The following is a 288,358-nucleotide window of genomic DNA, read 5'->3' as shown; positions in this document are numbered from 1 at the left end:
CTCAAAAAGTGTGAAGTAAATAAAAGCCAGTGTAAAAAGCATAAGTTTATCTTTAGGAGTATGCTTGTATATGTAACATATAACTCTTGAGGGATACTCAAAGAAGAGGTAACAGTAGATGCCTCTAGGGAGGGGAATTTAGTATCTAGGGGATAGGAATAGGGAAACCTACTTTTTGGTATACATTCTTTTGAATCTTTAGAATTCTGCATTATAAGCATGAATTATTTAAACAGCTTAAATAAAACTTATTTTCAAAATTATGTACTGTGTAACTCATCTTTACAAAGTAGATATGCACAGAAGAAAGTCTGATTGTATAAAATAAACTTGAAATAAAAACTACATTACACATGTGCTACCCTTAACATTTTTTATATGTCATAGTAATAATTCTTACCTAAATAATTGTTGAAAGTTCGGCTTAATAAAGTTTGCTTCAATATTTTGTCGTATGCATATTATATGAGTTATTCCATGTTTCTGTAGTATAGGTAGCTGTAAAAAAAAGGGGGGTGGGAGTAGGGAAGAGAAATAGTTTGAAATACAAAACATCATCTTACAGAGCTGCTTGAAAATACACAGTTCTCACTCACACCTAAGTCTTAAGTACAGGGGATTAAAGCTAATTTTATAATATATCTGAAGTAATCAGCAACATATTCAATGATTTAAGATTAATACACTAAATGTCCTCAAAAGGCTAACTGGGATATTTAATATCTATAATTTTAAAGCTTGATGAGACCTTAAAGATAATTGACTTGGGAAACAGTACTAAATAGTGGTTAGAAGCATGGGGTTTGGAATCATGAGAGCCCAAGCTATAAATCCCATCTCTGCTAATGAATTGACCTCTGTGGCTCAATTTCCTCATGTGAAAACAGGGAGAAAACTACCTATTCACTGACTGGTTGTGAGAACTATATAATACTGCATATTTAATATGTTTGACATAGTGCCTGGGGCACACAGCAAGTACTTAGTAAACAGTGCTTATATACATTGACTACAATCTTTATTCTGTAGAGGGAACTACTAAGACTTAGTTAAATTACTAAATACTTCAACATCACTGAACTACTTAATAGCAGTACCAGAGCCAAATCTCTAGACTACTCCCTGCCGCTCTTAGTAATTTTTCTACCACAACCATAATTAATTTATATAATTCACAGAATCTAATTAACTTTTAACCACTTTGAAATTCTCCTAAAGTTAAAAGTGGCAACTCCCCATGATATCTTAAAATATTCTGTACTGCTTTTGGCTCTACACTTAAAGCAATTTAACATGACAATTCTAGAAATTACCAAATAATAAATTTTTATTTGCAAGTGATTATAAGTTACAGTGAGTTTATAGATTGCATCTTATTTTACTAGCTAGAATGTAAAGATCCAAGAGAGCAAGGATGTTTGTTTAACTGCTTCATATTAAGTATGTGTAATATAAGTAACACAGTTCATATTAAGTAGGATTTATATTAAGTATGTGTTACAGTTAAGTTATTCAATAATTATCTGTTCAATAAATGAACAAACAAATCATGTTGGCATGAGGAATAACCATGAATTTTCTATGTCACCTTTAGCTTATAATCATATATATTTAATTCCCACCTTCTGCATTAAATAGTTCAGAACACCAATACTAATTCATGAAAGAAATCAAAGACTAATTTATATGTGTTATAAACTGAAGTTTGTTTCTCTCCCACATTCGTATGTTGAAACCTTTACCCCCAGAATGTGATAGTATTAGGAGGCCGGGGCCTTTGAGAGGTACTAGTTTTAGTTGAGGTCACAAAGGTGGAACCCCCATAGTGGAATTGGTACCCTTATAAGAATAAGAGACAAGAACTTGCTCTCCTGGCCAGGTGAGCGTACATCAAGAAGGCAGGGTTCTGCAAGCCAGGAAGAGAGCTCTCACCAGAACTGGGTCATGCTGGTACCATAATCTTGGACTTCCCAGCCTCCAGAACTGTGAGAAATACATGCCTATTGTTTAAGCCACCCAGCCTACGGATTTTATTCTAAAATCAGCCCAAGCTGACTAAGATAATATGGTTCTCAAAAGTTTTAAATGTTAATTTTTGCAGCAAATATGCTTATGTCGGCATAGATTAGAGTTCAATTATTTTTGTATTTTCTGAGTATATCCCAAGTTAAAGGAGGTAAGTATTTGCCAGGATTAACAATCAATGTTCTATATTCACATTTATGCTAACCTTCATTTACACTTGATGATCTATGATGGAGTTTTCATATCTACTTTATTAATGTGAAAAATCACAAGACGACATATATTTTATGGATAAAAACCTGTTTTAACAATTTTGAAGTTTATCCCCATTATTATTTTTGTTGTTTTTGGATGATGGTATGAAAAGAGATATAGGGTATATAACAGTGACTCAGGGTGGGAAATATAAAATATTGCCATAGAAGCTTTTCTTCAGTCTAGTAAAATTTAATGTGATAAATATCATAAGTACATTTATAAAGTGCAATGGGAATAAAAAAAGCAAATTTTCTAAAACCAATTTGAAGGCCAGTATTTGGAGAATACTAAATTATTTGGGCAATAACTTTGTTTATATTTGTCTTTTACAAAGTAATTCACGGCTACATCTATAGTTACCTGTTCTATCTTTTCCCTAGCATTTATTTTTACCAATTCCCCATCTTCCCAACCTAGCTGTAGGCCATCAAAATGACTAAGAGTTACTCTTAGTCATGACTTAATAGTCAAAAAAATCTTCCAGTCTGAAGATGAATAACCCTTTTAAATACTCCCAATCACTTAAAATTCATAAACACATCAGATTATATCATGGAGCTATCACACCCAACTTAAGTATACTGAGTTCTAAACAGGCAAGGTGTTGGGGAAGACATTTGTGATACAATGTTTCACATTATAACTCAAAGAGAATGAGTAATATTGTCATAATTCATAGAGCTGAATCCTCCAGGAAGTGGCAAGACCATATATATCAAAATGAGATCTAACCATTTTAACTGTGTAACTGAAGAAGTCCATTATAGTTTGACTTTGACTATACAGGATATCTATGTAGTACAATGCTTCCCACCTGGAGCACCCAAACCCCTAACGTCTGGAAAAACAGAAGAAGAAAACAAATAAGAACAATCACTTTCAATTAAGAAATACACCCTTACCCTTGATAAGGAAAGGTTAACTAAAATGTTAGATTTCCTTATTTTGGGCTTTAAATAGCAATTACAGATGTCTAATATTTTAGAGGGTAAATAAGTTATTAAAGGTCAATTGGTAAACCTTTCAAACATATGAATTCCATGAGAAAAATAAAATATAAAAGTGCATTTGTGATTTGTGGTGAAATTTGAAATTTGTGGTGAAACTTGAGAACCACTGACCCAGTAAAATTCGGAAAGAGGTAGGTATTCCAGAGTGACAATTACTGTTAACATATAGTATTTGTGGATGCCCCCTAAAATAAGACTCTTATTACTAAAAACTTACCAGAGAAAAGATGGTTAATAAAGTTTCTTGGTGAACCTAACCTAAAGTTCATACCTTGCTTTTCATAGCAGAAGAATATGGGCCTAAGAACAATCCAGGTAAAATTTCCTGGGGGAGGAAAGAAAATTGAGGTATTTACCATCAGCAATTGTACTAACATATTTTTAAAAAGTAAATTTTCATTAAGAAAGGTAACAGATTTTTAGGAAGGGATACCTAGCAATGAGACATTGCTTGATCCTGGGGCTAGCAGAGTTGACTATAAATGGCAAGAAATGCAAAGGAAAACCAACTCCTGTAAGGGTTATCTATCATTTAAATTCATTTCAAACTGGAAGTACTCAACTCATCCAGTCTTCTGGATAACATACTTATGAAAGTAAGATTGGAAGTCAGACACAAGATGAACAACTATTTAAAAGTCTGATCTGCTTCACAGTCAACTCTCCTGAACCTATCTAAACTAGACAAAAAGAGAAAGCAAAATGCTTTCAAAAGGAATACAAATATAATATCCTATTTTTCAGATGACAGAAAAGAAAGTGATTCCTTAAACACATACATATGTCACTGTTTCTGGTTCCAATCTAAGGAAGAAAGGTAATAATTCATTTCCCATCTTTTTAAGATCCAAGATTAACCTTAAATATTTAAAATACTTAGTGATGAACCTATGGATCATGAATCAGGAGGCCTCAAATCCTTTGTGAAATTAGGTTATTATTTAATAATGATACTAATATGGGTCGGCTTGAACAAACAAAAGGCTATCATACCTGCATCTCTCGTCTCATAGGGTAGGTCCACTCCTTAAAAATGAAGGAAAACACAAGAATAAAAGTAAATAACATTATAAAAAATGTCACTCAGTTAAAGGCTGAAGATGTGGGTTTTTAAAAATTACATTGTATGTTAAGAACATTTTATGAAATAGCAGATCCGGTTAGCTTCACAAATACCTGAAAATTTAAGTGACAAGAAACAGAGTCTAAAGTATTCAAATAATTGGGCTTCCAGCATTATGACTATGTTACTTCACACAATGGATAAAATAGCTAATTAACCTTAAGATTATATATTCTAGAAGATTCTCCCAAAAACAGATCCTCTAAATCAGAGATATCAAATAGATTTTCTGTCATTCATGCCAACTCTAATCAAGTGGCAGTAGATGCCTAAAACATCGTGTGGAGCAAGACTCAGGAAGATCAAGGAGCAATATCTGCAATGGATGAAAGAACAGTATGTGTTATGTATTTGTCATCCCTAATCTAAAATGCCAGACGCTTATTAGAGAGCCTTTCCTTTATCTCACTTGTTTAAGATTCTGTCTAGTTCAGTTCTCTTTACAGATACATTTCACAAAAGATAAAGTTCATTTTGTCTTTTGAATGCAGACCAACATAAAGAAGTTGAAAAAGAATGCAAAATGCCAATAGCAAAAGATGATATAATGTAGTTATGGTGAATTGATATAAGAATCAAATATAGTACAGATAGTCCTCCTCATTTGCTAATTATTGCTTTCCAAAAGTTTCTAAGTTGGTTACCTAATACAACTCTTCTCAGTCAATACCCCCCCTCTTCAGAGGTGACCACTGACTTCTATCACTATAGATTAATCTTGCCTATTCTTAAACTTCTTATAAATGGAATCATACAGCAGTACTATTTTATGTCTGGTTTCTTTCACTTAACCTAATGTCTGTGAAATTCATCCATGTTGTTGCATGTGTCAGTAGTTTGTTCCTTTTTAGTGTTGTACAGTATACTATTATATGAGTATTCGATAATTTCCTCATTCTCCTGTTGGTAGAAATGTAAGCAGCTTCCAGTTTTTGGCAATTATAAATAAAGGTTCCATGAAAATTCTTTTACATGTCCTTTGGTGAACATATGCACTCATCTTGGGGGTGTGTGTGTGTGTGTGTGTGTGTGTGTGTGTGTGTGTGTGTGTGTAGAAATGGAATTGGTGGATAACAGGTGTTAAATGAAATTTATGGAAGGCCATTGTTTTGGACTGAGCTGCTGCACTAGGTCCAACAGGCCAGACTAAGCCAGAATGTAGTGACTCATATTCAGTGCCATGCAATAAAACTAAACTTTGAAATGAGCTAGTTTTCAAAAAAACAAAACAACAAAAAAACAAACAAAAAACCCCTAGGAGATTCACAGCAACCAAACAGAAGGGGTCCAGTTTACCTGAGATCGCATGATAAGGAAATCTCTTCTACTATAACTGTAAAATGACCAATCTACTTTTTGTTCCGTTTCTGCTTTCTTCAGCACCCCCCCCACTTTTTTTTTTTTTTTTTTTTTTTTTGCCTATAAAGCCAAACTCCCCTGCTCAGCCCACTGGAGAACCTTTTCTAAGTCTCTAGGTGAGACACTGCCCAATTTATGAATCACTAATAAAAGCCAATCTTTAAGCTAAATTTGCTGTAATTTTGTCTTTTGACATAATAGGCCTATGTTTAACTTTTTACTAGAGACACTGCCAAAAGTTTTCCAAAACCATTTTACACTCCCACCAGCAATGTATGGGAATTCTAGTTGTTCTACATCTTCACCATGGCCTTATTTACAGTGGCAATGAACATCTAAACCATAAGACAAAGACTAGGATCTACCCAAAGAGGGAAGGAAGTCAGATCAAGATAAAAAAGCTGGGACCCCAAAAGGCAACACCTTCAGTGAAAGATTAACTAGGGAATTAAAAAAACCTCATCATATCCCATAGAAGTGACTACTTTTGCCTTCCTTAGCTTTGGTATTGGGTAGAAGGTGGTTGGTGATAGTGTTAGAGTGGGGTCTTCCTAACCACAATCTGGCCTTCACTCAAGTTTGGGATTATAATTCAATTATTTTTGTGAGGGAGGCCACGTGAAAATTTAATGTAAAGTGGTCCTAGGCAGATAGTGTCCCTGGGTTCCTGGGAGAAGCAAATGGAAATTCTCTCTGGAGGAACACACCCTAAGCCTAGATCAGAAATAATTCACACAGATAAAGTTCTACTGAGTTCACAATCAAAACCTGATTAAAGAAAAAAAGGAAATGAGCCACCAGAGGAAGCAGAAACTGAATCACACCTACACAGACTGCAGATACTACAAGCAATAATAAAAAATATAAAACATTCCACATATTTTTAAAGAAATGAGAGTATCAGCACATGACTAACGATTAAGAAACTGATTTTTTAAGAGGCAAACAGAATATGTAGAAATAAAAAGTATAATTAAAATTAAAAATCAGCAGGTAGGTTAAACAGAAAATAGGACACAGACAAAGCATCTGTGAACCAGAAAATCAGAGCTGAAGAAATCATCTAAATTCAGAGTTGGAAAATATGAGCAGTTAGTAACCGCATAAGACAGTTATTAATAAAAAGGTCTACATCCATAGAACCTAAGTTCCAAATGAGGGAAGAGAAAATAAGGGAGAGATAATATTACCAAAGATAAAAGAATTTTCCCAAACTAGTTAAAGACATCAAAAGCCTCAGATTTAGGTGTCCCAATAAATCCCAAGCAGGATAAGGGAAAGAAAATACAGGTAACCAGTGTAACAGCAGTACACCAAACACAAAAAGAATTTCTTTTTCCAGACAAAAAGCAAACAGAACAATGGAAAAGAACAGAATGAGGCAATTCAATGGAGAAAGAAAAGTCTTTTCAACAAGTGGTCCTAGAACAACTGGACAAGTGTCTAGGAAATAAAATGAACTTTGATCCTGACACCACATCACACACATAAATTCCATATAGTCATACGCTCACATGCACACACATGCATACACAAATATACAAACATAAATGCAAAATGATAAAATTTCTAGAAGAAAACATAGAAGAGTATCTTTGCAACCTTAGGAAAAGCAAAGATTTCTCAGAGAGGGCACAAAAGGTGAACAAAGTATAAAGGAAAAAAATTGATATATTAGATTTCATCAAAATTAAAAACTTCTGCTCAACAAAAGACACTGCTATGAAAATAAATAAGCAAGCCATACTGAAAGAAAACATTTGTAAGACACATATCCAACAAAAGACTTGTATCTAAAATATACAAATAATTCCTTCAAGTCAATAATAAAATAACAACCCAATTTTTAAAAATGGTTAAAAATTGAACAGATATCTTCTCACAATAGAAGATACATAAACAGCCAATTAGCACATGAAAAGGTGATCAACATCATTAGTTATTAGAGAAATGCAAGAAGATATCATTACATACACATAAGAACATGGTTAAAGTTACAAAGACTGACACCATCAAATGGTGATGATGTGCAACAACTGAGACTTTCATACATGGCTGATGAGAATGTAAAATGAGATGTTAAACATAAACCTACCCTATTCTAGTAATTCTACTCCTAAAATCTGCAAAAAATAAATGTAAACATGTGCCCACAAAAAGATCTACATATGAATATTTATAGAAGTTTTATTCATCATAGCCTCAAATAACCCAAATGTCTATCCATGGCATATTCATACAACAGAATAGTAGTCAGCAATAAATAAGTACAAACTACTTGTAAACACAACAGCACAGATGAATTTCATACATTATGTTTAGTGAAACAAAGAAGCCATGAAAAAGAATCCATTTTGCATGATTCCATTTATGTGACGTCTCAAGAACAGACAAAACTAATCTATGGTGATAGAATCAGATTATTAGCTGCCTGTTGTGGGGTGGGGTAGGGAATGCCTGGAAAGGGCTATAACGTTCTATGTTGATGGAAATGCTCTTATATCTTGATAAGGGTGGTAGTTACACTAGGGTATACTTATCAAAAGTCACTGAATTGCACACTTAATATCTGTGCATTACACTCTAGGTAAGTTTTACCTCTATTAAAAACAGAGAGATCATTCAGACAAAAAAATGACAGACTACGTACAAAGGAAAGACAATTAGACTGACCCTGACTTCTCAATTGCAAGAATGGAAGCCAAAAGACAGGAATAACTCCTTCAAAGAGGCAAGATAAAATAAGTGTTAATCAAGAATAAATGCTCAGAAAAATCATCTTTCAAGAACCAGAGTGAAATAAAAGACAATTCCATACAAGAACAGAGTTTACTACCACCAGCAGACCCTTATTAAAGGAATTTAAAAGATGTTCTTTGAAGAAAACGTCTCTATTTTACATTTCTATTTTGGCCACCGAGAGCCTAAGTTCTGATTTCGAATCTAGGTACTCTGAATTCAGAGTTAATTCTCTTAATCACTACACTATAAAGCCCTTCAATGTAAGAAGGAACTTTATGGCAAATATATAGTTATACTTAAACACTGACTGCATAAAATAATGATTAATTTATGTAGATTAACAACAGAAATAGAGCACATAATTAACAAGCCAGTAGAGAGGGAAATTTAATAAAACTCAATGTTTACCCCCTTCTTTAACCTATCAATACGTATGGTAATCTTTCTATTTATTTATTTATGACAGCTGAGTTTTTTTTTTATTTTTGGCAGCTGTTATACAGAAAATTTTTGAAGAATTTAGGGAAAAGACTTTTTAGTCATGGTACTCCTAACTTTGAGCACAGTGTCTGACATAGAATAAGCACATGACAGATGTGCATTTCAGAGATCTATGGCACTAGATTCTATGGATCTCTCTTTTTTTTTTTTTTAGAAAGATTCTCTAGTAGTCTAAAAGCCAGCCTTATCTCCTGAAGCAACTTTTCAAAGCCAGCAACTACAGAAATGTGTACTTTAGTTTACCTAAGTTCAGAGTGATGAAAAAAAACAAAAACAAAAACAGGGCACCACATATGGAAGAATAGCATATGCTCATGTTCTAGGGAATACTTGTGTAGGGGAAGAAAGACCTTCCCGTCTACCCTCTGAGGATTCGATTACTGAGTCTATGAAATAAACTGACGACAGGCAGATTAACAGGAGAAAAGGTATACTAATTTATTACATGCATGGGGGTATCACAGAAAAGTGAATTTCCAAAAAACCAGTGAGATTTAGGAGTTTATATGCCGTCTTCATAAGGGAGAGAGGAGGGGGGATGTGGGCAACTTTGGGGAGAGTAAATAATTTGGGGGAAAGATGAATGTGCCCTTAGAAGAACAGATGAAAGTTTGTGACCAAGTTTGTTGGGTGTGATTACCTCCTCTCCTGTGGTAAATGTTAATCTTCCTTGGTTAATGAAACTCCCTGGGAGGTGGCTGATGACAACTGAGTTCCTTTTGGATCTGTCTTAGGCAGGTAAGGAGAGTTCAGAGAAAGGCTCTCCCTGCATTTGCTGTTGTTCAAGTGCCTTCTGTTCAAAGTAATCAATATACCAAAGTGGCACATTTTGTGGTGGCATTTCCTGAACGCCTTCACTTGGCATATTATGCCAGAAGGCACTCAAAGCCACAGAAAAAATTCTTTTTGGAGTGTCAATTTTACCAAAAAATTTGCGGGGGGGGAGTACTTTCACTGGCTACTAATTTAAGTCATTTTTATATTAAAACAAACCTGAACATATGAGGCAGAATCAGCAAAATTTACCTAAATTTGAAAGCAAAACAAGAGGCTTCAAAGAAATTTGAGCTTCCCATAAGGGTGTATGCAATAGAACATGAAGGACTGTCTCTATATTTATATAAGAAAAATATAGAAGTGAAAAGCAAGTTATATAGCAGGACAGACTGGAAAATTAATCCTTTCCACAGGACAGATAAGCATGCAGCCTTCTTTACAGAGCATCAGGACTTGCTGATTTAGTGACTTTTGCTTTAGGGAGCCCTCAGGATTTTCTAGGTTTCCTTTGAAAACTAGAAAGCTTTCTCTCACAGAAAATTTTATTCAGAACTATTCTCGGTGCTATATCATCAGATCCTGACCACAGAGTCTACTCTCTTTGTTGCCCTATCCTGGTTGCCTTGTCTACTGATCCTAACACCTTTAGCACACTAGATCAAGATTTTAAGGCATTTATGGTCACAGTCTTGCTCCACTAGACATCCATCTGTCTGAATATGTCTCTAACAACTAAGTCTTGCCCATTTCACATTCGTTCTTAATCTCAGCCTGCCCATGCTGCTCCTAAAATCCATCACTTCAGAGACTGTAGTATTAATGGGGCAGACTGCCAATGATCTATTATAAGTTACTACTGTTGTCAATTAGTAGAATCAATTTCCCAAACTTAATACTCCTAATGTGAAACACACCATGCTTCTGGTAGAAATTAATTCACAAGTGATAATCCTTCAATCATCAACATGAGCTGGTAGGCACTGTACATTAAAATATCCTTCAGGATCTCTTCTTCCTTCTCATACAAATGCAGAGTTAAAAGATTTATAAAATTGCATTTGGAGGAAATAAAAAAAAGTTATCAAAATGTTCAAAGACCCTCAAATAAATGCACCAATGAAGGATACCATCAGATAAAATAAAAACTTAATTCTTATCATCAAATGGATCAGACAGATTGAAACATGTAACTTTACGAAATACCAAGATAGAATAGAAATTTTACATAGGTTGCGGGGGGGGGGGCAGTTTGGGGAGGAAATCAGAGTGGTACACCTGAGCTGGGACATTTCACAAAACAGAAAAATCAGTATTACAGTTTCTCTCCTCCAAAAAAAGGTAGACCCCCTCCAGAATAATCATTTTCCTTTAGTTCCCACATCTAGCTCAATCTTTGCTTAAACCAAAGGACAAAAGGAAATTTTTCACTCAAATAAAATTGAGGAGGGGGGGGCGTGGCGGCGGCAGGGAATGAAGAGGCAGAAGAGCATTCAAGTAAGATGCTTCTAAATCAGTAATTTTTGACCCTGGCTGCACATTAGAATAGTCTGGTTCCATCCAATGCCAGGCTCCATTCAGACCAATTAAATCAGAAGCAGTGAGGGTAGGTCCCAGGCGTGGGTATTTTTAAAAAGCTTCTTGGGTGATTCTACTTCACAATCGGGTTAAAAAGCACCATTCTAAATAAGGGAGCTAGAAGTGAGAGTCAGAGATATTAAGTAATTCTTATCTTTGAGTCTATACTATGGAAATAAAAAAAGAAAGGAAAATGTAAGGGTACCATTTAAGTTGCTAAACTGCAATTGAAATAAATTATACTTCACTTCTATCTGAAGAGAAGACATTAATTTTTGAATTATAAAACCAATAGCCCCAAGGGTTCATATCCCTGTACTGGCCAGCTGCCAAAAAAAGAAAAAAAGAAATAAAACCAATAGCCCTAGCTATACAAATGTGTTTAAAAAATTGGTACTAAAACCGATCTTTTTTCTTCCTCACATCTAAAAAACTACTGGAATCTTGCCACAAGTAAGACTCTACTATCAAAACCAATCAAGATTCTTTCATTAATTACACAAACATTTGTTAAGTTTATGGTATATACTAGACACTGTATTAAGTGGAAGAAACAGTGGCAAATACGATAGGAACTATGGGTGAATAAGCTCCCATATGAAAGGTTCAGTCTATTATGGAAAATAGACAATGACCAAATTGTAAGTATGATAACAGTTATAAAGGTAGGTATAAAATACCAAGTGCTACAGTGCCTGGGGGATTGAACTAGTCTGGAGGACTAGGAGAGGGGTAGAAGGAGTTGGAAAAATCAGGGAAAGATTTTCTGAAGAAATGCTGCCTAGTGAGATCTAACCCAAGGAAAGTAGTTAATGAAATGAGGGCAAAGGAGGGTGCTGGCAGCCATGGCAGAGGAAAACAGCAAATACAAAGGCCCTGAGGTAGGGGGGAAATTAAAACATTCCAGGAACGAAGACAAGATGAATACGGCTTGGGCATACATAGGAAGAAACAAGGGAAAGAGTAGCTCATAATGAGGTTAAAGATGTAGGCAGAGAACAGATGACACATACCTTGGGGATGATGTTAAGCCTTTGAACTTCATCCTCAAAACAATGGGAAATCATGGAAAAGTTTTAAACAAAGGAGTGACAATCTTTTTGCAAACTGACTCATGTAAATTTTTGCTATCTCTGTACTATAAGAATGCCCTGACCAACATTTCAAGAAACCTGGAGGTAATAATCTTATAGAAGTGATAGAATCACTCTCTCTTGCCATGATCTGCTTGTACCCACCGGCTGCCTGCGGCTTTCCACCATGAGTAGAAACAGCCTGAGGCACGCACCAGATGCAGCTGTTCCAGAATTGTTTAAATCAAATCTCCAACCAGGCATACCACCAACTCCCAAGGCATGGAGCCAGACCAGAAACTCCACCTACAACCAGGCATACTGCCAGTGCCACAAGGTCCGCACAGGGACCTGAGGCATGGAGTCAGGACCAGACCCTCCTCCCACAACTAGGCACCCTGCCAGTGCCACAGGGCCCACCCGGGAGCCACCAGCAACTAGGTAAGGAGCATGCCAAAAACTTTACCTCCATGTGGGTGGCCCATCACAGCCACCACAATAACCATGGCTGCTGCAAAAGTGGCTAGATGCCACAACCTGCGTGCAGATGGTCTGCCAGCCACTGGAGTACACTGACACAAGGAGAGCCACCAGCAGAGACCAAAGAAAAGAAGAGGATGTCTCTCTCTCCGCAAAGCCCATTCCAGAGAGACAGAAGAAGTATCTGCTCTATGATAATACTGGGGGACCTGAACACACCTCACAGCATTGGACAGATCATCTAGGCAACAAATCAACAGAGTAACCATTACTCTTTCAGAAGGAGAGAAGAAATCAAGGGTTATCAGAGGTGGGAGAGGGGAAGGAGAGGGGGATGGGGAGAGACTGGGGAAGGGGCATAAAGAATAAGTACAATTTGTAACAATATATATGCAAGTAATATTGATTTGATCAACATGTCAACGTTGAACCCCCAAAATATGTATAATCAATTACGATTCAATAAAAATTAACAAAAAACCCAAAATAAACAAACAAAAAAGTGAAAGAATCATCAAACTATCATTGCTTAATCACATTAATCATTAAAAGTATTCACTAAAATCTTTCTACTTGAATTTCATTTTTATTAAAGCAAGATTTGGATTGTAATATGGCAACGGTGCTGGCTGGTCATTCTAACCACATCAAGATTATTTGACACTATGTATCTCATTGGAAATTAGAAAATTAACACTGTTTATTAGTCAGCTTATTATGAGTAGCTCTATGCCCCCATTTAATGGTTTATTTATATGGCCCCTATTTACAGCTGTCTGCCCAGAAAGCATCCTCCATCTGTGGAAATGTTCCCATGGTTTTGGTGGGAGAGCTATCAATGATAAACTTCACTCCCCTAGCCTAGGAATTAGGGATATGACCTAGTCTGGGCTCCTCATTGTATTCATCTCTTCCCAGCTACAGTGACTGATCCAAAAGGTGGGTACATGATCTAGATTGGGCCAGTCCTCTAGATTTCAAACACTGAGGCAGGAAGAGAGATGCTTTTAGAAACAAACTGTTTAAGGGTGTGACGCCAGAGCAGCTGATGGAGAAGACTGAGAAAGCAGAGACAAGAACTCATGAGAGGCAGAGGCAGTCCTGATGCATTATGATACCTGGGTCTAGTCAATTCCCTCAGACGGGCAGCACCACTACCTTTTTGGATGTAGTTACTTTTTCTTTATTTTCTTGCTTAAGCTAGTCTAAATTGGTCCTTATTACTTAGAACCAAGAGACCAAACACCTAGTGCTATGAAATAAGAAATGAATTGGCTTTCAGTAGACAGTATGTGCACGATTATCCACTATGCTTTAAGCATTACCTCTGTCCCTGAGGTATAACATGAAATATCTTTGGTCTTTGTCCCCGCTGCTTCCAGTCACAGCCCTCCTAAAACACTTAGAATTTCCTTCGTGATAGGAGTGTCTCTTATTATTCATAATGACCCACTTTAGATCACACCTGAGTTTATGCTAATGGACGTGACTTAGGATGAGGCCAGTCACCCGAAAAACCACAAGATTAGAAGGTTGGAAGATTTTCAGCATCACCCAATGACCCCAGGAAGGGTGGGTGGGAGGGAACTGGAGATTAAGCTCTACAAGAATTCTTTGATTTCATGAGCTTCTGGGTTGCTGAACATGTGATGGTAGTGTGCTCCTTCCTCCAACCTCACTTAAACTCTCTTCCTTCTGACTGTTCATCTGCATCATTTGTAATGCCCTTTAAAATAAACTGGTAAACGTGTTTCCCGGAGTTTTGTGAGCATACCTAGCAAATTAATCGACTCCATGGAGGGGGTAGTGGGAATAGCCAGTGGGTCAGAAGCATAAGTGGCAACCTACTACATGTGACTGATGTCTAAACTGGGGGGAAGTCTTGACGGACTAAGACATTAACCTGTGGGATTTGACTCTAATTTCAGAGTCAAATATCCCCCACACATCTGGTAGTGTAGAGATACAGTGTATTTTCTATAGTTCCACATAGGGAAGAAAGCTCTATTCCCAGTAAAAATTTATAATTTTTACAGGGATAAGACATATTATATACACAATAAAAGATTAAACGCAAAGTCTGAGAAAGTTTTAAACTAAAACTTTTAAGATTAGGAAGGGAAGAATTGAGGTGTATTAAAAACAACAGAAGGCCCTCCTGTGTCTTGTGACATTGTGTTACCTTGACAAATTACTTATTCCTGGTAAACTACAATTTCTTCACCTGAAACGTGGGAATGCTCTACATTATTTCTAAGGTTGTTTGCAGTGGGGAAATTACTGAATCACTTTGAGGACATAAAAGTATACTCACTAATATTACTGTAGTTTAAAGAAAAAAGTGTAAATTCATTTTTCCAACTAGTCTAAATATGACCTTCTTTTTTTTATTAGTCTACTCTTAAAACATATACAGTTCTCAAGCACCACTGCCCCAAACAACGGAGCCCTCCAAACAAGAACAGTGAACCCCAAATGAACATACTCAATAAATAAAATGAATATTTGGAATAAATTAAATGAGCTCTTAAAAATAGGGCTTTACTTTTCCAGTTAGTTTAAAGATATTTAAAACTCTAGAATTTCAGATTTCTTTCTTTCTTCATCTTACTTAAGCATAACCGAGTATCCTTGTCCTGTTACTAATTTAGATTACAAAAAATTCTAATTTAGTAGTCTGCAATACTATAACGTATTTTAAACTAGCAATAGATTTGGGGGGGGGGGGGGCAATACAAACGTCAGGCAGAGAAGGTAAGGTAAAAAGAAGCCCCAATTAGAAATCGGAAGACCAAGGTATAAAAGGGTTTTTATACCTAACTTTCCTTCATAGGTTAAGATTTCAGATCCAATGAGCTAGCTTTATGACATTTTCTTCTGTTGGCCATAGCTTTGCTTAAAAACACGAAGAACTTTGGGAAACTTTTCGAAGGCACACTTCCAAATTTCAGGCCCGGGGTCTATTCCACATGTGGGGCCATGTGTTCCACAGTGAATCGTGACACCAAAGATATTCCTCAAGTTGAGATTAAAAACAACTCTACCCTCGTAGTGCTTTGGCAATAAAAGGGGAACCTTACTCCAAGTAAGTCCTAGACGCCGAGCCTAGGGGGGTAAAGGACTGCTTTAGGAACTCAACCTGAGTCAGAGCCGACAGCCTAAGGGCCTGAGGCTCCGCCTGAGAGGTCCAGGGACGCCCTCAGAGGACAACTGGGCTCCTGAGTAGTTGGAGGCGGCGACCGTTGGGGCCTGGGTTCGCCCCTCAGCTGGAGCCACAAGGGAGGCCTGTGCGTGGCAGTCACCCGACAGACTTACCTCAGCGTCTTCTTTGCCCTGTGGGAGGGAAGGGAACTCCAGTTTCACGTCCTCCATGGTCCCGGCTCTCGGGCTAGTAGGTGGGGTGGGAGGTAAGTTATCCGGCCCGCCCGACCCTACGGCCGGCAGTGGCGGCGAAAGGAAGCAGGGCCGGTGGAGGAGGACTGACGGGCGGGAAGTGGGCTTACAACTAACACACGCAGACCAAAGGGTCCCAGCGACCCCGGCGGCGGCGGCGACGACAGCGGGGAAAAGGAGGGTTGAGAGGGTCGTGCCCAGCCGCCATGCTGCTGGCGTCTCCCTCCCCCACGAGTCTCCGCGCCCCTCAGGCCGCCCAGAATCCGGCACAGACGCGAGACCTACAACCGTCTCCCCTCCTTCCTCCCGCCCCCTCCACCCACGCCGCCCCAGCCAATCCCAGCCCACGCTCGCCTTTGGTCCGCCCTCCGTCGCCGCCAGGTGTCAGCGCGCCGCCGCCCTGCTCCGCCCCTTCACGAGAGCGCAGACGCAGGGGGCGGGGCCTCAGAGGCGCCGCGGCCGGAGCCCACCCGGCGTGGAGGAGGCGGGGCTGTAGTGCGAGGGAGGGAATGAGCGAAGGTCCTGGGAACGGCTGTGGGGCCCTGGGAACTAGCTCTGCCTGTTCCGACAGGACAGATCCCTGCTTCAGCATAAACATAAACGGGCAAAACATCCTAGCTACCAGAAAACTGGCATCTGCAAGGGAAACTATAGTTTCTCCCCTCAGAATTTTGCGCAATGCGTGGTGAGGTTATAACCAAGGGTAATAAATGAAAAGTTCAAAGTCATGTTATACTGCACAGAAAATGACGCGCCCATCATCTTTAAGAAAATAATTGGAAACGATGGACTTTTAAGAATACTTGAGAATATGACTACTCAGTTTAGATTACCTAGAAAGTCTCAAGAAAGAATGTCAAGTAGAAAACTATCAGAAAGGGAACTGGTAGCTCATTCTCAATAAATTACATAATACTGTAAGGTTTTTGCCTTTAATTCTAAGTTTATTAATATTTTCAAATAATGGCTTTCAGTATCTTTTAAAAAGGTGTTTGAGTCAGAGTTAATACTATATATTAACAAAGTTTAGGTATATACTTTCTCTGGTTCTAGGGAGATACTATTATCCTTTGTGCTTTTAAACAGACAAGGAAACTCAAGCTTCGAAGTGGAAGAAGCCACACAAAAATTTGTACACCAAACTGATTCTTCAAAAAACTGCCAGCACAAAAGTAAAAAGGCAAGATAGTCACTCATTAACTAAATGCAAATTACAATATATAAAAGTGAAAGGATCACATGGATATTTGATTTAGACTCACCCCCACACACTATCACTCTATTACTTTTTATACTGTCAAATATATGTACTGTCAGCACATGGAAATAGAACTGTTCATTAATTTGTGTATTAGATGTCCACTTGAGTGCTCCACTTTCTCTATGTAAACTGTTTTCCACCTTTTAAAATTATGAAAAGGCACACAATACTGTGCTAAGTTTTTAATGTGAAAAAATGATTGTATAATTAACTAGGTTGGCGTTTATGAAACAAGTTGAAAATTGTTTTTTCTGGCAGCTGACAGGTATAGGGATCGACTTTTTTTTTAACAGCAACTTTAATAAAGAGATAATCTCAGTAGATGCCCAATGATGATTCTCTTATTTCATTTGGCATTTTTGTGTGTATGTATGTGAAAATATATCTGGAAAGAGGGTCTAGACCATAACATTCTAAAAAGGGACCTATCACCTCACATAAACAAAGAAAATGAAGTCATATTTATTAGCAAATATTACTTTTAATCATAATCTAAAAAAAGTTATGGATGTACATGTAATTTTTTTACTATCGAATAGCCAAATCAAAGTAGGTGAAGAGTAAATACTTTCTGGAAAGAGGAATATATATAGACATACCCACACATCTATGTTATATATAACAAGATAAAGCTCATAAACATTGAGTGTGAGTACTATTCTAAAGTAAAATTCAAACATCTACAGTCTAAATACAACTTCATCTGGCTTATCAAGTAAGTAGTTTACTTACTAAAGAAACTAAAGAACCATAGTAAATGTACTCTTAGAAAAGACAAAAATATATGTAGGAGAACTGAATCAGACAAATTTTATTCAACGTTTTAGGATGAGGAAAACAAATGATATAAAATAAGTCATAAGAAATGCTCTCTTGCACTACTATCTCAAACCATTTTCAGTGTTTTACAAAATGCTCACACAGCAAATACGAAAAGTTTCAATACACTCTTTTGTAACTTTTGATGCAATAAGTGCAACATCAAGAGACATACAAACTTCTGTACCAATCTTAAAAGCTGAATTACTAATTTTTATGATGTTACTCATGTATATTTTTATTCATACACTTTTAATGATATCATTGCCAATACATACATTATTTTCCCTAACTTTATTTTTACATTAAGCCAATGTCTGTCATGCAGCCATCAAAAACCTTACAGTAAATTACACAGGTTTATAGTCCAATTTAGATTCTAGCTTCTTAGAATCAGCCACTTTTCTGACTGCTTTCATGAAGTCTTCCTGTACTACAAAATCATGATCAGCACGAATTGCAAACATACCTGTGGAGAATAAAACAACATGATTGCTACATAGCCATGTGATTTATATGGTCATTATAAGAAAACTAAATAATGTAATTTTATGGAGTAAAGGTGAAGGAGCCTAGATTTACTACTTCTGAGCCAGTAGTTCTAACTTGTTAAAAAACCTCTATCCTTGTTCAATTAATTTCCATAGCTATGGTGAGCATTATTTTCCAAACCAAAAACAAGCGAGACAATTATCTGAATATTTAAGATATGACTTGCATAGTCCCTGTATCTAATGATAGCTCTTAATAAAATAAAAATCAAAAACCAAAAACAAACCAAAACTATTGACAACACATATACATTTTAAGCGGTAGTTTCTTAACTCCATAGGTAATGATTCCCTGGAAGGAGGAAGCACATTTACGAAAACAAACAAACAAAAACACCTCCAGTAGTCTGACAGTACTTCCTTATTAATAAGCAAAGGCTTACAGAATAGGAAATTACAGAAATTACAGAAAGCCAACTTTAAAGCCCCCCAGTGGGCTTTAACAAAAATCAAAGCCACTATTCACGTACTAAAATTTACCTTATTTATATACAAATTGATATTTTTACATGACTCGTATTCAAGTATCGCAACTCAATTTTTTCCTTTAAATTTCTGACAAATTACTTGTCAAATACTACTTGACAAGGGAATAAAAGTTTTTTGTTTCTATTTTCTTTTTAAACATTAGTTGTATCATGGATATGGATCCCAAATTTCAAGACAATACTAATATCATGATAAACTAAGGCTGGTAAGGTATCACTATCTACTAATTAGATGAATTCTACTAATATTTCCATCGAGGATCTGCTTGTATTGAATTTTCACTTACATAAAATGAGGGGGCTATAATAGAAGATTTCAAGAGTTACTTCCTATCTTTACTTTCTAGATTTCTATAAAAACAGCCTTGGAAATAGCCATTCTATGTTGTCCTAGAAATCAAGAGAATGGAAATAACTGATTTTTCAAAAGTTTCAAAACTTGTTTGGAAAGTTACAATTAAATTTGGGTAAGTTATTTTTGTAAACCTTGTGCGTATGACTGTTTTCAAATTACTGTTTAGTGAATGTGTAAATCTGCAAAGAGATACATTCTAATCCAAAAAGGATGATAACATCAAGACTTGAATTGAAAAGTCTACTATAATTGAATCAAGTATATTTTTATTTACAGAAAGATAGGTTTAAAAAGCTTGAAGTCTAATAAAATGGAAACCAAATAAGAATTTCTGTATGTCTACAGATGTGAATGTCTGACCAAGTTAAAAAACTAAAATTTTAATCCACACAGAAGCTGTATCTTTTTATTGTGAATAATGAAATAAATTTTTTAAAATATGTAGGGCAAAAAACATATCATAATTTGATAGCATCATCCTTTAAGATCACAGCACTACTTTTGTTTGGATTCCAAATTCACCGAAACAATCTTGATAATAATTTGGTCTAGTGTAGATTTTAGAAAGAGAATATCATAAATTACTCCAAACAGTTCAAGCCATATGATAGTTTACCTCTTAATATTTTTGTTTACTAAGTCTCTGTGAGCATGATTTACTGATTTGTATTGACAGAGTTTCCAGCCATGCAGATCTCTGATCCAGATACTGAGTCATAATACACTCATGAAGATACTCCTAGCCTCTTTAAAGAGTCTGTTGAATTTACAAGAAATGTTAAAATAAGTCTACCCATGGTATGAAAAACAAGAGGAAATCACATATTGCAATACTTAAAACAATTAATCTACAATATAAGAAGTCACTAACTATAAAATCTACTTTAGAAATTTATTTTTTCAATCTTAAGATTCTGTATGTTTGTATTTAAAATGTCCCTGGTTCATACAGAAGTACCAGCAAAAAGAGTGATTACAGATAGGTAAAACCACTAGGAGTCTTAAAAAAAAAAAAAAGTTCAGAGGGGCCAGTCCATGGCTCACAAAGACTAGTTGACTGTAGATAGGGCTTTAAAGCCACTTGGTACCAGAAATGAAAATAGTATCACACAATCCACAGAGAAAATTATATTTAAAAATTACAACATTTTACACAAATTGCATGATCAAAGGATTCATAAATCAATCTTTCAAAGCTTATTGGTCACAGACTAGTATCAGAAAACATGTTAACTGTTTTGTAGCAAATACTTCTGGTGCTGGCATAGTCTAATTCCAGCCACAGATGTGGTAGGCAGCCTCAGACTTACTTTAGGGGGCCAGTGTTCTATCACATGCCTGTCTTTCCACATTCTGTCCTAAGGCATCCAGAAATGCAAAGGAGTTAACATCCCTAAGAGCAAATCTCATCCAACAGGGGATGATTGCTGGTAAATAAATATTCCAGTCTCCCATCGTTCTGCTGGGTATTCCTGAAAGGCATTTTGTATATTTCTCTGAGGTCTCGTCAAAATCTAACCCCGCTTTTGCCTACAGCAGCTACCTCAATAGTACACCTTTATTTTACCTTTCCCTCTTTCCATCTCACTTGCCCTGTTCTCTTCTGCTTCCTGGAATTAATCTGCAAAAAAAAACAACATGCACCCAAATCCCTGCAAGGCCCAGGCTCTGCTTTTAGACAAACTCAAACAGTTTTAGCAAATTTAAAAAATCAACATCAACAGTAAAACTGAACTTTAAACTCTTACCTGCTTCAGTACAGACATTTCTCAGGTCTGCTCCATTAAAGCCATCTGAAAGCTTCACAATTGCTTCATAATCTGTTTAGGAAAAAAAATACTGGAAATTAGTAAAAAAAAAAAAATTAAATCTTTTCTTGATTTATGCCACATGGAAAATTTGAACTAAAGAGTTTGCTTTGAATATGATCAGCTAGGCATCACCTCTGTTAACATTCACAATATTAAGAACCCAAAACTAAGACTTCTACTAAGTAAACTAGCACTAAGCAGAAATAAACACACCTCCAAAACTTTAAAACCAGGAAATACCATCAAGACCTGAAAGCACCTTAACCTGTTTTTACACAGTGAAACGCTACGCACATGTGAACTATAAATGTGTCAAGCTATGACTCTTATTATAATAATAAAATTTATTTTAATCACATAGTCAAATATAAAATACATCAAAATAAGTCATCAGAGGGCCGGTCCGTGGCTCACTTGGGAGAGTGTGGTGCTGATAACACCAAGGCCACGAGCTCCGATCCTATATAGGGCTGGCCAGTTCACTCACTGGGTGAGCGTGGTGCTGACAACACCAAGTCAAGGGTTAAGATCCCCTTACCGGTCATCTTTAAAAAAAAAAAAAAAAAAAAAAAAAGTCATCAGACATAATTTTATCACATGTAATTTTTAAATGCTACACCAGGCATTGGCTAGCTTTTCTGATTTCCATGCAAGCTTCAAGTGGTGAAGTATCAGATCACTTTGCTTTAACAGTAAAGTTAAGTGAAATCTCTAACCACCCACATGACAGACATGAATTGAAAAGCTGTAGGTTTGGGGTAGCAGTCATAGATTTAATACAGAATTGGAAGAAAAATAGAGTATAGGCTACTGCAATGTGAGTAACTGATGAGATTGTCAGGCAATATTGGTTACGTCAATCACTATTTTTTTTTTTTTTTTCTTTTTTGTCTTTTTCGTGACCGGCACTCAGCCAGTGAGCGCACCGGCCATTCCTATCTAGGATCCGAACCCGCGGTGGGAGCGTCGCTGCGTTCCCAGCGCCGCACTCTTCCGAGTGCGCCACGGGCTGGGCCCAGTCAATCACTATTTGAAATCATACATATATTCACTAATTAGCTTTTAATTGCCTCAATGTTCATTGTAAGCTTCCTGAGAGCAGGGATTCTTAAGGCTAGCGCAGCATCTGGCACCTACCAAGAGCTCAGAATTTGTGAGGAAAAACAATAAATTGACATCCTTTGTTCAGCTCAGTCTTTCCAGCTCAAAACTCTCTCGAAGAAGCAATGACATAATGAGAGGCAATTATCAACTAACTATATGTAATTATTTTGGACCACTCATTTCTAAAGGGGTTTTAAAGCTGTCTGGCAATTATACTAGATTCTCCTAATTCAGAAGTCAGCAAACTTTTTATGTAAAGGGCCGGACAGTAAATACTTCATACTTTGCAGGCTATATGGTCTCTATCAAAACTACTCAAATCTGCTGTTGTAGTGGGAAGGCAGCCATAGACAATATATAAAGGAATAGGCATGGTTGTGTTACAACAAAACTTTATTTACAAAAACAGAAGGCAGGTAGAATTTGGCTTACGAGCCATGGTTTGCTGGCCTCTACCCTAGCCCAATTCCTTGCTTCCACAGATACCTATTTATACCTTCTCCTCTGTCTTCAAATCTCTAACAATACTTCCCCATCTTCACTCTGAACTTACATTCTATTTCACTGAGAAAACAGAAGCATTCAGAAGAAAACTTCTGCAAATTCCTACAATATCTGAGAACCTGTCACCATCACCATCTATATATTCTGCCTTTCCTCCATTCTCATAAATGAAAAGTATGCTCATAGACAGGGTAAACCCTTTTTCAAAGAAAGTGCATTATCAATTTCTCTCTCTCCTACATCATTCTCACCAGCATTTAAAAAAAAAAGTATTGTAAATTCTTCCATCTTAGACTTTCTTCATTTATCTTCCAGGACACCTGGAATGTGCTCCTGATTTTACACCTACATCTGTGACTCTACCTTCTGATTCCCTTGATGTTTCTTCATCTCAACTTCTTAGTATCAGAATTATTTAAGCTCAGTCTTTGACTCTTCTCTATCCACATTCACCACCTTGGAAATCTCATCTAATCACAAGACTGAAAACCATTTTTATGCTGATTTTATCCACACTTATATCTCCAGTATAGACCACCCCCAATGAACTACAGATGCATACAAATTACTAATCAACATTTTTATTTGGATATCTAATTGGCATCTCAAATTTAATACAGCCAGACAACTTCCTTATTCTCCCCTTAAAACCTAACCTTTTGAGTCTTTTCAACTTTAAATGATGGCAACTCCATCTTTCCAGTTGCTTGGGGCCAAAAATCCAGTTCTTCTCTTTAGCTAACATCCCACATCCAATTCATTAGCGAGTCCTGTCACCTCTACGTTCAAAATATACCCAAAATCTCATCATTTTAAAAGACTTTGTCAATTATACCTCAATAAAGCTGAAAGAAAAAAAAAGACTTTGCTACCTCCTTTGACCAAGGATTACTGAAATAGCCTTCTAACTGATCCTTCTGCTTCTATCTTTGTCCCTCTACAGTTCATTTTCAATGTGCAGCTAGAATAATCTTAATACTGAAATATTTACAGATGAAATGATATAATGCCTGGAATTTGCTTTTTTAAAAATCTAGAGGGAAGGTAAAAGGTAAATCCAGAAGAAGGTTACAGATGAAACAGGATCAGCCAAGAATTAATAATTATTGAAGGTGAAGTGGATCATTAATAAAAATTACCTGACTATTCCTTTATATATTGTTTTGGGTTTTGTTCCTAAATGTACATATTCAAAAACAAAATTATGGCTGCCCATTAGCTCAGTTGGTTAGAGCGTGGTGCTGATAACAGCAAGGTCCAGGTTTTGATACAAATAAGATTTTGAACACAGGACTCTAACTGTACAATCTTTACAAAAACAAGTTAATAATTATTGAAGCTGGAGGATGAGTACATAGGATTAGAAATTCATTATACTCTCATCTCTACTTTTATGTGTTTCTAATTTTCTATAATAAAAAGTTAAAAATAACAAAAAGTGAGAGATCATACCACTCCTCTGATCACAATCCTCCAATGGTATCCATATAACTAAAAATAAAAGCCAAAGTTTGCACACCATGACCTCTGTAAGGCTCTAAATAATCTGGTCCCCATTATTTCTATGACTTCACCTGTTCCTTTTACTCTGCAACAGACACCTTGGCCTCTTTGTTGTTCCTTGAATGTGCCAGGCATGAACCTGCTTTAGGGCCTTCTTACTTGCTGCTCCCTCTTGCATGAAATGATCTTCCCTCAATACTCACATCTAGTTCCTTCACCTTTTCAGGTCATTGCTTAAAAACCATCTTGGTAAGGACTTCCCTGTGCTCGCCCCTCCACTTAAAAATGTACATACAGTCATGTGCCACATAATGATGTTTCGGTCAATAACAGACTGCATGTATAATGGTGGTCCCATAGGATTATAATGGCTATCTATACTATATAGTCTAGGTATGTGGTGGGCTATACCATCTAGGTTTGTGTAAGTACACTCTATGATGTTCACACAACAACAAAATCGCCTAGCAACACATTTCTCAGAACAGTATCCCTGTCATTAAGTGATGCATGACTGTACTCACGCCTGCTCCTGGCATGTCCTATGCCTTTCCTTGCTTTATTTTTCTCATAGTACTTTTCACCATTTAATATACTAAATATTTTACTTACTTTATCTGTCTTTCCTGACAAGAATGTAAGTTCTCTGAATATTCCAGCACTTACAGTTCCTAGCATATAGTAGATGCTCAATAAATATTTGCTGAACTTAAAACCACCATGTTTGCTGAATTTAAAACCAGATTTGGTGGACGATGAGTAATATCCAATAGTATTTTGCTTCATTTACCAAATGTAAATACACATAAAATAGGTTACTTTCTTACCTATTTCACCATGCTTTGTAATGGGTCCTGCATGGATTTTCAATATATCTAATCTTGCTTGTTCGTTTGGTAAATCAATATCTAAAAATAAGAAATTACAAAAAGTTATTTGATAGTCCTTTTTTATTTTTAATAAATTGGGAGTTGATTGGAGGTATGGCATGAGAAATGGACATAGGCAAACGGAAACAGATAGCAGGTAAAGAACCTTAACTCACGTATTTTTCTATCTAATCTTCCTGGACGCAGCAAAGCAGGATCCAGTGTATCCGGTCTGTTTGTAGCCATGATCATTTTAACTCTATGCAGAGTATCAAATCCATCCATTTGATTCAGTAACTAAGAATATTAAAAATCACATATTTTATAAAACATCCCAACCATTAAGAAATATACAGAACATACCTTTTATATGCCTAATACCATAAAATGTATTGCCTACAGATAGATATGTGATCTTCAAAATGGTCATTTGACAAAATTATTTTTTTCTCTTATATAAAGGGATTATACAACAGTACTTCAAAAAGTTCATGGAAAGATTCATACTGTCTTTCAATTCTACTTTTCCATGAGCTTTTTGAAGTATGTCTGTATTTTCCATTCTCAGAGTTCCAAGATAGATTATGTACCTGTCAGGTAGTCTTAATAAATCTGAAGTCTTCCATGTAGTTAAGAATTATGAGTCTAATCTATGTGGATCCGATTTCCAGCATCCAAATTTTTTTCATACAATTGTTTTTTAAAATAAAAGCTAATAATACGCTCTAATATATAAAGTGCTTATGGTATATTAAACATAACATTTATTTTAAGATAACTGGATACAAAGATATATCTGCAAATCTGATAATCAACCCATAAGTATCTTTTCAAATAATTCCACTGTACATGGGAACACTGAGAGACACCAAACATATTTCCTTCAATTCCTAAAGTTTTCTTGAACAAATGTTGAAAAATCTTACTGCACTTAACAAACTCTTTAAAATATGGCTAGTCTGACAATATGTCTATTAGCTGATGATATATCAGTTACATGAAAAAAACAGTACTTATGTTGTTTTAAAATACCTCAGTTTAAGGTTTCTAAGAGAATTTATAACTAATTTTAAAATACTATATATCTTCTAAGCAGATCAGAGTAATTTACGGGAAATGATTTTGAAATACTCCTAAAGAGAAAGAATTTGACACTGCATCACGTATGCTACCTAGTTTCTATTTGCAGAAGTGGGAAAATGTGTTTGGGATATTGCCATCACTTTCACTGAATTTGGAGTGGGAAAAGGTTTTATGTACCTTCTTCCATTCCAACATCTATCTTCTTCGATTATCAAAACTCTTTTAGTTGCCACTTAGTCTCAGCAATAGAGAAAATAGAGAGCAAGAGAGAAAGAGTGATTTTTAGAACAGCCTCATACATAATTATAACTCATTTATTGCTAACAGTCATAATATGTCATCACTCATAAAATGCTTTAATAAAACTAGCACAAGATCATGTTCATAATACAAGAAGTTCAATACACAATTTAAATACCTGAATGGCTGATCTGATAAAAAAATACAGAATAGTACAGATTATAACAAATGGAATTTTATAGATACCCTTATTTTCTACTAGTCATTTTCTAACTAGAGATTGTGGTACAGAAATGTGTTTATTCCTGCAATATTTTCAAACTTCACATTTAATTCTTCATTTAAACCGTTGTACATATTTTGACCTACTATTGTACATATTTTGGCCAACAAATATGCAATGTTCAGTTCTTCTTTTAATTAAACGTTGGTTTCCTTATAAACCCCCTTTACCAAATATTACCTCCATTAAAGTTCTCTGAATCTCTCTGTCAGCTGAAGTACCCTCAGAAAACCGACGACCACCTAAAATAGATGTGGAAATTTTCATGCATTTTTTTTCCCTCTACAATCATCATTTAAGAAAACAGAATGTAATAGTGTCTGGGGTTAGAATCATTAAGAATTATATACCAATATACCAGAATCAATTCTGACCAAGTTAAAATTAATTTTGGTATAACATTTCTCATTTTGTCAATGTCAAAGGTTATTTATTAAAACTGGTTAAACTTTGTAAGAATGTTTTTAAAGTAACATCTAATTCATTGTGCTATCTAGTTCACATAAGTCAAGACAGGGGAAATAAATTCCATTAATTTTTTAAAAATTTTCTAACACTTTCAAAAAAAGTTTAAAATAAATTTTAGAAGGCATTATTCTTACCAATAGCATCTATTTCATCCATAAAAATGATGCATGGCTGATGGTCCCTGGCATAATTGAACATTTCTCTGATCAAACGAGCACTTTCACCAATGTACTTGTCTACAATGGAACTAGATACAACCTGATTAAAGGAAAAATATTAAGATAAATATAAGACAATTCAAATAAAATTTAATTTCAACAACTACAAAAGAATCTTCCTTTTACCTTTAAGAAATTGCAGTCCAGCTGGCTAGCAACAGCCCGTGCCAAGAGAGTTTTCCCTGTACCTAGGAATGACAAAAGAGGTCCTAATTAGATGGAAAGTAAATATTCAAAAGCCTTTTAAGAATGCAATCTATTGGCGAATAAATTTTCCAAAAATGAAAGCCGTATCCTAAATCGAATTTCATTTAAAATTTCAAAGCACTTCTACTCTCAATATTAAAATTTTAAATTTCATTCAAAATATCCCTTGTAAATTTTTTTATTTTTAATTTTTAATTGACAAATTATAAGTGCATACATATTTATGGGGTAAAATGTGATGCTATGATACATGTATGTATATGTTGTGGAATGATTAAATCAGGTCATTTAACATATCCATCACCTCACATACTTATTACTTTGTGGGGAGAACATTTAAAATCTACTTTTAGCAATTCTGAAATACCAAATAAATTATTAACTATAGTCACCATGATGTGCAATAAATCACTAGAAATTATTCCTCCTGTCTGAGCTTTGTACCCCTTGACTAAGATTTCTCTTTTCCCCATCCACCCCTCCTATCCCCCACCAGCCTTTGGTAACCACCATTCTACTCTACTTCTAAGAGTTCGAATTTTTTGGATTCCATATGTGAGATCACGCAGTATTTGTCTGTCTGTGCCTGACTTACTTCTTAGCATAATATCCTCTAGATTCATCCGTGTTGTCACAAATGACAGAATTTCCTTCTTTATTAAGGCTGAATAGTATTCCATTGCGTACATATACTAAATTTTCTTTATCCATTCATCCATTGATGGGCACTTAGGTTGTTTCTATATCTTGGCTATTGTGAATAAAACTGTAACACACATGGGAGTGCAGTTATCTCTTCAACATATTGATTTCAATTCCTTTGGACATACACCTGGAAGTGGGCATTGCTGGATCATATGTTAATTCTATTTTCAGTTTTTTGAAGAACCTCCATACTGTTTTCCAAAATGGCTGTACTAATTTACCTTCCTATCAACAGTGTACAAGGGTTCCCTTTCTTCCACGTCTTCGCCAATACTTATCTTCATCTTTTTGATAACTGTCATTCTAAATGGTGTGAGGTGATATCTTATTTCCTTGTCATTCTATCTTAATCACACTCAACACAGAACTTTAGAAATATATCAAACCCTACTTACAACTTGGACTACGATAGAAACTATATTATTTTAAAATACATTGGTCTATCCTGCACACTGAATGGATCTTTTACCCATACATAATATTTTAACATCATCCTCTATTTGGAAATTATTGGTTCAGTGAGTTATTCAAATCTTCTAAATGTTGACATTTTTCACTATATAATATTTATTTATGTATTTATTTTTTAATGTTAATAATATATTTTATTTAACCCAATCTATCAAAAATATTAATGTTGCAACATGCAACTGATATAAACATTATTGAGATACTTTACTTTTTTTGTACTAAGTATTTGAAATCTGGTCTATATTTTACACTTACAGCACTAGCCACATTTCAAGTACTCAATAGGCACATGAGTACGTATGGCTAGTGGCTTCTGTGTTGAATAAGGCAGGTAATGAAACTTGGGCTTGTCTGATTCAAAAGCCTCATTTCTCAACCACACTGGTCTCCTGCTCTGTAAGAACTATAATAATAAACACAAGAGGAAGGGAGCTTGCAGATGATCATTTAATACCATGATGTCAGATGCTGCTCTCCACACTGCCTGGTGGCTCCAGTTTGGAGCATCCAGGGCAGTGCTGTCCAATAGAAACATAATGAGAGCCACATGTATGATTTTACTTTATTGTTTGTTTATTTATTTATTTATTTATTTATTTATTTATTTATTTAGCATCTTTTATGATGGAATTTTATTTTATTTTACTTTATCAATATACAATGTGGTTGATTTTCGTGTCCCTTTACTGAATCCTCCCTTCCCCCGCCCTCTCCCCCCTCCCGCCCATCAACATCCTATCTGTTCACTTGTCTTAACAGGTTCGAGGGATTGTGATTGTTGTTCACTATACAATATCTAAAAAACACATTTGTTAATATCACCCCCATCTCATCAGTAAAGTCTTTAAGCATTAACGTATTAGAAAACTGTCAAGTGGAGCTGGCTGATATCTCAGTTGGTTAGAGCGCAGCCTTGTAACACCAAGGTCAAGGTTTCAGATCCCCATACTGGCCAGGCACCAAAAACAAATAAATAAAAACACCATTAGAAAACTGTCAAGCTTATGGTGCCAGATACAAGTTCACGAAAATTCTACTTTTTGCTTGAAACCTCAAATTTTTTTTTTTTTTTTTTAAAGAATGAGCACAGTTTCTTTATTTTTTTTTTTTTGGGTCTTTTTTCGTGACCGGCACTCAGCCAGTGAGTGCACTGGCCATTCCTATATAGGATCCGAACCTGTGGCGGGAGCGTCACCGTGCTCCCAGCGCCGCACTCTCCCGAGTGCACCACGGGCTCGGCCCGAAACCTCAAATTTTATCACTGGCAACAGATGGTGTCAGTTGTTTTCTTCAACATGACAGACTCACTTTATTCATTTTGGGAAAAATGGGTGCCAGATAACCAATAACCAGTCTGAATAACCACACTAACTAGTAATCAGTAATCAATAACAAGTCTGAATAGCCATATATTGTGTGTAAACTGTCCTTTGAAGAAAAAATGCTATTCCATGAAATGCAGCTAATTTAGCTGACAACTCAAATAACTGCACAAGTGCTTTTCTTAAAGACAACAATCCTATTCAATATGCAGAAGTACTTTATGTGTATTTTTCATTTCATCACACAGAACACAAAACATATTCAAGGATGAAGATTTAATAAAATGAATAATTTTACTGTTTCACCAAGGACATTTTAATGTGAAATGGGCATTTTTTTATTATTTGTGGCAATCAAGAACACAGTGACTACTAGTACTGTTTTGTCCCACTGACAACTGATTTGTGCTATGGCGGGAGCAGTGTTAACCACAATGCTTTTTCGTCATCAGTATAGATGTCAACACAGTGAAAGAGCCAAATAATATCTTGGTATTATGAAAGTAGTTTTGACCTCACTAGTTCCAGGAAAGCATATCAGGGACACCCAGAAGTCTGTGAACCACATTTTGAAGAACTGTTGCACTAGAATCACATAGTATATATGTTAAGATATATATACTATGAGGCACAAATGGACTAAGCACACCTGAGGGAGCAGTAGACACACATCTCCTATTCCATTCTCACTCTGAAGGAGTGGAAGTTGAAACTGCCCACATTAAATTTCCATCTTATTCTTTAACTCCTTACTTTATTCATTTATTGGTGGGTAGAAATAATTCAATACCAACCTGGTGGTCCATACAACAAACAGCCTTTTGGAGGTATTATTCCTACACGCTGGAATAATTCTGGATTTGTAAGAGGTAATTCTATCACCTAGAAAAGAAGTTGCGTGTTTCTTAAAAAGTTAATAAAGATTTTAATGTACTTTCAAATACTTTAAGTCAAATGTCAACATTGTTAGGTTATACATCACAATCCATAAGAAATCTAGAATTCCAAGTTATGTAAGACCATTCATATTAGAGGTTTTTCTGTCATGTGGATTTAAGATCTAAAAAATTTTAAATAATGTTAACAAACCACACACTTAATTAGGTTAGATGATTACACAGGTGCATAATTTGTCAAACATATTTGAAATGTACACTTAAAATCTGTGCATTAGGGCTGGCAGGTTAGCTAAGTTGGTTACAGCAGGGTGTTGTTAATACCAAGGTCAAGAGTTTAGATTCCCATACTGGCCAGCTGCCCCATGCCCCTGCCCTGCCCCGCCCTGCCTTATGCCAAAAATATCTGTGCATTTATTGAATGTAAATTATACCTCAGTGAAAAATTACACTACAAAAAAATCAGTTAATTAAAAGAAACTCAAAATCAAAAAAATTTAATCTAGTTTGCAGTTGGTAATACAACACAAAATAATTATAAAATGGGCAATGGATTTTATAAGTTATAATTGCCACTAAGAGAAAAGGTATAAAAAGTTTCCATCTGTTCGTATTTTGCCATAGCAGCCTTAAAAGAACAATAAGTTCTGCTCTCAATATCCTCCCAAGACTGATTCAAGGAAAGAAAAGTGAAGAATAGAAAAACTGAGGATTTGACTATCCAACTTGAATTATTCACAGTACCAGTAACTTGAGAGATAAACTTCTATTGAATAGCTATGTCCACCAAATGTAATTAGGACAAACCAGAAGTGTGAGAAATAAATATTCTAAAGTGTAGATGAAAAAAAGTATTGCCTGTGTGCATGTCTTTCTACTCCTACAGCTGATGCAGGAAATCACCGTAGAAGGCATATGTTCACAGTTTCATCAAGCACTTGTTCTTCCTCTGGTGCCCTTTCATTAAATACAAGGTAAGAAATGACTTTTATTTACACTTAGGCCAGTGCTTACTCACGTATGTTCAAAGAAAAATTTAGTTTCATAATCACCTGAAATGCTTGTTTAAATGATCATTTTTGTGCCCCACTCCCAATCTACTTCATCAAAACCACTCAGAGGGCCTGATAATCTGTATTTTTAATAAGTGTTCCAGAAAACTTAATGTGCTGAAGTCTGAGAACTAATGGCTTGTGGCTTAAATCAGATGGTGTTAGACAATCCAACTATTCCCGTTCATTCCTAAATATTTCCAGCCTAAAATAGGATGAAATCAACATGACGATATACTTTGCTTCACAAATAATTGTTCAAAAAGCCATCTGGACTTGATTCATCACCTAAAAGCTTGGAAGATTTAAGCCACTCCTAAAGCCAGTATTTCTCTTACATGGCAGCAAACAGCTTTAACAAAATAAAATATTTAAGGCACAGGTAACTTACTCTACTGTAAGGTAGGAAGTTAACATTAATGGGGTAATGGGGAAACCTACATCACACACGTTATCCAAATATGCTCAGACCAAGTAACCTATTATGAAATCAAAACCACAGATGGCAAGGGCATCAAATTATATCAATTATTCTTATCCTTCCCCCCCCCCCTTTGTCACAAAATAAGCAGGACTTTTCTAATACCAAATTATCTCCAAATTAATAAATACCGGTAATTTTCATAGCTAGAAATTCAACACTATTCTTCTCTCAGCAATTTTACATACATAATATTCAGTAACTACTATTTGGACAAAAAGTAGTTTTTCATTCTGTTTCTCCCTTCAGGCATCCTAAAACCAGCACTACTTATTAGTAAGTTCAGAGAACAAAGTACCAACCTCTCTCAATTCCCGGATTTGTTCTGATAGCCCTCCAATTTCAGAATAAGAAACATTCCCAGGGTCTTCATGAGACATGTTGTAAACCAGTGGGTCCACCTCTCTTGGCAAATATCTAGAATGGAAAGGTAGGTATTTTTCTTTCAAAAGATGTATTTTCTCTCAGCCTACAGATACAGTATAAGTGACTTGCTTATGCAAGCATCTGTAGGTGATCTTATAAAGACATGTTTAAATTAATTAGAAATGAGTAAAAGGGGAAAAGTATCAATATATTCAGTGATTTCAAGAAGCAAATATTTTGGATAAAACCTTCCCTCTGTGAAAATGAAAGGTAAATTAAATAGAGTAAGAAACCCACCTCATTATAGTTAGTGTTGTCATATCCAAAGCAACTCTTGTTCCTGGCTTCAGCTTACTTTTGTCAAGCTAGTTTTGTAAAATAAAAGGTATTGTGTAAACACTCAAAAAGGGAAATAACACTCTAACAAAAGCTTAATATATAGAGGCCAAATACCCACTTTTACCTTTTAGAGAGAACACAAATATTAGATTATAAACTCCATGCCAATAGAAGAGTTTATAAAAGTATTGAAGTTATTTCTATCTGCCCCAGTGTGAAAGGTGAAATTATTAATATAAAAAGTTCAAGGAGGCAATGGCTTTGTTTTTAAAGAAGGAATGGGCTTTGGAATTTTACTTTCAAGTGCGCACTATTTAACATAATTTTGCTCATTATTTTGATTCCAGCTCTGTAGTAAAGTGTATAGTGACTTTGGGAATTCGTACCAAAACATTCATTAAAAAAATCCCTTAGTGAACATTTTGGAGGAAGGAAAGAGGCATTTTAAAGGTATATCCATTAGATTTATTTTGAAAAGTACAGCTTTTGGAAAGAATGTGTGTTATGTGATCATAAGAGGTTAGGAGGAATGCAGTTTCCCCTTAGAGATTATTAAAATGCTAAAAAAAATGGTAAAAAACAAAACAAAACCCAGCAACTATAACTCATGCCTTTGCTATATGCCTAAAACTAGGCTAAGCATACTATACATCAGCTTGAATCACACTAAAAATTTATTGGCATATCTAAGCATGGTAACTTACTTGGCTAGAATTGCATAGACTCTATACAATAGATTTACCCCACATTACATTCATTTTATTTATTTATTTTTTTGGTGACTGGCTGGTAAGGGGATCTGAACCTTTGACCTTGGTGTTATAAGGCTGTGCTCTTACCAACTGACCTAACCAGCCAGCCCTCATGTTATATTCAGAATGTTACTTTCCAAACTAATACTTTTCTATAGTTTAAAAAACTGCTTGCCAATACAATTTCAGAATCATATAAATTACTGACCACTTTTCACAGGATTTTACAAAAAGCTCCAAATTTAGGATTCAGTGCCAATTAAAAGAAAGTAAAAATAGGCAAAACACAAGGTTTAATATAACGGATTAAGTTAAAAAAAAACTGCCGATATGTGAGGTACTTGAAAAAGAGAAAGAGATCAATATGAAGCTATTTCGAAATTTACATCTATAGGCAATATATACTCTGGCTTTTCTAATATTTCCCAGTTTTCAAATATTCTTATCTTCATACAACCAGAGGGCCCTGAAAGGGACATAAAAAAAAAAAAAATCCCTTATCAAATTAGGCATCTAATTTTTTTTTTTATTTTAACATAGTAAATTGTACATATCTGTAGGGTACGGAGTTGAATATCAATACCTGTGTGCAATATGGGATGTTCAAATCAGAATAATTAGTACATTCAACATTCTACAATGTAATTGTTTTTAGTGTCCCTTTACCAATTCTTCCCTTACACCCCACCCCAACCCCGCCCCCACCTTTCCCACCTCTGGTAACCTGAGTTCTGTTCTCTCCCTTTGAAATTTCAACATATTATTGTATTGTTGTATCTTTCTTTCCTTTGTTTCTTTTTTAGCTCCCACTTACGAGTGAGGACATGTAGTATTTTTCTTTCCAGGCATCTAATATTTTGACTTAGAAAATGTCACCTACTGGGGCCAGCCCGTGGCTCACTCAGGAGAGTGTAGTGCTGATAACACCAAGGTTATGGGTTCGGATCCCATATAGGGATGGCCGGTTCGCTCACTTCGGAGAGTGTGGTGCTGACAACACCAAGCAAGGGTTAAGATCCCCTTACCGGTCATCTTTGAAAAAAAAAAAAAGAAAATGTCACCTACTTATATGCCAGGCAAAATCCTAGATTAGATTTAGTTCCTGGGTTAAATTCTACTCTACAAAACATGTTGTAACAGTGTTCTAAAACCTGAACCTGATACAACAAATACCCAGAGAAAGTTCTTCCAATTTATTTATAAGAATGCTCTACTTAAGTAAACTTGGTTTCAGATGCTACTGAATGATTTGAAGCCATTTGTCAGTGTTTTTTATGACTGAAAAATGAAATTTAGTTATTTCAATTTGCCTAATCTAAATGACCTCATACAAAATTAACCTAGGATATAGTACAATCTATAAGTAATGTTTCTAAATATTTAAATATGAAATATAGGTAACTGATAATATCTAACACTTGTAAGTACTCTTCAAAAAACACATTAAAATAAAATTATCTACTTTCCAGGTCTAAAATTTCTTAGTGTGTAGATGTGACCGAGGCAATGTGATACAGTAGAAAGCAGGGAATACCAAGAGTCAAAGCAGATGAATTCAGGCTTTGCTAATAATTAGCTATGTCTGAACAAACCACTCTTGAAACTTATGGGCATAATGCCTCAACTGCTTACCTCAAGAATTAAATATGATAACTTATATGAACGCACTTTTGTCAACTATAAAGTACTGTACAAATGTAAGGTATTACCTGTCGACGACAACCCACAACATATCTAGGTCCATTTGTAGCTTTAACAATGACTAGACGAAGAAAATAAAAGAATGAATTAAAAATAGAAAGTAAAAATCATATATCCACATCTACGAATGTGGACAACAGTTGAAAGAAAACTTAGTCTATGTAAGAATACCATCTCCCTGCCTTATTGTCATTAAAATAATAAGCATTTCAAAAGTTGGGGAGGGATTCGTTGTATTTCTTTACTAGTTAATAAATTAATCTACTTACATTTTTCTTCAGTTAATTGCTTAAGCACTTCACCCACAATCTAAGAAAGAAAAAAAGCATTAGTTTTCAACAGCTAATAAACAAAGCAAATAACCATTAACCCCTACACCCCAAACTCCATTACCTACCTGCCCAACACTTTGTAGGGCCTTCAGATCATTTTCAGACTTTTCATACTGCTTGGTAAGTTCTTTTAATTGTTCCCTTACTGAAATAATATAATTTGAACATTTAAAATTCAACAATAATCGTAGTGAGTTTAAGTCACCAAGTCTCACTTTACTTAAGTTTACTTAAGTCTGTTTCACTTTATGTAAGTTTCATATACACTATACCAAACCGCACACACACAAAAATGCCGTTTACAATGAGTAGGTGACATGTTTAAAACGAAATGTCCCAGAGAAAGCACCACATTTTTATTTTCTTGACTGGCAACACTAACTTGTCTAAGGACATTTTAACTTACATTCTTAACAGATATTGACAAACTAATACTCCGGATTTGCGACTACAAATCCGAATGATAATCAATGAGTTAGACCCTTCCTCACCTCTTCACCTACCCACCTGTATTACTCTCTAGTTTTCTACACTAAATAAGGTCAATAAATGCAGTTCTCCACAGAATCACATGGTTACGGTCTTCTTTCACTTAATTAAACAACTCAGGCTTTTCAATGGAGGTGCACTATGAAAAAACGTTGGTGCTTAAAAGGTCAGGGAAACTTGTATGCCTGATACAGTACCACACGAAACACGAGAAAACACAAGAAGGGTTATTATAACCAGTGGACCCCTTCTCTCTTAAGCTCCGCGTCCAGTGTTCAACTCCACGAACAAGCCGATTCCCTGAGTCTCATCTCCTCCTTGACTCAAGCGACTTCCCCTCTCCGGGTCCCGGGACTCCATCAACACTGCCCTCCTTGCACCCTAAGCAGGGAAACACTCTTGGCCCATTTCTTCCCCACTCCTCCTCTAGTTCTTTTGCACTTCCACCTTAGAACCACGGATGTTCTCTCTGTCACCTGGACTGGACTGGTCCATTCCCACATCCGAAGGGGTGCTGCTCCTCAACTCAGGGAGAGATGACAAAGCGCCTTGTCCCTGGACCGAGGCCTTCCCATCCCCAGGGCTCGGTTGCCGGGCTCGGCCAAAGGCCTCCGCTTTCTCAGAGGCAAAAGCGAGTCCAGGCACGAGATTATTTGGAAAGAAAGGTGCACTCACACTCCTTCAGACGGCCGTCGATTTCCTTGTGCTCCAGCAGCTTCTTGCGGTAATCCTGAAGCGCCTTATCTCTAGGGTCCGCCATGATGAGAAGCCGTCGCTCATAGGGGATGCCGGGAATGGCCATGGCCGCCCGGGCGGGGGAGGGGGCGGGGCGAGGGAGGGGAGGGTGCCTGGAGGGGCGGGCTCATGGACGACCCCGCCTTTTCCGGTTGGCCCCGCCTCTCCCTCCCACTTCTCCAACCTCAGGGTTCACCCAGGTCTGACCTGCACCAAAGGAAGACTCTCGCCACGCTGTGTCCTGCAGGCTGGTCTGGGTAAAACAGGGAGCTGTTAGCTCGGTCTTCCCCTAAGAAGTTTCGGTATTCTTAAGTCACTACTATCCTGGAACCACGAAAGACTCTGTAATAAATAAACTGAGATGGGAGTGAGGTAGAGACTGTGTAATACCTCCACATAGCTCTGATGGCCTATCGGTGTAACACAGATGTCCTTTTGGTATAACAGTACTATCCACGACCTCCAGGTACAAAAGGAGTAGGAATTTCATTTGTTTAAGCAGTCAGTGAATGACGTGCTAAAGATAGGTCTGTTTATGATCTGATGGGGAGATAAAAAATAATTTCAGAGTATAATAAATACTGGAAGGAAACAAAACATGGTGATATTATACAATTAGGTGGGGAGAGTTAATTTAGAACAGATATCTGAGATGAGAAGGAGTCAGCCACGCAACAAACTGGAGAAGAAACTTCTGAACATAGGAAACAGTAAGTTCAAGGTCTTTACGTGAGAAAGAGCTTGGCTCACTTCTAGGAACACAAAGGAGGCCAATGAGACCACAAGGGAGTGGGTTGTAGAGATGTGGGGCACAAGATAAGTAAAGATGCTGAAGTAGGCTGAGGCAGATACTTTCAAGTCTGATAGAATTGTCTTTCAGATTTCTGTCATTTTGGAAAACTTGCTTCATCTCTCAATGTCTCTGTAAAATGAGCATAATAATTGTACCTATCTAATAGGGTTGTCATGAGTATTAAATATGACAATGTGCCTAAAGCTGTTAACACAACATCTGGCACATAGTAAGAACTCAATAGAATTCTTTTAAATTGTTTTATTTTAAGGGTAGTAATGTCCCCAGTTTTTGCAATGCCTTTTCCATCAATGTCCTTGGAAACAATTAATTGTCCCAATAAAATCAGTCAAATTCTCCAAATAGACTCCATTTGATCTCTTGAATGGCCCTGAATGTTTGACTTTCAATATGTATATCCTATATATACAAATAAAGAGCAAATTTATATCAATTAATGACCAAAGTCACATAAAGGATGTCTTCAAATTTATTAGGAAAAAATTGTATGGGTATTATGTGAATATTCTATTCTATTTTTCTAAGTCTGTCTGGATCTTGGAGGGGACAATAGACAAAGAAGATGGATTGGGCAGGGATAGTCCCTTCTCCCACTCAGTTGCAGCTATTCTGGTCAAACTAGTCCATACCAAAATATGTCACCTCTGATATCAAGAAGTAAAGAAGAGAGGACAAGGCAGAGAAAAAAAATGACAGCTCAGTTTGGTTTAATTCAGCAAATATTTATGAGTGCATAGTGGTATGTTATTTTAACATCACTCTCACCAATATTTTTAACTCCCCTGACCCTTTTTCTTTTCCTCTCAGTAGGCTTGCAAAATTCCAACTTCAGGTGAACCTTCTATTTTCCCCAAGCCTACACCAGCCATTTCCTTTTTTGTATGTGCCTGTGAGACTGTATTGCTTTCCATCAGAAAATGTTGCTCAATTTGTAATTATATATTCACAAGTATGATTAAATGTTTACTGTCTCCCCCTCCCCAGTAGACTATAAGCCCCAGGAAAATAAGGACTGTGACTACTTCTTGCTCATAATTGTATTCCTAGTGTTTAGCAGCATTTAAAAATAGAAAAGATAGATATATATTGAATGAATGAATGTGTCAAGCATGATAATAGTTAAGCAGAAATATAAAAAAGACTGAAAAATGTCACCAGTACTCAAGGAATTTAAAATATCATAGAATAAAAGAGATATAAGATAGGGCATATCTTAGTTTATTTGGGAATCATTAAAACTTATATCATAACAAAGAGTGATGAGATAGATTTAGCCCTTCAAAAATCATGTAGGAATATTCCCCAATCTGTTTTCCTGTAATTTAGCACTGATGAGGGTGGCGGTTTTAAAATATGTACACAAAATCTTTCATATTTTGCACTTCAAGAAACTAATTCCCCTTCCCTGGACCTAGTGACTTGCTCTTGATGAATAGAATAGAGAAGTGACAGAGTACAACTACTGAGACTAGGTCATAAAAGGTATTGAGGCTTCCTCCTTACTCTACCTTAGATTAGTCCCTCTGGGGAAAGCCAGATGCCATGCCATTAGATTACATCAGCAGGTCTATGGACAGACCCACATGTCAAGGAAAAGCCAGCAAGGAACTAAAGGCCTCCTGTCAACAGCCTTGTGCGTGAGCTGTCTTGGCAGCAGATCCTTCAACCCCAGGCAAACCTTCAGATGACTGCAGCCCTGGTCTTGATCTCAACATCATGAAAGACTGAGTCACACTGCCCTGTTCAGCTGCTCTTGAATTGCTGGCCCATAAAAACTATGAGATAATAAATGCTTATTTTTTTAAGCCATTAAGTTTTGGGATAATGTGTTACACAGTGACAGATAACAAATACAACAGGAACATATATTTTTGTAGAGAGAAATTGGGAAACAATACAGATAAGCAAATAGCAACTACCTTTGCTCTCATATCAGCCACAACACTCAGGTTTTAGAAATTTCTCATCCCAAATATCTACCCCCAAATACCTACCAGAATGCATTTAATTGAATGTATCTATGGCTAAGCAATAAGATATTGAGGTAGGAATAGAGTTCCTAGGCTTTTGTGAAACATTCTTCTTTTAAGCAATATAATACATAATTAAAAAAAAAAAAACATACTGCAAAGCTTAGAATGAAAAAGAGGAATCTGGGCTGGCTGGTTAGCTCAGTTGTTTAGAGCACGGTGTTATAACACCAAGGTGAAGAGTTCAGATTTCTGTACTGGACAGCCACCTAAAAAAAAAAAGGAGGAGTCTGCTGCCCTACCCTACTCCCCTACTCTAACCCGGAGTTCCATTCCCCAATTTTTTAAAACACGTTTCTTCCATATTTACCTCTGTATTTCTAAATAACATGCTTATGCTGCTATTTCTTGATATATAAATTTTAGGATTTATCTTTTGACTTCCTAATTAGCAAGATAAAAATTTAGCACCCTGTATCACTCCAGGCTCCCATTTTCCTTACTTTCATCCCCCGCACATACAATATATGCCAGTTTTGGTTAAATCACTATCCAATATCTGTTTCATTATAGGGCTGTGTATGTCAAGCAATATTCTATAGTTACATTTGCTTAATTGTAAAAGTTTTTTGAACTACCTGGAATTAAAAGTTGCTTCATAAAAAATGTGCTTAGTTTTTTTTTTTTAATTATTGATTGTTCACAACTTTTCAATACAATTGTAAACTTCCTCTGAATAGTGTATTTCTCAGAAAGTCAGTCACGTAGGGATTCTTCCAGTTCTATTTTTTACCTACACACATTTCCTGGAGGCCTCCTTCTTTTTGCTCTAATCTGGGGTCTCTACATTTATTGTACAGCTCTCTTCTTAGAACTTTCCTAACTCCCCTCTTGTGTGCTGTCTTCTCTTTCCTGATACCCAAGTTTCCTCTTTTTTGGTTTACTCCTTTGCCTGGTTGTATCACATCCTCTCAGTGATTTTCTGAGAAAGGACTTAAAGACGTACATTATTTGTGACCTTGCATATCTACTGTCACATTTGATTAATAGTTTGGCTCGCTATAGAATTCTCTCAGAATTTTGAAGTTCTTTCTCCATTGTTCTATAGTTTCCAGTGCTTTATAGTGCCCTTCCAATTCTCAATCCTTTGTTGAGGACAAAGTGTTTTGTTTTTCTTTCTGTTAGGGGTATTTTCCACCCACTGAACTGGTCACTCAGTGGACTCTATTAATGCAGGAAGTCATCCTTCCATTTTTTTTCATTTTCTTGAATTATGTCTAAGATCTTCTCTCCTCTGTTTTCATGTTTTCTTGTACTGGTACTCTTATTAGTCAGACTGCTCTTCTTGAATGAATACTCTAATTTTCCATCTCTTCTCATTTATTTCCACTTTTTCTTTTTATTCCACTCTCTAGGAAATTTTCTCTAGAAATGTTTCTTCTAATGTTTTTATTAAAACTTTTTTTGGTTATCATGTGTTTAGTTTCTAAGAGCTCTTTCTTGTTCTCTGGTTGTTTCTTTTTATAGACTCCTGTTATTATGTCTTTCAGTATATTGATTGTAGCTTTTCATTTGTTTTCTTTTCTTCCTTCTTTGTTTCCTCAAAGTTTCTCTTTTTCTCTTTGTTTTGCTCTACTTCATTTTGGAGGTTTTCCTCAACAATCTGGTGAGCCTTGGTTTCTGATTATAGAGTGAGTAAAGCACTACTAAAGCAGTGAAATTCTGAGTGTGTGAGTGGGAGGGTCCAGCTGTTTTGTTGGTTTTTGATGCCATTGTCTATTCCTGTAAGAATTATCCAGTACCCTTTTAGAATGAGAAAGGGTGAGACGGGGTGGTTGGAAAGCAAGTGTGTATATAGCCTGCACTTTTGGAGCTAAGCATTACAGGTGGTCTGGGGGGTGTGGGAGGAGTTTCAGCATTCAGCATGGGGGGACTTCATATAAACCACCTTTTTCAGATCGGAACTCTCTCTCTCTCCCCTCTCACTGGAACTGTGCTGAGTCTAGAGTCCCTGAGTTTGTAGCCAATATTTTCTTGACTGGATAATCTTGATTTTAAAATGTACTCTTAATGAATTTTAGGTAACTTCTATTTTTCTCTAGTGAACCAACTGGTAGTTGAACCCCTACTTTGTCATCAATTTTCTCTCATCTACCCCTTTTGTGAATTTTCTTTTCTCAGTTCCAATTCTGTTGTGTCCTCTTCCCTATCCAAAATTACTTCTGTCCAAAATGATCTTTTGGCTTCTAAGCTGATAGTATTTGTTTGACTCTTAGTCACACATTGTCCTGTGACAGCTCAGGCTGTTATTATCTTTTCAGGGTTGTTAATTTGTTAATTTATTTGTACATGCATTAATTCACTTGGAAATCATCTTCTGAAATACATGCACAGTGCTAAGTGCTGGGGAACACAAGAAAACCACAGCAACTTCTCTACCATCCATTGAATGGGAAAACCTATATATACAAACAAATATATTTGATTCCACATGGTAAGCACAATTATACAACCTTATGAAACCAAAGAGGAGGGACCTAATCCAATCACAGAGGAAGTCTTAGGGAAGACTTCATGGAGGTAGCCAGACCTGAGCTAAGTCTTAAAGTAGTTAGCCAGGTGAAGTGAAGGCAACGGGTTGGGACAGGGGACAAAACATTTCAGGAGGGAAAACTCATTGCAGGTGAATGAAGGCATGGGGGCTGGAAACAACAAGGTACATATGGGGGATTTTTAGCAGATCAATAACTATGAGGCAGAGAGGTGTTGGAGAAGTGGATGGGGCCAGATCACGGATGTATTAGTCTGTTTTGTTTTGCTATAGCATAACACCTGAGACTGGGTAATTAATAAAGAACAGAGGTTTATTTGGCTTATGATTCTGGGACAGCTGCATCTGGCAGGGGCCTCAGGCATGGTGGAAAGCAGCAGGCAGCTGATAGGTACAACCAGATCATATGGTGAGAGGAAGCAAGAGAGAGAGAGAGAGAGAGACAGGAGGTGACAGGGTCTTTTAAACAACCAGCTCTCAGGGGAACTAATAGAGGGAGAACTCACTCATTAATCCCCCGACATAGGCAGAGCATTAATCCATTCATGAGGGATCCGCCCCCATGACTAAAACAGCTTCCAGCACTGCCACATTGGGGATCAGATTTCAACATGAGTTTAGGTGGGGACAACACATCCAGACTCTATCAATGGGGGTCCTTGAATGTTATGCTGAGAATCTTAAAGTTAATTCTTCAGAGAACCAGGAGCATTGAAGATTTTAAGTGTGACATGGTCAGATTTATATTTTTGAGAAACCGGACTAGTGTAGAGGATAGAGGGGTACAAGACTAGAGGCTAGGTGATCACTTAAGGGAATGTGGCAATAAATCAGGTGAGAAACAATGAGGGCTGGAACTAAGTCCTTGGTCATAAAGATGGAGAGGAGGGAATAAGTTGAAGATATATGTAGAGGATAGATTGGCAGGACTTTGTGTATTGGTAGATCATGAGAGGTAAAAGAGAGAAATTGAGGATGACTTTCTGCTTTCTAGTTGCCTAGACATAGATGATGCTGCAACCACATGTTTCTGAGAAAACCAGATGGGTGTGTTCAATAGACAGTTGGATTTTGAAGCTCAAGAGAGAGATGCAAACTGGAAACATAGATGTGGGAGTTGTGAACACAGAGGAGATATTTAAAATCATAAGATTGGGCAAGTTTCCCCAGGGGAGAGTATGGGTAAACACTCAACAAAGGATGGCATCCCAAGGAACACTCTCATCTTAGAGATGGGCTGGGGAAAAGCCCATGAAGGAGACAGTTAAATAACATGAGAGAAGCGTAAGAAGAATTTGGAGTGTTTGGTACATAAGGAAATTGAATTGAAGGAGAGAGCAATTAGCATTGTCAAAATGCAGCAAAGATTTTCATGAAAAATGGTCACTGGATTTGGCAATAAGAAGGTTACATAAAAAGAAGCTTCAGGAAGGTGGAGCTGAAACCAGAATGCACAGTGGGCTAGGGTATGAATGGGAAGTTGGGGAGTGAATGAGAAGTTGTCAGTGACTATATGTAGCTCACTGTTTCAGGAATTCGAGGTAAGAAAGGCAAAGATAGAGCTTATGTGGTACGTCTTCCTACCTCAGGTGATTCTAAGCACCTTGAAAGAAAGGTCTAGCAAAGTACCATGTACACATTTAAATTCAGTAAATATTAATTAGTTAATTGATCTAATCAAATATCAGCACTAAACTTTTAGGTTTTTACTTAGCCTTTCTTCTGTTACCACATTTTTTCCTTTAGGTTATTTCCTTCCAATCTATTCAAATATCAGAAATCATTTAGGTATTGAGAGACTTCCCACAGAAATCTCCGTGTCCCATTTTAAGAAACTGGGCTCAAGCCATTTCCTGCTTTGGTCATTAAAAAAATAATAATAGCTGTTATTTGCACAGCAATCAGAATTCCATCAAGAAATTCTGCGTACATTAAGTCTAAGTCATGTTATTTTTATAATCATTAGTATTAGAATAACAAGGTTATGACTTTGTTCATCTCTAAAAAATTTAATGTTGTTTAGCAGAGTTTTAATAGATGAGAGGCTGGGCTTTCAGAAATCAAAGGTTGAACTATGTCCCCTGTGGGTTCTCTTTAAATTAATTATTGAATGACTAATCATTTATTTCATTATACCTAACACAGGTGAAATGATTGCCTGAGCAGGCATATTTGAAGAAGTAAACTCATACAAAGAACTGACTTGAATGATTGTCAAGGAAACTTCAGTGATATTCACACCACACATATAAAACTGTATTTTACATATTCTAAAATCACTTCCAAATCTGAAAGGAAAAATTACAATTATCAAGATAATAAAGTAAAAATATCATCTTATATGGGTACTATTTTTGATTATAAGTTTGCTAGAAATTTGTTTCGGGCAAGAATTTGAGTTTTATTGAGTAGAACTTCCATTATGAGAACACTGACACTTCAAGCTACCTGTTTATGGGATATTGCATCAGGATGAATTTTTAAGCTGATTCATGTTCAGATTACTTCCTTCTGAAATCTTAGACTGTATTCATTTAGTTGCCCCTTTTTCTTATGGTGTCTCATTTTTGATGGCCTAATCTTCAGTTATTCGTACTGTACCCATGTGAAATATGTTCATTCATTACACAAACATGTGCAAAGACAAGTTCTTTGTTAAGATCTCTGGGAGTCTCAGATATCTGTGAAACATAATCCCTGCTTAAGGAGTTTTAAGAGTTTACAATTGGTAGACATATGAGGTAGAAAATGTCGTAAAAGATTACATACTAGTTTGAAATGAACATAAGAGTGCATGTATTTCTTTGATACAGCGATTTTAATTCATATATACCCAGAAGTGGTATTGCTGAATTGTATGGTAATTCTATTGCCAGTGTTTTGAGGAAACTCCACACTATTTTCCAAAATGGCTATACTATTTACATTCCCACCAACGGTGTATAAAGGTTCCCTTTATTCCACATATATGGAATGATAATTCCAGCATTATCATTCATCTTTCTTATAACAGCCATCCTAACAGGTATGAAGTGATATTTTATTGTGGTTTTAATTTGCATTTCCCTGATGAGTAGAGATGTTGAGTATGTTTTCATATATCTGTTGGCCATAATATGTCTTTTGAGAAATGTCTATTCAGATTCTTTGCCCATTTTTAAGTTGGGTTATTTGTTTTCTTGCTATTGAGTTGTTTGAGTTCCTTATACTCCCATATTATTTCAGTATTATTCACAATAGCCAAAATATAGAAGCAACCTTAGTGTCCATCAACGGATAAACAGATGAAGAAAATGTTATATATATACTTTTATATATCTCTATATCTATATGTATACAAGTGCACACAATGGAACAATGGAATACTATATAGCCTTAAAAAAGAAGGAAATTTTGTCATTCTTGACAGCATGGATGAATTGGAGAACGTTATGCAAAGTGAAATAAGCCAGGCACAGAGAGACAAATACTGTGTGATCTCACTTATATGCAGAATCTAAAAAAGTTGATCTCATAGAAACAGTAGAAGGGTGGTTACCAGAGGCTGGGGGGAGGGGGAGAGAAGGAGGATTGAGGAAAGGGGAGGTGGTCAAAGGATAAAAAGTTTCAATTGGACTAGAGGAAAAAGTTTTAGTGATCTATTGCACTGCATGGTGATCAGTTAATAATAATGTATTGTATATTGCAAAATTGCTAAAGGAATAGACTTTTAACATTCTCACCACATAAAAATGATAAGTTGGTAAAGTGATGGATACGTTAATTAGCTTGATTTAATCTTTCTACAATGTATATGTAGATTAAAACACCACATTGCACCCCACAAATATATGCCATTATTATTTAATTTAAAAAAATTTAAAAATATTACATTCTAAGTTCAGTGGGTGTCCCTCCACATGTAGGGACTGGGCCTTATACATCTTTATATCTCCAGTGTCAAGCTCAGTCTGGCACAGAGTAAGTTTATTGAATTGAAATTCATTTAAAGACTGTAACTGGGTGAAGAGGAAACTAGGAAAAACACTTAGAAGAGGGAGATTGTGACATGGGTCTGGTGCTAGAAAGGATAAACAGGATCTGTATATAGGTGTAATGAAGAAGAGCTTTCCAGGTAAAGGGAGAGATTATATTAATTTGTTTATGTGGCATGTTGTAGATATTAGAATCAGAGCTTTCTAAGCCCACAGAATCTCAGATGGGTTGGTGACTTTTTATTGTGACTTTTTATTACATGTCAGTCCACTTGGCAGTGATGGACAGAGTTATAGGTTTACAGTAAGATATATCTGAGTTTAAGCCTCATCCTTATCTGTACCATGTGATTTTGAATAATGTATATAAACTTTCTATGCTTATTTTCTCAGCTAGAAAATAGGAATAATACCTATTTTGGGCCCAGCATATCCTAAACTATTTCATTAAATGCTAGCTTTTCAAAAATCTACTTACGAAAAAAAAAAAAAAAAGAAAAAAAAGAAAAAGATTTTGAAATATTTCAACTTTTAATATGCAAGATGTTGGAAAGCTTCCAGTTTCACCTTGAACATTTCTTCAAACAAACAAATAAATAAATGAAGCAAGCTGATAGACTAGTCCCATGGCTTAATAGACCAGGACTGGGAATCAGAGGACCTGGTTCTATGACTAACCAGCTTCCAATCCTTGCTTACATCACCTCTCCTCCCTGGGCCTGTTGGTTCCTCCTATGAAATGAGGGTGGTCTCCACCCGAGCTGTCCAATACGGTAGGCACTAGCCACATTTGACTATGAAATATGCCTAGTTCGTATAAAATACACACCAGATAGCAAAGACAAATAATGTAAAATACTTTCTAAATATATTTAATATTGATTACATTTTGGAATAATATTTTGCACATGTTGAGTTACATAAAATATATATTTAAAATTTCACCTGTTTCTTTTTGCTCTTTTGATGTGGCTACTAGAAAATCTAAATTCCATGGTCTAGATGATCTCTAGTATCTCTTTCAGCTTTACAGCACAGACACGTAATCCGTACAGTTTGATTTCCTCGCACTGAGAAACCGAACGATTGGCCGAGAGTGAGCGGGGCGGGGCTGGGCCCGACAGGAAAACACGGGCCCCTCCAGTTTTCGCTCGCGCTCTGGAAGCGGGAAGGACCCCGACTTCCGCGCAGGGTCTGGTAGCGTTCGTGCGGGTGGAGACTCCAGGTCCAGGAGCGAGGGGGCGGGCGCGGGCGCGGAGGGCCGGGCTGGGCCCGGCCGGGAAGCGGGTTCGTGCGTCAGCCTCACGCGCCGGGAAGGAAGCCGGCCCGAGGCCCCGGGCGGCAGGCGCGGGTGCCGCGGCACGTCCGCAGGCTCTGCCGGGTGGTGGCGGCCGCTGAGAGGCTGGAGAGCCGAGGGCGGGCCTGGGAGGCGGCCCGGAGGTGGGGCACCGCCGGGGTGCGGCCTGCGCCGGCTTCATCTGAGGGCGCACGGCCTGCGCCCAAGTGCTGAGGACTCCGGGGCGCGGGGCGACGGGCGGCCTGAGCGGCTATGGGCCGAGGCTGGGGCTTCCTGATCGGCCTCCTGGGCACCGTGTGGCTGCTCGGCTCGGGCCACGGCGGGCAGCAGTCTCCGGAGACGGCGGCGCAGAGGTGCTTCTGCCAGGTGAGGGGTGTGCGCGTCAGTGCTGTGGGTCCCGTGCGCCCCGTCTCGCGCGCTCCCGCAGGTGAGGGGCTGGGGGTGCGTATTTGCATCTCTTCCTGCTCGGAATGACACCCCTGTGCTTCTGCTCCGTGGCGGGGCTGAGTCCTCTGCAGCTCGCCTTAGGTTGGCATGGACCGGGCCCGCTGGGCTGCCTGGCAGTCTGCGCGCTCTCCCGCGCTTCGGACCCGGCAAGGGGTGAGGGGTGTGGGTGCATGCTCTGTGTTTTTACCGAATCGGTTTATGCATCTTTGTTGGTCTTCTCTGCCAAGGAGGGTGTGCGAAGTGTACAGCGCACACTCAATATTTGCTATTTTCACGGAACCTGGCTCTTTCTAACTTCTAACTTGACTTGGAACTTATGTTCCCACTGCCTGTGCTGGGTGCCTTCTCCAGCCTTTCTGCCTAGGACAGGTTTTTGTAGAAAAGCTGCTCTCCCATCTCCTGTGTCAGGCGGGAGTATGGTTACATGTGGCTTTTCTGTGTCTAAGCCTGGTGTCTTTGGGGCTTCAGTTGCCCTGTGGCTCCTCAGCCTGTATGTGCTTCTTTTTTTCCTGATTGTGATGAGATTCTGTTATCATGACACCTATTTAGCTGGTCTGAATTGGGAAGATGGTTCCAACTCTTAAGTGCATAAGTTTGATTGCAAGGTTATTACGATCACTTTCTATTGTAAGAGATGTGGGCTCCTTGAGCAAAAAATTCAAAAAAACTTACAGTTTTCCAGTATTTCAATATTACCAGGTTTCTGGTATTTCAATATTATTACTCTTGTGAAAGCCACCGTTTGGTTGACTTCTGTTGATAAAAATTACACTTTATAGAAAATTGAGGGGTAGGCATCTAGATTATTCCTTTTAAGTTAATTTTACTATTAATTAATTAATTGGGTTTTTTTGGTGCTGGCCAGTATGGGGATCCAAACCCGTGACCATGGGGTTATAAGGCTGCGATCTAACCATCCCATTTTACTATTAATTTGACCAGAAATTTTACTATTAATGTGATCAGAAATAACATTTTATGTGTGTAGGAGCATGAGAGGAAAAGGCATGATCTCTTTCATTGCTTTAAATTCTTGGATTTTGTTTGTTGTTTTTCTGAGTGATTTGGGAGTTGGTAAGAGTGTCATCTGGGAACCTTTAAGGGAAGTTGAAAGTTGCTGCTTTACAACCACGTTATTGAAAAGCACCTTTAACTTCGAGATTGTAAACGGCACACAGTCAAGTACTTCAACAGAAAAAGGGTCATTTTTCTTCTGATTACAAATAGAATGCAACACAAAATTTAAACACTTAAAAAATAAATAAGTTGGAAATAAAATGACTTTAAAATGAGGTATTCAGTACTGAAAGAAGATGTCCAATGTAACATTTTCAATTACATTCTAGAGATTTGGATAATAGAATAAAAGGACATGTTTAACCCTTCAACTTTCACTTTTTTCACCCAGTAACCTTAAAATTGGGGACCTTTTAATTTATTACATGTATTTTCTTTTTCTTTTCCTTTTTTTCCTTTCCCACAATATCTTGGGATTTAAATACTTCCCCAGCACAAAAATCTGTTAGGCTCCTTTTCCTTTTAGAACAAGAGTGGCTATCTCTTCTTTTCAGCATCAACTTTAAGTACATTGAGGGTCACATAGTAAGAAACAATTTTAAGAGAAATTTAAAATCGTTTACCTAAATAAACTTAAGAACAGATACCATCAATTCCAATTCAATAAATGAAACAAAAATATTTGTTAGTTCTATCATGGCCAGTAAAGGAAAGGATGAGACTGAGGGGAGAAGGGAGAAGAGGAGATGGTGATGAATAGATGTGCCAAGACGTACATAGACAGACATGCACAGAAAGACAGAATGAGAGACAGATAAAAGAAAAAAAAATGAAGAAAAAATAAGGGGATATGAATGGTGTACATCATTCACTCAACAAACATGTATAACCACTGTGTACTTTGATCTGAGTGTTTTGGGTATAAAACTATGGCATGATCCCTGCCCTGGAGAACTTACAGTTCAATGAATAATGTTCTTTTGGGGTTGGTGGGAGGCGGGGATACTAAGCACTCAAAAAGAAAAGTTATAGGGCTTGCTCGTGGCTCACTCTTGGGAGAGCCTGGTGCTGACAACACCAAGTCAATGGTTAAGATCCCCTTACTGGTTACCTTTAAAAAAAAAAAAGTAAATATTGCTAGAAATTAAATTAAAAACTAAATTTTCACCTAATGTTTGGAAATACAAGTTACAGTCTTCTGTGGTTCGATTTAGCATATCCAGTGAGCTGCAAAGTCCTGTTGATTATGTTTTGTTAATAGTCTTATCTTTTCTTCCTTCCTGTTGCCTGTCTCTCTTACTGTTTCTGCTTTGGGTTACCACATCACCAACCCGTCACCACTACTGTTGCCCATGCCTGGCTTACAGTAGGGGTTCAGTTCATGGAATATCAGCTCTGATTTGAGCTATTTGACTTTAGAAAGTAATTGAAGTAAAATGCACAGAGCTCTGCAAGTAACCAGATTGAATTTAACAATCATTTGTTGAAGTATATTGTGAACAAGTTTTGCAAGATCAAAAAATGAATAAAAATGTGGTTTTGACACTCCAGACTACTGAGCCTGGTACATAATTGGTGATCAGCAAATGTTAGGGAACTGTGATCACTATGCTAGCAGAAGTATATTATTAAATTATTCTGCTTAACAAGCCATTTGCATGTTTTTCTGAAATTGACCTTTCAGATGGGTTGGCCTGTTCCAGATCAATCTTTGAACTCAATCAATTACTACATATGCCTGTTAGTTAATATTGAATTTCTACTAAAACCATTTTCATTGTATGTTGTAAGTCCTTTCGATAAGTGTTTCAGTGTTAGTTGCTCAAAATAAGTGATTGATTTTCTGTGACGTGTAGAGATCTTCCTTATATATAATCCACTGCTTTTTAAAAAAATTATTCTATTTTTAAAATTTTTAATTTTTAATTTTTTTACATAGAAAATTGGCTTTTCCCCCCTGCCTTGAGTTGAATGTCCCCCCAAAACTTAATCCCCACTGTAGCTATTGAGGGTGGGAAATCCTATTATGGTAATCAACAGGTGGGCCTTGAAGAGGTGATTAGATTGTAGGACCATGCTGTAGCTGAATAGATTAATAATGATGGTCAGAGGTGTGGTTCAGAGGGCTTTAAAAAGAGAGTGAATGAGGAGGTTAGTCTCTTTTCCTCTGCTCTACCATCTTCTGCCATGTGAAACCCCTGGATCACTGTCACCCCCACCAAGGCCTTCACCAGATGTGTTCCCTGGACTTTGGACTTCCCAGCCTTTGAAACTGTAAGCAGTAAATTTCATTTTCTTTATAAATCACTCAGTTCCATATATTTTGTTAAAGGCAACAGAAACAGACTAATACACCCCCCTTTGGGCGTGTAGGCCTATGAAGTTTAACACATGCATAATTTGTGTAAACAACTACATAATCAGGACCCTCCCTTTCTTTAAACCGAAATACTATTTATAGTATTTTTGTAATAGATATAGGCTTCAAGCAAATGAAGACCTTTCACAATTTCTTATTTCTTTTTGACAATTACTGCCTCATTAGATACCATTAGAGAGAATGAATGTAACAGAACTTTAGTCCCAACTCATGGAATCCAGCGTTTATTTATTTATTGAAACATGATTGTACATATCTGTGGGGTACAGCATAGAATGTCAGAACCTGTGTGCAATATGTGATGCTCAAATCAGGATAATTAGTATATTCAACATTGTACAATGTAATCGTTTTTTGCAGCCCTTTACCAATTTCTTGCTACCACCCCCTACCCTTCCCACCTTTGGTAGCCTCTGTTATGTTCTCTCCTTTTGAAAGTTCAGTGAATTATTGTGATTGTTGTGTCTTTCTTTCCTTCTTTTTTTTTTTTTGTTTATCTTTTTAGTTCCCACTTATGAGTGAGGATATACAGTATTCCTCTTTCTGTGACTGAATTGAGGATTTATTTTAAAGAAATAAGCCCAGAAGAAATATTGAAGCCCAGATATGGAGGCAGGATGGACATCTTTTTCATTTAAATTAATTAGAAATGAGTTTGTCAACTCCTTTGTACTCAAAATGTTTTATCAATCTTAATATGGTTAGTGCTAATAACACTCAGATCCACTTATTTGCATGTGGTAAGTCTCTGTCAGGCTAATGAAAGGGGAGTAACTCAGATTATCCAAAATGGCTACTGTGAAAATGGATTATTTTTAGTTTGGAGTGCATTGTAGATACACTCTGCAAACATGCATTTTAGCAGATTTAACCTGTCAAGTGTCTTGTTAGGTCAATTTAAAAAATGGTTGTAATCGTTAGTCCAAGTGGCTGGGCCATGAGAGAGACACTTAGTAATATGTTGGGTGGTGGGTGGAAATAAGCCCAGGATTAAAACTTAGTCAGAGTGATCTTTGAAACAGGTTATACTGGAGAGGTGTCCATTGATTTGGAGTTTCTTCTACATTCCAGGCTTTTCTGAATAAAGCATGTGGAGGAACTATTTCCTGATGGTTGCATTCTTTGGGTGACTTGATAACAATTTAAAGCTTTGTAAGACTAAGACCTTAAAGCAGAAATAGCTCTTAGCATTCTAAGTCCTTAAAATGGTGCCTACTACCTGGTATAGAATCTTTGGTATTTCCATGCTTCCTTTGACAGAGTTGTCTCAGTGTATTCTGACAATGAAAGAATAATTTTCATGTTCTTTTTTATGGTCACAAAACACAGTAGAACTAAATACACCTAAAGTTTTTTTTGTCAAATAAAGCACACTTTGAGCACATACATTTATTTATTTATTTATTAATCTTCCCCCAGCTTTTTTGAGTTATAATTGACAAATAAAAAATTGCATATTTTAAGGTGTATAGCATGATGTTTTGATAGATGTATACAATCATTGGGAAATGATTACCATAATCAAGCAAATTGACATATCCATCACCTCACATAGTTGCCTTTTTTGTATGTGATCTTTTTTGTATGGTGATCTTCTTTTCAGCAAATTTCAAGTATGCAATACACTATTATTAACTATAGTTACCATGCTGTACATTAAGTCTCCAGAACTTATTTATATCTTATAATTGGAAGTTTGTATCCTTTGACCAACGTCTCCCTATTTCCCCCACTCCCTCACCCCTGGTAACCATCCTTCTACTTTCTGTGAGTTTAAATTTTTTAGATTCCACATATAGGTGAGATCATGCAGTATTTGTCTTTCTGCGTCTGGCTTATTTTACTTAGCATTATGTCCTCCATGTTCATCCCTGTTGTCACAAGTGGCAGGATTTCCTTCTTTTTTAAGGCTGAGTCATATTTCATTGTGTGTGTGTGTGTGTGTGTTATTCATCCCATGACAGACACTTAGATGGCTTCCATATCTTGGTTATTGTGAATAAAGATGCAATGAACCTGGGAGTGCAGGTATCTCTCCGAGACAGTGGTTTTATTTCCTTTGGGTTTACACCCAGAAGTGGGATTGTTATTATACAATAGTTCTATTTTTATTGAAGAACCTATTTTTATTTTATGAAGAATCTCCATACTGTTTTCCTTAATGGCTGTACCAATTTACCTTCCCACCAACAATGTATAAGGGTTCGCTTTTCAATGCATCTTTGCCAACATTTGTTATCTTTTGACTTTTTGATAATAGCCATCCAAACAGGTGTGAGGTGATGTCTCATTTGATTTGTATTTCCCTGATGATTAGTGATGTTGAGCACCTTTTCGTATATCTGCTGGCCATTTGTATATCTTCTTTGGAAAAGTGTCTGTTCAGGTCCTTTACCAATTTTTTTTAACTGGGCTCTTGTTTTTTTTTTTTGCTACCGAGTTGTATGAGTTCCTTATACCGTTTATCAGACAGATGGTTTGCAAATATTTTCTCCCATTCTGTAGGTTCTTTTTATTTTGTTGACTGTTTCCTTGGCTGTGCAGAAACATTTATTTGATGTAGTCCAGCTTGTTTATTTTTGCTTTTGTTGCCTGTGCTTTTGGTGTTATATCCAAAAAATCATTGCCAAGACAGTGTCATGGAGGTTTTTCCCTATGTTTTTTTGTAGCAGTTTTACAGTTTCAGGTCTCATGTTTAAGTCTTTGGTCCATTTTGAGTTGATTTTTGTGTATGGAGTGAGATAAAGATCCAGTTTTATTTTATTTTTTGCATGTGGATATCCACTTTTCTCAGCACCATTTACTGAGGACTGTCCTTTCCCCACTGTGTGTTTGTGGTGCCTTTGTCAAAGATTAGTTCACCATGTATGCGTGGGATTACATCTGGGCTTTCTGTTGGGTTCCGTTGGTCTATGAGTCTGTTTTTATACTGGTACCAAACTGTTTAAATTCTTTAGCTTTGTAATATAATTTGACATCAGGAAGTGTGCTGCTTCCAGGTTTCTTCTTCTTGCTCAAGAAGAAGAATTGCTTTAGCTATTTGTGGTCTTTTGTCATTATGAATTTTAGGATTGTTTTTTCCATTTCTGTGAAAAATACCATTGTTAGGGATTTTGATAGAGACTGCATTGAATTTGTAGATTGCTTTGGATAGTGTGGACATTTTAGCAAGATTAATTCTTCCAATGATAAGATACCATGCACAAAGGGTATCTTTCCATTTATTTATATCATCTTCAATTTCTTTCAGCAATGTTTTATAGTTTTCAGTATACAGATCTTTCACCTCCTTCATTAAATTTATTCCTATTTTATTCTTTTTGATACTGTAGTAAACAGGATCTTGTTTTCTTAATTTCTTTTTCAGATAGTTCATTGTTAGTGTATAGAAATGCACTGATTTTTGTATATTGATTTCGTATCCTGCAACTTAACTGAATTCATTTACTAGTTGTAGCAATTTTGTGATGGAGTCTTTAGGTTTTTCTATATTTAAGATCATGTCATCAGCAAACAGATAATTTTACTTCTTTCTTTTCTATTTGGATGTCTTTTATTTCTTTTTCTTGCTTAATTGACACTTTGAGCACTTTTAAAAGGTATTTCATACAGAATGAGTATGAGGAATATATTCTTACACTGCTTTGAGTGAAAAACATAAAATTATAATCTATAGTAGGACTAGAATTTGTTGGTACACAAGAAAACTATTTAGAAAGTATTTTTTTGTTTTGTCTTCCATTGTAAATTAAAGGATACTTCTAAGTAGAGAATAGTGAACAAGGGGCCAGTGTAATTTTCTTTTCTCTTGCCTTTGCACTTGGTCAAATCAACCAGAATCAATGGAGAAAATAACTGGGGTTCCCTCCATAGCTACCTTTTGGTCATCTAGTTCTTTGTTCCATTGGTGCTCTGGATATCAAATTTTTGAAAAATTTTAACTGCAAACTTGGCCTATTTTTTTCTTAGTCATTAAGAAAATATTGTGGGCTGCCTTGGGGAGTAGTGGAAGCATTTTAGCAGAGGTAGGGTAATAATAGTAAACATTTACTGAGTATTTACTCTGCTATATTTTGTCCTGATATAAAATCTTTGAGATGAGAACTATTATTATTTTGTATTAAGGTAAGAAACTGAGGCCTAGAGAGGTTAAATAACTTGGGTTGGTCAAAGATTAGTAAGTGGCAAAGATGGGTTTCAAATTGAGGAAAGTCTGACTCCAGAACCCGCATGCTAACCATTGTGATACACTTCTTCCTTGATGGGTATGTATGGAGGAGATTGCTATTTTGCTTGGGAGATTGCAATAGAAGGCCTTCGAAGATTTCCAGCTCTTAAGAGACTAGGATTTTAAACTGAGCAATGCCATTTGTCAGGCCTACAGTGGTCCTTATATCCATCGTCCTTCAACTAGGGCTTTTTTTTTTTATCTCCGCCTGTTAGCTTGGTCCCCTACCCAAGGCTGATTATTACTTAAAGCCTAGAGCAGTGAGCTTCAAATTTTAGCATGCATCAGTCACTTTGGGAGTGGGACAGGGATGTATTTTTTTAAAAATTTACATTCCTATGAGTTCTATTTCACTTTGAGAGATAGTGTATTATTTATTTAAGCATGTTTAGCATGTTCTGAAGCACACCATCAAGTCATCATTGTTACAGGTAGGCACCTGTCTTTTGGCCTTAGTTTAGGTCTTAGAATTTTGCTTTGTTTCCAAGATTCTGTCCTGGGTCTATTAACTGTATTTCTACCTTAGCCCTTTCCTGGGACTCTATCCTAGTGACATGCCTTGTTCTCTAGTTTCTAGAACTGGGCCTGGCATCATACCTGCCAGACTTTCTTCTAGGGATCAGATTCTGCTGCCTTTTGGCAGGCTTATCCAAACTGTCAGATGGTATGGATATCCAAGTATCTTCTTGTCTTATCTTTGCTGGGCTCTCTCCATGTATTGAAACCCCTGCCACCATTATTTTATTTCCTTAGCTTCCTACCTAAGGCTGCAGTTGAGAATACCTCCTACTCCATATCTAAGGTAAGGGGCAGAAGATTTTTAAATCTACCATTTGTTCTGCCTTCTCTTACTTTGAGGTCTCTTAGCTATATGCCACCTCTGCTCTGGAGGATCTTGCATTTCTTTCTGGCTTGGGGCTTCTTATGGCTTCCTTTGTAATTAGGATATAGATAGGTAGAATGTTGGGTGCAAAGGTTTGTTTACCTTTGCTGCTTGCTTTGCTTGGTAGGTGAGTGTGTTCCTACCAAATGTGCTTGTGAGCTCTGCAGCACAGAGCCACCACTATAGGTGACAAGGTGGTACATAGGTATAATTAGACAGTGTGGTGCTGGTCTCCAGTGATGAGTGACGTCGAACGGCATTTGTTCATTCGTTCAGCCACCCATACCACAAATAATTATTCAGCATCTACTGTGCTCTTTCCAGAAGTACAGTGCTAAGTACTGAGAATAGAAAGATGAACAAACAGGATTTTGCTCTCAAGGATTTTACACACTAGTGGGCAGGAGTGAAATAGATAAGTTCAGTACAGTGGGGTAATTCTTATATGTATGTGGAGTGTCCTGGGAGCACACGGGAGAGGTGGTTAACCTAGCAGGTGATGAAGAGTACCTCAGGGACAGCTTCTCTAACAAGGTGATGCTGAGCTGAATCTTGAAGATATATGTTTTTTTAATCATAAAAGTGAATTCCTCTGGGGGAGAAATGGATTGCTTCAACCTCTTCCCCTCAAGTTTTTCATGTGTGTGTTTCCTTTGGTGACTTAATGTCTCTACTTTGCATGTGTTCCTTTGGCCTTTGCAGCTTCTGTGTCTGTTATTCTTTGTATAGTAATTTGTATCAAAGGGGAGAAACAGTAGCTATTTTTTGTTCTTAGAAGCTCTGCTTTTAAGGTTGAAAAGAAGGTGTGAAAAATCAAATCGTCTAGGTTAAAAGCAGTTTTGTGTAGTTGGTATCCAAAATTAGGACTCTAAGATTATTATGTACTCAGAGAATTCTCAGTAGGAAACAAGGACACATTTGCATATGAAATGAAAACAGTTATTACATGACAAAATATGTAGATCAGATTTCTAGAGACTAAATGTTAGTCAAAAACAAACACGACTAGGAAAATCAGTAAGTCTTAGATCTTGAATATTGCTATTATCATCCAAAGTATTCTATCTCATAGATGAAAAATTTTCATTACTGTTTTGTGATGTTCTCAAATTAAAAGGTAGCATAGGATTTTACATATTCCTGAGGAAAAGCATCTAAATTCTGTATTTCGATAAAGTATTGTTTATTTGCTTCCTTACCAGTAGATTTTTAAATTTTTTTTTGTAGGTAATAGGTCTTCCTAAAATATAATCCTAAGTGGTTTACAATGCGAATATTCAGACCAGAGTATGATAAGGATCTTTTTTGCAGCATGCTGGTTTTATTTTTATTTTTTTAATCGTGATGTATTTGTTACTTAAAGCAATCTTTAATTAATCCTATTAGGTGTTTGCCTAGCCACACAGCTGATAACATTGTCTGATTAGAATATGAAATATGATTTCACATTGTATCCTAGTATATAGGTGCATTTAATAGTTTGATTTAGTAAATACGGTTAAGATGTCAATTTTAAGCATTTGAAGATAGGATTGGCTTTGTGATCAGTTTGCTATCTCAGTGTTAATGATAAGTTTATAAGTATCATATGAAACCTATAAAAATTGTTATGACCCAGTATTTGAGGGTCGTTCTAATGAATTATGCTTCTTTCGATCCTCATAATGAATTGTTTCTTTTATAAATTCAGTATTACTTCTTTTTATACATTCATCAAACTTGTCTCTGACCTACACATCCTGTGGAAACTTAAAATAAAGGAAAGACAGTGGCAACTGAGTTACAAGAAAAGATTGTCATGAAAGCCAAGGATGGGCATGCAACTGGGCGACAGGAAAGACAGACGGCAGGAAAGTGGGAGCTGAAAATCCCCAGGGTATCCAGGTAGCATATGCCCTCTGCTCTTTCGTATATCTTTAAAAATCTTTCCTCTCTCTGCCAACTGGCTCATGTGCTCCTCAGTTCACATGATGAAATATGGTCTGAGTTTACTTGTTCACTGATCTTGCCACAGGGAGATACATCTCTCCCTCTTAGTGTCAATTCCAGATTTTTGGAGAGGGGACTATTACCTGGTTTGGGTCAGATGCCCACCCTTGGTCATCTAGGTATATAGTAAGAGAAACAGCATTACTAGATTATTGTCATATCCCATTCAGGAAATTATGGGGGGAAGGGAGGAAAAGGGTTGGTTAAGGAAAAGGAACCTTGTTGCATCTAGGATATTTTAATTTAATATTTCATTTTCTTTGTAACAGGTTAGTGGTTACTTGGATGATTGTACCTGTGATGTTGAAACCATTGATAGATTTAATAACTACAGGCTTTTCCCAAGACTGCAAAAACTTCTTGAAAGTGACTACTTTAGATATTACAAGGTATTGTTAATTTTAATTTTTTGGTATAAGAATATTTAATGTTTAAATGGATAATTATATTTTCTTAAAAATTACTAAGCTTCAAAATTGTGGTTATTATTTAAAATTGATAGAAGCTTTCTTAGGAAAGTTCAGTTCACAAGAATAAACCATATGGTTCTGAAACCACCCATTGGATACTTTAAATAACTGAGTTTTGCACTCTACAGTTAGATATTAGTTGGTTACATTGAAGTTATAATAGAAATTAATTATATTGTTATTAAAATAATGAGTTCATAATTTTCTATAGCATCAGATTGGCTCCAATTAATTAAAATAATTAAATGAAATATGTTTGAGAAGAAATGACTTTACTATGACCTGTATTATTTTAACAAGCTGCTTGTGGTAATTTATCTTGAGATATCTACTGGAAGAGTTTAGAAAACCTGATCATGGGAGTACTAGGTTGTAGTCTGAGTTCACAATTGTTTAAGTCTTCTCTACCTGTTAACTGTTTCTTGCTTAAAATGAGTATGAATTGAGCAGTGATGATATGAGCTACTTCTGCTCCTAGCTTCCATCTGTTCAGGGGTCTGTTTAGTAGCAGTCTATGTCTTTCTAACCAAGGCTGCCAGTTTACTTATACCCACCGTACATTTATACAATCATTGGAACTTGACAACAGGTAAGTGGAAGAAATAGAATAACTGTAGCTGATAACATGACCAGGTTATAGCATCATAACTCAACATCTGTCGATTTTAATCTTGGGATTCTTATTTTTATAAGTTTTTTTTTCTATTATTTTACAGGTAAATCTGAAGAAGCCATGTCCTTTTTGGAATGATATCAGCCAGTGTGGAAGAAGGGACTGTGCTGTCAAACCTTGTCAATCTGTAAGAACCATGTATACATTTTAAAACCATAAATACTACTATTTGCAACAACATGGATGGACTTAGAGAAAGTTATATTAAGTGAAACAAGTCAGGCACAGAAAGAGAAATATCACATGTTCTCACTTATTTGTGGGAGCTAAAAATAAATAAATAAGCACACAAACAAATAAAGGGTGTGGGGGGGAAGACACAACAATCACAACAATTCCTTGAACTTGTTAAGACAAGTGAACAGATATGATGTAGTTGGCAGGGGCGGAGAGAGGAACGGGTAAAGGGACATGAAAATCAACTGCAATGTATATTGAGAAGTTAAAATAAAACAAAACAAAACAAAAAAGACCTGTTACGTCTTTTTTCATCCATTACAACTTTTTAAAGGGAGCCAATACTACTAAAATAATATTTTTATTCTTAGTTTAAATGTAATATTCAATAGTTACCTATTAAAAACCTAAACTTAGAAGTATAAAACCTATTTTGAACTATATTGTCTTCATAATTATAGAGTTAAAAATTTGTGGTTAATATAATCCTCTGACTTAGTAGGGAGGTTAACAGTTCTTTTGGCTTGATATTTGTTTCTCTTCTTACGTCTTACCTGAGCACAGTTATGTATGTAGTATAATAAAATGAAATTAATTAAAGTATAAACAAGATCCCTCCCCTTTTTTGGATGTGTTTTTTCCTTGCATTTCCCAGGTTAGGGGTTGAGAGTGGCCAAAACACCTGGTTTTTCTTAGGGATTCTGGGAGAATTAAAATTTGAAGTATTCCACTGTGAAAGCAGAGATTTTTTTATACTTTCAAATGAAGCAGTTTTTTTTCCCCTCTAAAAGCACATATTTTTTATTTTACTTTCTTATTGTGGTAAAATATACATAACAAAATTTACCATTTTAAACATTTTTAAGTGGCATTAAGTGCATTTACATTGTTGTGCAACCATCTCTACAACTTTTTCATCCTTCCAAACTGAAACTCTATGCCCGCGAAACAGTAACTTCCCAACCCCCTCCTCTCAGTCCTGCAACCACCATTCTACTTTCTTTCTCTGTGAACTTGACTATTCTAGGTGCCTCATAAGGGGAGTTATACAACATTTGTCCTTTTATGTCTGTCTTATTTCACTTAGCATAATGTTTTCAAGCTGATACATGTTGTAGCATGTATCAGAATTTATTCCTTTTTAAAGGATGAATATCATCCCACTGTATGCCTATATTATATTTTGTTTATCTATTCATCTGTTGATGGACTTTTGGGTTGTTTCTGCCTTTTGTCTATTTTGAATAATGTTGCTATGAACATGGGTATACAAATATTTAAGTTCCCACTTTTAATTCTTTTGGGTATATACCTAGAAGTGGAATTGCTGGATCATGTAGTAATTCTGTGTTTAATTGTGGAACTGAAATACTGTTTTGCACAGTGTTTATACTATTTTACGTTCCTCTCAGCAGGGCACAAGAATTCCAATTTCTCCACATTCTCGACAACACTTATATTTTGGGGGTTTTTTTTGGATAATAGCCATCCTACTAGGTGTGGAGTGGTACTGTGGTTTTGAGCAGATTATTTTAATACATGTGAATATTACTACATAGACTTATCTAGCATGTGAAATTACAGCAAAGTATTTTATCATGAGAATGAGAAGCATGTTTTTAATTATATTAATCCTCATAGACATACGTTTTTGAAAATTCAAGGATTAACTTATGAAACACCTTATGTTACTATTATTAAAGTATAAGCATATCATTAAAGTGATATTATCAATTTAAATGTTTCTTTTTATTTTATAAGTTCTTGCATTTATAATTTAGTAATAGGAAAAGTTAGTTGGGGAATTTATTTTTTATTAAGGCATAATTGATTATAATATATTTGTGGGTACAGAGTTGAATATCAATACCTGTGTCCAATGTGTGATGATCAAATCGGGATAATTAGTATATTCATCATCACAAAGTGTAGTCATTCCTTGTGTCTATTAACTAATTTCTCATAAGCCCCACTCCCCTTCCCACTTTCCTACCTCTAGTAACCACAGTTCTCTTCTCCCCTTCTAGAAGGTCAACATATTATTGTGATTGTTCTTTCTTTTTCTCTTTCTTTCTTTTATTTATTTAGTTTTTAGCTCCCACTTATGAGTGAGGACATGCAGTATTTCTCTTTCTGTTCCTGGCTTGTTTCATTTAACACAATTTTCTCTAAGCTCATCCATGCTGCTGTGAATGGCAGAATTTCATTCCTTTTTATGGCTGAGTAGTTTTCCATTGTGTATATATGCCACATTTTCCTTAACCAGTCGTCCATCGAAGGACATTTAGGTTGGTTCTATATCTTGGCTATTGTTAATAGAGCTGAGATAAACATGGGAATGTAGGTATCCCTTGGACATGATGATTTCCACTCCTTTGGGTATATACCCAGTAGTAGGATTGCTGGGTTGTATGGTAGTTCTATCTGTAGTTATTTGGGAAACCTCCATACTATTTTCCATAACATCTGTACTAATTTATAGCTCCACCAATAGTGTAGGAGGGTTCCCCTTTCTTTGCATCCTTGCCAGCATTTTTTATTCTCTGTCTTTTTGGTAATAGCCAGTCCAACTGGGGGTGAGATGATATCTCAATGTGGTTTTGACTTGCATTTCCCTCATGATTAGTGATGTTGAGCATTTTTTCATATACTTGTTGGCCATTTGTATATCTTGTTTTGAGAAATGTCTACTCAGCTCCTTTGCCCATTTTTAAATTGGATTATTTGGTTTTTTACTGTTGAGTTGTTTGATCACTCCTAAACAATGAAAGGTTCTTTCTTACTCTAGTATATGTACAAGGTTAAACACAGTTATTTCACTACTTTGGGTGGTCTGCTGATATTTTGTTAATGCCTTTTTGGACTGAATAAGGAAAAAAGACCAGTTTCCTTTTTGTCAACACTTTGATTTCCTTTTTTAGTTCCTTTTTATATTTAGTTCAGGTTATACCTGGTGAACTAGCAGGAGATAGAAAAATGATAAAAATTGAAGTTCTCTTCCTCATACTTGGCCCTTTTAAAACCATATCCCTTGGTTTGCACCCTGATTCCAAGGAAGTTCTGAGTGAGGCAGACTGTCTGCTCACAGAAGCTGGAATCTCTCCGTAAGCTAAAAGGCCAGTCATTTATTCCCTTTAAAATTAAGCAGAACAAAGATTCTTCACCTACATTTTAATTGCCCAATGTGAAAAAGTAAACAATACCCAGTGCTAGTCTGAAAATAAGAAATGAGCACTCTGGTGGTTGTCTTCTTGGAGATCAATTTGGCAACAGTATCAAAAAAATTAAAATGGTACATTTCTTTTAACCTACTAATTCTACTAGAATTTTACTTAAAACATTTGGACAGATGTTCAAAGATGATTGTAAAGAAGTACTGAATATTATAAAGATGTCAATTTTGCTGAAATTAATCTATAAATATGGTATTATTTATTATATGAAAAATTAGAAACCATCTAAATGCCTGGCCACAGAAAAACAATATATGTTGACCTAGTTCAAAGTCTGGAAGGGTACACAATAAAATGATGAATTGTGTGGGTCCTTAGCTTTGGGCAGGTGTAATCTATTTCAGGAATATGCCAAGCATTGTAATAGTGCCCTGAAATTTACAGAGTTCTCATACATCATTATCTACTCACTGCATTACTTTGAGGATAGACAGATAGTTCCTGTCATCAGTAAGTGGCCAACAGGACTAAAAACCAGTACCAATTTCCTCTGAAAAAACTAGGGCTCCTTATAAAATGGTTGATTCAAAGAGTGGAGCAAGAAATATACAAGATGAACCTGGAATATCTTATCATCACAGAAAACAAAAAATGCTACTAAGGACTACTAGAATAATATCAAAAGGATACAGGTGCTAATATAAGTCAGCACTTAGTGGATCTCTTAGTGGCCAAATATGGGACAGTTTGAACATCAAAGGGAAAAATGGCTAAGTGACTATTTTTACATTTCCATGCTGTACTACAATATATGATCAGCAATCTGTGGAATAATTTGTTGTTGAATTTTTATTTACTTTTAAGAAATCAGATAAAAACTGCCTAATCTCAGTTAAAGTTAAAAAGTAATCTAACAAAAAATTTGTCTTAAGATTTTTTCTCCTAAATCATAGAACTTTAAAATATTTTTTCAGAAGATGGAATAAATTCCATCTAAAAACATTTTTTTTTTTCCTTTTTCAGGATGAAGTTCCTGATGGAATCAAATCTGCAAGCTACAAGGTATGTACATACACTTATTGATGTGTCTAGTACCTTATTAAAAAACCCAAAAAACCTATTTCCCCTGCCACCTATATCCCATTTCTCTGCTCCCCTTTACAGTGAAAGCCCTTTAGAGTTCTTTATATTCAATGGCTCCAATTCTTTTTGTTAGTTTATTTTTGTTTATCCTTGTTTAATCTTTCATTGTAGAAAGTATGAAAGATAAAAGTAGGGAAAAAAACAAAAACATGTATCCATCACCCAGCTTCAGCAATTACCAATATATGGGCAATCTTGCTTTGTCTGTACCTCCCACTTCATTCTCCCAATTATTTTAAAGCCAATTTCAGATAAATTATTTTGTTTATACATCATTCATATACATCTCTAATATAAAAAGATACTTAAAAAAAAAATACCCACCGTCAGGGTTTATTTTTCTCTGGCTGTTTCATAAATACCTTAATATTTAGTTCATTTGAAACAGGGTTCAAACACATTCCACACATTATGTTTGGTTGATGTGTCTTATGTCTCTCTCTCTTTTTAAGTACACTTTTAATTTTGCAACAGTTTTAGATTTACAGAAAGATTGTGAAGATAGTACAGAGTTCCAATATACCCCGCCCCCAGTATCCTCCATAATTAGCATCTTACATGAGTATGGAACATTTGTTACAATTCATGAACTAATATTGATACATTATCACTAGCTAAAGTCTGTTCTTTATTCAGATTTCTTTACTTTTTACCCGATATCCTTTTTCTGTTGTAGGATACCACGTTATATTTAGTAGTCATGTCTCCTTAGGCTTCTCTTGGCTTTGACAGTTTTCCAGACTTACTTTGTTTTTGATAAGGTGTTTTTGAGGAGTACCAGTCAAATATTTCATAGGACATCCCTTAATTGGGATTTGTCTAATGTTTTTCTCATGATTAGATGGGGGTTATGTGTTTTGGGGAGGAGGACCACAAAGGTAAAGTGCCATTTTCATTACATCATATCAAGAGTGTATACTGTCGACTGACTTATCACTGTTGATGCTAACCTTGATCATGTTAATGTTAACCTGGTTGAGGTAGTTTTAGTCAAATTTCTCCCCTGTAGATTTACTCATGCACACCGCCCCTCCCCAGACCTTTCCATACTGTGTTCTTTGGAAGGAAGTCACTATGCACAGTCCACACTTAAGGAGTATGGACTTACTCTCCACTTCTTTGAGGGCAGAGTATCTATATAAATTATTTGGAATTCTCTAGTATGGGAGATTTGTTTCCCCCATCCCCTTTTACTTATTTATTCAATCATTTATTTATATCACTATGGACTCATGGGTATTTATTTTATACTTTGGGTTATAATCCAATAATACTTGTTTTAGTCAGTCCAGGCTGCTATAACACAGTACCATAGACTGGGTTGCTTAAAGAAGAAACATTTATTTCTTACCATTCTGGAGCCCAGGAAATGCAAGATCAAGGAACCTGCCAATTTGGTTCCTGCTGAGGGTATTCCTTGTTTACAGACCAGGTTGTATCCTCACATGGTGGAGAGAGCACGCTTTAGTCTTTCTGCCAATAAGAACACTAATCCCATTTTGGGGGCTCTATCCTCATGATCTTATCTAAACCTAAGTACCTCCTAGAGGCCCCACCTTCTAATACCATCCCATTAGGGGTTAGGGTTTCAACATATGAATTTTTGGGGGACACAAACATGCAATCCATAACACTACTTTGTTTTGTTGCTCAAATCGTTCCAGCTTTGGCTATTGGGAGCTCTTTCAGTTGGCTCCTGTGTCCCTTTGACACCCCATCATTTTTCTTTTTCAGCATTTCCCTACTTTCTGGGACTACTTATATATTTCCTGCTCATAAGTTTCTTTTAATCCATGTCCATTCCCCTTGCCTCTTTCTCTTCTCTGTGCCATTTATGTGTTGAAGGCAATGGTCTTATAGAATTTCCTACATTATGTATTTAGCTGATTACATCCCTGTGATGTCATTTAACAGGTTACTCTCCTTATTTTTCTATAAACTGGTAGTTAGGTACTAAGGCTTATCAGATTCAGATTTATTTTCTGATATATATTCATTGAAGTTGCTGTGTAATTAATATTGCATCATATCAAAAGAACATAACGTCTGTTTTTTTCCTTTTTCATGATGTTAAGATTGATCATTAGGTTCATTATATGTCCATTATGAGTTCCCTAATGGCTTTTCACTTAAAAGTTTAGCAGGCTTAATGATTATTACTTCGTTGCATTATTTCATTAGGGGTTTGAAAATGTTGATATTCTAATTCTCTCATCCAAGTACTAACCAGGCCTGGCCCTGCTTAACTTCCAAGGTCAGATGAGGTCTGGTGTGTTCAGGGGGTTTGGCTGTAGACATTGATATTCTATCATCCTTTCTATACTTACTTTCTATACTGTACTTTCTTATACTTGAAACCCTGTAGTCATAAGTGAGAATCTGTCCACCAAAAAGACCTCAAAACAATGATAACTCAGTAACAATTAACAGCCCTAGGACCCAGATTATGAGCTCTAAATACCATTTCCCACTGAAAGAACTAGGGCACATTAGAAAAATGGTTAATTTCAAGACTGGAGCAAGAAAAATACAAAATAAGCCTAGAACATCTTTTTATAATAGAAAGCAAAAAGAAATTTACTAAAGACTACTGGAATCATGTCAAAAGGCCACAGGCACTAACTTGAAGGAGCTCTAGGCTTATTTTGTATTTTTCTTGCTCCAGTCTTGAAATTAACCATTTTTCTAATGTGCCCTAATACTTCTTATTTCTAACTTCCTCTGTTGTCTCCTCTTTATATTTGATATATATGTATACTAAATAGAGTTTTTACTTTAACACAAGGATGACAACAAGAACTTGTCCTTTTTCTGGCTCTTTCTACATGCAAAGAAGCTAAACCTTTCTCAAGGACAATATACTAGGTGCCTGCTGATAAATATTTGCACTCAACACAAATGGCTAAAGACAGCTACCTCCTTACAGTCTTGGGAAGTTGGGGGAGAAGTGTTGGACACTGCTGCCCCTGTTGGTCTGTTGGAGTTAGCAGCCATTTGTGGTGTGGCCTGTGTCCTACCTGCAATATGCCCTAAGGTACCAAGCTGCCTTTTGACTGGTCAGTGAGAAACCTGTGAAATTATAGGTTATGCTTATGAGAAATATATATATATATTATAGGAAATAGAGGCTGAGCAATCCTGCATAGAGAATAGACTTGCTATAGTGGTTTTATTCTTAATTATACTGTATAGTGTAAATTGATAACTGCATAGTTATTTTATTGTTTGGTAATACTTTTTAATTTTGCAATGAATCCTTTTGGCTGAAATAACTAAAAAAGGAAAAAGGAAGTACATGTTTCATGAAAAGTAAAGTACTGAATTTCTGTTTCTCATGATAGTTCATCATAATTTTGTAACTTGAACAAAAGATCATTATTTACTATTCACAATGGCCATAGAAATATCACTGACTATATGAAAACCAGAGCACACAAATCTGCTGACAAAGCCTCAGTGTCTACTTTGTAAGTAAGTTAGTGGTTATTTTAAGAAGACTGCATCTATAGACAATTTAACGTGTAGCCGCAGAGAGTACATTTATGTATCACTCAGGGATATGTGATTTTTCATTTAGACTAAATAACTTCTGAATTAATTTTTCCTGACATTTTATTATGAAACTTTTCAAACATATAGCAGAGTTAAAGGAGTTTTTATGTGAACATTCTTATTCCCATCACCTAGATTCTACCATTAATATTTTAATAAGCTTACTTTACCACATATCTGTCCTTTTGTTCATTCTTCTAGCCATCCATCAGAACATCTTATTTTTTGGATGCATTTCAAAGTAAACTGCAGGCAGCAGTATACATAGTCCTAACTATACATCATTAACTCTGTGGATACACATAACTATATCATTAACTAGAATCCAGTATTTGTTTATACGAGGGTACTTCAAAAAGTTCATGGATGAGCTGACTGGTTAGCTCAGATGGTTAGAAAATGGTGCTGATAGCACCAAGGTCTACAGTTCCAGGTACTGGTCAGCTGCCAAAAAAAAAAAAAAAAAAAAAAGTTCATGGGAAATAAAATTAAAAGATAATATGAGTCTTTCCATGAACATTTTGAAGACCCTTTGAATGTACTTTTTATAAAACTAATATCCAATGAAATGCACAATTCTCAGGTGTCCATTTGCTGAATGTTGACAGATGCAAACACCCGTGTAACTTCGGCTTCTATTAAGATATAGAATGTCATCATTACCCTAGAAAGTTCCCTTTCATACACTGTCCCAGTCATCTCCACTCCTTCCCCAGAAGCAACCACTGTTCTGAACTTTTTCCACCATATATTCTAAACTAATTTTGCTCATTTTGGATTCCACGTTTTCTTGTGTACACACAGTACACACAGAGTTAAAGAGTAAAGTCATAGTTATCGACTTGTTGGCTCCAATGGCAGAAAAACTTTGTGCATAAATAAATGACGTCATCATCACTGTTTCAAATAGAAAATTATTCCAAAAATTGTTTGATTTTTTTCTTTCAATTGATGAACTCAAAACTTTTGGAGGTTCATTCCATTAAAGGAAAATATTTAATCACTATTGTGAATGCTAGTATAAATTCAGTTAAAGTTCAAAATTGAAGATAAAATATTTGTTTTGTGGTGGTAATGCACATATAAATTTTGATAAAAATGATGTTTTGGGTAAAAACAGTGTCCTTGCTAAATCAAGAAATCTGTGGAGCAGAAATGCATTTGTAGTTAAAGTACACACATAATTTATAATTGTGTCCTAACAAGCTGTGATATAGCCATTAAGATAGAAGCAGTAATTGTCAAAATATATATTATTTATATTTATATACAGACTAAGTAATGACCATGAAATTTTGAGATGAAGCTGATGCTGAAAAAAATTACTTTGGTATGGCTTTGATAGTACTTTCTTTGCTTTCTATCATCAGTCAGATTTTGTAGATATTTGAGCCTTTGAAAAACTATTTTATAAAACAACCCAAGAGTCTCTTAGTGGTTTTGACCAGTTTTTAATAAACGAGCCCTCTAAATTTTGATTGCAGTTTGTTCAAAATCAATGGAAAATCTTTACTCAAAGTATCAATGAGTGGAATGCAAAAAGAAAAAATTAAAAATTTCAGTTTAACAAATGGCAATTATTATAACAAATCTTGTTAACAAAGATCTTGAAATTTATTCTTGTAAAAATAGGGAGGAATTGAACACATTACCTGAGGAAAGCTCAAATTGTATTTAATTCTGAAATTTTAATTCTGAAATTTTATAATTGAAATTTTGGAGTATCTCCACTTGTGGAAAGAATCTCCTCTTGGTGGAACTTTTGCTTTTAATTGGATAAATTTATATTTGATCTGAAGTGGAATGAAATTGAGAAGGGTTACAATTTTGTAGTATCTAAATTTGGAAAAACAATTAAAATAATAAATAGAGACAACTTACTTGATAAGATTTGGCTTGAAATATTTATTTGAAGAAATGTACTTTGGGAACCAAAGAATAGAACTTGTGAAACTAGTTAGGCTAAAATAGTTCCACGTATTTACCTACAAAGAAAATATTTTCTTACTGGCCAGCCACCAAAAAAAAAAAAAGAAAGGAAAATATATTCTTAATTAAAAAATGATGTCTGCAGAGAAGAGCCAGTTGAAGGTATTGGTAATTTCAAATTGATTAATTAACCATAAAATGTAAATTTGAAGAAGATTAGGGGCAATTTTATAAAAAATTAAAAATAATAATATATTAGAAAAGTATGTTCTGCAGAAAAATGCTAATGACATGGTTTTGAGACAGATGTGACTAAGAAGCTGATTAAATTATTAAATAGGAATGAAGAATAGTTATTTTAACTCATTTTTTTTTTTTTTTTAAGAAGATGACAGGTAAGGGGATCTTAACCCTTGGCTTGGTGTTGTCAGCACCACGCTCAGCCGTTGAGCGAACCGGCCATCCCTATATAGGATCCGAACCCATGGCCTTGGTGTTATCAGCACCACACTCTCCCGAGTGAGCCACGGGCTGACCCCTAACTCATTTTTTTAATATTCAGGTAATCACAGCAATAAGGTTTCTAAAATTTTTTGTTTTCTCAGCACCACACTCTCCCGAAAAAATTTTGTTTTAATATACATAAGTGTATATTATTTTTTGAACACATTTCATTCTTTTTTTAAATTTTTAAATTTTTTTATTTTAACATTTAATTTTACAGATTTGTGGAGTACAGTGTGGTATATCAATACATACATATACACTGTACATTGATTATCTTAGGGTAGATAGCATAGCTTTGTGCCCATTAATCTACCACTTTGCCTCTCCCTTTGTCCCCCTCCCCTCCCAGCCTTTGGTAACTGAGAACCACTTTTTTTTTTTTTGTAGCTTCCACATGTGAAGGAGATCATGCGGTATTTGCCTTTCTGTGCCTGGCTTATTTCATTTTGATATATATTTCTAACTTTATTTTGAAATAATTTCCAACTTACATAAAAGTTGCAAGATTAGTACAATGACATTTTGTACACTTTCTGCAGATTCACTAATTTTTCATATTTTGCTACATTTGTTTTATCATGCTTTTTCTATATACATATTATTTTCTGAGCCATTTGATTGTAGGTCGAATACATCATATCCGTTAACCCTTTAATACTTAATTATGTATGAAAGAATTTTATTTTTGAAAATAGTTTTTGAATTGAGCCATCTTATATGTTGATCAATATGATGAAGAAAATTGCCATTTAATAAATAAAAGTTTCATAAAATTATATCATTTCAGTTACTTCAGTGTTCCTTAAAACATTATATCACTTCAGTTATTTTAGTGTCCTACTCTAGACAGTATTTTGTATGGTCATCCCAATAAGGTCATAATAGGCACTCAGTAGATTTTTGTTGAGGGATTGAATTCATGGCCTGCTGAATACAATGTTGTCTTTCAGCTATATGGCGGTGACGGCAGGCGTTGGTGGTATAGTGGTTAGCATAGCTGCCTTCCAGCTATATGGCGGTGATGACTGGTGTGCTGTGAAATCTCATGAGACACACTTTTCCCCTGTGCCATGAACAGGCCTCCCGTAATATATATATATAAAATGACTTAGACAGTAAGAAAAATATGATTGTTAAAGAATTTTTTTTTAATGTTATACATCTTTAATCATTTATCCTGTATCCACATTGGTGTCTTCCAAATCTGAGTTCTATTACCAATTTTTATATAAAGAATATATTTTAAATGCCTAAAGATATTGGAATATTTTTTATAACACTTGGTAGGCTCCAGGCATTTTTAGAATTATGGTATAGGATACACATGATCCAGTCCGACCACTTGGTTTATGGGAGAGAAAACTTATGCTCACAGGTCTTTAAAAAAGTGGGACAATGCCTCTTGATTGCTTGTCTCATAACTTGACTTCCTTATACCTGGAAGGTTTTCTTAGTGGACATTTTATTTATCAGAACTATATTTATTTTGTGAACATAATAGTAAATTGTGTTCTCCAACAAAAACAAGAGGTAAAGCATTTTACTTTTTTTTTTTTTGCTGCAGGAGGAATTTTTCTTTTTTAAGTTTTCAAGCCAGGGTGATAGTGCCAGGTATAAAAAGAGCCTCAAATAACTACTAAATTCTTTTTAAAAGTTTTTAATTTTTAATTTTATTTTTTAAATTTATATATATATATATATATATATTTTGGTGACTGGCCAGTATGGTGATCTGATCCCGTGACCATGGTGTGACCAGCAGCATGCTCTCCCTAAAAAGTATTTAAAATGTAATAATTTGTATTCTATTCATTTCCTTTTTCATTTTAGTATTCTGAAGAAGCCAATAATCTCATTGAAGAATGTGAACAAGCTGAACGACTTGGAGCAGTGGATGAATCTCTGAGGTTTGATTTTTTTTTTTCCTTTTTTTTTTGCAGCGGTATTTTATATTTCTTTTTTTCTTTCTTTCTTTCTTTTTTTTTTTCATGTGGCTGGCCTGTATGTAGATTTGAACCCTTGACCTTGGTGTTAAAACACCATGCTCTAACCAACTGAACTAACCAGCCAGCCCAATATTTTGTGTTTTTTTCATGTAATATGTTAACTTAAAAAAAGAATAACACTATTTCTTTCTTTGAAGTGAGGAAACACAGAAGGCTGTTCTTCAGTGGACCAAGCATGATGATTCTTCAGACAACTTCTGTGAAGCTGATGGTATAACATTTTTTTATAGTATGCATTATGTTGAAATGATACCTAAGAAAAAAATTTCTTTTAAAATTATTTTTAAAACCTCAGTTTCTAACACTTTGGCAGTTCTTCAAAAAGCTAAACTAGAATTACCATGTGACCTAACATTCCATTCCTAGGTATATATTCAAAAGAACTGAAGACAATGACTCAAACAGATACTGGTATATGTATTCACTGCAGCATTATTCACAGTAGACAAAAGGTAGAAACAACCCAAGTGTCCATCACCAGAGGAATGGATAAACAAAATGTATAATGTATAATGGAATACTATTTGGCTAGAAAAAGGAATGAAATTCTAATACATGTTAAAACATGAACGATCCTTGATATAATTTTCTTTAAGTCCATCCATTTTGCTGCAAATGGTAGTATTTCATTTTTTTTTATAGCAGAGTAGTATTCCATTGTGTAGATATACCACATTTTCCACTCATCTGATGATGGACATTTGGGCTGGTTCCAACTCTTGGCTATTGTAAATAGTGCTGCAAAAAACAAGGGAGTACAGGTATCCCTTCGACATGATGATTTCTAGTCCTCTGGGTATATTCCCAGCAGTGGAATAGCTGGGTCATATGTAGATCTATCTGTAATTGTTTGAGGAACCTCCGTACCATTTTCCATAAAGACTGCACCATTTTGTAGTCCCACCAACAAACAAGTCAGGCACAGAAAGAAATATCACATGTTCTCACTTATTTGTGGGAGTTAAAAATAAATAAATAAATAAATATACAAACAAATAATTTGTGGGGGTGGGGAAGAAGACAACAATCGCAACAATTCCTTGAACTCGTTAAGACAAGTGAACAGATATGATGTAGATGGAGGGGAAGGGGAGAGGGGGGAGAAAGTGGAACTGGTAAAGGGATAGGAAAAACAACTACATTGTATATTGATAAGTTAAAATAAAAACAAAAACAAAAAGAAACATATCTCCACTTACATGAAATATCTAGAATAGGGAAATTCAGAGAAACAGAAAGTAGATTAGCAGTTACGAGAGGGTGGGGGGAAAGGGGAGATGGGGAGTTATTACTAAATGGTTACAAAGTTTCTGTTTGGGGCAAAGAAAAGTTTTGAAAACAGTGGTGATGGTTGCACAACATTGTGAATGTAAGTAATGCCACTTAATTGTACACTTAAATATGATTAAACTGGTAAATTTTATTATATATATTTTTTACCACAATAAAAAACAATGTAAAAAGAAAACTCAGTTTTTGGAAAAAAATCACTTCAAGTTTTGCAGTTCTGTGTACCTAGTCGTTTACATAATTTTTGTAGTATATACACGCATTTTGCATAAATAGCTAAAATCTAGGGATTACAAAAACCTGCTTCTGTTATATTTTCCTTGATAATGGTTCATGTTGCTTTTGACATCAAAAGCTAAGCCAGGGTGCTGGTGCTGTTAAAATCTAGGAGCCCTAGAATCCATTACAACTCTTTGATCAAGATCTATGCGTTCTGCCATTCTTCTTTTTCTAGTATCTCCTTTTTTCTAAGTTGAAATGTTAGCCTCTTAATTGGCTAAACAAAATCAAATCAAACTTAATTTTGGTATGCTTGTATGGCTCTTTTGTAGTGGATTAATGATCTTTTAAAGAATTAGTGAAAAGAATGATACAGATCATTTTAATTACAAGCAAAATATAAAGGCTGCAATCCCTATAAAGCAGAAGGAAAAAGGGAAAGTACTTATTTTTAATTTTGTGGCTTCTTTTTGGGAAAAAAAAATGCCTTTCTTAAAAGAAAACATGACCATGTTATGGCATATACATACCTATAATCCCTTACTTCTAACTCCAAAATCTGATAATTCTGAAAAAATGAATATTTTGTTGCGATTTTCCTCCCTAAGTTTAGCACGGACTCACTTAGAGTGAATATTCATGTGTTTCACCACAGAAATATTTGTGTTTGATTAAAGGTTACTGGAGTAATATTCAGTATATGTTAATACTGTATTACCTTTGTGAAATCTGAAAAGTTCTCAATTCCAAAACTCATTTGGTCCTAGCGGTGTTGGATAAGGGGATGTAGATTTAGACTAGTGAAGAAAGAGGATAAAATATTCTCCCAACCTCCCTGTTTTGCCATCTTTTCCATATGATTTTTTGGTCTTATACATTGTGGTATGAGATAAAACTAAATTTATAATACACAGCAAATTTTTTTAGGCCTGCAATGTTAGAAAAGAATGGTAATACTTAACTTCCATATATAAAGTATCTTTTTGACACTACAATGTGTAGCACCAACTGAGAATGAAAAATTTACTTCTTATATGGTGGAGTACAGTGAATCACTTGCCCACTTGTATTTGTTTCTTCTGTTAAGAAAGGGTGAATATTTTAATACAAGAACCGCTTTATAAGGAATAAATAATGTATGTAAAGGTAGGTGAAGTACAGAAGGTATCTTATAAATCCTTATTAGAAATTTGAGCTATTATCTTATGGCAAAATATGGTTAAAGTAACATTTTTTAAATATAAAGTTGAAGAGAGATGGAGTATTTGTCATAAGTAAGATTATCAGGCAACAAATGTTTATCTTTAATTACATAGAATATTAAAAAATTTAATCATTTCTTGGTAGTTAGTTTTCTGTCTTAAAGTAATGGATAGTGAGCATTATTTATATATTTTAAAAATCAGGGTTTTTAAAAAATGAGTTTATTATAGTTTGCTCTACCATGGCAATTGCCTGTAGTATTAATTGAACAGAGTTATCCATCCCTGAACTAGATGATTCAGTGCTAATTTGTTTTTTACGTTCTTATATTTACTTTTTCTAGTTATTTTAATTGCCACTTCTGCATTGGACACTCAGTTATTTCTAGATGCTTCATTGTGCTGCTTCTGGAAGCATCTTTCCCCCTAATTTATGCCTCTAGTATGCTGTGAATTGGAATAAAAATAACCATGCTTAATTTTGTTTTTGTTTCTTTGTTTTTTATTAACAAGTAGCTATTGTTGAAATGTTGATAGACTCTCTCATAAACCGTTATGGTCAGATTTTTGTCATCTGTTTTGGTGGGTTTAAGGCCATTTTTGCCTACTTCCTCATTTTTTTTTGTTGATATTGTTAAGCTTTATAGGCGAGTAAGGTATTGGAGTACTATTAAATAATTCCCCAAAGCCACTGCAGGACTATGGAAGTTTGAAGTTGTAATAAATTATAAATTGTGAATAAGTAACAGGGCCTGGATTCTAACCTAGGCATTCTGGCTCCAAAGCCCATGCTTCTAACTGCCTGTGCTGTGTTGGGCATTTGGGTTGCTTCTACTTTTCCCTTTTATAAATAACACTGACACAAAATCATTCTGTATATAACTTTTGCATACTTAGGATAGTAGTGGTAGTGGATCCTGATGGTGGCCACCTAAAAAGAAAGTATTTGGTAACTAGCCGTATACGGTACTAGCAATTCTTTGATTACCTTAATTACTGCCGAACTGCTGTGGTCAATGTGGAAGGAAATGTACGAGTTGGCTCTGGGTATCCATAGTTCCCATCAGGGGATTCAACCAACCATGGATTGAAAATATTCAAATAATTAAAAAAACAGGGCAACAGTAAAAAATAATACAAATAAATACGGTATACCAACTAATTACATAACATTTACATTGTATTGGGTGTTATAAGTAATCTAGACATGATTTAAAGTATATGAGAGGATGTGCTTATTTTATACGAAAATACTACGCCATTTTATATCAGGGACTTGAATAGCTGCAATTTTGGTATCTGGGATCCTGGAACCAATCCCTCACGATACTGAGGGACGACTGTATTATATTCTTTGGATGGCTTATGAGAATTGAGTTACCATGTTTCTTCAATTCTAAAATTCACACATTCTTATTTTTACCATTTCTAAAATCAGGATGTTTTTTCAACCAGTGTGCACAGTTAACGTGGCCGTGTTTGTTTCTCCTTTTTCTTCCTTTCTTTCTCTTGAAAAGTTGTTTTAAAATTCCTGATGCATTGTTACATTTGTACTGTCTTAGAATCAATGGAATACAGTCTGGTATACTAGTTCTTTAAGGTAATTGATGATAAGAAAGATTTAATAAAACATTTTATTTTACAGACATACAGTCCCCTGATGCTGAATATGTGGATTTGCTCCTTAATCCTGAGCGCTACACGGGTTACAAGGGACCAGATGCGTGGAAGATATGGAATGTCATCTATGAAGAAAACTGTTTTAAGTATGTCATTTTCATTTAGAAATTCCTGTAAGATGTGGTGACTTTTCCTTTATAATTAAATAAACAAAGTTATGATGACTTAAAATTATAAATCAAATTCACTTTGTTTACAGGTGTATTTGGACATAGAAATATACCTATTTATTGATCCAGTTGTCCTCTGGGGAAACATACAGACATGAGTTTCAACAAATATTTCCTTGTGTTTACAAGACTTAGAATAGTATTAGACTTTTATGGGAGTATTGTAGGAACTTAATAAACGTTCCTTGAATTGATTAGAATCTCATTTAACAGATGAGGTAACCTAGAGCCAGAGAGGTTTACTTCATTTACAAAGATCATATAGTTAGTGGCAGGGAATGGATTAGAATCTACAACTAACTCTCTCTCTCTCTCTTTTTTTTTTTTTTTCTGTTGGCTGGCCAGTATGGGGAAGAATTTACAATTCTTAATTTTCTTTTTGATGCTCCATACTCCCCTTTCTGTGGCTGTAGTTATTTGACCCGCTTTAAAGTTAAATTGAGTTCAGATAATTATAATAGGTACATTTTTGAGCACTCACTGTATACCAGGCGTTGCATTAAGCATGTTACATACATTTTCTCCTTTAGTCCTTGCAATAACTCTGTTGTAGTTATTATCACTGTTTTACAGATGGAGAGACTGTGACTTAGAGAGGTTAAGTGATTTGTTCAGTGTTAAAGATCTAGTAAGTGGAAGAGCCCACTTTGTACCCTTAAGCACTACAATGGAGGCAGGCAAGTTGATCACTGGTGACTAAAAAATGCTTCAAGTTACCCACTTGTAAGCCTCGAGGCTCTAAACAATGTGCTTCTTGGTTTTCAAAAATAATTTGTGTGTGTGTGTGTGTGTGTCAGAGAGAGAGAGAGAGAGAGATACTATTTCAAAGATTGAAGGAAATTCTTGGACAATCTTTGGAGTTCTCAAATATAGGAATAATACAATTCACTTTTTATAAGTCAAATGTAAGCATGAGATCAGCAATCATGCTTAAACCAATAAAATGTCAGACTTTCTTTTATTAAATTGAAGAATTTCTTCAGTTTGGAAAGTGGAGAGTTTTCATTACTTATTTCTGCAGTGCATTCTATTTAAATTCTCTTGACTATTATTAAGAGTGTTTTGTTTACTGACTTAAAGGTTTACTTTAGAAATTTTTGTGGTGGTGGTGGTGTTGTTTTTAATGTGAACTAAAAGAGTCCATAAAATGTTTGTTAGATTTGTATTAGTTTTACAGGTACTTTCTAACTAATTCATATCCTGGTTTCCATATTTCTAGCAATATAAACAATGTCTGAGGCACTAGGTTAATTATACTGAGCATGTTAAAATATGGCTTACGTGTTCGTTCTCAAAATGTCTCAAGTTGTACAAATTTTTAAAATTTAAATTACATACATTAAAACAACCCCTACACTTTACTAATACTACTAAGGGATATTTATTTTGGTATTTAAAAGCACTTTAATGACATATTAACTCTCCAGAAAATTTCTGGCTATTTTTTCCTATTAAGAAAAAAACTTTTTATTTAAGTCATAGCAAACTTGATGGCCACAGGGCAAATTGATTTTCTTGTTGCCTTTGTCAAAGATCATGTGGCTGTAAGTATGTGGGTTGATTTCTGAGTTCTCTATTATGTTCCATTGGTCTGAATATCTGTTTTTATGCCAGTACCATGCTGTTGGTTACTATAGCTTTGTAGTATAATTTGAAGTCTGGTAGTGTTATGCCTCTGGCTTATTTATTTATTTATTTATTTGCTCAGGATTGTTTTGGCTATTCAGGGTGACTCCCCTTGTGTCAATGCAGTCAAGTGGGCTGTCGGCCTCCTGTGTGGTGGCCATGGCTGCTACTGTGGCAGTGAGCTGCAACTGTGACAGCAGTGGCTGTGGCAGTGGCTGTGGTGGACCACCCATGTGGATGCAGTGTTTGCGGTGTGCTTCTACCTTTTGTCAGGTGGCTATTTGCTCATGGCTGCTCTTGGCTGCTCTTGTTTGTCTTTTAATTATGCATGCACATTGTGCTATACACACGCATACATACATATATACATATACATATATGTATATCTAATATATATAAAAACATATTAGTGACGCTAGGAGAAATGCTTGACTGATCTTTTCTTCCTTTGTTTGAAGTAGTGATTAGAAAATGACCTGCTGGCTGCTACAGTGGGATCACATTGGGAGGTGTTATCGCCAAAGCAAATAACAGCCACCTTCCCTTAAAGCAATTAGAGAAAACTAAATATTTTATAATCTCAGTAAAACAATTTGATTTTGGATATAGTCATCAAGCAACTTTCTGAGATAATATCACTTAAATAAATATAACATGATTGGTTACATATTTATGTTTTATACTTTTAATTCTTTTGTTTCTAGGCCACAGACAATTAAAAGACCTTTGGCTTCTGGTCAAGGTGAGCTATTTTTTTACATTGTTATATTATTTATCAGCCAGAGAACTTTGGTTAGAAGGAAATGGAATGCAAGGTAAATGGCAGGAGCAGTTGAGGTTATATAATTCAGAGTACTGTTTCCATAGAAATTATGCCTCACCTTGCAGAGTGATTGGGTTTAAAATATTTATACTTCAAAAATTTTTTTAAAAAGCAAAAAAATATTTATACTTCAGTAAGGAGTATCTTTGTAATGAAGTTCATGGTTTAGATTACTTTAGGATGAAGATATATATTTATTCTTTTATTCATTTTGGCAGACACACTAATGTGTATGTTCAGCTTTTCAATTTTTACTCATTTTCCAGATAAATGAATATCCAAAAAAATTCTCAAATTTTTTGCAAAACTTGAAATTTTTGAATATAGTAGGAGTCTGATTTAAAATTCACATGTCTTTGTATCTCATTAATGTTTTCCATTTTCTACTTACACTCAAGGTCTGGCCCAAATGCTGCCTTTTCCACAAAACTTTCCCCAATCCTCCTAACTGGGAGTAATCGCTCACTCCTCACGAAGTAATCTTATGCCATTTTTTGCTTCCCTTTTACAGCCTTTTCTACTGTGTGGCATTATTTTATTGTTATTTATATATCTATTGATCTATCCTAGTATTGTGGGCATATGGGCAGCATTTATCTGTTTCGTCTCTTAATATAGAGCCTGACACATAATAGATGGAGTAGTTTGGTAGATAAATGGTAAATGAAAATTTCTCTCCTCATTGGTCTTGTCTACCATAGTGAAAATCACTTTTTTACAAATATTTTTTCAAATGATTGTACATCATTTACTATGTACTAGGTACTGTGTAGCTGCCAGAGACGGTGTAAAATTGAAACTCACAAACCCTGCCCAGTCCATAATAGGCAAAACGATTTGAATAAACAGGCAGAATAAATCATTGCTGTATATGACTTTAGACTTTTTCCTTAGAAAATATATAACCGTTCTCTTTGACTGTGTGCTTAATGATAAAATCTTTGACGTGCTTTTAAATGTGTAAGGTTTTCATTTTTTAAATTTATTTGAAAAGATGCTGATCTTGCATAGTCAATAAATATAAATTTCCTCCTGGAAAGCGATGAGATTGCATCATTCCCTAAATGCTGGCAACTTGTCTTTCTTAGATTAGGAATGAAAGAACATCTTTAAATGAGGCTTTTGGGTTTGTACAGAGTCACATGTGATGACTCAGTGGCCGATATTGATTTAATATCAGATAAATGCAAATACATAGACAAGAAGTAATCTTCACTATGAACTCACATTATGAGTTGATAAACTAATTAACCATACTCACTTACCTTCAAGATAAATGGGAACAATTTAATGTTTATCGTTACGTAACTGGTTAAAGGACTTATGGTATAGTCACATAGTAGAATACAGCCATCATAAACATTGCTGTAAATTTGCATTCATTTAAATCAAAAGTGATCAACAACATGTTGAGGAAAAGAAATAGGTATAAAAACAATATGTAAAATGTATTTTTATAAAAAGATAATTAATATAATTTGTAAACATCTGTACACAAAGAAAAAGGACATTTACCAAAATGTTCTTTGGGCAACAACAGGTTATAGATGGATAATTCCTTATTTTGTCTGTCTTCTTTTCTTAAAAAAAATATATTTGCAATGAGTATATATTACTTTGAAAATCAAACTGATGGCATTAAAGAAAAGTGGGCAAAATGAAGACAATTTTTCAGTAGTAAATAAGCAGCTGCATACAAACTGCTGCATTACGTATAATTTGAATCTTACAAGTAGTCTTTTAAAACATTCTTGACTGAGTTTTGATCTTATAATGGCAGTCTGGAGGTTTCAAAGCAATAATACAAATCTTTAACAGAAACTGTATTATAGCTTTAGGATAAATAATTGTGGAAAAAGTCGCAGTCAGCCAAATAAACCTAAGTCCTTAAGATATTTAAGAGTACTCTTGGATGATGGGTTAGAGTTTTCCTTCCTTCAGCCCATATTAATTCTTATGTGAGCTGAAACTACTCTTTATGCACGCTCCTGGAGATAATACCATTTAGTCAAATCAAGCATAAGTCATATCACCACTAGATTGAGTTGCAGCCACAAGCGTTTCATTCTCAGATTTTACTTGTGTGGATGAACTGATGGAACAAAGCTAATCATTATTTAAAAGTCTTTTTTTTTTTTTATGAAAGTGTACCATTAGAAAAGGGCAGTTGGAAGAAATTTATAATAAACATTCTGTTTTGTTTTTCAGGGAAAAGTAAAGGTAAGTATAACTTCTTTATCATATATTACATATATGAATGAATTTGCTTATACATTCAAATGTTTATTTTGATGAACTTTGTTTTTCTTCCTACCTCTGAGACTTAGAACTTAATTTTTATTTCTTTATCTAAAATTCTGGAGGTGAAAGCACAGATTAAGGGAAAATGACAGTTTTCTTCTGGGCTGAGGCATTAGAGACAGCCTGCCTCAGCCTCTGATAATTCAGTTGCACATTTTACCCACTGAATGTGGAAGCTGGGCATATCCCCCTGCCTCTTCTCTCCTTTACTGGTTGAACTCTCAGATTTGCTGAAGGATCTGCCTGTCTGGAGGTTTCAGAGCAATAATACAAATACCTATATGCTGGGTCTCATATAGGAATGTTCTGGGCATGACCAGAGTGTTGATTCCAGAGCTGACTTACAAGACTTATGCTGACTCCAGGGTATAGGTATCATTACCAAATCTAAATTAATAGTAATGCTATAAATTTTAACATAAAGGTTTACTTTGTCTTTTTGAGAATCATTTTGCTTTAAGTGTGAGATTGAAATGAAATTTCTTATTCTTAAGACCAAGTGGCTAACAATATGAAAAGACTTCATCAGTGCTTAGCTTTAGTTCATCCAGGTGAAATTTCTAAAATGTGAAGTATTCTTTTTTTCTCTCTCAAAATCCTCTATCTTCTGAACATTATTTTTATGAATTGCTTTTGCATAATCTAAATAATAGAATACTAAAGTCCGATAATGTTGCTTTTTTATTATTGTACTTTATATTATGGTAAGCATAGCAGCTAAATGAAATGCTGAATCATAACTGTACTGTTTGGAAGAGAAATTGTTTAGCAGTAAGATTTTTTTTTTCGAAAGACGCCTCATATTTGTTACTGGTAGAAATGATCTTATAATTTTCACTTTTCAGTAACCTTACTCTGCTTTGTTTCCAGGACCATGCTCTTAGTTACTACCTCACACTGCCTCTCTGTTAACATTTGGATACTTATTACATACATATATATATGTAATATATAAATATTTTTTGTCTGACCCTTATCAGCATTAAGTATTATCATATTTTTATCTTTACTACTTTTATAAGTTAAAGTGGTATATATCTTTTGTTTTAATTTGCATTCGTATCACTAATAAGACAACACTAATTATTATCACTAATAATAACAGACAGAATTTTTGTTATTACCTTTGGTATTTTTTCCTTTGGGAATTCTCTATTCATGTTATTTGCCCTTTTTTTAATGGGCACTTTAGCATTTTTATTCAGTTTATTAGCTTTTTATATATTTAGGATATTATCCCTATATATTTGCGACATACATTTTACCCAGTTTGTTATTTGCATTTTGCTTTTTTTATGAAAATTTCTGACAAACAGATGTTTTACATTTTTATATAGTCCAATTTATTGCTTATTCCCTTGGACATTCTTTTCATTACTTTTAAGCTTGTTTGGTTCATTTTTAATATCTCTATAAGCATCCATAGTTAAAAAAAACAGCGATACAGAACAGTGTTTACCATCTCTGTAGCAAATGCATACATGAATCTTTACATAGTTAATGATTTCTTATGCTTTTTATGATATTTATATAACATTTCAAATAAACATTCTCATGTATTGTCATGTACTACATTTTTATCACTTTAATAGTTGTATGTTATTCTACAGTGTTAACTAGTTATATGGTATTCTATCATGTTAACTTAGGCATTATTGTGCATTTTGATTATTTCAGGCTTTAAAAAGAATTATACATAATCATCTTTCTTCAAATTTCTCATCCCACATCCCACATTTTGAGTTATTTCTTTAGAGTATAAATCTAAAAACAGAATTACCAGGTTTAAGTATATTCACAGTGATTTTATTAGGTCATAGAGTATAAGTAATATTTAGTTTTTGTAGCATTTCCCAGAGTTACTCTTTTGAAATAGTGAATTGCATGTAATCCTATCAGCTATATACCTCCTATACTATTTTATAATTTTTGTTTATTTTTTTAATATAAAAAGCATATAATGAGTCCTTCATTTTCATGAACTGTTATCAAGGTTAGGTATTTTCCCATTTTTTGATTGATTTATTATTTAAATAGTTATTTTGATCTAATGTACAACACTTTTTCCAGAAAGTTATGAGACTGGGGCTGTCTAAGGCAATGCTAACACCTTTTAAAGACTGAGCAGCAGAGTGGTACTTAACTAAATCCATACCAAGAACTTCTCTTCTCATTTTTGGAGAAATTGCAAATGAGAATTGGACCTTTAGGTTAAAGAATCTTCTAATCACTGTTTGGCACAAATTTGGTATAATGCTTTAAAACCTTTGAAAATTGTATATTTTGCCATTTTTACAATCTTGTTACTTATTTTTCCTTTATTTTCAGAGAACACTTTTTACAGCTGGCTAGAAGGTAATTGGAAACTTTTAAACAAATTTAAGTGAAATCTCTTTCTTATTTTTTAAAGAAACATAAAATTTTATATATACAAGACTCACATATGAAATTTTATTTCTAAATCACTGACTTTTTTAGGCCTCTGTGTAGAAAAAAGAGCATTCTACAGACTTATATCTGGCCTACATGCAAGCATTAATGTGCATTTGAGTGCAAGATATCTTTTACAAGGTATGTGACATTCACTTTTATTCACTTTACCACACTTATTTTCAGGTATTATTAACATTTTCTTGTTATTTACCAGAATGGGAAAAGATTGACCTGACTGAATATTAGTCAGTAAAAATCCATTCTTAAATCACAGTAATCAGGAAAATGGGAACTGTAGGTACAATTTAATAGTTAAGCATGTTCTTAGCTCTCTCACCTTCTTTTAAGAAGCTGCTTAAAATTGTAAATATCACTTTGGAAATATCCTTTGTTTTGTTGTGGGAATTAAAATAGCTCCTAATAGCACAGTTTGTTATTTGTTAGGTATTATTGTGTCAGAGCCATTTTATTTGTGTGCCACTGTTAGGTTTACAGTTTTTATAGGTAGAAGTATTTCCTGCTGCTCTTTATGCTTTAAGGACGCTGTTGAAAAATAAGACCATGGTTGGTTTTCATCAGTAACATATTTCTTTTGAATTAAAGAATCTCTTACCTCTTAGAAACAAAATATAGTAACTTTGATTTTAAATAGCACTTCAAACTCATTAGTAATTTCAGAGTATTTATTTATTTATTATTTATTTACTTATTTGGGGTTTTTTTTTTTGGTTGGTTGGTTGTTTCTTGCTGGCTGGCTGATATGGGGATATGTACCCTTGATGTTGGTGTTACAGATAGTCATTTTTTAATTGTGTATTTTGGTTTTGTGAATATGTTTCTATTAAGAAATTTGACTTTTATTAAAACCTGCTTTCTCAGTAAAACATTGAATTCATTTTACATGTAAGGATGGATTCTAGAAGATAAAATATTAATATAAAACTATTAAAGGCTAAATTATGAAAGACAGTTTCCTTGGTTGTATCCGTCATATATTTAAAAATACAAAGTAAAATTAACTTCTGCGGGTATAAATAACCTAATATAATTAAAATGAAAATTCCTTGATTGAAAAATTCAGTTTTGGGGTTTTTTTTGTTTGTTTTGGTAGCCGGCTGGTATAGAAATTGAACCCTGGACCTTGGTGTTATCTGCACCAGGCTCTAACCAACTGAGCTAACCGGCCAGCCAAATTCCTTTTTTTTTTTTAAACTTACTTTTCTTTGCTTATTGACTGTTTTTTGTTTGCTTGCTTGTTTGTTTTTTGGTGGCTGGCTGGTTCAGAGATTGAACCCTGGACCTTAGCGTTGTCAGCATCATGCTCTAACCAGCTGAGCTAACTGGCTAGCCCCAAAATTCAGTTCTTAATATTTATTTTTTCTTTCTTCTCAGACACCTGGTTGGAAAAAAAATGGGGACACAACATTACAGAATTTCAACAGCGGTTTGATGGAATTCTGACTGAAGGAGAAGGTCCAAGAAGGCTGAAGAACTTGTATTTTCTCTACTTAATAGAATTAAGGGCTTTATCTAAAGTGTTACCATTCTTTGAACGCCCAGATTTTCAACTATTCACTGGAAATAAAAATCAGGATGCAGAAAACAAAATGTTACTTCTGGAAATACTTCACGAAGTCAAGTAAATTATATATTACAATTTATACATTAATAGAAGAGTGACAATGGTATCCAAACTTATATTCTTAAATATTCACTTAGAGAAAGGAAAACTATTTAAAAAGTAATTGAAAGATAATTTTGCTCATAGGTCTCAGAATTGTTTTGCTTTTGTTTTAACCTGGTTACTAAAAGGCAATCTTTTAGTTTTAAGAGACATTCTTTTAGTACTTGATATTTGCATTTTTTTCTTATGTAGCTGAACAGATTTGGTTTGGGGCCAAACTTCTACTATATTATGCAATTAGCATTTTTGAGAATAACAATTTGTTTTGGGGCATCAGAGTGTTGGTTTTATTATGTTTTCTACTCTATTTTAATTATATTATTTATCCCTGACCAGCAAAATGTTATATTTGTAAGACTTTTAATATTTATAATGCATGAAAATGAATATTCTCTGTTTTAAAATACAGGTCATTTCCTTTACATTTTGATGAGAATTCATTTTTTGCTGGGGATAAAAAAGAAGCACACAAACTAAAGGTAATTATTTTATACTTAATTGTTAGATTCAAACTGATTAACTCTTATGCAGGTGTGAATATAAAACTGCGTATTACTCATAGAAGTAGAATAATGATGGTTACCAGAGGCTGGGGGAGGGAAAAGGGAGATGTTGATTGAAGGGTACGAAGTTTCAGTTAGACAGGAGGAATAAGCTTTAGTGATCTATTGCACAATAATAATGCACTGTACATTTCAGAATTGCTAACATAGTAGGTTTTAAACATTTTCACCACAAAAAATATAAGTATGTGAGGTGACAGATTTTTTAATTAGCCTCAATTCATTATTCCGTATAGTAAACATATATCAAAACATTACACTGTGCCCCGTAAACATGTAATTATTTGTCAATTAAAATTTGTTAAAAAACCCATGTATTTATACTTAACAGTAATTATAGGAAAAATCATAGTCTTTCTTTCCTCAAAAAATGAAATCCAAAGGCAAGTCCAACTTAAGATCTAGTTTGTATTATGTTCAGAATAACAACTGATATCTGTGTATTACTTCACACTTTACAGATGGCTTTCACATTGATGCAATAAAGAGGTTATAAGTTAAAGAGAAGGGATCCAGAGCATGAGTGGCAGTATTAGTCTATCTTTTGCCAAAGAAAATTCTAAAAATGGTATTCTAAAGTGCAGTCATGGAGGGAACAGACCTGATACCATACAAAACGGGGTCTGGACATTGCCTTGCCTCTTAATAGGGGTTTGACCTCAGGCAAGACCATCTGTGAGTGTGTATATGCCTCAAAATACTACATATATACTACAAATATAAACTATTTCTAGGAGGATTTATTAAACACTATGTTAGAGCATGATTTTTGCATTAAAGAGAGAAACAGCTCCTACCCTCAAGGGATTTCCAGACTATTTGGGGAGTCAAGTAAAATTATATTAGTGTTACCTGTTACATAGCTATTGGTAAGTAAAGACAGGTGGCCCTCAGTACCACTGGGCTTGGTCTGATTTCATGAGAATGTTTATAACAATCATCCTCTGTTTCTTATTCCTTGTTTCTTTCCATAATGGAAGAACCTGATTTTATGCAGCTTGCAAACAAAATACTTTTCGCACTCAGTTTTTTTGCTGTTAGATAATAGTTATTCTTGACCTCCCATCTACCTCCTACTTAAAGTTTCCTTGCTACAAATACATACCTCACTGCTTATGTAATCTCCCAAACAGCTTCCAGGAACTTGGAAGTGAGGGGGAAGATGCTGCAATAAGACTTCTTTTTTTCCACTATTTTCAATATGTTCCTTATTTTTAGTTCACTTGCTGGTTTATTGGAGAGAGTTTTGGCATCAGCTCTTTTTAGATTGTATAGATTAGAAATATTTCTCACAATGTTTTAATTTGATAAGACTTTGAAACACTCAGCTTTGATGTCCTATGAAGTTTATGTAGAGAGTCCTTACTTAACAGAGAATTTTTCTGAATCTTTTCTAGGAAAGGAGTAAAAAACAGGAAAACATGTTCATATCAGAGATTTCTTTTTTTAAAAAAAGTAGTTTCTGATAAACTTCATGGATTTGAACAGTCATTTTATAAGTTTATTTCAAAAAATCTCATCTTCTCTCCTTTATCAATGTATGGTTAGAAATAGAGGACTTGAATGAAAGATACTTATTTAGTATTCAATTCAAATGAGAATAGGATCTCATTTGAAGGCTTTTAAAACATTTGAGAATTTGGGTGAGAACAGGTTAGTTGGTTTCACTGAATATAAATCACAGCATATAAGCACAGCATGTTTGATCATTCTACCGACTAACTAATTTAAAGTGATGACCTAAAACTGTGCTTCCAAACAAGGGCAATTTGTAAGTAATTTAGGTTCTGGTTATTTTAAGCACCATAAATTTTTCTAATCTGAGATAATTGTGGGCTATACTCATAGACAGTTACTTGTGGAAGTCACAAGGATTCTCTCCTATTCTGATCTAGTAAATTTTTAGCTTCTTAATTTGGTTTTAGTATATTAAGTTCACTTATGCCAAAGATGCATGCTATTTTATCTGCTTGCTTTTAATTTTACAATGTTTATTTGGCTATGGTAAGCCACCATGCCTGTACATGCCATACAAAGATTTAGTTAAGAGCTGCCACATTCATGTATTTGAATGAACATAGATTCAAACATAAAATTTAGACAATATCTGTAAAAACAAGCATAATCTTTTAGAACAGAGGGTTCCAAACTTTACAAGTATAAGAGTCTCTTAACGTCAAAAACTTTCAAGGCCTTTCCTCATGATAGTGCCTTTTTAGTATCTATTGATTGTGGAAATATAATTGCCAAAAAGCCACTATGCATTCAGTAACACTTTTTAAGTAGAGTTGAGTTTTATTGATCATAACATTTATGTCCGTTTGGAAATTTATAGTGCATACGTGTGAGCTATTTATTCTATCTAGGTACGATGTTGTCTATATAGGAATTTTGTAGACCCTTATAACAACTACTAATTCTCTTAGAGGTCAGCATTGTACAGGATCAGAACATGTGCATGTGCTCTAGAGTAATTTTATTATGCTGTTATTATTGTTAAAAGTGTGATTTTTCTTTAAGTCAAGGACAAAACAGAGTTTAAAGGAAACCTCAAATCAAATCATGAGATCTATCTAGAATAATATTATTGGGTAGTTTTTTTTTAAAAGTAGGTTTAAAATTAGGATTATCTCTTACTGAGCAGGTATAGGAACACAAAATAAAGAATATTGTTAAAACATGGTAACAATATTAATAACTTGGGTTTTGTATTAAATTAATAAAGGTACAAGATCTGGAATACTATTAAAAATCTTTTATATGTTACAACTGTTTCAAAGTTCAGGCTTGAATGGAGCATGTGGGGAAAGTCTGTCTCCAGAGCAAACGGAGGTGTGCTTTGAATAGTGGGTTCCAGTCTTCACTGATTTATTCCTAGTTTTAGATCTGTGGTCCTGTTCTCAGTTGGTTGAGCCCAGTGTGTGGTTTATCACATTGAAAAAAGAAAAACACTATATGCTCCCTAAATTATAGGCCAACTGATATAATGGATTTTCTATATGAAATGTATGTCAAATTTTCTGCTTAAAATACTGTAAGCTTGGGATTCCAATCTTAAGTCCAGGATGCAGGGAGTCACTTCGAGGATCAATTAATAATTTCCACTGGAGTAAAAGAAGGATGTGTTCTTAGCTTTCCTTCCTTTTTCCTTATTCATTAAGGACGTATACTACTGTTGGATGGAGCTGTATGCATATTGCCCTATTATTAACAATATCATACTCTAGTGTTTATGGATATATATATATATATATATATATATATATATAAAGTATAAGAGCAGATAGGCAACAATAAACACCAAATTGAGCATAATTATAGAAGGTGGGATATAGGACTATGGAGGAATACATGGGGTTGGGGGGGCTTCCATTGTACTTGTATTGGCTTTTTACTAAAACTTGGTGGTGGGTAAATGGATATTCATGATATTTTATATCTTTTTGTATGTTAATAATATTATTACTATTATTAATAATAAAAGAAGATCTGATTGTTTCACCTAATTAATACCAAAAAGAAGGGCTATAATTTAATTATTATGAAACCAAAGGTTTTTCTCCCTCTCTCCCTCCCTCTCTTCCTTTTGATAAATGATGCCCAGCAACCCCTGTACCCTCAATCCCCTAGATTGACGTATAGTTAATAATCACATATAACAGGACACCTCAACTAAGTTACCATTGTATATTTTTGCAGATAGTTTAGCTTTGGAGTCAGGCAGGCCTGGGTTCCAAGTTGGCTGTTTACTAGATGTGGAAATTTAGGCAAGTTCCCTAACCTCTCTGAATCTTGTTTTTTTAACTCACTAAGTGTGGATTATAGTAGCATCTACTTTTGGATTTGTGGTGAAGATTAAATGAGATTGTATGTATAAAGGTTCTGGTGTGTAGGAGGTGCTCAATGAATGTTAGTCCCCTTATTTGGTATGCCGTAGTACTTGTACAGTGTTAGGCACACAGAAGGCACTCAGAAAATACTTACTAGTTGACTGTATATTACATCTTAATAAAATTTTGTTAAACTGTTTTTAGGAGGACTTTCGACTGCATTTTAGAAATATTTCAAGAATCATGGATTGTGTTGGTTGTTTTAAATGTCGACTGTGGGGAAAGCTTCAGGTGAGCAAATCTAGCTCAGTCCTATTTCTCATTTATCCTTTGCACAAAGAATTTTCTTATTTTTCTTTTTTTCTTCTTTCTATTATAGACTCAGGGTTTGGGCACTGCTCTGAAGATCCTGTTTTCTGAGAAATTGATAGCAAATATACCAGAGAGTGGACCCAGTTATGAATTCCATCTAACCAGACAAGAAATAGTATCATTATTTAATGCATTTGGAAGGTTAGTTTGAATGCACTGAAATTTTTTCTGCTAGCCAAGTAAGTTTAATGCAACACATATGCTCTCAGATAAGACTGGGTAAGGAATATCCTTTTTAATGAAATTATTTCATTATAGAATTATATGACCTTATGAAATAACTCAAGTATGTAGATACACACAATCATTAGATGATATTCTTTATTTTCATCCATTGACTTTTATAACATGAATACTAGGTTTCAATATTCATCTTATCGAGTTTGTACATTTAAAAAAATTGTTTAAATGCAGTTTTTCATGCTATCCAATTATTTTTTTAAAGGTCCTGGAAATATCATATGTTGTTTAATATAGGTGTACATGTAAGTTTCTCTGTGAATTCAGCATTATATAAAAAGGTTAATAATTCTTTAAAAAAATTATTTTATCAAAATGATTTGAGGAAAAGCATGAAATAAGGAACTTAACATTAAAAAATGTAAGTGTAGATGCATTTCCTTCTGGCCTGTTATGTAAAGAATGCCGAGGCTGGTCTGTTAGCTCAGTTGGTTAGAGCTCAGCATTGTAACACCATGGTCAAGGGTTCTGTTCCCCTTACGAGCCAGCTGCTGAAAAACCAAAAATGTCGAGATTTTTAAAAATTAACATTGTCTTAAGAAGTACATTTCTTCACTTTTAAAAAATTAGGATTTAATATTTTGGGTTTGAAATAATTGATTTTCAAAATTATTTCTGTAGCACCCAGGGGCTTGACAGTTATATTTCATTGAATATTCTGCTACTTTTTTCATGGTGAAGAGCAGAGCTAAAGTGCACTTAAAATAAGGAACAAACTTTACTTTTTATAAAAATGAGTAAAAATAATTTCATCACACATTTACTGTTCTCTTTATAGACCAATAGCTCTGATTCTTTGTACATTTACTAAGTATGGCATATTATTTTTAAGTATTCCTATGCTTATGCATATTTGAAATATGTATTTTAATATTTCTATATTTCTCTACTTTATCTTTATGTACTTTAATACTAAACACATGGTTACATTTATGAATACTTAAAATACCTAAGTATTTTAATACTTACATACTTATGTATTTTATACTACTCATGTACTTTAATATTTAATACTAAGTAAATGAATATACTTTGAATATATAAAATACCTAAGTATTTTAATACCTGTATACTTTATATTTATGCATTTTAATACTTTAATACTAAAAAAATAATTTCTGGACAATATCATCTTAGTTTTACCACGTCAAATTCAGAACTGAAGTACATCAAAATAGATTAAATTGTTTATGCACCTTTAAATTTGCTGAAATAAATTACTTTTAAAATGTTCTATGCTCTAAAAATGCAAAGTGAATAACTTTTACAGAGAAAATTTATCTAAGATGGTTTCACAGTGAAATATTTTTTGGTTACAGAATTTCTACAAGTGTGAAAGAATTAGAAAACTTCAGGAACTTGTTACAAAATATTCATTAAAGAAAATGAGTTGAGATATGCCTGTTTCTGGACAATGGAGGCCAAAGAGTGGAATTTCTTTCAAAGGCATAATATAATAGCAATGACAGACTTAAGCCAAACATTTTATATGAAGCTGCTTTTGTAAATGGAGAATTATATTGTTTTAAGTAAACAAATTTTTTTTAAAAATTGTGCTAAGTCTATGTATAATGCTATTGTGAGTAAAAGTAATACTTTGATAGTGTGGTACAAATTTTTATGTTTAATATTGAATCAAAGCAGGATTATCAAATTCATGTGTGATAAAATTAACTGAATAGTGTTTCAATTCATCTCTCAAACTAGAGTTTTGTGTAAGAAGATGTAATATAAATAAAACTATGGCAAATGTGACAAGTACTTACTAAGGAGGCTCATGAATGACCCATAATCAACAGCTTAGAATTGTTTAATACATTTAGGGTCTCCAGATTTAGCAAATAAAAATACAGAATGCAATGTTAGATTTGAATTTCAGATAAACAATTCATTTTTAAAATATAAGTATGTAGTATGCAATATTTGGTACATACTTATATTTAAAATCATTCATAATATGTTTGAAATTCAAATTTAACTGGGAGTCCTGTGTTTTATCTGGCAACCCTAAACTACATTGGTATGAAACAAATCACTTTTAGAATTATATTGATATTTTGACTGGATTGTTTTGCTGTATAGAAAAGTACAATAACAAGTCAAAGGAATGTAGGATTTCTAAACATTGGGAAAAATTCACTAAATTTACATATTTATTCTCATAATACTTTCCCTAATATTACTTAATAAAATTTGGGGAAAACTTTTTATTTTTATATAATTTCAACTTTACAGAAAAGTTTAAAAAATACTACAAAGGACTTGTTTACCCAGATTCATCAGTTCATATTTGCTTTATCTTTCATGTGCTTTCTGTATATATACATACACACGTACTTATTTTTCCTCAGTCATTTGAGAGTCAGTTACAGGCATCATGCGCTTTTAACCCTAAGTACCTTAGTGTGTCATAGTGAATAATTTTCTATAAATTATTTTCTCAGGAAAAAAAACCCCAAAAAACAATTCTGGAACTGAAGTGTAAGGTATTATTTCCAGTTCCAATCTAAAGTTCTTTTTGAGTTTTGTTGCCCTTTTTATGCTTGATCTGTATAGTCACAGGGTATGCAATTTTTGTTTTTTATACATGAAGTCCATTTCCTTTGCCTCCCTAAAACTGAACTGTAATTTTGGGAGGTTTTCATTAGTGGGAGCTTGTCAACGATGAAAATATTTGAAGGGGTTTAGGGAAAAAGAAACTGTTTACCTCAAAATCATGTGCCCTCTTTACATATGTCTTAGTAGTTATAACATGTTGAGATGTCACATTATTAGTAAAGTGGGATTTATATAATGGTTTAGACATGTCACTTTACACTGCTGTATACTTTTTCTTCTCCGTGTTCCTAAAGCTTGGTACTGTGCCAAGCACATAGTTGGTATCCAATAAATATTTGTTGAATGAATGTATGAATATGTATGTAATCAGTATATTTTAATGAATAATCACATAGCTAAATTTAACAATACATGTCGTATTTTCCTTTCCCCCCTCATTTTCTCTGAAGAAGGAAGGAAAAGAAAGACATTAACCCACTAATTAAGTCAATCCTCTTGGAGACTCAAAGGACTACGAAGTGATCACCATATAGAAAAGTTTAAGGACATTTGTAGTACTCTGAAAATATGGTAGATGGTTTAAATGGTAATTTTGTGTGAATACCTGTCCTCTTATGCCTCCCCCCCCGCTTTTTTTAAACAATATTCCTACCTTCACTTTGTCACCTCCCTCTTGCTCCTTAACTAAATTCTGGCAGTTTGCCCTAACAGTAGTTCTTAACAATCCTTTCCTGTGAAGTCTAAAATCCTAATTCTAAATCTACAGTTCAGTTCATAAGCCATTTCTTATATGACTTTTTGTATTTGACACTGCTGACAACCCCTTCTTTAAAAATCTTTATTCCCTTGATTCTTTACATTTTTGCATGTCCCCCCCCCCCCCTTTTTGGCCTCTTCATTTATTCCTTAAATGTTATTCCTCAGGCTTTCATTCTTGCTCTCTTAACCACTATACCACTTCTCACTCTTGGGTAATTTCAGTTCAGTGATTACTAAATCTTATCTTTAGCCCAAACTTCTCAATCCATCTGCCCACTAAATTTCACCTGGTTATCCCACAAACACCTGTGTGTGTCTTAAAACAATCATTCTCCTCCAAACCTACTCTTACGCCTGTGTTCCTTACTTTGGTTCAGTTCAGAACCATCATCTTCTAAGTTTTCTAGGCTCATTTCTTTTCTCCACCTTCCCCCTATCAATAGTGCCTAAGTTCTACTGCTTTTCCCTCCATCTCTGTGATACAGCACTGTCTTTCCATTTTCACTGTTACCTGAAGTACTACACTAACCTGTCACCTTATGCACAGCCTGTCTCCTCTCTGTTGCTCCACAGTGTCACCAGAGTAGGCTTTCTAGAAGCGCCCTGACAATGTTACTCCCTACTTAACACCCATCAGTGACCTCATGAACCTTCTGGAGAAAGCCAAACTCCACTGATTGGTCTACAAGGTCCTCTGATATATCTCTCCCACCCAGTGTTCTGATAAAACAAACTTAACAATTCTCCAAATGCACCATGCTGTAGTCTTCACATCAAGTGCCCTAGCCATCATTTCCTGCCTGGAAAATTCCTATGCAGGCCCAGCATAGGCCTGTCTTCTGTGAAATCTTCCTTGCTGTATTAAGAAGAGTCATCTAACTTTCTCTTTTGTGTCACCACTGTAATCACAGCCTACCTCTATTGTATCACTTATTGTACTGTATTGTTTTTGTTTTTTAAAGTCTCCTTTACTAGAATGTGAGCTCCTTAAGGGCAGGAAGAGGAATTTTATTCATTTTTGCATCTCTATAGCTTAGTTTTTGGCATATGAATGTTTAATAAATGTTTGTTGACTAAATTGCTTTTAAAATGACAAGTTTATTGTGTTAGAGGTCGTACCTTCACTTCAAACACCATCACTACCTTCACTTTACAGCAAAGGTCAGTAGATTCCCAAGGATTTGTAGACTCTAGGGGGTCAGTAAAGCTGAAATTATTCAAAATTTAGTGTGGTTTTTGCCAAGTCATGAAAGAGATCTATTCTAGCAAAGAAAAAAAATCCTTCTTTAACGGGAAAAGGCAGCATCATTGAGGAATTTCTTGAATAATCAGAGTAGCTGCCCAGGATTATGGGCTAGACAAATTGATTTCTGTTAAAGATTCAAAGGGGAAGGGGGGAGATATAAATTACTTCATATAAGCATTTTTCTTAATGTTTGAATAAATGGGTACTATCTAATAATGTTTTGGTATTTTAAAGTGTGTGGCACTTCATATCAAACTGGTGTATAATACTAAGCGATATGACATCCAGATGCAAGTAATTATGAGATTACTAAAAGCAAACTATCATTTGTAACTCCCGATATTTTTCTCTTTTCCGTGCTAGCACTAGAGTTCTTATCCTTATGTGATAGAAACTCAGTCTAGTCCATTGAGAGATTAAGAAAACCAGACCTCCAAATAAAAGCACAAACACTTTTATTTTTAATAGTAGTGTTTTGTTACAATTTAGTGAAACAACAAATAAATACATTCATGGGCCACAGCTATATTTTTACAACCAGTTTGAGACTGATTATATAGCTGGGTAACACTGTTAAACAATAAAAAAGGCAGTTATGCATAAAAAAGCCACGTTAGCTATAAATTACATCTTCCATAAAACTACAACCAGCTAACAATGAATTGTAAGAGTTTCAAAATTAATGACCACCCTAATGAAATGATAAAATCAAGTACTTCTAATCATTGTAGAATTACATACTTAAGCAATGAAATTCACTTTTCTAATTAAAGAACAAAGTAAAGGAAGGTTTGAAATTGTCATCATGTGCTTCAGTGCAGGATGAATGGGGAATCGGTAGCCCTTTGATTTTATAAACAACTCCTTCTTTCGAGACCAAACTTAAAGTGCTCCTAGTGCTTTGGAATTTTTAAGCAAAAATTGGGTCAGAGTTTATCTTTCTTTGTCTTTGGTGATGTATTGTGTGAGATGTATATAAGGAGACAAATGCAAAAATTTAGTTACCTTAGTCAGTGATAAGAATAAACTTACAAATCTCAAGTTTGGAACGCAGCTGAAAGAACCAAGTTATTTTCTCTGAATTTTTAAAAAAGTAATCTTCACTTATCTGGTCAAATAGGAACACTATTTAAAGAAGAAAAAATTTACTTTATCACACCGAACTCCAAGGATTAACAAAGACAACACAGATCTTTTCAGATAGCTCTAGATAATCAGATATTTAATATTATTAGCAAAATAAATAGTTGACATTCTGGAAGGATGTCTAATAACTGAAGTTATGATAGAAATAGACGGCTATGTTGTCATGTTAATACCAAGGTTAACTTCTGTTCTATAAATTTTTAAATAATTTGGTTACAGTGAAAGAACTTATTATAAACAAACCCAAAGTGACAGTTATAAGCCTATGCCGATTGAATTTAAAGTCATTCTGTATCATAAAAAGAAGGAATTTATTTGGCTGTGTACCAGTCTCCCAAAAGATTGAAAGTATTAACAATTTCATTTTTTCCTTAGGTTTCACTTACTGTTACACTTTTGTGAACTTACTACATCAGTTATTAAAAAGTTGAAAGATACGGTAAGTAAGAATAGAAGTAAAACAACTTTCTAACCAAAGCAGAAGACAGAAAAGGACAGCCGTATTAGTTGCAGTTCTGAAGAAATAGATTAGTCATTTTTACGCATGTTTTGATAACTTCCCAATGTTGCCTGTTCCTTGGCATCTTGAGGTATTCAGCATCTAATTATTTCCATATAGACACTGATAGAAAGTGCATTTTAAAATTCTTTATTTTCTTAGTCTACCATGTATATACTTTTAGATTTGGGATAGGACATTCAAGACAGTTTTAATGTAATTCTAAAAGTATTCCAATATTGTTACCCTCTGGTTTTATACTTACCTAGTTCGTACATTTACATAGGTTTGCTCATTAAGTCTAATACTGGAATTTGAATTCAATTTAATTTGGCTTTGCCCATGTACAAGATATAAAATTGTGAACACTAAAGGAGGAATTATGTTTTAAAAAGTATTGCACTTGAGTTCACCGCAATAATGTATCATGATTTAATTTACCTGAGGACAATCCTGATTCAGTAGGTAAGATCAGCTATATCTTTTTTCAGATAAATTGAATGCTTTCAAAAATGTATTCACGTTTTAGCTTCATGAATAATTCTTAAATGTATCTGTAAACTTGTTTTAGTCCCAAGAAGTTTCTACCAAAATCTCTCTATGAAAAAATCACTATTGCTTTCTTGAAGAATCATGTTTAAACTACTACAGATATCTTAATCATACAAAATAATCACTTGACCAATTCTATTCAAAGTACTCACACATTTTTTATTGGTATATCTTCCTTTTGAAGAAATTACCATGCCTTTCCAAAGAACACTGCTGGTCATCACTGTAAAAGATTACTACTATCATTTGTTTAAAATGATTTTTTGAATAATTTTAGTTGGTATTTTTAAAACATGCTTAAAAGAACCGTCTCTAATGATTACTTATTTTTAGAAGATTTTAAAAAATAATGATACATTTTTATGCTTTAAGTCTGTGTACTTACTGTTCACACTATAAAATTTTTATTGGGTAGGAATTCCATATAGAGCACGCCAATGAATATACAGGCTTTGATTTTTATAGGAAAATTTCCTTCCAGTTTGGTGTACGATATGATATTCCAGTGTGAACACTGGAGTATGACTTTGGGGACTGCAGTGTATTCTTTCAGAACAAAGATAAAAGTGCAAATATGCAAAAATACATTTGATGTTCCAAAGTCAGGATGTCTGGAGGCCATCAAGTGCCATACGATCTAATCTCTCTTTTCTCCTACTCCAAACTGTACATTTTACTATGAAGAGGTCAAAAGTAGCTGTATTCTCTACCAAACACAGCCACACTTCCAGATTTTGTTTTCAGTTGCAACAGATAATGGAATGTTTATGTAGATGGAATTTAAACACACTGAATATACACATTCATGAAAAACAATTCAAGAATCACAACTTGGTAATGCTGTCAGTTTTGTGGTGTTACATATAAGCTATGGTGACTGTTCATATCTAAATTACTACAAGTAAATAGCAAAGGAGCAGTGTCTGTCATAGGTCCATTCAGGTGGGGAGTGACTGTATAACTGTTGCTGCCACATCCAGCCATTGTGCCATACCAGCCCAAGCTTTGTGAATTTGATAAACTGCAACAAAAAAAGGCAAAGAGGCCATAGAACTGTGATCAGGATATAAGAAATCACACTGGCATTTTTAACATTTTCCTTTTTTTTTTTTTTCAGTGCTTAGAGGAAAATTTATACTTGTAAACACCTATATTAAAAGTAAAAAAAAATCTCAAAGGTAAATTTCTACCTTAAGAGAAAAGAGGAGCAAACTAAACCAAAAGCAAATATAAGTAGGAAATAACAAAGACTATAAAAGAAATATATGAAATAGGGAATTAAACAACAAGAGAAAAAATCAACAAAACCAAAATTTGATTCTTTAAAAAGATCAACAAAATTTGCAAACCTTTATCTAGACTGACCAAGAAAAAAACAAAAGATGGAAATTATTAAAATCAGAAATAAAGCAGGGGCATTATTACCTTGTCATTATGGTGGTTTTTTTTTTTTTTTTTTTTTAACATTTTCAAAGACTTTTATAATACAGTTAGTATCAAATTTATGGAAATATGTTTTTTGCCAAATAACACAATGACTTTCTATAAAATTTAATGACTTTTATCTAATATCCTTGATTTTATATCCCATTATATTACAAAAGAATAAATGCCACTCAGAACTAGTAGAACTTGATTATCAGGTAACAATAATAATAATAATAATAAAGTGCTTATTAAGCACTAGGCTAATACATGTACATATGTATACATGTACACATACACATACACTCATTTAATCATCACAACAATATTATGAGATAGTTCATCCTTATTTTACATCAACCCTATTTTACGGATGAAAAACAGGCCTAAAAAACTGAGGAAGTAACTTGTCCAGATGAAGTTAGGATTACAGAAAATATGTGATAAAGCTGAAAGCATTATATGGGTGTACATTAACATTTTCTCTTTGCCCTGATACATGGATAATAGTTTACTAGTTAAGGACTTGCAATGGTTTGGAACAAGGAGGGCATGGGAAGATTTCCTACAGTACCTAAGCTCCCCATGAGTTTTATCTAGGGTTCCTCTGTGATTCTGAATAGCAATAGAGATCTGAAAACAGACACATAACCACTATAATAGTATTCCTTCCCCCTCCCATCTCCCACCACCTCTGAACCAACAAGGGATCCTGAAGTGAAATGAATTACCCCCAAAGGCATTTCTCAAATAAAGGTAATATATAGGCTTTGAGTCAGATGGTAGTTCTTTATAGTGCAAGTCCCACCATGGGTTTAACATCTACTGCTTTAAGCTCCAATATTACATGATCTTATTTATTGACACATACCACCAAATCACCTTTTTCATATTTGGGTTAAAGTTTAGATTTTTTCTTTTCAATGTATTTCAGTACTAATTCAGGCTAAGTGACTTTTGTTACATCTACCTTCCTTCTCTTGAACTTCCCAGTCTTGGCAAGTCATCATCACTATCATATCGCCTTGGATTGTCGAAAAAGTAAGCTCTGGAAGTATAACTGTGACTATTTATCATGCCAGCAGGTGCCTGTGAACAAAGTATTAGACAGCAATGAAGGTTTACTTTTCAACTAAGAAAGGAGGCTAGACTCTATAATGACTTTTGGTCTTAAACTTTGCCAAAAATAGAAAATCAATATAAATATTCCATAATTTAAAAAAATAAGAGCAAACATTGGGGAATATTATGATATCATACCAAATTCTGGTTTAATCTCTGTGCCCGGAAAAACAGTACCACTGACCATGCTGGTACATGTTCCCACAGAAAGAGGACCATTCCAAATACTGTATACTCTTCTCCACTTACATCTTCTACATGGGCCTGTGAATAGAGTATGGCAAGAGCAAGTTTTACATCTGTTTTATGTATAAGCAATCACCCTCCACAATTAATTTGTTTCAGGTGGGGTAAGTAAAATATATCAGCTATAAGCACATAAACTGTAAAATTTTCTATATTTTGTGGTTTCTCATGTAACTATATTCATCCTTTAAGGGACATAAAAATGCTTTGACGTTAGGTAGAATAAAAAGCTGTTAACTTTTTCAATGCATCAATTTACGAAAATAATTTTAATATATGGATACTATGGAGTGATCTCAGTTTTAGTGCCCATAGTCTGAAGAGAGTTACTTATAAAGAGACTACTGTTCCAGCTGCTCCAAAGGCAAAATAACAGTGCTATAGCACTTACCCTTAGTTACACCTGTAGAGAAATGGAACATGTTAAGTCACTCATCTCAGCTGCTACTTCAAATATGCTTTTGGGCCTAATCTACACATTGGATTTGTTTCTATTCTATCAGATATTGGGAGAGAGAAGTGGGGGAAAAAAGTGAAGAGAATCTGTCACATGGAAGCACATGTGAAAATTCCTCCTCCTTAGAAAGGTAAATGAAAAATGGTATTCTAGGATACCTTAAATTCAGTACAAAGTTAAATTACTATAAAGGTATGACATATAGCTATGTACTTTTAGGAAGGGGATGAAGAATGCTGGGAAGTTAAATATGCATAGCTAGAGTATGGAGAATTACTGTAGCAAACACCTGGACACCCAAGGAACTATGAATGCTTTCCTAATATCAAGAGCGATACTGTCAGATTTTTATGGAAGTCATTATTTGAACATAAAACTAAACCATACATTAAGGTTATATGTAGTTCTTGGGTAGGGGAGAGTTAATTTCACCCTAACAAATTAAAAACATATCCATCTCACTGGCTAATGACAGGCAATTAATTTATCTAGTGATATTTAAACATCATCCTTGGCTTAAGACGCTATTATTATTTACAAAAAGTAAAAAAAAAAAAACTCCTTTGGGAGAAGTTCTCTCAGAAGAGTCTGAGTGTCAACATGTATATGAGGATTTTTAAATACAGAGCTTAAAGTATGATTACTGATAGTAGACAAAGTTTCCACAAGAAGTGTTTGTAAGTCAAACATTAAAATGTTCTCCTAGTTAAAGCTAACTTAATTGTCACTTTGTTAGGTTGGCAATATGTGATAGGTACTTACCTTATCTGAAAGATTATCCCAGCCATAATTAAATGGGCTTTCTAATGTATCCTGAGATATGGCAATCACCACCAAATTATAACAAGCTCTGGAAGAGTACAGAAGAATGACTACAGAGCCAACTACGACAGTCTGGCACAGAGACATACCCTAAAAGGAATAAAAATCATCATGATATTCTGAACATTTGTTACGGCAAGCTATTCATCCATATACAAGATGGTCACCTCTTGCAATGAACTCCTAGAAAACACTGAGTGGGCAACTGTTGAAATAAACTATTGATTTTCTTGCTTTATAATATTGCAAGAATCGCTTGTGTTAATATGTGAAAATTCTTTGTCAACTTGCCAAATGGCAGCTAAAGGAAGATTTTGTTCTGCCAAGGTTACCTTACTCCCTTAAGTAATATATGAATAAACAAGTTGGCAAAAGTTCTAAACTTTAATTGATGTTAAACAGAGAGGTAGTTTAGTCATAATGAGAAAAGAATGGAAAACAGAAGCATTACTTCATTTGGTACACTTAATTTCTGATACAAAATTAGAACAGAAATGTAGTTCCCATGCTATGTGCTTCATTCTTTTAGATTCTATTAGATAGTTGATGTTAGCTCTTTATTGATGCCATTATGTTGATGACAATTTTAAGACTATGGCCTTTATCATTCCCCAAATATAGAAAGTCCATAACTTAATGGTTCTCAACTGGAATGTGTATATTGGAGAGGCATCACCTCTTGCAAGGATTCTTAACTTGGGATTTGTATTTCAATACAATCAGTTTCCTTTGTAATAACTGCGTATTTTATCTTATGCATTAGAAACATTATTCTGAGATGTGACACCATTGCCAAACAGATACACTGCAAAAAAACCCCACCCAAGATAGTGTTTTGAAAGTTTGTGTTTTGGTTGTCACATTGTTTAAGGGGCAATTATTCATTTAGTGCACAAGGTCCAGGAAAGCTGGATAATGTGCAATTCATAGGCGAGTCCTCTACATAGGAGAATTGTCCTCTACCCTTCATAACTTCCTGAACCTTCATAAAGATGAAAAACCTGATTATAATTATCTGAGCCACAACCTAACTCAGTTTTACATATAAAGTTTATGTTTGCATAATTTAAGTAGATGCCAAAATTTTTAGAAATGTATATAATATGTAAATTGAGGGAAATTTGTACTTTGTTTTGTTCAGAATTTTATCAAGTTGTTCAAATATTTCAGAAAATCATGTCACTGGCAGCAATACTACTCTTATATGTAAGTGACCAGTGCAACACACCTGTACCACTCTGCATTTGTAGCTGCCCCATTCACGGTTTCTGCCTAGATACAAACATGTGACTATTACATCATGCCCCAGAATCTACATATTGAAATATCTATCAATTACTTTCCTTTTATTTCCTCTTTATATTACAATTAGGACAATTACATTGAATTTTATGTGTCTTGGTAGGTAAAAATCTATTAATTTCAGGATAGAAACCTGTTATTAAAAATGTTTGGGGCCGACCCCGTGGCGCACTCGGGAGAGTGCGGCGCTGGGAGCGCAGCAGCGCTCCCACCGCGGGTTTGGATCCTATATAAGGATGGCCGTGTGCGCTCACTGGCTGAGCGCGTGTGTGGCCAATGTTTGTTATTAGAAGATTGTACTGGGTCTGGCAGGGTTGAGAACCATTATTGTAACTGACTTCCTTATAAGAACAACACATTTCAGAGGTACATAAAAAGAAAGAACTAAAGGATAAAAGATAACTTGTTAAGATTTTGATAATAACAGAGTGCCTTCTCTGAGCTAACCCACTACCAAAACAAAAGGTATGTGTGAAAATAAAAGCCTGACAAGATGAAATTTTAAAAAAAGACTAAAATTTTCTATGATACGCATTTTTATTTTTGTGAATAAAAACAAAATGTTGTTAATAAGTTAATATAAAACCAATCCAGACCCAATTTTAAATGTTCCATATTATTAAAGAAAAGGGAACAAGAACAAGAGAACAGAATGCTGTACTCATTACCATCCTCTACAATAACCACAAAAGTTTACATTCACTGCTTTGAGAAATAAAACAACTGCTAGAAAGAAACATGCTATAATATGGAGAGACTCTGTGTAAGCTTGCAAATACTACAAAAATGTTTCTAAAAGGTTGTGAGAGAAGAGCAAAGAATCAATAATCTCGAAATAAAAAAAAAAAAAAACCAACCTGTAGCCAAATATGTAAATAAAACAATGAAAGAAACCCATCGATTTAGTAAACAAAATAAGATGCACCCTGCATTATGCAGGTTATGAAATGAAAAATAAGGATTCAGCAACACATGGAAAGGGTTATCAAAAAGCTGAAGAAAATCTTCCTAAAATGAATAGGTTCAGAATAAATAATTCCACTCAGGAACAATCCTCAAGGAACAATCAATTCTCCTTCCCCCATCTCTGACATCTACATGCTGCTTTTTAAGAATCCCGCACTTGACAAGAGTTACACCTCACTCCTAAGCACTTCAGTATCCATATTATTAACTATAGTTCAATATTTGTTTACAGATAATCTTAGAATGCAGATGTGCAGAAGCCTTAACTTACCATTCATAGTTTTGATAAATGCATACACCTGTGTAACCCAAATCACTACCAAATCACTGAGAATTTGCTAAATTCACTTATTAGTTCTTATAGTTTAGTCCTTAAAATGTTCTCCATAAAGAATTGCCATCTACAATTAAGGACAGTTTTGTATCTTAATTCCCAATTTTATACTTTTTTTTCCTTGCCTTATTGGAATATTGAATAGCAAAGATAACAGTCAACATTCTTTCTTTATTCCCAGTCTTAAGGGCAGGACATTCAATATTTACGTATGGTATTGATTGTAGGTTTTTTATATGCCTTTTATCACATTGAGCAACCTTCCTTCTATTCTTTATTAGCTGAGATTTATTTTTATTTTTATTTTTTCATTTGTCCTGTATGGCAGACAGTTTTTAATTGTGAAAGGTACTAAATTTTGTTAAATGCTTTTTCTACACTTATTGAAATGAATCTGTGGTTTTTCTCCTTTGTTCTCTTAATGTGGTGAATCACACCAACTGATTTTCAAATGTTAAACTAATGCTGCATTCCTGGGATAAACCCCTCTTGGTCATGATGTATTATCCCTTCTATATGAGTATGTTGATTGATTTTGTGTCTGTAACTCTAAGGGATACTGGTCTTTTTATTTATTTTGTAATATCTTTGTCAGGATACGGTATCAAGGTAATGCTGGCTTCAGAAAATCTGTTAAAAGGTGTTCCTTCCCTCTGTTTTCTAAAACAGTTTAATATTGGTGTTATTTCTTCTATAAATATTTGATAGAATTTTATATTTCTACTCGGATTTTATATTTCATTTTCTGTCAATTTTGTTAAGTTGTATTTTTAAAAGAATTTGTCTTTTTCACCTAAGTTGTCATATTTACTGGCAAAGAGTTGTTCATAGTATTCTCTTATTTTTCTTTTACTGTCTATAAGATCTAGAGTGATATCCCCTCTTTCATATATGGCATTGGAAATCTGTATTTTCTTTTTTTTTTCGTCTAGATCAACTTTGATATACTCAAAGAATCAACTTTTGGCCTTAATTTCCATATTGTTTGTTTTCTGTTTCATTGATTTCTATTCTTATCATTATTATTTCAGTTCTTCTACTTACTTTGGGCTCACTGGTTTTTAAGGTGAAAACTTAGGTCACTAATTTTATATCTTTCTTTTCTAAAATAGTATTTTTGTATTTTTAAAATTGTACATATTTGTGGGTTATATAAGTATTAAAACTATATTTTCCCTTTTAAGTACTATTTTAGCTGTATCCCACAAATTTTGATACATTATATTTTGTTATCTCTTAGTTTGAAATATGTTCTAATTTCCCGTGTGATTCCTTTTATCTATGGTTTACTTAGAATTGTGCCGAATCATTTCCAAATATATAGTCATGTGCCACATAACCTTTCAGACCACATTTACAAGGATGGCCTCATAAGATTATAGTGACTATATCATATAGCCTAGGTGTGTGGAAGGCTACACCATCTGTTTGTGTAAGTACATTCTGTGATGTTTGTGCTACAATGAAATTGCCTAAAGATGTACTTCTGAGAATGTATTCGTAAGTGACACAATATATATGTACATATTGATATACACGTACATATGTATATATGTGTACTATATATCACATTGTTATTAATATTTTAATTGCATTGTGGCCAGAGAACATTCTGATTCCAATCCTTTTGAATGTATTGATAACTGTTTTATAGTCTATTGTATGGCTTATTTTGATGACAATTTCCATGCTCAGTTGAAAGGAATGTGTATCCTCCAGTTATTGGGCATCAGTTAGCTCAAGGGCATTGATAGTGTTGTTCAGATTTTCTATGTCTACTGATTTTTTGTTTTATTAATTGTTGAGGATGGAGTATTAAAATTTCCAACTATGATTGTGGGTTTGCACTTTTTATTTCTTACTATTTTGGCTTCATGCACACATTTATGATTATTATATCTTTCTAATGCAATTTCCCTGCTTATGTTTGGTAATATTACTTCCTGATGGAATGTACCTTTTTATATCTGGTAATACTCTTTGTCTTAAAGTCTATTTTTATTTGATATTAATGTAGACTTCTATGCTTACTGAATGCATGATAAATTAGTTTCCATCTATTTTCAAACTATATCTGTCTTTATATTCAACATGCATTTTGGAAGCCAAAATATAATTGGGTCTTTTAAAAAAATCCATTTTAATAGTCTTTAACTTTTAACCAGAGTGTTTAGTCCATTAACATTTAATATAATTAGTGATATGTTTGGATTTAGATATTACATTTTACTGTGTATTTTTTGTTTTCCCCTTGTGTTTTGTTGTTGATGTTGTTCTAGGGCAGCAGTTCCTATCGTGTGATCCAGGTATGCTAAAGACCAAAATCAAACTATTTCAAAAAATGCTAGGACTTTGCCTTTTTGTTCCTATTCTCTCTTGAGTGTAAAGTTTTCCAGAGGCCACATAATATGTGATGTCATCACATCACATGCATGTGTATTCTTGTGTTTTCTAGAATTTCTGATGTAGTAGAGTTAGTTTATAAATATACACATTTTCAGAAATTACCTCAATTTGTTCTCTATATTTTTACTGGGTTCTTGCTAGTTTTCCTCAGTTATACCTATTATATCCACTGAAATCCCATTATCATTCAATAAACCGATATTCTGAAATCCTAAAATTTTCCTTGCATCTGCATGGAAACACAAGAATATGTACACCATGTAGATTTGTTTTACATTATTTAAGAATTTCCTTCAAAAACAAAATTAACTTGATATAAAACTCATTTTAGAATATTTTATTCTAAAGTGAAAAAATTGTTTTTTTTAACATTTAAGAATTGATCATTGTCTTAGGAATGGGAATTTATTGTTTACTGGGTACAGAGTTTCAGAATGGGATGAGAAAAATATTCTGGAAATGGATAGTGGTGATGGTTGCACAACAATGTGAAAGCACTTAATGCCACCAAACTGTATACTTAAAAATAAGTATTTTTTATTAAGTTTTATATTATGTATATTTTAGCACAATAAAAAGCTCTTTCTCAACACACAGATTCCCTGTTTACCTCTAAGATGCTGGGAAAGATGAAAATGTCAGAGAGTTCTCTGACTCAATGAAGGGAGGAATCTATTTCAAAAGAATTGGGTGAAATTGTAAATAAGAAACAAGAATATAATAACTTTCAATAGGTTTTATAAATGTGAATAATTTACCTTGTGTTCTGCAACAGAATATTTTTGACTAGGGCTATAGTCCAAGTTAAGCTGTAGCATCATTCTGGTAGCATCGTTTTGAGAGCAATCTTTCAGAGTTTAAGGCAAAAGAAACTGAAATTTAAAATGCAGTTGTGGTGAATGCTTTAAACACCAAATACTGTTTTTATAATTTTCCAGATGAGAAATGAAAAAGCCACTGAGGCATTTTAAAAGCTAAGTTATTATATTGCATTTGTTGGTAAAGTACACAATAGCTGAGAGACTTGGAAAGCCTTATACAATTGACATTGCTAAATGCCTGCTGGATGAAAAGTTCATGAAAGAAATCATGGTATTGCCATTTTCCAATAATACAAAAAGTCATTGATTTAAAGATTTAACTGAAAACATAAAGATTGATTTAATATCTTATCTACAAACATATTTTTGCCTTAGAAATAAATGAAGTTATAGATGTAGCAGGACTTATTTTGTTTGTATTAATATGGTGTCAGTACCAACTAGTCATCCAAGAAGATATTCTTTTATGTCAATGCTTTTATGTCAAAAAGCACAAATGGCACTGAAATAGTCAAGAGTTGAATAACTTTTCTGATTGTTTATCCTGGGCCAATGGTGTTGATATTTTCACCAATGGTGCAAGAACAGTGGTATATAAAACTGCTGTGCCTTAGCACAAATCAAGACAGTGTCACAGAACTGTACTAGGGGTGTTGTATTCCTCACTACCAGGTACTCACAGTTAAGAAGGAAACTCAGTTTCATTTAAGAATATCCTTGATGAAGCAGTAAGAATAATTATTAAATATCAACCCTAGAGTACATGTCTATTTAATATTCTGTGTGATGAGATGAGATAAGCCCTTAAAGCAATTCTACTTCACACTGAAGTACAGTTGTCTTGAGGAAAAGAACTCATGTGATTGTTTGGCTACTGAGCAAAACTAGCAACTTTTTGCCATAGAATGCCACTTTTTACTTTGCAGACAACTATGGCAGACAAACGATGGTCATTCAGACTTGACAACTGGGCATACAGGTTTTTCAAAAATAAACACAATAAGCCTAGAATTGCAAAGAAAACATCTGACAATACTTATTGCTAATGATGAAATTTGAACTTTCAGGTAAAAATAAGAATTTTTTGAAACTGGTATGTATTTGTATCCACTGTAAGATTGACAGCTTCCCAAAACTAAAAACCTTTTCTGATAAGATGGTATGATATTAACACAAATGATTTTGGATATTATCTAGTGAAATGTATCAACATTTTGAAGATCTGTGGCTACTCTTTTCCAAATGATCAATGCATGATTTTACAAAATCATTCAAAGTGCAAGATAGACCACTGAAGAGTACAGAAACTTCACTAATATGGTTTTAGATTCCACATGGCAACTAACCTTTTAAGAAACCTCCACTTCTCAGTTTGGGTGTAGTATTAAAGAAGATATCCAAAATTATCTGAAAAGTGTATTAAAATTCTCCTCCATTTTCCAACTACATTTAAATGTGTGGATGGATTTTCTTCATATACTTCAACCTAAACAACATATCACAACAGATTGAATGCAGAAGCAGACATAAAAATCCAGTGTTTTCTATTAAGTCAGATATTAAAGAGATTTGCAAAATGTAAAACAATTTCAATCTTTTATTTTAGAAAATATAATTATTTTTTATAAAAACATGTTGTTTATGTTAACATGTAATGGGTTTATTATTATTTTAAGGATAAATGAATACTTTTATAATGTTTTAGTTTTGATTTCTAATATTATATATTGACATATATGTAAACAAAAGTTCTTTGGGGTCCTCAATTTTTAGGAGTATAATGGGGTCTTGAGACCAAAAACTTTGAGAACCACTGCTCTAGGGACACATATCTGTAACTTTTTGCGGTCTAAGTATTAGCTAATATCATTTTACTTCATGTAAAATGTAAGAACTTTACAACCATATAGATCCACTTACTCCCTGTCCTTTATGCTATGGTTGTTGTATATAGTATACACAGAATTATATATTACATCTACATATGTAAACCTCACAATATTTGGTTATAATTTTTGCTTTGCAGTCATATATATTTTAAAGAAATTAAGAAATTATATTTACCCCCATATTTACTATTTCTTGTGTTCTTTATTCCTTCCTGAAGAGCTGAAATTCAAGCTGGTTTTATTTCTCTTCAGTTTGTAGAATTTTCTTGGCATTTCTTGTAGTGCAGAGGTATTCTGGTAACTTATCCCCTTAAGTTTTTTTGTTTTGTTTTGTTTTGTTTTTTTAATTAGGAAATATTTATATTTCTCTGTTTAAGAATATTTCACTGGGTATAGATTTCAGAGTTGACAGTTAATTTCAGCATTTTAAAGATAGTTTCCATGTCTTCTGGCCTCCCTTATTTCTGATGAGAAGTTAGTGATCATTTGAATCTATATTCCCCTACATAATTCTGTAATTCATTTTTCTCTGCTTTCAATGTTTTCTCTTTCAGTTTGAAGTATTTTGACTATAATGAACGTAGGTAAAGTTTTCTTTGTATTTATCCTGATTGGGGTTGTTGAGCTTCTTAAAATTATAAATTCATGTCTTTTACCAAAATTGGAAAATTTAGGTTATTATTTCTTCAAATATTTTTTTCAACTTCATTTCCTCCTCTTTTCCTTTGGGGATTCTCATGACACATAATTAGACCCTGAGGCTCTGTTTGCTGTATTATAATCTTTCCCCCATCTTCTTCTGTTCTTCAGATTGGATAATTTCTATTGATTTATTTTTAAGTTCATTGACTCTTATCTCCAATTAGCTAGCAAGCACAACTAGTGACTTATTTATTTGAAATACTCATACTGTATTTTTAAATTCTAGAATATCTGTTTGTTTCTGTTTAAATATAGTTTCTATATCTCTTAAGATTTCCTATTTATTTATCCAAGTGCATTTCCTTTACATCCTTAAGCATATTATAAAATTTTTGTCTTATAAATCCAAAATCTAGGTCATCTTTTGGGGGACTGTCTGTATTGACTGCTTTTTGAATTCTGCTTTTTGCTTTTGAGTACAAGTTATATTTTTCCTATTTCTTTGTATATCTAGTAACTTTGGATTATGTCCTGGACATTCTGAGTAACATATTTTATGGAGTCTGGATTGTGCTATAAAAGTACTAAATTTTGTTTGTTTTAGTAAGTAATTAACTTGGCTGAACTCAAATCCCAAATTCTGTCACTTATGCATAGGTAGCAGCTGAAATCTCAGTTTAATTCCTTTATCCTTAATTGTGCTGCTTGGAGTCTCTGTCTTACACATGTGTAGTTCAGGTATAAGCTACAAATTTTACAGAGTTTGTAATCAGAGTATGGGGCTTCCACTATCTAGCTGTTTTTTGTGTGTGTGAGATTTCCTATTCACTTTCCACCTGCTAGTAATTTTATCTTCTGATTTTTCAACCCAGTAAAACAGTGGATTTCTCTTCAAGTTTTGTCTGCCCCATGGATGGGAACTTCCCTCAGGCTAGAAGCTGTAAAAATCAGGAAACTCACTCAGTGTCATGTCCTTCTTCTAAGTGGTTGCTCTCCAGTGCCTTCAGTGCTTTTTATATTTTGTAAAAAATTTAACATTGCTATTTGTGGAAGGTTGGTCCAATAGGGGGATTCTCAGTCATTACCAGAAGCAGAACTCTATACATATTTTTTTCAAATCTTCTCACAAATGCTATTTCCATTTTGAAATTAAAATGACAAAGTAAGCATTAAAAATACAAAAACAAATAATTCTAGGGCCTAAACAGTTTCATTGTGCTAAGACACAATGAAATTAGATTTCTGATTCCTATGACTCTGATGTGATGGAGTAGATGGCTTTTACTAGATGGACACACTGGCCATGGAAAAATAAAACAATTCTGAAAATGCTAGCTGGTACAGTAAAATGGTCTAGATGTAAAGGGAGAAAACTATTTGTTCTTGGGAGTAGATAAAAGATAGCTCAAGTGTATGCAGGGATTTTTCAAATGGGACACAAGTGTGTGGTGGGTCAGCTCAGCAACAGAATAGGACATAATACTTGGGGTGTAACAACTTGAGTGACTAAGTCAGCAAACTAAAGAAGTTCTACAGTTTAAGATGGATAAAGTAAATCCCAGTAACTTGAGAGAGAAATTATAACAAAATATTGGGAAAGTGGTGATCATAACTATTCCATGTGATGACGTGGCTGGTATTTTTCCACTTATCCTCCCCAAGTTCTAGTTAAGTCTTATTTCAAGGTGGTGGAAGAGAGACACTAACAGTATTTTAGCCTGTTTCTTTATGGCCTAAGTTACCATATTACATATATACATACTGCTTTAGTCTTATAGGATTAGTTGGCCTATATGAAAGATCAGACATATAGTCTAGTTGAATGTTGTTACTATGTCTCTGAAAGATGCCAATGCTGCCTCCCATCCTATACATTAAATAGGAAGGACTAAGTATTGAGTGAACATGGAACCTTTCTAGGTTAACATAGTAATGGAAACAGTTAGGAATTCAGGAGACAGAGAGAAAATGCATTATTTGCAAATGGCTGACTGGGCTGAGAGACAAGCTGATCTTGAGTACCAGACAATGATTCCTTTATACTCTTATCTAGATATAAAATTATACATGTCCCTGGCCAGATATACAAGCCTAAAAGCCTACGTTTTATTCCCACCCAGCCTTTGAGGATCTTTCATACTAAGAAATCCAACTTGCCATCACAGGGACTAAGCATCTGTCATTGCTTTGAACCTTTTTGTTCAATGAGTTATTTCGTCCTTTGAAAATGGTATGTTTTCTATATTTTTATAAATATTCTTATTTTTGTCTGAAATGGAAAGTAATAGTATAATAAAAATAGTTCTATTAGCATGTATTTTAATGTTAAAAGTTACATTTCTGATAAAAAGTAAAGTTCAGAGATACCACAGAAATCATACAAAGGCAGAGTAAACAGCAATATAAAAACTTAATGGGAGAAAATGACCAATACTAACAAACAATGATGTCAATAAATGTAAACTTATTTTGAGCTATTCTATAAGAACAGGGTGTTTACTATCAATTAAAAACTCCATAATATTTTGCCTCAGTTAATGAGACATACTTGAAATGTCAGCAACAGACAGAAAGATAAAAGCTAGTATTAAGTCTATCATGCCAATGCAAACATAAGAAAACTGAGATTGTAGTAAAAGATACAGGAAATTTCAGAACAACAATATCAACAATTAAAGAGGCCATTGCATGATTTCAACAATATTTGTTCTAAAAATTTCTAAGAAAAAGTAGTTAGATATTAGATAAAATATAATCTTCAGAGACTCTTATCAAAATCAGGATGGGACATACATAAATGAGGTAGAGTTAAGAAAAATTAAAATATTCAAAATAGAAATCCTGTTCTTCAGTATGTAATTCTTATTCTTTTTGGGGGTCACTGTTTCTTTTGAGAATTTGATTAAATATGTAGGACACCTCTTCAGATAAATTTTGCCTACATTTTCAGGTATTCGAGAACTCCTTGAAGGAGGTTATCATCCCCTCCTGCACATTAGGACCACAATAGCTAACATTTATAGGCATTATACTCAGCACTTTATATGCATTTTAGTTTAATCTTTACAACAGCCTCATGAGGTAGGTACTACTCTTATCATCGTAACAACCGTGAGGTAAATGCTATCATTATCTCCATTTTTCAGATCAGGAAAGTGAAGCTGAGAGATGCTGTTATTTGTCTAAAGTCACATAGCAAATAAGCAGCAGAGGTGGGATTCACATCCTTATCTCTTTGATCCCAGGTTTCCATCTTTTAATCACTATGATACACTCTAAGTTCTTTCCATATTAATTTAAAAAATCAATATACTTGAAAAAAAGAAATATAAATGTATCCAAGTGTATATCCAATGCCATTTTTTATTTATACTACTCTCATTGCAAAAGAGAATTTGAAGCAGTTACAGAGATAAACACAAAATAAAAAATAAATATAGGAATGTGTATGTGCATGGCAAGGTGGGGGAGGGGAGGGTGGTAAGAAAGTGAATTGAAGCTAGAGGTAGAGCCAGAACCAAAAGTAGATATCATAAAGTTATCTGCAATTTATAGAGGCGAGCCACATATTTGCCTCTGAACAACACAGGAGCTAGAGGAAAGGACTTAACACTGTTTTTCCTAGCACCCAATCTGAGAAAAAGATCTTTTCTGGGACATTATGTAGACAATATTCTCAACATTATAAAATAGTGACTTTAAAATAAATTTTTCTTAGTAGAAATTTCTTATAAATACCTTGATGTAGGTCAAAGCAAGTCTAGGTTGGAAAAGGCAACTCTACCTAGGGAACAACATAGTCTTACTACAAAACTCTGCAGTGATCTGGATTGGGCTGAGCATAAAATGCAGAATAGATGCAGGAAATGGACAGATTGTACATCCTTCTGGTAATCTTTCTGGCTATTAAGCTTTTGAATTTGATAGTTGAGAGCTTATTCTCTCTAATAAGAACCTGGAGGACAGAAATTCTACATTATTTAGTAGGCCAGATTCACATGCATGGACAATCAAGCAGAGGATAAAACTGATAATTTCTTATGGAAGTTAGGGGGCCTAAAGACACATGTCTGAATTTTAGACTTTCTTCCAAGGTGAGCTGAAGGAAGATAGAAATAATATCTAGTTCAAACTGATGTGTGAATATGCTGTTTGAGACATGGCTAAAATCCAAACAAATTTTGTTTTTGTTAAATAAGGAATGTTGCTACAACATTACAAGATTATGGAAAGCTGCCAAAGAAGTATTTGAGAAAGCATATTGCTCTAAATATCTATATTAGTTTACAAAAGAGGGAATTAAGTATCTATATAAGGACATAGATGTGGAACAAAGTTAACAACCTTAAATGTGTGAGAAAGTAAAATAACGAAAGAGCAGAAATAAACTATTCTAATTGACAATAACTGGTATTTAAAAAGCAAGTCAGAGTGCTACTTTGAAAATGAGAATCAAATCACAGCACTCTTCCAGTTGCTTAAATAGTAAAATATAATTTTTTTAAAAAAGTAATGAAAAAAATAACATAAAAGATACTTAAGTGATGTGTAAACTGAGACTGGGGTAAACAGCTCTACATGCAACTACTAAAACCCCTAAATCATTCTTAAAAAAAAAAAAAAGCAGCAAAACAAGCATGATTTTGAAGAACATTAACAATATGGAGGTTTACATTCTTTTTGAAAACTACTTAAAGGCCTATCAGTAAGACAAGAATTAAATTTTGGCATATGATGAAATGTTATGCAGCCTCAAAGAGAGTTTTTAATAGCATAAGAAAATTCTTTACTAGCATACGGGGAAAAGCAGGGAATAAAGTTATATTTACACTGAGTTCCAAATATTAACTTAGTTAAGTGTCAGTGGTGACATTACTGCTGTTTTTTTAAAAAATTTAAATCATATTCTTTCATATTGCCAAGATTCAACAATGAGAAAAAAAATTTTTTTAGTGAGAAGGTTAATATGGTTCACTGCCTGTAAAACAGAAAGTCTGGTGGAAATAAAACAGATTAATGAATAGACAAATAACAGGGGGAAAAAAACAAAGCCCCCAAAATTTACCAAAGAACATTCTTTTGCCAAATGGATAATGGCAGAATTTGTTAGTTTTCTAAGAACAAGCCTATTTTATAAACTATGTCAAAATCTTATGATGAAGATAACAGCTAGCATTTATATTTTTAGTGCCGATAGTATACTACGACTTTTGACACTATCATTTTATCTTTGCAACACTACTATGGAGATATTTACTATATTTATCTCCAATTTAAAGGTAGACAGAGGGATTAAAATCATAGGGCTAATGAATAGTAGAGCTCTGATTTAAACCTAGGAAGACACTAAAGTCAAGGGTTTGGATCCCCAAACTGGCCAGCCACCAAAAAAACCAAAAACCTAGGCAGTATGATTCTATAAATTAAGTGTTACAACTTTGTACTACATAGTGCATGTTTACCCATCTCAGTTTATGAGATAAATATATTATATTCCAAAAACTGACAAAGACTCCAAAAAGGGAAAAAAGTTGGTTAATATTACTTCAAGTGTAGGTTTAATAAAATTTTAGGTAACGTAACTAAAATACAAGAATTAAAGGAAATGATAAAATGGGGTTTTATCCTTAAAATTCAAGGAACATAATGAAATCTAGCCAAATATACTATATTTGTAGAATAAAAACTAAAATTATAGCAATATGAATAGTTATTGAGAAGTATTTAATAAGATTACACATTTATTCTTAACTAAACAGACACAAGACTTATAAAGGCTACCACTCTTAACAGAGGTAACATATTTTAATATAAACAGAAAACACATGCCAAATATATGAAGAATAAATACCCAGATTCTGCTATATAAATCATTGAAAAATAGTTTACATATACAGAAATGTGGATAGTAAGTCTTTACATGGAAATATATATATGAATATTAATTAAATAAATCTAAATTAAAACTCTGAAGGCATATCAATGAAAATAACAAAAATAAATAAAATTTGAACCCCAATACTTATGGAACTGGCCAGCCACCAAATGAGGTACCCTATAAATTGATGATAGCATTATAAAATAGTTTATTCTTTTGGAGAGTAGTATGGCAAAATCTAGTAAGAATTTATGTGGAATAATAAGCATACAAACAGATATATACATGTAAATTACAGCTATTTATAAATGCATTCCTAAGAGATTATAAATATAAAGAACAGCAGGGGGCCAGCCAGTTCAGTTGCTTAGAGTGTGGTGTTGATAGTACCAACACCAAGGGTTTGAATCCCCATACCAACTAGCTGCCAAAAAAAAAAGAACAGCAGAGACCTAGTCAGACTTAAGTTTGAATCCTGGGTCAGTTATATGATCTCGGCATGTTTATTGGTTCAATAAACTGGGTTTTTGGCACAACCCAGTTGTAAAAGCTCATTTGGTTACTAAGGTAAAGCTGCTCTGGCAAAGGCTGTATCCAGGCATGGAATGTATTTATTCAACAAATATTTATTTAAAACCTACTGTATGCCAGACATTATTTTAGACAAAAGGGATAAAAAAATGAATACAGACAAGGCAACTACATTCAGGGTTACACTTTAGGAAGGAGCAGCAGAAAATAAGTGTGCAAACAAATGAAAAAATAATTTTGACTATTGATAAATGCTATGAAGATAACAAAATGGGGTGATAGATACAGTAACCAGAATGGAAGATAATCTTAACTGGGTGGTTAAAAATGGCAGCTTTGAAACAGTGACATCTGAACTGAGGCCTGAATGTTAAGAAATCATTGTTATCTTATCTGTAGGAAGTGCAGTTTAGGCAGAGGGAACAACATGTACAAAGCTATATGGCTGGAATAAACTTAGTATGTATTTTGTGGTGAGAAACTCTGGAACAAGAAGCCTACGTGGCTGGAACAGGAAGAGGAGAGTGGTAGTGGTGGGATATCAGAAAGACAGGCAGGAGCCAGGTCATATAAGGCCTTGCCTTACAAGTCGTACTACCCCTCCTCTTCAGCTCAATGCCCCTCTTCTTCTTCTTCTTTTTTTTTTTTTTTTTTTTTTGGTGAAATAGAAATAAGACCATCTGAAGGAAAAAAAAAGTCTCTTTCTGCTCTCTACTCTCACACACCACTCACCACTCAACAAAATACATCATCTCTGGTCACCAAAATGTGTGGGGATTTCTCCCCACCAGCAACCAATTCTCCAGTGGATACCAACTGAATGTCCTATATTTTAATTCAATTCTGACACTATCTACCTGGAGATAGCATTAGATACCACAGGTTGATGGCTGACCCCACTTCAGATGCCAATCACAAGTAGTAGGTTATCACCTATAGTTCTGACTGACTGGCTATAGATTGGGGGTTCTCACATCCCCCTCCTTGGATTAGATTAATTTGCTAGGGCAGTTCACAGAACTCATGGAAACACTTACGTTTACCAGTTTATTATAAAGGATATCACAAAGGATATAGATGAACAGCCAGATGGAAGAGATAAATAGGGCAAAGTGTGGAGGAGAAGGCTGCAGAGCTCCAGGCCCTCTCTGCCACCTTCTAGGCACGTCCATGTATTCAGCAATCTGGGAGCTCCCCCAAACCTATACTTCTGAGTTTTTATGGAGGCTTCATCACACAGGCATGATTGATTACATCACTGGCCACTGATGATCAAATCAACCTTTAGCCCATCTCCCCTCCTCAGAGGTTGGGGATGGGGTGGGGCTGAATGTCCTAACCTTCTAATCATGCCTAGGTCTTTCTGGTGACTGGCCACCATCCTGAACTATCTATGGGCCCCAGCCACCTATCATCTTATTAGCATACAAAAATACTAATCTCTCCAAGATCCCAAAAGTTTTAGGAGCTGTGTGCCAGGAACCAGGGGCAGAGACCAAATGTTTATTTCTTATTATATAACAATATCGCAGACCATCTCATAGAATTATTATGAGATAGTGTGAAAAACAACTAGAACAGTGCCTGGTGCATAGTAGATACTGATAGTTATGCTCATTAGGCTATTTTTCCTGTCAAGTTGCTCAAATGTATAAAAATGGACAGAAGAAATTTTTAAAATGAAAATGTTGACAGGAGTTAGTTTTAGGAAGCAAGGAGTGAAGAAACATCAGAGTACTCCAAATTTGAGTCTGAATAAATGGGAGATCAATGACAATGACAAAATTAGAGAGGCAGAGAGAGGTGGGGGTTGCAGGTAGGAAGAGAATGAAGTATTTAGGCTGGTGAAAATATCCAAAAGGTAGTTGAGGAACAGAACTGGATAGAAATAAAAATTTGCAGGTAATCATTTGAATAAACCTTATTGACCCTCAAGGTATGAAGCACTCAGGGCAATATGAATAATAGGTGGCCCTGCCTTCTAAGAGCTCAGATTTCAGTCAGAAAAATTAGACATGTACACACAATTGCTCCCTAGTAGAAACTGATAAGGTCCTAAGAGAAACATTTCCTCATTCCTAGGAGGAAAATTTTGTAATAATTCAGATAGTGAGTTATTTGTAAATTTTACTTTGGAGATGGGAGAGAGGGACCAAATTAAGTTCATAAAAAGGGGAAACACTGGAGTTAGGTCTTTAAAGTTGGGTAAGATATGGACAAACAGGTAGAGAGCTGATAGAGTTTGGATGTGTTGTCCCACCAAAACTCATGTGGAAATCTGATCCCCAATGTGGCAGTGTTGGGAGCTGTTTGAGTCATGGGGGTGGATCTGTCATGAATGGATTAATGCTCTCCCTGGGGGGTGGGGGTCTTGAGCAAGATCTTGCTCTATTAGTTCCCGCAAGAGCTGGTTGTTTAAGAGACCCTGGCATCTCCCCTCTCTCTCTCTTGCGTCCTCTCGCCATGTAATCTGCTTGTACCTGCCGCTGGCTGCCGTTTTCTGTCATGAGTGGAAGAAGCCTGAGGCCTGTGCCAGAGGCAGCTGTCCCAGAATTGTAAGCCAAATAAACCTCTGTTCTTTATAAATTATGCAGTCTCAGGTATTCTGTTATAGCAACACAAAACGGACTAATACAAGAACTCTGGGAGGGGAAAAGGCATTCAAGCACAATGAAACAGCCTAAGGATATACAGATAGGAAGGCATACTGTGTGTCATTCAGAAATAAGGTAGGTAAGATTTGGTTGAGACAAATTATGGAGGATCTCATGATCACAGAGTATGTAGAAGAAGGAAGAATGAAAAGAAGAAAACAGAAGACCAAAGTCTGAGCTTTAAGGAAATATTCTTATGGACAGCAAGAAACAGGGTCTGTTTGAAAGTAGAGGAGGAAGATAGTCAACAAATACTTGTTTGTTAAATAAAAGGAATGGCTATTACTATATAGTGTTATAGGAGTCAAAAAACAAAAATGAGCCTAGTGATTTTATAAGGAGAACATAGAAGCCAGATAGTATGCTTATTGGATACAGACATTTATAACTTAGGAAGACCAAGAACTACATAACAATACGATGGAGTTTGGATGTGTTGTCCCCTCCAAAACTCATGTGGAAATTTAAACTCCAATGTGGCAGTGTTGGAAACTGATTGAGTCATGGGGGCGGATCCCTCATGATTTGTTTAATGCTCTCCCCGGGGGAAGGGGGATTAATGAGTGAGTTCTTGCTCTATTAGTTCAAGCGAGAGCTCGTTGCTTAAAAAGACCCTAGCACCTTCCCTCTCTCTCTTGCTTCTTCTCTATGTGATCTGCTTGTACCCGCCAGCTGCCTGCCACTTTCCACCACGAGTAGAAGCAGCCTGAGGCCTGTGCCAGATGCAGCTGTCCCAGAATTGTAAGCCAAATAAACCTCTTTCCTTTATAAATTACCTAGTCTCAGGTATTTCTGTTATAGCAACACAAAATGGACTAAAACAAGTACAATATAATACAAATAAGCTCATGAACCTTTATAGGTATTTATCTGAACATGTTTCTCTATAGTGTCCCTAAATAATTCTGAATCCATGCAGATTTTAAATTTAAGACTTTAAATTCCTCATTATTCTCATCCTTTTCATGGTGTCAGTTTAAAGGAGATGTAATAGGATATTGCTATAGTGACTGCTGGCTATACAATGTCATTAGAAAATTTAAAACACTGAAACAAATGATGGAAAAAACCTTGTTTGTAGAGCTTGCTCTTAGATTCTCTGTACCATACGCTTTGTACTTTAAAGATGAGTATAACTACATGAAAGCAACAAAAAGTGTTTGATCTCTGTTATCTCTGTCTTATAGGTCTCCTTGCTATTTCAGAGTGGATTTTTTTTTAGATCTGGTATATTAAAGTCATTTGTAGCAGGTAAAAAAAAAAAAAAAAAAATAGTGATCATGATGATGATGATAAGTGAATACCTTTCATATGATAGGGAAAGATGTTTAAAATAATTCTGGAAGATTTATCAGATGAATTTTTCTTCTCAGAAACTTTACTGTATTCAGAGCACTATCTATTTCAAAGCAAGTAAAAACAAACTTTAAAAGTTACTAGGTATCCAGAGAAGAAGAAATTTAAATTCAACCACATCTTTTTATGCTCTGTCACTGGACAAACAGCAGGTATGAATTCTGTGGTAATGTTATTACACTAAGTGAAGGTTTTATTGCTACCATCAAACGATTATGGACAATAATGACAATAACAGTGACAGTATCATTCTTAAAATTCAAACTGAAGCTAGAGTTAGCTAAAATTTTTAAATTTTAGGAAGTCTTTAGAATAAAATCGGATTAAAATCATTTTCCAGATAAGATTAATAGGTTTGAAAGCCTGACTCTCTGTCTCTCTTCTTTCTCTCTCTCTCTCTCTGTGTGTATACATATATATATTCCCATCCTGGGATTCCACTGAAATATGTTTAAAAAGTAAAATTAAATCTCCACCTAAATGTAAAGGACAAGTTGACTACCATATGTTTAGTTATAGAACCTTACTCTTCTAGGACTATATTAAGGATAATGACAACACAGAAGTATAAAAATATTTCAGAGAACTGTTCTATCTGCTTAAGATACTATCTTGTTTATCTTCAGTGAATAGACAATGATGCCAAATTAAACCAAGCTCTCCTGGGCAAGTGATTGTAAAAATGTGTGTGTGTGTATGCCCATACCCCAATATCTACATATTTACACCCCTACACCCAATGCTACATGTATACTGTAATGATCAATTTACTGCTCAACCACATTGTCAATCAACAACATAGAAATTTCCATGGTTCTTCATTAATGAGTTAGGATTTGGCTTCTGTTTGTTGATCCAAAGTACAAGAAAAAGAAGAAGCAGGGCATTTATAAATTTAGCTACATGACTAGATGTTTCAAATATCATATGGACTTCATATTATGGGGTGAAGTAACATTTTCTAAACCTTTATACAAATAAACACTTTACCTATATAACATCATAATATTGCTAACCTAAGTGTCCGTAAATATAATCTGGTAAATTTTGTTTAATGGCAATATTGCCACTGTTACTGGACAAAATCTTCAGTTGTTGGTGTGGCTTTATATATTAACTATATCTGATCCATTTGTATAAATTATTGTTTATTTCATTTAATTAGCCTCCAATGCCCAGTCATAAAAAATACAATATACTTAGTATAAGCTTTTTATTTTTCTAGTAGGGGCTAAGTTCTAGATACCTTTTAATTTCTAGTGTCTATTCTTTCATGCTCAAAAATGTACCTGTCATATAGGATACTTTTTAAAAAAGCAATATAAACTTTTCATTAAAATATGGTTCATAAGATAAGGATTTGAAATTAGATTTTCAAGTGAAAATTTAAGAAATATACTTACCTTTGATTCGAGGTAGACATTTGCTGATGACATTTTTGTAATTTTGCATATGTAACTAACTAAAGAGATGGCACAAAGAATAAACAGGCTATCATTAATTAACGCTCGAACAAAGACAGTCCATTTTAACTGATTTTCTGGGACATCTCCATGGACTAGCATTGCACAAGTCAAGTTCACCACTAAAAAGAGAAGGCTTGCTAATATAAAGCCCAAATGCAGTAGAATTCTGAAAGAAAAAAATGAGTTTATTAGATATTTATAAAACCAATGAGGAATTAAATTTAATTCTGAATCAGTGTGTTATTTTAGGTACAATGATTCCTTCAGTTAAAATGTTTATAATTTCATTAAATACAAGTTTAATAATTTCTCAGAGCTACCTGGGGTTTTTTTGGCTGTTATTAAATTAGCATCTAAGCCATTTAAAAATGGCAGAGACTTGTAAGCATTAATTCAGAAATAATCTCATGTGGACTCAAATTCAGTTGCCTCTCCCAGGAAGATTAATAATATATGACTATTTTAACACTATTTCATGTAACCCTAAATTTTTCATTTTTATAAATATTAAGCATATTTTCATTGACCATTCTATTCCAAGAATAACCAGTCTTTTATAATTTGCTTGGAAAATTAATATAATGTAACCTAAATTTAAATCGATTATCTAATATTAATTTTAAGAGGTAAGGGAAATGTGTTTTTAAACAATGTTCAATTTTATGAACTTCTCCTTATCCACAGCAAGAACTGCTTGCAAATTTGACTTAAGAATTACATAGACAGTATATGTACAGCTTCAAGCACTCATGAAGACCTCATCCTCTTTTAAAGTTGCATATTTACTATGTATACAGAGCAACTCCGAATATAAAATGCTTAATCTCTCCCCCCTAAGAAGACAACCTCATAGAAATTCTGCAGATAAGTTGCGGCTATCTGAATTAAGTGGAAGTAACAACTCTCTGCATGAAAATAATCCCACTTCACATACATTTATACCCAAGATCAAATATATATGATCCAGAAATTTATTTGGCATCCTGATATCTTCTATTTTGTGTCACTTTCAATAATAGGAATCATAAAGTATTGTCTGCCTTTCAAAATGGTTTATACAAGGTACGTTGAAGGTAATATGTAATCTGTAATGAGCAAATTTTATGTGTGTATGCAAAATATAAAAACTTAAGTTTGAAAAGGTTACAGATTAATATTCTCTCAGATTAAATAATAAAAACAATAATTACATAGTTTGAAATCCAAAAAGGACTTTTCTGGATATCTGTATATGCAGGGAATTATAGTAGTTCAGGAAACCAAAAAATAAAGAGGTTAAATGAGTTGCACAGGTAGCAAGTTAGTGGGAGAAGTGGGTCTGAAACCCAAGTCTCCTAACTCCACAATTTAGCACTTTCACTTTTCAGATTAACCAGTACTGGAACGTTACCTAATTCAGGGAACTATACTCTACATTCTCACATCAAACAGCATAATCCAACTTTAGTATACGTGGACCCTATGAAGCTACATCTGACTTCTGAAGCTGTATGTTGGCAGAGCAGGAAAAAAAAAAAAATGGTATTAGGCAGCAGCCTGGCTGAAGCAGGAGAACTGTGGGCTACTAAATGACTTCCTTTGACCCAGTCTCACTACTTGATTTTCTATAAAACTGCTAAGGCACTCTCAACAACTACTCCGTTCTACCTTGAGAAGTCTACTGTAAAAAAAAAATTTAGATCTTTTAGATACTAAGCATTAATATCAATAAATTAATGCTTTATATCTTTTAGATAGAAATTTAGATACTCATGAAACTTACTTATGTTTGTCAAGTTCAGTGGCACATCTGACTTTACATATAACCTATAAAGAGAGTATAAAAACAAGTTTTGAAAACACATGTGTAAGACAGTATTTTAAAATTTGTTTTGACATTGTGTTTCAAAGTGATACAACTGCAAGTAATAATAGATAGCAAGTAAAGTTCAAATGTTAACAGTAGAACTACCATGAAGCAAAAATAGACAGGTTTCCAAAGGCTTAAACAGTATATTAATAACTTACTATGTTATAATCTTAAACCAAAATTTCTACCTTTAAAAATTTAAGAATTCAGTTTAAACATCTATTGAACTTTTATTACGAGCCAGACATTGTGCTGGATGGCTCACCACCGATCCTAAACTTTATTACTCATGTTTTGTCCTAAAATGGAACTTCTTACTGAAATATGAATATGGCTGAGTATTCTCCAAAGATTATTTTCCCTTATGATGAAATAAAGTAGGAAAAGGAAACAAGGGACCAAAAAATAAACACTAAGATAATGAGCATATATCATATTTAGTAAACTCTCTTCCTTCGTAAAGGCTTGCAAAGGGCAGGTGCTCAAATACTTTTTGAATAAAACTAAGCAGGTAGGTAAGTAGAATTTAAATAAACATTATATATTCAAGAACATACTGTGAAAGTTCACAAGTCCTTACTGGTGAACTTGGACTTTAGATAATGGGAAGATGCTGATGATTTTTTTTTTTTTTTTTTTTTTTTTTTTTTTTTTTTTGGCGGGGAGAAGGGGAGGTGGGTGGGAGGCTGGCTGGTATGGGGATCTGAACTCTTGACCATGGTGTTATAACACCACACACTAACCAACTGAGCTAACTGGCCAGCCCTGAAGGTTTTTATATAGGTACTCCAAAATATGGGATTTCACTAATCCAGCATTAATGTATGTAGGCTATTATCAAGGAACTACAGAATACAAGTAGAAAGATCAGTTATAGGACTATTGAAATAGGGTATGAACTCCAGGGGCCTGGAAAGAAAGAGGAAAGTACAAAATGTTATAAAGAAAAGTAGTGTATGTTCTCAGTAACTTCCTGATTTCATTCAAACATTACCTGAGCACCTATTACATGCCACACTCTATGAAAGGTGCTATGGATTCATAAACAGGACCACTGTTTCTGCTTTCAAGCTCAGTGCATGGAAGAAACAGATAAACCATCTATTTTGACACATTGTGATATAAATGCAAAAGATGTTACCACAAAATCTAGGAAGGAGAAAGACCAATTCAGTCCAGGAAAAGGTAAGAAGAACAAGGGGAAAAACGGTGCAGAGAGTCAAAGAGGACTTCACAAAAGAGGTCACATTTGAGCCAAGTTCTGAAGGGTAAATGGGTGTAAGGCAGATGAATGCTCAGGCAAAGATAGCAGCCTGTGCATCTACTCATATCTATTGCATTTTGGTTAACAATATCACCATCTACCAGAAGGTGGATGTAATGGAGGAGTCTAAAATATTATACTACAGTCCCTTAATTGTACCACTTACATCATACTCAGATACATCCATTTTCTCTATCTCCACTACCCCTGGAGATTATTACAATAGCCTTCTCATTGGTTTCTCTGCCTCCATGCTTAACTCCATCTACATCTTTAGAGAGTAACTGTTCACTTTACTACTTTTCCTTTATTCCCACGTCTCCATATATAATTTATTTTTATTTTAAAAATTGTGGCAAAATACGAGGGTACTTCAAAAAAGTTAATGGGAAGATTCATATTACCTTTTAATTTGATTTTCCAATGAACTTTTTGAAGTAACCTTGTATAGATAAAATTTACCATTTTAACCATTTTTAAGTGTGTGGTTCAGTGGTATTAGGTATATTCATGCTGTTGTGTTGTGCAAACATCAACATGTCCCATCTCCAGAACCTCTTTATCCTCCCAAACTGGAACATTACCCATTAAACAATAACTCCCCACTGCCTCCTTCTCCAGCCTCTGGAGACCATCATTCTACTTACTTTCTACAAATATTGAAATAAGTGAGATAAGATCCATACAAATTCAATATTGAAATATTGAAATAAGATCATATAAGTAGATCCATACAATATTTTCCTTTTGTGACTGACTTATTTCACTCAACATACTATCTTCAAGGTTCATCCATGTCGTGGGGTGTCAAAATGTTCTTCCTTTTTAAGGCTGGATAATAAATATTCCGTTGTATGTATATACTACATTTTGTTTATCCATTCACCCATCAATGGACACTTGGGTAGCTTCTAACTTTTGGCTATTGTGAATAATGCTGATATGAACACAGGTGTTCTATATGATTTTAAAAAATGATTTGGGAGTCAGTTGTGTGATGCTCCTTTATCCCTAAGTACTTCAATGTATACTTCCTTAAAAAATGAAATTCTCATATGTAACCACAGTATAATTTTAAAAAACCGTAAAATTGAATACCGATAGTTTGTCAATTTTTCCAATAATGTCCTTTATGGGAAAAATTCAGGTTTATGCATTACATACAAATTTCATATGCATTTGGTCTCCTTTAATTTTCATTTTTTCCCTTTGTGTTTCATGATATTCACAATTTTGTAATTACACAATTACAGATGAGTAATTTCATACAATGCTTCTCAGTCTGGGTTTATCTAATGCTTCTTTATGATTAGATTCAGGTTATGCATTTTGGTAGGAACACCACAGAAATGATGGTGCTGCATTCTTACATAAGGGGGCTCATGACGTTGATTTGTCCCATGACTGTGATATTAACTTTGATCAATTGGTTATTGTGGGATCCTCAGGGTTTCTCCTAAGTTACTCTTTTCCCCACTATAATAAGTATCATGTGGAGAGATATTTAGAGACTATGTGCATATCTTTTATTCCTCAAACTTTCATCCACTAGTTTTAATATTTTTATTTTATTTTATTTTATTTTATTTATTTATTTATTTATTTTGATTTTATTTTGTCGATATACATTGTAGCTGATTATTGCTCCCCATCACCAAAACCTCCCTCCCTTCTCCCTCCCCCCTCCCCCCAACTAGTTTTAATATTGATTAATGATTCTTGCCTGAATAAATTATGATGGACCGACTTCTTTTAATAAAGTAAATCTGATCATACTATTCCAGGAAAAAGTCTACACTCCTTTGATACATAAACAGTCTTTTATTACCTAGTCCCACCTTCCCATCCTTTTATCCTCACCTTCAATCATATGGCCTGGTCATTCTGAATTATTTATGACTCTTCGAATGAGGGATTCAATCTCTTATCTTCATGCCTTTGTACATATTTGTGCTTTACCTGGAATACGTGTTCATGGCCATATAACTAATTCCAACTCGTTCTTTAAGACTTTACTCAAGTGTCATCCTTTATATTGTCGCGTTAAGTGCCTTAGGGAGAGAGAAACTACTTTGTATCCTTGCATTACTAATCACATCTGTAGTGTTTATTTACATATTTATTTCCCTCTTAAGAGAGACCATAATTTATTCAGATTTATAGCCGCAGTGCCTAGCATAATCCCTGGTTCATAATAGGTTTTCAGAAAGTGTGTGAATAAATGAGTAGTGAAGTCAGGTCAAAGCAAGTATCTTGGTGGTGTGGTATGAGGGAATGTGGGACATACAGCCAGTGTTGAAGCTGGAGAGGCAAGCAGTCATCCCATCATGGAGGCCTTGTATAAAATGCTAGAAATTAGGCTTTAACCATCTACGAACTCTGTTACATAATTCTGTGTTTGAGTGATTTCTTAGGTGACAGTATGGAAAATAGATTAGAGTTAGTCAAAGAATTTGAATTTGAGTGAGTCCACTCAACCATATTCTCAGGTTTTGAATCTAAAGAACTGATAGAATGAGGAGCACCCCTGACAAATTAAAAAGTCAGGTCATGGAATTGATTCTTATTTTTAAAATTTATTACATCTAGGCAAAAATAAAGAAGACAGGTAAGTCTTGGAATGTAAGAAGGAAACTAGTCACCTACAGAGGTGACAGCTAAAACTCAGAGAAGAAAGAAGACATTTGAGGGAACAAATGTACGAGGGGGTCTTCAAAAAGTTCATGGAAAGATTCATATTATCTTCTAATTCCTTTTTCACATGAACTTCCATGTACCCTTGCAGAATGAGAAGTCAACTTGTCATATGTTCATATTTAATAGAATTAAAAAGCACAAAAGAAGAAAAGAGAGATGAGCAGGAGAGAGAAATATAAGAATCAGACAAGTCATAGAAAACAGTAGAGTACTGCAGAGTTAAAAAGAAGAAAGTATAGCCTTTGTTAAATTCTGCAAAAAATCACGAATGATTAAGAAAAGATCATTTGATAGGGTGACTGGCATGTGACTGGTCCCTTTGAGATTAGTTTTCAGTAGAATGATAGAGCAGAAGTGCAAGGAGCTGACAGAAAGTAAGACAACAGAGACAGTGAGTAGAGACTATACAAGAGATATCTGAAGCCAAGAGAAACCTGGGAAAATCTGTGCTGGGAGACAATTGTCTATAAATATCTCACACATGGTCTGGGTCTTCTGAGCAAAGGGATTTGCATAGCAAATGCCCTAGAAAGCTAGAGATACTATTTACCTTAATGTCAGAGAGAAGATTTGTTTCCTGACTAGTACAATAAAGTCAGATAACATTTACCTCTCTGGGGACATTACAAGGGAGTAAAGTCTCCCTCTCCCCTCTTGGTGAAGATTTCCTTATGTTGCAGAGTAAATGTCTTCTGATTTTGTCTGTCTCTCTTCTTCATGTTGGGATTCTTCTCCTATACACACCCTACTGCATGTACAGGCAACTTCACAATGTTGCCCTATGGGTCTGGAACTCAGGGACCTGCTGCAAGGCACTGCTTTGGTTGCTGCTTTTGCCAAGAGTAGTAAATGGTCTTTTTCTCTGACCCATGGGTATTGTGTTTTCTGTCAGTATATGTATATCAAACTGTGGCAGGATAACCTGTTAAATTTCAAGTAGGGTAAAAGACCCTTCACAGTTTCTAATTTGACAATCTGTTGGTCAGAAATGGACTAAATAGAGAGGGTGAGGTAGAAAAGATGGAGAAGAGTAAGGAGAGAGGAGAAAGAGAGTTCAATTGTTAAAGACGGCTATAGAAGAGGCAAGTTACCCCTGAAAAAGAAGACACAAATGTTTGAGTCAAGAATTGAAGGAAAACTTGGAGGTCTGCATAGAAAATATAAAATAATTTACAATCCAGCTCTTTGTTAAAATAAGAAATTTGGATGTAGTGTGGTTTCAGACATTTTGAAATAGAGAAGACAGATGAGAGAATTTGACAGATGGATTCCACTTTTTTCCTAGTTAAGTAGGAGATAAGGTCATCTCCTGGGAAGGGACATTAGATTTAAGCACTTGAAATATGGAAGACTTTTGCAACACAAGAATAGAAGGGTTATAAAAAATATATATTGAGAAGCAAGGAGGTCCAGTTGAAGTCAGGCAATTACAGTAGATTCAGTCAACCAAGGTTTTCTGATTTTAAAATTGAAACATTCTAATAGTAGAAATGGATGCCATTATAAAAAGTTAAAATAACTAGGTCGCATTTTTCATGTAATAATTTAGAACTCACTCTGGTGAGTGAACTAGTTTGGCACAGCGAAAAGTCAAGGGATGAGGAATAGTAGATTGACTATACATTCTAAGTGCAAATGACATCAGAAAGGGACTAATGAAGTGGGGAGAGCAGAAAAAGTAAAACAACTAAAAGTTAGGATGAGGGTGAAAAACAGATAAAAGGAGGAATTCAAGATGTATAAGGGAAAAGAGAAGACACTGGTCATAAAGAATAGCTCCATTTTTAAGAACTAATCCAAGGTGTGGCCATACTATTGGGTGGCTCAAATAGAAATGGAAGGCTTTAGAGCCTTCTAAACCACTGAATTGAGACATTGGATGGGTTATCAATATGGGCTTTGAAAAAGATTATATATCACCAGAAACCAGGCAAGGAAGGAAGGAAGTGCTGATTCATTCAGGAAGGTGGAAGTTATTATTATAGCCAATGATGACATAATCAGATGGCATTGATTTCAGAGATGATGATGGTATAACATCAGTAAGTACTATTAAGAAGCATAAAATGGGCTGATTGTTTTTCCCACAAAAGGCATGAAGTATCATTTGGGAAAAGCTAAATTGCAGTGAAGGCATTTAAAATGATCATATGAAGAACAAACTGGGATAGGGTGGAAGGAGTAACTCTCAAGATTACTGGTCATGGGATAATGGGTGTGAGAGAGAGAGTTGAACTGGATAAGTAAAGAATTAAAGATCTGCTACCATCCCAGGTTCACAGAATGTTTCAATGCATCATATAAACATAACCAGGTGCTTAAATCACATTTAGATTTTAGTAAGGTGAAAAGCAATGATCTGATATTAATAGATTCCAAGTATTTAATAGACTATAGCTAACAGGACATGATTGTGAGTTAAAAAAAATTAGCAATATCAAAAAATTTCAAGCAATTTTAGATTATTTGTTAAGACAGTGAAGAAAGTTCATGAAACATAATAAACCCATGCTTTATGCAGATTTTTTGAAGTTTAGATTGTTAAATAACTTGCTGATCTCAATTTATGTTAGATGGGCCATATCTTTGCAGGTTTTTCTTCCTACCAGAAAAACTGAACAAATGGGCCATTTATAGAAAGGTATTATTCTTTATATAAAAATACGAAGAATTATAAGGGCTGATGGCTATCAAATGATTTTCATCATATGAGCCACCTTCTTCCCATATACAAACAGCCTCTAATTTAGAAAATAGTGATTTGGGATTTTTGAGTTAATAAAGATTTAAAATAAATGTTCTTACTAACATATTCAATTTTATTTTATTTTGTAATATTTAGCCCATATATAAGTAATCTGAAGTGATTTTTTTTCATTTTAAAGTGCAGACTTCTATATTTTTGTTTTCTCATATAGTTCTTTAAATAAAGGTAAGATAAGAATGTTACAAAAATATTTTTTGTATTTTACCTACTGAAAGTTTAATACAAGTATCCCAAGATTTGAGGAAGATGCTACAGTCTGAATTTTTATGTCCTCCCAAATTCATATGTTGAATACTAACCCCCAATGTGATATTATTAGGAGGTGGGAACTTTAGGAAGTGCTTAGATCATGGGGATAGAGCCCTTATGAATAGGATTAGTACCCTTATAAAAAGAGACCCGACAGAGATCCCTCACTTCTTCCACCATGAGAGGGCACAACAAGAAGGCACTGTCTGTGAACCAGAAAGTAGGTCCTTACTGGACATGGAATCTGTTGGTATCTTGATCTTGGACTTCCCAGCCTCTGGAACAGCAATAAATAAATTTCTGTTGTTGATTAGCTACCCAGTTTATGATATTTTGTTATAGCAGCCTGAACAGACTAAGACAGAAGGGTAACATTGGAGCTGTGTATCATCTAACTTCCCTCATGGCATATAGACTACGTTGCTTTTAAGATGGTAGGTACTAAAATACTGATAGAATGGATGCTTTTCTATGTAATTTATTTCTGTCAAGTTAGTTTTCCCACTTTCGTTGATTTGAAATAGAAACTTTACTGGAGAACATATTTACATAAAATGTGGAATAGATGCAAAAATAAATTGTGGTAAACATAATCTCTTCTCCATGGTGAGCAGTGAGGCATACATAGCCAGCTATGTAGATTACTTTCACAGAAGTAGTTATCCACAGTTCCAGGAGGATTCCCACCATTTCCTAGATGATAAGGGTGTTTCATTGTACCTAAGCTGTTTGTGCAAATAGTACGGTTTATACTGAAAACCTGCGCTCTTTCTGGGAGTCTGGAATTTTGGTATGTGTTAGGCAGAGAGTGCCTACATGACCAGTCCCCACTAAATAACTTGGGCCCTGAGTTTCTAATGATCTTCTCTGGTAGACAACATATCACATGTGTTGTGACAACTCATTACTGAATGAATTAAGCACATGCTGTGTAACCCCACTGGGAGAGGACTCAGAAGTTTGTGCCTGGTTTACTCCAGGCTTTAGTCCATGTCTCTTTTCCTTTTACTGAATGTACTCTGTATCCCTTCATGGCAATAAACTGAAACCAAGAGTGTAACAACTGTGAGTCCTTCTAGCAAATCCCTGAGGCTGAGGGTGGTAGTGGGGATCCCTGGCATAGTGTATAATATTCTTTTCCCTGAGGAATCTGACCAGCCCAAGAGGAAAGACCTAAATATACCGGCATCGGGGTTCCCTAAAAAATGGTCCAGCCAGATCACCCTATAGCAAAGCCCAAATTGTATGTCTCACCTCCATGCTCAGAGACTCCACTCTTATTTATGAGTAGAAAGTCAGCAATAAGCACATAGCTCAGAAGTCTCTAATGAAAGATAGAGATCAAAACAAATAGAAAAAAGGAAACAACACAAAATGAAAAAACCAAACAACAATAACAAAACCCTATCATTAACAAACCCAGAAAGAAGAGAAAAGATATTGCACTCATGAAACAAAACAAGATGCTGTTAAGAAAATATTCAGAGGCTGGCCAGTTAACTCAATTAAACAGTTCATCACCTGATACCCATACCAGCCAGCTGCCAAAAAAAAATTCAGAGAATAAAAAGAGTTCATGGAAACTAAATATGCTAGTAGAAATGAAAAGTCTAGAGAAGGAGGGCTGGAAGTTGGAGAATTCTCCCCCCAAAAGTAGAGCAAAATGACAAGTGCAGAATAGGAGAGAAGAGATAAGGACCTGTCTCAGGGGTCCAACATCCAATTGTTAGTAGTTCCAGAAAGAACAGAAACAAAGGAAGGGAGAAAATCAATTTAAAAATCCAAAAATATTTTCCCATACTAAATGATACATGATAATAAACTGAAGGGGCCATTCAATGTCCAGCAAAATGGATAGAAAACAGATCCATTAGAAGATACATCACTGTGAAATTTCAGAACACCAGCATTGAAGAAAAACCTAATATTTTCAGGAAAAAAAAAAAAAGTCACATATAAAGGATCAAGAATCAGAATGGTTTTTAAACTTCAATAACAACACTGGAAGTGGAGCAACCTTAAAAATCCTCAGGGAAAATTATCTTCAGCCTAGAATTCTATAGCTGCCTAAACTAGCAAACAAATATGACAGTAGAATAATTTTTCAGACATGAAAAGCCTCAAAAAATTGCTTCAAGTACCCTTCTCAAGAAGGTATTAGGGGATGCACTTCACTGAAACGGGGTATGCAGTGAAGGAGTAACTCAGCAGGCCTGAGTTGTCTAAACCCTGTACATGCCAAAGAAAGGTCTGGCCTTTCTTAAAGATAACTTTCTTGAAGATATCTCCTGAATATAACTTCTAAGTCCTTGGAATATCCTGTCTGGTAGGAGCATCTTTGTTTATCTGGGGCCATGGGCCACACCAAATAGTCTATGCTAACAATGTGATTTATGCCAACAATGTGATTTAACATTTATTCATGACCTTGGGGCATGCAGTCAGTCTGACCTTTGTAGAGGCTGGAGACTAACTAAGGTCAGCCTCATGGATGCTCCATGCCTATATGATGGACCCCCAATTAAAACTCCGAACAGTGCTCGCTTCGGCAGAACATATACTAAAATTGGAACAATACAGAGAAGATTAGCATGGCCCCTGTGCAAAGATGACATGCAAATTCGTGAAGCGTTCCATATTTTTCAGGACCGTGTATGTGTACATGTATGTCTACATATACATGTATAGCAATGTTTGAGAGTTTCCATAATAAAAGTTATCAAAAATGATATCATCATCTCACATAGTTACCCATTTTTTGTAACCATTTTACTATTTATTTGTATCCCGTAACATCATGATTTATACCTAAAATATACACAATAAAATTTATTAAAAAAAAAAAACTCCGGACAATGTGATACAGGTGAGCTTCTTGCTGAGGAAATAAGGTCTGTCTATAAGACTCCACTGGGAAATGACAACTGGAAGCTTTTCCCTGGTCTCTTTAGGACTAAAAGAAACCGTAGAGCTTTAGTTCAGTAACAATTTAAAAGATAACAAAGTTGAGCTTTAGAGATTAAGTCCAGGAATACATAGGAAATTGAATAGGATCAAAACCCAGGTGTTCTGACTCCTAATTCAAGGCTCACAGGGATCATGGTTTTCTTTGATAAATTTGTACATTTAGGTCTTTAGATGGTATAGTTCAATTCCCTAATTCATAAATCTTCTAAGGTGACAAATATTACTTTATTAATGTAGTATCATCTATATGTAACAATAACTAGTTATTAGCACTCAAGATCTGCAAAATTAACATGCCCAAGAAAAATATATTCAGAAATCAAATTACCTGTTTAGTAAAATGTAATGACCTAGAACCAGTTTAACACCTTCATTTTGTGTTGTGCAGACTACCTTTCCACGCCCTTTACTTAACTAGTATTCTTAAAAAAAATAAATACATTTTTCAGGAATGAAGTATTAAATTTATGGGTGAGGAGAAAAATTTGTAAGTTTCCATTATTGAAAATCTCCCCAAAATATTTAGGTGTAGACTCCCTAGAAAACTGATTTAAATTCAATTTGTGCTGAAATTGTGCTCTTTTAAAAAGTTTTCCAACACTAAATTCTCCATTATATATTACCAATTGTTCACAAAAATGTTTATGCTTTTTGAGCTAGGAAGATAGCAGAATTGTTTTTTGTAAAGATAGAGACAGAACCAGATTCATTGGAGAATATCAGTCTAACTGAAAACGGTAGGGAAAAAGGGGCAGAATGTGTCAGAAGTAATGGAATATCCCACGATAGAAAGAAGCAGAAGGACTGCTGCTCACTTTGCTTTCATCTTGATTTAAGGACAATAACAGTTTGAAGCAAGCAGTGGTGATGATTACTAACATTAGCTTAAAACCTGCTAATTCCATAGTATGACAGAAAAAGTATTAATGTAGCCCAAAGACCTTTTCTACCCTCCTAATTTCAAGTGTGGTTTAGGACAAACCCATGCCTTCAGTTCACCATCTGAAAAATGGGGATAATACCTAGGAACCTATTTTAATAATACAGTAAGGACATAATGACACCACTTATATTTCCATAGATTGGAAAAAGTGATTGATTGTCCTGCTGCCTAAAGTTTATATGTAAGAAAGAAGCCAGACAGAAGGAAATCTTAATTTTAGGGATGCTCTCATTTTCTTTTTTTTTTTTTCTTTTCTGTCTAAAATAATATGGCTAACATTTGAGTCTTACTATGTTCTGTTACTTACTACTCTCAGTATTTTTAATGTATTATTTCATTTAATCTTCACAACCCTATGAGGTAGATACAGCTCCACTTTACAGATGGTGAAACTGATACAGAGAAGTAAATTGCTCAAGGTCAGATAGCAAGGGTCCAAGGAATGGACTCCAGTGCCCAAGTTCTTAACTATATAATGCCTCCCACCCAATGTTCTTATTGTATCACTACAGGCTCTAGTTTACAAAACCTGGGAAATCCACAACCCATTTAGAAATGTAGGTGTGTCTAACTATGACTGATTCCAGCTTGTTAACTTGCCTCTAGAAATATGTTTATGTGTAATACTCCTAGCAGATAACCATATTACTTTTTCTACTTTGGGCAAAAGGATTTCCTGCTACTGCCAAGAATATATGCTCTATCTATTCTGACTTAAGATATTGCTGTCAGTTCTCCAGTTAAATGTCCCATTCTTTCCAGAATATAGTTAAAAATAAACAAAAAGGAAGCTAATTAGGTACTTAACAGCCTCAACCCTTATGTTGAACTTTATCTTCCATAGAAGCCCTTAAAAAGGATACAAGTAGGAGAAAGGATACAAGGAGGCTCTTGACCAATGAAAGAACCTAAAGTAGGGCTGTAAAGGAGTAAAAGTTTATATCCTCCCTAGAGTATACTGCATTACCTCAAAACAGCCCTAATGATTGAATCAGCAATTGAACAACCCTACAGAGTAGCTGAGAAAAAGAAAGTATTACTTAAGCATTTTATACTCTGAGAGATTGAAGGCTGGAAAAACAAACTGTAGCATGTGATTAACATGCTAATGAAAAATGGCAGCTATAATTGAACTGCTGTAAAAAGTAAAAATACAGATTTGAAATATCTAGCTACCTCTTGTTCTGGAAGACAGATGATCCCCAGGCCCCCAATATACTAAATTTTTGATTAATTTTAACATAGCATGTATAACTTTAACTGGCAACCATATCTCAGCTACAGAATTCACAGTGTGTTAGATCTTAGAACTAGGTAAAAAAGCAAGAGTTTTATAAAAAACAATTATTGAATTCCAGATTTCTACATTCGTCAGACTATCAGAATTAAAAAGATCTTGGAAATCGCTGAAACTAAGCAGTTTACAAATTAAACAACTGGCTCAGAAAAGTAGTGATTTGCAAATAACGATTAGCCAAGTAGAGCAGAGCTTGGACTGGAATTCAGGTCCCCATACTTCTATTACAGGGCTATTTATGAAATTATACTATCTCAAAAATACCCTTTAACGAAGTTAAAATAATGAGATTACAAGGACACTTAATTTTTGTAAAAATTGTCTTTATTTAAAACAAGTTAGATGAAAAGTTCCATGTTGCTATGTTAGAGATTCTGATTTTGTTTGTGGAGATGGAAAGAAGGAAACATTTCTTTCAAATTCCCTTATTTTACCACTAATTTACTCAACTATCTAAGTCATTAAGCACTGACCATATATTTGACAGTGCTAGGTGCTGGAAGGTATGCAAAATTTCCTTAAAACTTAAATGCAAAATGGTGGTCGATCTAAAGAACTATATAATGTAGTATGGGAAGGCAGACATCGATGGTATATCCCATGATATCTGGAACTTTCTTTACATTTGGTCACACTTAGAACACCATCATTTTCTCATAACATATAAATTACTCAGAGATCATTTTAACTAACTTTGAGGAGTATTAAAGGTAATTAGGTTTTGTTATATGGAAATTCAAAGACAAGATTATAATTACTTGTTTTATTAAGGAAGATAACACGGAAGTTGAAGTGCCTTGTAGTATATACAATACTGAAGAGTAAATCCTAAACCTAAATCATAAAGAGAACTAGAGCCAATGGAGGAATCTGAGGTAGGGCTTTTATAATTAATTAGATTTTGTTTAAAAAGAATAACTCTGACAACAGTGTGGAGAACGGATCTGTGGAGGCCAGAGTACACAGACACACCAGTTAGGGGTTAACTGCCATGGACCAGGCAATAGATGTTAGTTACTTAGACCAGGCAATGTGATAAGGAGACATGAATGGACTTGAGATGTTAGGAGGTAACAGAATTTGGTGATGGAGTGAACGTGAGGTATGAGGAAGAAGGCAGTATCAAGAACAACTCAGAGGTTTTTTAATTAGATCAATAAATGGATAGCAGTGCCAGTCACTGAAATGAGGAACAAAGAAGAGAGTCAGGTTTTGATGGAGATAGGTGTGGGATGGGGAGGGAGGAGGACAGATCACAAGCTCACGGTGGGACATGCTGGATCTGACTGCTTCAGATATCTCGGGGAAGATGTTAAATAAGTGTTGAATCTAGAAAGCCTTAGCTCAGAGGAGCAGTCTGGGTTAGGACTGGAGGTGTGTTAGTCATCTGCTTGGAAGTCGCCTGATGCCATAAATGTGGATATGAACATTTGAGAAGGAGAGAGGATCTAAGCTTAAGTCTTTAGAAATCTCAACTTCTGATGGCAAAACAGAGGCAAATGAGCTTGAAGAGAAGCTAGCAAGGTACTAAAAAAGAAGAGTGTGCTATTTAATGTGCTAGCCAATGGAAAAGTGTTAAGGAGAGAGGAGAGTCATCTGTTGCTGAGATTGTGTGAGGACTGAAAAATGTCTAATGAACTTGTTGACACAAAGGTCACTTTGAGTCATAGGCAACAGCTGTTTTTTAGGGTGATGGGGCAAAGCAGATTAGAGTGGCTGGAGAAGTGAGAAAATGGTGATATGTGCACAGTCACTTTCAAAAAAGTGTGATTATGAAGAAAGGTAGGGGGTAGCTTTTGGCTTTGTCGAGTCTTTTTTGTGTGTGTTTTCTATTTTACTATTTTTTACAATCATCTCCTGTTTGGATTTTCAAAATTTCCCAAAATTCCTTTGGATTTTTCCTGTTCTTTTTCTAACATAAATTGGATGTTTAGCTTGTTAAATTTCAGGCTCTTTTTTTCTAATGTAAACATTTAAGGTTCTAAATTTACTTTTGCATGCCAACTTCACTACATTCAAGTTCTGATATATAGTGGGTTTTTTTTTTATCATATTCTAAGTATTTTCTAAATTCCATTGCAATTTCTTCCTTTACCCATGTTTTCATAAGTGTTATAAAAATTTCTTAATGAACTTTCATGTTATTTTTGTTACTGAATTCTAACCTAATTCTTTAAGGGTGAGAGAATGCAGTCTATGAAACCACAATTCTTTGAAATTTAATAACAGCTAACAATCAACACTACATGCCATGTACCACTCTAAAGATTTTATATGAATTATGTAATTTAATCCTCATGATAATCCTATGAGGCAGGTATTTTTATAAACAGGGAAATAGTCACAGACAAGTTAGATAATTTACCCAAGTTACTTTACCACTCAAACAATCATGTCACCTACAAATGGAGACAATTTTACTTCTAATTTTTAAGGCTTTTTTGTTCTTGCCTTATTGTAATGGCTGGAACCTCCAGCACAATGTTGAAGTAAAGTACTTTGTTCTTGTCCTAAGGAGTAAGCTTTCAGTCTTTTTCATCATTAAATATATCAATTGTAGGTTTTTTGTAGTTGTTCTTTATTAAATTGAGAAATTTTCTCCATTTCTCTAGTTTGCTAAAAATTACTTTTTCAAAAAAATCATGTATGGTTAAATTTTGTCGAATTATTTTATCTGCATTTATTGAGATGATCATATGATTTTCTTTTATACTGCACATATGGTTTATCACACAGATTTTTGAATGTTAAACAGATGTTGCACTCACGATAAAATCTATTTGGTCATGATGTAATACCCTTTTTATAGATTCTTAAATTTGATTTGCTAAGGATTTTTGTATCTATGTTCCTGTGAGATACTTGTAATTATTTTTCATAGTGTTTTTGCCTGATTTTGATATCATTTAGTTCTCACAATAATGCTATGGGGTAGGCATTATTATCCAGCCTTAGAAATGGGGACACACGCACAGAGATCTTCAGTAAGGTCTCACAGGTGGTAAGTGGTTGAGATGCACTCTCAATCATTACGTCTCACTGCCTCTAATTTGTTGAGTGTTGCTTTAATGCTCTAGTATGTGGTAAACTTATAAAACTGTCCCAAGTGCTCATGAAAGTATACCCTGTTGTTGGATACAGTGTCCTACAAGAGGTCATTTCTTGGATATTTCTTTATTGATCTACATCCTTATTGATCAATGATGTATGTTAAAATTTCTAATAAAACAAAATTCTCTACAGTTCTATTAATTTTTGCTTTCTTTAGGTTAGCATAGCATATTTTTCTATGCTTTTACTCTATCCTTTATGTATTTGTATTAGAATACTTTATGTACTTGTACATGTTCTAAATAGCATATAGCTGAATTTGTTTCAAAATGAAGTATGACATGTTTCCTTATGCCAGAATATTAAGTGCATGACACTGACAGGAACATTTTCTTTCTTTTTAACTTTTGTACTATATTAATTTGATCATTCTGAAGATTTTTTCCAGTTCATTTTCTCTCAGCATTTTAAAGATGTTTACTGTCTTCTGGATTCTTTAATTGTTAAACATCAACACTCTACTTCTCATTTTTTTTGGCCAGTAATAACTTCTAGTTGCTTTAGAAACATTTTGTCTTTGGTGTTTTGAAGTTTTACTGTATTTATTTTCATAAAGCCTGCCTTAGATTTGTTGGGTGCCCTGAATCTGAAACTTGGTGTCTTTCATAAATTTGGGTACAATCTCAGTCATTATTCCTTTGAATGATTTCTTGGAAATTTCAACTAGACATATGTTAGACCTGCTCCTTATATCCACCTTCTCTCATAACCCTTTGTTCTTATTTTCCATCTTTTCTTTCTCCAGGCTATCTTCTGGGTGATTTTTTTTCCCTGAGATCTTCTAGGTCACTAATTTCTCTTTAAATGTATTTAATCTGTTGTTTTACCATCCATTTCAGTTTCTAATTTTAATTTTTAAAAATTACTTCCAAATGTGCCAATTTTGATAGTTTTATATTTCTTTTTTTTTGATAGTTTTATATTTCAATAGTTTCATTTCTTAAAATCATTTTATACTATGTATTTGATAATTCTGGTACCTGCAATCTTTGTAGGTAAGATTCTCCAGTGTGACTTGATTTTGAGCTCATGTCCCTTAGAATATTATCTGTGAAGATTCTGGGTTTAAAATACATTCCTCCTCCACAGATGATTTGCATTTGCTCCTTCCAGGTACTTGAGGTTACTACCAAGCAAGGATAACTTTACATATCTGGGTCCCCACCCGCCCTGCAACAGAACTGATGTGAATTCAGGCTTTAAACTTGTGTGAGAATAATCTTGTTATACATTCTCAGGGAAGATTTTTCCTTTCCCCAATCTGTAACCCCTTCACCCAGAGCCAAGGCAGAGACAGGCACAAATCCCACTATCAACCTCTGAGGACCTGCTTATTTTCTTAGTTTATCCACTATAGATGTATGGGATTCTGGCATCATGCTGGAGAGAATGAGGTCTCTAATTAGACATCACCACGCACAAGTTATAGCTGGCAATATCACCTCCCCACACTCCCAAAACATAAAATTAAAATCTGGGCTATAGGCTAGCAGGAAGCAGCTGATAACCACTCTCACCCACAAGACAAACATCTGTGTGGTATTTTACCATTCTGGGTTTTTTTTGTTTGTTTGTTTTTGTTTTTTTGGTGTTTCTGGCCTTTGAGGAATTTCCTTACTTACCAGCTCAATCATGCATTGAAAAGGATTAAATACTCTCTGCAGCATTGTTAGGCATTTCTCTGAATCTCTGGTGAGCCAGATGGCTCTGGCTTCTACTACTTTAAACTAGGAGATGAGGGTTATATGCTGAAGATGAAGAGGGAAGGGCTTGCTAGACAGTGGAAAAGGTTTGAAAGAGTGTGAAAGTGGGAAAGCAAGTTAGAGAAGCACTAAACAATAAACAAAGAAGTGATGTCCAGGAAAGTTTATGGTATAGGAAAAGATTACCTGACAAGACTTTATAGCACCTGGGCTCTAGCCTCACATTTGATACATATTAGCCATATAACCTCAGACAAATTACACCCTTTTCTACCTGTTTCATTTGTGAAACAGGGTTTGTGAAGACAAATGTTATAAAGTGCTATGAAATATTAAACATATATTAAACGTATAAAATGTAATGCATTATAATCCTATCTTCTGTCATAGATATGTATCTGAAACTCTGGCCCCACAGTTGGTCTCAGGAGAAATAGGATCGAGTTAGTAGATAAAATGTAGATTCAGACAAAAAAGTTTATAATCATAGTAACGGATAAAAGTCAAACATTGAACTAAGCCACTATTTCCAGTAAATAATAACTGAATCATGATGTGAGGTTTGTTTTTACACACTTTCCTATTTAGGAGAATTTGTTAAAACCAAATTAGCAAAGCCCTAATTACTATGGGCCACTTGCCATGATATGAAAATAATTTTAAGAAAAACTCTGTTATAGTAAAGTAGCTTCATTAGTAAGATTTTATCAGTAGTAATCAAAATTAATTTCTTGTCTGATTAAATGAAGATAATCTAAGAGCATCTTAGCATTTATACCATAGAAATATTTAGGCAGAAATATAAAGATTCCAGACAGTACATAAATCATCTACCTCAAATAAAGTTAACACCCCCCCCCACACACAGGTTAGATCGCTAAATATTTTCTAGATTCTGGCCATCTAGACTGTCATTCAATAATATATTAGTCATTGTTCTAGTTTCTATGAGATAAAAATGTGATAAAATACTTTTTATCCTCAAGGAATTTCCACTTTAGGTGGTGAGAATACCTTTGTGGAAATCACAGAACATAATAAAACCAACATACCTGTAAGTTGAGTTGCATGTTATTTGAAGTGCCATCGATATTTGGAAGAATATATCCATTGGCAGGGACAATAATAGCATACATGAATGTAAGAGTTAAGATTTTGAATTTAATTTTCCTAGCTGCTTTGGCATTGTGATTAAGTCACTGTGTTTTGTTCCTGATTAAGCAACTGGCACTCATATTACAAAATTGCAAGGAAAAATGTCAATATGGGCCTCAGAGATGAACTCACTGATTTTGGCATGCATCATAACACTCCAAAGATAGTATACTCTCAACTCCCATTCTAAGTCTTCACATGTTCTAATGGTGAACAGTATCAGTTTTATTGGATGATGTTTTACAGACTAATCTTCTCTGGTAAAAGTATGGGAATGTGAACCCTTTCCTGGTAAAGCTCATGTTCTACTGATCCTGCCAGAAAAAGTTCAGTAGGTGTTTTTAGATTAGTGTATGGGGTCCTCCTGGCCCTCATCCCCTCCAACTATCTGCTTCCAAGAGGTTAAGTATGAGAAATTGAATAGCCTAATTGTTTCAGAAAGGTCTACTTCCTCTTATCTCAATTACATTCAAGTGTAGTCACCAAAAGAAAAAGTGGCGACTTTTTCTTAGGCAGTTCTTAACTTTTCAAAAACATGAGTTTTAGAAGACCCACCAAAATGTGTTCAAAGTAGCAATGGTTGTTTTACTAATTTTATTTTTATACTGATCCATGGTTCTTTGTAACTAAGCCCTTAAAGTCAGAATGTTTTTAACTAGTGAGAAACAAAACAAATGCTTTAAACAAGTCAAAAGTAAAATGGAATTGATATTTAATATGACAGATAGTAAAGCCAGAGTAAGTTGATAATCAAGAAGCACAACTATTCAAAAAAGATGTAGGGGTTTTGGTTAAAAAATAAAATATCAGTTAAATTCTGTATTTGTCACCACAAACACTTTCCCTACCACTTTGCTAAAATAGGAACTCACTGGAAAAACTTCATTAATTCAGAATGATCAATGGGAAGTATACTTCCAGTTATCTGGAATTGATATAAAAATATGAATCGAAATACTTTTTAAAATACAAGTTTCTATGGATTTTCTCTAACGAACAGAAAATGATTTCTGGTTATCTCTTTTTAAACAGGTTTTCCATAAAGCTGAAAATTTGTCTTCTTAAATACAGTTAGGTGTCCTAAAGTTATTAATTTGATTATAAAAAGACAAGGATAGACAAACAACCCACGCCTTTTTTAGGAGACACTGCAAAAGAGAAAAGCTTTAGCCCAGCTTCTTTCCAAATTATATATAGTTTCAGTTTTATTGCTTTTTAAAAACTACATCACACAAACAAGAGATTCATTTAACAGGAAGACTTTTAGACTTTAAATTCTTCCTTACTAGCTTGGAACATTAGCAATCAAAAGTCTGCAAACTTAATCTAGGTACTCTGTGTATTTTATACTGTAGAAGCATACTTTTAGAATTTTGAGCTTAAAATAGTGATGCTTATTTCTGTTGTGATAATGTTTAGCCACTTTGTGTTGCCTCTGGATGAGAGGTACTGACTGGGAGAAGGTACAAGGGAAATTTGGGGGCACAGAAAATGCTTTATACCCAGATCTTAACCTGCCGTAGTGGTAATGTGGATGTATAAATATGTAAAATTTCATCTAGCTGTACACTTAAGATTGTACACTTTATGGTATGTGCTATACTAAAGAAGTAAAAAAGAGTGTTTAGCCACTTTATGAAAAGCCCACCAGCTATTTTATAGTGAATCCTTAACATAATTTTTTAAGTTAAAAGGATAAGGGAAAAACAAGTTATCTGATGCTTATGGTATAAGGATTGCTAATCACTTTCAGGTAAATTATATATGGAGCTAAAGTAAGTCTTCAGTAATGAGAAGTCACTAATATTCTATCAGAAATGGTGGCAGGAAGAATACAATGTGTCAGTTTAACTATAAACGATGGAGTGTTATAACACAACTACAAGATCAGAATATTCTCAAATAAGTGAAACGACTATGGCATAATTACTTCATTTATGATTACCCATGCTTTTTATTTCTGCTTTTGCTATTTGGGTTTTTGTCATTGTATTGCTTCCAAAGGATGGAGAAGGAAAAGAATTAAAGTTACATTAGTTTTGTTACTTATTTTCAACTGTCGTTTTTAGAGTGCTAAATGGCTGACGTTTTGACTGTGTGATTTTAAAATTATGCATTCTACTTTCTATTATTAAGGAAGAGTTGGTTTATGCAGAAAATATAAACACTTATTCTGCCTGTTTTTTTTTTTTTTAACTTTTGCTTGGAAGTATGTTAATTCTCATCACTTCCAAAAGCCTTTGACACGATTAGCTGCATAGACCAATATTGTTCTATATTAGTCAGTAATAAGTATATGATGTCACTTTGTTTCCTCCCCTCCTCAGGCTTTTCTTATGGGGGGAAGGGAAACCTTTTCTTTTGGCAATTCTCAAAATACTGTGGCTTAAATACCACTAGCTGACACATATGATTGACAACCTTACACTCCCAAACCTGCTTGAAATGGGTCAAATACCTAAGCGCTGCAGAACAATGCAATCCAACCAGCAATTCCCCATAAAAGAGAAAGGGGGTGTGATTAGGTTCCAGCTATTAAGCAAGTTACTGCAAAAACAGTTTGGTGGTTTGTTTCTGCAATAGGCACAGGTTAAGCTAGTATTTTCTCTCTTAATTAGCTCCAAAAAGAGACTATGCTGTGAGAGGTAGGATAAATCGCCAAAGCATTAAGCAAGTGGGGCAAACATTACCGGCTTTATGGAGGTCCTTATACTGACCCTCAGCATTGGTTATTGATCATTAACCCTGCTGGGGAACTATCGATCGGAATTTGTGTGAGGCTTATCGAGCCACACGAAAGGAGATGCAGGAGGGAATATATGCTTCTAATAAAAGAAACGCAGCAACAATAGCAGAGGAACAGCTCTGCCTGGTGACGTAATGGCTGGCAGCAGTCCAGCTTCAGCAGAGCTGCTGCTACCTCAGCATCCAACCTCCCTCAGCACAGTCCAGCTTCGGCAGAGCTACCGGGGCTGCTACTTCTTGCGATGCCACTTTGTTGGTGCCACCAACGCCTTATCTTAGAGGACCAGAACCCTGAACAAAGGGCTGTCCTGCTGTTTTAAGTTGACAGAACACTCGCGCTCTCACTCATCGCCCCCCTCCCCGGGTGATCGAGTCAATCAGCTGCTTAAGTTTCGGGCGAAAACATTGGCGCACACTCCAGGCGTGCCTCAGTTTCCCCAGGCTGGTCTCGAATCCGTCTCTCACTGCGACCGCCGGTCCCCCCTCCTCCCCGGTCCTCAGCGGGAGTTGATCCGGGCGGCCCCGCGCACCCGCCCTGGCCCCGCATGCCGGTCCTCCCGCCTTACCTCTGCCAGGTAGAGGTTGAGGAGACAGAGCGTGGAGAACTGGAGACAGGAGGGGAAGCAGTAGAGCAGCCAGTGGGGGAAGAAGTGCAGGTGAGCGGGCGGCCGGAGCAGGGGCAGGGAGCCACTGAGCGAGAAGGCGGCGGAGAAGAGAGTGGTCCTGAGCGCTGCCCACAGGAGGCAGAGGAAGAGGCAGAGGCTCTGGTAACTCAGCCGCCGCTCGCGGTACAGGAGCAGCCGCCACAGCTGCAGGTAGGCAAAGGCGAAGAGCGCGGCGTAGAGCAGGGCGTGCAGGACGCTCAGCGCCAACTGCACCGAGCCCGGCACCGCGGCGCCCGAGGAGGCAGCGACAGCGCCTCCGCCTCCGCCGTCCCCGGCGGGCGTCGAGGACTCGCGGCCGGCCGCGGGAGCTACGGCGGCCGCGGAACCCGGCACGGACACCCTCATGAGGGGATTGGGGGACGGGCGAGGGAGCGCGGGAAAGGAAGGGCAGGACTCGGAGCCGCCGTCGAGGGGGAGAAGGATTGCCCCCTTACCCCCCACCCACCCCAGCCTCCAAGTCCAGGAAGCGCCGTGGCAGGACCCGGAGCCCCGCGCCGAGCAGCCGCAGCTCCCCCCGGACCCCTCCTCCTCTCCCCAGCCCCCCCCCCCGGGGGTCTCGGCTCCTCCTGCTGCTGCTCGGCTCGGTAGCTGCAAAAAACAACTCTCGGTTGGAGACAATCAGCTGAGAAACCCGAGCATTTGAGGCGCTCGCTCCGCACTGTGGGCTCGCGCCGATTGGCCCAGGCGGGCACGCCCCCCGGGCGCCGCGCTCGGAAGGCCACGGGCCGCAGGACCCGTCGCTCGAGGGCCCCGGCATCTGATTGGGCGTCCGCCTTCCCCGCTCTCTCCCTCCCCTTCAGTCCCCACCCACGCTACTGATTGGCTCAGCAACTGCACTGCCCGTTCGCGCCGGCGGGAGGACTCAGTTGTCATCTGTCACCGGGGCGGCTCTCGCTCCGCCCCCTGCGCTTTCCATTGGTTGGAGCATCGCTTACGTAGAGAGCACGAGGAGAAGGAGGAGCTTTGGGGGTTGTTTTTTGCCCTGGCTGCGGAGTCCTTCGGGCTGCTGGCGGCCGCGGGCGGGGTGGGTTGGGGTGCTTCGGTCTCGCAGGTGGGCAAAGCGGTCGCCGGCTGCCTGGAGAGCCGGGCACGGCCCTGCCTTCTGCCTCGTCTTCCGTCGCGTGGCTGCAAGAACTGTCGGCCGCGCGGCCTCGGGGACGGCCCGGGTCTCTGCCCGCAGGTCTTGCACGCAGATCTCGGGCAGGTAGGTGGCAGCGCCGGTCCTTCAAGCTTGGAGCTGTGGTTTCTGCCTGCAGGCATGGGATTTCAGACCAGGCTGCTTTCCTTTAGCAAGGGCCGAACCGCCTGATTCTGTAGTCTGACTGCACAACCGTCTCTGGGACACTGAAAGGGGCCTCCCCCGAACCCTTCTGAGGGTCATTTTGCTTTTTTCTTTTTATTTCGCCGAGTGAGCGGCGGGAAACACGTGAATCCTTTCTGGAGCGAGGGGATGGAATGAGGCTACGGGTGAATCGAAGCTCAGAGCCCTCCCCTCCCTCGAGAAGTGCCCCTTAAGGAAGAGTGATATTAGGATCAGATGAATGTTGAAGCCATCTGTGAGTAGCGGGGAGGTGGTTCTTTGAAACTTAAAATTTGTAAAGATGCTGTGGACATAAGTTTGAGGAAAAAGGCAAAAACAGAACTGTAAGTCTTTGATTGTCTAGAGAAGAAGAAGTGGAATGGTCTGTGCTCCTTAAATTCCATACGTATTGAAGTCTTAGTCCTGTATATGGTAGGCGGTGGCGCTATTCCTGGGGCTGAGAGATAAAAAATAAATGTTATGTATATATGTATATACATATATATATATAATGTTACTGCTGTCAATAAGCGAGGAATAAATAGATCTCCCAGCGTATATTAGGCCGGCACATAACATTTCTTGACTTTTTTTTATTTGATAATAAAATGAGCAAAGAAAGAAGTTCAAGATTAGGAAGAAATGATTTATGTTCTCCCTAGAATGAACAGCACATCACAAATTCAGTATCCTTGTGAAAGACACTGCTACGTTTACTGGAGCAACCAAGACCCAGCCTTTCCTAACTCACCAGCCTTTGTCCTGTGTTTGCCCAAGAAGAGTGTTGCTCTCTTTTTTCCTAGCTAAGTGTTCCACAGGGAAATTTCAATTCTATTTTGTACTCCAGATTCTGGGACAGTAGTTCCCCCAGCCACCAGATGCTGGTGTGGTTTGGGTTCTTTATAGGTATGCTGACAAACTAACAGATGTATAGGAATGTCCACTGTTATGTGGACATCCCTCAGATAAACATTTAGCTGAGCACGTTAAGCAGTGCAGTGTACATGAGGGTACAAGTTGCTATAAGAAGTTAACAGGCCTAATCCAACAACAGCGCCTTGGAGAAGGATCTCATGTTTATTGGATTTTAAGAAGTTCACCACATGGATTCTTAGAGAATGTGGTTAAGGACAGTACATGATAGCAGGGAGGTAGTTGACTGCAGTCATGTGCTTAAGTACTTAAACATAAAAGCAGAATTTTGTGATTTTAGGCACTTGTGAAAATCAAGGGCACTACCTGTTCTCTGGCATGGCCTATGATCATAGTCAATGAGAAACAAGTTTGAGGTCATGAATAGACTTTTACAAAGGGGTTTTTCTTTTTCTCCTGTATTCTCTATTTGAAGTGATAGTAAACAACATCTGGAGAGTACCCATGCTAATTTTAGGTCTTTGATTATGAGACTTTTTTTCCTCTATGTGTCAGAGCAAGTCTGGATAGCTGCCCCCTTTCTCCCTCTCTTTTTTTGGCAATATGGGGGCTGCAGGTAGAGGATTTTCTTCCCAACTGCTTTGAAGGGGCTCTAATGTGGAGAGAGGTTGACTCTTTTCATTGCCTCCTTTGTGTCTTAAATGATAAATTGTGTTGAGATCTAATCAACATTTTATTCGAGGCCGGTTCAGTGAACAGGTTCTGTTCTCCAGTAGAAGCATTAAACTGTAAGTAAGCTAATTTTTGGCAGAATGTTCTTACAGGAACTTTGTAACCATTATGTACCCCATTTGTTGCAAAATATGAACTGTTTCTTTTTCCAGAGAATGGTACCCACAGATCTTGACATAATTTATTTAATAGTTACAGTTAATTCCCTCTTTCTCCTGAAAGAGAAATCCATTAATTTTATGGTTCATCATAAAGAAATTTTCGGCCTACAAAGGGGAAACTAACCAAGGGTCTCCTAGAAAAGCTTGCTGTCAGATATTCTAAAATTTATTTATTAATTTATTTTTCGTGACCGGTAAGGGGATCGCAACCCTTGGCGTGGTGTTATCCGCACTGCGCTCAGCCAGTGAGCGCACCGGCCAGTCCTATATAGGATCTGGACCTGCGGCGGGAGCGGCGCTGCACTCTCCCTCCCGGAGTGCGCCACGGGGCCGGCCCCAGATAGTCTAAAATTTAATGTATCCGAATGCACAGTGGTCGAATATTGTCCTTAGAGGGCAGTTTACTCTAGCACAGTAGTCTTTCAAACATTTAAAGCAGAAGAACTGTTTGGAGAGTATTATTGTATGAGTATACAGTATGCATTCCCAAAATAGGATTGAGCTAGCTAAAGAGGGCCACCAGCTGTTCCGCCTGCCAAAGGAACACTTAACGCAAATCCTTACCCTATCTCCTTACTAACAGGAAGACCAATGTTTTTCTCTTGAAGTACTTCCTCCTAGATGCTTTTGGAGGTTATCTTAATATTTGGGTGCTGAACAAAACACACTTTTGTTGCCTTTAGCATTTCATTTATAAGCTTTAGCTTGCTTTTTTTTTTTTTTTTTTTTTTAACTAAAGCCTCGCTGAAACATTCATACAGTGCTTGTTACCTTCTTGTATTACATGCCACTCATTCTTTCAATCATTTTTTTTTTTTTTTCTGACCGGTAAGGGGATCGCAACCCTCAGCACGTTGTGGTCTGCACCATGCTCAGTCAGTGAGAGCACCGGCCATCCCTATATAGGATCCGAACCCGCAGCCTTGGCGCTTCCAGCGCCGCACTCTCCCGAGTGAGCCCCGGGGCCAGCCCTCTTTCAATCATTTAAATGACCTGTGCATGCATACTTGTTTAGAATTTAGGGATGAGAAAAAGTTACTTCTTATATTAATTGGGTCAGTTTCCTGTGAATTCTTTGAAATATCCTGCTTTAAAATCTAGGTTGTGTATTTTATGTTCAAGTCACTCTCTTCTTACCTGCTAAGACTAGATATACCAATAGGGCTAGGCTGTACCAATAGGGCTAGGCTGGGTTATACTGTGATAACAACCCCCAACCTGTAGAAGTTTATTTTATGTTCGTACTGAATAATCTGGGAGCTTAGCCCTATATTCTCTTTCTGGGCTTGGGCTGACAGAGAAGTCATTATTTCGAGTGTTGTCAGTCCTCATATTGGAGAGAAAGTATATCATGATTCATGACACATGTATACTGACTCTTAAAACCTTCCAGAAGTTACATATATTTGTACATTTCATTGGTGAAATCAAGTCATTGCCATACCTAACTCAAGGTAATTGGGAAGTATAATTTTAACATGTGTAGAGAGAACTGGAAACATTTGGACATTTAACCCTTGTCAACAAATACTCTCCTTCCTTCATGCAATTCATCATTCACTCTTCCCAGTGGAGATAATCCAAAAATCCCATCCAGTCACTGTGTCAAGCTCGAAGTTCCAGATGTCAGTAATATCCAGTAGTGGTAATATCTTTGCTGGTCTCTAGACACCTTATCTGTCTCCTACTGCGTGTTGAATACATAGGGATAGATAACTATAAGTGTTACCATTTGGAGAGGAGAAGAATGCAAGACACCATAACTCTAGACTGTGGCAATCCATAGTTGAAATCTCTCTGGGTGGATGTTGCTAGGGCTCTACTTTTGTTCTCTAGATTCTCCAGTCCAGTTAAAAAAAAAAAAAATCAAATGTAATTTAAATATTTGTTAAACACGATAAAAATAAGTTACAGGAAAAGCGAAATAAAAAACATATAAAATTACAAGCCCAATTTTAAGATTATTAGATTCAACAGACATAAAATTACAATGTGAGATTGCTGTAATAGCTTCTAAACATTTATACTCACTTTCTGTTTTTATCTCATCGTAGACCAGCAACAAATTATTCTCATTGTGGATATGCCCTGGAGCATAGTTCTCCATGGTCTTTGGTTTTGCTGGGTGAGAGTTCCATTTTTATTATCCGCAGCCACATTTGAAGTTGACTTTGGAGAATAGGACCTCTTTCTGTGACTGAGCAGTTTTGTCAGCTTGCTTACTGACCATAGAAGGGTGGGGGCCTAATGATTGTTTTAAGTTTTGAACAGCTAGTCTCTTGAATGGTGGTTCTTTTCTGTGTATCTTTGTTTTAACACCGTGTTAAACACAACCAACAGCAGTCATCACACAGTACTAATCTTCTGTCTTCCAGCCTTTTCTCTCAGGCCTGTAAGTAAGTTCATTAACCACACGAACCTAGGCACATGTTCATTATAAATTCATTAGATACATGTCACCTCCAAATTCTTGTAGCAACAGTTTTATCAAATGTTTTGTCACTCCTTAATGGAGATCACTTGCTGAGTTCGTCTCTGGTGTGTTTCGTTGAGTAGGCCAGGACAGTTTCTGTGTTGCTTGGCCCCTGAGCCAGTATTTTGGGGTTTTTCTTAAGGCAGCATCCACTTTTAGTTTTTATGCCAGTGAAGATAGAATACCTTATGCTGCAATAGTGACCCCTTGTATTAGTCGTTTCTCTTGCTTATAACAAAATACCTGGAACTGGGTTATTTATAAGAAAATGAAATTTATTGCTTACGGTTTCAGAGGCTGGGAAGTCCAACGTCCAGGGAACACATCTGGTGAGGATCTTGTTTGGTGGTGGCTTTACACCAATGCAGGGGTCTCACATGGCAGGAAATGGCTTAGCAGAGAGAGAGAGAGAGAGTTCCTCATGCACTCTCCTTTTAAAGCCTTTAGAACCACGCCCATTATTCCAAAAATGGATCAATCCATTCAGGAGGGTTCAGTCCTCGCAATCCAGTCACCTCTCCAAGGCCTCACCTTTCAATTACCATAATAGCATTTCCAACCCTCAACTGTTACAGTGGGAATTAGGCTTGTAATATAAGAACTTTGGGGTACACAGTTCAGTCCACAGTACCCCTCAAATCTCAGTCGCTTAAAACAACAAGGTTTATTTCTTCTTATATCATATGCTTATTACACATTAACTGGGAGTTCTTTGTTGTGCTTGTGCTGACAGAACAGCCACCATTTGAGCATTTCTGGTGATTGTGGCAGAAGACAATAAAGCCTGATGTATCACTCGTTAGCTGTTAAAACTTGCCCAAAAGAGACATATGCCACTTTTGTTCAGATTTTATTTGCCACAGTAAGTTGCAGAGTGGCCGTAACTAACTTTACCAGAGGTTGTGGGGAGAGGGAGCTAAGTGTCATTCTACCTTATACCTGTAAGGAGAACTGGAACTACACTAATGAACTATAACACCAAGATAACAAGGTCACATTTCTCCCAAAGTACTCATCACTGTGTTCTGATATTTAGATTTCTGAAGCATTAAGTACCATTTTCTATTCCATTTTCTAATTACTAGAGGGAGAAAAAGGTCACCAAGTACCTTCTTTATCTTTGTTTTCATTCTGTTCTCACTGATATTCTCTTTCTCTACCTACATTTTCTTCTCTTTAAAGATCTTTTTATGAGGAGAGCATGTCTCTTGGCAAATTCATTTGATTTTCCATGCATGTGACATGTCCACTTTTCTATGACCCCACAAAGTAGATCGGATTAACATGAGTAGGAGCTATGGAAGATTTGATTACATGCAAATAATAACCTTTCTTTTTAAATCAAAGCGAAAAGGTACACTGTTTAGTCAGATGGTTCTATAAGGCTTCAAAAATCCCCTCTGTATCACTACATCCTCCTCCTCCCCCCTGCCAATTTCTTTTTCCTTGGAGGCAATTCCTTTCAACTGCTTACTGTTCGTTTTGGCATTGACCTTCCTATTTCCAGTAAACTAGGTTTTTGGTATTGTGAAAGATGAAGATTTAGTTCTCTTTCATCCCTTTTCCCACCTCAACTTCATGCTCCCTTACTTTCTGTCTCTCCATCCTTTCAACTGTGGTTGTTATGGTTTTGGTTAAAATATTATTCAGTGTCTATTTCATTATGAAGATGTAAATTCCATTTCTAGCTGACCCATGCTGTATTCTTTGCTTTATGTAATTTTAAAAATAATAAAATCTTACCAAAATGGAACAAACTGCAGAGATTACTACCTAGTTCCTATCTCTAAAAGTATGTAAGAATAATCACCAATGTCTCTTAACTGGCCGAATGCACAGTACTTTCACCTGTCTAATCTCATTTGTTCAGTGAGATAGAAGATGTGGGAAAGTATTCAAGCACTGGATGTGTGGTTAGACACATATACATTTTATGAAATACATTCTACAGGAAAAGAATAATGTGTTAACTTTTGTGTTCAATTTAGTGTTAAAATAATTGAATTGTAACCTCAAAACCAGGATAAGTATTTTATACTTGAATCTTTCAATTGTGCTTTTACTTAATGTTTTACAGTTTAATTAGGTTATAGTTATTTCATATAATTATGAATTTTATATAGTTATTCCCTTAGCCTTGGGAATGCATGCATTTTCCTCTAGAATATAAAGAAAATACTGAAAAACCAATTTTAAAACATCCCCATTCATATAAACTGGCCTTAAAATAGGCTAATTTAAAATGGCTATAATGTATAATCAATCTTAATGTCAAAGATACCTCTCAATTATACCATCAGAATTACATTTTTATATCTCTCACAGTTCTCTCTCCTCATTTTACTTTCAGTTTTTGAACTCTTGACTTATTATTAAAAAATTAATGGCAGATTTTTTTCACAGTTTGATGCAAACTAGCTCTCATGAACAGAATTATTAGGAAGTAATCAGTGAGTAAATAGCTCCTTTTTTTTTTTAGGAATACTTGCTTGTTAGGGAGAGGTATTATGTGCTTATTCATAATATTGAATGATCAAAGTAAATATCCATTTTAATATGATTTTTCCTTAAATTTTTCTTTTATCTTTTTATTCCTTACTGCAAAACTCTGCTCTTATGTGTATGAGTACATAGAAATAATTTTTGCTATTTATTCCTATCTATTTTGAGATAGTGATCTTGCATTTGAAATATATGGGTCCTATTTGAAATTTAAAAAAAAATTAAGACAAAATTCCCACCTTTACCTGTGTAGATTTACTTCTAGAACTATGATATTTATATATTATACTAATTTTCCTAACCTATATTTTCAACTTAGAAAATATAGATCATTAGTAAAAAAAATTTCCAGAAGTTCTTCAAGAAAAATTTGAAAAGTAGCAAAATAGAAGACAAAATTGACAGCAGATACAGAGGACAGTATGAAAGTAAGGACGTCAGGGACAAAGGTGAGATGAGGTCATCTAGAAGAAATCTGAGTTCAGAAAATAGAATTGAATAAAAATATGAGTTAATTTCCAAACAGTATAAAGAAATCTAAGCCTTGAACATTAAAAAATATGTATATTTAGGAGGAATGTTCTTCCATAATTTTAACAGGTATATTGTAGGGGATTTAAACTAAAAAGACAGTAGGCATATTTTGGATGTCTCACTCCCATATTAATGGTATTAAATAACTATTGAGTATTTATTGTAAATCAACTGGAGGTCAAGAAAGATAAAATGCCCAGTTAAAAAAAAATGGATTAACAATTCCTTGAAGTTGTTATGACAAGCGAACAGATATGAGGTTGTTGAGAGGGAGGGAGGAGAGGGAGGGGGGAGGGAGGAAAGGGAGGGGGGAGGGAGGTTTCGGTAATGGGCCACAATAATCAACCACATTGTATATTGACAAAATAAAATTAAATAAAATAAATGGATTGGTTAATGTTTGAAAATTAATTTGAGAAACCTTAAAAATGACAATTAGCTCAACATACTCTAGTAACTATGAAACTTAAGATGCTTACTCAAACATTTTCCATATATCTGATATCTTTTGCAAATATCAGAAATCAATATGATTATTAAATCAAAGTCGTTATATATCATCCCCTCTCAAATTTTTACTAGGAGGAAATAGTAAAGTACTAGCAAAACCAAATAATGTAAGTAATGACTTAACTTTTTCTTTTTGTAGATTTTACTTCGTTCATTCACTTAACAAATTCATTCAACAAAACTTTATGGAATGCCTAGGTAATGTTCTAGGCAACAGAACACAGCAGTGAAAAAAAAAAAAACAGAGAAAATCTGCTCATATACCACTACAGATGATGATGTCTTCCAGCTTCAGTATATTTAGAGTTGGGATCTCTTTTATCATGATGGGCATTTTTTACAAGTCAACAGTAGCCTCTCTACCAGAACTGAGTCCTCAGAAATATTTCAATACATTGCAACCAGGAAAAGCCTCTTTAGCTTATTTTTGTCAAGCTGGTAAGTATTTTAAAATTTCTAATATGATTCTTGTGATGTTTGTAGTGCTGTTTAATCATATGCTCAGTTGGAACTTACTGTCAGGATTAATAATATGTGCCGTAAAGATGTTACTATAATATGCCTGCCTGGGTTTGGATCCAGATTCTGCCACTTGGCCTGTAGTGTGACCTTGGTGAAGTCATGTAGCTTCTCTATGCATTGCTTTTGTCTTCTATTATGAGAAAATAGTACTTGCTTTGTAAGTTTGTTCTGAGGATTAAATGAATTTACTCATATGCCTAGTCCATAGTAAATACTAAATAAGAGTTAGCTACTAATATAACATCTGAATTTCATCTAGTCATTACTGTAACTATACTTTCTCATATTTTTAGCATGTAAATATTTTTTATGTTTTTAAAAACTTTTAATGTAGTATTAGTAATGCTTTAGTGTAATGTTCTGCTTTAGTTATTAGTTACACTGAGTTAACTAATATAACTACTGAACATAGATAATAATTGTAATGGTCTCATTTAGTCTTCATGCTTCAAAAATACTATTGGAACTAGTAAGTGAAGGGAATCAACATTTCTATTTTGCTCCCTTATTATATTCGTGATTTGAAAATGGTATTTTAAACTCATTTTGAAAGTTTTGTGTATGTGTGTATTGTGTATATGGTATTAAACTTGGGAGAATAATGCCAAATGTTAGGTGTAAATAAAACATTTGTTTATCATATTCTTGTTTTAGTAAGGTTTTAAGGTAACTTACAAGGTTAAAATATATCATGATAAAAACAGAAATAAGAGTAATGAGGCAATAGGAAAATAAGGGTATGAAAATATGTAACTAGGTGTGTTCAGTAACTTAACTATTAGTTGTTGCAGCTAGTTGGACAAATATATTTGTTTTGTGTTTGTAGATTTTGGCTTTAATTTTGAAAATTCATCTCTTTTAAGGGGCAATTCATCAACCTTCATAAAACATTTTTTATTTTAGATTCTCCAAGTACTTCTATGTTTCTTGAAGAACTAAATGAAGCTGTTAGACCTCTCCAGGACTATGGAATTTCAGTTGCAAAGGTAGAAAGATATTTATGTTAGAAAAGTATTGGTGATAAACATTTTACAACTGTATGGCTTAAGACTGTGTATCTAAAATACTTTTGTTTCACATCTTTTTCAGAACTGGAAAAATAGTTTTTCTCCCTTTTTTTCATAAGAATAAACAGAAGCACAGAAAGTAGTTTCAGATTGTTGTATAATACAACAGTATGTATAGAGGAAAAAAACTGTTTACAATTCTTTAGTTTAGAATTTAACTTTATTTCATAAACCATTCTATTGGGGCTATGGTGTCATTTTTCAAACCTATAGTAAGGTTTTTTTCTTTTTTCTTTTTTTTTGCCTAACGAATATATCATAATGGAGAGCCACAATTTAACTATTTACTAAATTTCTATTAGCACAAACTGAGGTAACCAAATTGAGGTAATTGAAGAATTTTTTTTTCTATTCTTCCAAGTCTTTATAACTGCTCATGTTACAGTTTCTCACATTTATCTTTAGAGGAAAGTTAAAAAAACTCAACTTGAAATTACATGTTTAATTTTTTTTCTCCAAAAATGTTTAAACTTGCCATGGAATATTATGGAAAATCTCCGCATGCATCATGGATTAGATAGCTACATAAGCCTTTCATTTAAGTTAAACTTAGAATTTGTACATCAGAAAACTGAATGAGAAATAATCTTCAAATTAATGTCTACCTGACTTTCTGTGTACATTTATTCTTTCTTAGTTCGTTAGCCTTTCTTCTCCAAGAGATGGCTGTTGTCCCTCTTGGTCTCTGTAGCTAGAGTTCCCAGGGCAGAAAGCATAAAAAGATTAACTAACCTTGGCAGTCTACCTTAAATCAAGACCTATTTTTTAATGTGTCAATTCTATATGTATGGAAGTGTCAGTTAGCTTTGAACAACTGGTTACATTCTAGGTGTAATGTCACTCATAACCAAGGAGGTTTGAATAAAATTTTAAACCGAAATTTAGAAACAAAATCATAGGTTGGTAAGAAACTCAAAAGGTATAATCATGCTGTTTATCTAGTAATTAGTAAACAACTAACTAGTAACTGTGTATCTCATTACTGGAGTAAAGTATTAAGGTTTGTGCCCAGGCCTTTATGAACTAACATAACTTAAACTCTTGGTTTTACCCTTGAGGACACTGAGCTATCCCAAGAGAAGACCGTGGTAATTAAACAGACCCATGTTGAGAACAAGCTCAGTCCCTGGCAGATAGTAGATACTCAGTAAATGTTTGTGAGATTGAAATGAACTTACTATATTTAGTCTTCTTTTGAATAGAAAGATGACTAAGACACAGTGCTTTTCTTTGGAGAGTTTATATCCTAAATAGGGGGGATAAAACACATTCACATATCATTTTATTAACTAGCAGAACCTGATCATTATAATAAGAGAGAAAGTGCTGTAGAGGTTTAAAGGAAAAAAGCCTATATCTGATTGTTGAGGTGGAAAGTCACAAATGGTATGGGAAAAGACCACAAAAAGTAGCATTTGAGATTGTCTTCAAGAGTTAAGATTGCAGGAGGCAGAGGTGGATGAAGAAATCACTAAAATATGAATAAATGTTCCATTTAAGACAAAGATTGTCAAGCTGGATACAAAAACCAAATCTGACTGCATGCTATTTAGAAATGCATCAAAAGTAAAGGCTTCAGAAATCTTCAAAGTAAATGGATCAAGGAAATATGTCATGCAAGTGATAACCAAGAGAAACCTGGTGTAGCTGCATTACTTTATCAAAGTAGATTGTAAAACAAAATGCCTTTGTCATCCTTGGCTTTTGTTTTTCTTATGACCAATCCATCTACTTCTTTCCCTATCAAAACTTTTCAAATCTGATCACTTTCTGTACCTTAACTTTCACTTCTCTTTGTCATCACTTCTCATCCAGGAAACCACATTAGCCTCCTAATAATTGGCCTTTCTCCTTTCACTCTTGTTTCACTGCAAACTCTTTTTCATATGTGGTCAGATGTGTCAGAACACATTACTTCCCTGCTCAGAAAGGCTTCCCATCACAGTTATGATAAAATCCAAACTCTCGAGTATTGTGGACATTGGCTTCATCTCTGATCTCATTTTCTGTTCCTCTACCTTGCTCTCTTTGTTCCTAATACATACTAGTCATTTTTTTGTTACTTGGACCAATGCCTTAAGGTCATTGAAGAATTTTTTATTTTCTGTTCTTCTCAGTCTTTATAATTGCTTATGTTGCAGTTTCTAGGTGCTATTACTACAGGGCCTTTGTAGGTGTTCCCACATCTGCTTAGAACTTATCTCTTCCATGTATTTATATATTTGTATGCATCACTCCGTTACTTCAGTTTGTGCAAATGTTACCTCCTCAGAGAAGCCTTCCTTGTTTACCTATCTAAAATGCCCTGTCACATGCTATCCCCTTACAATTTTCTTTATTTATAGCATTTAATATTGCATATTAATTAGTTTTTAAATTGTCTCTACTTTTAGAATGTAAGTTCTAAAGGTAAAGATTTTTATTTGGAATTTTATACCTCCAATAGCTAGAACAATGACTGACATATGGTAGGTGTTCAAATACCTGTTGAATGGGTGAATGAATGGACAGATCAATTGTCATAGTGTCAACCATCCCTGTGCTCTGACTTTAAAAAAAAAATTGTTTTTAATTACATACACTAAAACTCACTTTTTTGTTATGGCTTTCCGTTGACTTTTAATTCTAATTCTCTATTCCTGATTCTTTTCTAAGTGTCAGTTCCCCTTTTGTAGGTTTTTAAACAAATGTAGCTTTCCTAATTGTTATTCTGCTTCCTCAAACTCTATTAAACTTAAAATGAACAGCAAAAAAACCCCATCTTAAAATAAACAAAAACCTTGCCAAATTCAAAATAAAATAACTGTTCTTCTTCCAGCCTTTGGAAGTTATGTTGGTGGCTACTCATTTGTCCCATCTAGAAACCCCTTGATTCTCTTTTTCTCTTTCCTCTCCCCTTCTATCCCATGCTGTATGTACACACTCAGTCTTCTCCTTAGTTTTACTTATTGTGTTTGTGAAAAGTCTCTTGAATCTCCTCTGTCCTTTTCAGCTTTACTTCAGTTCCCAGGCAACCTTGACCTATTCTAATGTGATACTCTTTTAACCTACCTCCTTATCTTTGTGCTCTTTTGCATTCTGTTTTAACTTTATGTTGCTGCCAGGATTGTCCTAGTATTTTTTTCACATAGGGTTCGGATTATAAGCTGTCCAGGGCCGGTATGGCTGCTCTAACATCATCAGGGACTCAGGTTCGTTATTTCTATTGCACCATCCTTAGCAAGAGGTTTCCTCTGTAAAGATGCATTATGGTCCATGATTGCTGCTGGTACTTTAGCTATCTTGTCTATTTTTGGTGAGAACTGAGAAGAGCAGTAGTATAAGTCAGCCCCCTTTTAAGAGCCTTCTAGGAATTTCAGTCCTAGGAGTGAGGATTTTACCAGATGACTTAGTGACTTCTCCTAATACCATTTGGTCATCCCTACCTGTTGGGAAGGCTGGAAAATTCTTTTAGTGAGGACACTTGCTTTTAGCAAAGTTCTGTTAATAAAAAGGGAGGATGGATTATCTGCCATACCTGTGTTCCAGCTGCTAAGATGCTTTCATGGTTCCAACTTTCCATTCACTTTCATGTTTCCTGGCTTTTGCTCATGCTTTTCTATTTTGCATTCACTGTGTCCTTCCTTTTCTACCTCCTACTTGTTCCAAAAGATAGAATTAAATGTAAACTGTTATGTTTAATTAAATATACTATTAGGTGAAGATATAGTTCTTTTCTCTGGGTTATGTCTACACACTTGAATAAATGAACAAATATAGCATACAAATTAGAAAAAAAGTAAAAAAATTTTGACCTGGAAACTAGCTATAATGCTTAATTTTCCTTCTTGTTTTCTTAACCAAGAAACATGACCTTTTGATATATACTCTATGCCTTAAATGTAATCTTTTAAAGGTTAATTGTGTCAAAGAAGATACATCAAGATACTGTGGAAAAGAAAAGGATTTGATGAAAGCATATTTATTCAGGTAAACTATTTTTTTGAGTGTGATGGACAAATTTAAAGCTATGCTCCCAGAATATTCAAGTATATAAAGTGTCAGTAAGCCAGAATAAAGTTGTATGTAGTGGGGATCATATGAAGCTTAGCAGAAAGTCCAAGTAATGGATTTGTTACCGAACCTCTCTGCACTTTAGCTTTTTAATTTATAAAATGAGGGGAATGATACCTACCTCATAGGGTTGTTTTGAATATTAAGAGAGATTCTTATGTAAAGTCCTACTACAAATGCCTGGTAAGTAAGCATTTAGCAAATGTAGTATTCTGAGTAGAAATGTCAGGTCCATATTCAGGTGTGAAATAAATGTATTTTATTTTTGAGGGATCTGCCAATGTCCAGGTTACAGATTCTTCTGCACTTGGGTCTGCTAATCTATCTGAGGATTCTTAAATCCTTTTCTTAAACCCTTGGGATTTGGCTTAGGAAGTGGGGAAAGATCCTGTTTCCTCGGGGATCTACTGTGGAGGACACTTCTTTCTCTCTCTCCTATTCATCTCCTTCCCAGCTCGATTTGGGGAATCTGTGTGTGTATGTTGGAGAGGTTGGTAGGAAGCCTTATTTGGACTTATGTTTTTTTCCAGTCTTTTTCCAGGGACGGCGCCTAAGCTTTCAAAGTCAACATATTTATTAGGTGTATATTCAGTAGATATTTGAGAGTGTATTATGAGCCAGCACTCTGGTATATACACGGGATGCATGGTTAAGACACATTATCAAAGAACTTATAACCTATATTAACATCAAGTTCTAACATCAAAGAACTTATAACCTACTGTATTAAGCAGATATATTAGGTAACTTGGATTCTAGGGAAATATTTCTGTAATGTGTTTTTAAACTTTTTATAGGGGCAACATATTGCTCAGAGAATTCCCTACTGATGCCTTGTTTGATGTGAATGCCATCGTTGCTCATGTTCTCTTGTAAGTATAGGAGTTACCCATTCACTTATTTATTGTTACATATTTATTGATTTCATTTTATACAACCACAATCCATTAAAATATTTTAGGGTTTTAACATTACATTTATAGGCACCAATTTCACACAAGTTGTTGGACTATCTTCTCACATTGAGGATCTAAAATTTATTTAATGGTAAAGGATACATGTAGATACTTTGTATAAAAGTAGATGACTCAACAAGACCACATGGTCACACAATTTCTTTTGATTCTACTGGTGGAGTGAGGATTTCACCAGATGTCTTAGTCTGTTGGGGCTGCTATAACAAAATACCATAGACAGGGTGGCTTATAAATAATAGAAGTTTATTTCTCACAGTCCTGGAGGCTGGGAAGTTCAAAGTTAAGGTGTCTGTAGATTTGGTGTCAGGTGAGAGCCCCTGGTTTATAGATGGTCATCTTTGCTCTGTCTCCTTGTGTGGTGGAAAGGGCGAGCTCTCTGGGGTCTCTTACAAAAGGGCACTAACCTCATTCACAAGAGCTCTGCCCTCATGACCTACTCATCTCCTAAAGGCCCCACTTCCTAATACTGTCACTTTGGGGAGTAGAATTTCAACATATGAATTTCGGGGGGACGTAAACGTTCATACTGTAGCACCAGGTAAGAAGCTCATCTTTGCTATTCTCACTGGGATTTTTAAAGAACGAGGCTTCCTTCATAACCCAGCCTGATTTTTTTCCTGGAATTTATAGCTCTGTGCCTGCACAGTAAGTACAGACAGAGTTCTTATGGTTCTAGCACATACTTGAGTGTTTACTGAGAGAGAGAGAGAATCTAAGTTTAAGTTCCCTGGCATGCAATCTGTAGGCCTGGGATTTAGGTGTGTCTGTGGTCCATTCCTGTAATCTACCTGTGAACGAAGTCTGGGATTCTCTTTGGTGACAGAACTAGAAAATAATGATTTGTTAAGGACAGGAGTTTACATGGGCTTTTCCAGTTTAACATTGTAAGCCTGTTGTCCACAAAGATGCTTGCTGACATTGACGATCTTCTTTTCTGATTGGCTCCCCTCTTCCTTTTCCTAATTCTCACAAAAATTGGGGAAAGTTAAATTACAGGAAATTTAAAACTTATCAGTGAAAAGTTGTGGTTATCATTTTGCAAATGGACACTTCCAAATGTTCCAGTCTTAATAGTATATTAACATAAAGTCTTAGAAATTCCTGACAACCATGAGCCCTGAGGCCTGTAGACTAGGAAGCCAATTATAATGAGTGAAAGATGGCCTTTTTCCAAAGAGCTATTGGGCTGCCTTGGAATCCCTTCCCTGGGACCAAGGAGGGGTGGCCATATTGATGGTAGAGATCATATGAAGCTTAGCAAAAAGTCCAAGTAATAGATATGATATTTGTTCTCAGAAAGCTCACTAGTCATGCTGTTTTTCCAATGGACACCTGATGACTATCATCGCCCCAGAAATGAGGGTGAAGAAACAGAGAAAGAAGATTCTTTGAGGGATAGGAGGGTACTAAGATTGTCTTTCCATAAAGTGTGAATCCAAGTTTGACATTGTCTTTCCATAAAGTGTGAATCCAAGTTTGACACCAAATCCAGTGCTGAAGAACTAAGTTAAAGAACTGTACCAAATAGTATGCCATATCATATCTGTACCTTGCAAATTGCCCTGCGGGAGAAAAATGCCTTTCAATCTATCATCCTATTTTTGTGCGAGAAAACCATCAGTTTGAAATGCCCAGAGCCTGGCGAGCATATTCTTTCTCTCTCTGGTACTTTTTTGTAGTTGCATGCTCTTCATAGAAATGTAATTGAATTGTTGCTTGATATCTTTTTCCCATTTTTCTATTGTGTTTTAAACTTTATTCTTGGTTTCTAGGCACTCTCCTCATATAAAGGAAACACAATGTGCAGATTTTTCCCCTAAGTTTGTTATTTATCTTTTGAATTTCCCTATTCTGTAGTTTTAAAAATTATGTGATCAAATTTATCTTTTCTTTTTGACTTCTGGATTTTAAGTTTTACTATGGTCTCCCTTATGCCATTGTTATAAAGGAGTTCACTGATTTCAGTTGATAATTGATTTGTTTATTAGAGCATTTTTAAACTTACAGAATATTGTAAAATTTACAGAAAATTGAGCAGATAGTAGAGAGAATTCCCATATGTCTCTTTTCTCATCTGTACATGGTCTTCCCTTTTATTAACATTTTGCATTAGTGTGGTATAGTTGTTATAATTGATGAACTAATATTGACACATTATTATTAACTAAAATGCATAGTTTATATTGGAGTTCACTCTTCATGTTGTGCATTCTATAAATTTTGACAAATATCTAATGACACATTTCCACTGCTGTATGATATTCTGTATCATACAGAATAATTTCACTGCTTTAAAAATCTCCTGTGTTTCATCTATTCATCCTTCCCTCCTTTCCTCCCAAATCACTGATCTTTTTACTGTCTCTGTAGTTTTGCCTTTTCCAGAATGTCATACAGTTGGAATGATACAGCCTCTAGACTTTTCAGGTTGGCTTCTTTTACTTAGTAATATGTATTTAAGGTTCTCTATGTCTTCTCATGGTTTGATAACCCATTTCTTTTTATCACTGGATAATATTCCATTGTATAGATGTACCAGAGTTTGTTTATCCATGTGCCATGAAGGACATCTTGGTTGCTTCCAAGTGTTGGCAGTTGTGAATAAAGCTGCTACAAACATTCATGTGTAGGGTTTTTTTGTGGATGTAAGTTTTCAATTCATTTGGGTAAATCCCTAGGGGTGAGATATCTTGATCATGTTATGTATATTTAGCTTTTTAAGAAACTGCCAAACTGTCTTCCAAAGTGGCTATACCATTTTGCGTTTCCACTGGCAACAAATGGGAGTTCCTCTTGCTCTACATCCTCACCAGCATTTGGTGTTGTCAATGTTCCATATTTTGGCTGTTGTAATAAGTGTGTAGTGGTTTCTCATTGTTACTTTAATTTACATTTTCCTGGTGACATAGGATGCGGAACATCTTTTTGTATACTTACTTGCTACCTGTACATCTTCTTTGGTGAGGCGTCAAGGACTTTGGCTCATTTTTTAATTGAGTTGTTTTATTATTGTCAAGTTTTAAGAGTTCTTTGTGTATTTTGGATAACAGTCCTTTATCAGATGTGTATTTTGCAAATATTTTCTTCCAGTCCGTGGCTTGTCTTCTTATTCTCTTAACTTTAGTTGTGTTTTAATGCTTTCTTTGCCTTTACACTTAAACTTATTACTGGGTATTTTATCTCTTTTGTTTCTGTTGTAAATGGGTACTTTTCTTCCATTATCTTCCCTTATCTTCTAACACACAGACACACAGAGACATACACTGATATATTTTTATGTACTATATACATAGATAATATATAATATATTGATATTGTTTGAGATATAATATATACCTATGTTTAATATATACATGTATATGAACAATATTGATTTCTGTGCCTAATTTTGTGCCCTTTGACCTTATGGAATTTTTATTACTTAAAAAACAAACTAGTTTTTCAGCTTGTTTTCACGTGTTACACTTATTAAAGGAAATGACATTAATCTAGTAATAGATCACAGTAAAAATATACTTATTATTAATAAGAGAACTTAATAATAAGAGAAATGACATTTCACTTAGTAATAAGGATATTATTAATAATAATGAGAAATGACTCTTCACTTAAAAATAAAGATATTTTTACTGTGATCTATTACTAGATTAATATTAACTTTGTAATAGGTTGCAGTAATAATATCCTTATTGTAGAATGCATGAGAAATATATAAAACTGTGAAACCCCCCTCAGTAATTCTTCATAATTACATTATCCAGAGCTAAATAATTATTTCTTTATTTTTTGGTTTATATTCCGAAGTCATTTTTTTAAGACACTCATCTGCTATTAGGTATATACATAAGAGCTACATGTATATATCATATATATGATGTGTATAGTCATATATAAATTCTTCTAAGTTTGCATTTTATTAGGCAAGCCAAAATTTACTGGCATTTCCTCTATTTACAAAAAAATTGATTGACACACATATTAAAATATATTAATTGCAACTAACTTGTCAGTTATTTTTTACCCAAATCTACTACTTGGCCTGATAATCAAGGAAAAGAAATATTTGCAGGCAGTGTTTGGACTGTCCTGAAAACACTTGTTCATGAACTGAAAACTTACATTTGAGAATATTTGTGTTGCTTTATTTGGCTTGCTTTTTAAAAATGTAACCCATGCTGTTATTTTATTTCCCAAAGCATTTGAATTTGTTCCTTATGTAGAAGTTTTTGATTGAGTCTAGTTGTGGTAGATTGAATTACATCCCTGAAAAACTCACTGGAGCTTGAATTGTGTCCCCCAAGTTTTATGTGTTAGAGACTTAGCCCCCACTGTAACTGTTAAGAGGGTGGGAGATCCTATTATGGTAATTGAAAGGTGGATCCTTGAAGAGGTGATTGGATTGTAGGACCACGCCATAGTGAATGGATTAAAAATGGCAGTCAGGGGCGTGCTTCTGAGGGCTTTAAAGAAGAGAGTCTGTCTCTCTCTCTCTCTCTGCTTCCACCATCTTGCAATGTGAGACCCCTGGGTCACTGTCACCACCACCAGATGGACTTTGGACTTCCCAGCCTCAGAAACTGTAAGCAATAAATTTCATTTTCTTATAAATTACCCAGTTCCGTGTATTTTGTTATAAGCAACATAAATGGACTAATACACCAGTGATCCACAATTATACTTGAACTTTGCTTCATCGCCAGAGAAGATCAAGGATTTAGATAATTTATTTCAGAGGATAGAAAAATGAAATTAGAGAAAAAATTAAGTTAGTAAAATCAGAGAGTAGCATAACAAGTATAAACTTACAGTAACCTTTATACTGATTATTTAAAAATTTTATATTTTGGACCATTATGACCAATTATGTAGTTTTTTTTTGGTAGGATATTAAAAATATTGCTAAAACATCATTGATTAAAAATACAATGACTTGTTGGTTTATTAAAAGTTTCCCTTGGTTCTGGTCAAGATGGCAGAATAGACGGTCCCCAGCATAACTCTCTCCCAGAAATCGACCAATATACAACTATATAAAAAAGCAACAACAGCCAAGCTGGAGCCACTGGAGCTCAGGGAAAGAGGAGGAGAGACCTACGGAGTGCATGAAGGTGGGAGAAGCCACAATAAGAGAAAGAAAAAAACTGCTCTGACCATTTTGTGCTGCGGCTGCTTTAAGGCTGGAACTGCTGAGCACATGGAGCAGGAGCCAGCAAAAGCCACAGCTGTGCCCTTCAGATGGAGTTGCTCATAGGTGGCAGGGGAGAAGAGGGCCTTGGTGGCCCCCAGGCTAGCGAGACCACTAATAGGGCTCCTGTGGACCCACATAGGAGTGAGGAGCCACAACAACTGAAAAAATGGAGCCACTCACAGGCCGGTGAGTCATCACAAAGGACTGGTGCACAGCCCATCTCACGGGAAGTGTTTGGAGCACAGGCAGTGGGAGAGATGGGCCTACCAGGAGAATAATAAGTCACAGCCAGTACAGCTGAACTGCACCCCAATCAGTGTAGGACCACTCAGAGTAGACTGGCCAAGAATATAGAATTGCATGGGGGGCAGTTTGATGAAAAGACTCAGGCCCAGATCAGAGTTACTACATAACCCAGGTGCACCAAGTCTCTGGAGAGCCAGAAGTATCTATAAAGTCAACCATTATAAGCTGTGCTGTGCAAAAAGCCTTCCCTAGGGAAGCAGCAGCAAAGCAACAATTTAGCTCAACCACACAGCTCAGGTACTAGTCCCAACAGGAAGTTCCCCCACTTTAGAAATAAGCAAAGGACACAAAAAATTAGTTCCACCTCAGACACACTGCCAGCACCTTGGGTCTGCCCAGGGACGTGAGGCATGGAACCAGGGACCAGAGTCCCCTCCCACAACGAGACACACCAGTAGTGCCTTGGGGGCCACCAGGGGACCCAAGGCATGGATCTGGGGACTGGACCCCCCTCCCACAACCAGGCACACCACTCTAGCACCTCAGGGTCTGCCCGGGGACCTGAGGGATGGAGCTTGGGGACTGGTCCCCCCGCCCCTTAACCAGGCATACTGTGCCAGTGCCTCAGGCCCACCCAGGGACCCGAGGTATGGAGCTGGACACCGGACCCCTCTCCCCTCAACCAGGCACACTACGCCAGCACCTTGGGGCCCACCCAGGGACTTGAGGCTTGGAGCCGGGGACTGGACCCCCCTCCCACAACTAGGAACACCGTGCCAGCACCTCGGGTCCCATCCGGGGACCAAAAGGATGGAGCCAGGAACCGGACCCCCACACACAACCAGGCACACTGCCAGCGCCAAGGAGGAAGCCAAAAACATCACCTCTGTGTGGGTCGCCCACCACAACCTACACAATAACCATGGCTGCCACAAAAGTGGCTAGATGCCACAACCACCATGCAGATGGTCCATGAACCACTGGAGTGCATTGACACAAGGAGCGTCACCAGCAGAGATAAAGAAGAGGATGTCTCTCTCCACAAAGCCCATTCCAGAGTGACAGAAGAAGCATCTGCTCTATGATAATATTGAGGGACCTGATTACACCTCTCAGTATTGGACAGAACATCTAGGCAACAAGTCAACAGTGTAACCATTATTATTTCAAAAGGAGAGAAGAAATCTAGGGTAATTAGAGGGGGGAGGGGGGAGGGAGAGAGGGATAGGGTGAGATTGGACAAGAGGCACAAAGAATAAGCATGGTTTGTAACAATATATATGCTTGTAATATTGATTTGTTCAACATATGTCAATGTTGAGCCCCCAAAATATGTATAATCAATTTTGATTCAATAAAACTTAAAAAAAAAAAAAGTTGCTCACATTCAGGCTGTCCAGTGAGCTCAATTGGTCAGATTGTGGTGCTTATAACACCAAGGTCTACGGTTTGATACCTGTACTGGCCAGCTGCCAAAATTAAAAAAAGTTTCGTACATTGATTTTCCAGGACATATTAAGTGAATAAAGCAAGTGGTTAGGGTATAGCATAGTGCCATTTATGTAGGAAAGGGGGTGTTAAAGTCCAAAACTCTAAAGTGTCTGAGTTGTTATCTTATATATATATATATATTTATAGACAGATACAGATATAGATGATCTACACACACAGACACACACATCAGGCTTCTAAATTAGAGATCAGACCTCACAGCAATAACAGCAGCCAGAGTAACATTGGTAATGCCAGTTCTTCACATCCAATTCTCTACAGAGTGACAAGGTGAGAGTCAGATGTTTACACCTGTACATAAAGTGGGATTTGAAGAAGGAGAACAAATTCAAAATTATGAATCTCTGAGCTTATATGGGAGCTGGCACACTTACTCTTTTCCTCTGAAGAAGGAATGCTTATCTTTTTCTCTATAATGTAAGAGCAGAATAGAAAGGTCTGTACCCCTAAGTATAAGTATTTGGCTCTGGGGAAGATAAGACAGGTTTTATCATCCTTTGAATGGGAGCAGATGGCTCCTAGAGAAAAGGTGACAAGCTTAAATATGAAGAGGAGACATTCTCCATTTTTGTTTCATGCCAAATTTCATCTTTAGGAAACTTGAGCTGTGTAGGAGCACTGAGAGGTACAAGGAAGATTGCCTTATAACAGAGGCATATAAATGTATGTAGTATATATGTATATGGCATAAATATGTCAAAGCTTCACAAAAACTGAAAATATTGGTTGACAGGAATGATATGAGGAAGCTGGGGGTGGGGAGGAAGACGTTATAGGTTGACTCTTTACTCTTCAACTTTTTTGGCACCTTTTGTGTTTTGAACCATATAAAAGTATTAACTATTTGTAAAATAAATGAAGTTCAAATTAAAAATGAGAGTTTAGATTTATGGTCCAAAAATTCTTGTCTGTTTTCTAAGTATATAGTCAAAATTGGTAGTATTGAGTGGTGTGGAATATACTATAAAGCATATGTACTTCACAGGGCCTGGTTTTCCAAAGCCTTGCGGTTTCAAATATTGACCTTGTGGAGGACTGGAAATTTCCCTCAGGGTATAAGTCTCTGTTGCAAGATAAAGATTGTGGCACAGCAGGTTGCTGGCTCAAAGACAGACTAGTTACTGGTTGTTGTGTAAAGATACTGAGAAATTGCTATAGGAAGGAATATTTGCTAAGATCAAACTGTTGTTGATAGGACCACTTACTTGTCTACTGGAATGTCATCTGGCTTGTTTCACTGAAAGTGACCAGCCTATACTGTTAAACTATAATCCCACCTTTGTCTCTTCCTGTAACTTCCTAGTCTGGAAAATCAATGCAGGAAGAGAACCCCAATTCAGTGTTAATTTCTCAAGGAAGAAATGCCTCTCTCTTGAGGGTTCCAGGAGATTAACCACTTCAGGGCCTCTCATTGCTCAGTAGAGATGGGCTTTGAGTAATCCTTTGCATCTCCGTCACCCAGGGGAAGTGGGGTGACAAATCCGGGGGGGGCAAAGCAACGCAAAGCAACAGAGTGGTTTGTTAACTACGTGAAGAAAATTTACTTCCCAGCTCCTAGATGAGATTAAGAAGTGTAATATTTAGAAAAGTAAAGTAACAACTAATCTTTATTTGTTGATTGAGAATACCATATATCTAACCTATCTGAGGCAAGTGGGAGGTACATAGACTGAGTACTATAATCGTAACATGTGTCTTGGAAGGTCGTGCAATATATGAAAAAGCCAGGATTTACTGAGTGTTTGAGTTGCCATTCCTTATCTTCCATTGTGTGATCTGAGCAATTTATCTTTTCTGATGCTAGTTTTCCTCATCTTTATGTGTTATAATTGCAGCCTCATGAGATTATTATGAAGATCAAATAAGGTAACACATGTGAAAATATGTTGTGCATTTTACTCAGTGCTCTACAAATGTTAGTTGTTTTTTCCCTACATACATACATGCAGGAAGTTTCATTTTGCAGTTAAGAAATAAAAAGTAAGTTCGTGCAAGTTCATGCTGTGGCAGTTGGTGGGGATATTTTCCAAAAGTGGCGGTTGCAAAGAAAGGCTATTCTTCTTTACGTACTCATTGTGGACTCCTAAAAATCATCAAATGATGCAGAAAGAAAGATTATCCAAAAAGAAACAGTGAAATCTCATTAACTTCTCATTAAGATGTGGTTCTTGATGTTCTTGTGACAATATTTTGTCAGAAAATAGGTTTGTTTCCTTTTAAAATGCTGCTCAAAATAATGTGAACTTCGAATATTATAGGAATTATTTTCAACTATCATAGTTTCTCCTAAGATTTTATTCTTTAACACGTTATTGCTGAGCTTGGGTATTGAGTGTTTAGGTGATGATACTGTAGAACCTCTGGGGAAATCTACTTTTAGAGGTGTCTTCCTCTAAAACTCCTGAACTGTGGCCACGCTGGTCCTTTCTTCATGGATGTTGAACTATTGCTCATTATTTTATCTGTATCAGATTTGTTCCTACACAGTATTGTCAGGCGGGTTCCTGTTTGATTGTGACATACTTTTTACTGGGAAATTACAATAAAAAATTAACTTGTCTTGGATTTGAATTTCTCATAGCTCTGTTTATAGGTATTAATGGTTATATCTCCAAACTGTGAACTTTTATACTATACTTCTACCAGTGCACATAGCATGGTGCATGACATACATTAAGTACTCAATAAATATTGGATTGGTGAATGATGAATTTGGAAGCTTCACTTTTTGGTTAAAAATGGGAGGAACAGAAATCCTCTTATGTTAGGAGCCCATAAGATTGTTTCCAGTGATAAGAATTTTACAAAATGTAAGCTAGTGGGAGAATATGCAGTATATGACAAAGAGTAAGACTGATGTTTGTGAACTTTATTATTACTTGCACTCTCAATTCACATTTCAGAGGTAGCTTCTCTTTTTTTTAACTGTATTAATTTAGAAAATGCTTAAAAATACTTTGGGATGTTTCTTTTAATATATGAATCTGCACAGTCACAATATTTAGATTAAAGCAATATCTCTCTCTATCTGTCTGTCTCTCTCTCCCCTTCTCTGTCCTGGGGGTTTTGATATGGTAATTTAGAAGGTAACATTTTTCTTTTTATTGGGTTTTTTAGAATTTGAATAATGACAGAAATATGATATAAAAATGGTCTCTTTCTGAAGAAAGACCGAGAGGTATACTACTCTAAAGGTAGAGTCATGTGGACTCTTTATTTCCTTTTCTTCCTGACACCCACTCAATTCTTGGGCATATATCGTATCTACCTAATGGTTAAAATAGGAGACTCTTAGGAAAAGCATGCTAAAGTAAAGAACAGCCTTTCTGGAGCAGGAAGAACTCCCTAGTCAGAGCAGCCCTAGGCTGTTTTACCCCATCATTAGAGCAAGAAAATCCCAAGAGAAACTTTTCCTTTAACCCATTTCTGTCAGTATCTCTTCTCTTTGGGACTGAAGCGAAGGAGCACATGCTTGTGAAATGGATCCTTGAGATTCCTAGATATACTCATATTCTGGAAATTAGCATATTAAAGAATATGTTAAATTTAGGAAGCCATTGGGAAAAATCACAGAGATCATTAGATTGTGAATATCATTAGTTTGGGTTATTATTATCTCATGGATAATGACTACTTAACGAGCTTTGGGACATTAGGCAAAGTAACCCCTCTAAGCCCCATGACCTTATCTTTAAAATGGGGTTAATGATAGTACCAATCGCAGATGGTTGCCATGAAAATTAAACAAGACAGAATGCATTGTTGAGGGTTATTAGTATAAGCCCTAGAATCTGGGTCTGATCAGCTTGAGAAGAAGAGAATTTGGAGTGGATATAGGAATCCTCAGCCTCACTAGAAGGGCTGGAGAACTGGACTCAAAGGCTGTACAGCTCTGAATTACAGTCAAAATCATGACACAGAACTAGTGTGGAGAGGACTGACTGCTGCATTATTGCTGAGTATTGGATGCCACAGCTTGCATTGCCTGTACAGGGGATGTTGTTAGCACTGCTGTCACTGCTTCCTTTGAAGCTATTACTGCCATTGCTTCTCGAAATAATTCTCTACTGTCCTTGGTTCTTTGCATCACTTGCTCCTGGTTCAGAATCGTAGGCAAGTGCGAATCATATAGCTATGCCTTGCAGCAGGGATCCTGGAAAAACAAGTTTATAACATTATCAGCTTTTATGAAGACTTAGATGACTGGGAATTCCCAGAACAAAAGAGAGTTTAGAGCTGGGCATCCCCAAAACTGATAAATTGGCATACTTATCAAGTGCTTATTACCATGCCTGATGTGTGGTAGGTGACCAAGAAGTTTTGGCTTTTTAATTTATATTTGCCATTCTTTACTGCAAAAAAAGGTTGAGATTTGATTTTTGAAGCAAATAGATTGGAGATAGACTGGAGATACTAGAGCATGAAAGTTATTTCCAAACCTAGAATGTTTGTAGTAGTAGTCCAGTTAAGTTCACTAGATTGTACCTTCCAACTGTTCTGAAGCAACTCAAGGATAATCCTGGACTTGTCAGCCAAAATGTATCAGCAGCCAATAGCCCAGATTGCCATGGAGACTCCCTTGCCTTTTTTAAATTGCCACCCTTTCTACTTGGCCTCCTATATATAAGAGTAAATTTAAATGTAATTTTAAAAGTCCTGACCTTGATGTCAGAAGACCTGGATTTGAATCTCAACTCTACCAGTGACTAGCAGTATGATCTGGAGTAGATTATTTAGTCCCTTAGACTGTTTCCTGTGTGTGTGTGTGTGTGTGTGTGTGTTTAGAGTAAACACTATTACAAAAATATTGTTAAGGATTTAAATGAAAACATGAAAATATCTAGCACATAGTGAATACTACTCAGTCAATATTTCTTTTAAAAACAAAACAAGGGCCCTGGGAATTATAAATCAAGTTTTACATTTCCTTTAAAAAGTAAAAGTGATCTGTAATAAATAGGTAAATATTTAAGCCAGTGTAGTTTGGGGCAATGTTTTCAGAGTGTTCATGAAGTCAAAATATTTTTGTAATAATACCAAGACATTATTTGTCCTTTTTACTTTCATTCTCTTGTGAATGGGTTTTTCAGGGGCTACTTGACATGTGATGTCACAGCAGATTAAATGCAGAAGCAGACATGAGAATCCAGTTGCTTCCTATTTAGGCTGATATTAAAGAGATTTGCAAAAATGTAAGACAATGCTACTCTTTGACTAAATTCATCTTTTATTTTGGAAAATTTAATTTTTTTAAAATAAAAAGTGTCATTTATGTTAACACGCAGTTGTGTTTATTATTTTTAAAAGAATTAGTCAATAAATTTTAAATTCCTGTTTTAATTTCTATTTTGGCAACTATTGATAGATATAATTTACATAAATGAAAGCTTTTTGAGGACCTCAGTAATTTTCAAGGGTGTAAAGGGACCCTAAAACCAAAAAGTTTGAGAACTGCTATATTAGGGGAAAGGGCTATGTTTTCTGTAAGAGGAAACTACGTTTGACTAATTTATTGGAGGTATTTGAGTGAACCTTTGCTTGATTAAGTATGTAGACCTGGTACAACTTTTAAAACTCCTTAACATTTAGCCTAACAAAAATATACACACACATATGCGTGTGGGGATCAAGTGGAATGCTTTTTTAGGGACAGAGAATTTATATAGAAGTAGACAACTAAAAAAAGGGGATAATTTTGGATGAAGAAATATCAGTTGGTCTGATTTATACATTAGAAAAATGATCTGGAAGAATTATAGACAAGTGGAAAGATCAATGGATTAGGTGTGAGAACACCTGGCTCCTCAATTCAATAAATTTGTTTCTGGGTAAGCTCTTCAGTGTTTTGAACTAACATTTCTTCAAATGAAGAATGGGAATAAATAATCCTTGCCCTGCTTTTTTCATTTTGTTCATTCAACAAATATTTGTTGATTACCTATAGTGTACTAGGCTCTATTCTAAGTTACTACAGATTCAGTGATAAAATATACAAGGTTCTTGCCTCAAGGAGATAACAGTTTAGTGAGAGAGGCAGGGATAAACAAGAATATAAATATATGTATATATAAATAATTATAAATTGTAATAAGTACTATAAAGGAATCAAATAGTAATGAGAGGAAAATGAAATGACAGGAAAATGTACAGGCTTACTTACACAGGACCAACAGGGAAGGCTTCTCTGAGGCAATGATGTTTAAGCTGAGACCAGATGTATGAAATGGAGCAGGGGGAATATCTTTCAGCAAAGAGAACTGTGCGTGCAAAGGCCCTGAGATGTGTCTAGAGTGTGATGGAGACATGAGGAATGGTAGAACAAGATAAGGTTGGAGAGGAAGACAAAGTCTAGGTCATGAAAAGAAACCTGTAGTTTAGATGTGTGAAGGGTTCAAATGTGTTCAAAGCTGAGAGATCTATAAGGGATTATTTGGCTAGATTATGATGTTAGGGGATACAGCTTAAATTTGAGAATGAGAACCAATTCTCACAACTTATCCCTGGTTGGTGTTCTCAGGGACCATCTAAAATTAAAATCTGGAGAGTGATTTTAATTCAGTATTATTAAAATGCTTAGCTTCTTACTACTGATAATTTGTTCAAAAGAGTTAAATTTCTTTTTTGATTAGGTTCTTTAACAAAAATATCTATTATGGAAATAAGTACATATCAGATTTTTCTACTAATTATATCTGCATTTATTTCAGTGCTCTTCTTTTTAATGAAGTGAAATATATTGCAACCCTGGAAGACCTTCAGAACATAGAAAATGCTCTGAAAGGAAAAGTAAATATTGTATTCTCATACGTAAGAGCCATTGGAACTCCAGGTATTTATAAACTTTTACTTTAATCTCTGCTATGCCTTCTGTACTTGTGCATGTATGTTGAAGTATTTAAACAGCAGATTTTCTGACCACAATCTTATTTTTTTTAAGTTTCTTTATTTATTAATATTATTAGTTTTTTACATTCTGAGATGATGTGGAGCAGTTGGGAGGGGGGAGTACAGGGGAAAGGGGGAAAGAAATAGGGTGGGAGAAGGAGGAAGGAGGAAGGGTGTGGTTGAGGCCTGTGGCACCCTGCTCATTCCTGGAGTTGAGACTAGGGGGCTTCCAGCGGTGGCTTGGTCATTGCTGGGCTGGGTGCAGATGTCAGGGGGTTCTGACCACAGTCTTAATATTTAAAATAAATTTAAAGCATTTTTACTATTATGTTATCTTTCTTTAAATGGGCAGTATATTAGGAATTTGGAGGAAAAAAATAAAATAAATGGGCAATATAATGTAATGGTTGAACAAGAACCCTGGAGCCAGACTGCCTAGGTTGGACTCCATGCCCCACTAGTTACTTATATAGTGTGACCTTGGACAAATTACTTAACTGCAGTTTCCTAGTCTCGAAGATGGGGAAAATAATTGTGCCTACCTTTTAGTGTTTTTGTGAGAATCAAATGCATTTGAATAATTAAAATCATTCCTGGAACATAGTAGGTGCTCTGTAAGTGTTAGCTATTACTATTTTGATTTTCTTATAGTCCTCATGATACCTGATACAGTAGTTTCTAGTATTTGATAAACATTGTTCACTGACTAGCTTTCTTTTTTATTTTGGTATTTGTTATTTATGACATTTTTTTCTTGATTTTTAAAACATCAAGCATTACCTTGAGAATTAATATCTAGTTTTGTGGTAAAGAAGTTTATAAACATTTTGTGAACAGATTATAGTTATGCTTTCAGGACTTTTATTTGTTAATTGTTATAACTTAACCATGTTCATATAAAATATTGTTAAAGACATTTAAAAAACTGTACATGCTTTATGAAATAAAAGCATGTATTGGAAATCTTAGTTTTTTATAAACATAAAGCTTGCTGGCTACCTGGCATGCTATTGAACATTATACAGTTGTAAAATAATACTCTACAGTCCATCTGTTTTCATTTACTTTTCAGGGTACTCAGGTGGTTGTGTTTTCTCCAGAGTCTGTAGTTGTAATCAGTGAAAGGGATAAGCTTTAGGGGGTTTACACTGCCATAACAGAACCAGAACTTCACGATTTGTTTATATTTTAACAGCATCAATCTGACTTTGGTGTTTGGAATAGATTGGAAGGAGCAGGAATAGAATAAGGGAGAAAATTAGGAAGTTATTGCAGTACTGTAGACAAGAGATGATGGTGGAGGTGGCAATAAATTTGAATTTTAGTAGTATATTGAAGGCAGAGATGACTGAATTTTCTGACATATGGGATGTGGAGTGAAAGATGGAGACTAGGGTGTCTCTGGGGTTTTGGCCTGAGCTACTTGAGAGATGAAATTGCTAATAACTGAGGTAGAGAAGACTGGGAATAGATAGTTTGAAGAGGAAGCTCTGTAATTCACTTTCTGACATCTTTGTGAAATACCCATTAGGCTTCCAAGTAGAGATATCAACAAGATAGTTGTATACTACTGGACTGCATTTTATGTTGGAGATATAGTCTAGGGATATAAATTTGAGAAATAAAGCTCTGAGACCAAGAGAGATCACTAAGTGAGTGAGTCTAAATGGAGAAGAGATGACTGAACCCATTATATACTTCAACATTTACAGATCAGTGAGGTGAGGAGGAGCCAGTAAAGGAGACTGAAGGAATGGTCTATGTGGTAGGAGTGCCTTGTAAGCCAAGTGAAGATAAGGTTTTAAGGAAGAGAGTATGAACAATTGCATTAAGTTATGCCAAAAGATTAATTAAGATAAGAACTATCAATTGGCTATCATGCTTAGCAATATGGAAGTTATTGGTGACCTTGACAAGTGTAGTTTCTGTGCAGCAGTAGGGGTAAATACTTGATAGGAGGAGTATGAGAGTATAAATAGGTAGAGAGCAATTGGAGACTGCGAATGTAGAGACTTGTTTGAGATGTTTTGCTACTAAGGGAAAGAAAAATGGAGTAGTGGCTGGAAGAGTATGTGTGGTCAAGAGAGGAACTTTTTTTTTTTTTTTTTTTTTTTTTGTGGCCAGCCAGTACAAGAATCGAAACCTGGACCTTGGTGTTAGCAGCACCATGCTCTAACAACTGAGCTAACTAGACAGCCCTTAGAGAAGAATATTTTAAGAAGCATGTGAGGGTACTTCAAAAAGTTCATGGGAAAAGGGAATTAAAAAATAATACGTATCCTTCCATGAACTTTTTGAAGTATCCTTATATTTGTGTGTTGATGACAAAGATCCAGTAGAAAGGGGAAAATTCATCATACAGGAAAAAAGGGGGAGATTTGCTGGAGTAAGGTCTTTGTAGGCAAGAGGCAATGGAATCTAGTGAGCAAGGTGAGGGGTGGTTCTTTGGTGGGAGCATAGAAAGTTCATCTATGGTAATAGGAAGGATGAGAGAGAATAGGGCTTCAATTTAAGTAAGTGGGTAATAGATATGGTTCTGGGGGTTTGTGTGGAAATTTTTCTGGTTTGTTTTTTAATTAGTTCTATTTTCTCAGTGAAATAGAAAGAGTCATCAGCTAGTTTGAGAAGAGAAAAGAAGAGATGAAATAGTTGTTTAGGAGGCCTGGAAATAATGAATGGCTGCTAGGCAGCAATAATCATTAATATCAGTAATTTAAAGTGAGACCCTTAGCATGATGTGCTAATAAGTTTTTGTTTTCTTTTTTCCCCTCCAGCCACATTTACTTTTGTGGTTGTAAGTACAGAATAGGCAGAATAATGGACTTAACTGGATTGATTTTTAGCCTAATGGGCAAGGGAATGATTATAAAGATTGACTATGGAATTTAAGCATAGGGAAGAGACGATCAGAAGGGGGTGAAGGACAGTGAAAAGTGGTAGGATCTATGGATTGTGGTATAGAGATAGAGTAACCTGGAGATATGTGTTTGTGTATGGGGGCATGCTAGACAAGGAGATTATGGAGGGGTTTGCAGTAATTGGTAATTACAAAGCCTGGAGCAAGACCACAACAGTGAGTGGTTAAGGCAGGGATGAAGAGAGATCACTGGAGAAAGGGCAAGGACTGAAAGACTAGAATTTTGAAAGGATCATCTATGTGGATAATACAGTCATCAAGGATTATGACAAGAGTAGAATTGTAGTGAATGACAATGTGACAGAAGTTAAATTGCTCATGGAATGAATGGGAGTGGTCCTGGCTGGGGTGGTAGATGACTCCAACAAGGTGGGGTGGTAAGTGGAATAATCTGGTGATATGTGATTCAAGTGCGAGGCGATTAAGTGGGGGAGGGGAAAATAAATGCCTGGAAGTGGCAACAAAGACAAAAAGGAAAATAAAAATATGAAAGGGAGGGAATCATCAAAGAAATACTTTAAGAAAATTTCCCAGAACTGGATTTGAGATTCCAGATTGAAAGGGCCATTGAGTCCCAGCATAGTGGGTGACTGCAGAGCCACATCAAGGCATCTCATTTTGAAATTTCAAAATATCAGTTAAAAAATAGACAATTCTAAAATCTTCCGGGGGGGGGGAAGATTGAGAATTAAAGTATCGAGAATCAGAATGGCATTGGACTTCTCAAATGGAGTACTGGAAATGGAAGAAAATGAGCAACGTTTTCAAAATTCTCAGGAGAAATGACCTGAAGCTAGAATTCTATACCCAGCCAACCATAGTTAATATGAAAGTAGAATTAAGACACTGTCAGAAGTGCAGGTTGCAAAAAGTGTGTTTTCCATATATCCTCTCACAGGAAGGGGCTAAAGAATGGGAGCAAGGGAGCAATAAAGAAGACGTGTGTAAGAGGGAAAAGGACCCAACATGAGAGAATGAGAGAACCTCCGGGATGGCAGTTGTGCAGCAGCCAAATAACAGTAGTCCATACTGGAGCAAATCAGAAGGCTCTGTAGAAATGTCTCCAAGGAGATGCAAGTGATTGTATACCTGATGTACTGGAAGTATTGAAAGAGCTAGACAATTGTGGAAGAGTTTGGGAAAAAGGAAGAAATCCAAACCAAAATTTAAAAAGATAGTTATAACTGCAGTGAAAACAGTTGTTCAAGAAAGGAAAAGTGGTCCTTCTGTACTGTACCGCTCATCTATAAAGAGTATTTTCCAAGTCCTAGCAATGTAAAATACTGAATATTGATCTAACAAAAATCAGAACTATATAGGGGATGGGAAGTATGTACATTTGTGGAGCTGGATTTTAGAAAAGAAAGCTAACTTATCTTCCATAGTGGGAAGTCAATAGATAATACTAAAGTTTTTTCATATATATGTGTGTATGTGTTTGTATCAGGGAATGAGAGTATAAGAATGTCATTTAGAGACCTGGACATAAGTACCAAAAAATCATAAAAGAGTTGAAAGTGGCTGTCCCTTGGGAATTGGACATGGGATAGAGGGTAGAAGAACAGCTGTTTTTCTATATGCCTTATACGGTTATTTGTCTTTTTGATAAGTATAAGAATAAATTTGATTTAAAAAAACTAACCCAGAAACAATATATATAGACATAAACATATATAAAATATAGCATATGAAAGTATGGTAGATTTATATTCTCTTCACTACTACTAGGAAGAAACTGAGAATTTTGTCATGTGTTGTATTCTCAAGTATAACTTATTTTCTATTCCCTCTTAATACTTCTTTTACTTCAAAGAGATTATAACTTCTTTAACTGCCTGCATTTTCCCAACTGGGATCCCTGCAAAGGATTTTTATAATAGAACTTGCAATAATTTTTATTTATTTTTATAATAGAACTTGAAAGGGTGTAGGATAATATTCAAAATACAAGTTTATGTAGAGTCACACAAACTAACTCCTCTCTCCCAACCCCTTGATCTCTTCCTTAGAACACAGAGCAGTCATGGAAGCTGCTTTTGTGTATGGAACCACATACCAATTTGTCTTAACCACAGAAATTGCCCTTTTGGAAAGTATTGGGTATGTATAGGAGGCATATTTCAACAGTTTAATTTTTTGTTGTTCACTTATTTCACATTTCTTTGTCAATGTTTCCATCATACTCTCACAGCATGGGCTAATCTGAAGGAATCATGAAAACAGATGTGAATATGTAAATGAAACCTGAAATGCCCTTCATTACTATCACCTGCTGTACTACAGTCTGAAAATATACAGAAGTGATGTTAGACTTAAGGTGAATGATGACAATGTGGATAAGCTACAAGATATCCCATGAGTGGTCAAGTGAGGTATTTTAGGAATAGATCTCCCAAAGTGATCAGATTGAGGTAAAAATAACAGCTTTCATAATGAAGCTCCAGAAATTCTTTGTGAGAGTTCCGTAAGTTACTTTGTCATAACAATCTTAAATGTATTTAAGTATAGTTTTTGAACAGAATGTTTTAAATATTTATTTTTCTTGTCTAGCTTCCAGCTTACAATTCTAGGTAGAAGCCTACTTTTCACTGTTTTGGGCTGAGCAACCTAGAGCTAAAGTTGTATTCCTTTAGTACTTAAGGACACAAGAAATAACAAGTGCATTTTAAAGACTATAACTTTGACTTCAAAATGCTTTTCAGGAAAATTAATCCAAAGCAAGGCAAAATGGTAATTGTATGACCTTTTTATACCATGCAAGAGTTTTTAATGAGCCCTGTTGACCTCTCAGAAAATAGTAATTATTTTATATACCACACACAATTGTTTTAAACCCAGACATTTTACAACTCTGTAAATTTAGAGGCTAGTGCATAGAAATCTGATAAGGTGAAATGATTTTGAGGGGAGACGGGGGTAGGCACAGAAGAAAGTTCCTACCAAAGAGAAGTTATGTATTCATTGCTCTGTATGACATTAACCTGCATTGCTTTTTAAATTAGTCTCTCCTTATTGAACTGTCATTTGGCTGGTTCCCTCATCAATGAGTTAAATAAAACTTTGATGCATGCTTACTGTCTGTATGAGAATTATGTTTCTAACAATTTTAGAATTGTGCTGGCAGTACCATAAAGCTTCACCATACGTTGACAATGAGTTGCAAGATATGATAAGCAGTAGTTTATCAAGTTACTTTGCTACTCACAATGTAGACTACCAGTTTCCCATCCTGGAATGTTACTCTCCCTCTCATAGTGATTCCATGATAGCCACACAGTTTCTCTGAGAATGTTTGTACTTTCTCTTGTCTTACCAGCTTCTGTATTTTTCAGATAATGAATAATTACAAATAATGATAGCCTTAAAATACAAAGGGATGGTTATTTATTGGCAAGGTGTTAGTCCTATTATTTACCTTACAAATCTTGTTTAGCAAGATATAATATTTAAATATATTCTGATCTAAGACTAAAGCATGGTATTGTTCTGGAAGGTTTTTTGCTTTCCCTCAGTTTAAAAATGTATGGTTATCCTGTTTTCATTTACTTTTGAGTATATGATGTATTGGGGATGTTTGAATTATCATTTATTCATGAATAACAAGACGGTGAGGAGTCACACCTGGACCTGATGTGACAGAGGAGGACTGTAGATTCTGAATACAGTAGTCCTACGACATCTTCTCTGGATGGAGTACTGTAGTTGGCTGTGACTTTGGGTTGTCTCTAATGGGAGTGAGGTGAATGCATTCTTTCTTTCATTTGTTCATTCAACAAATATTTATTTAATGCCTATCTGTATTAGGCACTATTCCAGTTTCTGGAACTATAATATTGGATAAGACTTGTATATTAATTGCTGTATCATGTTGGGCCTGAGTATGTTTGAAATTATATGTCAGTTAAGAAAGTTATCAGTTAATTATATGTATGATAGGTAGTAGAAGAGGTAGCGTGCCATACCAGTGCTTTCCGCTACCTCTCCATATTCCCTTCTTAAAGAATCTGTGTATAGGCCAAGAATGGTATTACCCCTGCCTCGTGTACATCCCTGTTAATTAAATCAGAGGTGGGCACCTGACCTAGGCCCACCCAATCCATTGGCTTATCTGAGCAGATGAGATCTTCTCTCCCAGGAACTTGGAATTGGACATGGTATCTGTCTTGTTCACAGGAAAGACCACCTAAAAGTAGAATGGGGAGGTGTCTTCACAGAATGAGTTGGGAGCTGAAAACTGTTAATGGCAAAATGAAGGTCCCTGAATTCTTGCTGCTCAGTTCCCTACATTTCTTCTCTGCCATTTCTCTGATCCAATTATTTGAATTTTTCTTGTATTCTGTGAGATACCCTTCTAAACTTCCAATAAGTTACCCCTTTTTTTGGTTTCTGTAATCTTCAAGCAAATGATTCTTGATTAAATAACTTATCAACATTATTTTGGTATTTTAGAGTCATGATATGAAGTGCAGTCTTAACTAGGACCTCTTGCACTCAACACTTTGATTTCAGCAGTATGTGACCATTCAGGGCTTCCCTCAACAAGTTTTGTACTTTCATTGTGCCTTAGCTACATTGTTGCTCTTGTTTGAAATGCCCAATTGTCCTATCTTCTTGGAGAAGTCATTCTCTCCCTTTCTGTGTTTTAAGCTCGGTGATGATCTTTTTCTTCTCTCTTCTTAACTTGAGGCAGAATGAAATATTTGTTCTTCTTAGCAACATGATAGCACTTACAAGCCACGTTTTGTTTTATTAAACATCTCCTTTAGTTTAAGCCCTTCAAGGATTTGAATTATCTTATTCATTTTTATCTCTTGTGTTTAGCACAGGGCCTAACACATTGTAGGCATTAGGTAAATTTTTGAGTTATCATTTCCTTAATCATTGAATGTATTAGAAATTACTTTGTAATTAAATTTGAAATCGGTGAACCTTGGACCCTCAGTTTAAGCATGTCTCAAGAACTAAAATAACATTTAAAAAATAGAATTGGTAGTATTTTGTCAAATTCTACTAATGCCATATGGAGATTTTTAAAAAACTATTCTAATTTTGGCAAACCTTACCACCAGTATAAGTTTAGCTCTGAATTCCATATTGAGGGGAATGCCAAACCATGAATTATAAGCCATATTTGCTGAGTTTTGTAATATTTCTGATACAAACTCACGAATTCCCACAAATTGTCACAAGGTCAGTTTCTTAAGTCATGTTTTGGCTGAAGTTTATTCGAAACAGCTTTGGATTTAAATTAAACCTAGAAAATTTGTGTTACAAAGCTTTATTTAGCATAGATCTAGAAAAGCAACTGTATTTGAAGATAATCTCATTGACCACAAAGTGACAGCCATTTATTGAAAAAAATTATGTAGACATGCATATAACCTAATTTAGAAGCTACTAAATGAAGGAATTCAGGAAAAAAATGCTTATACAACTCATGTAGTTTGTTTAAATATTAAAGTTAATTTTCTTTAATATCCTATAGCATCTTTTTTTTCTTTGTTTTCTAGATCCAGTCATAGACTCACTAGACTATATCCTCTTTTTTGCCCAAGTTCATTTTGTTTTAATGTTATATTCTTTTAGGCTTTTACTAAAACAATAATTCAAAAGCATGAGACTTAAGGCAAAGAGATTTGTTATGTCTTTTTGGATGGTAGGAGGATCATACTTTGAACTTCTTTGAGTGGATCTGTCCTTAATTTTTAATTTGCAGCTCAGAGGATATAGAATATGTACATCTCTACTTTTTTCATTGTGAACAAGTCCTGGACTTGACTCAGCAATGTAGAAGAACACTAATGCAACGACCATTGACCACACTGAACATTCATCTGTTTATTAAGACAATGAAAGCACCTCTGTTGGTAGGTGTCTTATTTTACTATGGTATGTAATTCATACATAAAATTTATTAAGTTTTGATTCACAGATATGTGTTTTACTTAGAAGAGTTATCTCTTTTCCTTTTTCCTTGGGAATATTTCTTTCATTTTGAGGGATTTAAGAGTGGTTCATTATTAAAGGTAGAATGGAAGATAGACTATTCATAAAATTACATTTTAATGCTTTGATTTATTATTGCATTGAAACCCAAATATAGCATTGTGTAAGTGGAAATATTCTGTGGCAGTTGTAATGGACTCTGGGTATTGGTGGCCATTCACAGATCACAAAGGCCACATCACAGTTAAGAAAAGACCTCTTTTGTGAATGTTTTGATCACTGTTCTAAAAGCTGGTAAATATTGGAGCCATAAGATTTCTAGTACCCCTTTTCTTTAGCATTAGTCTCAAAGAATTTTACAGAGACTCTCTAGGTGGTGGTGCTCAGCAGAGTTTTCTCTCTGAAAGGTTGAGGAGTTGTCCTGAGCATGTGTAAACTGTATTCGTCTGTTTCTGTTGCTTATAACAAAATACCTGAAACTGGGTAATTTGTAGAGAAGCAATATTTATTGCTTACAGTTTCAGAGGCTGGGAAGTCCACAGTCCAGGCAACACACCTGGTGAGGTGACTCTACAGCAATGCAGGTGTCATGTGGCGAGAACTGTGGAGCAGAGAGAGGAGCTCCCTAGCTCCTCACTGCTCTCCTTTTAAGAGATGGCTTCAGAACCATGCACACGACCACCGTTAAACATCAACTTATTATTCCATTTTCTAGGGCATAGTCCTCACAATCTAAAAACCTCTTCAAGGTCCCACCTTTCAATTGCTGTAATAGGATTTCCCACTCTCTTGACACTGTGACAGTGGGCGTTAACTTTCTAATACGTGGATTTTGCGGGACACAAATTCAATCCACAGCAAAAACCTTTGTTAGATCTTCTCACTATGTCTTTTTTTTTAAATGGTGCAAGTGTATTATAAATAATCCAAATAGTGCAGCAAAGTATAAAGAAAAAATTTTAAAAGTTACCTAATTTTACCACTCATAAATTAATTGTTAAATGACCATCATACCAGTCATCTCTGCACCCATACTGATACATACAGATAAAGGGATAAATGAATTAATGGTTATATCATATTGTGTGTGCTACTTTTTAGTAAAAAGTATTATATTCAATCTTATTTGAATTTAATAGAAGAAAAAGAAACTGATATGAAAGAGGAATTATGGGACTTTTGATAAATGGTTTTTCATCATTAGAGGGCTGTTTAGGAAATATTGTCTCAAGTTTTAAAAATGGCTATGAAAAACATTAAGAAATTAAAATTTTTTTAAAACTTCATTTTTCCATTTTAGATAGTATTGACTTACTCCTAGCTGGGAAAAGCAAGAAAATTAACTTCATACATTTATTTCCATCTCAGGTCCTGTTGCTCTTACGATTTTTGTTAGCTTTGTGTTATTTTTACATTATTAAGGTCTGTTTTTATATTCTATTCTCATTCGGAGCTTGCCATCCACAATTTTACTGGCTTTATTTCTTAGTTCTTTATTTTAAGTTAACTTTTTCTTTGGTTGAATTTTGGCTGTAAGCAATTTTTTTTTTTTTTTTTTTTTTTTTTTTTTAAAGAAAGCAGTTTATTCTTTTTACTTTCCATTCGTATGAGAGGGGCATGTGTCTTGCTTCTATTGGAATACAGAGTTGAGAAAGGTGGTGGTGCGGAGGGAGGGTGAAAGAGGAAGAGGGAGAGAGACAATAGTTCACTGTACAGTTCTTCATTTTTCTCCAGCCTCATTTCCGTCTCATCAAATAGTATGATATTATTAAGAATTCCTAGGATTTTGTCTACTCACGAGTACTATCTTTGCCATTGGGGGCAGGATTAGGCTTCATACTAAGTTTTACTGAAAATTGTCTGTTTTTTTGTTGCTATGACACTCTAGCTTGAAGTTGTGCCTACCCCTCTCCTAAAGTTTCTGCTTATGAATTTTGCTGTGATTTAAAAAAAAATATTTTTTGTTTTTTTTTTAGATAATGAGGAGGGAGATTCTCTGATCTTATTTCACTTTATGATACTTACCAGTAATGATGTAGTATTAGTTTTGAAATTAAAAAACTGAAATTTTGTGACTTGGTATGCAATTAAGTATGGCTTTACTTGAAAGCGTGACATGGCAAAAAATCAAAGGCACCATTTATACTATATTCTATGTGAATGAATAAAACATACATTCATTCACATAGAATACAGTATAAATGGTGAGCTCCTAAAACATACAAGGTGAATGGTACTCTCTTTAGAATTGTGCAGTACAAATGACCCTGCTCTAGCCACTGTTCACCTAAAAGGAGTACTAAATTATCAATCAAAGTCTAAAGTGGGGTTTGTTTTAACATTTTCACAAGGTGATGCATAAGGGTTTTATTTGTTTGAACTCTTTTTTCCTAGATGACTAGGGAACTGGGATGTAGGATTAAGGCAGAGGTTCCAGAAGCTTGGGTAGATACTGGAATAGGTAGGAATGACCAATTGCATAAAACCAAAAAAGATCTGGAAGACAAAATGGAAGATTAATGCTAGGTTGGAGAGCTGAGCTGAGAATCCAAACCTTGGTGTCAGCCTAGAATGTCTTGGCAGAGAGAGGCCAAGAAGCACAGATTGGTGGACTTCCACAGACCAGAACAGAGCAAACGAATGCAGAGTGCAGAAAAGGAGACAAGGCCTCAAAAGATTCCTTGAGACTCATGGTGGGGTGGCTAAGGTCTTACCCTTGTGGGATTAAGAAGATGTTAAAGAGGTCTGAGTTTGGGCTATTTGGGGTTTTTTGAGATTGCATATAAATTTTAGGATGATTTTTTTATTTCCTCAAAAAATGCCATTGGGATTTTGATAGAGATCACATTAAATCTGTAGATTGCTTTGTCTAATACAGACATTGTAACAATATTAGATCTTCCAATCCATGAACACAGAATGTCTTTCCATTTATTTAAATCTTCTTTAATTTCTTTCAGAATGTTTTGTAGTTTTCAGTGTACAAGTCTTTTACCTCCTTGGTTAAGTTTATTCCAAAGTATTTTAATCTCTTTGATGATATTGTAAAGGGGATTATTTTCTTAATTTCCTTTTTGGATTGTTATTAGCATATAGAAACACAAATGATTTTTGAATGTTGATTTTTTAAAAAATTTAAAAAATTTTTTATTTTATTGAAATGTGTTGATTATACATATTTGTGGGGTATAGAGTTGAATATCAATGCATGTATACAATATGTGATGATCAAATCAGGGTAATTAGCATACTCATCTTTATAAAACTTAATCTTTTTTGTGATGAGGACATTTGATCTTTTTTCTTCTAGCCATTTGATAACATGCAGTAAATTATGTTAATTATAGATGCCTAGGTTGATTGTACACCAACAGACCTTATTTTCCTACCTAGCTGTTAGGTGTCCATTAACCAACCTCTCACTGTCTCCCTTTCCCTTCCCCTTTTCTGACCTGTAGTAACCACAGTTCTGTTCTCTTCTTCTGAAAGTTCAACTCCTTTCTCTCCCTCTCTTCTCTTTCTTCCTTCCTTCCTTCCTTTCTTTCTCTCCCACTTATGAGTGAGAACATACAGTATTTTTCTTTCTGTGCCTTGTTTATTTCACTTAACATAATTTTTTCCAAGCTCATTTATGCTACTGCAAATAGCAACATTTCATTCTTTTTTTAATGGTCGAGTAGTATTCCATTGTATATACATACCACATTTTCTTTATCCAGTCTTCCATCAATGGACATTTAGGTTGGTTCTATATCTTAGCTATTGTGAATAGAACTGCGATAAATGTGAGAGTGCAGGTATCTCTTTGATATGATGATTTCCATTCCTTTGGGTATATACCAGTAGCAGGATTGCTGGATTGTATGGTAGTTCTATCTGTAGTTGTTTGAGAAACCTCCATACTGGCTGTATTGATTTACAATCCCATCAACAGTGTATAAGTGTTCCCCTTTCTCCTCATCTGCCAGCATTTGTTATTTTCTGTCTTTTTGATAATAGCCAGTCTAACTGGGATGAGATGATATCTCAATGCAGTTTTGATTTGCATTTCTCTGATGAGTAGTGATGCTGAGCATTTTTTCATGTGTCTGTCACGATTTGTATGTCTTCTTTTGAGAAATGTCTATTCAGCTCCTTTGCCCATTTTTAAATCAGATTCTTTTTATTATTATGTTCTTTGAGTTCCTTGTATATTCTGGATATTAATCCCTTATCAGATGCATAGTTTGCAAATATTTTCTTCCATTTTGTAGGTTCCTTTCCACTCTGTTGATTGTTTCCTTTGCCGTGCAGAAGGTTTTCAGTTTCATTTGTTTATTTTTTCTTTTGTTGCCTGTATTTTGAGGGTCTTATTCAGAAAGTTGTTGCCCAGTCCAACATCCTGAAGCATTTCCCCTATGTTTTCTTCTAGGAGTTTTATGGTTTCAGGTCTTATATTTAAGTCTTTTTTCTATTTTGAGTTGATTTTGGTATATGGTGAGAGGTAGGGGTCTAGTTTCATTCTTTCACACATGGCTATCCAGTTATCCCAGCACCATTTATAGAGGTTGTTCTTTCCCCAATGTATGTTCTTGGCACCTTTGTATATACATTTGTTAATATCTGGGTTCTTGGTTCTGTTTCATTTGTCCATGTGCCTGTTCTTATGCCACTACCATGCTGGTTTGATTATTATAGCTTTACAGTGTATTTTGAAGTCAGATAGTATAATGCTTCCAGCTTTATTTTTTTTTGCTCAAGATTGCTGTGGCTATTCAGGGTCTTTTGTCATTCCACATAAATTTTAGGATTATTTTCTCTATTTCTGTGAAGAATGCCATTGGTATTTTGATGGAGATTGTGTTGAGTCTATTGATTGCTTTGGGTAGTATGGACATTTCCACATTAATTCTTCCAATCCATGAACATGGAATGTTTTTCCATTTTCTTGTGTCCTCTTTAATCAGTGTTTTGTGGTTTTTATCATAGATATCATTCACCTCCTTGGTTAAATCTATTCATCGGGATTTTATTTTTTTGGTAGCTATTGTAAATAGGCTTGCTTTCTTGATGTCTTTTTTCTGCTAGTTCATTGTTGGTGTATAGAAATGCTACTGATTTTTGTATATTGATTTTGTAACTTGCAACTTTACTGAAATTGTTTATGAGATCTAAGAGTTTTTTTTGGTGGTGTCTTCAGGTTTTTCTGTACATAAGATTATATCATCTGCAAACAGGGACAATTTGACTTTGTCTTTTCTTATTTGGTTGCCCTTATTTTTTTCCTTTTACTTGATTGCTCTGGCTAAAACTTCCACTACTATGTTGAACAAGAGTGGTGAAAGTGGGCATGCTTGTCTTGTTCCTGTTTTTAAAGGAAAAGCTTTCAATTTTTCCCCATTCAGGATATTGGTTTGTATACATGGCTTTTATTGTGTTGAGGCTTTACTTCTGTGCCTAATTTGTTGAGAGTCTTTATCATGAAGGGATGTTGAATTTTGTCAAATGCTTTTTCTGCATTTACTGAGATGTTCATATGGTTTTCATCCTTCATTTTGTTGATGTAGCATATCACATTTATTGAACTATGTTGAACCATCCTTGCATCCCTGGAATGAATCCCAGTTGATAATGGTGTATAATCTCTTTGATGTGCAGTTGAATTCTGTTTGCTAGTAGTTTGTTGAGAATTTTTGCATCAGTGTTCATCAAGAATATTGGCTTGTTTTCTTTTTTGTTGTGTCTTTGTGTGATTTTGGTATCAGAATGATGCTGGCCTTGTAGAATGAGTTTGGGAGATTACTCTCTGTTTCTATTTTTTTGGAATAGTTTGAAAAGAAGTGGCATTCATTCTTCTTTAGAAGTTTGGTAGAATTCAGCAGTGAAACCATCCAGTCTTGGGCTTTTCTGTATTGGGAGACTACTGATTATAGATTCAATATTATTGCTTGTTATTGGTCTGTCCAGGTTTTCTATTTCTTCTTGGTTTAGCCTTGGTAGATTGTGTGTGTCCAGAAATTTGTCCATTTCCCCCAGATTTTCAAATTTGTTGGCATAATTTTGTTCATAATAGTCTCCATTGATTCTTTGTATTTCTTTGGTATCATTTGTAATGTCTCCTTTTTCGTTTCTGATTTTTGTTATTTGGGTCTTCTCTCTTCTTAGTCTAGCTAATGGTTTGCCAATTTTGTTTATCTTCTCAAAAAATCAGCTTTTTATTTCATTAATATTTTGTATCATTTTTGGATCTATTTCATGACCCAAAAGAACTCTGTTCTTTTTAAAACTTTTTTTAACTCTATTAGAACTCTGTTCTGATTTTTATGATTTTTTTCTGTTAACTAATTTTGGGATTGGGTTGTTCTTATTTTTCTAGTTCTTTGAGGTGTAACATTAGGTTGTTTATTTGAAATCTTTCTATTCTTTTGATGTAAGCACTTATTGCAATAAATTTCCCTCTTAGTATTGCTTTTGCAGTATCCCATAGGTTTTGATATGATGTATTTTTATTTTGACTTGTTCCAAGAAATTTTTTTGATATCCTGCTTAATTTCTTCTTTGACCCATAGGTCGTTCAGTAGTTTGTTGTTTAGTTACCAAGTATTTGTATAGTTTCCAAAGTTACACTTGTTATTGATAGAATTCTAATTGTGGTCTGAAATGATGCTTGAAATGATTTCAGTTTTTTAAAATTTGTTGAGACTTGACTTGTGGCTTAACATGTGGTCTCTACTGGAGAATGTTCCATGTGCTGATGAGAAGAATGTATATTCTGTAGTTGTTGGATGAAATGTTTTGTAGATGTCTGCGAAGTCTATTTGGTCTAAAATGTAGTTTAAATCCAACATTTGCTGATTTGTTGTCTAGATGATCTGTCCAATTCTTTTTTTTTTTTTTTTTTTTTTTTTTTGTCTTTTTCGTGACTGGCACTCAGCCAGTGAGTGCACCATTGGCCATTCCTATATAGGATCCGAACCTGCGGCGGGAGCGTCGCCGTGCTCCCAGCGCCGCACTCCCCTGAGAGCGCCACAGGCTCGGCCCTGATCTGTCCAATTCTGAGAGAGGGGGTTGAAGCCCCCAACTATTATTGTATTGTGTTCTATACCTCTCTTTATGTTTGCTTTATATATCCGGGTGATCCGATATTGAGTGCGTATATATTTACAATTATTATATCCTCTTGCTGTATTGATCCCTTTATCATTATACGATGAACTTCTTTGTCTATTTTTATAGTTTTTTTGTATAAAGTCTGTTTTATCTGAAGTAAGTATAGCTACTCTTGCTTATTTTTAGTTTCCATTTGTGTTGTATATATCTTTCTATCCCTTCACTATTAGTCTGTGTGTGTCTTAACAGGTGAAGTGAGTTTCTTGTGGGCAGCTTATAGTTAGGTTTAATTTTTTATTCCATTCAGCCAATCTATGACTTTTAAATGGGGAATTCAATCCATTTCTATTCAGGGTTGTCATTGAAAGTATTACCTTACTCCTGCCATTTATTGACTTTTTATGATTATTTTACATATCTTTTGTTTCTAACTTTTCCCTTTATTATTTTTTTTGGTGTTTGGTTTTTAGTAGTGATAAGATATAGTTTCTTGCTCTTTCTTGTTTATGTATCTGCTCTACTAGTAGGTTTCTACTTTCTCATGTATTCATAACAATGATTATCATTCTTTGGATTGCAGATATAGGACTCTCTTGAGAAATTCTCATAAGACCAGTCTTGTGATGGTGAATTCCTGCAGTTTTTGTTTGTCTGGGAAGGATACTATTTCTCCTTCACTTTTGAAGGATACCTTTGCTGGTTATAGTATTCTTTGCTGGCACTTTTTTTCTTTTAGTGCTTTGAATATATCACCCCTTTCTCATCTGGCCTGTAAGGTTTCTGATGAGAAATTTGCTGTTAGTTTGACGGGGATTCCCTTAGAGGTAACTTGATGCTTTTCTCTTGCTGTTTTTAGAATTCTCTCTTTGTCTTCGACTCTTGATAATTTGGTTACAGTGTGTCTTGGGGAGGACCTTTTTGGGTTGAATCTTTTGGGGATCTTTGAACCTCTTATACCTGGAAGTCCATATCTCTCCTGGTACTTTGGAATTTTTCAGCTCTTATTTTGTTAAGCAGGTTGTCTGTGCCTTTTCCTTCCTATTCCCCTTCTGAAACATTCATAATTTGGATGTTTATACGCTTAAGGCTGTTGTGGAGATCTCATAGGCTTTCATCATTTTTTAAAATTTATTTTATTTTATTTTATTTTTATTTATTTATTTTAAATTTTATTTTGTCGATATACATTGTGGCTGATTATTGCTCCCCATCACCAAAACCTCCCTCCCTTCTCCCTTCCCCCCTACCCCCCAACAATGTCCTTTCTGTTTGCTTGTCATATCAACTTCAAGTAATTGTGGTTAGTATATCTTCTTCCCCCCCCTCGGTTTTGTGTGTGTGTGTGTGAATTTATATATTAATTTTTAGCTCCCACCAATAAGTGAGAACATGTGGTATTTCTCTTTCTGTGCCTGACTTGTTTCACTTAATATAATTCTCTCAAGGTCCATCCATGTTGTTGCAAATGGCAATATTTCATTCATTTTTATAGCTGAGTAGTATTCCATTGTGTAGATGTACCACATTTTCCGTATCCACTCATCTGATGATGGACATTTGGGCTGGTTCCAACTCTTGGCTATTGTAAAGAGGGCTGCGATGAACATTGGGGAACAGGTATACCTTCGACTTGATGATTTCCATTCCTCTGGGTATATTCCCAACAGTGGGATAGCTGGGTCGTATGGTAGATCTATCTGCAATTGTTTGAGGAACCTCCATACCATTTTCCATAGAGGCTGCACCATTTTGCAGTCGCACCAACAATGTCTAAGTGATATACAAATTCAATGCAATCCCCATCAAAATTCCAAAATATTTTTCTTTTTTTTTGTCCACCTGAGTTATTTAAAAAATCCTGTCTGAGTTCAGAAATTTTTTCTTCTGCTTACTCTAGCATTTTGCTTAATCTCTTGGTTTATTTTTTATTTCATTTGAATATATTCTTCAGTTCTAAGAGTTCTGCTTGGTTGTGTTTTTAAGATATCTATCTCTTTATTGAATTCTTCCTTCAGATCCTGGATTGCTTTTCTGATTTCACCATGTTGTCTATCTGACTTTTCTTTACATCTCATTGAGTTTCCTTAATATTAGTGTTTGAAATTCCTTTCCAGGCATTTGTTAGGTTTCCTATTGCTTGGGGTCTGCTACTAGAGAATTATTGTATTCTTTTGTGGTGTCTGTTTTTCTTATTTTTAGTATCTCTACATTGATGTCTGAACATCTGGTGGAGGAGTTACTTCTTCTAATTCTCTGGAGAAGCTTTTGAGGGGAGAGACTCTCTCCTTGTAGATGTGCCCCATAGCGACAATTGAATAGGGTGTTTTATGTTTGCTTCTGCATAGATGCAGTAATGTAGTCTCTGTGTGATTGCTTCAAGTGTATTCAACATTGAAGTTGTCTGTGAGTGCCTCTGTGACCCAGTTGCTAGGGTGTTTGGCAGTTCCTTGCTGAAATGAGTGACACTGGGTTGAGTCATCAAGGTCATGGGTGAAGTCTTGAGTTCTTGGGAGAAGCACCAGGGTGTCCTGTTGCTCCTCAGCTGAAGTTGGTGACCTTGGGTGGTCTCATTGGTACCCTGGACAGAATTCTGTGACTCTGATGGGTGCAATGGGGTGCTCTGAAGCACCTCAGTTTAAATGCGTGACTCTGTGCAGGATTTCTGGGGCTCAATATTAGCCTCTTGGACTTTGATGGAGATAATGAGATGCTTAGCAGCTCCTAATCTAGAGTAGGTGACTCAGTGGAGTCACTAGGGCTTTGGGCTGGACGTTGTACCCCCAAAGGATGAGTTGGGATGCTGTGCAGCTCTGTAGCTGAAGTGGGCAACACTGGATGAGGTTGCTGCAGCTGTGGATAGGAGTCTGTGCCACCAAGAGAGATATTGGAGTGCTCTGCAATTTCACCATTGAAGTGGCCACTCTGGGTGAGGTTGTTGGGTTCATGGGTGAGGCTCTGCACTTTCCAGAGGGATACTGGGTTGCTTTGCAGCACCACTGATGGAGTGTGCTACCTTGGGTAAGGTGGTAACAGTTTTTGGTGGAAGCTTTTGCCCCCAAGAGGGGTGCTGAGGCCCTCTGTAGCTGTTCAGCTGGTGTGGGCACTCTGGGTGAGGCTACTGTAGTCATGGGCAGGACTCTTGTCTCTAAGAGAGATGTTGGGTCTCTCTGCAGCACCTCAGCCAGAGTAGGCTACTCTGGGTAAAGTTACTATGGTAGTGTGCGGGACCCTGTGCCCCCAAAAGGGATGGCAGGTATATTAGTGAGGGTTCTCCAGAGAGACAGAATCAGTAGGATATGTTATAATTATATGAGAGGGATTTATTAGAGGAATAAACTCACGTGACTGTGAAGAAAAGTCCCACGATAGTCTGTCTATAAACTGGATGCTGGTAGCATGGCTCAGTCCAAGTCCAAAGGCCTCAAGACCAGAGAAGCTGATGGTGTCCTTGGTGTAAGTTCTGGAACCCAAAAGCTGAAGAGTCTTGAACTCTGATGTCCACAGACAGGAGAGAAGAGTGTATCCTAGCTCCAGCAGATCTAGAGATTCACCTTTTTCCTCTGTCTTTTGTTCTCTCTGGATCTTCAACAGATTGGATGGTTCCCACCCACGTTGAAGGTGGTCTTTCCCACCCAGTCCACTCAGACTCTCATACTAATCTCTGTTGGAAACATCCTCATAGACACACCTAAAAATATAGCTTTACCAGGTTTCTCAGCATTCCTTCATTTAACCAAGTTGACATCTAGAATTAACCTTCACACCAGTGTTCTCTGCAGCTGCTCAGCTAAAGTGTGCCACTGTGGGTGAGGTCGTTGTGTTTGTGGGAAGGCCCCTCTGACCCCAAGAGAGGTGCTGAATCACTCTGGAGCTCCTTAGCTGGGGTGAGCTGCCCCATGAGAGGTTGCTGGGGCTATAGGCAGGCTTCTGTGCCTCCAAGGGAGATGCTGAGTCCCTCTGAAGCTCCCCCATGCTGAGACAGGTAGCCCTGCGTGGGCTTACAGGTGCTATACGTGGTGGTCTGTGTCTCTGAGGTAGGTGTGAGAAGCCTCCATAGCCTCTTTATTGGTGTGTGCAGTACTGAGTGGGTCTGCTTGAGCCAAGTAGTAACTCCGCACAGTTGTGAGAGTTGCAAGAAAACTTCATCAAAGAGGGTGGGTCCACTGGCAGTGGCAGTAGGCCCTGATCAGTTATCTCTGGAGAATGCATGCCCCTGTGCCCCTGAGATTCCTGGTCCCTCTGCAGCCCCCTTTCTGGTGCAGGTAGCCCTGGGTTGGCTCACTGGTGCTGCGTGGGGGGGTCTGTACCCCCGAGAGAGGTGTGGGGGGGCCTCCACTGCCTCCCCACTGGGGTTCAGGGGTCTATACTGTCTGCTGGGGCCATGAAGTGACTCCCTGTGACTGTGAGAATTGCAAGGGTGCTTCACCAAAGAGTGCGGGGCTGCTAGCAGTGGCCAAAGTCTCTGATTAGTCAGCTTTCTGGCTCCAGAAAGTGCATGCACCAACTCTCTCTTTCCTGAGGGTGGCCCCCTCATTACAGTGGACTACCTGTTTCTAGTCCACAAGATGTCACATGGATTGGGGTGTAGAAGACCCCACATAGGGTCTGGTGGGGCCTTACATCTATGAAACCACTGGGGATATTGGGTCCCAAAGCAAAATACACTTGGGCGTTGGGTCCAATCCCAAAGTGGCCACTGCTGCAGCAGCCTGGGACCTGGGGAGTGGGGGCAGTTCAGCCCAAACCCCTTCCTTGGATCCATGTAGTCACATGGCCTCCCAGCAATTCCTCACACTGGGCGTGGCCTGCTAGGGCAATATAATTCCCCTTTGGTTTGTGCCACTGGGCCCATGGTGTAGCGCTAGCTTACCTCTTTCCTGTAGACAAAAATTTCTCCTGTCCTTGCTACTTCCAGTTGAGGCATGGGAGTGGTGGAGGCCAGGAATTTTCTTTCATTCTCTGTGTGCCTATCCTGAGTTTCTGCACTCACCAGTGTCTCTGCTACTCCTCTGATGTGTTCCAGCTGTCTCTTTCAGTTACTTTTGTCCAAATGTAGTTGTGTATTTGATGTATTCTGTCTTTGTGGGAGAGAGGAGCAGTGGATCCTTCTAGTTGGCCTTCTTCCTCCACCCTCTCTGAATGGTGATTTTGTTTGTTTGTTTTTTTCATTTTACAATTTTTTAAAATTTATTTATTTTGTCGACATACAATGTGGTTGATTATTGTGGCCTATTACCGAAACCCCCCTCCCTCCTCCCTCTCCCCCCTCCCATCCAACAATGTCCTTTCTGTTTGCTTGTCGTATCAACTTCAAGGAATTGTAGTTGTTATGTCTTCTCCCCCACCCCCGGTTTTTTTTTTTTTTTTTTTTGTGTGTGTGTGTGTGTGTGTGTGTGTGTGTGTGTGTGTGTGTGAGTGTGAATTTTTTTATTTATTTTTAGCTCCCACCAGTAAGTGAGAACATGTGGTATTTCTCTTTCTGTGCCTGACTTGTTTCACTTAATATAATTCTCTCAAGGTCCATCCATGTCGTTGCAAATGGCAGTATTTCATTCGTTTGTATAGCTGAGTAGTATTCCATTGTGTAGATATACCACATTTTCTGTATCCACTCATCCGATGATGGACATTTGGGCTGGTTCCAACTCTTGGCTATTGTAAAGAGTGCTGCAATGAACATTGGGGAACAGGTATACTTTCAACTTGATGATTTCCTTTCCTCTGGGTATATTCCCAGCAGTGGGATAGCTGGGTCATATGGAAGATCTATCTGCAATTGTTTGAGGAACCTCCATACCATTTTCCATAGAGGCTGGATGTTGATTTTGTATACTGCACTTTTGCTGAATTTGTTTATTAGTTTTCATGGGTTTTTTTTTTTTTTTTTTTTGTGTGTGTGTGTGTGTGTGTGTGTGTGTGTTTGTTGTTTGTTTTTTGTAGAATCTTTAGAGTTTTCTCTGTATGAGATCATGTTATTTGTGAACAGGATAATTTTACTTCTAACTTTCCAATTTGGATGCCTTTTATTTCTTTTTCTTGCCTAATTGCTCTGACTAGGATCTCCAATACTATGTTGAATAAAAGTGGTGAGAATGGGCATCCTTGACTTGTTCTTGATCTTAGAGGGGAAGCTTTCAGTTTTCACCATTGAATGATATTGGCTGGGTCTTTTCATATTGGCCTTTATTATCTTGTGGTAACTTCTTTCTATTCTTAGTTTGTTGAGAGTTTTTTTTTTTCATCATGAAAGTGTGTTGAATTTGTTCAAATGCTTTTATAGCATGAGTTAAGTTGATCATGTGATTTTTGTCCTTTGTTCTGTCAATGTGATACATTACATTAATTGATATTTGTATGTGAACCATTCTTGCATCTCAGGGATAAATCCTACTTGCTCATGAGTGATCTTTTTAATGTGCTGTTGAATTCTTTATGCTAGAGTTTTTTTTAGGATTTTTATATTAGTATTCATCAGGGATATTGGTCTGTAATTTTCTTATGGTATCTGTGTCTGACTTTGGTATCAGGGTAATGCTGACCTCATAAAATAAGTTTGGAAGTGTTCCCAAGACTTCAGTTTTTTTGCAAGAGTTTGAGAAGAATTGGTGTTAATTCCTGTTTAAATGTTTGGTAGAATTTTCAGTGAAGCCATCTGGTCTTGGGCTTTTTTTTGTTGGAAGGTTTTTGATTACTGATTCAATCTTCTTAATAGTTACAGATCTGTTCATATTTTCTATTTCTTCATGATTTAGTCTTGTTAGGTTGTATGGTTCTAGAAATTTATCCATTTCTTCTAGGTTATCCAATTGATTTGCATATAATTTTTTATAATAGTCTCATAATACTTTTTAAAAGTAATTTCAGTAATTTAAAGTAATACATGAATTTTAGAAAAATATTGCTAATCTCACCCCAATGCAAGAGTATTTCTGTCACTTTTCTATATTCTCATGCTAATTTCTATTTCTATTATATATATTTTTTTAGTTATAATTTTTATAATACTACTCTTTTCCTTTCTTTACCTATCAAATACATTTGTGATTTTGGTTTTATCTAATGGAATGGATTATAAATTTATAATTAAGAAATGCCCAGGTTTTAAAAGAATTATATCAGCTTGTATGGAAAGGCTCAGAAATAGCACAAAATAAGAGGACATTAGACCCTCAAATTTCTGTTTGCTGGAAGAGGCTATGAAATCCACTCAGCTTCAAACACAGGCTCCTTTTTCTTTGTAAAAATGGAAGGATGAATTGGAGGGCAAACAAGAGCCCAGAGTTTGTAACCAAGAGCTTCAAGAGAGCACTCCTCAGGGAGTAGAACTGAACCCTAATAACAAGCCTGGATGGACTTCAGAATCACTATGGTCCGGTGACTATTGAATGCCCCTGTTTTTCCACCTTTCAAACAGGAGTGTATATTGTGGTTATTCTATACCTGTTCCATCACTGTGTGTTGAGCATGTATTGGGGACAAGTAATCTGTCTCTTTAGTTCACAGGTCTTCAGATTGAGAGGAATAGTTCTCAAGGAGCTGTATACAAGGGACCACACTAGAGGAGCCTTATCTGCACCTGGAATTGAATGTAAATGATATATTAGACTTTGCACTGATCTCAAAGTCTGATGCAATGAGGCTTTGGGTGTCTTAGAGAGAGAAATGTATTTTGTATGTGGAAGGGATGTGAGTTTTTGTGGACAGAGGGCAGACTACTGGCTATAATAATTCACATCCCTCCCCATCCCATAAGCTTATCATGTGACCTTGTCACTGTGCCTATGGAATGTAGAGTTCATGTCCTTTCTTCTTGAACCTGGTTGGGCGTTTGTAACTGCCATGAACAACAGAATGAGGCTGAAGTGATGCTATATGACTTCTGAGGCTATATGTCACACAACGTCATGTGTTTCTGCCTTGGGTCTCTTTGGTTACTGAACTACCTTGCTGTTAGACTAAGCAGCCTGAGGAGAAGTCCATGTGAAGAGGAATCAAGGCCCCTAGCCCACAGCCCTGGCTGAGCTTCTCATAATCAGCTAGCCCTGTGTATGAGCTATCTTTAAATTGGAATTTTCAGTCCCCAGTTGAAATAGCCCACTAATGCCATGTGGAGCAGAGATGAGCTTGCAGATATATGAGAAAAATAAATGATTCTTATTATTTTAAGCCACCAGGTTTTGGAGTGCTTTGCTACACAATGATAAACCCTTGAAACACATCTTCCAAGTTATCTCATCTGTTTCTATGGAATTAACTACACAGATTCTTAAATCTATGTTTTCAGGTTATGTGTTTCTTTGGAGCTCCTGTCCCATGTATAAGGGTAGAGTACTTCAAAAAGTTCATGAAAAGATTGTATTATCTTTCAATCATATTTTTACACGAGCTTTTTGAAGTACCTTCATATCTAACTACTAATTAGATTTATCTCTCCGTAAGTTGAACACCTCCAACTTGAGTTGTTGTCCTTCACCACCTGTTCTTTCTCCACTATCTTGATTATTTTACTAAACAGACATTCAGGGCAGAAAACTGGGAAAACATCCTCAATTCCTACATCTCCCTGCATCTCATTTTATATCTTAAAATGTCTTTCGAACTCTTTATTTTAACTCAATGCTTTTAATCTAGGTCCTCACCATATTTCATATGTGCTCTTTTAATAATAGCAACTGATCTTGTCTCTATCCCTGTTTTCACTCCTGTGTAGAAAAAGCCAACTTAGTTTCTCCCACTATTCTCTCACAACATGCTTCTGACACCAGATGTGTGGAGACTTTTTCCCTACCAGCAAGCAAGCAACCAATTCTGAAGGGGACACCAGCTGGGTGTCTTCTAATCCAGTTCAGTCCTGATGCCATCTACCTGGAGATAGCATCCGATACCACTGGTTGAGGGCTCAGTCTCATAAAACTGTCCCCACTTCAGATGCCAGTCACAAGTCAGGGACTCTGGAATTTCTGACTGACTAGCTTCAAGTTAGGGGTCCCCTGGCTCCCTCCTTGAGTTTGATTAATTTGCTAGAGTGGCTACCAGAACTTAGGGAAATACTTAAGTTTACCAGTTTATTATAAAAGATATGACAAAGGACACAGATGAAGAGATGGATAGCGTGAGGTATGGCAAAAGGGGTCAGAGCTTCCATGCCCTTTGTAGGAACCTCCATGTGTTCAGCTACCTAGAAATTCTCTGAGCTTTGTCCTTTTGTGTTTTTATGGAGACTTTATTACATAGGCATGGCTGAATAAATCATTGGCTATGGTGATCAACTTAACCTTTAGCCCCTCTTCCCTCCCTGGAGGTTGGGGGGTTAGAGCCAAAAGTCCCAACCCTCTAATTCTGCCTGGTCTTTCTGAGGACCAGCCCCCATCCTGAAGCTTCTCAGGGGTTGCCAGCCATCAGTCACCTCATTAAAGCATACAAAAAGGCACTTGTCACTTTGGAGATTCCAAAGATTTTAGGTGTTGTACGCCAGAAAAGACCAAATATACATTTCATAAAAACCACGACTCCCTTTAAGTTCATACTCTCCATTGCTGACAGAGTGATATTTTAAAAATACATACATGGTCATGTTACAGTAATTCTTACAATTTATAAATGGCTTCACCTTATTTGCACAATAAGGCCCTATTTTCTTAGCAAGATGTACGTGATTTTCAATTATCTGGCCCCCTGTCAAATCTTGACTCTTACTGCTTGTTCTTCCTTTTCAATTTATAATACTGAATTACTGATAGCTCTTCAAATACACAGAGAAGAAACCAAGTTTTCCACTTCCTCAGACTGTTCCATCTATCTAGGTATTTGGCAGAATTCAGTTCCGTGTGGTTGTAGGACTTGGATCTCCATTTTCTTGCTGGCTGTTGGCCAGGAATTGCTTTCAGTTCCTACATGCTGCTCCCAATTCCTCACCACATGGCCCTTTCACAATGTTGCAGCTTACTCCTTCAAAGCCAGTGGGACAATCTTACTTCAGTGTGCTACAAGAGACTCTTAGGAATATAAGCTAATCAAGGGAATGGCAATCCATGGGTCCTACCCACACTCAAAGAGAGGGGATTATACAAGACTTGTTCACTAAGGGTCAGGAATATTGGGGGCCATCTTAAAATTCTACCTAACATGGGTAAGTTTAGGATTCTCTCTGGAAATTTTTAGGATCTTTTTCTAAAAAAAAATATCCTCAGTAATTGTAAAGTTTGCAAGAATGCATCTTCCTATATATACCTGCTTTATTCACTATATTGGTTATCAGTGGGCTCTTTCAATGTGGCAATTCATGTCCTTCAGTTGTGGGAAAATTTTGTGTTTATTTCAGTGACGATTTCTTATCTTTTATTTTCTCCCATTTCTCCTTCTATGACTCCTATTATTTGGATGTTGGAACTCTTGAGTTCATTTTTCAGTTCTCTCCTATCTTCCCTCTATCTCTGTTCTGCTTTCTGGGAGATTTATTCAACTTTATTTTTCAGTTCTTTATGGATGCAATATCTTTCTGTCCCCTAGAGGTTATCAACGGTAGTTTTTAAACCTTTCTTTTTTTTACATAGTCTGTGTTTCCTCCATGTTATTTATTTTTTCATTCTGGTCTCTGTCTTTCATGTTACAGGCTTTCCTCAGATGTTTGTTAATCCTTGGATATCTGTTCATGATTTAGAATTTGAAACTACAGAGCTGATTAGAAATTCTGAGAATGTTGGTGGGACTTGTTGACTCACAGCTCTATAGTATGATGAGGATTGGGCTGCTTTTTGGTGAAACTCAAGGTCAATATCTTTAGGCTTTTGGGGGTTACTCAAGATTCTTGAAAAAGGATCTTACACTCTTCTGCTAGAGGGCAAAGATCTTGGCTGTTAGCATTCTGGGAACTTAGTGGGGAGGGATTGAGGCGGGGAATGTCTCAACATTCAGTTTCTTAATCTTCTTGGTTTTGGCATGGTATCCACATTCCCAGCTGTTCCAGAAATCCCCCAGATTTCTGCTGGTGTGGGGGAGGGACAGGTGCCTAACCTCATGGAGTTGGTGAGGGGAATCTAGGAATCTAACTACTTCTCAAAAGCTTTGACGTATTCCTTCTTATTTTAGAAATTTCCTGCCACTTTCTCTCCTATATTTCTCTCCCAGTTTCAGACATACTAGAAACAGAGAGTTCCTGAGCAATTTTAGGATTCTGCAGTTAAAATTGAGTTGTTCCTTAGCTTTTTTCATGGCTTAGGGTTTTGCTTTGTAGAATTTTTTGTCAGTCATTTTTTGTTCTTCAGCTTCTGAAATTTTGCTGCCTTTTCTCTTTTCCATTCTTTACATCTGTATGTTTATCTCTTTTTAAAAATCCCACTGCTGTAGTTTTTCTGGGATTTCTGGAAGGTGTGAAATTAGATGTGCATATTCAATCTGCTGTCTTAACTTAGATGTTCCTCATTGTTTTGTAATATTAAATTCTTATGAAAGAGTTTATTCCTTAGTTATCTATTTTACTTCTATTGAAATATTTATCTATTTATCATTGTCATGCTGTTTTATTTATTTACTTTTGTTTGTTTCTTTATAATATGCTTATTCTTTATGCCTGTAATTTTATGTTTAATGCTTTATAAAATATATTAGTTTTATAATGCTTAAACTATATAGGTACATTGGGATCATTAATCTTAGGAAATTATGAGCTCATTTCTGTTAATATTGCATTTATTTCACAGACTTGTTTTTCACTCATGACTTTACTTTAATAAGAATTAGGAAGGTTGAAATCCAAATGTTGGAATACAGTGAACACTCAAGACATTTTGTTCTTTTTTAAATGAAGACTGAAGTTGCTGAAGATCCTCGACAAGTTTCAACTGTTCATCTTGAACTAGGATTACCACTGGTTTTTATTGTTAGCCGACAGGCTACGTATGAAGCTGATAGAAGAACTGCAGAATGGGTTGCTTGGCATCTTCTGGGAAAAGCAGGAGTTCTACTCTTGTTAAGGTATCTTAAACATTAAATATTCATTATATTTGGCAAAACTGTAATATTTTCACATTTTAAAATATGGTAATCTAATCATGTACAAATAAACTCAAATCTCTTATCAATTCCAAAATAGTTAGAACCAGTTGCTGAGCTAAAGTCTGTACATTAATTATAAGCTTGATTAAAATTTAGAACTTTAAACTTTGTTAAATGAAAATGTAGATTAAGATGGAGACTAGAAAATCTGGTTTGTATTTACGTGTAAAATTTCGCAGAGTCACTGAATTGTAACTTTTTTCATAAATACTTTTTAGTATAAGAACTTATAGTTCTATTTTAGATTGACATCCTGGATGACTATTATTCCTGATTAGCAACATAAAACATTTATTTCCATTTTGAAAAAGGGACTCCTTGGAAGTGAACATTCCTCAGCATGCTAATGTGGTCTTCAAAAGAGCAGAAAAGGTCAGTTGTTTTATGTATTGGTCTACAATGTCTGCTTATTTTAAGAAAGTTAATGCATATAGTCCTAAAGTAATACATGTTTATTAAAGACAAAAAATGTGTAAATTGTCACTATTCAAAGATAATTGCTGTTAACATTTTGATGTTTTTTTCATGTGTCAGTCTGTCTCCTTTTCCTATGTTCATATATACATAATATGTGTGTATATATATATTTTTAAAGAAAATTAGGATTATGGTATATATTCTACTTTTCAGCTAAAATTATATTTAATTACTTGCTCTTGTGATGTAATGCCTATGTTTGTACACTGTTTAGGACATCACTGATTCTTTTCTTTGCCAAAATTTCTGGAAGTGAAATTTGTCAGAGGAAATGGGAATTTTGACAGTTTTTAAGATACATTGTCCAATTGCCCCACAGAAAGGTTATACTTTTACCAGCAGAGCTTGGAATCTCTTGTTTCTCATGTATCTTTGCCAATACTGAGCATTACTAACATTAACAAAAATCCTTTCTATAGACAAAAAAAGTTCTTGGTTTACTTTGCATGTCTTTATTACTAGTGAGGTTGAACATCTTTTTCTTAGGTTTATTGGTCATTTATATTTACTTTGTAAATTTCTGTTAATGTCTTTTTTCCTTTGATTTTTCTTGATTTCTTTCTTAATTACTAAGAACTGTTTAATTTATAATATTTTCTCTTTTTAAAAAGTATTCTTTACTTTAATTATTTTTTAATTTTTATTTTCTTCCAAATTTTATTTTATTTTGTCAATATACAATGTGGTTGATTATTGTGGCCAATTACCGAAACCTCCCTCCCTCCTCCCTGCTTCCCCCTCCACAATGTCCTTTCTGTTTGCTTGTCGTATCAACTTCAAGGAATTGTAATTGTTATGTCTTCTTCCCTCTCCCCCACCCCACACCCCGGTTATTTATGTATTTATTTATTTATTTTTAGCTCACACAAGTAAGTGAGAACATGTGATATTTCTCTTTCTGTGCCTGACTTGTTTCACTTAACAAAATTCTCTCTAGGTCCATCCATGTCGTTGCAAATGGCAGTATTTCATTCTTTTGTATAGCTGAGTAGTATTCCATTGTGTAGATATACCACATTTTCTATATTCACTCATCTGATTATGGACATTTGGGCTGGTTCCAGCTCTTAGCTATTGTAAAGAGTGCTGCAATGAACATCGGGGAACAGGTATACCTTTGACTTGATGATTTCCATTCCTCTGGGTATATTCCCAACAGTGGGATAGCTGGGTCATATGGTAGATCTGTCTGCAATTGTTTGAGGAACCTCCATACCATTTTCCATAGAGGCTGCACCATTTTGCAGTCCCACCAACAATGTATGAGAGTTCCTTTTTCTCCGCAACCTCTCCAGCATTTATCATTCACAGTCTTTTGGATATTAGACATCCTAACTGGGGTGAGATGGTATCTCAGTGTGGTTTTGATTTGCATTTCCTGAATGCTGAGTGATGTTGAGCATTTTTTCATATGTCTGTTGGCCATTCGTATATCTTCCTTTGAGAAATGCCTATTTAGCTCTATTTCCCATTTTTTAATTGGGTTGCTTATTTTTTTCTTGTAAAGTTGTTTCAGTTCCATGTATGTTCTGGATATTAATCATTTGTCAGATGCATATTTTGCAAATATTTATTCCCACTCTGTTGGTTGTCTTTTCACTCTGTTAATTGTTTCTTTTGCTGTGCAGAAGCTTTTTAGTTTGATATAATCCCATTTGTTTATTTTTCCTTTGGTTGCCCGTGCTTTTGGGGTCGTATTCATGAAGTCTGTGTCCAGTCCTATTTCCAGAAGTGTTTCTCCTATGTTTTCTTTAAGAAGTTTTATTGTTTCAGGGTGTATATTTAATTCTTTAATCCATTTCGAGTTGATTTTAGTATATGGTAAGAGGTATAGGTCTAGTTTCATTCTCCTGCATATTGATATCCAGTTATCCCAGCAACATTTGCTGAAGAGGCAGTCTCTTCCCCAGTGTATAGCCTTGTTGCCTTTGTCAAAGATCAGATGGCTGTGGGTGTCTGGGTTGATTTCTGGATTCTCTATTCTAGTCCATTGATCAGTGTGTCTGGTTTTATGCCAGTACCATGCTGTTTGGGTTATTATAGCTTTGTAGCATAGTTTAAAGTCAGGTAGTGTTATGCCTCCAGCTATATATTTTTTTGCTCACAATTGCTTTGGCTATGTGTGGTCTTTTGTTATTCCATATAAATGTCAGGATAGTTTTTTTCCTTTTCTGAGCAAAATGTCATTGGAATTTTGATGAGGATTGCATTGAATTCGTATATCTCTTTGAGTAGTGTGGACATTTTCACAATGTTGATTCTTCTAATCCAAGAGCATGGGATATCTTTCCATCTTCTTGTATCCTCTCTAATTTCTCTCAGCAGTGGTTTGTAGTTCTCATTATAGAGATTTTTCATCTCCTTGGTTAACTCAATTCCTAAGTATTTTATTTTTTTGGTGGCTATTGTAAATGCACAAGCTTTCTTGATTTCTCTTTCTGCATGTTCACTATTAGAGGACAGAAATGCTACTGATTTTTGTGTGTTGATTTTGTATCCTGCTACTTTGCTGAAATCCTTTATCAACTCCAAGAGTTTTTTTTGTAGAGGCTTTAGGCTGTTCGATATATAGGATCATGTCATCTGCAAAGAGGGACAGTTTGACTTCATCTTTTCTTATTTCCTTCTCTTTTCTGATTGCTCTGGCTAGTACTTCTGACACTATGTTGAATAGGAGTGGTGAGAGTGGGCATCCTTGTCTAATTCCTGTTCTTAAAGGAAAAGCTTTCAGCTTTTCTCCATTCAGGATGATATTGGCAGTGGATTTATCATATATGGCATTAATTATGTTGAGATACTTTCCATCTTTACCTAACTTATAGAGGGTCTTTGTCATGAATGAATGTTGAATATTATCAAATGCTTTTTCAGCATCTATAGAGATGACCATATAGTCCTTATGTTTGATTTTATTAATATGGTGTATAACATTTATTGATTTGCATACGTTGAACCAACCTTGCATCCCTGGGATGAACCCCACTTGATTGTGGTGAATAATTTTTCGTATGTGTTGCTGTATTCTGTTTTCTAGTATTTTAGTGAGGATTTTTGCATCTATGTTCATCAAGGATATTGGCCTGTAGTTTTCTTTTTTAGTTGTATCTTTACCTGGTTTTGGTATCAGGGTGATGTTTGCTTCATAGAATGAGTTTGGGAGATTTGCCTCTGTTTCAATCTTTTGGATTAGTTTGTAAAGAATCGGTGTCAATTCCTCTTTGAATGTTTGGTAAAATTCTGCTGTGAGTCCACCAGGTCCTGGGTTTTTCTTTGCTGGGAGCCTTCTGATTACAGTTTCAATCTCCTTTATTGTTATTGGTCTGTTCAGATTTTCTACATCTTCTTGGCTCAGTTTAGGTAGCTTGTGTCCAGAAATTTATCCATTTCCTCCAGATTTTCAAATTTGTTGGCATATAGTTGTTTATAGCAGTCTCAAATCATTCCTTGTATTTCAGATGTATCGGCTGTAATATCACCTTTTTCATTTCTAATTTTTGTTATTTGGATCTTCTCTCTCCTTTTTTAGGTTAGCCATGCTAATGGTTTGTCAATTTTATTTATCTTTTCAAAAAACCAACTTTTTGATTCATTGATCTTTTGTATTGTTTTTTGGGTTTCAATTTCATTAAGTTCTGCTCTGATCTTAATGATTTCTTTCCATCTGCTGGCTTTGGGTTTGGATTGTTCTTGCTTTTCTAGTTCTTTAAGGTGAAGTGTTAGGTTGTTCACTTGCCATCTTTCCATTCTTCTGAAGTAAGCATTTAATGCGATAAATTTCCACCTTAGTACTGCTTTTGCAGTATCCCACTGGTTTTGGTATGTTGTATCATTATTTTCATTAGTTTCAATAAATTTTTTGATTTCCTGTTTGATTTCTTTTTGTACCCATATGTCATTAAGTAGAATGCTGTTTAATTTCCATGTGTTTGTATAGTTTCCAGAATTTCATTCGTTATTGATTTCTAATTTTAATCCATTGTTGTCTGAAAAAATACATGGGATAATTCCATTTTTTTTGAGTTTGTTGAGACTTGATTTGTGACCGAACATGTGATCTATCCTGGAGAAAGATCCATGTGCTGAAGAGATGAATGAATATTCTGAGGTTGTTGGATGGAATGTTCTGTAGATATCTGCCAAGTCCAATTGGTCTAGTATGTTTTTTAGATGTTGTGTTTCTCTGCTGATTCTTAGCCTAGATGATCTGTCCAATATTGATTGTGGGGTGTTCAGGTCCCCTTCTATTGTGGTATTAGTGTCTATTTCCTTCTTTAGGTCTAATAGTTTTCTTTTGTTAATCAGGTTGGTCTGACATTGGGTGTGTATATATTTTTGATTGTTATGTCTTCTTGATGGATCAATCCTTTTATCATTAGGTAGTGTCCCTCATTATCTCTTTTTATGGTTTTTAGTTTAAAGTCTATTTTATCAGATATAAGAATAGCTACTCCAGCTCATTTTTCATTTCTATTTGCATGGTAAATCTTCTTCCATCCTTTCACTCTTAGTCTGTGTGAGTCTTTATCGGTGAGGTGGGTCTCTTGAAGGCAGCATATAGTTGGGTCCTCCTTTTTAATCCAGTCAGCCAGTCTGTGTCATTTGATTGGGGAACTTAAGCCTTTTACATTAAGAGTTGTTATTGACATGTGTTGATTTAATCCTAGCATTTTATTGATTTTTGTTTGGATGTCCTAAGTGTCTTTTGTTCCTTTCTTTCTGATTTACTGTATGTTTTCTGTATTTTTTGGTTCCTTGGGTTGTAGATAGCCTTTTGTTTGTTTTAGCTTCATGGATGCCATTTTTATTATACTAGTGGGTTTTGATTTTTCTTGGGTTTTTATGGCAGTGGTAGTTGTTTTTCAGGTACCAAAACCAGTACTCCCTTGAGAATTTCTTGTAAGGGTGGTCGCGTGGTAGTGAACTCCTGCAGTTTTTGTTTGTCTGAGAAATATACTATTTGCCCTTCATTTCGGAAGGATAGCCTTGTGGGGTAGAGTATTCTTGGCTGGCAATCTCTATCTTTTAGTATTTTGAATACATCATCCCATTCCTTTCTGGCTTTTAGGGTTTGTGATGAAAAGTCTGATGTTAGTCTGATTGGGGCTCCCTTATAGGTGATTTTACACTTCTCTCTTGCAACTTTTAAGATTCTCTGTTTGTCTTTGAGTTTTGCAAATTTGATTATAACATGTCTTGGAGAAGACCTTTTTGGGTTCAATACATTTGGGGATCTTTGAGCTTCCTGAATCTGAAGATCTATGTCTTTTCCAATAACTGGGAAGTTTTCTGCCACTATTTTGTTGAATATGTTTTCAATGCAATCTCCTTTTTCCTCCCCTTCTGGAATACCCATGACTCAGATATTTGAGCGCTTAAGGTTGTCTGATATCTCTCTTAGATTTTCTTTAATGCTTTTAATTCTTTTTTCTTTCTTTCTTTCTTTTTTTTTTGTCTGCTTGTGTTATTTCAAACAGCCCATCTTCAAGGTCAGAAGTTCTGTCTTCTACTTCTGCAAACCTGCTGGTTTAATTCTCAGTTGTGTTTTTTATTGTGTTGAATGAATTCTTCAGCTCGGAAGCTCTGCTATATTCTTTTTCAGGGCATTGATTTCCTTGTTCATTTCTTCTTTCAGATCCTGTATACTTTTCCTCATTTCATCATGTCTAGCTGAGTTTGCTTGTATCTCATTCAGTTTCCTTAGAATTATCACTCAAAATTCCTTGTCAGACATTTCAAGGGCTTCTTGTTCTATAGGATCTAGAGCTTGATAGTTATTACCCTTTGGTGGTGTACTTTCTTGATTTTTCATATTTCTGGTATCTTTCCTTTGATTTTTAGTCATTGTGGCAGGGGGTTTCACAGTCCACTGGTTTGACACTATTGTCTGGCTAGGATGTTGCTGGGGTTGCCAAATTGGTATGGCTATGTCAGTTTCTGCTCAGTTGGCCACTAGTGCCTTGTGTGTGTGGTTGCCTTGTGTCTTGGGCCTCTCCGGGGAGCCACCTCTCTGGTCAGCATGCACTTGGCCAGGCTGGTGATGGAATCAGGTGGTAGCGGTGAGGCCTACCTGCTGGGTTGTGCACCAGCACCGCAGGACGTGTGGTCTCTGCGGAGCTTCCGCCTCCAATGCTGGACATCTCCCTGCTCTGCGAGCACTCGGCCGGGCTGGGGATGGAGTCGGGTGGCGGCTGTGAGGCCTACCTGCTGGGTCATGTGCCAGCACCACAGGGCTGCTGGGGAAAACAGATGGGGCTGTGTCGTTACTGAGAGTCGTAAACAAGGTGTGCAAGCATCTGCAGAGCTGTTGGGATGCAGCAGAGTGGATTGGCTGGATGCTGTGGCTGCTTTCTCTTCTCTCTGCTGGGCATCCTGTTCTTCCAGGGTGAGTGCTCCAGCTTTATAATATTTTCTAAATATTATAAAAATATTCTAAAATGTTGGTTTATATGTTTTAGATCTGCCAGACCAAAAATTAAATTTGCTTACCTAAAACTATGGCAGGATTATTGGGTTAGAGTTAGAAAACTTAGATTCTGTTCCTTTCTTGTTGTGAGACCAGGGAAATGGATTAACTTCTCCAGCACTCCATTTTCTCATTTGTGACATAGTCACAAAATCACCCCTTTTAATTTACAAGAAATTTTGTAAGACCAAATGGGAAAATACTTTAAAAACTATAGCATTGTTAGAATAGGTAGTAGTATGGGGGCACGTATGCTCTGCTGTATGGCCAGGTAGTGGAAAGAGAGCATGTAGAAACTTCTGAAGCCATTGTTCCTGGAATAGAGGAATAGTGTTAATGCTAGTAGATAAAGAACTTTAAATAAGAAATTAACGTTTGTTATTGGGAAATAGGTTTTGTAGAAGAATTAGAGTTTGTGCTGGTTCCTCAGTTTGGGTGTCATATTGTTAAAATATATTAAAAATAATTTTGAATAGTGTAGGTAAGGTAGGTTATATATTAGATAGCTATCTCTATAAAGAGGTTTTCTGTAAAGAATTGAATAAGCTTTTCTATGAGTTTCTTTATTAAATTCAGTGTAATTTTTTTTAACCTTCTCATGAGGGCAGTGATGTTTATCCTGGGATTATACGAGGAATCTTCAAAGAGTTCATGGAAGGATTCATTTTATCTTTTAATTCAATTTTTCCATGATTGTTTTGAAGTACTCTTATACCACCATCCTTTTCTTCTCCCTTTTCTGTGGTCTACCAGGCAAAGGGTTTGAGGGTCCCTAAGTACTAGTGCTGGTTGCAGAGGTACTAGTACATACTTGTATCACTACATTTCAAGGTGTATAATGTATGGTAAGAGTTATACAACATTTCTGTTAGTGTATTAGTTCTTCCGATATCTTTTACTTCCATGGCAATGATTAGCAATATAGTGTTAAAAGTTTATACTATAGAATCATATGCCTAGCTCAAATCCTACTTTGTAACTCTGGCAAAATTACTTGACCTCTATATGTCCCCATTTTTTCTATTGTAAAGTGGGGATAATAATAATATCTACTTTAAAGGGTTGTTGGGTAGTATATTAAATGAAATAAAGTGCTTACTTAACACAGGTCTCAAACATTGTAAGTACTAATAAATATTAACTAATATTTATTCAATAAATATTATGTATCTGCTTTATTTCAGGCATAGTCCTAGGCTCTGTGGATACAGCCATGATAAAAACAAGTTTTTGCCCTGGTGCAGCTAATATACTGGTGGCAGGAGACAGATAAAAACAATTATAGCTAGACTGTTAGATGGTGTTTAAGGCAGTGGAGGAAAACAAACTGAGTTAATGTGAGAGGGTAGTCATGGAGGGCCTCATTGAAAAGTCACAATAAAGCAAAGGAGTGAGCCTGTATATATGTGGGGAAAGAGTGTTCTAGGCAGAGAGAACACAGAGGCCCTGAGGAGAGGGGTGGGCTATTGCATATTAGGATAATATTATTTAGTATTATGAGTATTATTAGTATTATGAGGAATAGTGTTAATGCCTAGAATTTTTCTTAGTATCTGCATTTTTAAAAGCACTTTCTATTCCTTCCTAAATATTTTATTATAAAAAATTCAAACATACCAAACAGTAGAAAGAAATATAGAATGAATAACCATATACCTACTACTTAGTTTCAACAATTAACATTTTGTTATATTTGCTTTATCTACAACTTTTTTCTGAAACATGTCAAAGAATGTTACAGATATCATATTTACCTGTAAATATTTAGCATGAATCTCTAAAACCTATTGTAATTTTCCTATATACCATCACAATTTCATTGTCATACTTAAAATTAATAATTTCTTAGTTTTATAACCTAATCTCAAAATCTGTTCATATTCAAATTTTTTCATCCTGAAATTGTTTTCTATAGATAGTTTTTGAGAATCAAAATCCAGTCAAAGTTTATAAATTTCACTTGGTATGCTTCCTAAATCTCTTAATATCTTAGATCTCCCCTCCCTTTTTTCCCTATGACAATGACTTTTTGTATAAATGGGGCTAATTTTTCTATATTCTGGATTTCTCTCTTTTCTTTTGCTTTTGTCTGTCTTGTTCCACTTCTCCCTATATTTTCTTTTCTTTTCTTTTCTTTTCTTTTTTTTGTGACCGGTAAGGGGATCACAACCCTTGGCTTGGTGTCATCCGCACCGTGCTCAACCAGTGAGCACACCGGCCATCCTTATATAGGATCCAAACCCACGGCAGGAGCGCCGCTGCACTCCCAGTGCCGCACTCTCCCGAGTGAGCCATGGCGTCGGCCCCTCCCTATATTTTCTATAAACTGGAAGATAGATTTAAAATTGATTAGCTCCATTAAACATTTTTTTATTTGATAAGGATTTTATTTTATTTTATTTTTTAAATTTAATTTAATTTTACTTCTCAAAATACAATGTACTTGATTTTCATGCCCCTTTACCCGTTCCTCTCCTAAGAATACTTCATAGTGCTGGCTTCATTATATTTCTTCTTTTTCTCAATGATACACGTGTTTTTTTTCTCAATGATACACATTTGATCACTGAGTAAGGTGGAGACAGCAAATTCTCTCCATTATAAGATGTGTTTTCCTCTTCCTATTAGCAAATAAACTGTAAGTAGAAATGCACATAGTATCGCAAGAGACATCAATACTCACCTGCCAGAATGGCTAAAAAATTTAAAAGTAGCAATACCAAGTGTTGACAAGTTCCAAGAACTTTTGTATATTGCCGGTAGTAGTGAAAATTGGAAAAATATTTGGCAGTATTACTAAAGCTGAAGCTATGTACATCATATGAACCAGAAATTCCATTCCTAGGTATATGCCCTACATAAATGCATACACTTTTGCACTAAAATACAACATTATTGTATAATCTTCATAGCAGTATTATTTATGATAGTCCCAAGCTAGAAATAGCACATGTATATGAGTAGAACAGATAAATAAATTATAGTATACTCATATAATAAATACAGCACTGAAATGAATAAACTGCTTTTATATGTTAACTACATGGATAAACCTTACAAAAAAATGTTGAGCAAAAGAAGCAGTGACAAAAAGATTATAAACTGTATAGTTCCGTTATATAAATTCAAAAACTGGCAAAATTAAGTGGTGATTATCTCAGTCTGACTGGGTTGCTATAGCAAAATATCATAAGCTAGGTGGCTTATAAACAACAGAAATTTATTTCTTACAATTCTGGAAGTTGGGAAGTTTAAGATAAGGTGCTGGAAAATTTGGTATGTGGTGAGAGCCTGTTTCCTGATTTACAGATGGCGCCTTCTCGCTGTGTCTTCACGTGGTAGAAGGGATAAGGTAGTTCTCTGCGGTGGCTTTTATAAGGGCACAAATCCCTTTCATGAGAGATCTGACCTAGGAACCTTATTACCTAAGAACCTTTCAAAGGCCGCACCTCCTAAGACTATCACATTGGTGATTTGGTTTCAACATATGAATTTTGGGGGGTACACAGACAGAATAATGACTACCTTTGGGGAAGGGTAATGACAGGGAGAGGCGAGAAGATGGCTTCTGGTAATGTTCTGAATCTTAATCTGTGTGGTGGTTATAAAAGTGTGTGCACTTTGTAAAAATTCATCAAACTATACACTTAAAATTTGTGTTCTTTTTTTTGTGTGAATGTTATCTTCAATAAAAAAGTTTACTACCAAAATTTCTGTATATTTTGGAGCAAATTCAGTTTGGTTTTGATTACTCTACCTTTTAACTCCATTATATTTCTGTAGGAATCAAAAAGTGATTTGAGTATAATATTAAAAAGATGAAGATATGTGATATCAAAGAACAAGCATATTTGGAGCTCTTTTATAGCTTTATTGCAGTATATAGTTACAGTTGAGGATAATTTGCTAAAATAATCTAGTGGCCTAAAATTTCATGTTTTTAATATGCCATAGTTGGACATTAGGGAAAGAAATCTTAATGGAATAATGTTGATATCAAGGGAATAGAATTTGGTATTCTTGAAATACCTGGGAGCACGTAGTAATTTTGTGTTTATAGCTAAACAGGAAATTGAACTTCGTAGTGGGTTTATTTTAGATGAAGTTTTCTTTTTATATTTCTGTAGAATATCAAAGTAGTCAATTTTGATTTGCTTCATTTGCAATGAAATTGCATATATTTCTATTTTACATTGAAGTAAGACTTGCTGTTATATGTCAGATACTTCACAGACTTCAGTGTAATGAAGTTGTGACAAAAAGCAAGACTTTCAATTCTTTTTTTTGCCATCTTTTTCAGTAGTGCACGCTGTGTTTATGTACGGTTCACTTTGAATGTTCTCCTTTCATAGACATCATGGAGTTAATTTCCTTTTTTTGTTTTATTTAATTTTAAAATTGAAGTTCAAAGGTTTAGTTTTATTTTAGTGTCAAACAGGTGAAACATATTTTTATATTAAAATGCTTTGCTCTATTTTAGTCATTTAAAAGAAATTAATGTATTTCTAGGGAGTTCCAGTGGAATTTTTGGTGTTACATGATATTGATTTAATAATATCCCATGTGGAAAATAATATTCACACTGAGGAAATACGAGAGGATGAAGATGATGACGTGGAAGGTCCAAATATGGGTAATATGTTGTAATGCTTGCCTCCCCTCTTCCTGCCCAGCACCCATAAGGTCAGTGAAATTTCCAATGAATTAACTTTCTCATAGAATGTATTCAAGACTCTGTGAAGATCCCTGGACAAATTTATTCTGAATCTCATTTTATCAAGTTGGTTAGGTGAAAAGAAGTAAGGATGCTGTATTTTGTTTAGTGTGATACCTTTCATTGTTACAGGTCAGGCTTCTAGCTTCCCATATCTATACCTTTATCCTCCAAATCAGTTCTTTCAGCCCTTCTGGTCTACTTTATGTTTAATAACTCCACCCAGAAGCCAAACATGATATTTCATTTTTATTATTCCTATTAGGAAATGAAATTATAATAATATTGTTGTAGTTGTAAATAAGTATGATTGTTAATAGTGTAGGGAGTAAATTCTAATGACATTTTAATACTTCTCTTTAACCATTATTTCTGTATTTAATTGCTCTTATTGCTAACACTTATGAAGTATTTTATAGTTTGCAACTTTCCCCCCAACCTTATTTACTTTGATCGTTATCATCTGAATTAGGTGATGTCACCTTCATTTTATAGATAAAGTGTCTCTGTTTCTGCAGAGTTCAGTGATCTGCCCAGGGTCACACAAGTGGCATGTGGTGGAGCCTGGACTAAAACTTAAGCATTCTGACATAAAATCTTATTTATTATCCTCATCATTTCTGATAGTTCTTTCATAACATTAACCCTGAAGGTTAACAGTATTAGCAATTATAGGGAAAACAATACTTTAATTCTCTGAATGCATTGTCTTCCTCCCTTCTTCCCTTCCTCACTTTGGACAGGATAATAGAATAAACCTCCTGGGATCTATTATAAGGCCCCAACCACCTTCAACCCATTGCAAAATCCTGCTCCAACCACACACCACCTTTATCATTTTGTAGCAAATCCCAAAGAAATAATTTTATCCATAAATATTTCCCTGTGTATTTCAGAAATATGAGGATTCTCCTTTTAAAAATTAACAATTTATACTATTATTTTATCTAAAAAGTTAACAGTAATCCTTAATATCATCAGCTACCCAGTCAGTGTTTGAACTTCCAATTGCTTCATTTTCATGCCACTGGGCCTTTCTTTGCATGTGTTGCGCCCTTTGCTCTGTATGCTCCAATGCCTCTCTTCTCTTTCTAACTTTTACTTTTCTTTTAATATTCTGCTAGTATCTATTCTTCTAGGGAGCTTTGTCTCTTTAATCAAGTTACATGCCTCTTGTGTGTTTGTGTACAAACTTCCAACAGAATACTTATGAATTCAAATGTGTTTTTACCATATATATAGGTGAATGAATGGATGGATGGATCCATCAACCTATCTAAATTGATGAAATGTTTTTACGTATTCGGAATCTAGTCATAACTTGATACACTTAAGATAAAATCCAAAATTCTTGGTTCACTTGGGCTCCTATGATCCAGCCACTCACTGCATAGACTAGGGTTTTCTCACACCATTTATTCCTTCAACCCTATCTTGTTCTAGTCAAATTTGCCTTCTTTCAGTACCTAGTATATGCTAAACCCTTTTATGTTTCACAGCCTTTACATATGTTATTCTCTTTGACTTAAAACATTATTTTTTTAATTCCCTATCTGGCAGACGTTTGGACCTCTCAACCTAAATCTCCCTGTTATATCTCTCACTGTATCTTTTACCTTTCTTCATAAACTGATCACAATTTATAATTATGTGTTTATTCAGTGATCAGTTTATTGTCTGACTTTTCCATAAATAGAAGCTCCATGTAGTCAGGGATTACGTCCGTTTTGTTTACCACTTTCTCTAGTTTCTACCATAATGCTTGGCATATAGCCGAAGCTAAATAAACACTATCAAATATGTATGGTAGGACCTTTTTGGATTATAAATTAGTAAATTTATAAGAAGTAAAATAATACGATTCATATTATTTATAGAAAAAATTAAATAATTCTGTAATTGACTAAAACTTCACAATATCTGGGTTAGGAAACATCTCAGAGCTATTTAAGATAGGAAGCCAGTCAACTAGAAAGTCTTCTAAATATCACACATTTTAACTATTATGTTAGTGTGAACACAAAAGTTTTTATAAAGCAACAAATTTTCATATGCATTCTTATGAGAAGAGCTTAAATATTTTTAATTATACATCTATATTTAAATTAAGTTCTCTTCAAACATTTTAGATATTCAAGATGATGAAGTGGCAGAAACTGTTTACAGAGATAGGAAGAGACAATTACATTTGGAACTGACTGTGGAACTAACAGAAGAGACATTTAATGCAACAGTAATGGCTTCTGACAGCATAGTGCTCTTCTATGCTGGTTGTGAGTATAAGCCTTTACAGGAGACTCATCTGTGCTACGTATCAGGACATTTAAAGTAGACAGACTTCATTTTTGCATCTTGTATATTACATGCTGTAAAATGACATAGCTTCCATATGTCTCAAGCAGACTGCTCACATCGAAGCATTTATTTCTCATTGGTTCTGGAGTCGTAAAACTGTCTACATCTGATTTAAAAATTGAAGGTTAATGATTAACTAGACGTTAGTTTGTTAATTTTGAAAAATTATTGTGATTCAAGCTAATGTTTTTAAATATACTAACAGTTCTTATAGGTTTATAGTAAGTGTGTTGCTTTTATCGTCAAATAGTAGCCATTCAGCTATATCCCTTACAGTAGGAATACAGAAAATATTGTATTTTGATCCCTCTTAAGTGTTTGGACTATATTGAGGTCTGTATACTAAGATATTTCATATTGAGAAATAACAATTTTGGGAAACTCCATACATCTGTATGTTTGCTATAGATGAGTTTGAGTGCTTTGGAGATATACATATAATATCCATTGAATTTTTTATTTTAACGTAGGGCAAGCAGTATCCATGGCATTTCTGCAATCCTATATTGATGTGGCAATGAGATTGAAAGGTATTGTACTGTGGTATGCATGCTTATTATCCTGATTCTGAGCTGTAGCTATTTGTTAAACGATGTCATGCTAAATAAAGATGTAGAAAAAAACCACATAAAATTTCAGGTTATCATTTTTGTGTCTCTAAGATTAGGTTAATAAACCAAGAGTTTCAAAAATGCTCAGAAGCCTTCCTTCCATTGTCTTTAAGGAACTGCCTTTAGTAGAAAATAGCATATATATTAAGGAACTGCCTTTAGTAGAAAATAGAGAGCATATATATTAAGTACTGGTGGCCACACAATTAATCCAGTAAACTTTTTAGCTAAATTCAATCTTCAAGCATTATTGAGTGCCTACTCTGTGCCAAACACTATTAAATGCTGGAGATAAAAAATAAGACCCAGTGTCACAGTCTAATGAAAGATAAAAAATCCCAGTATTTTTTTTTTTTAATATAAAGAATAAGTTTTACTGAATGCAAAGAACTGACAACGTATTTCTATAGGGTAATCAAATGAGTCATCACATTTGTATGTGACATTCTTCCAGATGAATGGCCAGATACTGCTATTGATTGTGGAGAAAGAAAAAGTAACAGAAGGACAACAGGACAGACATTTTTCTTAGACTTGTCTTTTTTCAGGACCGATATATAATGCCTTATTTTCTCTGAGGGGATTTGGCATATGTTCTCTGTTTTGTCTCAAATTGATAGCTTGAGGTTTCTCTTCCAGGGAGGGGAGCTCGCTGGTAAGTGTTTTGCTGCGTCCTCAAGAACGTCCTTAACCGCTATGGATTTGGTGTGTTCCCTTGCGTGCTTGGTTGCGGGGGCGGGGTGGCCCGCGGCCCCAGTCTCAGGACCCCTCGGGCGGCAGCGGAGGCGGCCAATCCCAGTGTTCTTGACGCTATATCATTCGCTCTTCAGGGACTAGGATATTTCTTAATAGCCAGGATCTTTTTATTTGAACTATTCTATGAAACCTGATCCTAAGGAATGCAGATCCCCATTTAAAAAAAAGAAAAAAGAATCCAAGGAAAAAGGCATTAACTCAAAATGTCTATCCCAGCAAAGACACAGTGAGAAGTAGGGAAACCTGTTAGTAAGAGAAATAATGATTGATTAGGTGCGTGTAATGTTTTGTAATCATTTGAATAAGACTGAATGTATCATGCTTTTTATCTGTAATATGATTTCTTCCTACTGTTCATCTTGTAAATGGAAGCTATTATGGTTCAATAGACTTATTCCTAGCTACTCTGGGAACGTATCCACCTTTTAGTTTTTTGGGACACTAGCATACAGGCTCTTTCATTATTTTTTAAGTTCCCTTATGGATAGTTAGAATGCCTTATACCCAGCTCACTGGACTTGGCACATCTCCTTACATTGCAAAATATCTGTTTTTTAATAATTGTTGAATAAATGGATACATTAATATAGTAGAGTTTCATAAATTTTGTCTTATTTATTGGAATATATGTGATGCTGTATAATTTGTTTATACATTGGGGACTTTTGTGAACTCAAGAAATTGATTCCGGAAACTCAACCCTAAATGAACCATTTCTTTCATTTCCCAAACATTTGATACAACTTTTGATTATTTTATTAGCCAGGGAAGGGGTAATTAAGCCTATAGATAATGTGATTCCTAATCACTTTTTTAAAAAGCAAATCCTGTTATTCACTTTCAGATTTTCCTTTATAGTTGCAATCTATGTACAATTTTAAGTTTCCTCTTTTAGGGTTTTCAGCCTTATTGGCAAATAATTAGAAGAAAGGAAAAGAAGGAGAAAATACAAACCATAAGAAATAGCAATTATATAATGTCCCTGAATAATATAATTAATTATCCCTCCCAACCCATTTTGTTAGATACCATATGAAAATGGAAAAAGATTCCCTTCTTTCTTCCCTACTAATCAACAGATAAAGAGACTACCAGCTCCGTCAATGCAAGGGCTCTGAGTTGTATGTGTTTGTGTACTGAAAAAGCAGATAACCTACCCAGGACTTGCTTTCATTTTCATTCAGTATGTTCTTTATGAATAACAATCCTTTTAGTAATTAGATGTCAGATAAATGAACTAGTTTGGAAGTTCAATGGACTTAATGTAGAAATGCATAGTACAGGTAATTACAATGTTTTGTGTCTGTGTTGAAATCCATACTATAACTTTGTAAATTAGGAAAATAATGTAATACTTGGAGCACTTAGTCCTCTAATCTGTCTTTCATGGTGATTTCTTGCGAAAAAGCCATTTTTCATCTCTTAGTAGTACAAGAGGAGAAAAAAAATGTTTTATTCAGTCACAAGGTGGCAGCAAGTGCCAAATTTTATACTTCCATAGTCTCTCTAAGAATCTATTTTTTTCCTTTAAATTAGTAACCCTATTTGAAATTACTTCATTGATAAAGTATATGGGGTGCAATACTATAGGCATCTTAGAATATAAGACTGTTCCAATTGAAACATGAGTAAATATTGAAACCATTTTATAGGAGAGAAAATAAATTTTTTAATTTGATAACTTCAATATAAGTAGCCTCACCTTTTAATGACATGTCAGTATTATTTTTCTAGTTTTAAAGATAACATTGAAGTTTTCAATTTCAACTGTGGGGACAAAGGAATAACAACATTTTTAGCAGTAGTGGACATGTTGAAGATGCTTATTGAAGGGAAAGAACTGCATCTGTAACAACACTGTAATCTGTACTTGGGTGGCAGTACCTAATACAGTACTCCATATGAACAAGCATCAGTAGATACATTGATGAAGTGATTGAAATAAAGGATAAGAGAACCTTGTAGTGAAGTCACTTAGCAAGTCTGATTTTGGAAGGAATAAGGATTTATCTTTGTTTATATGCTCATACAATATTCAGGTATTAATATATTTTAATGTACAAATTTTAAATTTGTTTATGAAGAAATATCAGTGTACATTCCACACATATTTATCGAGTACATACTATGTAACAGACATTGTACTAGGCAGTGGGTATATAGTGGTGCATAAAACAGACCAGACTCTGCCTGTATTATCAAGCAGAATGTTAGCACTAAATCTCAAGTGATAAGTTATTGCACTTATGAGATATAATCAGGAATCTTTTAAAATATAAAAATGAATTTTTAATATTAAAAACTTTAAGTGATAAAATATTAAACTATTACATTTCACAATTTTAATCATATGGTTAGGTTACACTTAGGCTATATCCTAAATTGATAGGCAAAGATTTTTTCTGCGATCTAATATGACATTAAAGTTTATTTTTTGTTAGAATTTATTTCTTCCTTTTGGTAGCTGAGTTGTATGGTTCTTGTTTTATTTAGTGTTTGATTTCTTTCCATCCAATGATTTACATATTTTAGAGAACTTTACATATTTTGTTATGTAACAAGTAGAAATTTCAGTTTGAGATTCTACTGTGTGTATGCTTAGGAAGAAAAGAAGTTATAATATTTAGACAGGATGGGTACCTGAAGCCCCAGATGAGTCTCACATGTGTCATTTGTTCACATGCATATTGGTGCTTCATGTACAAGGACTGCTCTAGATGCTGGAAAATCAGTAGTGAGTAAAAGAGACACAGTCCCTGCTCTCATGGAGCTCTCTTGGTACCAACAGACATTAATCAGATAACCACACAAACGAGTATATATGAGGGGACTTCAAAAAGTTCATGGAAGAATGGAATTAAAAGATAAAAGTAAAACATATTAACTTTATTTCTCACCATAAGCTCCATCAAGTTCAAGAAATTTTTGTAAGCCACGATACCAGCCATTTAGTTCTTTCCAAAAGAACTGAGGGTCCGGGGAATTTAACCATGTCAATGCAGTTTTTTTTTTTAACATTATTAATTGAAGAAAAATGGGTACCCTTTAAAGATTTTTTAAGATTAGGAAACAAAAAGAAGTCAGGAAGAGCCAAATCAGCACTGTTAGGTAGATGCCTAATGATTTCCCATCGAAACTCTCACAAAATTGCTCTTGTTTGATGAGAGGAATGAGCAGGAGCACTGTGGTGGTGAAGATGGACTCTTTGTTGAAGTTTCCCAGGTGTTTTTCTGCAGCTTTGGCTAACTTTCTCCAGACACTCTCATAAGTAGATGTTATCATTCTTCAACTCTCTAGAAAGTCAACAAGCAGAATTCCTTGAGCGTTCCAGAAAACTTTTGCCATGACCTTTGCTCTTGATCAGTCTGCTTTTGCTTTGACTAGACCACTTCCAGCTCTTGGTAGCCACAGCTTTGATTGTGCTTTGTCTTCAGGATCATACTGGTGAAACCACGTTTCATCTCCTGTTACAGTTCTTCAAAGAAATGCTTCAGGATCGTGATCCCACTTGTTTAAAACTTCCATTGAAAGTCTGCTCTTGTCTGCAACTGATCTGGGTGCAACCATTTTGGTGCCCATTGAAAGGAATGTTTGCTCAACTTTAATTTTTCAGTCAGAATTATGTGAGCTGAGCCAACTGAGATGTCTGTGGTGTTGGCTGTTGTCTCTGCTGTTAATCATTGGTCCTCTCTGATTAGGGCATGAACAAGATGAGTTTTTTCCTCACATCCTTTACATGGATGGTCTGCCACTGTGGGCTTTATCTTCAGCATCTTCTCCTTTCTTGAAACAAGTTATCCATTTGTAAACTGCTGATTTCTTTGGGGCATTGTCCCCATAAACTTTTCTCAGAGCATCAGTGATTTCGCCATTCCTCCACCCAAGCTTCACCATAAATTTGATGTTTGTTCAATTTTAGCAGAATTCATGTTGCTCTGGTAGGGGCTCTTTTCAAACTGATGTCTTATTCTTCCTGGTGCCTGACTAGATCCTGTTCAGACATGTTGTAAGAAGTTAGTATGAGTTTATTTTGGTTCAAAATAGTTTTGTAGTCCATGCATAGTTTTTTCATTATACACATTTTCCACGAACTGTTTGAAGATTGTAATTACATAACAAATTAAGGAAAGGAGCATGGTTCTTTTTTTTTTTTTCCCCCTCTCTTGATACTTTGTTATTTATGCTGTTACTTTGTCAGATCTATTTTCTTTTCTTTTTTAAAAATTTTATTTATTAATTTTTTACATTCTTTGATGTTGCAGAGCAGTTTAGGGAAGGGGGAAGGAAATCGGGGAGAGGGAGGCAGGAGGAAGGGTGGAGTTGAGGCCTGTGGCACCTCCCTCATTCCTGCAGGGGAGACCAGGGACTTCTAGCAGTGTCTTAGTTATTGCTGGCCTGGGTGCAGATGTCAGGGGGCTGTGGCTGAAGCCCTCAGGGCCCCCCACCGCCCCAGCTTGGGAGCCCAGGGTGCTTTTTGTGGCTGCTTGATAGTTGGCACTGGGCTGGTTGTGGGGGTCGGGGGCCATGGCTGAAGGCCCTCTGCCCCCCACTACCCCAGCCCGGGAGAGCCCAGGGTGCTTCCTGTGGTAGCTCTGTGGTCATCGCTGGGCTGGTCATGGGTGTCAGGGGACATGGCTGAGGCCCCCAGCCCTCTTCTAGGTGTTATAGGTGTTGTTTGGTGATGTGAGATCTTTACTAGTTAAAATCAAACTTTGTCTCTGGTCTATGGTATTCTATTTTTTCTTTCAGTTCTGTGTTGGATTATTTACTATTCCTGAAACTTAAACTCTGCACTGGAACTAATTTGTTGTCCTTTGCTTATTTCTAAAATGGAGGAACTTCCTGTGGGGACCAGTACTTGAGCTGTGTGATTGAGCTAAATTGCTGCTTTGCCGCTGGTTCTCTGGGGAAGGCGTTTTGTGCAGCTCAGGTTTTAATGGTTGACTTTATAGGTATTTCTGGCTCTCATGAGATCCGGCACACCTGGGTTGTGTAGAAACTCTGGTCTGGGCCTGAGTCTTTTCATCGAAGTGCACCCCCTGCAGTTCTATATTCCTGACCAGTCTCCACTGAGTAGTCCTGTGCTGATTGGGGGCAGATCAGCTGTCCTTGCTGTGTCCCAGTGTTCCCCCAGTGGGCCCGTCTCCCCACCGCCCACACTCCAAACACTTCGTATGGGGCGGGCCATGCGCTGGTCCCTTCCAATGACTCACCGGCCTCCAAGTGGCTCCTTTCTTTCAGTTGTTGTTGCTCCTCACTCCTATGTGGGTCCATGGGAACCGTACTAGTAGTCTTGCTGGCCTGGGAGCCACCAAGGCCCTCTTCTCCCCTGCTGCCTCCAAGCTTTTTCGTATGAAGGGCACAGTTGTGGCTTTTGCCAGCTCCTGCTCCATGCACTCACCAGCTTCAGCCTTGAAGTGGCTGGGGCTCAAAACAGTCAGAGCGGTCCTTTTTTACTTTCATCCTGTCTTCTCACAACTTCATGCACTCTGTAGGTCTCTCCTCTTTTTCCCCTGATCTCTAGTGGCCCCAAGTTGGCTGTTGTTGCTTTTTAATAGTTGTAAAGTGGTTGATTTGTGGGAGAGAGTGACACTGGCGACTGTATGTTCCACCATCTTGACCGGAAGCCAGTATGGTTCTTTAAGAGCATATATCAAAGGAACTCGATGTAGATCAGGGTGTCAGAGAAAGTTCCTTTGAAGTAGATACACAACATGATAAAGACCTAACTCTGTAAAGGTTGGTGGGCATGGACTGGTACCAAAACTGATTTGAGGTTTGAAAAGTTATCTCTAGTGTTAGTGTAGAGACACTGAATTCAGGGAAGGGAATTAGAAGCCTATTGTAGTTATCCAGAAGAAATGACAACTAGAGTAGTGGCAGTATAGAGAAATGGACAGTAATTAGTGATATTTAAAATTTAGATGGCAATATTGAAAAGACCTGCTGACTGATTAGACATAGGGGCTTTGGACTGGGGAGGCATGAAAGATAATAGTTTGTTTTCTGAGTTGCACAAGAATGGTAACATTCACCTTTACACATAGGAAAATTTTGAAATAGTTTCTAATATAGGAAGGAAACCATATTTGGATTTAGACATGTTAAATTTGAGGAGAGCAAAAAGAGAAGGCAGTAAGGATACATGAATCTAAAACTTCAAGGGGGAGTCTGGACTGAAGATATAAATTTAGGATTCATTGGATTGTTGATGGTTATTGAGATTGTCTAGTAAAAGAGTGTAGAGTAAGAAAGGAAGGCAGCTTAAAATGAACCTGGAGGAACTCCCAACTCTACTGGCAGAAGAGCCTGCAAAAGGGATCAAAAAGGAGAAGCTAGAGACATAGGGGAAAAGCCAATAGGGGAAGGTGTTGCAAAAATCAAGGAAAGAGAGTGTTTGTTTCCTGATGAGAGATTAAAATAAGAATGGGATAGAAAAATATTGAAAAAATGAGTATTCTACATTAACAGTTTTAAAATGTGCATTTTCCTTTTATTTAGGTACATGCACTATGCTTCTTACTAGAGTAAACTGTGCAGATTGGTCTGATGTATGTACTAAGCAAAATGTTACTGAATTTCCTGTTGTAAAGATATACAAGGAAGGTGAAAACCCAGTATCTTATGCTGGTATGTTAGGAACTGAAGATCTGCTAAAATTTATCCAACTGTAAGTATTCAGCTTCACTATAAGATTTCTAAATTTTTAGGTCTGTACAAGTTCTAGTTCTCATACTTTCATGACATACTTTGAATAGGTTAAGGAGGATACTAGCATTGAGATCACAGAATAAATATTGATAAGGAAGTCTATGCATGTTCCATGACTTTTGGGGAGACAGTAATTTTGTCTAATGAGGCTGATTTTTTAAAAGAATAATATTATTTTTATTTTGTCAGATATTGTGTGTAATATATTGTTTACTAAGTTCAGTGTGTTTTATTTTTTTATAAGCTAAAAATTATCTGTAAAAATTAATTTTGAAAGTTATATATTCATCCAGCAACAGGATTTCATGTCCAGTGAACATAACATCAATTCAAGAAGCAGAAGAATATTTAAATGGGGAATTATATAAAGACCTGATCTCCTATTCTAGTGTGTCAGTACTGGGATTATTTAGTTCAACAATGACAACAGGTAAGTAGAGTTGAGCTTTTTAATTATACAATGTATAGTTAAATACTCATTGCTTAGTAGTTTGGTTTTTTTTTAAAGAATTTCTTTTTAAATTATAGAGAATTTTGAAAATACAGAGAAGTTTGCTGAAAAAATAAATCATAATCTAATTATTTAGAGATAAATACTGTTAAATTTTGAAATAGTTTCTAACATTTTTTTGTGTGTACCTATATATTGCATATTTATAATATGTTTTAATGTAATTGGCTAAAACTGTATGTCTAGGTTAGTATCTTGCTGTTATTTTATTTAAGATCACATTGGTGTATTATTCCCATATGGTTAATATTCTTCATAAACATCATAGCTGCATAATATTTGATTGAATGAATATGTATAGCAGAATATTTTTATTTATGAGTCTTTGTGTGTATTTTAGACTAATGTTTATGGATTCTCAATAGAGTAACTGTTTTCTTTAAATTGTATGTTACATGTGTTACTCATTTTTTAAATGGGGTTTTGGTGCTTATCTTATGAATTAGTATGAGGTCTTTATATATTAAGGATATTAAACTTTTGTCATTTTCTTCTAATTATTTTTCCCCAGTTTTTTGTTTGCTTTTTGACTTTGTTTAGTAATACTATATATAGCAATTCAAAATCCTTCTTAGAAAGAAAACCCTAGAGGGCACAGCTTTTAATGTTTATTTTCTCCATGAAAAATTGTGAAGTGAACAAGTCTCTATTTCACTCCTCCATTTTCCTTTTCTAATGTTTTTGCTCCCACTGTTGACTTTGTCTTTTATGTACCATAAGTGCCTGGTGCCATGAAGTTCTCATTTAGTATTTACACTAGGCCTCCTTCCAAGAAGAACTTAAGTCTTCAGATAATAACAAGCACAAATACAATAAAATCATTAAAACAAGGATAAGAGTTAAGCAATAAACAGTATGTAGAAAGTATAGAAAACACTGCAGTTGATCATAAAACTTAGCCCTAAGCAATCTGGTAGCAACCATTAGCAGAAAGATAAAATTTTTGCCATCTTATCATTATATAATAAATGGTGACATACAAGCTAGGATGCTAATTTATCCATAGAGAAAACTTGTTTGTAAATACTGAGTGGAATTTTTTATATTGCTTTTTTATACAGGGGATCAACATAAGAAACAGTGCACTTGATCATATTTCCACACAAATGATAAAATTTATATGTAGTCATCTCTCAACAAAAGTCAAAAGCATAATGTTAAATTATATAAAGGTAGTTCTGGTGTGCCAAAATGATGTAGTCTGGATATGATACTTTGTTACTGTTTCACTAGATTGATTGTTCCCAACCTTTTCAGTCAGGTATTAGTTCCTCTTTACTTCTTTTAGTTTTGTTTTTTTGTTTGTTTTCTGCATACATTTACATGACAGTAGCTAGACTTTCAACATCTATTGAATGAGAGAATGTAAAATGATAAATGGCTATTATTATGAATTTATTAACATACTAATGTCAATTTGTGTTTTACTAGTAAAAGCTAACTACTGATTTTTCTGAGCACTTATTTTGTATAAGATGTTGATTTACTGTTTATAGAGATTCTAATGGTTTTGAAGACATACAGTGTGAGTTCCATGAAGGCAGAAATGTCTCTTTTGTTCACTGGTATATCTGCCTGGCACCTGTACTGGAAAGTTACTATTTTTTATTTTGTAATCTATAAGTATCTTGTGGGGAGATAATCAAAAATTGTGTACATATCCTGTTTCTCATTATATTTTTGCACTCTAGTTTTAGAATCCATTGCCTGAAAGAGCTCTTACTATGATCGTTACCAAATGGAAATTTTCTAATTCCACAATTTCTTGTACATTTATTGGTTGGCATACTACTGTTAAGACAAAGCTTTCTCATTTGTTTATCAGTATGGATTCCTGAATTATTTTATTCAATGGATTATAATCAGTTACTATTATTAGTTTGCTCAAACTGTCCTAGAGTTGGTCAGTGGGAGCTCCTTCAATCTGACTCCTATGTCCTTTTGACATGTCTTCTTCATTCTTTGAATATGTCCTTTGGGCACAAGATGTTCCTAGCCTCATTCCTAGAATCAGTCATTTCTCCAATGAGTCCAGGTTTCTTTTAGTGGAAAATCGAATTCAGAAACCAAGATATAAGAGTTAGGAGTGCTTTCAGTTACTGGGGTGTTCTTGCTTTTCAACTCTCTCTGCCGACAGAGCTAAAAAAAAAAAAATGCATATATATGCAAGTGTGTGTATAAGTACCATTATTCAATAAGATGTGATAGTAGAAAAAGCAATATTGCTAATATATTTTAATTATGCAATTTGAACTGCTATGAATCCTTCATGCATGGATCTGAGGTATCGTTTGGCCTTCACTTGGCAAGAATACATCACTTTCATTTAACTGCATCTCTGCTCTTTTCTCATTAGTCTACAACAATTTAATGCAAACTTGCTTCTTGGTTATAAGATAGTCATTAACATGATCAAGAATATTCCATTATTTATGAAAATGTATTCAGAAATCTACAGAAAATAGTTTTTATTTTGAATATGTGTATTCTAGCAAATGAGAAAATACTCCTAACACCAATTAGTCAAAGTACAAAAGTAACAAAAGTACATTATAAAAAATGTAGGAAGTAAAAAAAGACACAAATTCCTGATAATTGGACAACTGTCACACAGACACTTAGAGGACTAGAATTTTAAATCTTCTGCTTTTTTTATGCATATAGGCACTTTTAGATTTTGTGATTATAATGTGTACATCATTTTACATCCTGCTTCTCTTTCCTGACTACATATAGGACAGCCGTCTCCATTTACATTGCCTTAGGAGTAAATTAAAAAGCAACAAATATTTATTCAGTAACTCTATGATTACAGTGCACAGTGCTATCAATCTTATAAATTACATTTACAGTACATTTGTTCAGGAAACTATTGCATTATATCAATTTACATTTCTTTAGAAATCAAATGTCATAAAATGAGCCCATTTTAGAACCACTTATTTATGTAAGGTGTCTGCATTTAAATATTTATCTTTGTAATTGATTAATAATGAAATACTGCTATCTATAAATCTGTTGAACAACACATAATTTTAAAGGTTTCAGATTGTTGTCTTGTCTTTGTTTACAGCAAAAGAGGATTTCACTGAAGCATGTAACTACCTAAAAGGATATGTTATAACTGCAATTTATTCTGAAGAAGATGTTTTGATACTGTAAGTTTATTGCTCTTCTAATTTTGGGGAGGAAGAAGTTATGCAAAATAATGAATTGCTTGTCTTTACACAGCTGATGAAGGAAGATGAGGCAGCAACAAACATAAATTTTTAATTTTCTTCTAGGAAGATTTGGGAAGTACCAGGCAGTTTAGATTCTTAGACATTCTTTTACTTTAGGCCCAAGACCCCCACAGGGGCAATATTGTATTCAGACTTTTTCATCCTCCTATAAAAATTTTCCTCTTTGGGTTCTATTACATGCAGTTTTGGTTCTTTGGATTGTCATAGTTTTTGGAGAACTTTATTTCTTGAGCATCTGAGTTTTTATTTGCCACCAATGTATGTATTTTAAAAATCAGTGCTTTTTTAGCCACTTAAATTACTTTATCTGTAGAAGATGGGGTTCCTATGGACTAATGAAATATTTTAGTTACTGTAGAATGAAGTACTGATCTGAAAACTTGAAGATTATTATTAATACACACTTCATTATATATTAATGGCTCATTTCCAGGTGCAAGTGGACTTGTTAAGCCCCATTAGTTTGTCTTTCTTACGTTTTGACTATCATATTCCTAATGGTGATTTCTGAGCTTACATCTTTCATCTTGAACACTGGTGACATATGCTCTTAATAATTGCACTTTTGTTCAGTCTGTGAAAGCAGTGACTTTTGAAAAGTAAATACTGAACTAGAAAATATGAGACCTATCCATTTGACTCATGGGTGGTCACCCACTATCTTCTACTCTGCTGTCATTCTGCATTTAACTATGAACCAAAAAGTGAGATCAGTAGTTTTCACTCCGCCTGGTCAACTGAGGGCTCTTCTAGGTGGTCTGAGCACTGGGCTCTCTACTAGTGCTTATAATATTAGAATGTCTGTACTTTGTTCTGGCACAAATTAAGTTTTTAAATATGACATAAATGTGACTACCTCCCTGGTAATTTCACACAAAGCATTTTTCCTATTTAATTGAGAGAATTTTCTTTAAGGTTTAGTTAGCAAAAGTGGTGGTGGTGGGTGGATTTGAATTCTTGTCTCAGTGGAGAGAGTACAGGCTCTATGTCTAGAGAACCTCATTTGAATTCTGTGTCTGCCATTTATCACTCTCTGAGTCCTCTTTCCTCATCTGTAAAATGGGATGATAGTGAATACCTTAAAATGCCGGTTAAATGAAAATGTAACTAAAACACCTAGTATAGTGCCTGACATATAGTAGATTTCTCATAAATGGCCATCTTATTATTCAGTCGTGCCGTGAGCAGTCTAAAAAGGCTGAGAACCATTCATTATGTTCTAAATACTATTTAGACATTTTCTCGACAAGTAAGTTGTATAGAAAAAAAATCTGGCTAGATTATTATCTGTTGCTTTCTTTTAGTCTAGGTTGTCAAGGCTCCCAGACTTTCTCAGATAGCCTTGCATAAAAGATCAGTTTATCTGGAAATTGAGTTCATTTTTTTCCCCTTAGCAGTAGGGCTTCCCATTAGCTGCCTCCCACTGTGACCTCTTGGCCTAATTTTTCATGTTTTTGATGACTTGCTATATTTTGGTTGTGAATTTTAATACTACCTTTCTCCATAGATCAAATAAATATGGTGCAACTCTTCCAGCTCTGCTGCTTGTCAGACACAAAGAAGGCAAAATAGAGAGCATTCCACTGTCCAGCACCCATGTGCAAGACACAGTTCAAATAATAACAAATGCATTACTGGAGACATTCGTGAGTATATTTTATAAAAGCATGTTAATCAAAATAAAACCTAGATCAGATAAAGATAGTATATATTAACATGATTTTCCAGCTTTTGCTGGCACAGGGCATGATGTTTTGTGAGCTGCTCTATTTTATTATTCACTCATTATGCATACAGTCTTTCTAGCCCACTGCTAAAAGTTTACATGTCTTGCTGAGACTAGTGTGACTGAAGGCCAGTTGAAGTGCATAATCTAGGGTGAAACTCATTATAAAGCATATGGATTCTGGAGAGTCAGACTATCTGGCTTCAAATCCTTGCTTGATTCCTTACTGGCTGTGTGTTAAGTTCTCTGTGCCTCAGTTTCCACATGTGTAAAATGTAGGTCATAATCGTACCTGCTGCATAAAGTTATTGTGAGTATTAAATGAGATATGATGTATACAGTGCTTGGTGTACAGGGTTTGGCCCATGGTAAACATTCAAATGTTAGCTGCTATTCTTATTATTTATACAGTTTTAGAACAAAATACTGTCTTATGAAAGGTCTTTTCTAATGCTTTACTTTGTATAATAGCAGATTCAGGGTTACAACAGATATAAACTGGATTACTTGATTTCAGTTGTTTTGTATTTATATTAAACATAGCTAGAATATTATAAATTTATACTTTTCTACATTTCTAAAGTGACACCAGGAAACCACTATTAACCAGCTATAAATGCTGAATAAATATCCTCTTGTGATTGTTTCTTATCATGATGATCTGAATGACATTACATTTCAGGCTCAAATAAATGACTGTAATCTTTAAGTCTTTTTGTGACCTCAGTTCTATCTCCTCTCTCCCCCCATTTAACTTATAGGTTATAATTAATCAAATCATTGAGTTAATATTTTCAGAATATAGTTTTTGAAATCATTTATTAAAGTAACATTTTTGTCTTTAACGACATGTGATTAAGTAAATATTGCCTATAGTGTAGTATTTATAAGAATTATTATAAGCCTTTAACTTTTTTTCAGATAATACAGAAAACTATGAGGAAGAAAATTACAATCAATCATAACTTCTCTAAACAAGTTTAAATTCAGAAATATGTTTCCCTGAACTTTAAAATCTGTCTATGTGTGTGTCTTTTTATATTAAGGGTATTTCCATCAAGAAATGTAGATATGCATATTTATTTTTAATGTCTGCATAATATTCTGGTGTACTAATGCACCATAATTTATTTAATCAATTTCTTCTTGATGAATATTTAAGTTTTCATTAATTTTTTTTTTTTTTTTTTTTTTTTTTTTTTTTACTCAGGGAACATCTTTGTAGATAGTCTTTGGTTGTATACATGATTATACACTTGGGGTAAATTTCTAGAATTTGAATTGCTAGTCCAAAGGATAGGCCCTTTTTTGAGGCTTCTGATAACTATTTTTGTATTGCCCTACAGAAGATTTGTATCATTTTACTCTTTTATCTCAGTCTATTTGGTAGATAAAAATCTATTTTTTTTCCTTAAGACTATATTCATTAATCCTGAGAAATTTTAGGCAAATTTAACTATCAAAATCCATTTACAAAATCTGTTAATGCAGATGTAATAAGCATTGTAACAGCGTTTTAACTTCACAATGTTTTGGTTTGCGGTATTCAATTAAATACTGAACAGCTATAATAAGATTAAATATTTTTCTTTTCATTTCTGACCTTTCCATAAATTCTAAACCCCTTAAGTGGTTATTAAAATTCTTAAAGCCACTCTGTGTTGGAGGTTTAAGTCTAGAGCATGTAGTGACTGCACACAAAAGCCAGATAGCAAGAAGCTCATCTCCTGGCCTGCACTTAGGAACTAGGAAGACTTTAGTTCCTTCATCTGGATGAGGAGGGGAAGTGGATGACCACTGAGTAAAGATTTTTTATATTGCATGAAATTTTTATTTTCATGAATCCAATGTCAAATTAGGCTAGATAAATAATACCTGAATCTGAAATACACAGTAATTAACTATAAAATCAATGATAACATCTAAGGTCATACTTAGAACTTTTTGTTTGGAAGTGGGGTTAGCATTTTTCTCAAATAAACTGAGTTCCTTTTTATGCTTTCATTGTAGACAAGTTAAGAATATTGGGACCCACACAATTATAGCCTCTTATATTCTGAAGTAGCCAAAGGTCACCTTCCAGGTATCACGTTTGATGACCTTTTAACTCTGTTTCTCTTTAGCCTCTCAGTAGCAATCAAAACTTTTGCCTAGACCATTCATTTAGTCTTAAAATTCTCTCTTCCTCTGGCTTTTGCAATTCAGTCATCTCCAGATATTACTTCAACCCTCTGACCACCCTCTGTTTCATTTATTGTCTAGAATTACATCATCACCTCTTTTTCTTCACTTGCTATGTTCTTTCTTTGGGAAATTTTATCCATACCCATAAATTCCACCATCACTATCAGCTGATGATTCCTAAATCTGAGTTTCTTTTTTTTTTTAAATTTTAATTTAATTTTATTTTGTCAGTATGCAATGTGGTTGATTATTGTGGCCTATTACTGAAACCTCCCTTCCCCCTCCCTCTTTCCCCTCCTTCCCAACAACCTCATATCTGTTCACTTGTCATATCAACTTCAAGAAATTGTAATTGTTTTGTCTTCTTCCCTCCCCTCAGTTTATTTGTGTATTTATTTATTTATTTTTAGCTCCCACAAATAAGTGAGAACATGTGATATTTCTCTTTCTGTGCCTGACTTGTTTCACTTAACATAATTCTCTCTAGGTCCATCCATGTCGTTGCAAATGGCAGTATTTCATTCTTTTTTATAGCAGAGTAGTATTCCATTGTGTAGATATACCACATTTTCCGTATCCACTCATCTGATGATGGGCATTTGGGCTGGTTCCAACTCTTGGCTATTGTAAAGAGTGCTGCAGTGAACATTGGGGAACAGGTATACCTTCGACTTGCTGATTTCCATTCCTTTGGGTATATTCCCAGCAGTGGGATAGCTGGGTCATATGGTAGATCTATCTGCAATTGTTTGAGGAACCTCCATACCATTTTCCATAGAGGCTGCACCATTTTGCAGTCCCACCAACAACGTATGAGAGTTTCTAATCTTCACTTTTCTTCTAAACTCACAGATCTATTGGTCTTTCTTTCCTACCAGATACAGGAAAGAGTAGTGTCCATCACTGGTTTTTCTTTTCACAAATTCATATTCCAGTTAGTCATCTTTTTAAAAACAGGTCTAACCATGTCACTAAACAGATACAAAAATCTTCTCAGTATTCCCAGGAGCTAGAAAATTTATCGAGGAATCACCCATCTGGTGTCACAGTCACCTCTGCCTCTTGCATGCCTATGTCTGGGATCCTTCACTCTCGCTGTTCCTCCCTGTCTGTCCTCATCATGTTCCCTGTATCTGCAATCCCTGTTGAAGCACACACATCAGTCTGTCAAGATCTTATTCAAGGCCCACCTCAAATATCACTTCCTAAAATTGTTCATGAATCCCCTTACCATGTTTTTTAGCTTGTTTAATTTTGAGCCAATAGTTTTCCTTATTGTCATACATTAACTTTTTTCATGGGTCATACCAGTTTGTATATCTATGTCCTCTTCTAAAGTATGAACTCTTTGAAAGGAGAGAAAGTATCTTATTTCTTTACCAATTTAGCACCCAGCTTAACATCTTGAACTTTGTAGTTCTCAATAAATTTTGAATTGAGCAGTGGTAGCTCTGTCTCACCTAATGCTTCTGCTGGCTTAGTAAGATCTGTCAATATTTAGGAGGGGGATATAACTCATGGAGAAGATTAAAAATTGATAACACAAGAAGACAACATAGGGGGATTTGGAGAAAAAAGTATCTAAGATTAAAATTACGAAAGAGGAAGGTGTGAGAAGAAGATTTTCATTGTGAAAGAAAGAATTGAAAGAAAAATGAGAATTGGCTGAGGGAAGCTGCTTTGAGGAGTAAATAAGGGAAGGCATAGGCCAGAGTTTGGTGTTTGAGGATGAACCAGTACTGTATTCAGAGCTGGTGGGCACTATTAAAAGATAAAATTGTTCATGTGGATTTCTAGTGTGATCCAATGAAATGGGAAGCTAGTGAACAGGATGCCTGAGTTCTAGTTTCACCTCTTCCTCCTACTTAGCTTCAGCAAGTCAGACTCTCTATGCTGGTTTCTTCATCTGTCAGCTAGAGATTATTTATCTGATAGGGGATAATCTGTCTAGCTCACAGGTATATCCAGAAGATGAAATAACACAATATATATCCACTAGTAGATGTGGAACTAAAAATGAAAATGGTAGAAGGCTTTACTATTGTAAGTAGTTGCTCTTTTTAATCCTAACCTATTCGTATCGTTCGTTGCTCTTTCCAATTCTTCTTACTAACAGCCTAGACAAATTGTCTTCTACAAACATATTTTTAAATGGTTATATCTTTTAGTAATAAAAATAGTAAAAGGATTTAATTTCTAATTTGTTATTAAGTTCTTCTTTCAGTTATTTTAAACTCAAAAGAAATGAGATTGGGTTTCCCCCCTCCCAAAATGGCAGACTAGAGGTGCCCAACATGCAAGAAATGAGATTGGCTCTTGGATTTGTTTTAGCATACCTTGTTTATTTTAATTATGCTAAAAATCCATAATATTGGAAAAAGTTTTATTCTTTTTTTTTTTTTTTTTTTTTTTTTTGTCGTTTTTTCGTGACCGGCACTCAGCCAGTGAGTGCACCAGTCAGTCCTATATAGGATCCGAACCCGCGGCGGGAGCGTCGCCGCGCTGCCAGCGCAGCACTCTACCAACTGCGCCACGGGCTTGGCCCAAGTTTTATTCATTTTTATTTTCAGTAACCATAGACTTTAAAAGAAAGATTATATCATTAAAACTCAACTTATTTTTTTTTCAAAAATTTTGTTAGAGGAAAAATATAACAAGAGTTTTGTTGGTCATGTGTATACTGGCAAGTCTGGTTAAGATTTTAGCATAAGAAATTATTACAGTGTTACATCCTTGTAAAACAGGGAACTCCTTTAAATTAATTTGTTCTCAAATCCTATTAGTAACTTTATTTTGCAAATAATCCATTAAGATGAGGTGGGATTGAGTAATAAATGCTTGAGATTCATAGTTATTAATTAGTATAGTAAAATCTCAACTCAAATGAAATGTTTGAATTACATTTTACAAACTAAAATTCCATATATGATTAGAACATTATTTTCAATTTTCTGCATCATACTCCCCTGTGTATTTTTTTGGTTCTTTTCTTTCAACAGCCAGAAATCACTGTGGAAAATCTTCCCACTTATTTAAGACTTCAGAAGCCATTACTTATTTTGTTTAGTGATGGCGGCATAAATCCTCAGTATGAAAAAGCAATATTGACACTGGTAAAGCAGAAGCTCTTGGATTCACTTACTCCTTGCTGGTTAAATCTGTATGTATATTTTTATTTTTTTTAATATGTAAGAGGCAAAGGAAGTATGATTATTACATTTTCATTGGGAAATTAAATTCTCCAACTTTACCTTTGGAGTTAATATTATAAGACCCAATATGTCATCATGATATTTTAGTAACTAAATTCCCTCAGACAGGGTCTGAGATCATCTTATTTTAGATTGAATTTTATTCTATAATAAATTTTTTAAAGTAATATTTTTTCTGAAAATATTTTTTGAGAAAATTTGGCAAATACATAAAAGTGAACATTGTGATATTTTTGCCTTTTCCTTCAGTTCCTTTTTCTGTACTTCTATATTTTTGAAGTTCAGCCTATAATGTCACAGAAAGGTTTCAGTGCATTCATCAGCAATATTTGCTGGTGTGTTTTCTAGATGTAAGGCTTGAGTTACATTTAATGTCTGTGAATACAGTTTGCATATACACACTATCCCTTGTTCAGATTCATCAGATGAAAAGCATATTTTTTTTAACTCAGTTGAAAAATTACAGAAATGGGGCAGTGTACATTTGTGCTGTAAAGAGTTGCATTAACAGTACATCCTTCTGCTTGAGGTAAAATTTTTCCAGGTAATTATCATTGTAGGTATTTAAGAGTAAAATAGTATTTTACATAAAATAGAATGTGCTGCGTTAAGAAAACTAGGTATCTTTAACTTATGGTTTTCTTGTATAAATATAATTATTTTTCGTCTCTTTACTTTGAAAATAGTCCCTTCTTTTTCCTGAGGAAAGGCACAATTGCATTTGGAAAAGATTTATAAATATAACTACCTTATTTTCTTATAGTTACATAACCATTTCATTTTTGAGCTGACATGTAATCAGATAATTGACTAAACCAATAGGAAAGAACCTGTTAATTGTGTGAAACCTAAATTGACAAGCCTTTGACCTATGCCTGATTTTCATTAAAACTGTCATTAGCTGTCTTTTTTTTCTCTTAAGACAGTGCCTATGTTAAAAGGCAACTTTTTTAGTGAGAAATTGGTAAAGGGCCACAAGAAATGATTACATTGTGTAATGTTGAATATACTAATTATCCTGATTTGAGCATCATATATTGCACACAGATATTGATATTCAACACTGTACCACATAGATACGCACAATTATGTTTCAATAAATTTTTTAAAAAGTAACTTTTTAAGAATCCAATTAGTAATAACATAGTCATAGACCTTTTAGTTTTCAGGACATCCTTTCGCAAAATAAACTTATTGGCATGATACTATTTAAAGTTTAATGTCCTACAAACTATTGTTTTCATTATTTTATTATAGAGAGAAATATTAATTAATGTGTTCAATTATTCCCTTTTGTAGAAAGAACACTCCTGTGGGGAGAGGAATCTTGCAGGCATATTTTGACCCCCTGCCTCCCCTTCCTCTTCTTGTTTTGGTGAATGTGCATTCAGGTGGTCAAGTATATGCATTTCCTTCAGACCAGGCTGTAACTGAGCAGAACCTTGTATTGTGGCTTAAGAAATTAGAAGCAGGACTAGAAAATCACATCAGTAAGTTTTCTGTTTTGTTTAATACACACACTTCTGCATTTTGTTCCATAAATTTTAAACTTTAAATATAGCTCATGAATGATAGAATGAGTTGCATTGTAGTGTTTGTAAGTGTCCTACATATCAATATGCTGATAATATTGTCCATGGGACAGTTTCCAGTCGTGAGGCCAGTGGTGCAAGGCCTCAGTTGGAGACAGTCGGCTCACCTCTGGAGGCCGCCTTCTTCTCTTGAATTTTAATTCAATGAGTCCACATCGCTTGTATAGATCATCAGTGTCTTCAAACATATGATATTTGTAATTTATCCTGTTTTAAAAATTTGTTGCACCGTGAGCATTGGCTTACTGAAACATAAGTCCTTCGTACTATTTTTATAAAACTTAAAATTGTAGATTTTACAAGACAGTTTTTACATGGCTTTTTCATATGCATGTTTCTTTCTGTAACTACAAGCAAATATGCAGTTTTATGGAAAGAGAGAACATTTTACAAATACTACATTATTATTATTATATAAAATTCTGGTTCTAAGTATTCTAAAAATGTGTATCTCAAACTGAAACTATTTCTTGGTTTCTCCTTCAACATTTAGTATTACTGCTTTTGTTGATCTACTCTTAGTATATTCTACTCTTAAATCAACATTTACTATTACTGCTTTTGTTGGCTTTTACATTTTAGGCCAGTTACTTAAAGAAAGTTACTGTTGGAATAAAAATAATAGCCAATATTTATTGAGAATGTGCTCTTTTCCAGGTAAGGTGCTAATTATATTTTAGGGATTATCTGATTTATTCTCACAACAGCATCAGAATTCTGGGTGTTGTTATTATAATCTTTTTCCATATAGTAAAACTGAGACACAGGAAGGTTAAGTAACTTGCCAAAGGTTATTCAGCTAATAAATACCAGAGCAGGGATTCAAACCAAACAGTCTAACTGCAGAACCCCTACCCTTAATCGAATTGCCTAAAGTATCTAATGTTGTCATTTTGCTTGTTTTATTGAATCTCCAAGTGACCATGTAGTTGAAATAGTCTTTGTAGTCACCAAGATTGTCAGGTGATAATTGATTTTGCATGGATTTTATCTAAACTCTATAACTGTTCAGTCTAATCTATATATATAAATACTTGTGGGAAGAATTTCTGCTTAAAGAAATAGCATTCTAATAAGTGTCACTGCTTTATATTAAATTTGAATAACAATAATAGCTAGCAAAAAGTGCATTTCATGAATTATTTCATCTAGTCCTCGCGAGAAGCATATATGGTAGGTATTATTACCCACAGAAAATAAGTACCATTGTATTACATTTTATTAAATTTAACAATAATAATAGCTAACATTTATTGAATGCTTTCTAGATGTCTAGCACAATGCTAAGTGATTTACATGCATTATCTCATTTAACTCTTACATATTTAGTAATATGAAGTATTATTACCCTTAGAAGAGTTAAATAACTAGTTCAAAGTCATAATTAGCCAGTAAATGAAGAAGCTTAGATTCCGACCTAGATCTCTTTTACTTAAGAGCCAGAATTTTTAACTGACAAATGAAAAATTGTATATGTTTATGGTGTAAAGTGTGATGTTTTGATACATGTATACATTGTGGAATGACTAAGTCAAGCTATTAAATACACCCATCACCTCACCTACTTATTCTTTGTGGTGAGAACATTTAAAATCTACTCTCATAGCAATTTTCAAGTATATAATGCATTATTATTTACTATAGTCACCATGCTATAAAATAGATCTCTTGAACTTACTTCTCTTGTCTAACACACTTCATACTCTTTGACCAACATCTCTTCATTCTCTACTCCCCCTGGTAACCACCATTTTATTCTCTGCTTCTGTAATTTTGATTACTTCAGGTTCCACTTGAAAATGAAATTAAGCCATACTTGTCTTTTTGTACCTGGCTTATTTCACTTAACATAACATCCTCCAGGTTCATCCATGTTGTTACAAATGACAAGGTTTCATTCTTTTAAAGGATGAGTAGAATTCCATTGTGTGTATGCCACAATTTCTTTATTCACTCACCCGTTGATGAACACTGATGTTGATTCCTTATCTTGGATATTGTGACTAGTGCTACAGTGAACAGGGGAGTGAAGGTATCTTTTTGGTATACTGATTTCATTACCTTTGGATATATACCCAGAAGTGGAATTGCTGGATTATATAGGAGTTCTATTTTTAATTTTTTGAGGAAGTTCCATACTCTTTTCCATAACGGCTGTACTAATGTATGTTCCCACCCAACAGTATACACGGGTTACTTTTCTCCACATCCTCACCAACACTTATCTTTTGTCTTTTTGATAATAGTCATTCTAACAGGTGTGAGGTGATCTCTCATTGTGGTTTTAATTTGCACTTCCCTGATGATTGATGATGTTAAGCACCTTTTCATATACCTGTTGGACTTTTGTATGTCATCTTTGGAAAAATGTCTTTTTAAGTCCTTTGGCCAATTTTTAATTGGGTTATTTGTTTTTGTGCTATTAAGGTGTTTGAGTTCCCTACATATTTTGGATATTAAACCCTTATCAGATGTATGTCTTGCAAATATTTCCTTCCATTCTGTGGGTTGTCTCTTCACTTCACTGATTGTTTCCTGTGCTGTGCAGAAGCTCCTTAGTTTGATGTCCAACTTATTTGTTTTTGGTTTTTTTGTCTGGGCTTTAGGTGTGATATCCAGAAAAAAAAAATTATCACCTAGGCTGATGTCGAGGAACTTTTCCCCTATGTTTAATTCTAGTCACTTATTTTAGTAATTTCAGGTCTTACGTTTAAGTCTTTAATCCATTTTGAGTTGATTTTTATATATGGAATGAGATTAGGGTCCAATTCCATTCTTCTGCATGTGGATATCTGGTTTTCCCAACACCATTTATTGAAGAGACTATCCTTTCCCCATGTGTGTTCTTGGCACCTTTGTGGAAGGTGAATTGACCATAAACGTGTGGGTTTATTTCTGGGCTCTCTATTCTATTCCATTGGTCTGTGTGTCTGTCTTTATGTCAGTAGCATGCTGTTTGATTACTATAACTTTGTAGCATGTTTTGAAGTCAGGTAGCATTAGGCCTTCAGCTTTGTTCTTTTTGCTGAAGATTGCTTTGGCTGTTTGGGGTCTCGTGGTTCTACACAAATTTTAGGATTGTTTTTTCTATTTCTGTGGAAAATGTTATTGGAATTTTTACAGGACTTGCATTGAATCTGTAGATTGCTTTGGGTAGTATAGATATTTTAACAGTCTTAACTTGTCCAATCTATGAACATGGGATATCTGTCTTATAATAATATTTTGGTGTTGTTTCATGATGTGTGTATATGTAAACATATATGTATGTGTATGTATATGTCTTACTATTTTCAGTGTACAAATCTTTCACCTCCTTGGTTTAATTTATTTTTTGATGCTATTGTTAATGGGATTGTTTTCTTGATTTGTTTTCTGAATAGTCTGTTGTTAGTGCATAAAAATGCTGCTGTTACTTGTATGTTGATTTCGTATCCTTCAACTTTACTAAATTCATTTAGTAGTTCTAACAGTTTTTTGGTGGAGTCTTCAGCATTCTTTTCTTTATATAAGATCATGTTGTCTGCAAACAGAAACAATTTACCTTCTTCCTTTCTGATATGGACGGATCCAGAATTTTGAACCACAAAAGAATAGATCTTGGCCCAGAATTTATGATCCTGGCTTACAACATACAATTTCTAGTTTTCTGAAAACATAAGAATTTATATTGTGGTATGGATGTATATAATTTAAATAAGTAAACATGTAGTAACCTAGATCATTAGTATATTGAGCAGAGTGTGAAATTTGATGTAAGATAATATCCATAGATTTTATTAGATACCAGATGATTTGTATTATAATAATATTTTGATATTGTTCCATGACAGAGTACTGAAATAAAGAGGGGTGTGTGTGTGTGTGTATGTGTGTGTAAGTCTATATGTATATCTTCCATTGCAATTTTGTTAGTGTCTTTGCCAGCTCACCCTTTGGGGGGCTTTCATCATTTCTGTGTATCACTGCTGCTATTCTTAAATTATTGCTGTAGCCTCTGTAGCAGGGAAGAAGACTGAACAGTACTTCTCTGTGTATTGGGCCCTGCCCTCTGTGATAGCACGACCTACTCTCACCACTCTTTGGTAGACAAATCTTTGCCAACCATGATGCTCTGAGTTGGGGGTGAGGTAGGGTGGGTTGCAGGGACCTTCTGGGCATAGCCTAAATCTGTAACATGGTGCCACAGGTGTCTGCCTCACCTTGCTTGTTGCACATCTTAATTTCTGTGAAATTGTGGCCACTGGCTATTCTTATTTGAGATTTACACTTAACTTTGGTCCAGTTCCCTGGCCTTTCTAGGGCTTGGTCTTCTCGTCTATAAAATTGGGATAATAATTATACTTACTTTATCATGAAGATTAAGTGAATAATGCATATAGTAAAGGCTTAGTAAATGTTAGCTATTGTTATTATTATCTTTATTTATTTAATGAATAATGTGTTTATTACCCATACATGATTAGAGTACAGTTTTATTTGCAATTGAAAACATTAAGAACTTTGTTTGTTCCCTCAACAAGTAATTAGCAGAATTGGGATGTCAGGTTTCAGGCATTTTGTCATAGTCTCAGACCACTAGGCTGCAGTGTTTACTTTAAAAAATATTGCTAAATATTTGCTCTGCTTTAAAATGGACTTTCCTTAAAGATACTTTAATGTACATTTATCTGCATATTGCATACTAGTTATTCTTACCTATTCGTTACAGTCAAGGAAATATTTCACCCGTTCGTTACTTTTGAATCTGTTAACCTGGCAACACCAATCTGAAACATCAGTTTCAGGTGTAGCTTAAATGGGATCCCTGCTGATATACCAAGTACTAGGATTTCATATAATTGAGTCTGAATAAAGAAATTATATATCAATAAGTATAGATATACTGTATATGTACATATGCAGATTTTTGCTTGAGCTTTAGTCCACTCTAGGAAATTACAATTTATATGTATTTCCTAAGCTTTCAAAGATATTTATTTGATTTATGAGAGATACTCAAGTTTGTATTTTATGAGCATTTATTATTTTTTGGCATGTTACAAAGATTCTTTCATTGGAATTTATTTTTAAAAGATTTACTTTGCACATTTTTATATAGTTTATTTCTCAAAATGGTATTTTAAATGTTCCAACTAAATTCTAAAACTGTTTTGTAAAATCTGTCAACGAAATGGAGGAAAGTTAATTTATCTTATATGCATGTTATCAATTTTAATCAGTTTTCCTCTTTTAATAACGAGTATTTTAAAATAGTGTTAAGATTCACTGCCATGAAGCTCATCTAAGACAAATTATCCAATCACTGTCTATTTATAGTATAGTAGATTCCATAGCGATTTAAAATTATTTTTTGTCTATAATTATTTTTATAAAATGACTTTATTTTCATAAAATGTGTGGAAAATGTTAATCAAAAGCTTCAAAAACAGAAAATGATTTAAAATGTAAGGAGACACTATATAAATAACAACAATAAATAAATATATATGTCCCACATTTTTGGGTTCATGAGAAATAGTTAGTTTCTCTGCAGATAGAGACTGAGGTAATGAGGGAAGCAGGAGACTTTTTCATTTTAACTTGTACCTGTCTGCATGTAACCTTATTATACATACAGCTATTTTTTAAAACCTCAGCAAGGGTTAACTGGCAGTGAGATTATGGATCTTTTTTGCCTTATTAATCTTTATTTAGGAAATAATAACTTATAAAAATGAAAATGGATAGTAATGACAAATGTATCAAGTTTCTTATTGACAGTGACAGTAAAATGATCTAGCTTTGCTTGGATAAGTAAAATGAATAAAGCCTTAGAAATATAGTTTTCAAAATAAAACATTTCTAGTATATTCGTGTGAAGATTTTATACCTGTTAATCTTTAACCTTTGATTGTGTCTTCCTTTCAGCAATTTTACCTGCTGAGGAATGGAAACCTCCTCTTCCAGCTTATGATTTTCTAAGTATGATGGATGCTTCAACTTCTGAACATCTTACTAGGGAAGTTCCTGAGTGTATGAAAGAAACAGATGGGCAGGAGAATGATAAGGAACAACATGAAGATAAATCAGCAACCAGGAAAGAACCAATTGAAACACTGAGAATAAAGCACTGGAATAGAAGTAATTGGTATAAAGAAGCAGAAAAATCATTTAGGCATGATAAAGAGTTATGATGCTCAAAAGTGAGCTGATTTCCTAGGGCTGTGCTTTTCAAAGTCTTTTTGGCTTATTTGATAGACTTATTTCATTAAAGAATAACACTAAATCATTTCAATTTTCTAGTCCAGTGCCATCCATTAGAATTATAATGCAAGTCACATAGTAATTTAAAATTTCCTAGTAGCTACATTAAAAGAAAGTAAAAATGTATAGGTCAAATTAATTTTAATAATATATTTTACCAAGTATACCCCAAATAGCTTAATCAATATAAAAATTACTAATGAGATATTTTACATTCCTTTTTTCATACCAATCTTCAAAATGCAGTGCATATTTTACATTTACTGCATTTCTCACCATGGAATAGCCAGATTTCAAGTGCTCATTAGCCACATGTGGCTTGTGACATCTGTACTGGACAGCTCAGTACCAGACAAAAAGTAGTTTAATTAATTTAACTTAGTTCTAGCTATGACATATATTTTGATTAAAATAAAAATGTAACTCTAATCAAAGTTGACTCCACAGTGGAATCACACAGCTGGCAGTTATATTTGTTTTGTTGTTATTGTGATGTTAAATCCAGTGTTTCTCAACTGGGGTCAATTTTTCCCTCAGGGGACATTTGGCAATGTCAAGACATTTTTGGTATCATGACTAGGGGTGCAACTGGCATCTTGTGGGTAGAGGCCAGGGATGCTGCTAAACACCCTACACTGGACAGCCCCCCACAAGGAGGAATTATCCTGCCCAAAATGTCAATAGTGCAAAGGTTGAGTAATCTTGTGTTAAACTAACCTGTGGCAGACGGGGCTCCCTGAATTTTCTGATTCTGCTCAATTATCATGTTTGAAAAAATCTTAGATATTAATATTAAACGGTCGTATCTTTATTATCATCGGGACACAACCTTTTCTTATAAACTCATTTTTATGATACATGGGTACTTCAAAAAATTCATGGAAAGGTTTTTATTGTCTTTTGATTCTGTTTGCCCATGAATTTTTAAAGTACCCTAATATTTTCAAAAAGTTATGAGGTAACCCAGAAAACCTCCTAAAATCTTCTCTTATTTCTATAAGTTATATTGCTAATTTCAGGTTGAACAGGAATTAAACATTCTGCCATCTCCTCACACAAAAAGATGCTCCCTCATCTGAAACATGTCTGAAATCTACCATTGTGAGCTTTAGACAAATCAGTTGGTCTCCCTGGGCCCTAGGACTTCATTTATATAATGAGAGGAGATTAGCCCAAAAATTAATTTTTTATTCCAAATCGTTACTTGTGTGACTAATCTGTCTGCAGCAATTGTTTGTCTTGTTGCTCTGTACATCCTTCGAACATTTATTGAGAACATTCTACTTGGTGCTCCACTATATTTCTTCTTGTAATATCTACTTGGCATATCTTATTCTTTAAAATTTCTGTATATATGATTTGCCGAGTATAATCAAGTTTCATAAGAGGAATTAAAATAATCATAAAATACCACATGTTCTCACTTATTAGTGGGAGCTAAAAATTAATATATAAATTCACACACACACACACACACACACACACACACACACACACACACACACACAAAAAAAAAAACCGGGGTGGGGGGAAGAAGATATAACAACCACAATTACTTGAAGTTGATACGACAAGCAAACAGAAAAGACATTGTTGGGGGGGGGAGGAGAGGGAGGAGGGAGGGAGGTTTTGGTAAGGGGCAACAATAATCAACCACAATGTATATCGACAAAATAAAAGTTAAAAAAAAAATTTTTTTTTAAATCATAAATAGCTGAATTTCAATAAATGCATAAACCATTTGCTACTCTCAGCACCCCCTCCTAGATTTTTTTCCATAGCATGTAATTATTAGTTCAGTTCAATCTCATTTACTTTTATTTCTAATATAGGAGAAATGAGAATGAACTGTAAATATAGTTTGTAGTAATAAAACATCATCAGCCTAATGTTAGAAAATGCTAATTAACTATAGGCACATAGAAACATGAAATTGATTAGTCATTGTATCATAGTCAGCAATTTTGACAGTCATTAATACATGTTCATTGAATAATTTTAAATAAAGTGTCTGGATTTCAGGCTACCTTCAAAAGCTTTCTTTGGCCTTTATCATGCCATCTATTGGACCACTTACCCTCTGTCAGTTGGATTTCTTTGGTTGCAAGCAACAGTCTATTAGTCCATTTCTATTGCTTAGAACAAAATACCTGGAACTGGTCAATTTGTAAGAAAATGAAATTTATTGCTTACAGTTTCAGAGGCTGGGAAGTCCAAAGTCCAAGGAACACATCTGGTGAAGGCTTTGGTGCTGGTGACAGTGATGCAGGGGTCTTATGGCAGAGCAGAAAGAGAGCTCCTTGTGTGCTCTCCTTTTAAAGCCCTCAGAACCATGCCCATGACCACCATTACACCATCAAGTGGATTAATCCATTCACTACGGCATGGTCCTTACAATCTAATCACCTCTTTGAGGCTCTGCCTTTCAACTACCGTTATAGGATTAGCCACCCTCAACAGTGATAGTGGGGATTAAGTTTTGGGGATACACTGAATCCAAGGTAAACAGAAATTCAAGTTTGGCTAATTTAAGAAAAATGGGAATATTGGGTAATTTACAGTTAGAAGAAAAATTAAACTGGGAAAGGTAGGAACCAAGGTTGTTCTGGGACATATGTAGCAGGAACTAACAGCTCAGTGATGAGTCAGTTCCAATATTTTTTAATCTTTTGCGATTCAGGGAGTCCTGGGAAAGTTGGTTGGGGGAAGACAAGGCACTTTAATTGGCAATCCTAACAAGACATGCAAAAGAGGTAAATTTTCCAAAAGAAATCTAAATTCTGTTTACCGGAAAAAGAGAGAGTGAAAAACAGCAACAAAGAAATAGTAAACCCATGAATCCCTGACACCACTTGCTGTTCTATCTGTGCTTTGTATCTTCTCAGGTCTTTCTGCCACATTTTCTAATCCATTTTTGAGAGCTCCAAAAGCCCTCTCCACCCTGCGTGGTTATAGTTGTCCTATATTTTCCCTTGGTCCTGTAATGGAGTTGGTGGCCAGTGCATTCTACATAGCATCTCCTCTCTCATGAATCAGATTCTTTCACCCTCTCCTGCCTCATCTGTGCTAGAAGGTAAACGTTCCTGGTCCATTGCTTCCAGCCCTTGTGAGTAAATATTCCATGGACTGTTTTTCAAAATTCTTGGAGTTCATCATTCAAGTTTATACTTCTTTTAAAAACTAAATGTGTGTAAGGTGAACAATAATAGATTGCAGATCAGTTGAGTGTCTGTTGTTGGTAATAGAAAGTAATCAAACAGATACACCTTGGGAGTTGCACTTCTGCCTAAGATGTAGAAAGCTGCAACAGAATGTTACTCCAATGTTCTCTAACAACAACAACAACAAAAGTTGTAACTTTTCTTATACCCATTAGAGAAAATAGTCTGAATTCCAAAGAATGACAAGCCCCTTCAAAGAGAAATAATACATGAACTCTTTCACATTTGGCAGAGAACAGGAGGCCGCCACTAAGGCAAGTAAGAAATTATCAAGAACATAGAAGAGTCTAAGATTTTACCCAACTTCCAAGTTAGTGAGTTAGCTTGTCACGGATTCCTGAGTCAGAGACAAAGGACTTTATTACTCACACCAGTAGCATTACAGCATCAGCATTTGTTCTGTTTCCCTGATTCCAAATCCCACAGTGCAATGAGATGAGGGCCAGGTGACACCTGTACACATAGTGGGTTGTGTTATAGGGGAGGAACCCTGAATTTAGGGAGTCCATATATTTTATTATGGGTATGTAGCATGCCTGCCCTTTGCTCTAGAAGGAGGTAAGGCTGGAGAGCTGGAAAGAGGCAAAATTATGCAGAGTATTGGAAGCCATAGATGGTAAGGCATTTGAATGTTATTTTAAGTGCATCAAGGTTGTTCTGGTTGTCATAGGTGTGGCCACGGAGATGAAGAGAAGAGGGTGAATTTCAGCTTTATTTGAGAGGTTTATCTTATAGACCTTGCCGATAGATTAAATCTAGGTTTTGAAAGAAATGAAGGAATCACAGATGAGTCTTAAGTTTCTTATATTAGTAACCGAGAGAATGAGGTGTCATTTATAGAAATGGGGAATAGGGAAGATGGGGTAGTGTTGGAGGTGGACGGAAAATCAAAAGTTCCATTTTGTCCATGTTAAGATTGAAAAACCTATTTGATATCAAGTGGAGATTTCAAGTTGGCAGTTGGATACTTGAATCTGGAGGTCGGTGGGAAGATTTCATTTATTAATTCAATTAATATTGAGTGTCTCTTGTCTGCCGGGAGCTGTTTTTGGTAGTGTGAATAAAATGGGGGGGAGGGAGAGGGGAGAAGTGGTGGACTAATGGGTACAAAATCATGCTATCTACCCTGAGTGAATCATTGTGCAGTATATGCATGTATTGAAACAACACACTGTACCCCACAAGTATGTACAAGTAAATGTTAAAATATTTTGAATAAAATAAAAATTTAAAAAACAAAAGAAAAAACAAGCCTCTTTGTTCATGGAACTTACATTTTAGTGCAGGTGAGAAAGAAAATAATCAAGTAAATACACAGGTGGTGATAACTGCTATGAAGAAAAATAAGACAAAGGGGGATAGGGAGTGGTATGGGAATTTTTGTTTGTTCTTCTACTTGTTTTTAATAAAGTATGGTTAAGAAAGGCCTCACTGATGGGATACTTCAGTAAAAACTAAAAAGGAAGCACGGGAGCAAGTCTTAGGGTTATTTGTGATCAACCCTGTTATTGAAAATATTTAAAATGCTAGATAATTTTTAAAAAATCTTTCTTAAAAGGATTGAGGTGCTGACAGGAGACCAAAATATTACCAAGCCGAAATCGAAGTGAAAGCAGGAAACCAGAGAAGTAAAGGAAACAGTTTAGATGCCTTTAGATGCTTTCTCCTAAAATTTGTCCATGTGCGCTAACTTAGCTCTCATCTTTTTATTCCAAAAAGTTTTTTTGTTCTCACTGTTTTACAAAAACAAACAAAAACCCCCTCAAAAACATGAAAATCCTTGCATACATTTTTAAACTGGGGAATTTTAATGTCTTTCACTTATCATTTTAAAACCAAGGAAATTTTATAACTTCTTTGTATATATCTGTTAAATGATGGGTAATCTGTATTTAAGTAGGGATGAATGACTCTTAAAAGAAAATAAAAAGAATCCTGGATAGTTTTCCCTTCAAGTCAAACGTCTGGTTGTTTAAATAAGCTTCTTGTTTAAATGAAAAACTTAAGAAATAAAAATAAATATAAAAATAAAAACATGCAGTCAGGTTTCTCTAGCCACTAGGTGTCTCTGTTGGAGGGTTTTTGGTTAGAGGAAAATTCTAAATCCTCCCAAGCCCCTTACCCCCATCTCCACCCCCACCCCTAGTCATGCGCCTATGGTGAGATTCCACGTCCACTGGGGGTGGGGGTGGGGGGTCCAGAACTGGTCCAGCCTGGCCCAGAGGCTTGTGGAATGGGTGTATGTTCTGTGTGTGTGTGCAGTACCCAGTAGATGTCCTTATCCCCAAGCTTCAGTTTTGCCATGGGGTCTGAAGTCAAAGCCTAGGTTCAACCCAAGATGGAAAGTTGGGACCCTCATAGGACTATACCTGTGAGTTAGACGTGAACTGAAAATGAAAGAAAGGGAAAGAAAAAAAAAGTTTCCATCTCCGCAATACTCAACTACTACAAGGAAAGGTTTTAATGCTCAGTAAGCAAAAGAAAAAAAGCCAAATCGTCTCTGAGAACTTGGAACTATATCCAGTCCTTGAGATTTGCAAACCAAATCGACATAGCCTGTGAGGCTCCAAAAGAACCTCAAGAGATGACTGTAGTTTAAAATGGTGCCATATAGGTCCTAGAGCTAGGAACTTGGCAGAAGCAAACACACATACTTTCAGGGGAAAGCCACCTTCATTGTAGGCCTCAAAGTATTCCTCAAGATAACTTTTTCAAGGACAATGATCTACATGTAGTCAAAATTAAGCAAGCACACAAGGAAAAACCAAGAAGTGAATGAGAAGCAGTAAGAATTATCAGCAAAAACAAATCAATAAAGACTTCAGATATTAAAATTATTAGACATATTATAAAATAATTATGCTTACTATGTTTCAAGAAATAAAAGGCAAGCTTGAACATGTATATCTTCAGAAAACAGGCAACTTTAAAAGGCAACAGCTGATCTGAAAAAGAACCAGGTAAAACTTCTAGAAATAAAGAAATACAATAACTAAAATTAGAAATTCAAATTAGACATAGCTGAAAAGAGAGAAGTAAACAAAAACTAGAACAAAAATTATTCAGAATACAAGGGTACTTCAAAACATTCATGGAAAGATTCGTACTATCTGTTAATTGTATTTTTCCATGAACTTTTTTTAATTTGAATTTTATTTTTTTCATTGTATGTGTTTATGGGGTGCAGTTTGTTGTTTCAATACATGCATGTATTGTATAATAATCTAATCAGAATAGTTTGCATATCTACCACCTAAACATTTATCATTTCTTTGTGGTTATAATATTCAAGATCCTCTTTTCTGGCTATCTTGAAATACACAATACAATCTTATTAGCTATTGTCACCCCAGGTCACCAGAACTTATTCTTCTTCTCTAATTGTAACTTTGTAATTTTGTACCAGTCTACCAACCTTTCCCTGTACCCCCTCCCCTCTGCCTTTCCCTGCCTCTGGTAATCACTATTCTACTATTTCTCTCTTTTAAATTTAATTTTTTTAATTGACCCATGATAATTGTATATATTTATGGAGCACAATGTGATAATTGGGTACATTCATACTGTGTACAATGGTTATATCAGGGTGCTTAGTACATCTGTCACCTCAAACATTTGTCATTTTTTTGTGTTAGGAACATTCAACATCATCTTGACTAGCTATTCAAAGATACATGGTGCTTTCTTGTTACCTGTAGTCTCCCTATATTACTATACAACCCTATATCCCATTCTTCCTATCTCTCTAATATTCTGTATTTACTAACCAACCTCTCCCTATTCCTTTATTCCCTTTCCCCCCACCAATCTCAAGTAACCACTATTCTACTTTCTACTTCTATGGGATCAACTTTTTTAGCTTTCACATATGAGTTGAGAACATGTGGTATGTCTCTCTGCCTGGCTTATTTCACTTAACATCATTTTCTCCAAGCTCATCCATGTTGTTGCAAATGGGAGAATTCCATTCTTTTTTTATGGCTGAGTAATATCTCATTGTATATATATACCACATTTTCTTTATTCAATCATCTGTGGAAGGACATTTAGGTTGGTTCCAACTCTTGGATATTGTGAATAGAGCCACAATAAACATGGGAATGCAAGTGTCCCTTCGACTTGGTGATTTCCATTCCTTTGGATATATACCCAGTAGTGGGATTGCTGGATCGTATCGTAGTTCTATCTTTTGTTGTTTGAGAAATCTCCATACGGTTTTCCATAGTGGCTGTACTAATTTACATTTCCACCAACAATGAATAAGAGTTCCCCTTTCTCCACATCTCTGTCAGCATTTGTTATTTTCTTTCTTATGATAGTAGCCGTTCTAACTAGGGTGAGATGTTATCTCATTGTTTCCATGAACTTTTTGAAATACTCTCATATGTAATAGAGAGATGAAAGGATGAAGAAGAGATTAAAAGTTCTGGGAGATGGAGTGAGAAAGATAGACATGCACAATAAAAGTTCTAGGAGAAGACAGAGAGAGAGAGAATGGGGATAGAGAAGCCAGATGAAGGAAGAATTAACTGAGAATTTTCCAAAATGATGAAAGATACCAATTCACAAATCCAGGAAGTGTATAAATTTCTAAACAGATTAAATAAAGAGAAATCCACACTAGAGACACAGTGAAACTACACAGTGAAATGCTAAGGCAAAGAAAACCTTAAAAGGAGCTAGAGAAAAAAGATTACATTTAAAGTTGTGGTCGTTAGACAACAGCTGAACCAGGAGACAGTGAAATGATATCTTCAATAGGCTGAAGGAAAAATAATTGCTAACCTAGAATTTTATATCCAGTGAAAATATTTGTCAAGAAAAAGAGTAAAATGAAGGCATTTCAGAATAGCCAAAACAGACCTGCCATCAGCAAAATAAGGAGACTGAGAACATATACTTCACGTGAAAGGAAAGAGATCCTAGATGGAAGGGAAGAGAAGCAAAAGTGAATGAGGAATAACGTGGTAAACGTGATAAATCTGAATGAGCATTGAATGCATGAAATATCTTATGAGGTATTTAAAAAGCAAACAAAATTAACATATACAATGACAATATGTAAGTAGGAAAGGGAGTCAATAAAGTTAATGTATTCTAAGTTCCCTAGGAAATGATAAACTTGTTGATTAATTTTAGGTTTCAATAAGTATGCATTTTTCAATTTCTAGAGTATTCACTAAAAGAATTGGAAACTTTCAAACTATGAAAGGAAAAAAAAATGTAGCTAAAAAAATGATCAACCAGAGGAAAGCAAGAAAGAAAAATAAATGAAACATAGAACAGGTGGGATAAATAGCCCAAAATAAGACAGCAATTCAATCTTAAGGATCAGTAAATACATGCAAGTAGACCAAATGTTCTAATTAAAAGACTGTCAAGATCAAAAGCACCAATTATATGAAGTTTACAAGAGATACATGTAAAACTTAAATTTATTGGAAGGTTGAAAGTAATAGAAAAAAAGATTCACCATGCAATTTCTAAATAAGAGAAAGCTGGTAAGATAAGATAGCCTTAATGTTAGATAAGATAGGCATTAACTCAAAAGGTATTATTAAAGAGAGATAGTCACTTCATAATGATAATGTTCAGCTTACCAGTAAGCTTATAATATTTGCAAATGTGTAATCACCTAATAACATAGTATCAACTTGTATGAAGCAAAAATTAATAGAAGTAGAAAAATTTCCCATCACATTTTTAAGTATCTAAGTAATTGACAGAGCAGGCAGAAAAAAAAATAAGGGAAGTTATGAAGATTTAAACAATGTCATTAATAAACTTGACATTACTTTACCCAGTGACTGCAGAATACACATTCTTTTCAAGTACACACAAAATATTTATAAAAATTGACACATATTGGGCTATAATGCAAGTCTCAGTAATGGTTAAAGGATTAAAACCATAAACCACATGTTCTCTGACCACAATCCTATTAATCTAGAAATTAATAACAAAATGATACCTAGAGATGTAGAGTTAAAGAGCTGAGCATGCAAGCCCAAGTTGAGAGAAAAATCTGTCTTATTATTGGCAAACTTGGAATTAAAACTGAGTGTCCTTCACATCCATTTAGTGGGATGATACCATATAGTCTTTCCTATCCATAACATTTCTTTATGCATTGAAAATTTAAAAATATATAATACATAAAAATAATACTAAAATGGTCTATTACTGGATTATTGAAGAAGCAGACAATTCAAACATCTCTCTCAGAGTTGGTTAATGTTCTAACACTTCATGGTTGTAGGCAATAATTTCACATTCTCTTAAAATAAGCCTTTTTTTCCCTTTTATTAAGATATGTTAAGAGAAGTCTATCTAAGATTTAGCTTAGATAACTCAGGGTCAAGTCCTTACACAGGCCTTAAGAGCTATAAAAAAAACAGATGCAGAATCTGGAGTCTTGTGAAATATTCCAGACAGCCCTCCTGACTTATAGTGGGCAAAACTTCACGTCAGCTTTTTAATCAAATAAAGCACTCATTTCCTCTGACATTAAATGCAGTCTGGATTTTTCTGTTTCTCATGTAGATATTTTATATAGTTATGCTGGCTATTTTTGAAGAACTAATTTTCTTCACATTTAAACTTATTGCCTTGTTAGAAATACAGCATAACCAGCTCCCAGTTATTTGTGCCGTGAAACTTCTGAATGTCTGGTTTATTGCACTGAGACTGACTAATGCAATTAAATAAATCACTTCCCCAAAGTTACCAGGATAGGACACATCATCCCTAGATGGTCTTGACAAATGTGAAGAGTAAGTAAATCCCTATTTAGACATTATAAGAATGAAGGATCATTCTTGTTCCTAAAGATATTTATCTTCTTGGGGGAAAAGCTATTAAAAGACAGTTTCCTTAAAGATAGTCTAACAAAAATATCATTCAAAGAAATTCTCCTGTTTGGTAAACAGAATTGAGAATGTCTGCACATTCAGAAACATCTGGGAGAAATAACCAGTATAGCACACTGGTTAGAGAATGGGCTTTGAATTTGGACTGAAGAGTCTTTGAGTCCTGACTCTTCCCGTCCTTAGCTGTGTGATACTGTAAAGTTACATAAAATCTCACATCTTAGTTTCTTCATTGGCGAAAATACTGCTCACCACATAGTGTTGAGGATTAAATGGGAGCATGCATAGTAAGCATTTGGTAAATGTCATCTTAAATATTGGTTCATTTATTAGAATTTTTTCCTGTTCACAAAGTAATACATTCTTGTAAAAAAAATTAGAATAATACAGAAATATACAAAAAATGCAATAGTCAGCCTCACTTCCCTCTAACTCCAATTATGGAGTCAAGTAGTAACAACTATTAACAATTTGAGTTCTATTTGACCTTCTAAATATTTGACTTTGTATTCTTAGTGTTCAAAATACCTATGTTAGAACACATTTTTAAATAAATTTACCTTTTTTATATATAGAATTAATTTTTTTTCTTTCACTTCATAATGTTAAATATTTTATACATATTTAGTGTTCACACTGAGATCAGGAGGAAGAGTTTTGTAAGAATTTGTCCCATTTGATCAGTAAAGTAGTCCACAGTTGCTTTTTTGGATTAGGGTTTGTTCTTCAAACCTGAACTTTAAAAATTAACATACCCTGGCTGAAAACAGCATTCCCTTGGTGCCCCAGAGTGCAGTGCTTGAGAGCCCCGTTCTGTACTGAGTAGCAATCCACCAGATGTCGTGCTAAGGGCTACCTCCACCATGTGTCTAGGTATCACGTGTGGTTACTAGTATCTGACGCATATGACTGCAGGAGTGAATGTTGTGTCAGTTAATACTTTGCTGCATGTAACAGATAATCTAACAGTAGCTTAAACACACAGGGTTTTATTTTAAGTGACAAGAAGTCTGCAGATATAGCAGCTCCATGATGGTGTCCATGTCCTAGGTTCTGTCTTTTGGGTTCGCCATCTGTAATGAAATGGCTTATTTCCTCTTGACTGCAAGATGCCTGCTGAAGCTCAAGCACCTAGTATGTTTGCAAGGCAGGAAGAAGTAGGAAGGGTGGTGCCAATATGTGTCTCTCCATTTCATAAGGAGAACAAAGGCTTAATCAAAAGTACCCTGGGAGACTTTGCTAGGGTATCGTGTTTATGCTAAAGCTGGGCCTCAGGGCTATCTGCAAAAGAGCTGGGAAGCAGGCCGCATATTTGGTTTCCAACCTCTACACTGGGAAACAGCAATGGAAACCAGTGTAACCAATCCACAGGACGAGAGTGACAGTATCTGCCATCTCTTGACTTGGTGCTGCTATTGCTCTTCTCTATTCGGTCAGCCCTGATGAAAATCAATTAGCTTGTAAAATGCCGAATCTATTTTATGATGATATCATGGAAATTAAACAAGGCAATGTAGGGGGGAAATGGCTTTATAAATTGGAAAACTTAATATGAGTGCCTTTCTATCCTCAGGTGCCTTTCTAGTGCTTTTCTATCCTCAAGTTTTGTTTTGGGTATCCCCGTTGTCCCTCCCTGCACCTGAGCATTGTTCAGGGACACATTGGAGCACTGAGAAGGTCTCCCAAAGCCCAAGGATCTTTATGTAAATCAGTTCATCCCTTCTTGGAATTTTGGATACCAAAGAAAATTGGTCTCTTTGTAGCCATTTCTACAGGCAGAGGATCATGGCTTATATTTGCTTAACATATAAGACTGATTCAAAATGACTCCTCAAAGAACAAGGAAAATCACCTAAGATGATGCCCTGTATTGTCTACTTACTTACCAGAGAAGTGGAGTTCAGCTTTTCCCACTAAAAGAAAAAAAATATGGCTATACCAAAAACTAGAAAATATGCAGTTATTGCAATACTTGTAAGTGGTATAATCAATTCTCTGAGGTTTCAGGCAGCATATCTTCAGATCACATCATTTATTCATTTACATTTATTCCTTCAGCCAACAAACATCTTTGGTGCCTGTTAAGTGCCAGCCCCTGAGCTAAGTGTGTGGACATAACTTCAAATCAGGCATGGTCTGTTACCTGAAGGACCTTAGCAACTAGCATGGGGAAGATGCAGAAATTACTTTTGCCTGTTGTGTTGTAAGCGCTGGGGCAGAGCATTGCCTAGAATGGTAGGGAATCCCAGAGGAGACGCAGCTAAATTAGGCTGGGGGCCAGAAACTTTCCAGGGGAGGGGATGCTTTGGCTGAATTTTGAAATATGAATAGAAGTTGCTAAAGGAATTTCCAGGGAGAGGAAAGAGCATGAGTAAGGCCATGGAGGCCTCAAACAACCTGGTGCACGCTGAAACAAGAGTAGTAGTCCCTTTATGGAGTGAAGGGTTGTGGGGAAAATAGAATAATTTAGTCAGATTCCCTCCGCTCAGGTCTGGCTGGGGGGTGGAGCAGCACATTTCTTGTAAACAGGTTGTGTGTGGGTAGAGTTAGTGCTCATGTGCACCCATGTATCTTTCTAGTTAATTGCTATTGTGTGTTCTGCAGTTTTGTGAAGCAGGCTGGACAGCTGAGCTCCCTTCTAACAATAGAGCATGTTTACTCTGCTGGCAGCTGCTCAGTTTCAGTTTTTTCTTTGGACTTTGCCAGTAGCCGTTGAGTTTCTGAGTTTCTTTTTGTACTGCCTAGCTCATAGTGTTGTGTGTGCTGAATAAAGACTATTCCTTCTTCAACCAATGTTGCTTTGCCTCCTACGGATTTGTCACCCCTTTTCCCCTGGGTGACAGAGCCACCAAAGATTACTCAAAGCCCATCTCTTCTGAGCAGTGAGAAGCCCCCAAAGGGGTTAATCTCCCAGAACCCTCAAAAGTGAGGCATTCCTTCCATTTGGGAAATTAACCACAAATTGGGGTTCTCTTCCTGCATTTATTCTCCAGACCAGGAAGTTTCACGAAGAGAACATAGGTGGGGTTTTTGCTAAGTATAAGTTTAACAAATTTAACAATAGAAGCTGGTAATATTCAGTAAGACAAGCAAGGTGACATTCCATACTGCAATTTGCAAGAAGTTAAGTTGATCAACCAACAAAATCTTGATTTTAGCAAACATTCTCTTCTTACAGCAACTTCCCAGTATCTTTACATATCAATCAGTAGCCTGTCTTTGAGCCAGTAACCTTGCCGTGTTACAATTCTTTATCTTACAACAGAGACTATAGCCTGCGGAAAATTTCCTGTCCTTTGCAAGGTTAACATTTGAAACTGCAAGGCTTTGGAAAACCAGGCCCTGTGAAATACATTTGCTTTATGTGTACCTCACAAACCAAGGCTCCAAGGACCGTTTTGTACAGTTACCTAGCTTGTAGACCTGCATGTGAAGGGTTTGTGAATGGGCTCAAGGGGTCTGTGAGCACCAGACCCTAGCTTTAGCTCTACAATTGGTGTCATTGGCAGGATTACGCTACAATGGTATTTGTAGAAAAAGGAAGCCACGGAGGAACAGGAGTGCTGTTGCTGAACTAATGAACTAGAACTCTGGATTGTAGGTTATGAATTAGGGTTACAAGCTTATTAGGTGATTTCCTGCCTCCTCCCAAGAGTGAAAAAGTAAACTTTGAATATTTCTATATTGACAAAAGAAGAAAATTAAACATTTATAATGGATTGAGCCTAAAGCCCATGGTCTCCCCAAAATGATAATTACAATCATTTTAGAGTAATAGTCCTTTTCTTCTGGCCCCTCTGCTTACATTAGCTTAAGTAGATTAAACCCTCTGGGGACTTAAAAGTTGTAGGTGAATGTTCTATCCTGGAAATTGTAGTGAATCAGATACTCTCTAGAGCTGAAGTCATTTCCTGCAGTAATTTCCCCAGGCTATTAGAGTACCATTTATCTCTCCACAACATAAAATGCACAAAATTGGAACTGAGTTAGTAAACTTCCCTTAGCATCTCAATTATTATGATTCCAGGAAACTAATTGGGTATGGGAAGGTTAGAGACCAACATTTGCACATCAGTTTTCTTTCTTTAGCTTGGTATCAAAGTGTTCCAATGTTTCTCTAGTTTCCTAGAAGACTGGGGACTTTTCTAAAAGATGAGAGTTTTCCCACAATGAAGTGAAAAAAAGTGAAGTTTATTTTTAGATGTGTTTTATTTTAAAATGCAGTGAAAACATTTTGCCTATTGATTTTAAACCCCCTTTATGTATTTTTAAAGTTGTATTCTGGTGTACCCTGAGGTTTTGTACTGTGATCATTCAGAAGATGGTCAGTATTGACATATTTGTTTCTAATCCCCTGTGTGTGATGGTTGCTGCAGAAATGATTGACAATGAGCTTATTTCACTATATACCCCACTACAATATTGATTTATACTACCTTGAATGAGGGTACTTCAAAGAATTCATGGAAAGATTCATATTATCTTTCAATTCTATTTTTCCATGAACTTTTTGAAGTACCCTTATATTATATTCAGTTTTCCAATTTATAAAGCCATTTCCCCCCATACATTGCCTTGTTTAATTTCCATGAGATCATTATAAAATGGATACAGCATTTTACAAGCTAGGAAAGTAACCAAGAGGTTATGGCAAGTAGATCACACACTTAAGTCTTTATTTACATCACCTAGGAGAGCTTTTGGTAAAATAGTATTGTGTGCTTCACTCCCCACCCAGCTTCCAAGGTTCTTCTTTAACAGTTACAAAGCTGCCCAGCTGATGCTGATCGTGAACCTAATCAGGAACCCCTGGTTAAGAGGATTTTTCTAAGGCTCTTCAGGAGTAGAACCAGAACTCAAACCAAGGATGTTGGCTGCAAGTTCAGGGGCATTTCCCATAGATTACAAGTTAGGTAGGAGCAGTGGATGAGGGGCAGGATGCCATGTGATGGGGGATGTATGTAGATTGACGTGAATAGGCAAAAAAGATCGTGAATAGTCAAAAAAGATTGTGAACAGGCAAAAAAGATCTTAGAGCAATTTTCTTTCAAAAAAGAATTTTTTAAAAGTGAAGAAGTGACAGTCAATGATCAGAAATTTTCAGATTGGTAACATTATGGAATAATGGGGAAAGACGACAGGTCGTGTTGTTACTATGGACGTTTATGAGGTGAGCGTAATCTTTTTGTTTCTGTGCACAAAAAGCAGGAAATGCAGGAGAACAAGACAGAGGAAATGGTAGGTTTGTCCTTTGTATCCTGTAAAGAGGCAAGGTGAAAAAAATTCATGACAAGCTATAAAGTTGAAGGCAAATTATTAAAAAAAAATACTTTCTGTTAAACTGTAATAAACTCGTAGATATATGGGGAAGAGCTACTGCGTATTTTAGAAATTGAGTTATACTGAAGCCCCAGGAAGAAAGATCTGAGTGTTTCCATTTTTGTATTACATATAATAAAACTAAGCCTCAAAGAAGTAAAGGAACTTGCCTAAGATGTTTCACGTGTATGTGGAGAAGCCATTAAATCATGGCTATAATAAATGATAGACTAAAGAAGAGAGGAAAATCGACTCCAGGAGACTTTGAAAGTAGGCCAAGGTAGTGCAACTTACAACACATTTTGTGTTATTGATGGACTGTAACATTGCTTTTTTTGCCACCAAGGGAAACCACTGAGCTATGGTTATAAGATTTCTTCTTGGACATTAAAATTGAGACTTTGCAAATTCTTATTTTTCAGAAATCAGTGAAAACTTTCAGCCTTAGGCAGGATTAAAAAAAAAAAAAACAGATTTGGGGGAGAATTCATTTTAGGTAATATGTTTGTGCTACCACTTATCATCTGTTGGTTGAGAATCTGTTTTACAGGAAGCTGTTGTTAAGTATGAGCGTACTTCAGAAAGTTTGTTGAAAAATAGAATTAAAAGATAATATGAATCTTTCCATGAACTTTTTGAAGTACCTTTGTAGTATACTGCAAATACTTTCTTCTTTCAAGTGTTTATAGCTCTCAGAATCTGTATTACATGATATCGTGTCCTTTGTAAGATTTTTTTTCCAAGGCTATAAAAGACTTTTCAGGTTTATTTTGATATATTTTTACACTGTGTCTCTTTCTCTTTTTCTTATTTTTACTTATTTATTTTAATTGACACATTGTAATTGTACATACTTATGGGGTACAATCTGATGTTTTGATACATATATATGTTGTATAATAATCAGTTCAGGGTAGTTAGTGTGTCCATCACCTCATGCATTTATCATTACTTTGTGGCAGGAACATTCAAAAGCCTCTTCTCTAGCTGTCATGTAATGCATGAAACTGAACTGTTAACCACAGTCACCCCATTGTGAAACAGAACACCAAAACTTATTCTTCCTATCTAATTATAACTTTATACCCACTGGCCAACCTCTTCCTGTTTTCCCTTCCCCCAACCCCTCTCAAGTCTCTGGTAACCACTGTTCTACTCTTTGCTTCTATAATATCAACTTTTTTTTTTTTTTTTAGAATACATATATGAGTGAGATCATCGGGTATTTGTCTTTCTGTGCCTGGCTTACTTCACTTTATATTCCTCTCATCCATTCATGTTACCGCAAATGACACGATTTCATTCTCTTTTATGGCTGTATAGACTCCCGTTATGTACATATACCACATTTTAAAAGTCCATTCATCTGTTGTTGGACACTTAGGTTAATTCCATATTTTGGCTATTGTAAATAGTACTGCAGTAAACATGGGAGTGCAGTTATCTCTTACAGTCTGATTTCATTTCTTCTGGGTTTATACACAGTAATGGGATTGCTGGATCATATGGTAGTTCTATTTTTAATTTTTTGAAAAACCTCCATAATGTTTTCCATAATGGCTGTGCTAATTTACTCTCCCACCAACAGTGTGCAAGGGTTCTCATTTCTCCACATCCTCACCAACACTTGTTTTCTTTTCTCTTTATGATAATAGCCATTCTAACTAGGGTGAGGTGGTATCTCATTGTTATTTTGATTTGCATTTCCCTTATGATTAGTGATGTTGAGCATTTTTCCACATGCCTGTTGGCCATTCGTATGTCTTCTTTTGGGAAGTGTGTATTAAGATCCTTTGCCCATTTTTCAATTGGGTTATTTGGTTTTTTGCTGTTGAGTTGCTTATGTTCCTTATATATTCTTGATATTAACCCCTTGTCAGATGTATAGTTTATGAATATTTTCTCCCATTCTGTAGGTTGTCCCTTCACTCTGTTAACATTTTCCTTTGGTCTGCAAAAGCCTTTTAGTTTGATGTAATCCCACTTGTCTATTTTTGCTTTTATTGCTCGTGCTTCTGAAGTCTTATTTTAAAAGTTCTCGCCTAGCCCCGTGTTGTGAATCATTTCCCCTATGTTTTCCTCTAGCAGTTTCATAGTTTGGGGTTTTACATTTAAATCTTCAATCAATTTTCAGTTGATTTTTTTATATGATGAGAGGTAGAGGTCTAGTCTCATTCTTCTGCATGTGGATATCTAGTTTTCCCAGCACCATTTATTAAAGAGACTGTCTTTTCCCCAGTATGTATTCTTGGCAGCTTTGTCAAAGATCAGTTGGTTGTAGTTGTGAAAATTTATTCCTGGGCTCTTTATTCTGTCCCACTCGTCCATGTGTCTGTTTTAATGCCAGTACCATGCAGTTTTGATTACTATAGTTTTGTAGTATAATTTGAAGTCAGGTAAAGTGGTGCTGCCAGCTTTGTTCATTTTTCTCAGGATTGCTTTGGTTATTCAGGGTCTTTTTTGGTTCCATATGAATTTTAGGATTATTTTTTCTATTTCTTTGAAGAATATCATTAGTATTTTGATTGGGATTGCATTAAATCTGTAGATCAATTTGGGTAGAATGACTATTCTAACAATATAATCCTTCCAATCCATAAACACAGGATATCTTTCCATTTATTTGTGTCCTCTTTAATTCTTTCTTCTAAGTTTAATAGTTTTCAGGGTATTTTACTACCTTGATTAAGTTTATTCATAGGTATTGTATTTTTTTGGTATTATAAAAGAAATTGTTTTCTTGATTTCATTTTCAATAGTTTGCTATTAGTATATAGAAATGCTACTGACTTCTGTTTGTTGATTTTGTATCCTGCAACTTTACTAAATATGTTTATTACTTCTAATAGTTTTTTGGTGGAATCTTTAGGGTTTTATATATGTAAATTCATGTCATTTGTAAGCAGGGACATTATGACTTCCACCTTTCCAATATAAATGCCTTTTACTTCTTTCTCTTGTCTAATTGCTCTGGCTAGGACTTCCAGTACTATGTTGAATACAAGTGCTAAAACTGGGTATCATGGTCTGGTTTCTGATCTAAGAGGAAAAGCTTTCAGCTTTTCTCTATTTAGTATGATGTTAGTTTGTGGGTCTTTATTGTGTTGAGGTACATATTTTCTATACCTAATATGTTAAGAGTTTTTATCATGGAGGATTGTTGAGCTTTGTCAACTGCTTTTTCTGCATCAATTGAAATATCACATTTTTTTTTCTTTCTTTCTGTTAAAGTGGTGTATCACATTTATTGACTGCATATGTTAAACCATTCTTGCATCCCTGGGATAAATCCCACTTGATCATAATGAATGATATTATTAATGTGGTGTTGGATTCTATATGCTAGTATCTCATTCGGAATTTTTGCATTTATGTTCATCAGGAATATTTGCCTGTAATTTTTTGTTGTTGTGTTTTGTCTGGGTTTGGAGTCAGAGTAATGCTGGCCTTGTAAAATGAGTTGGGAAGTATTCCCTCGTCTTCAATTTTCTGGAATGATCTGAGAAGAACTGGTACTAGTTCTTCTTTAAATGTTTGTTAGAATTCAGCAGTGAAGCCATCAGGTCCTGGGATTTTCTTTTTTTCTTTTTTTTAAATTTATTTTTTGTTAGCATATTCATTTTACAGATCATTTATTCTTTAAGCTGCTTATCCAATCTCCACCCTCCCCCTCTCCTTTTCTCTTCACCTTCTCCCTCCCCCCTCTAATAACCATAGATTTGTTCTCTCCATCTGATAGATCAACTGTTCCTCTGTTGGTTTGTTGCTTAGATGATCTGTCCAGTACCAATACAGGTGTGATCAAGTCCTCCCCTATTACTGTAAATCAGATGCTGCTTCTGTTACTCTGGAGTGTGCTTTATGGAGAGAGAGGACCTCTTCTTTTTCTTTTCTGGGCTTTTCTTTAATGGAAGACTTTGTATTACTAACTCAATTGCCTCACTCATTATTGGTCTGTTTCTATTTCTTAATAATTTAATCTTTGTAGAAATGTGTCCAGGAATTTATTGATTTCTTCTATGTTATCAAATTTGTTGGTATATAGTTGTTCATAATAGTCTCTTATGATCCTTTGTACATCTGTGATATTAGTTATAGTGTCTTCTTCATTTCTGATTTTATGTATTTGAGTCTTCTCTCTTTTTTCTTGATTAGTCTATCTTTTCAAAAAACCAACTCTTTGCCAATCTTTCCAATTGTTTTTGTAGTTTCTATTTCATTTATTTATGCTCTGGGCTTTATTATTTCTTTTCTTCTGCCAATTTGTGTTTAGTTTGTTGTTTTTCTAGTTCCTTTAGGTGCAACATTAAGTTTTTTATTAGAAGTTGTTCTTTTTTGATGTAGGCATTTATTGTTATAAACTTTCCTCTTGGAACTGCTTTTGCTATATCCCATATGTTTTGGTATGATGTGTTTCCACTCTCATTTGTCTCAAGGAATTTTTAAATTTTCCTTTTAATTTCTTCATTGACCCATTCATTGTTTAGGAACATGTTGTTTAATTTGCACTAGTTGTAAATTTTCCAAAGTTGTTCTTGTGTTCATTTCTAGTTTTGTACCAGAAAAGTGTACTGTGGTCAGAAAAGGTACTTGATATGGTCTCTATCTTTTTAAATTTGTGTAGACTTGTTTTGTGGCCTAACATATGATCTATCCTGTAGAATGTTCCATGTGCAGTTGAGAAGAATGGGTATTCTGTAGCTGTTGGATAGAATATTCTATAAATGTCTGTAAGGTTGATTTGGTCTATGGTGCAGTGTAAGTCAGATGTTTCTTTGTTTATTTTCTGTATAGGTGATCTATTCATTGTTAAAAGTGGGGTGTGAGGTCACTTTCAATTATTGAATTGCAGTCTATCTCTCCTCCTAAGACTAATAATATTTGCTTTATATATCTGGGTGCACTGGTGTTGTGTGCACATATACTTACAATTGTTACATCCTCTTGTTGAATTGATCCGTTTCTCATTATATAATGACCTTCTTTGTCTCTTTTTACAGTTTTTGATTTAAAATCTATTTTATCTGATATAAGTATTACTAATCCCCCTAGCTTTTAGTTTTCATTTGTATGGAATATGTTTTTCTAGCCCTTAACTTTCAGTCTATGTTTGTCTTTAATGGATAGGTGAGTGTCTGGTAGGCAGCATATCACTGGGTCTTGTTTTTCTGTGATTTTCTCTTTAATTCATTTAGCCACTCTGTATCTTTTATTTTTTTTTTTATTTTTATTTTTTTTTAAAATTTTATTTTGTCGATATACATTGTAGCTGATTAATGCTCCCCATCACCAAAACCTCCCTCCCTTCTCCCTCCCCCCCCCCAACAATGTCCTTTCTGTTTGTTTGTTCTATCAACTTCAAATAATTGTGGTTGTTATATCTTCTTCCTCCCCCCCCCCCCGGTTTGTGTGTGTATGTGTGTATGTGTGTGTGTGAATTTATATATTAATTTTTAGCTCCCTCCAATAAGTGAGAACATGTGGTATTTCTCTTTCTGTGCCTGACTTGTTTCACTTAATATAATTCTCTCAAGGTCCATCCATGTTGTTGCAAATGGCAGAATTTCATTCGTTTTTATAGCTGAGTAGTATTCCATTGTGTAGATGTACCACATTTTCCGTATCCACTCATCTGATGATGGGCATTTGGGCTGGTTCCAACTCTTGGCTATTGTAAAGAGTGCTGCGATGAACATTGGGGAACAGGTATACCTTCGACTTGATGATTTCCATTCCTCTGGGTATATTCCCAACAGTGGGATGGCTGGGTCGTATGGTAGATCTATTTGCAATTGTTTAAGGAACCTCCATACCATTTTCCATAGAGGCTGCACCATTTTGCAGTCCCACCAACAATGTATGAGAGTTCCTTTTTCTCCGCAGCCTCGCCAGCATTTATCATTCATAGTCTTTTGGATTTTAGCCATCCTAACTGGGGTTAGATGGTATCTCAGTGTGGTTTTGATTTGCATTTCCCGGATGCTGAGAGATGTTGAGCATTTTTTCATATGTCTGTTGGCCATTTGGATATCTTCCTTAGAGAAATGCCTACTTAGCTCTTTTGCCCATTTTTTAATTGGGTTGCTTGTTTTCTTCTTGTAAAGTTGTTTGAGTTCCTTATATATTCTGGATATTAATCCTTTGTCAGATGTATATTTTGCAAATATTTTCTCCCACTCTGTTGGTTGTCTTTTAACTCTTTTAATTGTTTCTTTTGCTGTGCAGAAGCTTTTTAGTTTGATATAATCCCATTTGTTTATTTTTCCTTTGGTTGCCCGTGCTTTTGGGGTCGTATTCATGAAGTCTGTGCCCAGTCCTATTTCCTGAAGTGTTTCCCCTATGTTTTCTTTAAGAAGTTTTATTGTCTCAGGGTGTATATTTAAATCCTTAATCCATTTTGAGTTGATTTTAGTATACGGTGAGAGGTATGGATGTAGTTTCATTCTCCTGCATATCGATATCCAGTTATCCCAGCACCACTTGCTGAAGAGGCAGTCCCTTCCCCAGTGAATAGGCTTGGTGCCTTTGTCAAAGATCAGATGGCAGTAAGTGTGTGGGTTGATTTCTGGATTCTCTATTCTATTCCATTGGTCAGTGTGTCTGTTTTTATGCCAGTACCATACTGTTTTGGTTATTATAGCTTTGTAGTATAGCTTAAAGTCAGGTAGTGTTATGCCTCCAGCTTTATTTATTTATTTTGTTTTTAATTTTTATTTTTTTTGCTGAGCATTGCTTTGGCTATTCGTGGTCTTTTATTGTTCCATATAAATGTCTGAATAGTTTTTTCCATTTCTGAGAAAAATGTCTTTGGAATTTTGATGGGGATTGCATTGAATTTGTATATCACTTTGGGTAGTATGGACATTTTCACTATGTTGATTCTTCCAATCCAAGAGCATGGAATATCTTTCCATCTTCTTGTATCCTCTCTAATTTCTCTCAGCAGTGGTTTGTAGTTCTCATTATAGAGATTTTTCACCTCCTTGGTTAACTCAATTCCTAAGTATTTTATTTTTTTGGTGGCTATTGTAAATGGGCAGGCTTTCTTGATTTCTCCTTCTGCATGTTCACTATTGGAGAAAAGAAATGCTACTGATTTTTGTGTGTTGATTTTGTATCCTGCTACTGTGCTGAAATCATTTATCAATTCCAACAGTTTTTTTGTAGAGGTTTTAGGCTGTTCGATATATAGGATCATGTCATCTGCAAACAGGGACAGTTTGACTTCATCTTTTCCAATCTGGATGCCCTTTATTTCCTTCTCTTCTCTGATTGCTCTGGCTAGTACTTCCAACACTATGTTGAATAGGAGTGGTGAGAGTGGGCATCCTTGTCTAGTGCCTGTTCTTAAAGGAAAAGCTTTCAGCTTTTCCCCATTCAGGATGATATTGGCAGTGGGTTTGTCATATATGGCTTTAATTATGTTGAGATACTTTCCCTCTATACCTAACTTATAGAGGGTCTTTGTCATGAATGAGTGCTGAACTTTATCAAATGCTTTTTCAGCATCTATAGAGATGATCATATGGTCCTTGTGTTTGAGTTTATTAATATGGTGTATCACATTTATTGATTTGCGTATGTTGAACCAACCTTGCATCCCTGGGATGAATCCCACTTGATCGTGATGAATAATTTTTCGTATGTGTTGCTGTATTCTGTTTGCTAGTATTTTAGTGAGGATTTTTGCATCTATATTCATCAAGGATATCGGCCTGTAGTTTTCTTTTTTGGTTATATCTTTACCTGGTTTTGGTATCAGGATGATGTTTGCTTCATAGAATGAGTTTGGGAGATTTGCGTCCGTTTCAATCTTTTGGAATAGTTGTTTTTTTTTTTTTTTTTTTTTTTTTTTTTTTTTTAATTTTATTTTGTCGATATACATTGTAGCTGATTAATGCTCCCCATCACCAAAACCTCCCTCCCTTCTCCCTCCCCCCATCCCCCCCAACCATGTCCTTTCTGTTTGTTTGTTGTATCAACTTCAAATAATTGTGGTTGTTATATCTTCTTCCCCCCCCCCCCGGTTTGTGTGTGTATGTGTGTATGTGTGTGTGTGAATTTATATATTAATTTTTAGCTCCCACCAATAAGTGAGAACATGTGGTATTTCTCTTTCTGTGTCTGACTTGTTTCACTTAATATAATTCTCTCAAGGTCCATCCATGTTGTTGCAAATGGCAGTATTTCATTCGTTTTTATAGCTGAGTAGTATTCCATTGTGTAGATGTACCACATTTTCCGTATCCACTCATCTGATGATGGGCATTTGGGCTGGTTCCAACTCTTGGCTATTGTAAAGAGTGCTGCGATGAACATTGGGGAACAGGTATACCTTCGACTTGATGATTTCCATTCCTCTGGGTATATTCCCAACAGTGGGATGGCTGGGTCGTATGGTAGATCTATTTGCAATTGTTTAAGGAACCTCCATACCATTTTCCATAGAGGCTGCACCATTTTGCAGTCCCACCAACAATGTATGAGAGTTCCTTTTTCTCCGCAGCCTCGCCAGCATTTATCGTTCATAGACTTTTGGATTTTAGCCATCCTAACTGGGGTTAGATGGTATCTCAATGTGGTTTTGATTTGCATTTCTCGGATGCTGAGTGATGTTGAGCATTTTTTCATATGTCTGTTGGCCATTTGGATATCTTCCTTAGAGAAATGCCTACTTAGCTCTTTTGCCCATTTTTTAATTGGGTTGCTTGTTTTCTTCTTGTAAAGTTGTTTGAGTTCCTTATATATTCTGGATATTAATCCTTTGTCAGATGTATATTTTGCAAATATTTTCTCCCACTCTGTTGGTTGTCTTTTAACTCTTTTAATTGTTTCTTTTGCTGTGCAGAAGCTTTTTAGTTTGATATAATCCCATTTGTTTATTTTTCCTTTGGTTGCCCGTGCTTTTGGGGTCGTATTCATGAAGTCTGTGCCCAGTCCTATTTCCTGAAGTGTTTCCCCTATGTTTTCTTTAAGAAGTTTTATTGTCTCAGGGTGTATATTTAAATCCTTAATCCATTTTGAGTTGATTTTAGTATACGGTGAGAGGTATGGATCTAGTTTCATTCTCCTGCATATCGATATCCAGTTATCCCAGCACCACTTGCTGAAGAGGCAGTCCCTTCCCCAGTGAATAGGCTTGGTGCCTTTGTCAAAGATCAGATGGCAGTAAGTGTGAGGGTTGATTTCTGGATTCTCTATTCTATTCCATTGGTCAGTGTGTCTGTTTTTATGCCAGTACCATACTGTTTTGGTTATTATAGCTTTGTAGTATAGCTTAAAGTCAGGTAGTGTTATGCCTCCAGCTTTATTTTTTTTGCTGAGCATTGCTTTGGCTATTCGTGGTGTTTTATTGTTCCATATAAATGTCTGAATAGTTTTTTCCATTTCTGAGAAAAATGTCTTTGGAATTTTGATGGGGATTGCATTGAATTTGTATATCACTTTGGGTAGTATGGACATTTTCACTATGTTGATTCTTCCAATCCAAGAGCATGGAATATCTTTCCATCTTCTTGTATCCTCTCTAATTTCTCTCAGCAGTGGTTTGTAGTTCTCATTATAGAGATTTTTCACCTCCTTGGTTAACTCAATTCCTAAGTATTTTATTTTTTTGGTGGCTATTGTAAATGGGCAGGCTTTCTTGATTTCTCCTTCTGCATGTTCACTATTGGAGAAAAGAAATGCTACTGATTTTTGTGTGTTGATTTTGTATCCTGCTACTGTGCTGAAATCATTTATCAATTCCAACAGTTTTTTTGTAGAGGTTTTAGGCTGTTCGATATATAGGATCATGTCATCTGCAAACAGGGACAGTTTGACTTCATCTTTTCCAATCTGGATGCCCTTTATTTCCTTCTCTTCTCTGATTGCTCTGGCTAGTACTTCCAACACTATGTTGAATAGGAGTGGTGAGAGTGGGCATCCTTGTCTAGTGCCTGTTCTTAAAGGAAAAGCTTTCAGCTTTTCTCCATTCAGGATGATATTGGCAGTGGGTTTGGCATATATGGCTTTAATTATGTTGAGATACTTTCCCTCTATACCTAACTTATAGAGGGTCTTTGTCATGAATGAGTGCTGAACTTTATCAAATGCTTTTTCAGCATCTATAGAGATGATCATATGGTCCTTGTGTTTGAGTTTATTAATATGGTGTATCACATTTATTGATTTGCGTATGTTGAACCAACCTTGCATCCCTGGGATGAATCCCACTTGATCGTGATGAATAATTTTTCGTATGTGTTGCTGTATTCTGTTTGCTAGTATTTTAGTGAGGATTTTTGCATCTATATTCATCAAGGATATCGGCCTGTAGTTTTCTTTTTTGGTTATATCTTTACCTGGTTTTGGTATCAGGATGATGTTTGCTTCATAGAATGAGTTTGGGAGATTTGCGTCCGTTTCAATCTTTTGGAATAGTTTGTAAAGAATCGGTGTCAATTCTTCTTTGAATGTTTGGTAAAATTCTGCTGTGAATCCATCTGGTCCTGGGCTTTTCTTTGTTGGGAGCCTTCTGATAACAGCTTCAATCTCCTTTATTGTTATTGGTCTGTTCAGATTTTCTACGTCTTCACGGTTCAGTTTTGGGAGCGTGTGTGTGTCCAGAAATTTATCCATTTCCTCCAGATTTTCAAATTTGTTGGCGTATAGTTGTTTATAGTAGTCTCGAATGATTCCTTGTATTTCAGATGAATCAGTTGTAATATCGCCTTTTTCATTTCTAATTTTTGTTATTTGAGTCTTCTCTCTTCTTTTTTTTGTTAGCCATGCTAATGGTTTGTCAATTTTATTTATCTTTTCAAAAAACCAACTTTTTGATTCGTTGATCTTTTGAATTTTTTTTTGTTTTTCAATTTCATTCAGTTCTGCTCTGATCTTAATGATTTCTTTCCGTCTGCTAACTTTAGGATTGGATTGTTCTTGTTTTTCTAGTTCTTTAAGGTGAAGTGTTAGGTTGTTCACTTGCCATCTTTCCATTCTTCTGAAGTGAGCATTTAATGCAATAAATTTTCCCCTCAATACTGCTTTTGCAGTATCCCACAGGTTTTGGTATGATGTATCATTGTTTTCATTAGTTTCAATAAACTTTTTGATTTCCTGCTTGATTTCTTCTTGGACCCATATGTCATTAAGTAGAATGCTGTTTAATTTCCATGTGTTTGTATAGTTTCCAGAGTTTTGTTTGTTATTAATTTCTAGTTTTAATCCATTGTGGTCTGAGAAGATACATGGGATAATTCCAATTTTTTTGAATTTATTGAGACTTGATTTGTGACCTAATATGTGATCTATCCTGGAGAATGATCCATGTGCTGATGAGAAGAATGAATATTCTGAGGTTGTTGGGTGGAATGTTCTGTAGATATCTGCCAATTCCAATTGGTCTAGAGTCTTGTTTAGATCTTGTGTTTCTCTACTGATTCTTTGCCTAGATGATCTGTCTAATATTGACAGTGGAGTGTTCAGGTCCCCTGCTATTATGGTATTAGTGTCTATTTCCTTCTTTAGGTCTAATAGAATTTGTTTTATAAATCTGGCTGCTCCAACATTGGGTGCATACATATTTATGATTGTTATGTCTTCTTGATGGATCAGTCCTTTTATCATTAAGTAGTGTCCCTCATTGTCTCTTTTTATGGTTTTTAGTTTAAAGTCTATTTTGTCAGATATAAGAATAGCCACTCCAGCTCGTTTTTCTTTTCTGTTTGCATGGTAAATCTTTTTCCATCCTTTCACTCTTAGTCTGTGTGAATCTTTATGGGTGAGGTGGGTCTCTTGTAGGCAGCATATAGTTGGGTCCTGCTTTTTGATCCAGTCAGCCAGTCTGTGTCTTTTAATTGGGGAATTTAAGCCTTTAGCATTAAGAGTTGTTATTGAAAGGTGTTGATTTATTCCTAGCATTTTATTGGTTGTTTGGTTGTCTTAGGTGTCTTTTGTTCCTTGCTTTCTGATTTACTGTTTGGTTTCTTTGTTTGTTGGTTCCTTAGGTTGTAGATAGTGTTTTTGTTAGCTTGTTTTCTCTTCATGAATGCCATTTTTATTGTACTAGCGGGTTTAGATTTTTCTTAGGTTTTTATGGCAGTGGTAGTTATTTTTCAGGAACCAAACCCAGTACTCCCTTGAGGATTTCTTGTAAGTGTGGTCTTGTGGTAGTGAACTCCCGCAGTTTTTGTTTGTCTGAGAAATATACTATTTGCCCCTCATTTCGGAAGGATAGCCTTGCAGGGTAGAGTATTCTTGGCTGGCAATCTTTGTCTTTTAGTATTTTGAAAATATCATCCCATTCCTTTCTAGCTTTTAGGGTTTGTGATGAAAAGTCTGATGTTAACCTGATTGGGGCTCCCTTATAGGTGATTTGACGCTTCTCTCTTGCAGCTTTTAAGATTCTCTCTTTGTCTCTGAGTTTTGCCAATTTGACTATGACATGTCTTGGAGAAGGCCTTTTTGGGTTGAATACGTTTGGAGATCGTTGAGCTTCCTGGATCTGAAGATCTGTGATTTTTCCTATACCTGGGAAGTTTTCTGCCACTATTTTGTTGAATATGTTTTCAATGGAATCTCCATTTTCCTCCCCTTCTGGAATACCCATGACTCGGATATTTGAGCGCTTGAGGTTGTCTGATATCTCTCTCAGATTTTCTTCCATGTCCTTGATTCTTTTTTCTTTCTTTTTGTCTGCTTGTGTTATTTCAAACAGCCCATCTTCAAGTTCAGAGGTTCTCTCTTCAACTTCGACAAGCCTGCTGGTTAAACTCTCCGTTGTGTTTTTTATTTCGCTGAATAACTTCTTCAGTTCAGCAAGTTCTGCTACATTTTTTTTCAGGACATTGATTTCCTTGTATATTTCCTCTTTCAGATCCTGTATACTTTTCCTCATTTCATCATGATGTCTAGCTGAGTTTTCTTGTATCTCATTCAGTTTCCTTAGAATTATCACTCGAAATTCCTTGTCAGTTATTTCAAGGGCTTCTTGTTCTATAGGATCTAGAGTATGAGATTTATTAACTTTTGGTGGTGTACTTTCTTGATTTTTTGTATTTCTGGTGTCTTTTTTTTGGTGTTTATTCATTGTTGCAGGGGGTTTCACAGTCCACCGGTTTAAGACTAATGACTAACTAGGATGTTGCTGTGGTGGCCAATTTGGTATGGCTCCCGCCGTGACTGCTCAGTTGGCCTCTAGTGTCTTGTGTGTGTGGTTGCCTCGGGTCTTGGGCTTCTCCGGGGATCCACCTTTCTGGTCAGCTTGTACTCTGCTGGGCTGGTGGATCACGTACCACAGGGTGTGTGATCTCTGTTGAGCTTTCACTTTCTGTACAGGACTTCTCCCCGTTCCGTGTGCTCTGGCCCAGGCTGTTAGATCGTGCAGTGGTGACCCCACCGGGTGTGTGGTTTCTGTCGAGTCTCCGCCTCCCTGGCCGCACGTCTCCCCCCTCTGTGCACACTGTGCTGGGCTGGGGCGTGTCTTCTGCACCCCTCATCTATCAGCTGGGCCTTCAAGACCCTGCTCAGCACCGCCTCGCCCAGGAAGTCTACCAGGTTTCTGCTAGGCACAGACGACCGGTCTCTCTGGGTGCCTTTGTAGCACTGTGTAGATCTTTCTCGGGTCTTGTTCACCTTTGTATCCCCCCGGTATAAACCGAGTCTAGTGCCCGCCTGCAGCCTGCTCTCCAGCAGGTTCAAGCGGACCTGGGAACTCTCCTACCACACTATTCCCAACCAGAAATTCGTTAGGCTTTTTTCCAAACTGGTGGTCGCAGAGATGGTATCTGCCTCCCAGTAACAGGAAGTTTACCGGGGCCGGAGTCCAGGGTGTGGTGGAGTGACAGTCGGCCCGCCCATACTTCCTAGCCCTCCCAAAACTGGTCGGGACGCCCCACACCCCCAGCCCTGCCAGAGAACCGCGGAGGGAGTGGGAGAGGAGGTCGGCCCGCAGGATCCAGAAAGCCCCGCGCCAGGCCAAGCAAATGGGCTCAGTGATGGCCGAGCAGGGCGGAGCTGCCCGCACCTGGGAAAATGGAGGCAGCACCGGGGCAGTGAGTGGCCTGGTGGTGCAGGCGGGAGCCGCGTGGCATCCACCCCCCGAACAGAGCTGTGCCAGGGAACACTCACAGTGCTGTGCCAGGTCGGGCGCTCGCTCTGTCTCTGGTTTGTTGCCTTCCGTGTTCTCGGCGCTGCCACCTCAGGCTGTTCAGTCGCGGCGCCGCTCGGGCGCTCCCAGGAATCTTCTTTAATGCCGGCCTGAAACCTCGAATCCTGAATAGGGCCACTGGCCGCCTTCAGTGCGGCCCCAGCCTCCGGGATCCTGGCTGCATCCACAGCAGCCCTGGCGCCGTGTTCCCTGTTTCAAGACTCGGTTTTGCAGCTAAGAATCAGTTCTTTTCCTGCTCCACACTTCAAAGCTGTTGCCTGTAAATGAGGCAGCCTCTCCTGCCGGGGGCAAAGTGGCGTTGAGCCCCCACGACCGGCCAGCAGCAGCAGTCCTCCCTTAAGAGATGGCCAGAGGAAGGTCCACAAGTTTCCCGGCTGCCTGAGGCCCAGTGGCCACCTTTTCCACCTCAGCTACTCTGCGCCAGCCGCCGCAGCCGCCGCCATCTTGAAACTCCCACTCTGTATCTTTTAATTGGAGAGTTTAATCCATTTATATTCAATGTTATTATCAATATGTGAGAACTTATTCCTTCCATTTTGTTCATTGTTTTCTGGTTGTTTTGTAGATCCTTCCTTACTGTTTTTTCCTCTTGTTATCTACCTCTGTGGATTGGTGGTTTTCTGCAGTGCTAAGCTTTGTTTCCTTCTGCTTTCTCATTTGTGTATCTGCTGTGATTTCTTGAGTGGCTACTTTGGGGCTAACATAAAGAGTCTTTTAAGTACAATTTTAAGTAGATAGCAACTTAACTTTGTCACATGAAAGTACTCTAAACTCCCTCCTTCTCCACTCCCTGAAGTTTATATTTTTGTTGCCTTAATTTACATTTGTATCTAGTTTATGTTCCTTAGCCACTAATTGTAGCTGTTGTGTTTTGACCATTTTGACTTTAAACCTTCCTACTAGAAAATTGAAAGATTTACTTAAGCATATTACTTCATTGGGAGATTCTGAGTTTGAATTATGAATTTACATCTACTGGTGAATTTTAAACTTTTTTGTGTTTTTATGGTAGTAATTATTTTTTCATTTCCAGTTATAGCACTTAAGCATTTCTTATAAGGTAGTATAGTGGTGATGAATTCCCTGAGCTTTTGTTTATTTGGGAAGGTCCCTCCTTTCTGGATAGCTTTGCTGGATAAAATACTCTTGGCTGACAGGTTTTTTCTTTCAAAACTTTGAATACACCATTCCATTCTCTCCTGGCCTGAAAGGCTTCTGATGAGAAATCTGCTCATAGTCTAATGGAGATTTCCTTATATGTGGCCTGATGTCTTTTCTCTTGCAACTTCTAGAATTCTCTATGTGTTTTTGGCTTTTGGCAGTTTGATTATGATGTGCCTTGGAGAGAAGCTTTTGGGATTGAGTCTAATTGGGGGCCTTTGAGCTTCCTGAATCTAAATGTCCATATCACTACTAATACTTGGGTAGTTTTCAGCTATTATTTCATCAAAATAGGGTTTCTGCACCTTTCTCCATCTCTTCTCCCTCTGGAACATCTATTATTTGAACATTTGTTTCCTTAATGGTATCCCATAAGTCTCATAGGCTTTCTTTATTCTTATTTCTTTTTCTTTTTTTTAAAAAACCTCTGATAGTATTATTTCAAAAGATCTGTCTTCAAGTTCAAAATTTCTCTCTTTAGCTTGATTTAGTCTGTTGAAGCTCTCAATTATATTTCTTATTTTATTTATTAAATTCTTCAGCTCCAAGATTTCTGTTTGATTCTTTTTCATGATATCTATTTCTTTGTTACATTTCTCATTCAGACTATGAATTGTTTTCCTGATTTCATTGAATTGTTTGTCTGTGTTCTCTTGTGTCTCACTGAATTTTCTTAAGGTCATTATTTGAAATTCCTTTACAGGCGTTTCATGACTGGTTTTTTTTTTTTTTGGCATCTGTAACTGGAGACTTATTGTGTTCCTTTGGGGGAATCATGTTTTCTTGTATGTTTCTTATATCCCTGCATTGATATTTGCCCGTCTAATGCAGTAGTTACTTTTTCCAATTTTGTGAAATAGATTATGTAGAAATGAGCTTTTCCCAAGTGTGCAGTAGTCTCTGTGCAGTTTCTTCAGTTGTAATCCTTTAAGCAATGTCTGCAAATGCCTCAGTGGCCAAGACTGTGAAAGTCTGTACCAGCACTGATGCAGTTTTGCTGGGGGAAACACTGCATCTGGGCTGGTTGTTGAGACAGGTTTGTGTGGGAGCAGTGGACCAACAGGTTTTTGGTGGTCTCTCTCATGTGCAGAGTTGCTGCCTGGCTCCCTGTCAGGTTGTCTCTCCCAGGGGGTGGTACACTGCCTGATCAGTTTTGGGGCTGGAAGCAAAGGAGCCTGGGCATGGGGTGGGGGGCCAAGCAGCTCTGTGAAAACCTTTCAAGGGAGGTGAAGCTGCTGCCCAGCCAGCAGCTGGTGTGCATGGGTGCAGCAGGGCTAGGTAGCTCTATGGAGGCCTGCCAGAGAAGGCAAAGCCACCACTTGATTAGCTGTCAAGCAAGGAGCAGGTGTGCTCGGCTGCAGCAAGGCCTGGAAATTCTGTGTAGACCTGTCAGGGGAGGCATAGCCCCTCCCAGATCAGCTGATATGCCTGGTAAGTGTACAATGGTGCAATAGAGCAGGGTAGCTCTATGGAGGCCTGCTGGAAGGAGGTGGAGCTGTTGTTGATCCTGGAGCAGATGTGCATGGATGCAGCAAGGCCTGGAGTCCTATGGAGGGCTTGCTGGATTAGCTGTTGAGACTGGAGCAAGCCTGCATGGGTGCAGGAGGGCTGGGCTGCACTGTTGTGTTCTGCAGTGGGGAGGTGTAGCCACAGTCACTCCACTGTCAAGCAGGTGTGCACTGGTGCAGCAGGGCCCAGTAGCAAAGTAGAGGCCTTCTGGATCAGCTGTTGAGCTTGGAGCAAGCCTGCGAGGGTGCAGCAGGGCCCAGCAGCTCTGTGGAAGCCTGCAGGGAAGAGGTGGAACCACTGTCTGAGAGAGCAGGCATGCATAGTGCAGCATGGTCTGGCAGACCTGTGGGGGATTGCTGGGGGGAGGCAGAACTACCTCTGGACAGGCTGTTGGGTCACCTGGGCACCTATGGGCTCATGAGCCAGTGAGCCATGCAGGGCAGGTGCATGTAAATGTGGTGGACCAGCTGCTGATTGACAGCTTCCCCACTGGGTATGTCTGCCTGTTCTCCTGGGAGGGAGGGGGATACCACATAAGTTCAGATGCTGGGGTATCAGTCATTCTGTCTGGCCTAGGCTCCAGCAGCCTGGGTCATGGTCCAGCAGGTGCCTGTGGGAACATGGTAGAATGAAGGTGGGGCGTCAGGGATGGAGGGAGTCAGTTTTCACTGGCTCCCAGGGTGGGACATACTCTAACAGAAAGTTTGATTTCAAGATGGTGCTGTGCCATAGCCACTTGAGTCGAGAGAGTAGAGGTTGCTCTCCCTGGGCTTCTATTATGAGGCCGTGCAGCTACACAAACTCCCAGCTACTCTCCAAACTGTGTTTGGGGACTGAAAGGACCAGGGACTCTCTTGTGGCAAGAATTACTGGTGGTTTTGGTGGCAGTGGAAACAGCTAAAGTTTTCTAGATTACTTTTGTTCTGTAAGGAGAAGTCCCTCCTGTGACTCCAAACTGGTTCCTGTGGGGAGACAGTGAGGAAGAGGCAGGATGGCTTGCTCTGCTCTCTGTGGTGCTATCACAGTCTTCTGTGTCCCATGGGGATTTTTTCACTCCCCAGGTGCTCTGCAGTTTACTTCTTCAGTCATTCTATTCAAAATATGCTGTTTATTTGTTGTTTTGATCCCTCTTTGTGTGTGCGAGAAATGCCAGACAACTCTAGTTGGCCATCTTCTCTTTCTCTTTCCTATTTTGATATGTTCGATTATTGACAATCTATGCAATGGATTTTTTTTCTTTCCAATAATGCTCCCTTTTTCTACATTGTCACAAATATATCCCAAACACTGGGCTACAGGTTTTCTCAAAAGATATATCTCTTTTCCAAAGGACTTTCCAAGCTCTGGGATTCAAGGCATGCCTCTCATACCTCTATGTGTATATAAATCTGACTTTGGCCTCAGGAAAACATTGAAAACACAACCAGTACCTGAAACTTCTTCAGTCTGATTGTTCTGATTCATCCTTAATCACTTCTTCTGGTCCGTGGAAGGAATTTCTGATTTAGCTCTGCATCTCTGCTTCAAAAACTTTCTGATCATAACATATTTTTCCTAAGAGAAAGCACTTTTGTATTTTATGAGCATGAGCCCAAGAATTCACAATGGTCTTTTTCTTCTAGGAACATATGTGATGATTTGCCTTTCTAAAAGTAAATGCAAAACCAGTCAGTGATGTGATTGTGCTTTTTCAGGCTTCTAGGAATCACTCCAAATGCAATTATTATAAACATATAAAAAATCATGTCTAATACTGAGAACATAAAATTAAAAAATAATGTACATATTCATTCATAATGGAACCCATGAAAAAACAACACCCATATACAGTAATTTGTTTGCCTTGTTGCAGTCTTCCTTCTCATCATTATTGACAGACATATATTGTAAAAGGAACTGAAGTTCAGTATTGCTGGGAAAGAATTTCGGTTATTTCTAGTAATTCCCTCACTACCTTAACAGACTGGTTTGAGAACTTTTTTTTCATGTGTAGCAGACTTTATTTTGTTAACACTTGCTCTAATCTTAACTTCATAAAATAGAAGTTTTCTATCCCAACTGATAGATACTATAGGAAATCTGAGAATTCAGGCTCTGTCTATTGCTGTTGGTCCATCCCCATGTAAATGGGGAAAATTAGCTTTTTCCTTTACTAGAGAAAATAACGATTTTTATGGCTTCCATAAAAATAGAGTTTTATTTTCCTTGATGATATATTTCAATTTGCATTTTTTGTTTTCTGAATGAATAATCCTGTGAGTAATCATATATGTGTACGTGTATATATATATGGCAAGTAGGTAAATAGAAGAAACTTCCAGTTGAAAAAACCATTTTGTACCTTTTTAAAAAAAAAAATTAAGAATTGCTTTTTAAATAAAACTCATACATACTTGTTTTATATTTTTGAATTTTCAAATTTTGATATCTTTTTAAAAAGGCATAGTCTTAAATAATATTCAAAAATATTAATAAATTCTGTGTATGGTCATATAATTTCAGAGCTTGACTGTGTATGTCCATACATGTGTATGTATATGGTTATGTGTGCCTGTGTGTGTGTGTGTGTGTGTGAACGTGTTTGTGTGTGTGTTTCTGGTACAAATTTACTTTTAAAAGTATTTTAAGAGAAGAAATACCCTGATTACCTCACTCGTATTCTACTTTTATTGCATGAAATTTAGCACATTGAGTAGTTTGTTCTGTTACTGTTTTTAACTTGTTTTCATTGTCATTACTTCTCTTTGATAGTTACCAAAAAGAATAGTAGTAAATATTTGTAACAGCAGGAACTTTTTTTCACTTTTGGTTTAATGGTCAGACATCCTTTAATCCTACATTCAAAGAGAAATCCCAGAACATTCAAGACTGTTAAAGGTTTAGCTCAACCAGAGAGCTCAAGTACTGGTCCTCACAGGAAGTCCCCCCATTTTAGAAGTAAGCAAAGGAGAACAAATTAGCTCCAGCGCAGAGTTTGAGTGGTGGAAACAACAAATAATCCAATACAGAACTGAAAGAAAAAACAAAGTACCCACAACCAGAGACCAAGTTTGATATTAACTAGCAAAGGTCTCATGTCACCAAAGAATACCTATAAGACCTAGAAGGACTGGAAGTCCCCTGGGCTACCAAACCAGAAAGGGGGGAAGGCTGGGGGCCTCAGCCATGCCCCCCAACACCTGCAACCAGTCCCAAGGGTGGGGGCTGAGGGCCTCGGCCACACCCCCTGATAAGCTCAACCACCCCAGTGATGACCACTGAGCTGCTACAGGAAGCACCCCAGGCTCTCCCAAGCTGGGATGGTGGGGGGCTGAGGGCCTCGGCCATGCACCCCTGCCACATGCAACTAGCCCAGTGATGACCACCAAGCCACAGCGAGAAGGGTCCAGGGTTCCTGAGCTGGGGTGGTGGGAGGCAAGGGCTTTTGCCATATCCCCCTGACATCTGCACCCAGCCCAGCAATTACCAAGCCACTGCTGGAAGCCCCCTGCTCTCCCTTGTGGGAATGTGGGGGGTGCCACAGGCCTCAGTCCTGCCCCTACTCCTTCCTCCTTCCTCCTTCCTCCATCACATTTCCTTCCTCTTTCCCCTCTCCCTCTCCCTTCCAACTGCTCTGCAACAATATCACAGAATGTAAAAAAAAAAATTAATTAAAAAAAAAAGAGTGTTAAAGGAAGAATAATTGGAACCCAGGACCACATTCTACCTACACATGTACATAGTAAGCTAGAGACTGACTACTGAAACTGCAGGTAGTGGTGGTATGTTAGAGGGCACGTACTCACTTATGTGGACCTCCATTCCATGAATACTGTATATCTAAAGAGGGTCCATATAAGAAATATGAGTATACATGTGCAGATATGAATTTTTCTGGGGGTTGGATCCATGTCTTTTTTTTAGGTTGTTAAAGGGTTTCATAACCACAAAAAAAAAGGCAAATAAAGCTTACAAGATAACTGTGTCCAATGAGCTATATATTTTAGTTCTTCTAAATAACACTTACTAGCCTGAAACATAAATTTATCATGTCTTTCTCTCTGCCTCTTAACATCCAGATGCCAATCAACAAATTAAAATAAAGAAACATTATAGACATGAATGGTATAGGCATATGGCTAAAGCAGTGAGAGTACAATACAGTTTTATTTTATGAGAGTGATATATTCCTGAAGACTTGGCAAGATTCAAAACTTGTATATTTCATGACTAATTGCTCCCAAAGGACTGACGAGGATGTTTACTAGTGGCCAAGACATATGTCAATAGCATAAACACAGTTCATCCCTGCTCCAGTGTAAAATCATAATTTTTCAAGATTAAATAAATACATTTACACTATTTCTTATTTTGTGTTGAAAGTGAAACTTCATTGATATTTTATGTTCAACCTTTTCAAGTTAACATAATTCTAATTTACATACAATTACTTTAGGTATACTATGTTGTGTGTGGTAAATTAAAGATTCATTCTTTCCAATTATTAGGATGTTTAAATTTTTAATTCAATTTTATCTCTTGTGAGATACCATTCCCAAATAATTTTGTACAATTGGTAGTGTCATTAAATTAAACACCACTGTTGGTACGGTAACTGTAATTAACACCTCAATTGATTTATAGTGAGAAATAAATTTCTCTTTATTTTTCGGTAGTGTCCTTGTTGTGTTGCTTTTACGTCCTGTAGCATTCTGACCGATAAGGAAACCCAGCTGAAAGAGAGATTGAACTAAATGAAATACCAGTTAAGAGCAGGTCTTAAAAATATAGAGAACTAGTTCTGTTTCATGAAGTGTGTGTGTCTGTGTGTCTGTGTTTAATTTTCATTTTGATTCAGTGTTCTGTGGAAAGCTTTAACATTTGAACATGGATTGAGGTACAGCAAATTGGGCCATTCAGTTTGATTCTTGACTCATGGTTTCCAGTCCCTGATTGAAAGTATAAATTCCTCTTGGTTTGTCTTATACATAGTCACAGTGTGTGTAAGTTAAATCTCACGGGGGTTATAATAAGAATTAAATGGAATGTCTTTTTGCATTTGAGAAATTTGAATTTTAAGAACACTATTATTTATCCTGAATCCAAAATTTGGTTTTTAGGTTGTTTTGGCCTTGACTAGTTATAAAGCTTCTTAATATACCAAGTGGTTAAGCAAAAGGAGCATGTTTGGTTTTCAGCTTACAAGTAACATTGACTTTCTTGATTATACCAAGTAATGGGGTCTTATTGTAAATACACATGGAAAAAAAATAAGGAAGAGAGGAGTCTTGGGCCCTGTGGGAACGAAGTAACAGTAATGGAACCAGAGGTCACATAAAGGCAGCCACAGACACATATCTGGGCTGTATGGCAAGTACAATGTAATTTGAGAACCAGAAGATTCCTATTCCTCAAGATCCAATTCTAGCTTTAGGGAGCCATCATGTACACCCTCAGTACCATAAATTCACAGAGCACTATTGCAGTGCTCTGCCATTATTATTATTATGTAGGTATGGTCTCCTCCAGAAAGCAGTCTTTCGTCACCTTCCTCAGCTAGATTAAGTACCGCCTTGTGTTCCTATAGTGTCCTATGTATCTTGCTATTGTGATATTTATCACATGATATTATAATTTTCTTTTTCTTGTCAGACATTTCTACTAGATTGTGAAGTCATTTTCTGTGCCTTGGTCATCTCTGTATTTCTGTCCCCTGGCTCATCTGTAAGATTTTTAGTCTTTGCTCCTACTACCAGCTGTTTTTAATTGACTTTCTTTTAAGGACTCAAAATTTCCTCAAAGGAAGAATTAGAATGAAAAGATTAGTCACCATTTTCTTTATGGGACAGACCTTTTGTGCCAGATTACCTCATAGGCTGTTAATCTATAAAATGGCTGCCCTGATCCAACAGCTAAGGCCAAAATAAGGGTAATAGCAGGATAGTAATTTATGTAGTCTAGGTTGGCAGTGGGTTTAGAGGGGGCCCATTCTGAGACTTGGGCAGTGCAGTGCCAGAGACCCCAACTTACACTCCAGAAATTTGTTGAGTGATTAAATGCATGAATGACATATGCTGTATTGGTTATCATTCAGCCACTCCTTTGTCAACTGTGTTCTTTTAGGTTGAAGAACAAATAGTCCTTTGGGGAAGAAGCATGAGCTCAGCTTTCAACAGGCAAAAATTTCATTGCCATCATTAACATCCCTGGTGACAACCAGCTGCTAGGAAATAGGTTACAGTTATACATGAAACTCCAGTCTGAAGAAATATCAACTTCAAATGTTAATAGATATTTAATGAAAAGCTTCTAGTTTTGGCAGACTTTTGATAATCAATTTATGCTCTAAAATTTGTTTTTGAGATAAGCCAAATTCACCAATATTAGGCCTTTTTTTCTCTCTGCCTATGGCCCTTGCCCGACCACTAGTTTAGGACATTATTCATTTCAAAGAAGCACCTTTGGACCACATTGGCACTTCAAGATGCTTATTTTTCATCTCTGGTCACCCAATTCTTTAGAACCTTTCTTATTACCACAGGAACTAGGAAACTCAGCACAAGCTATGTTTAGCTACTATGATGATTAATTTTATGTGTCAACTTGGCTAGGCCATGGTGCCCAGTTGTTTGGTCAAACACCAGACTTGATGTTGCGATGAAGGTACTTTTTTAGATGTGATTAATATTTAGATCAGCGGACATTGAGTAAAGTGAATTACCCACTACAATGTGAATGGGCCTCATACAATCAGTTGAAGGCCTTAGAAAAGACTGAGGTCCCCTAAGGAAAAAGGGAGAAGTTCTGCCTCCAGATTGCTTTTGGGCTGAAGGCTGCAATATCAGCTCCTGCTGGAATATCTAGCTGATTTCAGACTTGCCAGCCCCTACAATCATATGAACCAATTCTTTAAAATAGCTTTATTTTATGTATATAAACTTATATATAAAGATATTTTAAGGGGGAACAGGTTTTATATAAAGATATGTAAGGAATGAATACACACATACACACACATACACACGTCCTATCGGTTCTGTTTCTCTGGAGAATCTGACGCAACCACTATCAACTTTATTAATGGAGTATGATTATTCATGCCTACTTGAATAGAGTCTTGTCTAGTGTTTTTCAGACGTGGTGTGCATCAAAATTGCCTTTGGAAACAGCTGGACCCTACCTCTAGCATTTCTGATTCAGTAGATCTAGGATAGGGCCTGAGAATTTACAGTCTATGTTCCCAGGTGATATTGATAATAATGGTCCATGGACCACACTTTGAGAATTACCAGTCTAGGCTACTTAACATCACACAAATGGATCTTTTTATTCATTTCATGCCAACCTCTTTAGTCCATACTTTCTACCTCCTGCCCTACACATTATGATTCAGCAATGTGGAACTGCTTATAGCACACCTGGTAGTCACCATGCTGTTTCTTGCTTGCTACCTCAAATGCCCACCCCCTCGCTATTCCATTTATTTGACTGGCTAGTTCCTTGTTAACTTTTAAGAATCAGTTCCCATTGTTGCCTGGTAGTCTTCTCTATCATTTAATTGCCTCCCTCCCCCCTCCTCATCCGGGCTAGCTAGCCCTCCTTTAATACTCAGATTGCTCTGAACACACTTCTATATCGGACTTACACTGTATTAGAGTGGTATATTTGCGTGTCTTTTTCTTCTATGACACTGTGAATTCCCTGACACCAGGATCTGCATCTTATTCTTTGTATGCACAGTGCATTCACATTGATAAATTGGGAGAAGGGAGTAGGGAGGAATAAGAGAGAGGGGAGAGTGAGCCTCATACCCCTGATGACTGGGGCCATCTATCTGATACACAGAGAGCGTGTGGCTCTGGCTTAGAGTAAAGCTTCAGGTGGCCATTTGGCAGTAAAAGGACCCTTTTAATTCCAACTGTTTGAGATCTTGTAATCAATCTGCAGAATTCCAGTGCAAATTAAATAAACAACACACTGGGGTTATATAGCAGTCAACTTTCTGTTTCATGCCTGCAGGCCCGTAATGTGGGACTGCATATGAGTACTGTGGCAATGTCTGAAAGCTGTCACATTTATCTTCCCCTCAGTTGAATGAGGTACACCCTTATTAAAATTTAGGGCAATTTTAGTAATTTATGATAGGAAGACATGATTATTATTGCCTTACATTATACAGCTCACGTGTACAATTGCACAGTGAAGCTTGCAATGAAGATACTCTGACTCACAGACTAAATAGTCAGTGTTTAGGCTCTTTGGTTTTCCCTTTCCTTTGTCTGTCTTCATGATTTATTATTTTCCATCGTTGGGAAAATATAATAATTTAATCAGGCCCCCTCACCTTAGGTCTGGTTGGGGGTAGTGCGACACATTCTTTGTAAATAAGTTGTGTGTGGGTGGAGTTAGTGCACACGTGTGGCACTGCTGCTTGGCTGGCATCTGCCTTGGGCATCCCCCCATGTGGCCATGCTCTCAAACCTACAGCTCCAGGGACATTTTGGCCAGTTACCTAGCTCATAGACCTGTGTGTGAGGGGGCTGGTGACCCAGCCCAGTGTGTGAGGGGTCTGGGGACCCAGCCTGGCGTGTGAAGAGTTTGTGATCCAGTCTGGACAATGGGCTTGAGGGGTCTGTGAGCTCCAGACCCAGCCCTAGCTCGACAATTGGCCCAGTCAGCAGGATTATGGGCAGATAAAAGATCACGACAATTGGCGTAGTCTGCGACAGGATTCTGAAAAGGTACAGGAGCCGAAAGCCCTGGGAAGGAGGAGGAAATGTGGCTACTTGTGAATATGCTCTGCCCTATGGCCACCTTCTTGTTGACTGGGATCTGGTTGCTGCACACTGTACTGCAAGGCAGCATAGACCAGGTACTACAATGCAAAACCCCTTGGGAGGGGAAGGAAATGTGGCTATCCTTGAGCATGTGGTGCCTGGTGGCCATTTTTCTGCGGACCAGAGCCTGGCTATTGCTCACTCTGCTGCAAATTGATGGAGATATGAAATGGAAAGCAGAGTTGTTGGCAGGTGATGTGCAGTAATTGGAAGATTTGAAGAAGAAAGAGTTGTTGGACACAAGCATGATTATTCTGGAGGATGCTATGCAGCAACTGGCCACTCCTGCCCCTCACACCAGAGAAGACAACGAACCCAGTGGTGAGTTGGGGGAAACCACATGTCAACCCAGTGCTAAGTTGGGGGAAACAACCTGTTGTGCATGAGAAATTGAGACACGAGCAGCCTATGGGACCAGATGGACAACCGGGGGGTGATCCACAGGTGACCCAGTTCACCACCTATGTACCGTATATCCAGGTTGAACTGGTTGACTTGGGAAGACAGTTCAGGCAGAAACATGGGGAGACCTGACTGCTTGGCTGTTGTGGTTATGAGACCTAGGGGTAGATAGTGTGATATGCTCTGGTGAGGAGATGGCAAAATTGTCCTCCATCACCATGCACCCATCCCTGAGGCAGCAGCTACAGAATAGCTGCAGATATGCACAAGGGCAAGGTAATCACTCCTTGATGGACTGGGTGAATGCAGCTGGCCGAACAGTCTGGGCAAATGATGGAGAACAGCCCAAGATTGTTAGTAAATAGCAAATGTATGCTGAGCTGGTCTAAATCATTCGAGAGCTGGGGATGAGGCAGTCCATGTTTAATGTGAACACTCATGGCCCGGACGGTGAAAATTTTACAGGCAGCATGAGAGACATCGTGCTGCAGAATGCCCCATCAATGTCCTTTGGGTCACTGATGGCCATGCTGGCCCTATACATTGGTTGTCCTATACATGAGGTAATGACCATGATAGCCATCTTGGGTGAAGTAGAGGAGAAAAGACAAGCAAAAGGGGTCCAAAAGGTGGCTAAGACCAAACCCCCAAGAAATGCCCGGGATTTTATCCCAAAGGGATCAAGCAAGGCTAGCTGTAAGCAGATGTGGCTTGACTTGTTTGCAGCAGGGGTTGATAGGAAGAAAATTGACTGGCAGCCAATTACAGTCCTGTTTGCCCTGTGGCAGCAATTGCACCCTGAACAGCGTTTCACCAAACGTCCAGAAATAGGTAGCAAGGTACGCTCAGTGGATTTAAAAGACTTTTTGGTTGGTCCAAAGGAGGCAGATGAATGGTTCCATTCTGATTAGGCAGCAGGCCAAGGTACTCAGCTTTTGGGGGCAGGCGAGTACCAGAGACCTCATGTTGAATTGGCAATATATTGGTCGAGGATAAATGTGCAGCATGTTTTGGTGTTGGTGGATACAGGTGCAGAATGTAGCCTGATATATAGCAATCCAGATAAGTTTCCCGGGGCCACAGTTTGTATAGATGGCTATGGAGGACATACTACTGAGGTCAAAGTTGTGTCATTGCCATTGGGCATAGGAAGATTACCTCCTCATGTATATACTGTATATATATCTGCTGTAGCTGAATACATCTTGGGTACGGATGTAGTTTATGGTTTGCACTTGCAAACAACAGTTGGAGAGTTTCAGCTGTGAATACGGACAGTAAAGTCTGAATTACGAGGATATGCTAAACATGACCCACAGGTGTTACCCAAGCCAAGATGTGTAATTAATGTAAAGCAGTATCGCCTACCAGGAGGACATACAGAGATAAGTGCCACTATATTGGAATTAGAGAAAGTTGGCATTATTCATCTGGCTCATAGCCCATTTAATGCTCCAGTATGCCAGTGAAAAAGCCTGATGGTATCTGGAGAATGACTGTAGATTTTTGAGAACTGAACAAAGTAGTGCCTCCTTTGCATGCAGATGTGCCTTCAGTTCACAACTTGATGGATCAGTTGATGACTCAGCTGGGAATTTATCATTATGTATCAGTCCTTGCAAATGCTTTTTTCTCTATTCCAATCTTGGCTGATAGCCAAGATCAGTTTGCCTTCATGTGGGAAGGAAGACAGTGGACCTTTCAAGTATTGCCCCAAGGTTATCTGCATAGCCCAACCATCCATCATGGTTTGGTGGCTGAGGACCTAGCCAAGTGGACTAGGCCCAGCATGGTTACAATATTTCACTACATTGATGATGTGTTACTAACCTCTGATTCTCTTGCAGATTTAACCCAGGCAGCTCCAATGCTGTTAAGTCATTTGGAACAATGTGGGTGGGCCATGAACACAGCCAAAGTGCAAGGACCTAGGCTGTCAGTCAAATTCCTAGGAGTGGTCTGGTCAGGTAAGACAAGGGTCATCCCAGACACACAACTGTAGCTCAGCTACAGACATATTTGGGACTTCTGGGGTATTGGAGAGCTTTTGTACCCCATATGGCCCAAATGGCACACCCACTATATGCATTGACAAAGAAGGGAGCCCTCTGGGATTGGACTGAGAAAGTAGAATAAGCTTATTGGGCTACAAAAAGGGCAATACATCAAGTACAGGCTTTACAAGTGACTGATCCCTCTAAGCCTTTTGAGTTAGACATACATATAACCCAGGAGGGGCTAGGATAGGGTTTGTGGCAGAGACAAGACCGATTCCGCACACCTGTAGGATTCTGGTCTCAGATCTGGAAGGGTTCTGCAGTGCATTACACCCTAATAGAAAAGCAGTTAGCAGCTATGTATTCTGCCTTGATAGCCACTGAACCTATTACAGGAACTGCTGAAGTCCTAGTAAGGACGACATACCACATAATAGCTTGGCTGCACACGTGGGCAACCAACCCTAAAATGGGTGTAGCTGAGACTCACACTCTGCCTAAATGGAGAGCATATATAGAACGAAGGAGCACTGTGTCAACGAGTCCTCTGTCCAAAGAGTTGCAAACTGTGCTAGGCCCAGTAGAGGTTGTAGAGGAAACTTTTACACAACTGTTACCCATGAAGGTGGAGGTTACACCTTTCCATGAAGGACAGGGACCTATCACAGAGCAAGCTTGGTATACAGATGGCTTTAACATGGGAACTTCAGCATCATGGACAGCTGTTGCTGTCCAGCCCTTAACAGA

The 288,358-nt window shown here is 35.8% G+C and overlaps 5 protein-coding genes and 1 non-coding gene across 9 annotated transcripts in view; 3 read left to right on the top strand and 3 right to left on the bottom strand.

Annotated features, from left to right (window-relative positions):
* STYX (serine/threonine/tyrosine interacting protein) overlaps window positions 1–16,601 on the bottom strand; it is a 34,458-nt gene extending 17,857 nt beyond the window's left edge. Inside the window, exons 1-4 of the mRNA XM_063089379.1 lie at window positions 16,239–16,601; window positions 4,287–4,319; window positions 3,565–3,618; window positions 401–498 (exon numbers count right to left, since the gene is read on the bottom strand). Of these exons, the coding sequence (XP_062945449.1) occupies window positions 401–498; window positions 3,565–3,618; window positions 4,287–4,319; window positions 16,239–16,295 (242 nt within the window). The 5' untranslated portion in view covers window positions 16,296–16,601. The remainder of the gene's footprint in view (window positions 1–400; window positions 499–3,564; window positions 3,619–4,286; window positions 4,320–16,238) is intronic.
* Window positions 16,602–18,364: 1,763 nt separating this feature from the next.
* PSMC6 (proteasome 26S subunit, ATPase 6) lies at window positions 18,365–37,785 on the bottom strand. The gene is made up of 14 exons (XM_063089600.1): window positions 37,662–37,785; window positions 36,563–36,642; window positions 36,435–36,474; window positions 36,174–36,226; window positions 33,671–33,738; window positions 33,310–33,424; window positions 31,373–31,460; window positions 28,000–28,061; window positions 27,790–27,913; window positions 27,368–27,429; window positions 25,758–25,878; window positions 25,540–25,620; window positions 21,539–21,610; window positions 18,365–18,865 (listed from the first exon to the last, which is right to left on the bottom strand). Exons 1-14 carry the CDS (start codon window positions 37,744–37,746, stop codon window positions 18,747–18,749), a joined length of 1,170 nt encoding a protein of 389 aa, XP_062945670.1. The 5' UTR covers window positions 37,747–37,785; the 3' UTR covers window positions 18,365–18,746.
* Window positions 37,786–48,301: 10,516 nt separating this feature from the next.
* Window positions 48,302–93,468, top strand: ERO1A (endoplasmic reticulum oxidoreductase 1 alpha). The gene is made up of 16 exons (XM_063089043.1): window positions 48,302–48,693; window positions 59,541–59,660; window positions 60,458–60,541; window positions 64,788–64,826; window positions 72,726–72,802; window positions 73,039–73,112; window positions 77,258–77,378; window positions 79,793–79,830; window positions 82,120–82,131; window positions 84,541–84,567; window positions 84,691–84,783; window positions 86,038–86,284; window positions 86,739–86,808; window positions 90,927–91,013; window positions 91,102–91,235; window positions 92,654–93,468. Exons 1-16 carry the CDS (start codon window positions 48,580–48,582, stop codon window positions 92,712–92,714), a joined length of 1,398 nt encoding a protein of 465 aa, XP_062945113.1. The 5' UTR covers window positions 48,302–48,579; the 3' UTR covers window positions 92,715–93,468.
* Window positions 93,469–98,938: 5,470 nt separating this feature from the next.
* On the bottom strand, window positions 98,939–146,169 carry GPR137C (G protein-coupled receptor 137C). Of its 2 annotated transcripts, XM_063092129.1 has the most exons (9): window positions 145,726–146,169; window positions 124,175–124,218; window positions 122,346–122,578; window positions 120,256–120,262; window positions 102,360–102,396; window positions 102,108–102,257; window positions 100,781–100,906; window positions 100,491–100,609; window positions 98,939–99,116 (listed from the first exon to the last, which is right to left on the bottom strand). In XM_063092129.1, the coding sequence occupies exons 1-9, from the start codon at window positions 146,167–146,169 to the stop codon at window positions 98,939–98,941; spliced, it is 1,338 nt and encodes a 445-aa protein (XP_062948199.1). The 2 variants fall into 2 exon arrangements, with proteins under 2 accessions (XP_062948199.1, XP_062948198.1); XM_063092128.1 differs by lacking the exons at window positions 102,360–102,396; window positions 120,256–120,262 and having other exon boundaries at window positions 122,350–122,578.
* LOC134374161 (U6 spliceosomal RNA) lies at window positions 133,775–133,881 on the top strand. Its single transcript, XR_010023036.1, has one exon. It is a non-coding gene; the product is annotated as a U6 spliceosomal RNA (small nuclear RNA).
* A 719-nt stretch (window positions 146,170–146,888) lies between the features above and the next one.
* On the top strand, window positions 146,889–244,196 carry TXNDC16 (thioredoxin domain containing 16). 3 transcript variants are annotated; one of them, XM_063090171.1, is made up of 20 exons: window positions 146,889–147,028; window positions 155,049–155,347; window positions 156,335–156,417; window positions 160,394–160,467; window positions 161,349–161,423; window positions 175,182–175,303; window positions 180,286–180,376; window positions 183,993–184,143; window positions 203,118–203,284; window positions 203,677–203,737; window positions 214,815–214,926; window positions 217,149–217,292; window positions 217,845–217,904; window positions 225,243–225,411; window positions 225,746–225,882; window positions 229,037–229,121; window positions 230,713–230,851; window positions 236,115–236,275; window positions 237,627–237,817; window positions 243,830–244,196. In XM_063090171.1, the coding sequence occupies exons 2-20, from the start codon at window positions 155,182–155,184 to the stop codon at window positions 244,093–244,095; spliced, it is 2,454 nt and encodes an 817-aa protein (XP_062946241.1). In that variant the 5' UTR covers window positions 146,889–147,028; window positions 155,049–155,181; the 3' UTR covers window positions 244,096–244,196. The 3 variants fall into 3 exon arrangements, with proteins under 3 accessions (XP_062946241.1, XP_062946240.1, XP_062946242.1); XM_063090170.1 differs by having other exon boundaries at window positions 214,815–214,938; XM_063090172.1 differs by lacking the exons at window positions 146,889–147,028; window positions 155,049–155,347; window positions 160,394–160,467; window positions 161,349–161,423 and having other exon boundaries at window positions 156,384–156,417; window positions 214,815–214,938.
* The last annotated feature ends 44,162 nt before the right edge of the window (window positions 244,197–288,358 follow it).

Source organism: Cynocephalus volans, chromosome 3, assembly GCF_027409185.1.
Source record: "Cynocephalus volans isolate mCynVol1 chromosome 3, mCynVol1.pri, whole genome shotgun sequence".
In the NCBI taxonomy this organism is placed as follows: domain Eukaryota; kingdom Metazoa; phylum Chordata; class Mammalia; order Dermoptera; family Cynocephalidae; genus Cynocephalus; species Cynocephalus volans.
The sequence above is the reverse complement of the archived record's forward strand: the minus strand, read 5'-3'. Positions and strand labels throughout refer to the sequence as shown.

Excerpts from the sequence above, each read along its gene's own strand:
- PSMC6 (XM_063089600.1), bottom strand. The coding sequence starts at position 37,746 with ATGGCGGACCCTAGAGATAAGGCGCTTCAGGATTACCGCAAGAAGCTG. Across the intron at positions 36,643-37,661 it reads CGACGGCCGTCTGAAGGAGT|TAAGGGAACAATTAAAAGAA; the intron begins GTGAGTGCACCT and ends ATATTATTTCAG. Across the intron at positions 36,227-36,434 it reads GCAATTAACTGAAGAAAAAT|TCATTGTTAAAGCTACAAAT; the intron begins GTAAGTAGATTA and ends TTCTTCGTCTAG.
- ERO1A (XM_063089043.1), top strand. The coding sequence starts at position 48,580 with ATGGGCCGAGGCTGGGGCTTCCTGATCGGCCTCCTGGGCACCGTGTGG. Across the intron at positions 73,113-77,257 it reads CAACTTCTGTGAAGCTGATG|ACATACAGTCCCCTGATGCT; the intron begins GTATAACATTTT and ends TTTATTTTACAG. Across the intron at positions 91,014-91,101 it reads GACTGTGGGGAAAGCTTCAG|ACTCAGGGTTTGGGCACTGC; the intron begins GTGAGCAAATCT and ends TTTCTATTATAG.
- GPR137C (XM_063092129.1), bottom strand. The coding sequence starts at position 146,169 with ATGAGGGTGTCCGTGCCGGGTTCCGCGGCCGCCGTAGCTCCCGCGGCC. Across the intron at positions 102,258-102,359 it reads TCAACAGTTGCCCACTCAGT|GGTATGTCTCTGTGCCAGAC; the intron begins GTTTTCTAGGAG and ends TATTCCTTTTAG. Across the intron at positions 99,117-100,490 it reads GGAAGTTCAAGAGAAGGAAG|TTTATCAAATTCACAAAGCT; the intron begins GTAGATGTAACA and ends TTTTTGTTGCAG.
- TXNDC16 (XM_063090170.1), top strand. The coding sequence starts at position 155,182 with ATGATGATGTCTTCCAGCTTCAGTATATTTAGAGTTGGGATCTCTTTT. Across the intron at positions 217,905-225,242 it reads TGTGGCAATGAGATTGAAAG|GTACATGCACTATGCTTCTT; the intron begins GTATTGTACTGT and ends CCTTTTATTTAG. Across the intron at positions 230,852-236,114 it reads ATGCATTACTGGAGACATTC|CCAGAAATCACTGTGGAAAA; the intron begins GTGAGTATATTT and ends TTCTTTCAACAG.